Source organism: Leucopleurus acutus (genome assembly GCF_964270905.1).
Source record: "Leucopleurus acutus genome assembly, chromosome: 15".
NCBI lineage: Eukaryota > Metazoa > Chordata > Mammalia > Artiodactyla > Delphinidae > Leucopleurus > Leucopleurus acutus.
Window position 1 is genome coordinate 36,647,604 of NC_139157.1, and position 279,762 is coordinate 36,927,365.

At 37.6% G+C, this 279,762-nt stretch overlaps 1 protein-coding gene and 1 pseudogene across 2 annotated transcripts; both read right to left on the reverse strand.

Annotated features, from left to right (window-relative positions):
• Positions 1–24,781: 24,781 nt before the first annotated feature.
• RNF217 (ring finger protein 217) lies at positions 24,782–156,554 on the reverse strand. The gene is made up of 6 exons (XM_082856108.1): positions 155,568–156,554; positions 73,573–73,806; positions 61,612–61,776; positions 35,683–35,884; positions 30,958–31,029; positions 24,782–29,556 (listed from the first exon to the last, which is right to left on the reverse strand). The coding sequence occupies exons 1-6, from the start codon at positions 156,441–156,443 to the stop codon at positions 29,483–29,485; spliced, it is 1,623 nt and encodes a 540-aa protein (XP_082712234.1). The 5' UTR covers positions 156,444–156,554; the 3' UTR covers positions 24,782–29,482.
• An 85,194-nt stretch (positions 156,555–241,748) lies between these two features.
• On the reverse strand, positions 241,749–243,743 carry LOC309972063 (inositol-3-phosphate synthase 1-like; annotated as a pseudogene). The gene has a single exon. The product of its transcript is annotated as an inositol-3-phosphate synthase 1-like (transcript).
• Positions 243,744–279,762: the final 36,019 nt, after the last annotated feature.

Sequence of the window (279,762 nt, forward strand, 5' to 3'; positions counted from 1 at the left end):
TGTAGATACTCCACATGGAAAACAATGGGAGGGTGTTTGGTTAAGTCAATGAAAACCTGGTTCGCTCCTCCAGAATTGATCTTTCTACAGAGGTGGGGATGCAGTGGAAATCTTAAGTGTCCAAAGGGAAGGTGTACTCAGCAGTCTTGCCTAAACGAGTCCTGGTTACTTATAACCAAGATTTAAAAAAAAAAAAGTAGTAATTTTCTAAGGTCTTAGTACAGAGTTTCTTAACCTCAGCACTGTTACTATTTTTCACTTGCTAATGTTTTCTTGTGCTATAGGATGGATAGGAGCATCCCTGGCCTTTGTTCACTACATGCCAGTAGCAACTCCTCAGTTGTGACATCAAAAATGTCTCCAGACGTTGCCAAATGTCCCCTGGAGGGCCAAGTTGCCCCCTGGTGAGAACCATGACTTTAACTCTTTCCTGAAGGTCATTATGAATAGAGTCATATGAATAGAAATGCTTACCGTGTGTAATATAGGGAGGCCCTCAGTATACAGAGCCCTCTGCACCTAGCCAGGGAGGGATCCTTACCCAACATTTCTGCACACAGCTGCTCTGGAACTTTCCTGTTGTCTTCTTCCCTTATCATCATCACTCCTCATCTGCAGACGCCTTATCCGAAAAAGGACTAAGAGGGGCTTTACCTCGTTCCTAAAGAGAGAGGGGAAGAGAAGGCAGAATGATCCCTGTGGTTTTTCTCTGTAACTCTGTATGAGGAAAGTGCTAGAAGTTCGTTCTCTTTTTTTTTTTTGCAGTATGCGGGCCTCTTACTGTTGTGGCCTCTCCCATTGCGGAGCACAGGCTCCGGACGCGCAGGCTCAGCGGCCACGGCTCACGGGCCCAGCCACTCCGCGGCATGTGGGATCTTCCCAGACCGGGGCACGAACCCGTGTCCCCTGCATCGGCAGGTGGACTCTCAACCACTGCGCCACCAGGGAAGCCCTCGTTCTTTTCTTTGAGGTTGAACATGTTCATATAAGTTCTGCCCAACTACACACTTGACCTTACAGTGACAGTGTTCTTAGCCCAATCTCTTTTCCTGGGAGACGGGTAACAAGGAGGATGGGGAAGACATTACTTATATGGGCCCTCAGGTTGGTTCAAAGGTGCAATTTCTTTACAAAAGGCTCCAAGATGGCTTGTTGCTGATTAGATAGCTCTTGTGGTTAGTGGCTGTGTTTCCAGTGGCCGCCTTAGCCAGGGTTTGACCTCTAGATAAATGGATATGACCACACCATTCTCGTAAAGCAAAAGTGGAAAAGCAAGTATCGGCCCTGCTTTTTCAAACACAATGTACACTTCTGGCTTTGTTGTTTACAAGTGACATTGAAAAATTAGAGAAAGGTTAAGTAGAACGTCACAGAGATTATTGATAAGGTCTTACAGGAGCCAGGAGGCTCGTTCATTTTGTTAACAGAAATCTGGGTGATATCTTAACGACAGCCCACATCTCTCATCCACGGCCACAGGATAGACCGCAGACAATGCCGCAAACGGCAAAGGATGGTTTAGTGACCACAATAGCTATTTTCTAAAACTTCAAAGTGACTTTGACACTAATCTAAACTGGGTCTTAAACATATGTGATAGACGATACAAACTGATCATTAAAATTGCAATAGGTCAATAAGAACATGTCAACGTAAACTGTGTTACATCAGCTTATGTCAAATTCAAGGACCTGGGCTGGTAGGTAGGCTTGTCTCAGTTTAAGACTCAATCAGAAAATCAGCTCTGCTAGGGTTGTGAATGAGTGAATAGTATTAACTTTTCATTTTGCAAACTATAACATGGAATAAAGCCATTTAAATTTGATTTGAAATGCTGTATATTGCCCAGTGTATATATAATATACACTGTATAGTGCCAAGAAGAAAAAATAAACCCCAAATTAGTAATTATTAAAAAGAATCATTTTGGAGTTGAAAAATTCTTAAAGCACTATAAACTTCAATTGATCAACTATTCTAATGATAATATTTAAACTTTTGAATAAAAATGAGCATATATGAATTTTTCAGAGGAAAACATTTTCATGAGCTCTCTCTCAGAAGTTTTCGTTTTTTGGTAGTAAGACTTCCTCATGAGTGAGGAGAAATCTGCTTCTCCAGGGAACTTTCCTATAATAAGCTGATGAAGCAAATTGTACAGGAAAAATTAACAAGTCAAATATATCTCATATAGTATTAACTTATAATTAACTTTGGAATTAACTGCATTTTACATTCACTAATTTCAATCAAACACATAGTTTATGTAAAAAAAATCTGTAAATTTTCTTTTTTTGTTCATATATACAGAGTTGTTCTCAGTTAATTTCAAAACTTAAAAAAAAATCTATTATGAAAATCTGTGAAATGGTTTTACCAAGACTAAACAAAACATTTTTTGAAGTTTACTTTTAAAATGGAAAAAAATCCAAGAGTTTTTAGTAGTTCTTTTAAGGTTCTGATTAGGAAGTCTGACAATTTTCAATTTATATATCACCTTATACAGGTGTATAAGGTGTATGATTTTCACCTTATACATCAAAAGTAATTCCACAGAAATTAAAATATCAAATATTTCTAAGCCATAGAAAAGCTAAAAGAAAATATAACTGAGTATTTATTAGGTTTTGCAGTTTGAGAAGTACTTTCAAAGTTTAGATATGATAGAAAGGGAAAAACGAACATATTTGGCTTCAAAAAGTAAAACTCCTATCCATCAAAAATAATCAAAATTAGTAATATGGAAAATAACTTACAACACCAACAATAGGAAAAGGGATGAAATCTCTAGACTCTAAAAGACCTTGTACAGCTGTAACCTTGATACCCAACAAAGGCAGTCTTAGGAGAGAAAATTATGAAAAATTATTACTATCAATGCAAAATTTCTAAATAAAATGAAGGCAAATAAAATACAACAGTATATTAAATGTGTGTGTGTGTGTGTGTGCTTATCACTTTACCAATCAAGGTTAAACCGAGCAATCCAGGATGGTTTGACTTTAGAAAATACAGTAATGAAACCAGTGGAGTACTGTAGCTGGCTTGTACTGACTTGTGAGATTGTCGAATCTTCAGGAAATAGGAAAGGATGTTATTCAGGAAAAAAGAAAATGAATCTAGATGTAAGGTCAGAAATGCAGAATGGAATGGAAAACAAATGGTGACTATAAGGGGTAAAGCATAAATACAATTAAAAAAAATGCTCAAGTTTAGAATAATATGGAATTTAAAGATATTGCACAATTGTGTATATATGTGTGTTATATATATATACCTATATATATATATATATACACACAGAAAAAAATATTCACAAAAATGTATTTGTGGAAAATGATTATCATAAATTTGCAAAAACCCAAAAGATCTGAGTGAATTATTAAATAAGTTGATTTCTTTACTTAGAAAACATTAAACGTCCTTTAAAGTTATGATTCCAAAGAGTGGATGATAAAACAAAAAATATATGGTACTATGAAAAAGAATATGTTATAAGGTTCACTAAAAAAATCAAGGTATAAATTATATAGAAAAATACATTTCAACCATGTTTAAAGGAAATACGACATGTTAATAATAGTTGTTTGAGTTATGGGACTAAGAATGATTTGATTTCTGAGTTTTTCCAGTTGTGCTTTAATGAACACATATTACTTTTCCATTGAATAAAATAAACATTTAAATTTTAAAAATTATGTTAAGGAAAGGAACACATTTTTGTCGGACTAAATACATAATATAATTTATGTATCCATCTTCCCCTCAAATATTTTGAGTCGTTTCCTTTTTTTGCTATCATAAACCAGGGCTATTATGCACATTGTTGTGAATATATTCAGGTGTAATTGTGCAACATTTTTGTTAAAGTGTATATCTAGGAGTGGAATTGCTGGCTTGAATGGTATCAAATATTCAATTTTATGATATAATTATAAATTATTTTTAAAATTGTTTCTATTTTGTCTCATACTCTCTTAGTATATAAAAATTCTTCTTGCTCTGTACCCTTGCCAACATGTAAAAATCCTTTGTAAATTTTTAGGTTATACAATGAAATGGGCTAATGTGATCAATATTAATCTTTATAATTATCTGCACAAACTTCATCAATATATGTTTTTCTTTATGAACTTTTTACTTAAATAGAATGTTTCTTAAGTGTTGCCAATCTAGTGTGTGTAAAATTGTATTTCATTGCAGTCTTCATATGCATTTCCTAGAATGACAAGATTAAGTATATTTTCATATGATTATTTACTATTCTGTTTCCTCTTTTGTAATATACATGTTCTTTTCTTTTGCCCACTTCTCTATTGGGTTGTTTTGCATTATATGGTTAACATTTGGGAGCTCTATACACATTCTACATACTAGTCTTTTGTCAGTTACACATATTGCAAACATTTTCTCCCACTTTGTAGCTTCTCTTCTCACTTGTTTTCTATATTTTTTAATTGATTGGCATTCTAATTTTAATATGGTGAACTGTTCTATTTTCACTTACTTTTTGTGCTTTTCTGTTTAGTAAGAGAGAGCATTTATTGCTCTGGAATCATAAATATATTCTCCCTATATTTTCTTCTCAAGGTCTTAATATTTTGTCTTTCACATTTAAATAAAATATTCTTTCAATTTAAGTGAATTAAATTTTGCCTATAGTGTGAAGAAAGAATCCAAGTGCATTTTCCTCCATACCATTCCAGGTCAATTATTAGTACACCTTTTTTTTTTTTTTTCCAACAAATTTGCAATGCCAACTCTGTCATATATGACATTCCCATACATATGTGGTTTAATTTCTGGAATATCTATTCCATTCCACTGATCAATTTATCTATCCCTAGGCCGATATTACAGGACCTTAATTAATGATATTTGATACTAAATTGTAAATCTGCTCAGGAACATCTTCTAGCTTGTACTTCTTCAAATGTGTCTTGGCTACACATAGCTCTTTATTCTTTCACAGACATTTCAGAATTAGCAAGACAAACTCTACAAAAACTGCTACTAGAATTTTGATCAAAGTATCATAGAACCTATAGATAAATTTTTAAAAATTTGAATCTCCCATCCATGATCAGAGTAACTAATTCCATTCATTTATGTCTCCTTTAATATCGTTCAATTAAGTTTTATCGTATTCTTAATACGATAAACACCTTGAACTTCTTTTGTTACATTCATTCCTAGGTTCCTTGTATTTTTTGTTGAGTCTAAACTTTATGAAGACTATTCTTGCATTTGACTCTCCATTTTTTTGTAGTTACAAGACCTTTTTTCTTATTTCTTTCTGAATGGAAATAAGAATCTGCATATGCCTCCAAGGTATCTTACTTCCCCAGATATCTGCTCATAATTCACCCCTGTCCTCATATCTCCCTTACTATTTTTTAGCCTCTTCTCTTCATTTAAAAAGTATATTTAAAGTTTTCAATAATTTAAGAATATTTACGTTTTTATCTAGTGGGGTGGTATCAGGATCTCTGGTCTATCATATTATGAGAATTAGAGATTTGAGGTTTTCATTTGCCAAATGTAAATTTACTAATGCAAGGTTTTCTCATTCCTAGTTTTCCTTACTTTCTAATCTTCGAAGGAGCAATAGACTTCACACGTAAGTATTATCCTGTTGATCTATGATGATCTTATGTATGGGCAGAGTGGACAGCAACCACTTGGAGCTGTCAATACAGCCTTTTGCCAAAAATTACTCCTGACTCTTGATGATTGACATTCTCCCACTAGGCAGTTTTCTAGATAACTTGAAGGCAGTTGTTAAAAAGTAAACGTGTTCTGACAAATGGTTAATATACTAATTTATGATCATATATATGGATACCTTAAAAGAGAATTAGGGACCTGTGCTTGATAAGTGTTGACTGGGAAAAGTGAAGATAGAGTGCCACCTCTAGGTGACCATCCGGTTGGAATCTCTAGAAAATAGAAGTTAGGAAGGCTGGTCAGTAAAACCAGCCACACAGAAATGGTGGGTTAGTTCTGGGAATAAGTTGTAGATAAGGTTGGATAAATCAGTGGAACCCAAGGAGAATCTGAGATGCCAAATGGTTCATACTGTTAGAGGTCATGTTCTAATTTTCATTTTGAAAAATGAAACCCAAAGTAATAATATTGATTTAAGTTAATATTAACTATTTAATTTTAGACTGTGCCACAATGATAAAATAATCTCTTGCACACACGTAAAGTCTCTTTGAAGAGAGGTATTTTCATTCACCTTACAGACAAAAAAGCTGAGTCTTGGGTTGTTTAACTGGCTTAGATCAGACAGCTAACAACTGTGGAGCTGAACTATGAACCCAGATTAAATTCCTCAACCTGTGTTCTTAACACAGATGCCAGACTGCCTCCAGTTTCTAATTTTCTTTCCCTCCATTCCTGGGAACAGTTAAAAAAATTACAACCACAATTCATTCTGTAATAAGATTAGGGAATATTCAGTGAAAATATAAGTTTAAAAAAAATTTAATCGATTAAATTCTCCTGAAATAAATGTTGCATAATATCAATGGAAGAATTTGAAAAAAGAAAAAAATTATGTTGACTTTCTCTTAAAAACATTGACTTACCTCTATACCAGGATGCTTCACTTTCTGCATATGCAGCTATATCTGTTACCCAATCACCTGTCTTTTTCAGAAGAGGAAGAAAAGGGCTGCTCTATATATGAGCTGGGTCAACAGTTTAAAACATTCACTAGAAAAATGAAGAAAATTAACACAATCTGACAAGCTGAAGGAACTCTCAAGCAATGTGACATTTCAAACCAGTTCAGTAAGGAAAATGTGTAATTATTCCCCATAACTGTCAAATGAGTAGAGCAGCTGCTTTAAATGCTAGTTAATAAAATCAATTTGACAGCAAACAGGATCCATCAAACTGCTTGAATAATTCAATATCCTCTGGAAAAAAGATTTTCCTCCCTTTCTACTTCTCTTAAATATTCAAGAAGTTTTGTTTTCTACTTATGAGATTTAAAAAAAAATTCCACCTCTCTTTATCTCCAGCTCACTTTTGCCAGAGTACTACCCTGTACTAACATACATATGTTCACAGTCTGGTTTTGATAACTCATAATGATAAGAGTCACAATTGATTTCTATTTCATAAGCTAAAGTGTTCCACCTACATCTGTCATTTTCAATAAAAGCTGCAAGAAACTTTTGAAGTACGCAATATAATTATTCAAATAAAAAGGAAGTAATTTTTTCTATAATTTGTTACTGTTGAGCATTTATCATACCTTTTATTCTATCGTCACAATTATTTTCTGTTACTCAGGTTTGCCTGCCGTTGTACTAATTTCTTGGCATGGGATATTTCTCTATTTTTCTAAGAATTCTCTCCTGTCAGTTCTTTATGTCTCTTAGGTTTTGTCATTCCTTCCAATAAGCTCCATTACTTTATTTAATGTCTCTTTTTTTTAAGGCATAAATTGCTGCTTTCAAATTTGTACTGCCCTAAAATTATTTTTAGCTATTATAGTTTAAAATTCATGACATATGCAGTGATTATGTTACATTTTCTACATGTACTATGGGTGATTCAGCCATAATCTAACTCATTTGGCAGCCTCTAGTTTTTTTTTTCTTTCAAGTCCACCACCATACTGTTACTAATGATTCTTCTAATCATGTTATCACTGTCTTTATAAAAAAAAGAACTCTCCATAACCCGAGGACATTTCTTACTTGCGTTGTCTCACAAGTAAGACAACATTTAAAAAAATAAACTATTCCAAGATCAAACATGTTAGGAAATCTGCATATTATAATGTCCTCTTAGAGTTTTACAGTGCTGTGACAACCTCTGCAATAACAAAATACTGTGTAATTTGATTTAACTCAGCTTTTCGCAAACTCGACACCACATACACACACATAAACACTTTTGAGGGGTGGTGAGGAGAAGTATTTACTAAAATCTCATGGAACTCAATTCTTGGGAAAACGATGACTCTACAGGAAAGGAGTCCACCGTCTTCCCCACGACCCAGGAGGCCTTCCCTGATGTGCCCACGTCCACCTCTCTCCCTGTACCGGCCAATTACTCACTTGTACTCCGGGGTCCGGCTATTTGTAACCGCTTGCAGTTTCCACCATGAGGCAAGTGCTTCCACAGCCCTCTGCATTTACATGTACTTTAATCTCTGTTGGGAAAATCCTTTGTCCTCTCGTCCATCAAACTAATGTCTCATAATTCTTTGATTCAATTTTAAAAAATTGCTTCCTCTTTTGAAAACTCTCCTAACCCTTCATATAATGAAATCTATTGATATAAAATAATGTTTCTCAAGTGCTGTATGAGGTATAATTCTGGTTGGTACCCAAAGTACAGTTTTCTATATTAACAGTTATGTATCTAACAAATGTTAAAAACATACTGGTTTAACATTTATGATAATGATACAAAATTTATCATAATGATACAAAACTGGTTTTGGAAATATATTGATTTTCCCTTAAGAAATAAGTCAAGTTAAATAAAAATATTAAGTAAGTAACAGCTCTTTTGGATTGACAAAATAGTATGTAAATGATAGTTTGAGGAAATACTGATCTAAGTTAGCTTAACACTACTGATTCAAAATTGCAGTGCCCAATAGGACCACCAGAGGGCTCCAAATCATAAGCACTTTAAAACATAAGCATGTAAAAGACTTTATTTCAGTGGCAACAAATCCAATGATGATAATAGCTATCATTTCTGGATTATCTATTTTGTTTTAAGCATTTTGCTAGGCAATGTACATATATAAACTGATTTATTCCTCACGATATCCCTTTGAAATGAGCTAGTATTATCTCCGTTTTCTAGGTGAGGTTATTTCTGATAGTAACAATGTTTTGTTTCGATTTGATCTTTTGAATGTAACATTGTTCCATGCACTGTGCAGAGGTTTTGATATAGGTCATCTTAGTTATAATTTTCAAGAACCCTGTGAGTTAGATTATACTGCATTCCTTGTTTACAGATGAAGAAACTGAGGCTTAGAGTGATTAATTAATTTGCCCAAAATTACACGGTAAGGCAGTTTTTGGTGAGATACGTCGGTCTGAAACTAAAGCTTCTGATTTCATGAAGTCAAATAGCTTCTCAAGCATTTCACAGCACATCTTTCTCTTCATGTGCATTAAATATATAACGTTTAGCATATTCATTACATCATTCCTACAACAGTGTGGTATTAGGTTAAAGTGTTAAAAGCAATCATCACACAAGGTATAACAATGTTGTTACAAGTGTTGGATGTTTATTACAATATTCTTATGTATATTTATCAGCAAAAATAAAGAAGCAAGGGAACGAGCAACTTAAGTAAATTCACCATTGTATACTAAATGCATTTCATGATTTAATAAAGTGACACGTATCAAGGTAAGAATAAATCCTAACCTAAAGCCATTGTTGGCTACGTGACTCTGGGTCATTTTAGAAATGCAAGGGTTATACACCTTTGTACCAGTACCAAGAGAGTTATCTATTAAAAAGAGATAGAGACCCAAAGAGAGATTCCAGGGTAATCACTATAATGATAATCACATAATTGATTCTTGAAATCTGATGGAAGCCATGTTGAACCATGTCTTGGTTCAACAAATATTTATGCTGCTGACAGCATTTCACCAGCAGCTGAAATGCTGAACACTCACCAGAGTGTTCCCCACAAGAATCTTCTATTTTAAAGTTTATACTAAAGTGGAAGCATCACGAAAGAAATTTAAATTGTGAAATTTCAAATGCAATAGTAAGGACTTCCCTGGTTAAGAATCCACCTGCCAATGCAGGGGACACGGGTTCGAGCCCTGGTCCGTGAAGATCCCCCATGCCGCTGAGCAACTAAGCCCATGTGCCACGACTACTGAGCCTGCATTTTAGAGCCCACAAGCCACAACTACTGAGCCCGTGAGCCACAACTACTGAGCCCGTGTGCCACAACTATTGAAGCCCGTGTGCCCTAGAGCCCATGCTCTGCAACAAGAGAAGCCACCGCAATGAGAAGCCTGCGCACTGCAATGAAGGGTAACCTCCGCTCACTGCAACTAGAGAAAGCCCGTGCGCAGCAACGAAGACCCAATGCAGCCAAAAATACATAAATAAATAAATAAATTTATTTTTTTTAAAGTGCAGTAGTAGTCCTACATTAGAATATTTACTTTAGTAATAAATCACCTGGGATAAATGCAAATAGAATAGCCCTGGTTCCTGACAGCAAAGATAATCACAGAACTGAAGCATTGGCTTTTGCAGAAGTTTTCCCCTTTTGTATGTTCTGGCCCTCTGAACAAATACTTCTCTGTGACAAGCTTTGTTATCTTTGGTCACCAGATTGTCCTCTAAATTGGTTGAAGCTTGTGGATCCTAAGTTATAAGTAAGATCTTTCAAACCACAAGAAGTTATAAGCAATATGATGAGTTCAATAGTTTGAATTTAGGCCCCAAATGGCTGTGTTTGAATTTTAAAACACACTTGTTTTTTAAGGGACTTTGAAAGGATTGGAGGACTACTCGTGTTACGTGGCCCTGTTCTTGAATGTCTGATAAATTTCATGCATATGCTGGTCAGGTCATAACAGATTGTCATATGGCTACTATCTCAGCTAGAGGTCTTTTCTTTCTTCCGCATTTAATCTGTGGGTTGGTAGGTGGTGGCATTAACATTTTGCTCATGCTTTCAAGTTTAGTCCTTCACAGAAAGGCTCCTATGATAGTTGCTATTTTGTAATCAAGATAGTACTATTTTTAAATTTAATTGATTTTTATTATTTCACCAAAATACAATTTACAAATAAGTTAAACCTTTGTCATGTGTGTCTCTGTATAGGCACCCACACATATATATGGGTACATACACGTAGTAGTCATGTGCTGGCAAACCAGCTCTCTGCCCCACTCCCACCAAACAAACAAACAAAAATGCTCTGGTGTGTAGAGACTGCCAATTTCTGTAGTGTAAACACTCACATCTTTGCTGATTTGAAACTACTAACTTGCCGTTACTGAACATAGAGTCTGGAAGAGATGAACATAATTGATTCTTGAAATCTGATGGAAGCCAGTGTCAAGACATGCGTGCGTGCACACGTGTGTGTGTGTATCAGAGGCTAATGTGATTAGCCTAACAAACTGTCTTATTTCTCTTCTTTGTTGGTATATTTATCCCTACAACGCTGCATTGCTACCACTTATGCTCTCACGTCTCCTCAGCCCGGGCTTTTACTTTGGCAGCACAGAGGCAATCAGTTGCTGGCAAAGGTAACCTGGCAGCACCTTCCTCAGATTTCCATCCTGGGAGCTCTCTGCCTCTACTTCACTGGATGCCCTGTGCAGACTTCTGATCCCTTGAAATTCATGTACATGGAAGTATGAAGGAGTTATTGTTCCACGGAGCAACCCTCAACTAATGGGCATCAGAGCAGGTGGATAAACTTGTCCTCTTCTGTCTCTGGGGTGGGCAATTCTGAGAAACAGATTACATGGCTATTCTCAGGGACCTCGAGGATTGATTGAGGTACAGTTCCCACAGAGACAACTGTGCCTTGATAATGCATCCTTAGATAAGCCTACCGTCCTTTCCTGTTTCATTCTCCCAGCTGTTCACTTGGGTTCACTGTTTCTTGGGTTCACATCCCAAATTAAATGATTACCTTCACGCAAGATCTTGGGCTCTGCTTTTTTGGAAGGCACAGCCTGAGACTCTAGGCTTATTGCTAAGGCTATATGATGAGAGTGAACTGATGAAATGTAATCACCACCAGCAACACCGAATAGGTGTTTTTTTGTCTACAAAAATTTTTGTCTACAAAACACTTAATTTGCTTTCTCCTTAGTTTAACTTCAAATTAAGATCATTTGGCTTAGACTGTAACTTCTAATTTAAAAAAAGACAGTTATGTGATAAAACCCAAATGGCCTTATAAAAAGGAGAAAATACTTGCAATACAATGGTTTACAAAATTGCCTTGGGCTTCTTCTATTTAAGGTTTATATGTCAGCAAACTATCAAAGACAAAGAAATATACATTTACTCAGTAAACTATCTATTTCTCCTGCCCACATTCACAAAATATGAGTTCTTATAGTCATATACCAGAAGTAATATGTTTAAGAACGCACAAAATTCTTATGCAGGGTTTAAAATGGTTATGAAACATTGTCATAATATAATAGCAAAACATGGTGACTATGCTGATTTTCACATCAGTAAGTAAAAAAATTAATAATAGGGCTTCCCTGGTGGCGCAGTGGTTGGCAGTCCGCCTGCCGATGCAGGGGACACCGGTTCGTGCCCCGGTCCGGGAAGATCCCACATGGCGCGGAGCGGCTGGACCCGTGAGCCGTGGCCGCTGAGCCTGCACTCCGCGGCGGGAGGGGCCACGACAGTGAGAGGCCCGAGTACCGAAAAAAAAAAAAAAAAAAAAATTAATAATGAACTCAGAAGGTAATTTTAACCCCTACACATCCTGTGTTATAAATTGGGTTATACTATTTTTGGCTTAGGCTAAAACATTTAAGTATGGTAAGACAGCTATTTTTGATTTATACATTTCTGTGTTTTCCTTCTCTTTCAAATAACCACAAATCAAAACTTAATAGGAGGCATTCTCATTCAAATAAAATGAAAGAAGAAACACTCTAAACACACAACATATCCAAAAGATAAGACATATATAAAACTTAAATTTTCTTTAAATCTTTAATAGAAAGTACCCAAATACATAACCAGATGAGTAATACTATATTTTACCTAAGTTACTTATTTAGAAACAAATAATTTAAATTTTTCCCAATTTTAAAACATAGAACTTGCACACAAAAGAAAGACGTGTATATAATGAGAATTTAGAAAATACAAAAAAGACTATTAAAAGAAAACCAAAAATCTTATTTGAGTGTAAGAACATTTCATTTTCTTTTCTTCCTTTTTATTTTGGTGTGTGTATGTAATTAAAAATGTTAAAAACCATTTCATTGATGTACAATTGACATTAAACTTTTATATTTAAATTTAAAATGTACAATTGAATGAGTTCCCACATGTGTATAAATCATTACAACAATCAAGTTAATGAACATTTTCCAAAAAGTTTTCTTGTGTCCAATTGTAATCTATCCTCCAATCTCTTTCTTCTGTCTAGGAGTCCAAGTGCACATGCATGAGAACTTCTGATATTGTCCCACAGATTCTTAAGATTTTATTCATTTTTCTTCAAACTTTTCCTTTCTGTTCTGCAGATAGAATAATTTTTACTGATCTAGCTTCAAGTTTACTGACTCTTTACTCTGCTATCTCCATTATACTTTTGAACTCTTCCAGGGAATTTTTCCAGATATTGCATTTTTCAAGTTTAAAAAATTTCATTTGATTCTCTTTTTTTTTTTTTTTTTTTGCGGTACGCGGGCCTCTCACTGTTGTGGCCTCTCCCGCTGCGGAGCACAGGCTCCGGACGCGCAGGCTCAGCGGCCATGGCTCACGGGCCCAGCCGCTCCGCGGCATGTGGGATCTTCCCGGACCAGGGCACGAACCCGTGTCCCCTGCATCGGCAGGCGGACTCTCAACCACTGCGCCACCAGGGAATCCCTCATTTGATTCTTTTTAAAATAGTTTCTATTTCTCTGCTGAGCTTTCCTCTTTTCATTCATTTCTCCTTCTCCACTCTCTCCCCTCCACAACTCCCCTCCTGCCCTGTCTTCTTTCTGTGGTTCTGAAGGCGGGTAAAGGTAGCAGAGGGCTCTACTGGAACTTTAGCAGCTGTGTCCTCTACAATCATGCCTTTGGAGCAAAACATTAGAGGTAAACAACAGAGACCATCCCACCACGGGGGTTGCTTGTCCACGTTTGATTTTCGACCACAACCTGCCTGTTCTTGTTTATTTTAACCTTTTCTGGTACATGTTTTTTGTTTTTGTTGTACTCACAGGAAAGGGTCAGCTATAGGGGGTTTATACCACCATAGCAGAACAAATCCTCCCTAGAAACATTTATTTTTGTTTTATAAAACAAATTTTAGATGAAATAAAAGCAAAGAGCTAGACTTTTATAATAAAAAATGGCTACCTGTAGTTTTAAACACATTTGTTAAGCCCCAAAGACATTTGGGGGATAAAGATTTGGAGTCTTTCTTGGCTTATTTAATAGTAATAATACCAAGTTAACATAGTTGAAATAAGTTTCAGATGGTTATTGTGCTGTACTTGATACTTCCTGGTTCTGCTCCTGAACCCATGCCTAATGAATTAGATTATTGCAATTTTCCAGGCCTTTATTAATTCATTTGTAGAGAAAATATGCAACAAGAATAATGTTCTTAAGGGCTCTTAGCAAAGATGAGAGATGTTTGACGCTGTTTCCTAATGACCTGGTAACTGTTTAGCAATGATGTGTAAAGTGTTCCAATACAAACCTCTTACTCCCTCCAGGCTTTAAAAAATGATTCAGCTTTCTCTTCACAATTACTCTTAGTCTAATACTGAGCAAAGTTTGAATACAAAGTCATGGAAGATAAAAACTGTGGGATCATGCAATCCTGTTTTTTATGCTTTTCATTTAACAAAACACCATCAGCATTTAGTCATGTTGTAGATATTTGCTCGTCATTCTGAAGCAACTCCAAGAATAATGGAATGATTCTGAGTGCCTCTGGTGGTTACAGGAAATGTTGCAGTGATGTGTGTGGTGTTTAGCTCACAGATTTCCTCCTCAGAGGACCAAATGGTTCTAGCAATGAGCTAGCAACATGACTCCAAAAGTTCTTTGAGCAGCCTTTATTCATGCTGCTTGGGACTGGGCTTATGGCCTCCTGGAGTTAATTGCAGCTGCCAGTCTTTCCTGCAGGGCCAGCTGCTTTTTATGGTCAGAGGAGATAAACAGAGGCTCAATAAGAGATCTATTTCTGGATGTTGAAAGGGCCTCTGTGCTGCTGCTTGCAGGGGTGTGTGTGTGTGGGGAATCATCCAACCTCCCTCATGGAATGCCTGGATGATTTCTCGGGCTGTCCTCATGCAGGCACTTCCTGTACCCAATTTAAATAGTTAATCGGCTAAGAGAAACAAGTGTTAAAGCATCTTACAGTATGCAATGGTGTCTAACTTGGCAAGCCAATACGTTAATTCAAGGTTGAATTAATGACCAGGGTAAGAAGCTTACTAATTTGGGGTCACTATTACAACCCAGCAATTGTTAAGGACATTCTCTGGGTCAAGTGTGATTTGCTTGAGGGAAGGGAGAAGGGAGATTCCATTCATTGAACACTACTTTGAACCTCCTGCATGAACAGTATCCACAGTATGTTTATTCCCATTGTGCAGTTGTTAAAGCAAATTTAACTTTATACAATTGTGAAAGAGGTTTTTAACTGCCGTAGTTTAACTTTATTACATATTACTGTTCATATAATGTGTGTGTTAGCGATCTGGTCCCCCCACATTCAAGGAAGGGAACTTGGCTACAGAAAGATGGAACACCTCCTCCAAGGCCAGGCACCCATGAGCAGGCAGTAGAAACCAGGCCTTTGGACTCAAGTCATGCTCTTTTCATTACCCCAGAGCACCTTATTCATGTGATCTAAGTTTCTTGGTTAAGAATGCAAGTCAACTGGAAGTTTATACCTCTTTGCGAACTTCTAGTTGCAAAATAAATGAGTCACAGGTACGAAATGCACAGTGTGGCATATATAGTCAATAACTGTGGAATATCCTTGTTAACATATGGTAACTAGACTTACTATGGTGATCACTTTGAAATGTATAGAAGTATGGAATTACTATGTTGAGTAACAGGAACTAACATAGTGTTCTAGGCCAATTATCCTTCAAAAACAAACAAACAAACTCATAGAAAAAGAGATCAGATTTGTGGTCAACCAGAGGCCGGGAGTCGGGGGGGAGGGGGGATTGGATGAAGTCAGTCAAAAGGTACAGACTTCCAGTTATAAGATAAATAAGAACTAGGGATGTCATGTACAATATGATAAATATAATTAACACTGCTGCATGTTATATATGAAAGTTGTTAAAAACTAAATCTTAAAGTTCTCATCACAAAGAAAAATCGTTTTTTCTATTTTTAAAAATTTTGTATCTATATGAGATGATGGGTGTTCACTAAACTTATTGTGATAATCATTTCCTGATGTACTGATATGTAAAGCAAAACATTATGGGGGCTTCCCTGGTGGCGCAGTGGTTGAGAGTCCGCCTGCCGATGCAGGGGACACGGGTTCGTGCCCCGGTCCGGGAAGATCCCACGTGCCGCGGAGCGGCTGGGCCCGTGAGCCATGGCCGCTGAGCCTGCGCGTCCGGAGCCTGTGCTCCGCAGCGGGAGAGGCCACAACAGTGAGAGGCCCGCGTACCGCAAAAAAAAAAACCCAAAAAACAAACATTATGCTGTACACCTTGAACCTTTGCCTAGCACTGTCTCCACTAGACCAGTGTTGGGGCCTGGCCTTCTCCTAAATGCATATACGCTATATTTCTTATAACATAGGAGGAGCTCAATACACGTTTACCAAAAAACTAATTAACTGAATAAAAAATATCAAATAGATTTGCAACAAATGATTAAATCAAAGAGAAAATAATTGGCAATATTCTGTGTGCTCGCAGACATGCTGTCTCATTTGATGGGAGCCTCAACTCTCTATGCGTGATTATTCCCTATTTCCCAATGTTCCTTCGTAAAAAATTGCAGATGTTGAAAGACTGCTTGGGTAACTTGCCTCGGATTCCCTGGTTAATAAGAGGAGATGGAGAAGCAATCCACTGCTGTGGCTCAAATCTCAGCTCTGTCCCTGACAGGCTGTATGACGGGGCAAGTTATTTAGACTCAGTCAATGCTAACAAATAATGTAACAGTGGTAATTCTAATGTTTGGGGGGAACCAGGACACGCTAATGTAGAGGAAAGAAAATTGCCTTTGGGACTGAAATCAGATGGGGTTTGCAACTGTCTTGACTTCACTTCTCCGGCTCCTTTTCCCTATTCTAGCTTCTTAAATGTCCCTTTCTTTCCTCTTTCCTTTCCCTTCTCCCTTTCATCCCGTTCTCCTTCTGTTCCTTTTCTTTTGGGTAACGTTTTTAATGAGATGTAGAAACTTTATCAGCCAGGTTTATGAAAAGTGATCTGGCAAATGGAAGCTGCGATCAGAACACTGCAGGCAACTGTCTTCTAGCCTCCCCATAAAATTAGTTTAATTTAAAAATTCACCTCCTCAATTAAAAAACAAACAAAACAACTTTCTTCCTTTAAACATGCAGGCATGGGATGTGTTGCTGGCGCACAGACGTCGCAGCCTCGCTGTCCCTCCCCTTGTGCTCGCGGAGGGAGACTCGCTTCTCCCAGAACCCCTGTCCAGAGGAGCGGGCAACAGCTGAGGTTGGCGGCGGGAGGGAGGCGGCGAGCAGCGTCCGGGCCGCAAGCGCCCCACCCGTGTCCCCGCCAGACGCCCGGAGGCAAGGCGGTCACCGCCCGCAGCCAGTCCGACTGCCTCGCTCAGGGCAGCCGGCGGCCTTGTGCGGGGCTTGCTGGGGACCAAGATGCTCGTGGGCACTGGCTCCGCCTCCCCCTAAGGAAGGCTTTTGCAACCCCTGGATCCCAGGACTGTAGTGGTCCTTGGGGCGCCTCCCACTGGACCGGGTGTACCTGGTCCCGGCCTGCGCTGGGAGAGGATGCGCGGAGCGGGTCTCTGAGTGTAAGCTCCTGGCCGGAGACGCCCACTCTGCTTTGGACAAAGGCAACCCCAATTTGTTTTTGTTGCGGATTGGGGAGAAGGATGTTGAAACTGTGAAATGGTATTTCCCTCTCCCTTCCCTTCCCTTCCCCTTTCGTCCTTCCCTTCCTTCCTGCCCTCTCTTTTCTCTTCTCTTTCCGTCTCTTCTCTCTCCCTCCCTTCTTTCCTTTCTTCCTTTCCTTCTTTCTTCCCAAAAGATATCAGAATTTTCCCAGGGGAAGGAACTACCTACTTGCAGGCAACAGCCTGGAGTTTGAATGAAGGCGTTGCTGCATGACTTCAAACAGATCACTGAACTTTTGGTATTTTTAGTTTTGTTTCATTTGTAAAACTTATAAAATGGGGATAATATAACACCACAGGGTGGCTGTAAGGATTATATAAGAATACATGTGAACATACTGGATGAACAGAGATCCTGTATGAACACATAACAGGTTCATGTCAAGCATTATCCATTAAAATAATTTGCCTTTTGGCAAAACACGATGTCTAGGAATGATACCAAGCTAGCATATTCCAGTACTTGTGAGTGATATCAATGAATCATATTGTATGGGCCAATGTGTCCATAATGAAACGGTCACTAACAATAATAAGCGCTAACGTTTATTGAAAGCTTGTTAAGAGCAAGGCACTATTTTAAGTGCTTTACGTGTTTTTAAAACTCAGTTAACCCTCACAGCTCACTTGGAGGCATGTGCTGCCCTCCCCAGTACAGAAGAGAAAACTGAGCCACAGAGAGGTTAAGTGACTTGGCCAAGGTTACACACCCTGCAAGAGGCAGAGTTGGGGTTTGAATACAGCAGCCTAGCCACCCAGCTGTGGTCTTAACCTCTTTGCAAACCTACCTCAATTGCGATCTGAGGATTAAAACCTGGCCTATTGTAAGTTTCATTTCTAATAATCTAGTTATTTTATATTAAATTCCTAATAGTACCTTGTCTAACACCCATATGAAGTGATACAATATTTTTTTATCATCCCTTCCTAGTCAATAACCCGCACCCCTAAAGTAACTAGTGTTGTGGCTTCTGTCACCATCGATTAGTTTTATCATCATATAAATATATCCCCTTTTGGGTCTGGCTTCATTTGCTCAACAGGTCTGTGAGATTCAACCATATTTTTGTGCACTGCTCTGTAGATTTTTAAGAATTATTTTTTCATTGTTGTTGCTCTGTAGTTTTCCATGGTATAAATCTACCCCAGTATACTTATCCACTTTACTCTTGATGGGAATCCTTATACATGTCCTTTGGTCAACAAATGCCCTTGTTTCCCTGATTACAGATCTAGGGAAAGAATTGCTAGGTTAAAGAGAAGGCATATACATTTAGCTCTAATGGTTTACTGGTTTCTACTCTCCCCGCTCCAGTCCAGCCTCCTCTGTCTAAAGAGCAGTCACCACCCTAAGACAAATTCCTAATTTCACAGTATTTGCTTCTTTATCGCACCCCATGCGGAATGATCGTCACTGTTCTGTGCGCTTTCCTCAAAACATGCCACAGCAACACAACACAATCCACCTTCCAAAACACACACTCATGAATTTCTAGGCATTCCTGCTTCTCCGTTCTTAGAATCTAGCGCAGAAGTGACTTCGATAACTTTCCAAATTTACTTATGTACATGTAACTTTGGCACTGCCAAATTTTATCTTTTAATTTCTTTAAATTCCAAATCTATTGGAAAAAAACCCCAAGAGTCTTCTCTTTTAAAAACTTTTATTAGGCATTGCTAGATGACGCTGCACGATGTCTTGCACACATCATGCGAGTAAACAGCACTCCACAGGAATCCATACAACAGTTCATACAGTGACAATCAAAGTAGTTGATTCCCACCATAGTTTGCATCCAAGTAGAGTGAATGTCGTTACACCCCTCCATGAGATCAGATCTCACAATTAAGATTACCGTTCCATTCTAAAACAATCAACCAAAAACAAACAAACAAAAAAAATAGAAGCCCAACCACAACAAAAAGCCATAGGGATGTTACTGAAAGTCCAAAATTGGACTCCAAAATTTCACAAAGTATCAATCTTTTGAAAGACTAGCCCCTAAATTTTAGGGTAGCCCCTAAAATTTGTGTGATCTGACACTTGGGTTGCTTTTACCGCCAGCAGCAAGTGAGATTGTATTTACGAAGAAGGATCATTACACTGATATATATCCACTGAAAATTCTTGAGGTAATAGATTTTTAAATCTCATTGCTTAAAAAAAAAAAAAAATCTGTTAATTTCCATGTCCTGTCCAGCAGGACATATCTGTTGGCAGGAAGATTCTTTTCCTCTTTTTTTCTTTGTCAAATATTTACACATATTTGCATATACAACCTGTGTCTTTGTCTTTTCTAAGCACATGATTTATTTTAATTATTCACTATACATTCATCAGGAAACGTTGAATTGCATACTATAGTACATAAAGAAGACAACAAAACAAGCTTTTTGTATAACACGAAAGGCAAAGACCAAGAAGAGCAAGATATATACTGTACAAAATGTCTCGATGTCGATAAAGCCCACTGTGAGTTAATAACTCTATGTAAATAGCAAACACCGTCATTCTTCAGCATCTGTGTGGAAGTAGATTACAGACGAAATATTACCAAAGACAACTGGTAGTGAACTGGTCGAATTCCTGAAGTACCATATAATTTCTTTTATTTTTAATGCTTTTTGTAAAGTAATTTTGCCCTAATTGGAGCTATAGATAAAGACTGATAACCATTTCAACTCCTGTTTTAAACTTTAATCATCAGCATTCTTTTTGGTGGTTTAAAAATACATTTCAATTATAATGGCTTCAATTTATGGTGTTTAAGATCCTTTTTAAAATACTTTAGCTTAAAAATGAGCAATGAATTTAAGAAAAATATATTGGCTAACCTGTTGTTCTAGAGATAATACAGTGAATGAAAGTAGCAAATGCAGCCTATATATATATATTCCTAGAGATACACCGTCTCATCAGCACTTTAAATAGGACAAAAGAACACTCACAAAAAATATATGGCTCTTTAGATAAGAAATAAAGTCAAGTGAAAAAAATAAGGCACTAAGAACATATATAAATGTTTTATATTCTCATCACACAAAGCACCGTATGGAAGGTTAAAGGGACTATACATTAGTGCTATTGGAAAATGGTAATAAACCCAGTTTCCCTGACTTTTATTCACTAATTTCTTCTTTTCTTATAAGTGATTAATGTATAAACACTAAAATGGTGGCGGGAAATTATATATTCTGCTAAAAGCACAATTCATGGAACCAACAGCATGAAATAATCATTTGGAGATAAGAAGCAGATTGCTCTAAAAACGTAAGAAATTAAGGTCTTAAATACTCCTGATTTTTCAACATTTTCATCACAAAAGAATTTGTTTCCTTTCCAGTTTTCTTTTAGGAATTTCTACAAAAGAGTATTAATATTTTCTATTTTCTTATTTTATTTCTACATGCCTCTTTCTTAAAATATATTCATAATGGTTTCCTCCACATAGTTTTATGAATACCAAAGTTAACAGTATGACTAATGAAATGTAGACAAAGTTAAAAAGTAAAATTATATAAATACTTTCAATATCATTGAAAATGTAAAGAAAATCTCTTTTCAACCAGGCTCATATATAAATATGAAAAGTAGTATGACATTATTTGGAAAATGGCTACAAGTTTTACAGAAAATGAAAAACGTGTGATGTAACGAAACTATGGACAAGATCTAGTACAAACTACTAGTGAAAGTCATTCACCTTAAAATTAAGAAATTCTTCTCATTTGCCATTGTTTGTGAGGATGTAATTATTGATAAAATGGGATATATTCTGGTAATTCAAACAGGAGGTAACAATTATTCTTTAGAACTGCAATTTCTAAATATACAGTAATGACAGCGTAAACACCCAAATGTTTTTCTTTTTAGCATTTTACATTCTTTGAGTAAAAGGAGAATGTGAATACAGTAATTTAATAGGCCCACAATTTTGCAATATATATATACATATAAATAAATTTGTTTCATGAATATATCTTATAACCAATTTTGTTTACAATAGAAACAAAACAACTGTTGTGGCTTCTTAATAAATAATGTGTTGTTATGTTATGTTAAAATGTGTTAACATAACAACATTTTTATGCCACTGTTTTTGTGTCCTTCTACACAGAACTATTTCTGTTCTCTCGGAATTTACTACTTATTAAATTAATAATTTCTTTCATAAGCAACATATATATATCATATATATATACCAATTAGTGTTCTAGGTTTCATACAAAATATAAGGTTGGTTCACCTTTTTCAAGACCATCTACAGAATTTAAATTATGATGAAAATGATCAAATAACAAAATTAAGCTGTTGCCACGTGGAATTAAAAAAATCGGTCTTATGCAGACATAGAGAATGGACATGAGGACATGGGGAGGGGGAAGGGTAAGCTGGGACGAAGTGAGAAAGTGGCATGGCCATATATACATTACCACATGTAAAACAGATACCTAGTAGGAAGCAGGGGCATAGCACAGGGAGATCAGCTCGGTGCTTTGCGACCACCTAGAGGGGTGGGATAGGGAGGGTGGGAGGGAGACGCAAGAGGGAGGAGGTATGCTGATATATGTATATGTATAGCTGATTCACTTTGTTATAAAGCAGAAACTAACACACCATTGTAAAGCAATTATACTGCAATAAAGATGTTAAAAAAATAGGTCTTAGAGAAAGGGTTTGTAATCCGTTGATAAAGTCATACTTTATCTAGAATTTTCTTTATAAAGGAACATAAAGCATGCTAATTTTGTTTAAAGTGAAAAATATTCAGATATTTCTATCAAATATTTAGACAGTATTTACTCTAGGGAAACAATAAAGTTATATTTGGACATAGAGGAAGTAATATATTAATGAAAAAATATTATTTTTAAGAACTTGACTGGATTATTGACATGATTTCTCCAGCTGGGGCATGAAGTGAACACCTAACTTTACAGGGAACTGATGACCGATGTGGTCTGCCAGCTACAAGGAAAAATCTGAAGTAACATCATCTCAGCAATTTGAGGGGATTTTTAACACCCAAGTTTGACTATCCCTTGAATTTTTCCATATCATGTAATAAACCTATGCTAAATATATCTTGAGTGTGGCTTACATCTAAATCATATCAATGAAAAAGTTGAACATTGGCAAATGATGCATGGTTTCTCTAGAACAGGGCTGCTATTAGTTACATGTAATACCATCCACTTTAGATTATCAGGAAGTCTAATAACATTCCCAGAACTAAGAATCCACAGTCAAGTACAAATGCGACAATATATTATAAATCCAGCCCTAAGTCCAAGCTGTGCTACTTCTTGTTGAAACAAAGACCCCCAAACCACACATCTGGTCATTTTGGATGAATCAAGGATGATCTGGGGTCAGACTGGATCAATGTCCACACGTGCTTTCTGTCCAACTAATAGGCAAACACAGTATTGACCTTATAATACTCATGAAACAATTTCTGAAGCTTGGTTTCAGAGTATTTCTATGCTCTCTGATTCAAATAACGTCTCATTCATTTTACTTCTTGTCAGAGGGCTGGGCAGTGTTCTCCAACTCCTATCAGGAAGAGGGACGTGTTCCAAGTATTCCTGAGATGTTTTAACTTACAGATAAAAGAAGCCAAGGTATATTATGTTTACTACCAGGGCCAGATTCTGGAGTCCTTTCAGTTTGAATTTCATTTGAGTCAAAGAAGTTAATGGTGAGAGAATTTATCCCACACTTCGTCAAGACGGGAAGGGGACTGCAGAGGGAAAAAGCAAGATAACCAGGAAATCTAAAAAGAAAACAGAAACTTGATGTTGAAGTATGTGAGTATCACTTCACAAGCAGGGAAGAAAGTCATTTAATATGATGGAACAGAGTGACAAAAATGTGGGATAGATCTGAAAAACAAAAAAAATTTTTCTATGCTAATAAGTCTGTGTAATCTAAGTAATGCAGTAAGTAAATATACCTAATGAAATTTCTTTTATAAGCTAAAAGGAAGTGGCCAAAAAAAAAAAAGGCAGTAGTAATTTTTTATGTTTTCTTTTAAATTTATTGCCTTTTAAGTCCATATTGTTATTCTCAAAATAGTCACTTCTTTAGTCAAAAAAGAATATAGTTTATAATATGCATAATTACATGCTGCTAAAATTGGCACTATGTATGAGAAAATGTAAGGTATGTGATATATGAAGACTTCAGCTAATGCCCCAAATAGACAATTACAAGTCTCACACTTGTGTGACTCTCTGCTTCTTGGATTTCGATAAAATGACTACAGTCCAGCCTCAGAACAGTGAGGTACAATAAAAGCCCCACTCAACAGTTGGCTATGAAATGAGTATTAGTTCCATCCTCTAAACCAGAGTTACGAAGGAATGCCTTTCTCTTATAAAGGTTTGCATTGAAAAGGTAGCATTTCACAATCTTGAATACTCCCCAAATTTGGAACTCTGATTTTGTTCAGACCATAGTTTAATGCCTCTATAAAATTATTTCAGTTTTATTAAAGTAATAATTATAGATATTCATATTAAAATGGGACTTGCAACTTATTTTCCAGAGGAGGAAAATGTCATAATTAAAACACAATGATTTGAAAAACAAAATATGCTCAAACTGGCTGTTGATGGTAGTTTTGATTTACTATGTTACTAATCAGTGGAATTTCTTTTATAGATTTCATGAAAAATAAAAATGCTGCTAAAACTTTCAGTAGAAACTAACTTAATATTTTAAACAAACATTCCAACTAGGTTATTAGGTAACATGCATTAATTACTTGCTACGTTTGAGCTCCTAATACCAATTTCTAGGATTACTATAATTTCAGAAACTTGGCTACATCTTTTCCAGGTATGTTTTACTTGTTTTAAATTTTCAGCTTGATTCCACCCACCCCCTCCCTCCCCCACCCCCCGCCAAATTTAAAGAGGTGACGTATATTTGCTAATACTGTTATTCTACTGTCTCCATCAAAATACTGCAATTAGTTTCCTCAACTTTGTCAAATTGCTTAAATGGCACAAGTATTTTAAAGTGCATTATTGGATCTTAAGGCTATATTTATACTAAGCATTAACACAAAACAATAAAGTTGACCACAGGAAAGATTACTTTCAATAGTTGGGATAGATTTCAGCCACAAATATGAAAGGTTAAGCATATGATCCAATGGGAAGACTCACATTAAGGCATATATGCAGCCTGCATATAAAATTCACATATAAAATGGCATTTGCCATGAATTTTTATTTTGGTACTTAATGAAGTTACCAATGGATATTATTCAGGCCACTAACTTTTTATAATTATGAATTTAGCAGAGCTCATAAAAGTCTAGTGTTAAAAACAACTGCATTGTTTAACACGGGAGAAAGCAGACCCATCTGGTGGCACGTGTACTCAATCTGACAAAGGTCTGGAAGGAATGCTAGTGCTTTGCACGTGCCTGAGTGAGTTTTTAACCCACTCCTTTCTCTCCTCCTCTTTTCCAGTGTAGAGGAGCTGGTTAGAATCTCAAAGGAGTGTAGAAAAATGAGGTTGCATTGTTTGGGGACTGGAAGAGTATTTTGAAGGTCCTTTAGGGGATCCATGGGCCATGTATTTGGGTGATAGGATTGAAAGATAAAGACTACCTGTGGCCTTGGGACTCAAGAGATGGTGGGTGACACAAGACAGGGAATTTCCTGACAGGCACCACTGAACCCTGATATCACAGCAAGGAAAGTACAATTAAAGGTACCAGGTTGTAACCTGACCAGTGTTTAATTTATCTTTGATTGTTTTCCAGTCTGTTCTACCTTTAGGATACAATAGCACTTATCATAAAATCAAGGTTGGTGGCAACAGAATGTTGTTTTTGCCAAAAGGTTTGACCCCTCTTTTCTTAACTTCACATACAGAAGTTCTTAGGGAAATGCTGGGATTCATTGTAAAATAAAGGTTTCATGTTATTCCAAGTTTATGAGCAACCCAACAAACCACCAAACCTCACATACAGTCAAAATTATTTTTCTGTGGAGAATGTGGTCATTCATAATCACCAACATGTTGCTTCCTACTTTTCACAACGGCATAATTAAGTTCCTCTGTGGAGCAACATGCATGAACATGGAGAGTGTTTTAAAAAACGTGACAAACATGATCACTTTGGCTATTTCATGTAAATCCCTCAAGTTTTAAAACTAGGCAATCCAAATGTCAATGCATCTTTCTCACATTATCTTATAGACATCTCATTGCATTTTATTTTTATTGGAATAAGGTGAATTTTCTTTTGTTAAGTGTTGGCAAGATATTTATTTGGCTAATCAAGCATGGGGGGGGGAATTATCCTGCAAAAGATGCTTTTCTTTAAAAGTTATGCACTTTTACACAAGTCTTTCTCCAAGAAAAGGGCCTTAAGTATATTATCTCTATGATCTCATTCATTGAAAGTGCATTAAAATTTTATTACTAATATAAAAACCGAATTTAAAAACTTATGAAAATGTTCACACAGTGACAAAAATATATGTAAAGCATCTTCACTAATGCTTTGTAATAGAGAAGTGAAAACAAACTTGATGTTCATTCAATAGGAGACTGATTAAATAAAGTATAGCCCCACAATGGAATATGTAGTAATTGACAAAAGAATGAGGTACATCTATTTAAACTCTTATGGAAAGATGTCTACCAATTCATAGTAAAATGAAAAATAGTCACAGGACAGTAAGCATATTATTATTCTATTTATACAAAATGAATACACACACAGATACACACACACACACGCATACTTATTTGTATATTTATAGATAGTATCTGGAAAGACACATACCAAATTATTAACAGTGGTTACCCCTAGAAAATAAGGGGTGGGGAAAAGCAGAGGAAGTTGTATTTTATAATTCAATATAGTTTGATTTTTTTTAAAGGAGCATATATTAAATTTACAATGAAAACATATCAAAAAATGACAAGCCTTGGATAAAAAGATATTCATCTTACACGCATGCTGCTTTTGTTAAAGTCGTTTTTAGAATTTACCCCAAAAGGTGCGATTGTTTTACCTTCAAGTTAGCACTAACATATAAATGATCTTTTATTTTTCTTCTCCCTTTTTAAGATCTTAACGATACTTAGCAAAAAAATTCACAAATAACTATTTTAAGTCACTAGCAGGGAAAGGCCTGATATATACCAACTTTGGAAGCGAAAAATGCATATGTTAATTTTTTTAAATCTATGCAATAGAAAAATGAAAATCCTGTGCAGCACTATGCACACTATCGCGAGTGCTGATGAAAGAGCCTTCACTGATAACAAACGCCGCTCTGTAAGTGGAAAATTGGAACATTTCCAAATAATATAAAAATATCTCCAAAAGATAAATTATTCAAAGAAAGGAATAAAAATCCCTGAGTAGGCCAAAGACAACAGATACAATAACCTAAGAAAATAGATTATCCAGGACCAGAGAGTATATTATTTAGCTAGATGGTATATATGTATTCATATACAGCTATGTATATGTCTAAGTATATATACATACACATACATAAACACATCCACTAGATTTAGAATTAATCATATTCACACATTGTCAAACTAACACCCAAGTCTAGGAAAGGGCAATTTACATAAATTAAGCACTTTTATAACAGAATTACACGGATTTAGGGCTAGAAATTCCCATTCTCTCAGTTTTAATACTAGAGCAAGTAGAATAGGCACTCAATAAATATTTGTTGGATGGATAGATGGTTGGATGAATGGAAAGAGGAATTTGTGAAACTAGATTCTTCTTGTATCATGTTATGCTTTAGAAACATGCTATTCCAGGCCATAAATGGCACACCCTCCTCTAACTGGAAATAGACTAGTCCAAAGTATAGCTTTTCTGAGCGTTACTCAGAAAAGGATGGAAGTGCTGGCTTGTTATCCATGAAAGCAAACTTCACTATTACAGACTTTCCAGATCAAATAAGAATGATAGATGTTCTTATACTCTGGAGCCCAACAAGACAAACTATCCATGTTAATGCATGTTTTATCACATAATCTATTTCAATTCAGAAAAGGTTGTTGAAGAATAAATGCTACATCTACGCCAATAGCTAATGTTAAGGATCTGGAGACAAGTGGAAACTTTAAGCTTCTTAGAGGTCTTTAATTCCCTTCTGCTGATGAACATTCGTGATGAAAACAAAAAAAAAAAAACCACAGTTTAGTTACTTGTCCTTTCCTTATTTTTAAAGATTTCTCAGCTTGGTAAAACATCCTGAAAATATTTTTTTCATTTTTTTTTGTTTCCTTCTCCAAAAGCAGTTTATGTTTTAGATAAACCCAGGAACACAAAAAGTTTTGTTTTAAATCACCCCTCCATAAGAAGATACCAACACATTATTATGCATTTGAGCAATAAACATAAGAAAAATCCTTCAAAAACAGTATTTGTTTTTATGAAAAACTTGAGGAGTAAAAGAGAGAGAGAGAGGGAAAGGAGAGGTGAGAGGGTGGGGTTTTAAACAATATCATATGCTTAACCTAAAGCATAATTATTGTAATCACAAGTTGGTTAAAAAATTAGCAGAATAGGGATATGTTTAAAGGCCTCAGCAGTTCTCTCTACAGCACACTTATTTAAATTAATTATAGAGTGAAGCAAGTATGCCAATATATAAGAAATCTGAAAAAGAAGACAGAACGTTCAGGTCTTGAGAATTTCCTAGAAGCAGCCTATTAGTTTTATCAGTTTATAAAGTTTGATAATCCTTGAGGTGACACTGCACAAATTTCTGTGTGTGTGTGTGTGTGTGTGTGTGTGTGTGTGAGAGAGAGAGAGAGAGAGAGAGAGAGAGAGAGAAGGAGAAAGAGAAAGAAATAGAAATGGTCAACATCAAAATAGCCTGTTGTGTACGTTGACTTTAATTCAGTACATTACCAAATTATGCTCACAAAGGAACAATCATTTTTAAATATGTCTATGAAAATGTGGAAAAATAGTGTAGGCATGGAACTTGACAAGTACAAGGTATTGGACCTAGTTTTAATACAGATATGTATATACACACACATTCACACCCCTACACATATACACTTCAGTAACTATGATTCTTCTCATTCGTTTAGTTTCATTAGTTCCCTTTTGGGCATTGAGATTTTTAACAATTATAGCATCTGAAGGATGAAGGAATTATACTGCTTGGGTCACGGATGAAAACTGGTGCATATGGTGAGCCTTCATCTTCTGAAAAGTGGCCTTGCTTGTTGGTACAGGTGGGACCTTCAGTTATTCACACCAAGTCTCAGAAGAGGGCATGGAGGGAGATTCAGGTACAAAGACAGTCCGAGCAATGCTCAGGAGATGCATGCTCAGACAGTTCTGAGGATAACTGGTTCTAATTAAAATACTTTCTTCCAAGAACCATTAAGAAGATCAGAGTTATGATATAGATGTTTATAGTCTATGAAAGTGACCGTTTTGTAAAAGCAGCAATCTGTATAAGGAAAGGACAGGATACCATGTCGGGAATGCACCGGAGCTAGAGGCATTGTGGCCTGCACAGAACACAGGAGAAGAGATGGCAAAAGGGTCCTCTTGGCAGTTTTCAAGAAGTGACCCTCAGACAGGTGTATAATTCTGTGTAGCTCCTACCCGGACCAGCGTAGTCAGATGAAATCATCTGCATTTACCAGTGCATTCCTGTCCGTGATCGTTTTCTCTGTTTTTTACAAAGGCAATAGATAGGAAATACAAATAAACCTGGGGATTAAAAAAAAAAAAAAAAGATTAAAGCTAATTAAGAGGACAGGCTTCTAGTATTATAGATCTGAAAATTTTCTATTTTCAAATTTTTATTTTGCAAGCTATTTATAAATAATCATTATTTAGTAATACATGAAAATGAAAAGAGGGAAGATACCTATGCTATGAAATGTACTTAGTTCTTCAAGATTTCATTCTTTATTATTTTTCTTCAGCTCCTTCTCCCCCTTTTAATGAAGTCTGTGACACCAGTTTGGATATGAATGTTTTTCATCAAAGTATCAAAACTTAATTAAATCTTCTTTATTATCCCTAGTCATATCACTTGCACACTGATATTCATGCTTCGGTTTCAGGCCATATAGCATGTTACTTAAGAAAATGGGCAGTGGAGCAAATGTCAGCTTTGATTCCCAGTTCTACCACTTGTGAGGTCCTACCTAGTAAAGCCTTAATTTCCTCAACTGTAAAATGCAGATAATAATAGTATTTACTTCATAAAGCCTCATTCACCGTAAGAACTTAAATGTTAGTTACCTTATAATTCTATCTGTCCTGCACATGCAAATTACTTGCTAAACAGAACTTTACATATAAAAATCAATTTACTTAGGAAAAAAGAGAAATCCCATCTACTACGTGGAACAATCATCAAAGCAGCCTTTAGCTCTAGTGTTTAATTTTAAATCCTCTACAGCAATGGTTCTCAAAGTGGGATCCTTGGACTGTCTGCATCAGCATCACCTAACTTTTTAGAACTAGGCCCCTACACTGAATCAGAAACTGTGAGTAGGAACCAGGAACCTGTTTTTTAACCAACCCTCAAGGTTCTTATGAAGCACTCCAGAGTCTGAGAACCAGTGCTCGAAAATACATATTTTAATATACTTGTATGAATAAAACTATATTTATCACTGATACATTTTCTATTTGTTAGTGCTCAAGTATATGCTGGGTACGTGTTCCTATCCACATCAAAAGCATCTTTTTGACCCAGGGAACCCTTTTACTAGAACTAACCGAAGACCCAAAGGTGTAACAGAGCCTCTTTTCTTCAATGTTCCAACCTGAACTCAGAATTGGAAAATCTGGGTTCTCGTCTACTGGAATCTTTTGCTAAGATACTAGTTACATTAACTTTTGTATTAAAAGGGGACTAATAATGCTTTATAAGAAACATGAATCAAAGTGTTCATGGACTGAGAAAGTGTCACACAAATACACCCTGTACGAAACACGCTCCTCTGAATCTATAAATCATGTGCTGATTGCTTATTTCGAGCAAGCATGGAACAGGTACCATCTACACTTAACACTGACTCACTATTACATTTACACTCATATGCTCTCTGTGGCACTCACAGAATTCTCATCTCAGATACATTAAGTATTTCTTACCGATTACAACTGCTATGGCCCCTAGTGCTAATCCCAAGACCAGAATTAGAGGTGCAATGAATAATTTTCCAGCTGGAAAACAAAAGGCAAACCATTTAGAGAGTCTTAAACTAAAACTAAAAACAATTTCAGCAATGCTTTTTAATATCACAATGTATGTTATTTTTTAAGGATTCATTAAAATTAAGGCAATATTTCTCTAAGGAAATGTATCAGGTGTAGAACAAATACACATATGTAAGTTCAGTAACTTCACTCAAGTCCTGGGCACACGTGTCATACATCACATAAATCATCCTTTACAAGCAAGAAAATACCAAAACTACTGGTTCACTTTATTCCACCAGGACCATTCATCTTTGTGTTTTTCCTTTAGAGCTCTTCCATTTTAAATTTTTTAAATTCTGAAAGATTAAGAAAGGAGTGACATTCTGAGCTGGCAGGAGGAAATCTAATTAGCTCACAAAATGGAGAGCTAGTAGGTGCTACAGAGGGCTGTGCCCAAGTCCACATCTGAAAATGTGATTTATTTCTTTCCTGGGTCCAAAATAAACTAACTATATGAACACCTAATACACTGAATTACAAATGGGATGTTTGAATACCATTGTTAGAAAAAATTCCCAATAAACATACAATATATTGAAGGTTTTTCAAATGAATCATTTTAACAAACTTAGAAAGGAAGCACTTATAAGGATGCCAAATGGCATCAACCAGCACTTTTTTTTCTAAATGAATAACTGAGCAGTGATTACAATAAACTCTAGTTATAGCACAGAATTCACAACTGGAATCCTACTAGCGTTAAAAGGCACTAGCACAAAAATAGAGGCTAGTAGTTAATATCTTGTCATTACATAGTAATCTTGATCTTAAGACATGTGACAGCAATAGCTGTACAACCCAAACACAACAAGAGAAGAGGAAGGAATGGAGGGACTTTGCAGTAGACTCCCTTAGCTGTTGAAAATAAAGCAGCAACACCATTCTATAAATAAGGACAGTAATTTGGAATAACCAATGACATTAAAAAACAGAAACATAATGCAGCCATCTGTTGGAAATTTGTCAGAAAAATATTAACTTCTTTATTCTTAAGAAAGGGGCTTTGGAACCACAGAAAAAACATAGATTAAAAAATACAGTTTTTAACATCTAATTTTGAAAAAACTGCCATTCAATTGACACAATGTCTAACCATGGGGTTTACTTACATTTTTCACCAATGACAGAATCAATCAAGTAATACTAAATCGCATTGAACAATACATTTTGTACATTCTTAAAGCTACACTTGAGTTTATACTATATTGATTTGCATATTGTAAAAGAATCTGGTTTTTTCCTACACATGTAGCTCAGTGTGCTCATTCATGTTTCCTTTTAAAGTAATTATCAATATATTTTCATAATAGTGATGAAACATGACTGCAAAGTAACAGCACTATTTTTTTTTTTATTTTCAAATATCACAGAACTCAAATAACCAGATATGTGCTCTTTCTCTTTGGGAAGTAATAAACTTATTAAAATCATGCAATCAATGTTCAGTACATGTTAAGTCTACCTTTGAAACTGTCTTGAGGACATTTAAGCACCGATTCTCTAATTCCTAGATCAATAATAATTCTTTTAAAATACCATTCTCAATAGTTGAAATAGTATTCTATTATATCCATATATTCTAGCTTATTTAAATATTTTAGTATTTATTTTTTGTTCCCTTTTCTGCTATTTAAAATTATACTTGCAAATAAACCATTGTCAACCTAGATGTTTTATCATGTTTTAAAATATCCTTCACATTATTATCAAATTTCTTTGTAAAAGAATTGCACAAAATTTCCAGTTCGTTCAATAGAGTATGGATGTCCAGCATAGAGTATTAACTCGACAAAATATTTGCTAATCAATATCCAGAAAAAAATTTCATTTTTTTACATTTCTCTGACTACTAATAACACTGAATCTTTTAAAACATGTTTATTGGCTATCTGTATTTCTTCAATTCTGGTTCCAGACTTCTTTTCTTTTTGAAAATTGTGATATTTATTTTTGGAGGGGGGGCCTCCATTGCTTTTGTTCATATAAATTATTTGCCAACTAGAAATCAGTTAAGGACCTGTATGTTCTTTATTATTATATGTTTTAATGTAATATTTTCAATATTTGTATGGAATTATATGAGAACAAAGCATTCTTTCTGTCACTTTTATTCCCAACACCATTCACTGAATAACCTACCTACTCCCTACCAGGGAGATACGTGCATGTCAGAGGCTGCTAATTTACCCTCAAATCGCTGTTCTCCCTTATTCTCTAGAGGCAGAACCTCTGATCTGTGGCTGGGCAGATGGTCACATGACCATCCTTGTTTTCCAACCTCCAGCTGTGAGAGGAGGGCAGGCCCTTTCTCTGTCTGTCCAAGGACATCTGCAGGCTGTGGTCCCAAACTGAGGAGCAAACTGGGTTCCATCATGCAAGGATGGAGGGCAGGAGGGCTTTGCTGTCATCCATCTACTCTCTTCCATGGCAGGGAGAAGGTAACCTTGGGACTTACAGAGTAACACCTTTTCCTACCTTTTGTAGGGATGAGATGTTTGAAATTAAATTGCTCTTTTTATTTAAAAACATTGCTTATAAAATCATTCTGTCTGATTTTGTAAAATGTAATGGGTAACATGAATTATTGTATTTTTTCCTTGTTTGTCCATAGGAAAAAAGTCCACATTTCCCTGCTATACTTGGAGTGATGGTCCAACAGCAGTTCGAGGTGGCTGTGCTGGAGGTGCAAAAATATGTGTAGGAGGGAGAGCTTATCATAGGGCCAGCTGCTCCCTCCTTTGTCAGGTTCATCCTGACACACACGAGTACACACACATACACAGAAAAGAAAATGGGCCCAAAAGAAAACCATTTATAGAAAGCTGACCATAAAATTAAAAATAAAAACAGAGAAGACTGTACAAAGAAAATATTTCCCTGCTGACAATGTTTATGGGCTGTCCATTCTACAGGCTGTTAAATATCTTGACTCTATTTTATGACCTGGAAAGAGAATTCTAGTGGCATCTAGGCAAATGGTGAAAGGACTCAAAGAGAATGCACCCAAAATATTATTGAACAAATAGGGCAGGAAATGACTTTCCTTATTTAAGAATGACTAAACAGAAAAACGAAAAGGAAAAAAAAAAGCATGGTCAAATCAAAGATTATTTAAAACAAAAATGAAAGGAAACACTTTGCCACAAAATGGCATTGAAGTAGGAAAGGAAAGGACTAACAGTGCAGGAAATGTAAGGATTTTGGTTTTTAGGTTGCTTTCTGTACATACAGACTTACAAATAGGTTACAGCTCAAAACTTAATTTTGCAGTTAGTTTTCTCATGGTAATATTGTTATAAATAGTGGTTAGATTCCCTAGCTATCCCTCTAAAGTCTGTTTAACTAGTAAGTATATATTGGTTATATAAATGTAATATATACCGTTATAAGCAACTAAACAGAAAAGCACTGAAAATCATTAAAACCAATCTTGACTATATTGAATGCTGTTGGTTGTGGGAAATTATGTTTAATTAAAGCTCAGTAAGGGTGTTTTTATAGATATCATATAAGATTTTAGAAAATGATGGCACTGGTTTCCCCGTGATAAAATGAAATTTAAAATATATGTTCTATTGTTTACCTGACAGAAGGATATTATTACCATCAGCTTTGTTCTGATTAGCCTGACATGATTCTAGCGAGGACAGCGGTTTACAACAGTAATGAAGTGATGGAGGGCTAAAGAGTGATATAAAGATAGTCTCACAAAGTAACCAGGCACAAGTAAGTAGAAAGCAAGAAACGTAGACAATGTTAAAAAGCATTGTGTATACATGAGAAAGACTGCCAGAGAAAGAAATAATGGAGTTCTGCATGATGAAAAAGAAAGAAATCTCACAGTAGGTATATTCCAGAGGAGTAGGGAGCCATTGGAAGAACTATTAGGCCAGAAGAACACTGCATCACTCAGAGGTGGTGACACTAGGCCAGAGCAGGAATCCGTGTTTATCTTTGCATATTTGTATATGAGACTGTGTGTTGTTGAGGACGAAGAAAGGGGTAAAAAATTCAATCCATAAAAGCACTGCACTTGGATATTTAAACTTGGGTTTGTATGCATGAGGGCATTTGATGCTCATTTAATTAACTGTTAGCTATTAATATTAACTACTAATACAACAGAAAATACATACAAATACATACAATGGCTTATCAACTATATAGGTACAATGGAACTCCATTACAAGACTCTGAAACATAGGGATTTTTAAAATTGCACTGTTTGTCTTCCATGGATGAATAGAGGATATGCCTAAGACCCACTGCTAGGTACTGTCACTACAAAAGAAATGTGACATTGTCCCCTTTCATCAAGTGGCTTACAATAGGCTTTCAGAAGACTAATGACTTCATATTTCTGCAGTGTAATAAATTATTTGTTTTTTGAACAAAATCTGCTTGCTCATGTAAGCAGTGCCCTGCTAACAAACAAGTTTTTTATTTTAAACTCAAAGGGAGAGAAAACATTCTTCCTCCTATTTTGAGCTAAAGGCTCTACTAGAATACCTGGCAGGTGCTGAGATTTGTCATGGCTATTCTATTACATTCCTAAGTTCTATCATCATCACTGCTTCCCTCCTGGGGAAGATTGTATAAGTCACGTCAGACACTCACCACAGACTGACCCTCGCACTAGTCTCCTTAGATGAGGTCTCTCTGGGAGGTAGCGGTATTTGCATCCAAATATACTGAGGTTTGATGTGTGGTCTCCAAAGAAACGGAGCTGGCGGTATCTCTCCCCACATCGATAACAAAAATTAGTGTTACATTGTGAACAGGTCATATGGTCACACCCTTCCGTTCTCTGGATGTGGATCTGTACCAGCGAAAGAGCGAAAGAAAAAAAAGGTTACTAAATTTTTTATAAAGTAGAACCTGGCAAATGTATGGAATAACAGTTACTAGTTTCACCAAAATAAAAGCCTTACAAAGCATTCCTGAGGCTGTAAGTTTGCTTATTATCATGCTCTCCCAGGCCACCTTTGTATCAAACATTTTAAACATGTGTAAAGCTCAATAACATTTCAGGTGCTCAAGCTGTTGACTTATTTTGAATAATACAGATATAAACAAACACATCCCAAAGAAAACTCACTTATCTTTCCAGACATGTATCGAACTCAATGATTAGGAGGCAATTTAAAATGCTGTGAAGGTGAGAAATGCAAATCAAAACTACAAGGAGGTATCACCTCACACCAGTTAGAATGGGCATCATCAGAAAATCTACAAACAACAAATGCTGGAGAGGGTGTGGAGAAAAGGGAACCCTCCTGCACTGTTGGTGGGAATGTAAATTGATACAGCCACTATGGAGAACAGTATGGAGGTTCCTTAAAAAACTAAAAATAGAACTACCATACGACCCAGCAATCCCACTCCTGGGCATATACCCAGAAAAAACCATAATTCAAAAAGACACATGCACCCCAATCTTCATTGCAGCACTATTTACAACAGCCAGGTCATGGAAGCAACCTAAATGCCCATTGACAGACAAATGGACAAAGAACTTGTGGTACATATACAAAATGGAATATTACTCAGCCATAAAAAAGGAACAAAATTGGGTCATTTGTAGAGACATGGATGGACCTAGAGACTGTCATACAGAGTGAAGTAAGTCAGAAAGAGAAAAACAAATATCATATATTAATGCATATATGTGGAATCTATAAAAAATAGTACAGGTGAACCAGTTTGCAAGGCAGAAATAGAGACACAGATGTAGAGAACAAACGTATGGACACCAAGGGGGGAAAGCCGGGGGGGGTGGTTGGTGGTGGTGGTCGCATGAATTGGGAGATTGGGATGGACATATATACCCTAGTATGTATAAAATAGATAACTAATAAGAACCTGCTGTATAAAAAAATTAATAAAATTCAAATTAAAAAAATGCTGTGAAGGTATGTTTTGTTGATGCTATGATCAGCAAGAACGAGGTGGCTTGGGGAATAAGAAGAGATGAAGAGGATTCCTTAAAAGAAAGGATTATGTAAAATTTTTGTAAATAAATGTCAAGGAAAAGAAATCCTGTTGTGGAAGGAAATGATAGCAGGTGTAAGTGTATTTGCAGTACCATTTTAGTTTCCAGCTCTAATTTCATTTGCAAATGCTTGTACAGGACTGTGTATACAATGCTACCTGTGCAACTAAGCACCTCCCTCTGTTGTTGCTGTCAAGTTACAGGTAAGTACGGAGGTTACTTCTTATCTCCCAAGCTACAATTTAGATGATATTACTTACATGAGAATAAAAATGTGATAATATACATACAGTGACTAAAACATTTTGGGGGCACATATTGAGTCAGATCAGTATAATATTGGTTCCATCTATCCCTTCCCCTTCACCCACCTAAAAATGTGAGAAACTAAATACCAGGGCAATGCAACTGACACTCCCTGATTGCCAGGTGATCTCCTTTCTCACTTCTTCAATTGGGTGATTCTTAGGCTGATGCTAGACTAGAGTACCTTCCTGGGTAGGTGAGGGCTAGCTTGTGGTTAAGGGCATATAAGCATCTGTGGTCAAGGGTAACTACCAATCAATATTTGGTCAGTAGAAGCAAAATTTGTTTTTTCTGCTATTGGCCACCTCATCTTTTTCAATTACGTTGAATTCTTTTACCTGACAGTCCAGTGAGAGTCGACCCAGGTTTTGTTGGGCCTGAAGGTTATCTAATTGGGGGGGCCCTCTTAAAGGAGAAGCATGTAAATTACAAATGCAAATTAGATACAAGGCCTAAGGAGACCTGAGCAGGTGAAGGTCTCTGCAGTTTGAGTTCTTTAGCTTCCTGGTAATTTCTCCCTTAGTCTCCCCATTGCACCTGTTTCTATGAATGATTCTGAAGAAAAATTCCTATGACCACATCCATTTAGCACAGCAGATGGCATTAAGGAATGAGGTAGGCTAAGGCCCTACTGAAACTTTGAACTATTTCTCATCCTTTAAACTACCTGAGCACTAGGAGAAAACGTGTTCAGAGACAGCAGCTGAGCACCCAAAATAAAGGCTACTTAATCATATGCTCAACTTTTTGACTGTATACTGTAATTGCTCTTAATATGGAGGTAATTAAAGCTTAACAGATTTCCTGGCCACATAGCATAGTGTTGTATGTGACCTGTAAAGGGAAAAGGACTAATATTTGTTTAGAGCCTACTAAATGCCAAGCACTGTACCTAGCTTAGCGCCTTTAAGCCTCATGACCACACCATGAGACTGGCATGCTTATTCATAACCAGAGCTCAGAAAAGTAATCTGCTTGAATGAATGGAGAAAGTATTTTGATTCTTGTCTGTTTCTTTATTATGCTAAGCAGCCTCTTATTATAAACTTTAAGATAAAACCAGAGGGTCAATTGTATTCTTTGCTAACTGACAGAGTAGTCATGTCTGCCCTTCTGTACGAGTCATGTTCGAGTCTTTCTGCTTGTTTTAGCCGCTCTCTGGGCCAGTTCACATTCTTCCTTTAAAATAATGTCAAAAATTTTTCTGACAAGAAACTTGCTCTAATAAGTTAAACTTGTCACTGACAGTTCATTTGCCTCAAAATTTCACACATCATTTTTACTGTCATTTTATATCTGCTTGTAATATTGTTTCATTGTGTTCTAAAATCTTTACATGATACACTTATTGTTTCATTTAAATAGTGAAGACTGCAATTTTTAGCCTCTTTTAACAGTCTTTCCTCATTTCTAAAATAATATTTGAAACACAGCAGGCAACTAAAATACTGTTAGTCCAAAAATATTTCTGCACAAGAAGTGATAAATTCTAAGTTCTGACAATACTCTACAGGAACCTTGTATGTTGCAGGATTATATAGTTCTATAGATTAATTTGAATATTTTACTCACATAATGTCGATGATTTAATCATGAAAATGGTTTCATAATTTCCAACTATCAAGTACACAGTGCTTCCTTTAATACTATTGCAAATATATATTGATTATGTATGACTATTTTATAACTTCATGCTAAAAGAGAAATGAACTGACATAATGCAAGTTAACTTGTAACAGAAGACATTACTTTTCACATTTGCTAAGAAGCAAGTTGTAATTTTGAACTCCTAACACCCAGAGGCTAATAAATTTCATATGATAAACGACTTCCCTGAATATATCTTTAAAGGTCACACTTTGACAATGCCATTTTTGTTCTTAAAACATAGAGCCTTAAAAAGTAGGTTTAAATTACATTTATGTAAAGTCCATTTTATTTCTCAGTGAAGCTTTAAAAGTTTTAATTATAGCTTCAAAACATTCATCAGATTAGCTCTGCTAAAAAACATACCAATCACCCAAGTGGCTGTAATTCAGCATCAAAATTCTGTTCTGGGGCTTCCCTGGTGGTGCAGTGGTTAAGAGTCCGCCTGCCGATGCAGGGGACGTGGGTTCATGCCCCGGTCCGGGAAGATCCCACATGCCGCGGAGCGGCTGGGCCCGTGAGCCATGGCTGCTGAGCCTGCGCGTCCGGAGCCTGTGCTCCGCAACGGGAGAGGCCACAACAGTGAGAGGCCCGCGTGCCGCAACAACAACAACAAAATTCTTACTTAAGGGATGGAGACAGAGTAAGACAAATGAGATATCTCTAACCCATTAAACTGACTACCCATAAGCCACAAACATCATATGATTTGTTATCACTAACAGGGTTTCTTCTCTCCATCTATACCAAATAAGGATGGCTGATATGTAAGGAGTTGAATATTTAAGCACTAAATGTCGCTTACATAGCTCTACATTTACGAGCCATGAGATAAAATGTTCAGGATATGCTAGATATCTCTTTAATATGAGATTGATATTAACTCCACATAGTGGTAGACAGAAATGACAGCACGGATCGTTTTTGGGCCTATGACATTATTTATAGTACATATCAACACCTGTAATAAGAGAGTAATCAATATATGTATCTGCCCTCTTCAAGTTGTTTACATTTAGTTTAATAAAATGCCCACAAATTATCTTAAAAAGTAGAACTAGACCATTTAGGGGGAAGATGGCGGAAGAGTAAGACGCGAAGATCACCTTCCTCCCCACAGATACACCAGAAATACATCTACACGTGGAACAACTCCTACAGAACACCTACTGAACGCTGGCAGAAGACCTCAGACCTCCCAAAAGGCAAGAAACCCCCCACGTACCTGGGTAGGACAAAAGAAAAAAGAATAAACAGAGACAAAAGAATAGGGACGGGACCTGCACCAGTGGGAGGGAGCTGTGAAGCAGGAAATGTTTCCACGCACTAAGAAGCCCCTTCGCGGGCGGAGACTGCGGGTGGCAGACAGGGGAAGCTTCGGAACCGCGGAGGAGAGCACAGCAACAGGGGTGCGGAGGGCAAAGCAGGGAGATTCCCGCACAGAGGATCGGTGCCGACCAGCACTCACCAGCCCGAGAGGCTCGTCTGCTCACCCGCCGGGGCCGGCGGGGCTGGGAGCTGAGGCTCCGGCTTCGGTCGGAGCGCAGGGAGAGGACTGGGGTTGGCGGCATGAACACAGCCTACAGGGGGTTAGTGCACCATGGCTAGCCGGGAGGGAGTCCGGGGAAAAGTCTGGACCTGCCGAAGAGGCAAGAGACTTTTTCTTCCTTCTTTGTTTCCTGGTGCGTGAGGAGAGGGGATTAAGAGCGCTGCTTAAAGGAGCTCCAGAGACGGGCGCAAGCCGCGGCTAACAGCGCAGACCCCACAGACAGGCATGAGACACTAAGGCTGCTGCTGCCGCCACCAAGAAGCCTGTGTGCGCAGGTCACTATCCACACCCCCCTTCCGGGGAGCCTGTGCAGCTCGCCACTGCCAGGGTCCCGGGATCCAGGGACAACTTCCCTGGGAGAACACACAGCGCGCCTCAGGCTGGTGCAACGTCAGTTGGCCTCTGCCGCTGCAGGCTCGCCCCGCGCTCTGTGCCTCTCCCTCCCCCCAGCCTGAGTGAGCCAGAGCCCCTGAATCAGCGGCTCCTTTAACCCCGTCCTGTCTGAGCAAGAACAGACGCCCTCCGGCGACCTACACGCAGAGGCGGGGCCAAATCCAAAGCTGAGCCCCTGGGAGCTCTGAGAACAAAGAAGAGAAAGGGAAATCTCTCCCAGCAGCCTCAGAAGCAGCGGATTAAAGCTCCACAATCAACTTGATGTACCTGCATCTGTGGAATACATGAATAGACAACAATCATCCCAAATTAAGGAGGTGGACTTTGAGAGCAAGATTTATAATTTTTTCACCTTTTCCTCTTCTTGTGAGTGTGTATGTGTATGCTTCTGTGTGAGATTTTGTCTGTATAGCTTTGCTTCCACCATTTGTCCTAGGGTTCTATCTGTCCATTTTTTTTCTTTTTCTTCTTTTATTAAAAATTTTTTTCTTAATAATTATTTTTTATTTTAATAACTTTATTTTATTTTCTTACTTTATTTTATTTTATCTCCTTTCTTTCTTTCTTTCTTTCTTTCTTTCTTTCTTTCTTTCTTTCTTTCTTTCCTTCCTTCCCTCCTCCCTCCCTCCTTTCTTTCTTTCTCTCTCTCTTTCTTTCCTTCTTTCTTTCTTTCTACTTTTTCTCCCTTTTATTCTGAGCCATGTGGATGAAAGCCTCTTGGCGCTGCAGCCAGGAGTCAGTGCTGTGCCTCTGAGGTGGGAGAGCCAACTTCAGGACACTGGTCCACAAGAGACCTCCCAGCTCCACATAATATCAAACGGCGAAAATCTCCCAGAGATCTCCATCTCAACACCAGCACCCAGCTTCACTCAACGACCAGCAAGCTACAGTGCTGGACATCCTATGCCAAACAACTAGAAAGACAGGAACACAACCCCACCCATTAGCAGAGAGGCTGCCTAAAATCATAATAAGGCCACAGACACCCCAAAACACACCACCAGACGTGGACCTGCCCACCAGAAAGACAAGATCCAGCCTCATCCACCAGAACACAGGCACTAGTCCCCTCCACCAGGAAGCCTACACAGCCCACTGAACCAACTTTAGCCACTGGGGGCAGACACCAAAAACAGGAACTACGAACCTGTAGCCTACAAAAAGGAGACCCCAAACACAGTAAGGTAAGCAAAATGAGAAGAAAGAAAAACACACAGCAAATGAAGGAGCAAGATAAAAACCCATCAGACCTAACAAATGAAGAGGAAATAGGCAGTCTACCTGAAAAAGAATTCAGAATAATGATAGTAAAGATGATCCAAAATCTTGGAAATACAATAGACAAAATGCAAGAAACATTTAACAAGGACCTAGAAGAACTAAAGATGAAACAAGCAACGATGAACAACACAATAAATAAAATTAAAAACACACTAGATGGGATCAATAGCAGAATGACTGAGGCAGCAGAACGGATAAGTGACCTGGAAGATAAAATAACTACTGCAGAGCAGAATAAAGAAAAGAATGAAGAGAACTGAGGACAGTCTCAGAGACCTCTGGGAAAACATTAAACGCACCAACATTCAAATTATAGGGGTTCCAGAAGAAGAAGAGAAAAAGAAAGGGACTGAGAAAATATTTGAAGAGATTATAGTTGAAAACTTCCCCAATATGGGAAAGGAAATAGTTAATCAAGTCCAGGAAGCACAGAGAATCCCATACAGGATAAATCCAAGGAGAAATACGCCAAGACACATATTAATCAAACTGTCAAAAATTAAATACAAAGAAAGCATATTAAAAGCAGCAAGGGAAAAACAACAAATAACACACAAGGGAATCCCCATAAGGTTAACAGCTGATCTTTCAGCAGAAACTCTGCAAGCCAGAAGGGACTGGCAGGACATATTTAAAGTGATGAAGGAGAAAAACCTGCAACCAAGATTACTCTACCCAGCAAGGATCGCATTCAGATTTGATGGAGAAATTAAAACCTTTACAGACAAGCAAAAGCTGAGAGAGTTCAGCACCACCAAACCAGCTTTACAGCAACTGCTAAAGGAACTTCTCTAGGCAAGAAACACGAGAAGGAAAGACCTACAATAATGAACCCAAAACAATTAAGAAAATGGGAATAGGAACATACATATCAATAATTACCTTAAATGTAAATGGACTAAATGCTCCCACCAAAAGACACAGATTGGCTGAATGGATACAAAAACAAGACCCATATATGCTGTCTACAAGAGACCCACTTCAGACCTAGAGACACATACAGACTGAAAGTAAGGGGATGGAAAAAGATATTCCATGCAAATGGAAACCAAAAGAAAGCTGGAGTAGCAATTCTCATATCAGACAAAATAGATTTTAAAATAAAGGCTATTAGAAGGGACAAAGAAGGACACTACATAATGATCAAGGGACCAATCCAAGAAGAAGATATAACAATTGTAAATATTTATGCACCCAACATAGGAGCACCTCAGTACATAAGGCAAATACTAACAGCCATAAAAGGGGAAAACAACAGTAACACATTCATAGTAGGGGACTTTAACACCCCACTTTCACCAATGGACAGATCATCCAAAAGGAAAATAAATAAGGAAACACAAGCTTTAAATGATACATTAAACAAGATGGACTTAATTGATATGTATAAGACATTCCATCCAAAAACAACAGAATACACATTTTTCTCAAGTGCTCTTGGAACATTCTCCAGGATAGATCATATCTTGGGTCACAAATCAAGCCTTGGTAAATTTAAGAAAATCGAAATTGTATCAGGTATCTTTTCCGACCACAATGCTATGAAACTAGATATCAATTACAGGAAAAGATCTGTAAAAAATACAAACACATGGAGGCTAAACAATACACTACTTAATAACGAAGTGGTCACTGAAGAAATCAACAAGGAAATCAAAAAATACCTAGAGACAAATGACAATGGAGACACGACGACCCAAAACCTATGGGATGCGGCAAAAACAGTTCTAAGAAGGAAGTTTATAGCAATACAATCCTACCTTAAGAAACAGGAAACATCTTGACTAAACAACGTAACCTTGCACCTAAAGCAATTAGAGAAAGAAGAACAAAAAACCCCCAAAGTTAGCAGAAGGAAAGAAATCAGATCAGAAATAAATGAAAAAGAAATGAAGGAAACAATAGCAAAGATCAATAAAACTAAAAGCTGGTTCTTTGAGAAGATAAACAAAATTGATAAACCATTAGCCAGACTCATCAAGAAAAAAAGGGAGAAGACTCAAATCAATAAAATTAGAAATGAAAAAGGAGAAGTAACAACTGACACTGCAGAAATACAAAAGATCATGAGAGATTACTACAAGCCACTCTATGCCAATAATATGGACAACCTGGAAGAAACAAGACAAATTCTTAGAAACGCACAACCTGCCAAGACTGAACCAGGAAGAAATAGAAAATATGAACAGACCAATCACAAGCACTGAAATTAAAACTGTGATTAAAAATCTTCCAACAAACAAAAGCCCAGGACCAGATGGCTTCACAGGCGAATTCTATCAAACATTTAGAGAAGAGCTAACACCTATCCTTCTCAAACTCTTCCAAAATATAGCAGAGGGAGGAACACTCCCAACCTCATTCTACCAGGCCACCATCACCCTGATACCAAAACCAGACAAAGATGTCACAAAGAAAGAAAACTGCAGGCCAATATGATTGATGAACATAGATGCAAAAATCCTCAACAAAATACTAGCAAACAGAATCCAACAGCACATTAAAAGGATCATACACCATGATCAAGTGGGGATTATTCCAGGAATGCAAGGATTCTTCAATATACGCAAATCAATCAACGTGATACACCATATTAACAAATTGAAGGAGAAAAACCATATGATCATCTCAATAGATGCAGAGAAAGCTTTCGACAAAATTCAGCACCCATTTATGATAAAAACCCTGCAGAAAGTAGGCATCGAGGGAACCTTCCTCAACATAATAAAGGCCATATATGACAGCCTCAGCCAACATCGTCCTCAATGGTGAAAAACTGAAAGCATTTCCACTAAGATCAGGAACAAGACAAGGTTGCCCACTCTCACCACTCTTATTCAACATAGTTTTGGAAGTTTTAGCCACAGTAATCAGAGAAGAAAAGGAAATAAAAGGAATCCAAATCGGAAAAGAAGAAGTAAAGCTGTCACTGTTTGCAGATGACATGATACTATACATAGAGGATCCTAAAGATGCTACCAGAAAACTACTAGAGCTAATCAATGAATTTGGTAAAGTAGCAGGATACAAAATTAATGCACAGAAATCTCTGACATTCCTATACACTAATGATGAAAAATCTGAAAGTGAAATCAAGAAAACACTCCCATTTACCACTGCAACAAAAAGAATAAAATATCTAGGAATAAACCTACCTAAGGAGACGAAAGACCTGTATGCAGAAAATTATAAGACACTGATGAAAGAAATTAAAGATGATACAAATAGATGGAGAGTTATACCATGTTCTTGGATTGGAAGAATCAACATTGTGAAAATGACTCTACTACCCAAAGAAATCAACAGATTCAGTGCAATCCCTATCAAACTACCACTGGCATTTTTCACAGAACTAGAACAAAAAATTTCACAATTTGTATGGAAACACAAAAGACCCCAAATAGCCAAAGCAATCTTGAGAACGAAAAACGGAGCTGGAGGAATCAGGCTCCCTGACTTCAGACTATACTACAAAGCTACAGTAATCAAGACAGTACGGTACCGGCACAAAAACAGAAAGATAGATCAATGGAACAGGATAGAAAGCCCAGAGATAAACCCACGCACATATGGTCACCTTATCTTTGATAAAGGAGGGAGGAATGTACAGTGGAGAAAGGACAGCCTCTTCAATAAGTGGTGCTGGGAAAGCTGGACAGGTACCTGTTAAAGTATGAGATTAGATCACTCCGTAACACTATACACAAAAATAATCTCAAAATGGATTAAAGACCTAAATGTAAGGCCAGAAACTATCAACCTCTTAGAGGGAAACATAGGCAGAATACTCTATGACATATGTCACAGCAAGATCCTTTTTGACCCACCTCCTAGAGAAATGGAAATAAAAACAAAAATAAACAAATGGGACCTAATGAAACTTCAAAGCTTTTGCACAGCAGAGGAAACCATAAACAAGACCAAAAGCAACCCTCAGAATGGGAGAAAAATATTTGCAAATGAAGCAACTGACAAAGGATTAATCTCCAAAATTTATAAGTAGCTCATGCAGCTCAATAACAAAAAAACAAACAACCCAATCCAAAAATGGGCAGAAGACCTAAATAGACAGTTCTCCAAAAAAGATATACGGACTGCCAACAAACACATGAAAGAATGCTCAATATCATTAATCATTAGAGAAATGCAAATCAAAACTACAATGAGATATCATCTCACACCAATCAGAATTGCCATCATCAAAAAATCTAGAAACAATAAATGCTGGAGAGGGTGTGGAGAAAAGGGAACACTCCTGCACTGCTCGTGGGAATGTGAATTGGTTCAGCCACTATGGAGAACAGTATGGAGGTTCCTTAAAAAACTACAAATAGAACTACCATATGACCCAGCAATCCCACTACTGGGCATATACCCTGAGAAAAACATAATTTAAAAAGAGTCATGTACCAAAATGTTCACTGCAGCTCTATTTACAATAGCACGGAGATGGAAACAACCTAAGTGTCCATCATCAGATGAATGGATAAAGAAGATGTGGCACATATATACAATGGAATATTACTCAGCCATAAAAAGAAACGAAATTGAGCTATTTGTAATGAGGTAGATGGACCTAGAGTCTGTCATACAGAATGAAGTAAGTTAGAAAGTGAAAGAGAAATACCATATGCTAACACATATATATGGAATTTAAGAAAAAAAATGTCATGAAGAACCTAGGGGTAAGACAGGAATAAAGACACAGACCTACTAGAGAATGGACTTGAGGATATGGGGAGGGGGAAGGGTAAGCTGTGAGAAAGCGAGAGAGTGGCATAGACATATATACACTACCAAACGTAAAATAGATACTAGTGGGAAGCAGCTGCATAGCACAGGGAGATCAGCTCGGTGCTTTGTGACCACCTAGAGGTGTGGGATAGGGAGGGTGGGAGGAAGGGAGATGCAAGAGGGAAGAGATATGGGAACATATGTATATATGTAACTGATTCACTTCGTTATAAAGCAGAAACTAACACACCATTGTAAAGCAATTATACTCCAATAAAGATGTAAAAAACAAAATTAAAAAAAAATAAAACTAGAATTCAGCTTTCTATTTTCATACAGATTCTACTTAATTATAAGGTGGAAGAATAACAATAAATGAACTGCTACATATCCAACCTATTTTATAACTAAATTAGTACACATCTGCCCACAAGTATTTATCTCCACTTTCACCAAGAATTGAAGGCTTATTTTATTCTTTAAGCAGGAAATGATAAGTAAATTAACTGTTATGTATTATTGTTCCCAACAAATAATTTACTCTGTATAAAATTATTTTAATATATGTATTTGCCTCAATGGCTTTGATATGGGGGGAATTAGTTAGAAGCAATAATTATGAGGCAAGTTTTAAAAAATCCCATGAGTAACTCTCAGTTCCTTACTTATCTCACTATACCAATTTTCCATAACACAGGGATTTTTTTTAACATCTTTATTGCAGTATAATTGCTTTACAATGTATGTTAGTTTCTGCTGTATAACAAAGTGAATCATCTATACGTATACATATATCTCCATATCCCTCCCTCTTGCATCTCCCTCTCACCCTCGCTATCCCACCCCTCTAGGTGATCACAAAGCACTGAGCTGATCTCCTTGTGCTATGCGGCTGCTTCCCACTAGCTATCTATTTTACATTTGGTAGTGTATATATGTCCATGCCACTCTCTCACTTCGTCCCAGCTTACCCTTCCCCCTCCCCATGTCCTCAAGTCGGATTCTCTACGTCTTCATCTTTATTCCTGTCTTGCCCCTAGGCTCTTCAACACAGGGATTTTTAAAAAGCAAACATCTACACAAAGCCTTCAAAGACCTCATTAAAAATATGAACCTAGAATTGTTGTCCAATTACAAAATAATTAATATATGGGGGTAAAAATGAAAAATTCCAGAGATGCTAAGACTCCTCTGTTCCTTTTCTGGTGCCATGACTTAAGGAACCACTTCATTAAGTGAATGCGCAAGTCAAGAAAAGACAGTGTTACCACATACCAAAAAAGTTGTAAGAAATCTCAGCAAAAGAGCTGAAAAGCAATCAGTCCAATTTAGAACAGGAAGTCAGCTGGTTTCAAGAACATCTTCAAAAAAATAACAATGGAATATACACCAAGCAATAAAATTCCTGAGGAGCTAAATATTAAATAACATGAGAAATAAAGTGGTATTTCTATTCCCAATAAGGAAGAAAGAAAAACAGTAAGGACTTTCAGGAAAAACAAAACAAAATGAAAGGCATGTAAGTTCCAAATATGAGGCGTAACAAACTACAGCATGATTAAGTAATTGACAGTGAGCAAAGATGCAAAAGGCATTTTTCCTAGAAGTTGTGATCTCATGGAAAAGGAAATGTAATCTTTGCTCCATAATTATATGTTCTTGATTATGTAAATACCCAATTGGTTTTCCCATTTTAGAATTATCCTTTAGAAATAACAGAAGTATTAAATATTATATTAGAATAGAATGTGAATGTTATTAAATTTGACAATATAAAAACAAAGTTACAGCTTACAGAAAATGGGAAATAGAGAAGTGGAAAGAGTTGTAGGAGGGCTAGATCCTCATATATCACCTAAAATTGTTAGACTATTGAACCAAGATTAGAGTATATTATTTAAAGGTAAAAGATAATCAAAAGAAGAGCTAAAATAATAATTACCAAAAATTAGAAGGAGAAGAAAGGGAAGGGATAGATAAGCAGAATGAATCCTCATCTTCATGTCAAACATGGTGGCCTCTATTATGGTAAACTATATTGCAAAAAATATATAAGATGATTTCAAAATCATTTGGTGTCTCCTGCTATGTTAGCTTTTTAAAGCCAATACTCTAATTGTCCTCCAATGTCCTGGTTTTCTTAGTTATAGGAAATTTTGTACATATTTCAGTCTCATGATTGATTTATGATGACAAATTCTTTGAAGAAGTGTAGAATACTGTCAGATTCTCATTCCTCACGGTAGAGTGTACTACAAATTAGCCCCTAATTTTCTTCCTTCTTCTTTACCGTACTTCCCTTAGCCCCACACCCCATGTTCTCAGAAATCTCCAGGTGTCAGTTTTCCCCTCCTTCCCGTTCATCTTTCCCCTTTCCCCTCTGTGACTGCACGACTTAGCCAGCTAATAGCTCAGGTGTCTCCCCATCCTAATAAATCCTTCCTTTAATTCCACATGACCTTCTAGCCTATGATTACTCCCACCCTTCCATTTTAACCAAGCTTCTTAAAAGAATATTTTCACTGCTTTTCTTACTCACCTCTGAATTCTTCCTCAGTTGACAGCAACCCCATGTTACTGCAGTCAAATGTTCTACTGCTGAGCTATATACCGACAACCCCATGTTACTGAAACATCCAGATCAACTGTCTTTCTCCGGGAAACATTCATTCATTCACTCAATAAATATTTATTTGTCCATTGATAAAACCTGACATGGCTTCTGCCATTAAGGAGATTTTAGTCTAAGCTGTAGATAGACATAATCAATTCTGCAAATAAATAGACACTCATAAGCTATGAAGGAAAAGGATAAGGTATGAAGAGAATACTTAAGAAGCTTGATCTGGTCTAAGGGTCAGAAGAGGCTCCTCTAAGGAAGTGTCAGTTGATCTGAGAAATGAAGAATAAGTTAAGTTCACCCGTTAAGAAGACTTGGATGTAGGGAGACCATTCCCAGCACAGCATATTCAAGGCACTGTATCCATGAAATGAGAAGCAAGCTGTACTTGCTTGAGTATTTCTCACTCTCTATTTTCAAACTCTTTAATTATATGTCTCTGCTCAAACCCTCTCCCAGTTGATAAGATCTGAAAGGGCCCAGATCATGTACATCTTGTTTGTTATTTTATTAAAGGGAGGTGCACTGATCCTGTCACATAGCATGTTCTCAATAAATATTAAGAGAACAAATGAGTATTATCCATGACCCTCTAATTGCCAAATCCAATGAACGTGTTTTTAATTCTTATCTTATTGTATCTCTCAGTGTCATTTAATCAGTTGACCACTACTTCCTTCTGACCTTCGATATACTCTTGCTTCAGTGACACCTTTTTTCCAAGGGCTCCTCTTACCTCTCTTAGGTTCCTATTTCTTCATTTATCTTTTTTTTTAACATCTTTATTAGAGTATAATTGCTTTACAATGGTTAGTTTCTGCTTTATAACAAAGTGAATCAGTTATACATATACATATATTCCCATATCTCCTCCCTCTTGCATCTCCCTCCCACCCTCCCTATCCCACCCCTCTAGGTGGTCAGAAAGCACCGAGCTGATCTCCCTGTGCTATGCGGCTGCTTCCCACTAGCTACCTATTTTACATTTGGTAGTGTATATATGTCCACACCACTCTCTCACTTCATCCCACTTACCCTTCCCCCTCCCCGTGTCCTCAAGTCCATTCTCTACGTCTGCGTCCTTATTCTTGTCCTGCCCCTAGGTTCTTCAGAAGCATTTTTTTTTATTCCATATATATGTGTTAGCATACGGTATTTGTTTTTCTCTCTCTGACTTACTTTACTCTGTATGACAGACTCTAGGTCTGTCCACCTCACTACAAATAACTCAATTTCGTTTCTTCACTTACCTCTTAATCCCATCCATGAATCACCACTTTGCACATACTCTTTGGGTGATCTCTTCCATACTCAAATGGCTTCAACTTCCCTCCACTGGATCTCATTTCCTAATTTCCACTGCAGACCTGGCTCCTGAGCTGCAGAGTCATGTAGCAACTGATTGGGGGTCATATGCACCTGTATGCCTTTCAGCCATTTCAAAGTCAAATAAGCAAAACCAAACTCATAACCATTCCAAGGCTCCCTAGCCCAACAACAAGAAAACTCCATCTTCATGATTTTATCACAGTTTATGGTATCACCATCTATTTAGATACTCAAGCTAAATACCCTGTTGTTATCCTCTTCTCACTTCTCACCTCCAGCCACTGAACAAAATCAGACAGTTTTAGCCACAAGATACTTATCGAATACTTCTCTTCTCCAGCCTTTGACCATTACCTTAGCTCATACAATCACCATTTCCTTCTAGATGCCTACAACCACCTTCATATAATCAACAGCAACCAACCTAAAATATAAATTGGTTACCACCATTCCCTTGTTTATAACTTTTCAGTCTGGAGGATGAAATCCAAGTTTCTTAACATTGCATGCAAAGCCCAGGCTTCTGTTTGTTTCTACAGCCCCACCTCTCACCACTTCCTTCTGTGAACCCTACTCTAAGGGAACCACAAAGTACTTGTGGCTCTGGTACACAGCACTCATTTCCTGGCTCTGTGCCCTGTCTTTTAAGAGTAATACTCCCACTCCTGGATACCTTTCATCATGCCAAATCCACCCAACAATCCTCAACAACCTAGCTCTCCCTGCTTTCCCCGAGATGAACGGAGATGTCCCCTTTACCATGAACTCTCTTATAATACTCTACGCAAAGCCCTGCTGAAGTGCAACAGTGTTTTATCGTCTTCCGTGTAACCACTGCATCTCCCCTTCTGTGGGTTTCAAGAGAAAAAGGACCATGCTGTACAGAGCACACAATGGATTCTCACTACAAGTACATATAAGGAGGAAAGAAAAATGACATTCATTCATTCAACCATTTTCTGTTTAGTACTAAACAGTGCCCAGAACTGCTCTAAAGGCACAAGGTACCTCAAGGATCAAAACAGATTAATATCCCCGCTCTCATGATGCAAAATATATCCACTATTTTAAATAGTGATAAGCAATATGGAGCTATGGAAAAAAATAAAGCCTATAAGGAGCATACTACCTATTGAGGTAGGGGAAAGTGATTACTGAGAAGCTGAATTTTGCTCAAAGACATGAAGGGAGAGAGCTGGGTGTGTAGATATCTGGGGAAAGAATATTTCAAAGGGTAGAGCAGGCATGGACATCCTGAGAAGGAAACATGCCTCATGGTTTTTTTTTTTTTTTTTTGCGGTACGCGGGCCTCTCACTGTTGTGGCCTCTCCCGTTGCGGAGCACAGGCTCCAGACGCGCAGGCTCAGCAGCCATGGCTCACGGGCCCAGCCTCTCCGCGGCATGCAGGATCTTCCCGGACCGGGGCACGAACCCATGTCCCCTGCATCGGCAGGCGGACTCTCAACCACTGCGCCACCAGGGAAGCCCATGCTTCATGTTTTTAAAGCACAGCCAGGAGGGCAGTGTGGCTGGAGGAGGGTGAAGGAAGTAGGAGATGAGGTCGGAGGAATAATGGGTTGTGGGCGTGAGCAGAGTGTGATGGGGCACATGGTCACTGTAGGGACTAGCTTTTGCTTTGTGTGAGATGGGAGCCATGGAGGATTTTGAGCAGAGGGGTACGTAATCTGCCTTAGGTTTAGCAGTCTTGTTCTGGCTGCTGGGCTGCTGGGTTAGGAACATTGTGAAGAGTAAGAATCCAGTCAGGAGGCTATTGCAAAAATCTTAGAGGGAGAAAGATGATGATGTCCTGTACCAGATTAGTGACAGCAAGGGTGCTGAGATGTTGTCAAATTCCACATACATTTCGATGGTACAATCTACAAAAGTTAATGACTGACAGTATGTGTGGGTGTGAGAGAAAGAGGTCAAATTCTTGACTTGAGCAGCTAGAAGGTTGCAGTTGCCATTTACTGAGATGGAGAAACTATGAGAAAGCCCATCTTGGGGACAGGAGAGTGCACTGTGCTGGAGAAGCTCACTAAGGCAAATGAAGACATTGCTTAGGAATTTGGATATAGACCTTTTCTCATAGTTCTCCAAACTTTGTTGATCTGCCTACTGATTGCTGCTACCAGCAAAACTTGTATCCTGTTTGGAATTCTAAGTTGAGTTTGCTGCAGAAAGAAAAAGCAATTCTTAAAGCGTGAAATCAAATGAAAAGAAAAATAAATGAACCATCTTAGAAAGCTTTAGATCCTTTAGCAAAACTGGCCCCATCGGTATCCAAATGGAAAATGGGCAGATTTTTACTCAATTATTCCCTGTCTACACAGCTCATTGGCCTTCATTCCTCTCAGAAGCCCTCATCTCTAACAGGGGCTCTCCACAGGGTCTCTCAGGCCCCTGGAGATGCTTCAGAATTTCTTTGGTAGGGGAATGTTCAGTTGTCATAAAGGTGGCTGATACTGGCATTTCGGGCTGTTCTTCAATGTTTGGGACATCCCACACAGAAGAGATTTAGGTTCCACCCACACAATTTTCTGACACACTAGACATTCATATAGGTGAAAATCTGTTTATAAATATCTGAACATGTTACCTAGTTTCATTTTATATATAAACGCAAAATAATGTTTGTATGGTTTTACTAGATAATTTTTTAGTTACTGTATAACTACGGTGTAAACTGAGAAAGAGTGATTGTATTCAGAATCTAACTTCATTTGATATATAAGCCCCAAAGAGGTATGTATGATTTTTTTTTTAATTTTTTTTTTTTTTTTTTTGCGGTACGCGGGCCTCTCACTGTTGTGGCCTCTCCCGTTGCGGAGCACAGGCTTCGGACGCGCAGGCTCAGTGGCCATGGCTCACGGGCCCAGCCGCTCCACGGCATGTGGGATCTTCCCGGACCGGGGCACGAACCCGTGTCCCCTGCATCGGCAGGCGGACTCCCAACCACTGCGCCACCAGGGAAGCCCCTGTATGATTTTAATATATCTTGAATTTTCTAGCAATAAATTTGTATACATTCATATGTACATATGCATACATATATACACACATATATATATACATATACACTAATTTTGTCCTCATTTTAAAATGTCAGATAAAAACGATAGCTATTGATAATATTTAGGCTTCACTTCATGGTTTCTTAAATCCAAATTTATGCATTTTAAATGGGTTCAAAAATCTGCTACTTTTTGTCTTTTAATGTCATGGTACCTGAACATTTACATGTTGAAATACATATTATTTCGTTATATTTGCACTTATTTTTATTCTATATTACGAGGACAATATATTGATTTTTAATGAAATGTTATATGTACTCACATTATACATTTAATCTCAGACAGTAAACAAATATTGAAGTTATTAGTCATAAAAATGGGGCATTGGATGAAATACAGTTTATATCCTGTAAAACATTTGTCACCAAACAATCAGGCTCTTCTCACAACTAAGGTCTAGGTTTTGGCACTTCAAGAAAACAGTAGCAGTGATAACCGCTGCTTCAAATTTAGTGATTTCAAGCAATCTGGAGAGTTAAAGTGGGTAATTAGCGGTCAAGGAGAAGCTATTTTATTTTCTGCAACGGGCACTATTTAAAAGCAGTCACCAGCTGCTGAACATACTTTTGCAGCGATGTGTGAAGTGCTAGAGAATTGCAGGATTATCTATAAAATCCAACATTAATACCCTAAGTTCTTTCCTCAGTAACCATAGCCTCTATAGCTATAGCTCAGATATAAGAGCCCACAGACAGGGTTAGTGCTAATTTGATGTGAACAGGAGCAAATTAATCTTTTCTCTGAATCAATACATTTTTGCCAAAAGCATCCTATTACAGGATTTAAGAGAATAAAATATCTGAAAGGAAATATTTTGACAAGCAAATGCCTTTAATTCCAAATTCTCAATAAATTATGAATATAATGTACTTTCCCCTGCCTGCCTTTTGGTTCAGTTACTTAACCTCTCTGAAACTGTTTCTATATCTTTAAGTGGTGGTAATTACCCCTTTCTCACAACTTTCCTTTGAGATTTAAATGAGACAACAAATGTAACTCACATACTATTGAACCTATCATTTTATTATTACTGTGAAACACCTTAAAGTTTTATCAAAAGGCATTTAATAGTTAAGATTTGGAGGGCACACTGGAATTTAGCATCTTAGTATCACATCTGAGGATCTGATGAGATAATATGCGTGTAAAACTGCAATGGAGAGTAATATGTAGTAAATATCAGTACATGTAGATAGTATTGCCATTATTATTACTGTGCTAACACTACAAAGAAAGACAGAGCGTTGTACAAAGGCATTTTTATGAATAAAATAAAGCTGGCATATTAGAACTCAGCACTCCCTGCTCATATCTTGGCATTTCTTAAAAAAAAAAAAAAAAGTGACTGTCCTGCCTCCTAAAAATAGGATATATGTTGACCTTGGAATAAAATAAATGACTTAATTACCCTTAATTCATAAATCACATTACTTATATATTAGCCTATGAAAATGTATAACTTCCTAATTAATTATCCCTATTCAATGTTTTGTAAAATGTCCTAACTAGAGATATGTTATTACTTATATAAGAGAAAAATTAAAGTGGTCAGCTGCATGTCATCTAGTTGGCTATGACTATATTTGTACCACATTATATAAATGTTTACATAAGTATTTCTCTTATCTGACATTAAGGAAGAAGGTAGTTTGGGGTAGGGATGTTTGAGGAATTCCCCTTTAATTTTCCAAATTATGAAAAGCTAACCATTTTGAGAAATATTAACACCAACTTTGCTTTAGTAAGCCCAGTATTCTTAGAAACATTGAACTTTTACCTGAGGAAGGAAAAAGAAAATGTAATAGTCAAATCCTTAGAGATTGCAGAGGCAAACAGAGATGTGTAAGCAGCTCCAGAAAGCTGTGATGTTAGAGTCCTTCTGTTCTCTTGTTAGGTTTTACTTATTTTTACTCATGAAGTATTTCCAACATTTAAGATTTAAAGATGATAGTATAACAGACATGCATGGATTTACCACTGATATTTAATAATGTTAACATATTACAATATTTCTTTCAGAAATATTTTTGAAGAGATAAATTTTTCTTTATATACTGCCTTTTTTATAAAATTGTTTCTTAACTTTAACTTCCTGCTGGCTTTAAACTGGCTCGCCTCAAATTACTGGGTAAAAGGGCCTGAAGGTGTGTCCAGCTCTCTTTTGAAAGTACGTATGTTAAAAAAATATACTCAGAGGGCAGAAATCTGGCCTTTGTCGAGTTTTGAATGTTAAAACCCCATTTTAAAAAACATTTTAAATAGAAAAACATGATACAGCTAAAAGATAAAACCTGGTTAACTAACACTAATTGACTAGTATTAAACCTTTTGAGGAACAATCAGAAGATTGGATCATTAACCATTCTTACAGCATTCTCATTCACATTCCTGAAGGTTCATGATTGTTTTTATCTTTAATGATGCTTATTATAATATTAGACAATAATATTAGAGATTTCTAATTCTTCTAAAATCTAAAATTGTTCAGGCCTTTAGAATCATCCAGCTGGGGTTTATTTTGACCTAACACACATTTATTAATAAACTAAAATAAATAATAAAAAGACTTTCGGGGAGTTCCCTGGTGGCCTACTGGTTAGGATTACGGGCTTTCACTGCTGTGGCCAAGGTTCAATCCCTGATTGGGGAACTGAGATCCTGCAAGCCGCACAGTGCTGCCAAATAAAAAAAAATGACTTTTTATAAAGTATGTGTTGAACAATAAAATTATAGGTGGTCGCCATTTTCTGGAAAAAAGGAAATGATAAAATAATTTCTTTGTTTTTTACTTTTAATTTAGTTAGTGGGGTATTACTGTACCATTTAAAGAACTATCAATGTATACTTTGGAATAGTTTAAGTATTTCAGGCTTTCAAATGATAATATATATTAAAAAAAATTGCACTTAATATTGTTTCCAAAATTTTTTATGAACAATTTAAATCTAAAGTATACAAATGAAATTGCTTACAACTGCTTACTTATTTGTTTTGTATTGTATAATCTCATGTTTGTTAATTTTTAGGTGTGCATCTCACTTTTCACTTTCTTTGACAATTTTTTTTCTTATTAACTCAGAGTTTAGTATCTAATCTGTGCTATAAGACACAAGTCTCAAGTGAATTTTTGCATAAAACTGAACAAATATTCTAATACCTCCAACAAAATTTAAATCTATTTGCTTTAAATTTAATTTAAAATTATCATGAACTAGATTTAGTCTTGTGGTAACTATTTTCCAGAGAGACATTTTAAAATTAGCATATATTTCTGGTAGGTTAAGAATTTATACAAAATAGAAGACACATTTTTAAGATAAAAATTGGTGTCTCACAAGTGACTGAAGAATACTATGAATTAAGGAAGCAATGAGACTCAAAAAAAATGGCTAAGAAAAGTTGATCTTACTATGCTACTATTAATTTTTCATAAAAATGTCCTATAAATAAATGACTTCCATAAATGCTTGTATATTTTTACACTAGTATTAAAAAAACACACTTATGAATAAGTATCTTGATTGTATATGGGAGAAAAAATGTTTTAATACTCATTCTGATTATCTGCCAAAATTCAATTATAAATAATAATTTTGATTTCTCAGCATAAGTCAAATCTCTTCATAATATTATACCATCTATTAAACTGATCCTTCCACTTGAGATAAAGATAAAAACTCATTACAGGATAAATAATAATTATAAGCTAATGAAAGAAAAGTTGGTTTATTTGGAATACTCATTGAAATAATGAATTGATTATCAAACCTTGTATGGATGGGAAAATTTTACAAAAGCTTAATCATTTAACACTCACCAGTACACACACAGAAGTTTCTTAAAAAAATTAGCAGCTACAAGATTAGGGAGCTCAGAAAAGAGCTCTTATATATATTAATTTAACATATGTTTAGAGAAAAATTACAAATCAATGGGTAGGGGGACACATTTAGATTAGATGCTATTAATTTGGAAAAAATTAGTGTATGTATCCAATGCATAATAAACATCAAAATAAGTAATGGGTAGATCAAAGAGTTAAAATATTTAGAAATTAAAAACTAAAAAGAAAGAAAGAAAATAGACCATTTATCAAGCTTCTGGATGATAGATAACTTTTTAGGCTTAGTAGTAAAATATTTATAAAAGATATATAAATATAAATATATTCACATATCATATATATGTGTGTGTTTATGTGTTCTTTCTTTCCAAAAATAAAAAGAATGATATATTTGGTCAAACACAAATTTTTAAAAATTAAAAAAATGCACACACATAAACCAATTAAGTTTAAAAAAAATTATCACTGATATAAAAGAAAGTAATAAAAGATAGGAAAAAATATGTCAGGAAAGGAATTCATATTTTCAAATAGAAAAGAGAGAGCTCATATAGTTTGATAATAAAAAATATCCCCAACCTGACCTAAACAAGTGGGCAAAGGATATGAACAGATAATTCAAAAAGGGGCATTTCAAACTCAAGAATACATGAATTCGTACTCAATCTAAAAGCAAACAAGACAATTCAAAATAAAAGAACAAAATATTTTTAAAGTATTAAATATGCATTTAAAAATACTTGAACTGCTAATAAGAAATGGTCATACAGAAATAGGTTCTCAGATTTTTCTGCTGGAATTATAAATTGTTTCAGGCTTTTTAGAAAGCAAATTGGCACTATGTACCAAATACTGAAAACACTGATATCCTTTAACCTAGTAATTCTGTCTTCAGGAATATATGCTTTTAAGGGTCCAAAATATGGAAAAATACATATTCAAGATGATATCAATACACTATTTATAATATATAGATATTTTTTAAAAAACCCCGAACACCAACAAAGCCAGCTTTGGTAACTAATAGCAGAAGGACATTTAAGCAAATATTACTTAGTTAATAAATGTTACGAAAACTATTTAGTAACATAAGAAAGGTTTGACATGTTGAATGGAAAAACAAAGCATATCAAATTATCCCCATACTACGATTCTATTTTTTTTTAAAGCTACTTAAATAGGGGAGAGACCGAGGAGACACTAATATGTTAACAGTGAGTATATTGGAGTGGCAGGATTCTGGTGAATTCTTTCCCTCTCTTTTCCAAATTTCTATCATATGTTATATGACCTTTATGAACAAAACAAACATTTAAAAATCAAAATAGGGCTTCCCTGGTGGCGCAGTGGTTGAGGGTCCGCCTGCCGATGCAGGGGACACGGCTTCGTGCCCCGGTCCGGGAAGATCCCACATGGCGCGGAGCGGCTGGGCCCGTGAGCCATGGCCGCTAAGCCTGCACGTCTGGAGCCTGTGCTCCGCAACGGGAGAGGCCACAACAGTGAGAGGCCCGCGTACCACAAAAAAAAAAAAAAAAAAAAAAAAAATCAAAATAATTATTAAAATTATGAATCAATCTAAGCAAATATACCTGTGCAGGGTACATAAATATACTTTGGTCACAACAAAATTTTAAACATATTTGATCATTACTGAAAACATATTCATATGAAAATATATGATGAGAGGCTTCATGGACAAAAATATAATTTTATGGTCCAACAACAATGACAAAAAAATCACAATTAAGAAAGTGCAAAACTTTAAAGTCATATGCTTATAAAAGCCCTGAAACTATCTGTATTCAAAACGAGTCATAAAATACGACTTAAGCTGACATAAATTTTATGGAACCTGGATCTCACCAGCAAGTAGATTCTCCACTACAAGGTAGTCATGTAAACTCATTCCAGGGTTCTTTGGCTCCTTCCCCTTCAGCTATTTAAAAGGTAGTTCATTTTCAAACCCCAGCCTTTTAGCTATTATTTCAAAAGAGAACCAGCGTGTATGCATCCTCTTAGCTGTTTATCTATATTTGTAAAAACTGTGGGAGCTGTTAGTGCATTCAGTAAATTCCTTACAGCTGGGTGCTTTTTCTTTCAATACATCGAGTTCATTTAATGTTAGATTGAGGGATTACAGTAACAAACGTATGTTTTTATGTATTACCTCAACTCATTCAGAAAATCCCTAACATATAATGCTGCAGTAGTCCTCATTTAGCGCTCATTCTTAGAGCCAGGCCAACTGGTAATTGTTTCACAGCTTTCCAGAGGGACATAAAGTATACTTAAGAACAAAGTGTCAAGCAGAATGACTTAAACAGCGCTCCTGAATTCCTACTGGCCTTTATTTAGTTTGAAACTGAGCAGTACCTCTGAGTAAATTGGAAAGGCAACAGAAAGGGGGAAAGGCCTCATCTTCCCATTGTTCTTCAATGGGTAAAAAATAAAAATCTACGGAGCAATTGATGCAGTGATCTGAAGCAGCCTTACTAAAACACCACTGTAAAGCAATTACACTCCAAAAAGATGTTTAAAAAAAAAAATCAAAGGGATAATTGTAAATGAATTTGCCTTCTACATGGAAAACAATGAAAGCTTTAACTCAAACATCTGTAGATGTCACTTTTAAGAGAGCCAGGCCATCCAAACTATTTCAAAAATTTCTTCCAATTGCTAAGAACATAACATGTTCCAATTGCTAAGAACATACATGTTATTTCAGGCAATGCCTTACTTACTATACATATAAACTAGTATGTGAATTTGGTGTAGTGAATCTGTGCGTTATATTTATTCTCATTTATAGGCTTCAGAATATACTTCTACTACTTCAAGCTTCATTCACATGATTAATTTAAAAAATTTTCCTGATAATTCAAATTTCATTTATCTTGGTGCTAAGCATCCTGGAAGGAATTGCAAAATTATTCTTGAAAGAAAATTAGGCCCGGTTTAGACATGATTATCAAAAATAAATTTGGCACAAAATGGAAACCACACGTGGTGGAGTGTACATATGCATTTACATACATATAATTTTCTGAAGTGAGCTTTAAAAAAAAAAACAAACTTCAAACTTCAACAGACCCGTATCCTGTAAGAGTCATATCCGAAGTTTTCTGGCTGGATTTACATGCTGATTTGTCTATAGGAGATCGTTCCCTGGCTGTCTGCATGGTTGACTTTCAACATCTAGGTCTCCGCTCAAATGCCTGCTAACTCTCGATTACTTGCATGAAAGTAAAATGGGATTCATAAAGTCCTGATTTTAGCTCTTAGCTTCTACGTCACCAGATTTACAAAAAGGGAAATGACCAGTTTAATGTAATCCTAAAGTGATAAGCAATGACAGAGGGGAAAAATCCCAAAGGATTACAAGGATTCAGAGCCTACCTAATTGAGAAGTGATTATAGTGCATGTTGGCAAACTAGAAATAATACTTCATATCATTTTTATATGAGCTTTTTCCTGTACACACATCTCCATTTTTAAATGGAAAATTAGAATTTTGAAGTTTAAGATCCATATTTATACGTAGCCTCCTTAAATTCTGAAATGTAATGTAAGAATATACATTGTTTATATATAAAAATCTTCATTTTAGTTATGTAATGTAATTACTCTTCTAAAATGAAACAGCAAATATTCTTTTTCTCCACCTCTGCATTAAGAAAGTTATACAGAGACTTCACTTCAATATTGTAAATAGTATTGTTCAGTGATAGCCAGATGCACGTGTTTGTTTCCTTCCCTCCCGAAGTTTGTCTCACCTTGCACTTCGGACACTTCTGGGCGTTCCTCTGCCCATGCTCAATTTCGCTGGCCCAGTGACGCAATAATTTGTCTCCTTTTTTGTACTCCTTGCAGTTAACACCTTCATGCCAAGGAGAGTGGCACTTAAAACACCAGACGAATTGGCAAGTGGGGCACTGGATCTGCATAAGGAAAAGTAATATTAAGTACTAGTAGATATATTAAATTGTCTAAAAAGATAAGAATGGTGATGCTTAGGGAAATTAGCTAAAAGTCTATAATTGGTCCAAATTTAAAATACCTCCCCCTATACAAAACTGAAACTAGAATAAGATATGACTGTTCTGTTATTAAAGGAGGAAATAATTGCTTTGGCATGGGTGATCTGTCTGTAGACCACACTAGAATTAAACCCTTCGGATATTCTGGAAATCAATTTGGCCTTAAGAAAACCCCCTAGATTGAAGCACAGAGTAAAATCTGAAGGCTCACAAGGCCCCAAATCCACACTCAGGCTTCTGCCCTTGAACTCGCCTGTCCCTTGAACCAATTTTCCAGGCATTTCCATCGCTCTTCTTACCAATGGCTTCATTCACTTCTATAAAATCAAAGCTCCACAGATGCTTCATCAAATGAAAAATGCACTGGCAAATAAACTACTATACCAGCATTTGCTATGATAATAGATATCCATGGTTTGCTATTAATCTAAGGGAGGTTAATTATAAAAATAATATAAAGGATCTTATTAGAAATATATACGTATGGTGGTCCTGTGGCCTGTACCTAGGAAACCATCAGAAGATGTCTTCGTATGTTCACTATGCGGAGGTGTATGTGAAAATGCATGTGTATGTTTTGAAAATATCTGTCTTCCACTTGACATGAAAGACACTTTATCTGACTTCCTGTATTTTGAATAACAGTGCAGCATCCCATTCTCTCACCATATTTCTGGTCCTCACTCTCTACAAACATATGAGCATAACTTGACTTTCCTCGTTCTGTTTGATTAAAGTGAATTAATAAAATGTCTCACTATAAACAACTGACTATTCTCTGTGCTCCTGCAAATTACTTCACTGAGCATGACTGAATTTACTGACTACACTTTGAAGATTAGTTAGAATTTCTTTTGGTAAACTGTATACAATATCACTACTTTCTTTTCTGGAAAACCACTTTTTTGACAATGGTGGTTCCAATCTATAGATTAACCGAGTGGCAATTACAATCAGCTCTTATGTTTATACCTCAAAGCACGGCAGTATTCATCTATGTCAAGGATAGATAATGTTATTCCTATGCAAATATGAGTAACAAAAATACTTTCTCTTTTACTTTATATCAAAACAAAACAGTATTTTGTCATAAAATTCTAAAAATCTTCATGTTTATTTATTAAAATGCTGTTATATGGTAATGTTTATACTGCTGCATAACATGCATAATTTATCTTTATCAATGAAATAATGCTGTAAAGTCGATATGAACATCATAAGTTTACAGATGAGGAAACTAATGCTCACAGATATTAAATAACTTGCCCAAAGAAACATAGCAAGTAAAGTTCTCTGACTTCAAGGCCAGCATTGTTTTCATTGGCCAAAACAATTCCTCATACTAAACAGCATTCTTGCTTTGATGACTGAAAACCAAAGTGTAAAAGTCAAAGAAGGTCATGTGGTTAATCTATTCAGTAAATCAGAATTCTATACGACTATCAACATAAGGTGAATTTTGAAAATCCCTTTCAAGATTTTACTCCCATAAATTAGGAGACCCCTTGTTTTTTTTTTTAAAGGATGATACTATTTAGTCATTTAAAATAGCCATTTTTGCCTTTTCTGATCATTAAAGTTAAAATAAGTTATTTTTAAAGTAAGAAGAATGAGTCGAAGCGGGTAAACTCCAGATAATAAAACAATGTAAAAAGATCACTTAAAACAATGAAGAATACATGTGAATATTACATGGGGGCCTACGTGAATGTAATTTTTGAATGTAATGAATGAAACGGGGAAGTCGAAAAGACTCACTTTTCCTCCTGCTTCTGCCACTACGTCAGAAGGGCTGGAATATTTAATTCAGTTCTCTTCTATTAGACATTATACATAATTCTAAATTACTGAACTCTAGCACTGTTAAATTAAAAAAAAACCAAACCTCTGGTTTTTAGTCAGTCAGTCTTAGATTATACTTATGAAATGAATAGTAGAAGAATGACTGTAATGGGGGCTTCGAAACTGGGATTAACTCAAAGGATGTCAGACATTATAATGGTTCAAGGATCTCTGTGACCAAGTGCTGAACTATTGTATCTATGGATTTCTAATGAAGACAATTAGAAATGTAGGTTCTCCTAAGAATGATAAGGAATCTAATACTCGGTGTCCTTCCCAGGGACTCTGGCTCCCAACTTCACATAATAAACAACTAAGTTTCACTGCCGATCCTCACAGACAACACAGACTTGGTTGCAAACTATGAAAGGAGTTTTGCAGCAAGCTCTCAAGTGAAGATAAATAATTTAAATTCAGACTCGCCTGCTTACTGTCTCACTGAAAACATTAAAATAACTACTGCCTTGCTTTGGATTAAAATAAAAGGACTAATCACCAATCCCAACCACCTTGTTATTCAAAGACTGCACCTGAATTGTTTAAATACTGACTTTTTGGTTTGAAGATGCTTTATTCATTCCAACCGTAACCATATTCAAAATTGCAGACATGAACACTGCATCTTCCTCCACACGAAATGCCGTCTCACAGCCACAGCCCTCCCACACAGAGTGCCTGCCTCCTGAGTCATTATATTCACACAGCCGTCACCACACTCTATGCTGGCTACTCAAAGTGTAGTTGGGGAAGCGGCAGCATCGGCAACACCTGGGAGCTTGTTGGAGACAAAGAATTCATGTCACACCCCCGACCTACTGAACCAGAGCCTGCATTTTCGTCCCCATGTTAAAGTCTGAGAGCATTGCTCTGTATCATGTGACCCCACAGCACTGGCCACAACTGATTACACCAGGGATGAGTCCCCAGGCTAAAAGCAGGGATCTACTTGTGGGCAAGAAGCCTACGAGGTGGCTGGCAGGAGCTTTGGGCAGAGCATGTTCCTTGTTGAACAGAGATTAGCCAAGACAGATTTTCTCTCTTGAGGAATGAAAAAGGGATACACGTGCACTCTACCTTGGCTGCAGAGGCAAAGACAGAGAAAAGCTAAGTGAACACAGTGCAGATCACTGGAGAAGGGAAGAGCAGTCATTTTCACTTCTAGTAACACAACAGAGGGGCTCTCATGTCCTCAGAGCTAGTGTCTGGTTCTCCACGAGGCCCGCCTGGGTGGCAGCTGAGACTGCTTTCTTGCCCTTCCTACTACTTCCCGTGCAACCTTATAGTAAAACGCGTTAAGTGAGGGGGCTTGAAAGACAGCAAAGCTCTGCTTCTTGTAATTGGAGAAGGTCCAATGAACACAAGCTGTCTATTGAAATCTTAACCAGATGAAATGCTACTTGCTCCAAGATGTCTTCACTATTTCTCCCAACCAGATTCAGCATCTTGCAGAACTTACATTACAGCTACATTACACGTAGCTATCTAATCTCCCTAACAGCCTACAGGTTCACTGAGGGCAAAGGCTGCTTCTCATTCACTCTGTTTCCTGGGTTAAGTAACACAGAACTTGTGGCACATGGTAGGCACTCAGTAAGTTCTTTGTAAAATGAATTATTTTGCACAGAGCAAGTACTGCATATTGGCTAACATTACATAAATTCCAAGAAAACCCAACATGTCTAATTTATGACCAGTGGCTGAGATGGTATCATTGCTTCTTAGATTACCAAATGATGTTTACTAAATATTTTACCCACATAACATTTTACTGAACATCATGATTAATGTGCAAACTCTTCTACAAGAGGCAAGGCTACAAGTGTTTCAAAAATAAAGTTATCAGAGTTAGGAATCTTGACTAACTCGTTCTATAATCCATGAACAATAAAAGAAACTCGTATTACATTTTTTTTACTTTTGAATTCCCTTAGTTTTTCTAGAATTCTGGGCTACAGTGACACTCAGATGACAAATTAAACCAACCCACTTGCCCGAAGCAAATGGTATTTTCTCTTGACAGTTCATCATGCCAATAAAGAAATAACCCACATAACAAAAACAGAATTCAAAACCAAAGAGCACCCCAAATAAGTCTTTTCTTGCCTAAATACTATACACTCCTATATTCATAATTATTTTAAATAAATCACAAAATCATTACTTATCAAACTCAAAATATTAGACAACATACTCGACAAAATCGAGTATGAATTAACTCGATTTTCCAAGAAGAATCTGCTTTATTAGAAATTCAGATTAAGACAAATACTCAAGAATGAAACATTCATCAAATCATTTGACCATTCAACAGATACTTATTGAGCACCTTCAAGTAACAGATACTGAGTGTACTGATTTTAGGCACATCGAAAAGAATGAAAATACTGTCCTCAAAAAAATTACTGAAGGCAGACAGATATAATAAACCGCAAGAGCTATAAAACCATGTAACAACTGCTAGAGTAGACGCTTGGACAAGAGCGTGCCATGAGAAATGTGCCTCAGGGAAGGCTAAAGAGTAGAAGTCAGAGAGAATACGGCCTTGGAAGATAAGTGGGATGTCACTGGGACAAGTGACAGGATAACACTTCAGGCAGAGTCCAGCCTGAGCCACCATTGAGGCCTGAGAGCACACGGTGCATTGGGGAAATAGTAAGTGCTCCAGTGGGGCCCGAACAGAGGTGTCACCTCAGCTGGGTCAACCCTGAGCCTTGTAGACGTGCCCAAAAACAGGGTCCAATTAGTCTTACATTAAGGTTCCTATACTCCTGATGTGTCTTTCAAAACACACTGTGGTCCAGAAACTTCTTATACGAACCATATAGAACTTATGGCTGTCTGACTAGTATGTCCTAAAGAAACTGATCGATATACATGTAAATAATCACGACATCTTGTAGTTATAAAAAGTTTTGTAACAACTTAAGGAGGTTTTCTTGAAGAGAAGAATATTGTGAGGAAGTGCTGGGTGTTACAGACAGGAGAAAAGAAGTCTCTTATGCGTGACTTCAAATACTTTCAAGGAAGCACGATCTGCTCCCTTATAAGATCAAATGCTAGAGCAAGAGTGGCAGTGGCGGAAGGTTCCCCAAGTGGGAAAGATGACTTGACTTCTTGCCTTGATTTTATTCCCTAAGATTTTACCTCCTACTTGGGAACCTCTCCCTGAATGTAGTGCCAATAACACATGGGCTTCATGAGGCACTGCTCCCTAAACATAGTCCAAACGTGGTCAAGTGAGCCTTCCCTTAATTTCTCACAGCATAGCTTAAACTAAACTGGAAAATGAAAGGGAAACTTTCCTAAAGGTTGGGGACCAAATAAGGACAAGAATGCATAGTAACTCATGACAAGATAACCTAAATGGAGATAGAGCGTTTATTCATATAAATAACCTTACCGACATCCCTCTTATGGTTCCCAGGCTCCTTTTACATGTGCAACACACTATTTATTGCACAATACATTCACTTCAATACTAGCTTTTATTTTCAACGGAGAGGCATGCTTTCCTAGGGCAGTATATCGGAACTTGGGAATGGGGGTTTTGTTCTTTGAAAAGGGTCCTTCCTCTCTCCCTAATTTGAGAATCACTGTTCCATACTAACCCATCTTGCTTCTATTGCCAGGAATCATCTTTAAGCATTTATAGACTCTTCCTCTAAACCTAGAGAGCAAGGCCCAGAGGAATATCTGAGTCTATTTCTTCCACCTCTTCATAGATGAATATAAAGTGTACTGGAAGATTCTGCTCTGATTTGCATAACCCAAATTCACCAGCCAGAGCAGGATGGCATCATCCAGTTTTCAAAAGGACACGCTATTCTGAACACAACACAAAAGGCTAACATCTCACAGAGATACCCACGGAAAGAAGCAAGAGGGCTAAGTACAGAGTGTACATGAGAAAATGGGAGTATTCTCTGTAGCCAATAGATGAAGCAGAAGAAAGAGATCTCAGCCTGAAGGTAACAATGAATCTTTCAAAATGGAAGGGAATGATTCTATAAGTAGCAAGTTTCCTAACAATGGAAGTGTTCACTGTCTGAATGGTCACCTGGTAGGCATTTAGACTAATGCATGGGGTTCCCTTACAGTTCTGAGATGGCAAATATGGAAAAGTAGAAATACAGAGTAAAGTAGGTGAGAAATGCACAGTCCTAACATCTTCCAGATCATTTTATAATGGGCGCAAGGCTTGGCTTACTTTTACCCACTATTCAGCGGGTCGTCAAAGAGAAATGATTCTTCACTTGTCTCCTGTGCTGAAGATACAAGGGATGATGTGATGAAGTGAAAAAAACAGACAGTTCTCAATCCCATGGCTGGTCAATTTATGGTAGCCATGAGCCTCTATTATTACAATTATTGTAGTTTTTTCTTTTTTAAGGTCAGATGAAGGCTAAAATTTCAAATGAATTCCAATATTTGGCTTTTGTTGCTAGAAGTTCCAAGTACAAGTAAAGACTCTATAAAATATTATGGCTAACTTATGCATCAAGACAGGAAACAAAGAACAACTTTAGCAAAGCATCTCATTAGTAACTAGAGGGAGAAACGCATCCTAATAAAACTTAGTAGGCTTGCATCATAGCTGAGTGCTATACATTTGTTTAGTGGAAACATATATAACACACCCTTTGTTTAAGATGGCTTCTTTATTTTTTTAAATTTTTACTTTATATTGGAGTATAGTTGATTTACAATGTTGTGTTAGTTTCAGGTGTACAGCAAAGTGATTTAGTCATACATATGCATATATCCTTTTTCAGATTCTTTTCCCACTTAGGTTATTACAGAATATTGAGTAGAGCTCCCTGTGCTATACAGTAGGTCCTTGTTGATTATCTATTGTATATACAGTAGTGTGGATATGTTTATCCCAACCTCCTAATTTATCCCTCCCCCACAAGATGGCTTCTTTAAACTGGGCTAGAGGACTTTTATCTTTATCTCCCTCACAAATCTATGCCAGCAACAATCATTTAAGAAACTACACTTGTTTTCTATCGGCTCCTGACATCAATGATGCATTACTGCCAAGGGAATTCAGTGTGTGTCGTAAGCTAAACTGATCTTGCCAGGCTGATGCACAATCTGACTCCCAATTTGTAAACACTGTCAACCTAAAGTGATGGTGTCGAGGGAAAACAGAAGAGCAGAGCAGCATGCTAACTACACTTTCATGTGAAAGCTTTAAACATTTTTATAGATGGAAAAAATTCCTCAAATCATGTTTACGAGAAGGAAGCTTAAGCACATTTTATTCATTTATTTTTTATCTATTTCTATATAAATGAAAATTGCTCATTGGAAGTACAACTGAAGAGGTACAGCTGGGATTTGAATAAACAAAGGACAGGCAGGCCCCCAGAAGCAGAAATAGTGGGAAACCATTGCCATCCCTAGGGCCAAAGAGACAAGGGAAGAAAGAATTTTCTGGAGCCCAGTGAGAATTAGAAACATGGGGTGGGGGACTATCTAGGGGGAAGCCACAGTCATGGAGGGACATAGCTACTGCCAGAGCTTTGGCACTGAATTAGGAGGGGAGTAAGGAAGTAATGCATCAACTATTCTCCTTTCCATCCTCCCTGCCAATGCCAACCCTTGGTTGAACCCAAATAGAGACTGAGATGGTAAGGGAGTTGGGAGAAGCAGTCCAAAGAGGTATCTTTCTGGAGTTTAGGACAGGTCATCGAGGTTTGAATAATTGACAAAGGAAGAGGGTAAGCGGGGTATTACTAGAATTCCAGCCTTTCACTTAAGCATATTTTAAAGTACACCAATTAGGAACAACAAACCCACCGACTTGATTATACTCTTAAAGACCTTAGAAAAGTTCTTTTCTGCATGAGGAAATAATGTATTTGTGCAGTTTTATAATATAAACTGTGATTTCAACCCAGAAAATTTATGATTACAAGAGAGAAAAAGTAATGCATAATATACAAGGTAAGAACATAGAGGGAGTTTCCTCAGGACATTTTATTGGCTTTTTTCACCTTATGATGAGTCAAAGCACTGTTTTGTGAATTATCAAGGTTCTGCTTAATATTTGTGGAAGAAGAGTGGGGATTATTATTAGTTTTGCCTCAAGGAAACCATAAAGAGGATTATCTGCAACATGTTCCCTGTGTTGATTTATGCATGCCCTTCAACTTACTCCAAATCAATATGAAAAGCGGGATCGTTTCTTGGTCTACACTTGGAAATAAGAAGGAAACCCAGAACTGCCCCTACCTCAGTAAAACTCCTAGGAGTAAAATAAGTACATTTAAGTATCTGCAATCCCCTCCTCTCTCCCGTGAGAAACTGTAACTTTTCCCACCTCCCAAAACATATATTTCTAATTTCTGTGAATTCAGGGACCTCCTCCCCTCCTCAAATATTAATGCTTTCCATCAGATCACTCCTAGCGTTAGATCCATGCTTCTTGGATATCTCTTTGATGCCCCAAAGGGTCTTCAAAATTAACTTTATCCCACATTTCAAATGAATTAGTTTTCTACTCCCCAAACCTGCTCCTCTTTCTCAAGACAGTCTGTTTCACCCCCCTTTACTCTGACCATCCATCAGTCACCCCATCTTTTATTCCACCTCTATTCTTTTTGACTCCTCAGTCCCTTCCCTAATAACCCAGGGTTGTTCATTCTGCTGCCTTTGCCTGATAGTGATAATAAGCATAATAATTTCTAGCATGTGTTGAGCACTTAGGATATCAGACATGGTGCTAAGCACTTTATATGTGTGAACTTGTTTAATCCTTATTACACTCTTATGACAGGTATTATTACTACCACCAGTAAAAGATGCAGAAACTGTACTCAGAGTTACAGAGCTAGCATACGGCAGGCTGAGAATTTAAATTTGGTTTGAAGCCTGTGCTCTGACCCACCTTTTCTAGCATAGCAAATTCAACATTTCAAGGCTTAGTTTAATGTGTTTGCCCTTTACTGAAGCCTTCCCAATCTCTCCTGTCTTTTCTTCTCCTGTGCTCTCAGCATATTCCACCCACATTTATTAGGCACTGGCCCATTTATTCGTTCCCTCAAGACATATATTATGAGAGAATACTCTACCAAAGTGCTTGACACAGGTTATCAGCAGTAAGCAAGTCTGGACCTGGTCTCCTAGAGACCAGTGGGAGAGACTTTAAGCAAATAACCACACGAATACACCATAAAATCTTAGCTGATAATTGCCATGGAGAAAACCTTCAGGTGCTGGTGATGTGTCTGTCTCCAGGCATCACCTGAGAACCATTACAACCATAACTTCAACATTTTTGTTCTCTTGATGCTAACTTGTTCTCTGTATTAACATTCATTTTGAGCTGCATTAATAAATTATAGGAACTGTTTAGGTTAGAAATTAGATTTCTAAGTGGAAACTGAAGTTAATCGTGTAGAAATGGAATGGTAAAACTTTTTGGCTTCATGCGTTGCAGGGATGAGAAGGCAAATGTTATGAATGAAAAAGACTAGATTTGACCAAAGGCAAGGTTGTCTCAATGTAAATATCTCAATTCAGGAATATGCTTGTACTATTTCATATAGTAAGAGTTTTATTGCGTTCAGAACATAATGGAAAGCTCTATTTACTAAATTTTTGCCAGAAGATGTTGAGTGAGGGAGATCAGTTTATCCTAGAAGGTTAAACTGGCACCTAAAAGGTCCTGTTACTGCTTGTTGATATATTCTGTTTATCCCTTTTCCACCAGCAGTGTACAAAAAATTTACAGAAACCTATTCAAATGAAGTACCCAAACATGATATTTTATATCTCAAATTTCATATGTGATATACTCAAAGGTATTTCCTGCTATAAAATAGCTATAATATTTTCAAGCAATTCTAACCTTGTATGTTAAGTGCTTCTGAATTGACAGCAGAAACCATAATAAATGCTCAAAGAAGGACATCTTGGATCAGGACATTATAACTCGACTCACAAAGAATAATATTGAAATATACATTACAAGGGTTTTATTAATAGATACAAAACACAATTTAGGCTCTAAGCAATATTATGAAGAGAGTTTAAATTGCTCAGACATGTTAGACATTAGCAGTAAACTTTTTTTCTATTTCTGTTGCCTTATGACTCAATTTATTTTATTCAAGTACTTGAATTCACTGCTCTTAACGTTATGACAAACTATACCAATTTGGAAGTGGGTTCTGTTATTAGGAAAACTGAATTTTAAAAAATACAGCAAACCTAAAAAATATCCATTGCTTAGCCCCAAAGAATGATGATATTAGTCTCAGTTTAGGGTGCTATACTGTAATCATGAATATCACAGTGGCTTTGCTGGAGTATCCATGCCTGCGCTCCCTTTACTCATAATATCCAGACAGGTATGGGCATGTGAATCAGGTAGTTAATACTAATGTGAGAACTTGGAGTTTAATGATGAAAATGCTATATAAGCATTAAACTAAACAAATAAATGAAACAGTAGAAATCATTGCTTCAGGAATTGTGTAGAACTATGTAGAATATAGAACAGGGGGATGGATAATTTACCTCTTCTGTTATAGATCATCTTTTCTGTAAGAGTAAATAAGAGTAACAACAATAATCATCCCCAAATTCTGCAGTAGCTTTATTTTTCTTGAGAGCTGCTTAATAGTTTCACTTTAGGTTGAGATTTTTCATCCCTCACCTATTACCAACGATTTTAATTGCTTCATGACCAACAACATCTAGTTTGTATTGATTTCTGCTTCATTTACTGCAAAGGTTCCCAATTCTGCTACATATCAGAGTCACCTGGTGAGGTTCAAATATTTGCAAGACAGTTCTGGGGTGAGAGGGCTGTGGGCTGGAGACCAGGCACTGGTGTGTCTAAAAGCTCGCCAGGTGATTCTAATGTACAGTTAGGGCTGTGAATCAAGGATTTGCTCCCACAGTTGTTGCCATGGTTGCCATGCCTTCAGTCTTGCCCTCCTCTGACATCCTCTATATGCTGCCAGAATGATCTTCCTGCAATGCCCACAGAATTAAACTCAAGCCTGAGCACAGTGTAAAAGACTCAACATGATCTGCTCTTAAATACCTGACCAGCTGCCTCCCCGCTACTCTCTCTCCCTAGCTCTATCCAGCACTCATTTCCAACACGCCTGCCTCAGCCTCCAGGCCTGACGCTTACTCATCCCTTGCTCTGAAATGCTCTCCACTATTTATCTGCCTGGAGAACTGCATCTTCTCCATGAAGCCTTTCCTGACACGCTAGCCCCCCTCCTCGGTCAGTGTTCTCAAAGCACGAGTGTATTGGGTTTCACGTTTTTGTTTTTTGACTACTCATATTGAACTGTCATTTTAGAACATATGTCTCTCTCACCTTCATTAGACATTTTTATGAGCAAGGACTGTGTCACATTTGCCACTGTATCCCCAAAACTTAGCACACTGCCTAGCATATACTGGCATTTTGTATTTGCTGAATAAATGAATAAACAGCATATTATACTATTTTCACTTATTATAGACAGAACCGGAGGAGGACTCACATTGGGTTCACTGAAAAATTTAAGCTTGTACTAAATTTTTTTAAAAGACTTAGTATTTAATATTTAGTAATAGCAATGATAATTACTTTAAAGATTAGTCTTTCAGTTAGTGAATTTTACACAGGTTAAAGCCAAAGAAGTTTAATTAAATCCTCAATAGTGCTCTAACGATGATAATCATAGCATCCCCAAACCATACATTTTCAGAATCATCGCCATTGTATACTCACCTTGGACTCGATAAGGGAAGGAAGCCCACTTAATGCCTACCACAAGTTGGCCTAATTTGGCTGTTCCCACCATGTGCCATCTAACCCACAACTCTGGTGAACATGCTTACTTTGTATTTGCTTTCTGATCTGGAAGGGGTGGGAATATGTCCTTTTTTCTTGAAGGTTGTAAAGTGCTTGCACTGAGGACATGGCTTGGTGCTGGAATCAATACGGCCAAGTTCCAAGAAGTACTTGTATTTGATGGAGTCTTCATGCGTTAAGTTATAGATAACCGTTGTTTCTTCCAAGAATTCAAAACATTCTGTGATAGGGCATTTGATTTCCACTTGGCCAAGTTGTACCTGTGTGAAAGAGCAAATGGGAGAGAAAAAAGGTGCCAGTTATTAAGCTTCTCTTCTTTTTTCTTTTTCTGTTTTCATACCGTACTGCTTATTTCATGATTACTGTAAAGGATTATCTGTCATTTTTCATGATTCCTAACATAATAAATGATAATCACTTTGGTACCTATATCAGACAGTACCAAATAAATAATACTATGTAATGTTTCCAAAATGATTGATAGCGTGTTTAAGCATTCTCTCTCATTAAATATAATGATAATCAAATATGAGAACTTAAATGGGCCTAAGCCACAGGCTCACCTAGAAAGCAAATTCTCATTCCATCCTCTGGAAACTGCAGGATGAGATAGCATTCAGACAATGAGCCAACTAAAGGAACAGCTAGGATGAAAATGTGTTTCAGATTTTTCAACCTTACTACAAAGTTTCCTTACTACAACCTTACTCAGCAGTAAACCTAGGGCACATTTAACTACTTTAAAAAGACAAAAAAAGAGGATTTTGAAAGTACGTATATATACTACATCTAGTAGTTTAAAAATCATTGCTAGAGGACTTCCCTGGTGGCGCAGTGGTTGGGAGTCCGCCTGCCGATGCAGGGGACACGGGTTCGTGCCCTGGTCCGGGAAGATGCCACATGCCGCGGAGCGGCTGGGCCTGTGAGCCATGGCCGCTGGGCCTGCGCGTCCGGAGCCTGTGCTCCGCAACGGGAGAGGCCACAATGGTGAGAGGCCCGCGTATCGCAAAAAAAAAAAAAAAATTGCTAGAAAAACCCTCTATTTTCCCTGACTCTTCCAGGCAAAGAACATATAACTGTTCCCATGTCCTCAGAATCATAGGAACAAGTAAGAAAACTAAACCAATCCTAATGCTTTAAAAAAATCCCTATGAGATCTGGCTACTACTGAGGTAATTTATAAAATGAATTTCTTCAAAGAACTACAGAGTTAGATTAGGAGAGAGGAGAAGGAATAGACTGGAATGCTGCATTTACCATTTATTTGGTAGGGGATTCTACAAACGGTTAGCATTAAAAATTACAGTATAAGATTCAAGTACAAAGTGTGGCCACAATTAAATTTTAAAAGATGAAGAAAATAAGCTACTTTGAAAGAAGGAGGACATGGAATTGTTTTCCACAAGTAGTGAGCAAGAACTCTTTATATTCATAGCATCATAATCTCTTTTTGCTCATCTTAGGGTAGCAGAGGGAGGTAGTGAAAGCTCCAAAAGGCAAACAACACTAAACCATTTCTTTTTCACTTGGGTGAACCTGACGTTCTGAGAAGGCAAAACACATTGACCTTAATGAGAAAAGCGGGCTATGAAAATGGAGGGAGGAATGAGGAAAAGCCACGTGATCCAGGGAAAGAAAATCTCTGCAGTGAGCAATTACAGAATCCCTAAATTCATAGGAACTTTTCTTTTAACTTTGCTGTGTATCTGGCACAGACTTGAGGAAAGGTAGAGAAGAAGCTACAGGCTGAAGGATGCCTGGGAACAATATATTTAATACTAGTAAAAAACATGGACCAGAAGGATAATGAAATGAAAACATCTGGCTTTGGGTAAACCATTTCATTAGTACTGACCTGCTGAAATGTAAGTTGCTCTATCATCTTATGCTACAATTGTACAAAACATAGTCCAGAGAGGTCTTTCAAATATTAGCCCAAAGCAATTTTTTCTACTTTTTTTGATGAGTCTGCTTATAGTTACAATCAGATTTTATTTTTATACTTGTTACAGAGTTATTATAACCCAAATTATGTTTTGTAATAAATTATTTTCAGTTACAGCTGAAGGCAGAGGCTGTACAGATGAACTGGGCTCAGAGCAGGAGGGCAGAGCATGCAGCCATGTTAGGAGTCTGAAGTAGACACCTAAGAAAAGAGAAAACTTCCGTTTTCAGCATGTGAAAGACAATTTCTTTTCACTCCATATAGAAGGAGTCCACTTGGATCATCTCAAGGGACTCTCGCTTATTGAAGAGCTGCATACTTTGGGGAGTAAGAGCTGGAATGTTTTACTCCCAGGTCAATGTTTTAACCTGGCCTCCCTTGCCTCTAAGTTTATTTATTTTAAGTATATAAATAATAACAATGGAAGCAGTAATTTCACAACCACCCAGAGAGTCGGGTCGTATAGAAATGGACCGTGGTATAGGGACCAGAATCATCCAAGGCAGCTCAAGGGAGAGAGTAATCTGGTCACTCTTCCTGCAGTGGGTGTTCATTACCACACCACACTGGGACACCTACCATCTAACGTCCAACCAAGTGCCTTTTCTTCTTCAGTGTCTCTCAAATCTGCCTGTAAGTCTATTCTATTTCCACAGCACACACAATTTCCTTATGCTTCACACCCTCTGCATTTTGCGTATTCCATACCTTCTCTTCTCTCTGAAAGCTCCAAAATCCCTACCCCACTACACTGAGCCAAATGATCTCGTATTTTATTAAACAGACAGAAGCAATATGATCACATTCCTTTATCTTCCCACTACAAACTCTCCCAATCTATGTCTGTCTCCATCTTTTCTGTCTTCCCTCCTTTTTTTTGTATTCTTCCCTGTTAATTTTTTTTAAGGATCATGCAGCTTGATCTACTCTCTTCATCAGATTTTTTTACAGCTTTTTAAAAAAAATTTTTATTTATTTATTTGGCTGCTTCGGGTCTTGGTGGCAGTACTCGGGATCTTCGTTGTGGCCTGAGGGATCTTTAGTTGCAGCATGTGAACTCTTAGCTGCAGCATGTGGAATTTAGTTCCCTGACCAGGGATCAAACCCAGGCCCCCTGTATTAGGAGTGCGGAGTTTTAGCCACTGGACCACCAGAGAAGTCCCAAGTCTTCCCTTTTTTTTAGCTTTTATGTTTTTCTTTCTTTGTTTTTAATTTTTATTTTATATTGGAATATAGTTGATTTACAATATTTTGTTAGTTTTAGGTGTACAGCAAAGTGACTTAGTCATACAGATACATATATCTATTCTTTTTCAGATTCTTTTCCCATATAGGTTATTACAGAGTATTCAGTGGAGTTCCCTGTGCTATACAGTAGGTCCTTGCTGATTATTTTGCATATAGTAGTGTGTATATGTTAATCCCAACCTCCTAGTTTATTTCTGTCTTCCCTCCTTTTACAGCATAAGGCCTGAATCTACTTCCAGGACAACTGCATGAGTCTCTTGAAGTGTTTGTTGAGAATTCAAATTTCCTGGCCCACCTATGGCTTTTACAATTTGAATTATTGCTGGTAAGCTAATATTTGGCAGTTTGGAACAATTACTCATACAATCCTTTGAATTACTCATACTTCTTCATACTAACAATATCCCCATTTTCACAATAAAATGCTACTCATGACCTATGCAATCTCTTGGCCTCTACATGTCTATCTTCTCCGAATAATTTCCTCAATAGATCACTAAAAACCAATAATCATGATTAAGCAAAGTGCATTCATTTATTTATTCAACAAGGTACATATTTCATCAATTCATAAGTATTTCAGTATGGGTCTAAAGAAAATAAGAAATCTTTAAAAAATATAATCACGATACCAAATATTTTCTAAAATGAAAATAATTCTTTAATTTCAATTTAACAGTTTCAATAACATCATCTAACTTCTATTTATAGGATTTTATGTACTTAACATCCTTAAAACAAAGGTCTAAATTTCTGTTGTGGTCAATGCTAATACTACTATTTATATCACTGAAAAATATGCTCTCTAATTCTGAACAAAAACATGTCCATTCTTGTAAGACAAAATTACTTAATTCTAAAACAATCTCCAAGGGTGTTAGTAAGAGACACAATTATCCACTAGATAATTATCCACTACCTCAAGCTAGATGGCTAATTTGTCACTTGGGAGAACTCAAAAGTAATTTAATGCCACAGCCACAGGTGAGAGAAACCACTGGAAAAGTGACAGATTAATTAATTAACTCTTTCAAAAAACAAAAAAAGAGAGAAAATATAAACCTTGGATTCGAAGCTCAGTTTATCAAATGCATGGTTTATGAATTTGATCTTGGTTTTAAGTGTTGATCATGATAGTTTAACAGTGTGCCTTGGCCTTTTGTTCACTTAATACCAAGGGATTTCAGATTTCCTCTATCATTAAAAAGGAACATATTAATATGGCAGAGGAGAAGAGAATACCACAACAAAAGCAGTAACAATAGTCATGAAATGTATGCAGCACCTCCTCCATGCCAGGCACTGTTAGAAGCACTTTCTGTGCATTAATTACTTTGTGGCAGAGAGGCACAGTCATTTTTAGGTTCTACATTTCTCCATAGGGCTGCTTTACTGATAAATATGCTTCTTTGTTTACTCAGCAGGTATTACAGAGCATTGTGCTAGATGCCTTTGATTTTTTTAAAAAACTAATGAAAACCATCAAATCAAATATCCCAGAAGTTCTCTCAACCCCAAGCAAGAAAAATATAAAGAAAATCCACTTAGGCACATCAAGTAAAAGTGCCAAGTACCAAATACAAAGGAAGTATCTTAAAAGCAACAGAGGAAAAAGACATTCCCACATAGAACACTTCAGCCCCAGGTCCCTTGCTGGTAGATTCTACTGAGAATTTAAGGATGAAATTACACTGATATTACAAAACTACTCTTAGTGAATAGTGATAAAAAGGGGGGGAAAAAGGGGGAGATCACTATTCAGGTTGTTTTATGAGGCCAGCATAATCATGATACCAAAACCTGATAAGGACATTTCAAGAAAGGAAAACTACTGACTAATCTCTTCGTAAACACAAATGCAAAAATCCTAAACAAAACATTAGCAAACCAATCTAGACAATACATGAAAAAGATAATATATCATAATCAAAGTGGGCTTATTCCAAAAATGCAAGATTGGTTTAACATTCAAAAATCAATTGCTATAGGGGCTTCCCCGGTGGCGCAGTGGTTGAGAGTCCACCTGCCGATGCAGGGGACACGGGTTCGTGCCCCGGTCCGGGAGGATCCCACATGCCGCGAAGCGGCTGGGCCCGTGAGCCGTGGCCGCTGGGCCTGCGCGTCCGGAGCCTGTGCTCCGCAACGGGAGAGGCCACAGCATTGAGAGGCCCGCGTACCAACAACAACAACAAAAAAAATCAATTGCTATAACTCACACATTAATAAAATAAAGGAGAAACATCATATGATTATCTCAATAGAAAGAGGAAAGGTTATCTGATAAATTCAACATTCATGCATGTTAAAATCTTAGCAAACTAGGATGAAAATTCCTTAATCTAATAACGAGTATATATAAGAAAATCTACAGTAAACCTAACACTCAATGGTGAAATATTGAAAGCTTTTTTCTTAAGACTGGAAATTGGGTGAGTACGCACTGCCACCATTACTAAATATTGACTAGAGCTAGTCAAGGCAAGAAGAGAAAAAGAAAAATGAAAATAAAATAATTAGAAATGAAGATATAAAATCCCCCATTTTTTGCAGATTGCATGATTGTATATGCAGAAAATCCAACATAATCTACAGATAAACTATTAGGATAAATAAGTGAATTTAGAAAATTTGCTGAATAGGTCAATACACAAAAATCAAACTTACTTCCATACACTACTAACAAGCAATTTCAAAATAATATTTAAGAAATAGTATCACTTATAACATATTAAAAACATCAAATATGAATAAATGCAACAAACAATGTTCAATACCCCTGTATAGAAATATCTGAAATATTTTTGGGAAAATGGAAAGAAGCAAATTAATGGAGAAATATATCAAGTTCTTGAACTGGAAGATTCATTAAAGATGTAAATATGGTCCATATTGACCTACAGATTCCAGGCCATCTTAATAAGATTCCCAGCAATTTTCTCTCTCTCTTTCTCACTCTCCCTCCTGCTCTCTCTCTCTCTTTTTCGAGGGGAATCATCTTCTAATTCAAAATTAGAAGATGATTCTAAAACTATATTAATTACAATAGTGTGATGCTGGCACAAGGATAGATAAGGATAGATATCAGAAAAATAGAACAGAAAAAGAGTACAGAACAGAACCACTTACATACGAACACTCGATGTTTCGAAATTATAGAGCAGTGGGGACAATGTTATTCTTCAATAAAGTGTGCTGGGTCACTTAAATATCTATTAAAAAAATATGTTTGATTCCTACCCCAAACCAGGTAGACTGTAGCTATAATTATAAAAGGTGAAACAATAAAACTTCTAAAGATGGTCAAGAAGAATATCTTCATGTCCTTAGGGAAGGGAAAGATTGCTTACACGTGACACTAAAAAAACTCACCATTTAAAAAAAGTGATAAATTTGACTAAGTAAAATTTAAAACTTCTGTTCATCAATAGATACTGTTAAGAGAATGAAAATGCAAATGAGAATTGGAAAAGATACTTGCAATATGTAAAGAATAAGGTTTTGCTTATCCAGAATACATAAAGAGCCCTTCCAAATCAGTAAAAAAAAGGCAGACAACCAACCCAACAGATAAATGGTCAAGAGGATGTTCAAGTGACCAATAAACATATGAAAATACGTTTAACTTCATGAGTTGTCAGGGAAATGAACATTAAAACCAAAATGACATGGAATTTTGAAGGAATTAATTAATTGAGCTCTCATAACTCTCAAAGATTCAGCAAAATAATGTTTAAATAGTTAAAACAATAACTATACAATTAGTACAGTATTAATTTTCTATTCAATCATGCCAAATGTATTTTTCTATAGACAGTCCTCCTTTATGTTACTTAAACTTCTTTCTTCTTTCCTCACTACCCAAACTTTCATGCTCCCTTATCCACTTAAGTAAAATTTTATCCAATAGGTGAATTGCACATTCAGATTTGGGAACTCAAGCAGTAAAAACTGTTTCTTAATATGTGGAAAGAATTATAAACTTAATCCAATTTTTCTCCTTGAAAAGCACACTGAGATATATTATTAGGTTTAAGCAAACAGTTTTTTAGGATTCTATAGCTTATCTTGATTCTTTAAGAAGATAACACCCAAATTCTAATCCATCCTCAAAGAATATTAATAAGGAGGGCTTTTTCAATGCAAATCACTGAGTAAGTATTTAGACTGAGAGAGAAATGCATAATGTCTGCTCAGATAAACAGAATGCGTACATATTCATTTAACTATAATCAATTTTACCTTTTGAAAGGTAGAAATTTTAGAACAGGCTAGATATTTGGACACTAGAGAGGGAAATATTTCTAAAAGAAAAAAACTTGAGCTTACTTTGTTTAAATGTTGTCCACTCTTTTTCATCATTACACTCATTTAAATCAGATATTCCAATTTATTACAATAAGAAAATAAAGATACTACACAGGTAATTTATGAAAAGAACCCTGGAATGGAAATCAGATATAGGATTCTGGTGTTATTAGTATTTATGTGGCTGCATGTCCTTGAGTTCCAGGGACACACACAACCAAATCTCTTAGAGATGGATTGATTCACCTTTAGGATTCCCTACTGGCGCTAAAATTGTATAATTATAATATATGCTCTAACTTACAAAAAGTGTATGTAAGCTCTAAAGCTTTAGCTCTAGCTTAAAAAGCTGTAGAGGTTAATAGTTAAAAGAGTAGATTCCAGACTCAAATTGGCTCTGCTCCTTACTACTAGTTGCTAAATCTTTCTCTTGCCCAGCATCTGTATCTGTAAAAATCGGAATTTACCAATCGAATTTGGTTGTTTAGAGGATTGTATGAGTTGACTTACATAAAATACCTGGAACAGTACCTGATAGGGATACTCAATAAAAGTGTGCTAATATTTACCTTTGTTGATATTCAGAAAGCAGTATTTCACAAAATTAATTTCAGAAATTAAAAACTCTTTTATGCTTATTTCTTATACAAGGAGAACCTTTTAAATTCTGTAATCATCCGTAATTCATAATTCAGTACTCTCATTCATAATTCAGTGTTCTTCCTCCAAAAGCGTATACGTAAAGGAAGATAACTAAAAGTACAAATTACATGAATATACTGTAGAACTGAATGCTGAGATACAAAAGAAAAACAAATCATATACATTTACATCAAAGGTGTCCCCATTTTAAAAATAAATTTAACCAAGAATGGAAATACAGATGCATAATTATGGAAATGTACATATATAGTTCACATTAATAGACATAAAATAGCTTTGGAAATATTTTAGTCAATCCAGTACCACAGATTAATAATCAGTATTACTCTAGTGGGAGAGGGAAACCTTAAATTTTGTTACTCAGAGGTTTAATTTCAGTTAAAAGGGGCAAGTGAAAATTTCAGAGACTAGAAACAACTTTGGAAGCTTTAAAAAAATATATTACAAAGCTCACAAGAGACCTTTTATAACTTCTCTCTCCCCCCCTTCATTGGTGTCTTTCCCTTGGCTTTCAAACTATGCTTAAATATCCTAAAAATGCCAAAAGCAAACAAAAGCAAAAGCCATCGGTGGTTTAGTTATGGAAAAGTATTTTGCCCTTCCACAAATCATACTAAATTCGTTTAACAAGTCTGAAAAGTGACATAAGAAAGCAAAATTTTGCAGATACAGGTGATTTTGAGGATTTACGAGTATTAGTGCCCAGTTAGAGCCACTGACTCAAGTGTGGGTATATTTAAGGTACTGGATTCAAGGAAAATTATTGCAAAACAGACATGTCAGCCCAGACATGGGTAATGTAGTAGCTCCTCCAGTTTTTTCCCCTGTACACACCAAGGTAATTTTAAGTCTCTCTTGGGTCTTGTAGCATGTTTACCCACTGTTCTTGGTAAGGGATTGTTAAATGCTTGAAGATAGCTGTCATGTCCCTTCAGTCTTTTTTCTCAGGAAAACATCCCACTTCTTTAACTATTCCTCACCTATTGTTTGAAGATGTTCCTTCTTCCTACGTTGTTGGTTTGTAAAAGTGTGATACCCAGAAACCAAAGCCATCATGCAGGTGTGGTCTGGCTACTGGGGAAACAGGATTATCCTCAACCACAGTAAACTGAAAGAAAGGAAAAGGAAAAGAAAAAAGTCCTCAGGAATTATAAGTTACCAAAATGAACCCAAGAAGAAGTAGAAAATGTGAATGGGCCAAGTATAATAGAAGACATGAGGGTATGTCTTCTTCTAGGAAGGCCATCTATTTCCTAGATTTTCACCTTTGTTGCAATTGAATATTCTCTCACTGAGAATATTCTTGATGAAAAATAATATTCTCTTCCTCTCTGTGGTTTTTATTTCTTTCCTTATCTTGTCTCTTTCTCATTTTCATTACTTTTACTTTGGTCCCTAAATCAGGCTCCCCAAACAATTAATCTTTTGTTTCTTAATTAGCTTTGGGCTTGCTTACCCTTCATATTGCTTTTTTCTCTTTTAGTTTTCCTTTCTTTTGATTTTTACATTTAGTATTATGCTCTCCCTGCTTTTGTCTCATTTTGTTATTCTTTTTCTAGTTTCTTACGATCACTTTGTTTTCTGCTTTCTCTTTAGTAATGAATACAGTTTTTGCTACGTTCCAAAAATTTTGGTATGAAATGTTCTCTCTCCATTATTTTCTAGGCAGTTTATAGTCTGTTTTTGCTTCCTATTTAAGTGTTTCTTAATTTCTATGCAGTTAAAACTTTCTTTGGTAACTTTTTTTCTAAAATTTACTTGATTATGAGTAGAGTAGGTAGACTGTAAAAACTATTAATTTTGATGTATTAAGGTTCTTTTCTAGCCAATTACATAATCTTTTAAAAATGTTTTTTGGATATTAAAAATATTTAATCAAGAGAAGTAAGATTCTATATAGATTTCTATTAAATCACAGCTTTGATGATTTAAGTCAACTTCTCTATGGGCTCATTAATTTATCTACTCAATCTGATTCTGAAAGAGGAATATTGAAATTGCTTACTATAATTTTTTTCAAATTATCTTTGCACTTCTAGTTTTTATATTTTTGGTTTATATGTTCGACTGCAGTGTTTCTTGGTGCATACAGGCTTGTGACATATCTTCATAAATAGTCTTCTCTCTATCTGGTGTTTTTACATTTAAATTCTACCTCAACCTCATCAGAAATTAATACTACCACTTCCTCTTTTATTGTCACTTTCCTCCTATGGCTCTGCTCATTTCTTCTCACCTCAACTTCATTTTAAATCACTTTGCTGGAAATGATTATATGGATTAATTAAATACTCAAATATTTATTCAGTGTCTACCATAGACAAGACACTCTACTAGCTACTGGGGGGAATTTAAAAATGAATAAACTACCTTCAAGCAATTTTCAGTTTATTAGGGAAGAGAGACTTGGGCATAAATAACCACGGTTCAGGCGGAGAAGCACAAAGGAGAACTGGGTTTGACTGCTCATGGAGAAGAAGGTATTTTAGTTAAACTATGAAGAATGAAAAGGATCGCAATGAGTAGATTTGACTATGTCTTATTTCTTAAATAGAAAAAAATGAAAAATAATATGAAATACATATCTGATAATGTTAGGTCAGAAAACATAATAAACATTGCATTTGTATATTATAAATATGTAAAAGCATATATGAAAAAACATATAAACTGAGAGGGAAGAAGAAAGAATTACTAAAACGATTTTTCAGGTTGTGGAATTATTTTTTTCTTATTTAATGTTCTAGTATTGGTTTTTTAAAATAAATTTATTTATTTTTGGGGGGGCGTGTTGGGTCTTCGTTGCTGTGCGCGGGCTTTCTCTAGTTGCAGTGAGCGGGGGCTACTCTTTGTTGCGGTGCGCGGGCTTCTCATTGTCGTGGCTTCTTTTGTTGCGGAGCGTGGGCTCTAGGCGCGCAGTCTTCAGTAGTTGTGGCATGTGGGCTCAGTAGTTGTGGCTTGTGGGCTCTAGAGCACAGGCTCAGTAGTTGTGGCACACGGGCTTAGTTGCTCTGCGGCATGTGGGATCTTCTGGGGCCAGGGCTCAAACCTGTGTTCCTTGCATTGGCAGGCAGATTCTTAACCACTGCGCCACCAGGGAAGCCCAATGTTCTAGTGTTTTTGTTACAATTTTTATCATTCAGTAATTTTTTTTTGCATCAGTGTTTTCTGACTCTTAATAGGTGACAGATACAGAATGGATAGCAACACCAGTAAACCAAAACTTTGCATTGGTCTTGAAAACAAGAGAGAATACAGAGAATTACGGGTCCAGGATTTTACTTATCAAAACTAAATTACGAACATTATTTAAGTTTGTTTCTGAACACACTTGGTGGTCTAAGTTTATAGCCTCTACCATTGCACTGATGGATTCTGGGCTCTGTCCTAACCCTCTGCAGGGTGCAGTGGAGAAAGCAGACATTTCGTAAGTCAACTAAACCCTGTGGGAATCTCATTCCACACAGTCCTGCCATCATCACAGCTACTTCACAAAAAGCAACATTCCTTTCACGGAGCTCATGTCAAAATAGTTTGTTTTTTGCTTTTTTTTAAAAAAATAATATCCAGAAACCTTTCTTCTTGAAACTTGTTTAACAAATAGAACAACAAAATCACTCCTTACGATACTACTTGTAAACCTGGAGGTAGTCCAAGTTTGACAAACTTTAAAAATACATGTTCTGTATTTTTATTCACAGCCATTTCAATATTTGGTGGGTTTTTTTTTCCCCTACAGGTTTTGGTCTTTCAATACTGGCAAGCATCAGTGCTTTCCTAGACTTTAACCCAAGTTAACATCATTTTTTAACTTAAAAAGAGCAATTTCAACAGAGCCTTTTCATGCCAAAAACAAAGTATCTTTGTGCACCATGCACCCAATTCTAGGAATAGTCTGTTCATTACCTGGAGTTTTTAGATTCGAGAAAGAAAAATATAATTCCATTCTTGGCTTCTATTCATTATTTCCAGATACAAAACACTGTTTAGTGTAGAGTGACCAAATTTTCCTTTCTGCCTCCCAGGAATAAAGTTAAAATGTATATGAATATGAAAAGAGAAAAAATGTGTTTTTTTAAATAAAAAGTGTCTTCTCTTTTGATGTTCGAATTTTAATACCTCCAAAGTAGGGAGAAATCTTTGCCTAGGAGTATAGAAATCTCTTTTAAAAATATGATTGAGCTAGAGAGGTATCCAAAAAGGCTAGCCTGGTGAATGAAAAGTTTTGTGGTTAGAGTGAAAAAGGGTTGGAATACCTGGTATACCCACAGTGTTAAATGTCTTGATTTACTGCACATACACTTGAGAAAACCCCATCCTGCTTCAACTGAGCTTCTTTTCTTTAGGAGACTACAGTACAATGATGAAAACCTCTTGACTTTGCTGCTGGCCAACGAGGTAAATACTGCTCTTGCATTAGAACGGACACTGCTCAAATGAGATTGTTTTCATTGAAATAACAAATCACTTAAGAAAATTAGCTAAGATAAAGTATAGAGGAAGATGGTAAAACAGAGACCACAACAGAAGACTGTGAGCTATATGGAAAGAGTAGAACACATCACCATATTCTAACAGAGAAAATAATCATAAGTAAAAATGAAATTCAAGTTGTTTTTAAAAACCCTTATACTTGGGCTTCCCTGGTGGCGCAGTGGTTGAGAGTCCGCCTGCCGATACAGGGGACGCGGGTTCATGCCCCGCGGAGTGGCTGGGCCTGTGAGCCATGGCCGCTGAGCCTGCGCGTCCGGAGCCAGTGCTCCACAACGGGAGAGGCCACAACAGTGAGAGGCCCACATACCGCAAAAAAAAAAAAAAAAAGGAAAAATTGTAAAGGCAGAATAATCATTTAGAAGTTTTTTATAAAGCACTTATGAATACTATATAAAAATACTTTATATATATACTAATACTGTTTTGTATTAGTACTATTTCCAGTTTTATTATATGTTCTTACCTCATTTTTATATTGAATTACAATAAATTTTGCCATTATATTCCAGAAGTTAAATCCTCTTAGAACTACTCAGAGTGTATATATATATATATGTATATCAGGGGATCCTAACCTGGGATCCTGAAATTATCTTTTACTATTACTATTACTTTACTGTTACTCTTTGCATGTGAAAAAAATGTTACTGTACTATGAGTACATTGTGGTTCTTTTGTATTTGTTTTAATTTTTTTCATCCAGTAAGGGAGACAGATTTGGGCAGTTAAATCATTTACATACCCACCTGTTCTTCCATGAAATCAAGGGTCATCCAGGAAAGCAATGCGATTCTTAGAGAGTTTAGGGATTGCATACGGAAACCTGCCTACTAAAAAGACTCAACTGATAAACATCTAACTTTGATTCTTTTTTTTTGTGAGAAAGGTTTTTAATATTTGTTTTAGTTTTGTCCTCTCAAAACAGGAATGCCCAGTGCCTTTTGTCATTCTTTCTACCACAGAAAAGTGGAGCTCTGATGACATGTTCGTGCTCTATAGTAAAGGCTTAAATTGTAAACCTTCCTGAAACTTCTGGTATTGTCACAGTGAACTGAATGATGGTGATGATGACAGCAGCAGCTAATACTTATTGAAGCTTTAATCCAAACCCAGTCACTGCCAGAGCCTGGACACATTGTCACTAAGCAAGCCCCTGCAGATGCCTCCCCAGACTTGGCAAAATTAGTCACCTGGAATAATAATGCCATGTCACTAGAGGCCACCCAGAACTCTTAAATGCCTAATGAAAAGCAGTACATGCCTTTCGAAACATGATACTTGGATGAGCATAAGCAGTCTGTAGACAAGCAGATGGTCCCAAGCGCATCTGGGCTGTCATCATTGAGCAGCAGCCTTTCTCTGGGTCCCTCTAGGTCACTCCTTCTCTACCTATGAAACAGTTCCAATTTCCACCTCCTCCTCAAGTCCTCACCCCAACCTTTCCTTTCAGGTGACTGATACACACGCAATCAACAACCTCACTCCCACTTGACACGGTAAAATATAATGTGTTCAGCTGAGAACCCCTTCAACTTTCTGTTCCCCATACATTCTCTTCCACCCTTCCTTCCTCTTTGGTAGAAAGCAAGGCCTTCCAAGCTTCCCAAGATGAATATTTCTACCTGCCTTGTCAGGAATCTCAACTCTCTCTGGTAACTTCAGACAATCAAGCATACGACGTGCTCAAGTTTCTCCCATCAAAAAAGCAAAGTGAAATAAAAACTCATTAGGACCCCTATACGCCTTAGTCTCTACATTTTAGTTTCCCTCCATTTTTCAGCCAAGCTAACTGAAAGATTATTTAATGTTCTTGTCTCTGTGTCCACATTTAAAAACCCACTACAATCTGTCTCACCCCTCCACTTTAAGTCACTCTCTACAAAATTACCAATGACCTTCTTCTTCCTAACTGCCCTCATGAATCCTTATCTTACTTACCTCCTCTGCAGCACTGACCCTGCTGACCTCTGCTCCTTTCTTGACCCCTAGGACATCACATTCTCCTGGTTCTCAGTACTTCCTTCTGTCCCTTTTGTGAATTCTTCCTATGTCTATCTCTTAAAACTTCCGGGGTTTCCAAGGCTCTGTTTATTACAGATTGTTCTCTGAGAGTTATTCCTTCACCCCTATGGTTTCAAGTCCACACATATGCAGAAGGCTTCCCCACATAAACCTCCAGCCCAAATCTCTCTACTGAGCTTCTGATATCTACATGCAATTACTTACTTGATGTCTTCAGTCACCTACCTCAAACTCAGCCTAAAACCAAACTCATCACCTCCCCGTCTCTCCCTGACAGCCCACTGTCCTTCATGTTCCTTATTCCTGTGAGTGGCACAGAAACCAGAAAACAAGGTATTCTCTCTCCTGACTTTTCTTTGCCTGTCTCTCCCTCAACCAATCAATCAACAAAATTCCATTTTATTCATACTTCAAAGAACCATTTATATCTTTTGATCTCCACTGCCATGAAGTTAGCCCAGGCTCTGGAGTACTCTTTCTAAAACACAAATCTGGTCATGATACTCCACTAATTAAAATTTCAATGATGATAACTTTGTGCTTCAGGATTAAGTGAAAACCCCTTTGTATAGGAAATAAAGATCCAATTAATGATTTGATGGCTTTTCTGGATTCCCTATTGCCATTGCCCCATCTCAAGCTATGCCCCAGTCATACACTAGTTTGCCTCTAGAACCTGCTGTTCCTTCTACCTGGGACATGATTCATGCACATGCGTCTTGCCTAAATTCTGCAGGTCTTAGCTTAGACGTCAAATCTGTAGCAGCCTGTGCTCATTCCTGTCATTTTATTTATCCCATTACAGACTGATTGCTTGTATTTTCCATTATCCTATAAATTTTTTTGAGGGCAGAAACTCTGCCTTGTTTATTCTTGCATTTCATATACCTGACTCACTACCTGGCACAGGGTAGGTGCTTAATGAATATTTGCTGAAATTCCAAAAGAGGTTAATATAACTAGTGTTGGTTTTCCAGGTAGTTTTCAGGTAATGGATCTCTAGCCACAGAAGGCTAAGGGTCAAGCAGGGAGCACAGATAGAGATGATAAAGGGGAGCACGGGGCCAGTAGCCCGGGGGAAGCACTAATTATACGGGAGGAAATGTGATTTTATTTGTTTTGTCTAGTGTATAATGTAGGCTTGTAGGAAGAATAATTAATGTGCTGTTCTGGATCATTCTAAGGGGTTCTGGGAGGGAGGGGGGTGACAGTCAAATTAGCCTTGATCAATAGCTCTAAGAAGATAAAAAGATCAGTTATAACTACCAGGGCAGAGAACTCACATGGGCTGGAAGCCCAGCCTTCCTTAAGGGGAAGAGACACATCCTTGACTGGACACAGGCTCAACTACTGTACCCGACATGTTAATGGAAAGAAAAAAGGCTGGGATGTAGGAAAGGAAACACTTCTGGGCCTCTCTAATGGTCAGCCCATCCTTCCTAGTCCAACTCCTCTAAAGTGTCCCTAGGCTGCTCCGATTAAGGGGCACTGATTTTTTTTTTTTTTTTTTTTGCTTTTGTTTGAATGCACTAGCTGCCAGCAGTGTTACTGGCTGACCAAAATTTCACTAGATCCTTACTATATATAATGGAACCATGTAAGTTTTGTTAACTGTTGAATAATACCATCATTTTGAGGAAGAACAGAAACATATTTTTTCTCCCTAAACGAAATAGGTCTGATAGACCTATTTCTCACTTGCTAGAACTAACTGGAAATCAGATATCAATCATACTGGGGCCCTGGAGTGTAGGGAAGTGTTTGATAATAGTCTTGGGGTCTCTTGTGTTTGTGCATAAATGATTTTATAAAGGAAATGTGGAAAACAGAAAAAGGGGAAAAATTAGTTTTTGTCTTATCATCCAAATGGGAACAATATTAACACCTTCATATATATCCTTCTAGAATATACTGTATTTATTCTACACGCACACTAAATTCAATTTGGCATCCTGCCTTTCCATATAACACAACATGAGCATTTTCCATGTTATTACCACTTATAATCATCATTTCAGAATGTTGTATAATATTTCAGAAAGTAGAGGACCCACAGTTAACCTGTGGAGACTCCTTCCAATTTTATGCTATTATAAATAATGTGGTGATGAATAACTTCATGCATGAAGCTTCTTCTGTATTTCAGATTATTTCCTTAGGATAGATTCCCAGAATTGGAATTATTGGGTCAAAGAACATGAGTATTATTAAGACTCCTGACACATACTGCCAAACTGCTCTCCAAAAGCCGTATTTATTTACAGTCCATGATAGTAACCATTTCACCACAACTTGCTCCGATTAGTACCATCATTAAAAAAACAAGCATGCAAAGTAAAACAACAAAAGAAAACCTCTGATACTTTTGCCTTTAATGTGATAAGCAAAAACGGCAATATTTTTCTTTTTATATGTGTGGTTTAAACATTTTTTTTTTTACTAATTGTAAGCTTTCGTATATACGTCAGTATATTTATTTGTTGTTTTCTCCTTTCCTGTGAATCTTCTAGCTATGTGCTGACTTGAAAGAGTTTGATGACCTATACATACTATTCAGTATTCATGAAGATTATATAATACTCCATGTGAAGAAAGAGTAGTTTCCAGCAAGATGAGCCAAAGCAACAAGCCTGCATCCAGAATCCAACCCTGAACAGATGTTTGCTTGGCAGCCTAGCTGCAATAATTAACATCAGAAAGCAGGGCAATTAAAAAAAAATACAACCAGATCTCACATCTATGAATCATGGTTCTGTAAATGTCCCAAACCATCTGGATGACTGGGCTCCAATGCTCCATTTTGAGAAAGACCTGAACGATAGTACTAAAGACAAGGGACCTCTGAATACCAAATGCTCATAGGATATTGTTCGTTGCCTCTTAAATCACTTCTCATCCCCTACCTTTTAATAACGGATATTGATGTAACTGTCTCAAGCCCTCTTTCCCTGGATTATATACTTCTCTTAGGCACATACCACATGTGATTTATCTTTATATCCTAGGGAGCACCAGGACCCTGCCCTGCATACAGTAAGCACTTTGTATTTGTTTGTTGAAGTAAATTGAAATAGAATAATCAAAGCCTTGGCAGCTGTCTGACCCCAAGCCAGAGGGTGTCTCTTAATTGCACTGGTAGTTGTTTACCATTACGATAAACAGCTCTGTCTAAAGCCCCGCTGATGGTGGGAAGTCGGCACAGGAAAGCACAGCAGTGCTGCGGTGAAAAGCAATGTAAAGACAGAACAGCCCTTGGCTTCTGAGGCAGGTGGAGCGCCTTCACAGCACGTATGGTGCTTGCCCAGGTTTGCTGTGTGGTTCTTCACAAAGCTGACTGAGCTAGGTGGCAAACAGTGACTTCAATTTCATGTGCAAAATGGAAATATACTATTATTTTAATATACATTATTTTAGCTAAGGATTATTCATTTTCCCAATAAACAGATGGTGACAGGCAATTCTCAAAGGGAAAGAGAGGATTGCCCACCTGAATTACCAACTTAGAGAGATTTTCATTTAAATTTCTCAGTATTATTTGATCGAATATTTTCAAAACATTTAACTAACATCTCTCCCGCATTTTAGGAAACATGCTAATTGCCTCCAATCCACATCATTTCTTTTGCAATATTAAAATCTTCCCTAAATCTGTTCTGGCAAAGAATTTACTAAAGCACTTTTTAAAAAAAGAATGCATGGCATAATCTGTTCCTCAAATTATTTCCTTCCAGATTTCAATTAATGAAACATTTCAAGTCTCTGCCTCTCTCTCTCTCTCTCTCTCTCTCTCTCACACACACACACACACACACACACACGCCTCTTACTTTTTTCTTCTTTTTTGCTTAACCACTTAAGAGAATAGGGGCATTATTTTACTTAATCATGACATAATCATCTCATCAGGAAACAGCATAGGTAAAATATTCCTACCCAATACACATTCTATATTCATATTTCCCTAATTGTCCCCAAAATGTTCTTCATAGCTGATTTTTAAAAATCACTCAGGATCCAGTCAAGGATCATATAGTACATTTTGTTGTCATTTCTCTTTCATCTGTTTTAATCTTTTAGTTTTTTAAATAAAATAATTTGTTACTAACATTTTAAGAATTCAGGCGAGTTGTTTTGTAGAATGTCTCACAATCTGGAATTGTTTGCTATTTCCCCATAAACAAATCTGACTTAAACATTTTGGGTGGTGTGTGCTTCCCATGGTGTCAGATCAAGAAGCTTGTACTTTCAGTTTTCTCCATTGTTGGCGGTGACAGTTTTGATCACTTGGTTATGGTGATGCCTGTGCCAGCTCTCTCTATTTTAAAAGTACTTTTCCCTCGTAATTAATCAATAATCTGATTGATACTTGACTATGGGACTATATTTTATTCCCCCAAAACACTTTACTCAGTAGTTTTACCACTGAGTATCAAAAACCACTGAGCATCATTGTCTCTAGGCCCTTTCAGTCATCAGACTTATTAAATATATATATAATTTTATACATGTATATATTATAAATTTAATGTATTTTAAATACATATATTATTAATTTTTTTCCTTTATTTTAAATCAGCATTTCATACTGATGCTTCCACTTATAACCCAATGCTACAAGGGTTCTTTCTCACTTTCCCTCATTCCGTACTTATAACTCTCTTCTGCCATGGTTAGAAAACTGATATCAACATATTTATTTATTTGCTTTATCTTCCAGTACATAAATAAGAATTTCCTAATTACCGTATCAACAAATTAACAATAAACCACTACAGAAAGATAAAGATTTGTCTGAAATTCTCTTTCTGCTCATAATATATCCTACTAAGCATACGCTCAGAGTACTGTGTTTAAAGTTGCCTGAACTCATTCTTCTGTGTCTATGCAATTTGATAAATAGTTATACCCTTTGCTTCTGTTCATACTCTATCTTCAGGCTTACTTCTTAAAAAAATTTTTTTTAAAGTTCTTTTTGATTGAATTTTATTTTTGATAAGTAGAACATTAACATGGTTCAAAAGTCAAAACTACATTGAAAGGCATACTCAGAGTATTTTTACTCCTACTCTAGCTTCCACCCCATTCCCACCCACCTCTATAGGTAACCATTTCACTGTCTTGTGTATCCCTCCTATGCTTCTTTTTGCAAAAATAGGCAGATATATTCATATATTCACATTTTTTTTTGTATTTTGCCCTAAAGTGTTTTCAGTCTAGTTGAAGAGATACAGCATTCCCAAGCAAAAGGTTAACTAAAGAATACAAGGCAGAATATTAGTGACAAAATAGTCCAGAAAATACATGCACTAGTACCAAATGCATTGGAGGTTTTCTTCAGCACATCTTCAGAGACAGGTTTTAATAACCTGTTTATTCATGCACAGGATTTAAAAAGCTATAAACATCCAGAGCTTTGCATTGCCAAAGATATAATACAGTAAGAATAACATTTTCAAAATTAGCTAAAGCAAGCTGTAGTCATTATTTGCACTCATTCTTCACCATCAAATGAGCATTCACAATCTGTCACGTACATGACAAGAAGGAATAGTTATCATTATACAAGAGACAGCGGAAATCATGAAAGTCCACCTTAGAATTTTTAAACATTTAGCAATAGAAGTCGATATACGCTAAAAGCTTTTTATTTTTTCTATTTTAAAATAGAATACACAAGCTAATTCTTCACTTTAAAACAGCAAACTTAAAGAGTTCTCATAAATAACTCTAACTGGCCTTAGAAGTAAAAACTTTATTAGTGATAGGACCTTTGGCTAGAAATTGATTAAATATCCAGACATGATCATTTCTGGTTTTAAAGGTTAATTAAGTAACTATTCAGTTAAGTGCTATTCAGATGTAATCTGCTTTCCCATAGCTTATCAAAAACTTAATGGATTAGAGAGGCAAATACATCTGTATTAAAGTAGTATTAATAATACCCAACATGGACAATACGTACCAAGCACTATACCAAATGCTTTGTATGCGTCATTCTGTTCTCTCTTTATAACATTCATATGAGGTTATTTTTATTGTTATAATCATCGTCATCATCTCCATTTTGCAAATGAGGAAACTAAGGCTTCTCAAAAGTTAAGTAGCTTTCCCAGGGTCATAGAGCGATACAATACTGTCTATGCAACTGAAAAATTAGAGTTAGGTAAGTCACCTATATGTGATTGTTCACTCTATTTTTATCAATATCATACTTGCCTGTTATTTTAAAAAGTCAAATGATTCTTACAAGGTAGGTAATAACAACAGAAACCCAACTCTAACCCCTATTCTGAGAGGGAAACAGTTTTTAACATAACTTTCTTCTGTTACCTTTTTGTTTCTAGAGAATATGCTTATGATCCTAATATTCGAAGATTAGAATTTAGAACTCTCCTACTTTTCTCATCATTTTACTTATTTCCATCCTCTCTGTAGTTGTAACACACGTTTTTGTTCATTAAAAACTCATTTTAAAATATTGTGACTACGTAAGTGATATTTACTATTTACTAGTGAGCCTAATATTATATTCAATGTCATTTCATTTCTCACATAACTCTTTTTTTTTTTTGTAGTACGCGGGCCTCTCACTGTTGTGGTCTCTCCCGTTGCGGAGCACAGGCTCCGGACGCGCAGGCTCAGCAGCCATGGCTCACGGGCCCAGCCGCTCCGCGGCATGTGGGATCTTCCCGGACCAGGGCACGAACCCGTGTCCCCTGCATCGGCAGGCGGACTCTCAACCACTGCGCCACCAGGGAAGCCCTCTCACATAACTCTTAACATTCCTAGGGCTTATAATTTTTATTTTTATTTTTTAGCTTTTTATATCCCTATTACTAATACTTCTTAAAACTCTGCAACTGAATTACAAACTTCTCTTGAAGATTATTTTGCACATAATCAGATGAACTAGTTTATCAAATTCCATTTCTTCTTTCTCAGAGCATACTTTCTGGAGCCCTCTGTCCCGCTCCAGTATGGACTGTTGCTAAGCCTAATACTTTTGCCTTCTGTTGGAGCCCATAGCTTCCTGGAGTTCATGTTAACCACTATCTTGCTTCATTTCTCCTGCTTTGCTGAAGAACATCTCCATGGAGGAGTCATGCAATCCACACTTCAGAGTGAGAGAGCAAGAAGCTGATGGGAACATCTGTGAGCCAGCCTCACGGGCTGACTGCACTGCTACAATCAGGTGGCAAGCTGGCCTTTTTGCTGGGAAATCACCAAGTACCAGTAAGCTTAGGTATTTTCCCTGGAGCTATACACATTCTCCAGGGAAGAGTCCTCTGGCTTTATGCCTGGAAGCGTATGTCCAACAGCCAGTGCCAGAGCACGTGGCCAAACCGGGTGTGGGGGATTTGTTGCCTTTTGTGTGGACTTGCCCAGATCCCTACTGTCAGTGCAGAGCCTCTATCTCATCACACTGGGCCTGCAGCATCCCTGCTAGAAATCTTATTACTCTGGAGGAGGGGCAATCACCTTGCTGTGTAAAGTTCAGAAAGGTGAGGGGGGTGGAGTTCCTACTCTTCATTCAGATTTTCAACTAATCCTGCTACCTTCAGCCCCACAATACACCACCATCTTAAAAATATTCTGAGGCTTCCCGTTCCAAAGACTTTCTGAGATTCACTGGTGCAGACTAACCTCTTTCCTTTTTTTAGTCATCCAAGTTTCAACTAGCTCTAAGTCAGTTATCCCTCCATCCATTTTGTCCTTCTGAAAATGGGTCTGCATTTCTGGTCCACTGTTGTCTTCTCCCTAGTTCTCATTGTCTTTCTGAGTTGAAATCCAAGTTTTGTGAATGCTAATGTGTTTGGAAAGCCTTCAACTAAAACAAACAAGATGTTATGTTTTCAATGAAAATTCTTCTACTCAAGGAGATCTGTCCTTGAAATAATACAATGAGCTCATTCTGTTGTATCAAAATGAGGTATAAATTAGACCAAGTTTTGGAAAAAAAAGGGTAAATAATTCTAATTTTTAACACAATACCAGTGACCCCTGCATTTCCAGCAAGTCACTTGATCTTATGAAAATAAAGATAATTGTAACTTTCCTCAAGTGTAAAATGGAAGGCTTGAGTAAGAAATTATTAAAAACGCTGTACAAAATACAGATATAATGCAGTAGCATTTTTCGGTTCTGTTCTTCATTAACTGATGCTAATGCCAAAGAAAGGAGCCAATTTACCATGCTTCTATAAAGAATATAAAGCTTTTCTTTAATACTTACAAGTTACTCTATCATAAACTCTTGAATAGCCAGCATTAGAAATGACTAGTGGTTACACTTATAAAAACTCTAATTCTACTGTGTACTATTAGAAGATTGCGTGTAAACATATGTTTAAATGCATCAGAAAATCTGATTAAAAGAAATAAGTGGTAACCTCTTTTGTAAAGTGAATAAATGCTTCTCTGTGTCACTGGCTTTGTAATTCTACATGTTTTATCTTAACCTTTTACCACTGAATGTGTTAATCTATTTATAATGCTTTGCTTGTGCCAAAATAACCACTGAATACAATTTGAATAGAAAGATTAATGTGACTGATGCCCACACTGTAAAAATATACACTCAGTTAAAATTTAATAATAACTTCCCAAAAAGTCAATGACATTCATATATACATAACTAAGGAAAGAATTTAATCCCTATTTCAATCACAGGATTATATACACTTGAGCTTAAAGGTCTACAAAACACATGATCGTAGTATCAAGTAGAGGGAAATGTGTACACTCCCTAAAGCAACATTACTTACCCAGAAATCTTTTTACTCCATGTAGGTTATTTTTATCCTTTTATGCCTCCATGTACATGTTTTCTATACCTAACTTATAGCTTATGGTAAGACATACAAATAAAATAAAGCTGCAAAATAAAGGCAAAAGAACCTCTGTCTATGGGCTTCCCCGGTGGCGCAGTGATTGAGAGTCCGCCTGCCGATGCAGGGACACAGGTTCGTGCCCGGTCTGGGAAGATCCCACACGCCGCGGAGCGGCTGGGCCCGTGAGCCATGGCCGCTGAGCCTGCGCGTCCGGAGCCTGTGCTCCGCAACGGGAGAGGCCACAGCAGTGAGAGGCCCGCGTAACGCAAAAAAAAAAAAAAAAAAAAGAAGAACCCCTGTCTAATCTTGCTCAGGACAAGTCCAATTAATCCCAAAATTTAACTCCGTGTTTCCCAGTGCAAAGACAAATGTGAAAAGCAGTGGGGTGAACGTCTGTTAGTGTTCGGTAAAGAAAAGCATACCAACTCACTGAGAGAAACATTTTTTTCTACATGAAGTTCTAAGAAAACCTGTATGGCTCTTCGTATAAAACACTGAATACCATGAAAGGCAGAATCACCAAAGATATTTTTTGAAAGATGTTTTCACATGGCCATGTCTTTTTTTCTCTTTAGTTGTATTCACAGCTAAGACTTATTTCAGTAAAAGGGAAAATAAACAAAGGGAAAAGGCACATGGAGTGAAGTCCAGAGGAAAACAGGTGCAAGTTTCCAAAAGTGCTCTCGCAGTGGAGTCACACAGAGGGCAAGTAATTCTGCCAGCAACAGACAATGCATGTGAAGCCTCACAGTCCATTAGCGATTCAGGGCCCGAGGTTTTACTGGGGACTGCTCATGTTAGCTGCCTCTGCCTAGCACAAACCCAAATTCCAGACTCCCAGAAGACAGGCAGGTTTTCAGGATAAATTGTACTCTGTGCACAAACAGTTTAGGGACAGTGACCCAACCTTACCATTTGGGCAAGGTTTTACTTCAGTGTAGGAAAATGTTTCCCACTCAAGTTCCCATATGTCAGCCAAGGGTCCAACTTGCAAGTCGGACTTTCTAAGGATGGTGGGCTCAAGCCTGCTATGTTAACTCCTTTCTGCACAGATTCCATTAAAATGAGGCACTAATGACCCACTAAACTGACCTGCAACCTATTAATGAGTCATGCCAGTTTGAAAACGCAGTTTTAATATTTCCCATCTTAAACAAAGAAACAAACAAAAAATCCCTTTCTTGACACCCCATTCCCCGAAACCTTACAATTTTTTCTTTGCTTTCCTTCACTGTAAAATTTTTAAAATCTAGAAAAGTAAAATAATGAATGAAACATATTCCTGTTGTCTAGTAATAATAATTATTAAGATGTTGTATTTGCTTAGACTTTCATTTATGTGTGTATATGATTTATTTAGTTAGCTATTTATTTATTTAAAGAAAAAAAGTAGTACAAATACTGAAGTCGCCTTTAACTAGCCCCATTTTCTTATTTCTTCTCCCAGTAGCATCAACAGTCATTAGATTGGCAGGCCTCCTTCTAGTCCTGTTTACACTATTAGGTAAAAGTGTTTTATTTGCCTATATAGTCAACATGTATTGTTCTATATTGTGCCTTTTTCCACTCAGCATTTTTTGAGACCTACTTATGTTGGTAGATAAAGATTTAATTTTTTGGCTGAAATGCTATATATAATGTTTTATCATACGATATGTCATATTTTATTAATCCAATATGTTTTTAGCGGACTCAAGGTTGTTTCCAAAGTTAGTTCTTAGAAATAGTATAGCAGTGAAAATGCCTGTACATGTTAATATATCTGTGAATGAGTATCTTCAGAATTAAAATTCTTGGGTCTTGGAGGAACTATGTCTCTTTTTACATTACTATTTTTTTTTAAGATAATGTGAAAATACGGAAAATACAAAAAAATGATATATAGTGGTATCTATAATTTTATAGTATTCATATTTATAACTCTATATGATTATATGCATATATATTTTAAATAAAATACAGATCATACTATATACACTATTATGACTTGCTTTTATACTTATGATATCATATTTCCTAAAATATTTTAAAGTGTCTGCATATATGGGTGTCCCATTATTTAACCAACATCTACGATTCACCATTTAGAGTCTTCCATGCTTTCTATATTATATAATACAGTGATGAATATCCTAGTGATAAGTATTGGTGTGTGTGTGCATTTCTGACTGTTTTCTTACAAAAAATCATAAAATTCCTGACTTTAAAAGTATGAATTTTGAGGTTCTGGAACCAAGATGGCGGAGTAGAAGGACGTACTCTCATTCCCTCTTGCGAGAACACCAGAATCACAACTGGCTGCTGGACAATCATTGACAGGAAGACCTGGAACTCACCAAAAAAGACACCTCACATCCAAAGACAAAGAGGAAGCCACAATGAGATGGTACGAGGGGCGCAATCACAGCAAAATCAAATCCCATAACTGCTGGGTGGGTGACTCACAGACTGGAGAACACTTATACCACAGAAGTCCACCCACTGGAGTGATGGTTCTGAGCCCCACGTCAGCCTTCCCAAGCTGGGGGTCCAGCAACTGCAGGAGGAATTCCTAGAGAATCAGACTTTGAAGGCTAGTGGGATTTGATTTCAGGACTTCGACAGAGCTGGGGAAAACAGAGACTCCACTCTTGGAGGGCACACACAAAGTAGTGTGCCCATCAGGACCCAGGGGAAGGAGCAGTGACACCAGGGGAGACTGAACCAGACCGACCTGCTAGTGTTGGAGGGTCCCCTGCAGAGGTGGGCGGTGGCTGTGGCTCACCATAGGGATGAGGACACTGGCAGCAGAAGTTCTGGGAAGTTCTCCTTGGCGTGAGCCCTCCCAGAGTCCGCCATTAGCCCCACCAAAGAGCCCAGGTAGGCTCCAGTATTGGGTTGCCAAAGGCCAAACAACCAACAGGGAGGGAACCCAGCCCCACCCATCAGCAGTCAAGGGGATTATAGTTTTACTCAGCTCTGCCCACCAAAGCAACAGTCAGCTCTACCCACCACCAGTCCCTCTCATCAGGAAACATGCACAAGCCTCTTAGACAGCCTCATCCACCAGAAGGCAGACAGGAGAACCAAGAAGAACTACAATCCTGCAGCCTGTGGAACAAAAACCACATTCACAGAAAGAGAGACAAGATGAAAAGGCAGAGGACTATGTACCAGATGAAGGAACAAGATAAAACCCAGGAAAAACAACTAAATGAAGTGGACATAGGCAACCTTCCAGAAAAAGAATTCAGAATAATGATAGTGAAGATGATCCAGGACCTCGGAAAAAGAATGGAGGCAAAGATCGAGAAAAATGCAAGAAATGTTTAACAAAGACATAGAAGAATTAAAAAACACAGATGAACAATACAATAACTGAAATGAAAGCTACACTAGAAGGAATCAATAGGAAAATAACGGAGGCAGAAGAACGGATAAGTGACCTGGAAGACAGAATGGTGGACTTCACTGCTGAGGAACAGAATAAAGAAAAAAGAATGAAAAGAAATGAAGACAGCCTAAGAGACCTCTGGGACAACATTAAACACAACAACATTCATACTATAGGGGTCCCAGAAGAAGAAGAGAGAGAGAAAGGACCTGGGAAAATATTTGAAGAAATTATAGTCGAAAACTTCCCTAACATGGGAAAGGAAATAGCCACCCAAGTCCAGAAAGCGCAGAGAGTTCCATACACGATAACCCAAGAAGAAACACGCCAAGACACATAGTAATCAAACTGGCAATAATTAAAGACAAAGAAAAATTATTAAAGCAGCAAGGGAAAAATGACAAATAACATACAAGGGAACTCCCATAAAGTTAACAGCTGATTTCTCAGCAGAAACTCTCCAAGCCAGAAGGGAGTGGCATGATATACTTAAACTGATGAAAGGGAAGAACCTACAGCCAAGATTACTCTACCCAGCAAGGATCTCATTCAGATTCGATGGAGAAATCAAAAGCTTTACAGACAAGCAAAAGCTAAGAGAATTCAGCACCACCAAACCAGCTCTACAACAAATGCTAAAGGAAATTCTCTAAGTGGAAACACAAGAGAAGAAAAGGACCTACAAAAACAAACCCAAAACAATTAAGAAAATGGTCATAGGAACATACATATCGATAATCACCTTAAAGGTGAATGGATTAAATGCTCCAACCAAAAGATACAGGCTTGCTGAATGGATACAAAAACAAGACCCATATATATGCTGTCTACAAGAGATCCACTTCAGACTTAGGGACACATATAGACTGAAAGTGAGGGGATGGAAAAGATATTCCATGCAAATGGAAGTCAAAAGAGAGCTGGAGTAGCAATACTCATATCAGATAAAATAGATTTTAAAATAATGTTACAAGAGACAAGAAAGTACACTACATAATGATCAAGGGGTCAATCCAAGAAGACGATATAACAATTATAAATATATATGCACCCAACATAGGAGCACCTCAATACATAAGGCAACTGCTAACAGCTATAAAAGAGGAAATTGACAGTAACACAATAGTGGAGGACTTTAACATCTCACTTATACCAATTGACAGATCATCCAAAATGAAAATAAATGAGGAAACAGAAGCTTTAAATGACAAAATAGACCAGATAGATTTAATTGATATTTATAGGACATTCCATCCAAAAACAGCAGATTACACTTTCTTCACAAGTGCGCATGGAACATTCTCCAGGATAGATCACACCTTGGGTCACAAATCAAGCCACAGTAAATATAAGAAAATTGAAGTCACATCAAGCATCTTTTCTGACCACAACGCTATGACATTAGAAATCAATTACAGGGAAAAATACGTAAAAAACACAAACACACGGAGGCTAAACAATACATTACTAAATAACCAAGAGATCACTGAAGAAATCATAGAGGAAATCAAAAATTACCTCGAGACAAATGACAATGAAAACATGACAATCCAAAACCCATGGGATGCAGCAAAGGCAGTTCTAAGAGGGAAGTTTATAGCTATACAAGCCTACCTCAAAAAACAAAAAAAATCTCAAATAAATAATCTAACCTTACACCAAAAGGAACTAGAGAAAGAAGAATAAACAAAACCCAAAGTTAGCAGAAGGAAAGAAATCATAAAGATCAGAGCAGAAATAAATGAAATAGAAACAAAGTAAACAATAGCAAAGATCAATAAAACTAAAAGCTGGTTCTTTGAGAAGATAAACAAAATTGATAAACCATTAGCCAGATTCATCAAGAAAAAGAGGGAGAGGACTCAAATCAATAAAATTAGAAATGAAAAAGGAGAAGTTACAACAGACACCACAGAAATACAAAGCATCCTAAGAGACTACTACAAGTAACTCTATGCTAATAAAATGGACAACCTGGAAGAAATGGTCAAATTCTTAGAAAGGTATAACCTTCCAAGACTGAACCAGGAAGAAATAGAAAATATGAACAGACCAATCACAAGTAATGAAATTGAAACTGTGATTAAAAATCTTCCGACAAAAGTCCAGGACCACATGGCTTCAAAGGTGAATTCTATCAAACATTTACAGAACAGCTAACACCCATCCTTTCAAACTCTTCCAAAAAATTTCAGAGAAAGGAACACTCCCAAACTCATTCTATGAGGCCACCAACACACTGATACCAAAACTAGACAAAGATACTATGAAAAAAGAAAATTACAGACCAATATCACTGACGAATATAGATGCAAAAATCCTCAACAAAATACTAGCAAACAGAATCCAACAACACATTAAAAGGATCATACACCATGATAAAGTGGGATTTATCCCAGGGATGCAAAGGTTCTTCAGTATATGTAAATCAATCAATGTGATAAACCATATTAACAAATTGAAGAATAAAAACCATATGATCATCTCAATAGATGCAGAAAAACCTTTTGACAAAATTCAACACCGATTTATGATAAAAACTCTCCAGAAAGTGGGCATAGAGGGAACCTACCTCAACATAATAAAGGCCATATACGACCAACCCACAGCAAACATCATTCTCAATGGTGAAAAACTGAAAGCATTTCCTCTAAGATCAGGAACAAGACAAGGATGTCCACTCTCACCACTATTATTCAACATAGTTTTGGAAGTCCTAGCCATGGCAATCAGAGAAGAAAAAGAAATAAAAGGAATACAAATTGGAAAAGAAGAAGTAAAACTGTTACTGTTTGCAGATGACATGATACTATACATAAAGAATCCTAAAGATGCCACCAGAAAACTACTAGAGCTAATCAATGAATTTGGTAAAGTTGCAGGATACAAAATTAATGCACAGAAATCTCTTGCATTCCTATACACTAATGATGAAAAATCTGAAAGAGAAATTAAGGGAACACTCCCAGTTACCACTGCAAGAAGAAGAATAAAATAGCTAGGAATAAACCTACCGAGGGAGACAAAAGACCTGTGTGCAGACAACTATAAGCACTGATGAAAGAAATTAAAGATGATACAAACAGATGGAGAGATACCATGTTCTTGGATTGGAAGAATCAATATTGTGAAAATGACTATACTACCCAAAGCAATCTACAGATTCAATGCAATCCCTATCAAATTACCAATGGCATTTTTTACAGAATTAGAACAAAAAATCTTAAAATCTGTATGGAGACACAAAAGACCCCGAAGAGCGAAAGCAGTCTTGCGGGAAAAAAAAGGAGCTGGAGGAATCAGGCTCCCTGACTTCAGACTATACTACAAAGCTACACTAATCAAGACAATATGGTACTGGCACAAAAACAGAAACATAGATCAACGGAATAAGATAGAAAGCCCAGAGATAAACCCACACACCTATGGTCAACTAATCTATGACAAAGGAGGCAAGGATATACAATGGAGAAAAGACAGTCTCTTCAATAAGTGGTGCTGGGAAAACTGGGCAGCTACATGTAAAAGAATGAAATTAGAACACTCCCTAACACCATACACAAAAATAAACTCAAAATGGATTCGAGATCTAAATGTAAGACCGGACACCATAAACCTCTTAGGGGAAAACACAGGAAGAACACTCTTTGACATAAATCACAGCAAGACCTTTTTTGATCTACCTCCTAGGGTAATGGAAATAAAAACCAAAATAAACAAATGGGACCTAATGAAACTTCAAAGCTTTTGCACAGCAAAGGAAACCACAAACAAGACGAAAAGGCAACCCTCAGAATGGGAGAACATACTTGCAAATGAATCAATGGACAAAGGATAAATCTCCAAAATATATAAACAGCTTATGCAGCTCAATAACAAAAAAACAAACAACCCAGTCCAAAAATGGGCAGAAGACCTAAATAGACATTTCTCCCAAGAAGACATACAGATAGCCAAGAAGCACATGAAAAGCTGCTCAACGTCAAGAGAAATGCAAATGAAAACTACAATGAGGTATCACGTCACACCAGTTAGAATGGGCATGATCAGAAAATCTACAAACAACAAATGCTGGAGAGGGTGTGGAGAAAAGGGAACCCTCTTGCACTGTTGGTGGGAATGTAAATTGATACAGCCACTATGGAGAACAGTATGGAGGTTCCTTAAAAAACTAAAAATAGAATTACCATATGATCCAGCAATCCCACTACTGGGCATATACCCAGAGAAAACTATAATTCAAAAAGACACATGCACCCCAATGTTCAATGCAGCACTATTTACAATAGCCAGGTCATGGAAGCAACCTAGATGCCCATTGACAGACGAATGGATAAAGAAGATGTGGTACATGTATACAATGGAATATTTCTCAGGCATAAAAAGGAACAAAATTAGGTCATTTGTAGAGATGTGGATGGATCTAGAGACTGTCGGAGTGAAGTAAGTCAGAAAGAGAAAAACAAATATCGTATATTAACACATATATGTGGAACCTAGAAAAATGGTACAGATCAACAGGTTTGCAGGGCAGAAATTGAGACACAGATGTAGAGAACAAATGCATGGACACCAAGGGGGGAAAGCAGCCAGGGGTGGGGATGGTAGTGTGATGAATTGAGAGATTGGGATTGAGATGTATACACTGATATGTATAAAATTGATGACTGATAAGGACCTGCTGTATAAAAAAATAAATAAAAATTTAAAAATAAGTATGAATTTTGTAAAACATCTCATACATCTAGTATATGGCTATTTTAAAAATCAACACTAATTGTATGAAGAGATTTTTTACAAGGACATAAAGTAATGCAGTCCAGGTTTGTATCTTTCTGAAGATGTGACTTCAGACAGGACACTTAATGTGTCCCTTTGTTTCCTTTTCTGGAATATCAACATATTTTGCTGACCTTCTAATAACTAGCTAGCATACACACTGATATCAAGAAAACTGCTATGTGGCCGCTAAGTGTTAGGTGAAAGTCTGTAAATTTGGACACTAGGATTTAAACGGTAATTTTGGTGGCTTTCTGTGAGAATAAAAACACACTACTAATAAACATATATAGTTGCAGGGCCAGTCCATCTCAGGACACAGGTGGCCTAAACAATATCATGAGCAGGGTCATGATTATATGATTCATCAGGAAGCAGCTCTGGATTTGCTCAAAATTTCAATCAAGCAAATGACTAAGTTCCCATCAATACTATACTATAACATACGTCAACAGATGACCTTAATCTGAAATAGTATTAGTTTTTAATTAAAAAGTAATTTCCCTTCATTACAAAAATGGATTCTTCAGAAAATTGTACCCTAGGTAAATGAAAGATTCATTGGAGGAATGAAGTCTTTGTTACTGTCCATCAGAAGGCCAAGCATCTAGCCAACATGAAAAGCTTAGTTTTGGTGTGTTTGATTTTTGAACTGTTTCTGACAATAATTGACTGAAAGATTGAGTTATCTTTCAAGACTAATTATTCTACCTATAGTTGGATGATGGAATCTGTGTAGAGAAGAATTCATATCCTGTTTCCATCATCAGAAAGGATACTGTTCAATTAATAGCTATATCAAATAATTTAATCCTAACATTAACTAGTGAAAAGTAGAGCCTTATAGCAATTATAATTTTATTTTTCTATCTGTTCCTTAGTTTCATCATCTGTACATACCTCACAGAGTTTTTCCAAGGATTTTGTGAGCTAATCCATGCAAGGCATTTCGAGTAGAGCCTGGAATGCAGTATGAACTCAACTAAGTGTTAGTGATTATCATCATTATTCAAAATCTTTTCCTATCTACTCTACAGCGGTATTTTGTTAAAAGCACAGAAGAGATTCCAATCTATTCTGGGATCACCTAGTTTAGTCAGGGCAATCCATTTTGCCCAAAGCCAGGGAATATGTTATAAATGTACTACCTGGGGCTGCCTACCTAAACAGCACTCTCTGGAGTTGTGTAACACATTAGCCTTGAATTTGGTCCAGAGACAGTTCCTATTTAGAAAATAACAAGATGATGAGTAAAAACGGTTGGCTGACTTAGTATAACTTGCATATGTAGCTTGGAGGGCATTATATTTCTAGGATTTATCCTAACATTTCACAAATGAATTTTCTATCTTACAGCAACAAATAATAACTGCTTTTACTTCTTGGTGCTGTTTTGTGTCATTTATCTTATAAACATTATCCAGTAGGTAAATAACAGCCAAGTAGTGATTTGAACCTTGACCTGCTAGGTGAAAAATACTGTGCTCTCTTCCAGTTGCCACTCAGTGAGATGACACACGGAATTATTAAAATACAGTGAGTATACATGGAGTATTCTTGTTATGTCCTTTCTTTCAGAATCCATATACTTTTCTTTTACTATATTATTTAATATGGATTAGATATGGTAGATGAATAAGAACTGTGCAATGAATAAATTGGCATTAAACATAGCCAAAGCTTTTAGACTTTTTCTTTTTTTTTAGCACAAATATACTCTGGCCTCAGCACTTTTGTGCCTGCTCACCCTTCTCCCTGGGGAAGAGTGAGGTCTCCTCCTCTGGGTGTTCACATGCCTCATTCCCCTGCTTCACTCAGGGCTCTTCTGAACCATCCCATCACGCACAAAGCCTTCCAAAAACAGCACATGAGCTCACACGTGCGCGCGCGCGCGCACACACACACACACACACACATATTACCTACATCTACCTATCTACCTTTCCTCTTACCTTGGTTCCGTTCTTCTGGCAATAACCATTATCACCACTGTCCTGCTACGTATATTTATTTATTATCTGTTGCTTCCTATGAGAATGTAAGATCCAAAAACTGCTATATCCCTAGAACCATGACCAGTCTATGCTATATATAGTAGGTGCTCAGTAATATAATAATGCTGAATCAGTGAAAACATCAAAATTAAATATCAATTATTTCAAATATTTTTCTTTTTTTCCCCAATTGGCTTTTAAGAATAATTTTTAAGAAATGGTAACTTTCAGGAAACAAACATCTAATATTCTATATCTGAAAAACCACCATGACAAATGAATGTGTTGCTCAAAGATATTTTACTCAAAGCTCTGAAAAGATACTTTCAACTTGAGGTATGAAATAGGCATTTAAAAAGGACATGGAATACAGTCATCAAAATATAATGAACACTGAATGAGAAATTCAATGATCAGAGATTAGTCAATAAAGCCAAAAATCAAATTAAACTAAATCATTATTTCTAATTTATTCAAATATTAATGACACAAGCACATTACAAAAGTCAAATATAACTTGAAATCCCACAGGCTGTCTGCTACCATAGTTTTGCTAAGGAGAACCAAAGGAAAACATGGGACAAATTCTTGGAAAATTTCAAATAGAAAAAATTTCTGTAAAACACAAAACTAATGCTTTCTAAGAATAAAAAATACTTGAGTTACAAATCTACCTTTATCAATAAAGCTCATGTTAAATCACAGTAATTATCAAAATATATTTTAAATGGAAGCCCAAAAGCAGTGTATACAATTGTGAACCACTAGGCAAAATGGATATATGCAGTGTTAATACAATAAATATATGAAAACACACTGCAGAGATGATGGAGTACATTTAAAATGTTATATTCATTATAGATACCTTATATTTATCAGTGAATGTTAAGTTACAAAAATTTCCCAAATTCTGTCAGGTGAGCTATTCAAACTTAAAAGTCCTCAATCTGTTCTGTTTACCAGGATAGGTCTTTATAATGCTTTCTGTTTTAGTATTATATATATTTAAATATATTTTAAATATTTAGAAACATCTAGAATGCCTAATTCCTTTCTATTCTTTGGAAATTTCTTATTGCTTCTTTTTAAGGATGCTTTAAAGAACTAGATGCCAAACTACCTTTGATTATCTCTTTTGTTTAATCAAGGCCTTTAATCAAATTCAATATCTATTTGTTCAATAAGTGTCCTTTTAAAAGGAGAAAGTGGTTTGATTTAAAATTGACCTCTGGCCAGCACCTCCTGATGTGACCCTTTCAGCTCCCACTAAAATGTATATGAAGAAGACAAAGGAAAAAGACAAGAACTCAGTAGCAAAAGCTAGGGCTGGCAGTTAACACCCTACCAGGAAGAATTTCTTTAAACACCAGGGTTGAGGAAGGAGATACAGAGGAGGAGGAGTAAAGAAAAAACAAAACGCAAGGACAAATAGAGAACTAAGTGGAAAATACCATGAAAGAAATAATATTCGTTCCGATTAAACACTCATTTTTAAATTAAAAGTGACTTTTTCATAACCTAACATTTCCTTGTTCTCTCATGTAAAACTTTTGGATCTAATTCAATGGAAGACGCATCCACACTAATGAATGTTGGCAGATGCTTTAAGACATTACCTAACCAAGTGATTTTTGAGTAATTACATGAAGAAAATTGTTAACAAGGCTAAGATAATCAGATCAAGAAACTGAAAATCATAGACAATGGCATCTGACAGACACAGTAGATACTCAATAAACAGTGGCTATTATTATTACCTGTATCATTGAAGGTGACAGCCCATTTAACACTCAGGATTTGCTTTTAGTCTTTAGCAGTAGTCTACTGTCCCTGAAGATTAAAGTTTTTGTGGAGCAAAACCTAGGCAAACTTTAAAAGAAGAAAAGTTTGTCTTATGTGTTCTGCCTCCTTCCCTTTTAGCTTCCCCTTGTCATTTCTTGAATTCTTGGTTCCCTTTTATCACCACCATAAGTATACCTTCAAAGTTATTGCTTTCCAGAGTGATTTAAGTCTAAAGAGCCTGTGCTAATGTGTCTGAGATGCCAGTAGCTTAGTGTGTTAACCTTGCCAGGTTTTTACTGAATTTCACCCCCTGTCTTTTTGGAGACACATCTTAATTGAAATCATGAATCTAACAGCAAAACTTTAGGTTCCATGGCAGACCAGGGAGGGGCAGACGTGGGAGCTGGCAGATCTTACATCATTTCTCAGATCTCTTTTCTGCTGCACCCAAACATAGCAGGCTAGGGAGACTACTAAAGGCACTTGGACCCCAGAGTCTCTGGCTTAACTGGGATGTCATGGGGTGGCCAGGAGCAAAGAAGCAAAATGCACTCTTTCTGTAAATTTTGCCTAAGATATTGAATAGTTGGGGTAAAGAGCCAGTATATATTTAAACAAAAGCAGTTGCTGTTTTCCTTAAATTCTAAAAGGTACACTATTTTTTACACAGCAAACTTTTTATTGAGTTAAAAAAAAAAACCTCAATTGAAGCATTTTTGAACATTTCCTAGAGATTCAATGTGAAATGGTTTGTGCCAGAAGAATAGAAATTGGTACAGGCATTCAAGGTACAGGCATTCAAACCTGCAAAATGCGATTCTCCCTTGAGCTACTTTGTGAACTGCTTATTTAGAGGGCAGTTATAGTCATGTAGACATTTAATTAAATATTAAATATCAAATCGGTTCATACATTAGACTTCATTAGCACACTCCAACAAGGAAGCTCAACTGAAACTAAAGTTAAACATATACGATTACTAATAAACCAAGAATAATATAAACAAAAACTTGGTAAATCATTATGTTCTGGCAGTTCCTATCTTAAGAGAAAATAATTTCTCGTCATACTAGTAGCTTTGTGCCTGCTACTTAAACACCATCCTCATTCATTTAGAGCAAACACTCAAGAATAATAATTTAAGAAAATGCTTTTCATTTCAATTATGTGAAATGTATGAGATGCAAAGAAGACAGTACACCCGGAGGGCAACTGCTTTCCTTTCTTCTTTTCTCTGTGAAAGCCACACCTATCAGTCTGAAAACCTGTCTGACCCTTAGATTGCGTAAAAAAAAAAAAAATTGCTAAGCTGTTTTTGCATTAGCAAACAGAGGTGGAGGAAGACAAGCATGAACCAAAAAAGCTATTTACTGAAACTAGTCTAAAATAACTGGAGCAATAGAGAAATCTGACCATTTTTAAAGATTCTATAACAAGGGTAAGATCAACTGGAAATAAAATTGCAAGGATATAAACAGTTTTTTCAGAAATTTCTCCCAATGAATATGCATGGAGAGACTGCAGCTTGTAGCAGTTTATGTCTACTAGTTAGGAAGACAAAGGCTTTTATATTTGTCTATATCTTTCAGGGGAATAACACAATAGAAATGATAGAAAAAAAGGGAAGGAGGGAAGGAGGGAGGAAGGGAGGGATGGAAGAAAGGAAGGAAGGAGGAAGAGAGAGAGAGGAGAAATAAAAGAGAGAGTAAGAAAAGAGAAAGACAGTCAATATCAAATTATTATGCCAGGAGAATAGTCAGCTGCCATGAACCGAAGTCCTGTGGCATCATGATGCATTATTACATGGGTATAGCTCTCCATGGCATATATTCATATTCATTCTCTCTCTCTCTCTCTCTCTCTCTCTCTCTCTCTTTCTCTACCTCCCTCTCTCTCTGTCTCTTGCCTCCTTATTCTTTCTAGAAAGACATGGCATCATTTGAAAGACAATCACCTCTGCTTCTAAGAAAGTGAAAAAAATTTACTGTCCAGGTGCCATGTCTGTGAGAGGGCTTGAGAGGAGATGTTTTGAAGAAATCACAAGGGCTCCTGCAGCACAATTAAATGTGCCCTTTGTCTACATAACCTACCTTTATCCCTTTCTTGGACTGGCTTGTGAAGGTGGATGAGAAGAGAAAAAAAACTAGTTATGCAAGAGCCTTGATTTTCATCCTATGCCTTTACCCAAGTTCTGGCAACAGACCAATGAATACAAATAGAGAAAAAAAATGGTTCAAGGTCAAAGAACATATACTCTTATATGTACATTTTGGACACCTCTGCTCAGGGAAGCCCACTCTACCTACTTTTTTATTCTCTGTGAACTAATTATATAAAATTACATGCAATGTGGTATAAAAGTACATATAATAAGGTATCATTTTCAACCATTAAATCAAGTAAAAACATTTTAATTGATAACAGTGAATGTTAATATCAGTATGAAGAAACTAATAGTCTCATGTATTGCTAACGGCATAGTAAATTATAAACTATTTTTGCAAATAATTTAGTGACTTCCGTTCAATATGATGAACTCAGTTGATATGAAAAATTTATCATACACAAACACATAAAAAATACTGAATGAAATGAAATATTTTTGCTATCTAATTAAGCTTGAAACCAAGAGAGGGAAGTCACCAGGATCCAGAGAAAGAGGGGTCTCCAAGGAAGGGGCCAGATACAGGCTATAGCTGAGGGCAATCGAGGGAGGGGAAAGGATCCAATCACAAGGAGATCTTGATCTGAGCTAAATGCACAAGGCCACAGAGGGCTGCTCCATTTGCAGGACTAAACAATACCCCACCAAAGGTAAGAGGGGAAGCCATCAGCCTTGATGGATGGTAGAAAGAGAATCATTCCAAAAAGTTGGAAACCAAGGCTTAAACTGTGCTCAGGACGGGGATGTCCAGACTCATAGCACTCTGTGATTCGTGGACCCCGAGCAAAAACTGGATATGATGACTGGTCTGGGATTAGGTAATGCTTAGCTTCTTTGTAAGTATGGTTCTCTAACCTGGAGCACAAGGGATGTTTGTGGAACACAATCCCAGTAAGGATGCATGTAACCATAAGAAAGTGCAAGGTTAAGAACAAGGAAACATACATGCATGAAACAACAGTCACCACAAATGAGATTTCTGCAGCCCAAGCAATGGACACAGCTGAATACATGAAAAAAGACTTTAAGGTAAGTAGGTTTAAAACCTTCAAATTGAGTAAGGGAAGAGTAGAAACTATTAGGCAAGGATAAGGTTGCTGCAGGAAAAAAAAAAGTAAAAGAGGTCAAAATGAAGTAGATAGAAATTCTAGATGAAAAGCACAATCACTGAAATAACTCAACCAACAAGTTGATTTCTAGGCTCAGCAGAGTTGAAGACAAAATTAAAGAATTAGATGATAGATCTCAGAAAACTATCTAGAATTTAATTTTATATATATGTTGAATATACATATATTAAATATATGTATATATTCAATAACTGTATTTATCAAACAAAATAATTGTAACATACACTGATAAGACTACGAAGTTGTTATAAATCCATTTAGTGGAATAGCATGCTTTCTTTAAAATTAATTACAAAGTCTGTGGAGCAAATTGGTAAATCCATAAAAAAGAAATCTAAGTGAAAGAAAGGATAGTAATTTCTATGCAATAATTATGAGTATATAACATATATAGAAATATATATAGCAATACAACATCGTACTAGTGACTGTGCTAGGGAAGTGAGGTTATATACTTTAATCTCTTCTATAGCCCTGTAGTTAGGAGTTGAGTATTACTAATCACCTGTATTAGATAAGTCCTCTAAAATTTCTCAACTCCCAACATCACAGTTATAATGTAAATTTTGGAATCTAGAGAAAAAAGTTCAGGCCTCTTTTCTCTTCATTAAATACGACTTAACATCTCCAACAAAAGGGGTACTCTACTTCTATGCCCCATTCTCCATTCACACTTTAAATGACACTGTTATGGGAAAATGGCCTCTATAAAGAAGCAGGAGCTCTCTGGGAAGTGTGCTCAGACCTCTGGTCCTTTGCAGGAACTGCCAGAGATGATGCAGACTTTGACAGCTCTTTCCTGGACCTGGCCGAGTGCCTCAAAAAATATCTGTTGAATCAATAGACCATTATTGAGTCCTTAGAAATGGACACATTTTCTTACTGATTTTTCAAGGCTGTAGGACAGAGTATAAATCTTCTTTACCTGCAGTTTAAATATTACTCCTAGAAAGTGTGATATAAATCAAGCCTGAATTTGCTACATAAATAACAATTTCCCATAATTCCTAATTATGCTCCAATGCCTTATGCTCTAGAGAAAACAGTATTTAATTAATTAGCAATCTATACTTGAAAGCTTTCTACTGCATACAGTTCAAGGAGAATAGCATAAATTCGTATTTTTAGAATATAACATGATACATGAATTTCTAGCATTACATCCTAAAAATTCTTAAAGATTAAATGTCTCTTCAAGATTGCAAAGATTTGGATTTAAGAAAAAAATTCTTTCAAAAGATTTTCAAAGGAAGCTTTGAAGATCTGTTATTGGAAGCTTAGGCAATGACCGCTTGATGACTGAAAATCCTATCCAGATATCTGCTTTTATCAAGAAAGATTTTCCTGCAAAGATCAAGTTTCTCATTCTGTTGCCTGCAAAACAGAAAGTCTTTCTGCTTTCTCATCATCTTTAAGAAGTTTCACCTTATACCCTTATGTTATGCAAGATCTATCTGTCTTTAAATTGCAGAGTCAACATTCTTGCATGGAATTTTTTATCCTTTGATGTCTCAATATGCTGATATTTCAATGTCAAAAAGCTTCAGATACTTCCCTGAATGACCTGAGGCACCAGGTTTGAGGCTGAGTTTACAAAATCAATCCTTTCCTTTGTGGCTATAAATCCTACATACAAGCCCTTAGAAAATACCTTTTATTTTTCTTCCTTTTGTCAACTACTGAAAAAAACCTGAATATTCATGTGACTATAGAGTAGTGAGATCACTGTAGTATATACAGAAGTCGAAATATAATACTGTACACATAATCATAACAAAATTTTATTTAAAAAAACAAACAGGGAAAGTCTGAAAAACTGTCACAGCCAAGAGGAGCCGAGACATGATGACTAAATGTAAGGTGGTAACCTGGATGGGATCCTGGAAGAGAAAAAGGACATTAGGGAAAAACTGAGGAAATCTGAATAAGGTATGTACTTTGGTAAATAACAATGTATCGATATCGGTTCATGTGACAAATGCACCATACTAATGTAAGATGTTAATAATAGGGGGTACTGGGTATGGGTTATACAGAAACCGTACTATCTTTGAAATAATTCTGTAAATCTACAACTGCCCTAAAATAAAAGCTTATTTTAAAAAATAAAAAAGAGACTAACTTTCACAGGAACAAGTCAGAATTAACATTTCAAAATGAGTATGGCTCTTGTCCTTTGTGTATATAGTTTGCATTTATAATTTTACCTTTCCCTTTACACAAAAGGCTTGTAATCAACACAACAGAGGATCATAAAAAAGATTCAGAACCTCACTAAGAGCTTTATTCTTCTTCTACCGATGCTATCATGGCTCAGAACACTTCTGTACCTGCCTTTGGGGACAATTTCCTAGCCAGGCAAGAAAATCATTCTCATTATCTTGAATCTGCCAGGCATTTATTCTCCCCAGGGCTAGGGCCTTGACTGCACTGCTTATCTCCCCTCAACTTCCACCCCCATACCTCTTGCCTGTGATTCACCAGCCACAGGAAAACTATCCTATCTGGATGCTGGTGGGTGTGGTTTGAGGGTGAAGGCAGAGGAAAAGGCTAGGACGCAGGCTAGAATTGCAGTGTGATGACAGCCATTCCTACACCAGCAGGCTCCCACTCTTAGGCACACAACTGGACGTTAGTAACAGGGTTAAGATAGAATGTAGACCGTAAGTCAAAAGAGAAATACTATCACTGGTATATCTTGTTTCTTTTAATAATTGGTTTTAGATCTTATTTATACATTTCTCTAAAACTTTCCTACTGGATTTTTTCTAAAACTACCTCTGAGAAAGGTAACCTTATTTGATTGCTGAATTCTAAAGAAAAAAATTTTAACTCACCATTAAAGAAGAAAGATCAGAAGCAATTTTAAAACATGCATTTCACGCGCAGAGTTTTGCAGAGCTTGATGTCATCTGGCTGCTGGACAATGAAACTAAACATAGATGTTGGGATCAGTTAGTTCTAAGTTCCCATCACAGGCCTTCCCTAACTTCTCTGACTGAACCTCAATTTCTTCCTCCCAAACCATTTACCTCACAAGGAGATTTCAGGACTAAAAAGGACAGCATAAGTGAAGGGGCACAGTGTGAGATCTGACAACAGCTACTCACAAACACTCAACAAACATTTAGCTTTTCCTTTACTACAATTACCTTTCATAACGATGATGATGACGTTGCTGTCTACCAATCCTCGAGTGTTCATTACGTACTAGCTACTGTATCTCCATTATAACATGAGGACCAGGAGACTTGGGGAAGGTAAATACCTTTTCCAAGGTCACAAGTCCACAAACAGCAGCGCTGGGAGTTTACCCCATATCTGCCTTAATCCGGAGCCAGTCCTGTTCGCCACTACGATGCTTACTCCCTCTTCTTAACAGTTGCTGTAGAAACACGTAGGCTCTCCATTCTGCTTCTTACTGACCCCGCCTTGAATAAACCTATCATATGTAACGATGTATTTTAGTTTGATTTTAAAAGAATAAATCCTGGATTGCCGATCACAGCTATGTATGCCACATTTTGGTAACAAATACAGAAAAATACTAAAATAAGAGGAAATGATGAAAAATGAGAAATCTGTTTCATTCCACTCAATTCATTCTAGACTAAACACCAATGCTAATTGCTAAATCATATGATCTCAACACTGCAAGTCAAGACTTTAAACATCACCTCCTATACCCACATATCTGATTCTTAGCCACCTTTACCTGTCTAACCACATGTGCATATGTGTGTGTGTGTATAAAATGATAGGAAGCTCACTAGTAAGGCAGGCCACTCAGTCTTTGGCCACCGCTGTTACTAAATCAATCTTTCCAATATACGACCAATTTTTTTCACTTTCTCCTTATCCTACAGTAAGGTTCCCAGACTCCATGGCATGCTGGTTGCTCTTATTCATCTGACATATCTGCCTTATACCATGACTCCAGAACTATAACAATATAACAAGTAGCCTCTTCTGACCGACAGAGTCCTCAAAACTCCTCTACATATAATAGAACAAAATAGATTCTACAATATACATCAAAGTACTTAGTTACAAAATAACATAATAGGGAAGATTCTACTATAATGAGGGATATGAAGCCTCATAAGCCAACACAAAAGTCACATGGACACTGGCAGAAAGTAGAGAAGAGGAGGGAGACTGCCAACAGGAAAGCGTAGGGCCAGGGTTAAAATGTCAACAGAAAGCAACAAAGGAAAATAGGCGGCAGCAGTAGGTAGGAGTCAATAACAGGGTCAAAAGAAATAATAACTTTCGGGATGAAAGTCAGGGAAGGGATCCAGATTGGAAGTAAATGAGGAAATGCAACCAAAACAAAGCACAGAGAAGCAAGCAATTCTTCTAAGTCCCATAGGGAGGTGAGGAGTGGCCAGGAGAGCATTTAAATATTGAGATGGAGGCAAAAGTAGGACGGTAATTCAAAGCGACCTGGGCCAGTTAGAAACCTCATCACCTCCAGTGAAGAGGAGGATTAGAAGACTTAAGGTCATCGATTACTTAATCCACAAATGAGCACATTGTTGCAGTGCCTGGAAAGTGGCAGCTAAATTCCTCAGCAGCCAAGCAAGCTTCCTCACACTCAATAGTGACAGACCAGACAGAAGGACACTTCATTTAGAAGCTAACAACTAGACAAAGACGTTCCAATTGGGATAATCAAAGTAGGCCACTGTAAGGATTGTTATTCTTTTCAGTATTTTACTCTCTGACAATACCAAAATAATTCAACCCTTAGAAGTTTGGGGTTTATAAAAACTTGTCATTAAAGATCCTATTTCATATTTAGAAACCCTTAGAAGTCTGGAGTTTATAAAAACTTGTCTTAGAAGTTTGGAGTTTATAAAAACTTGTCATTAAAGATCCTATTTCATATTTAGAATACAAAAGCACTTAAAATATACCTGCACAAATCATTTTAGTATGCCCTGCCTAGCTGGAAACACGGGAATTCTAGAGGTCGGCTTCAGAATACTCCCTCATCTGTCAGAGATAATTGATGGCAGTAACATTTGTTCTTCAGCTGCTGTGCATTTTTTCACTTATCGTTGCTTTGAATCACACCACTGAGGATTAAAAGATAATCACTTCGTTTCCCTCTCTCAGCACAAATAATAAGGAATCCATGCAGTGATGCATGGAGGATTCCGTTACAATGTATTCCTATCACACAAGGAAGAAATCCTATGCTTCATTCAAAACTGTAAAATTAAAGGAGAAAACCAAGACAAGTGTGTGAATTCTGGACTAGTAAGTAAATAATCCCTAAATTTAATGACTGTGATTCAATTTTTAACTGCACATTTTAACACTAAAAAAGTGTATTTATAATTAGGAAGAAACTAACTTATTTCAATTTATTTTTATTGTCATATTTAATTACTAGTTGAAAATGTATTAGTACATCTTTATCATAAGATACTAACAGGTGGTAACATTAATATGGGATTCTGTGTACCTCAGCTGTCACTAGATCCTTCATTCTATAGTTCTTAAATTAAGTCCAACAAGCTTAAAAGCACAGTTCTATTTATTGCTGACCTCAAAGGCATAGCCTCTAAAAATAAATGGTAGCAAGAATGGAGTATAGTAGAAGAATAAACACACAGGAAGACCAATAACAAGAAAAAAACAGTGAGAATACTAGAAAATTTATTTAAAATTTCACATCAATACTAGACTCAGCATTCCCTAACAGAACTCTAATCTTCAGAATACTTTTGCCTTCTTTTATTTTCCTCATGAGAAAAATCTCATAAATAAGCAGTAGGTGCATATTAATAAATAAGGAAATCAAAGGACAATTTAAAAATTAACATTCTGCAAAATGCCAAATCAATAAGTAAAAGGTAATCTCTGAGTTGATGATTGAAAATTTGAGACTCTATATTCCAAGGTCTTTTTGGAATTTTTAAATTATGTGTAACTGAAGTATAGTTCTCATACATCATATTTTTATACATATGAAACGCCTTATAACATTAAAAGTAAAAGGAAGAACAAAAAATGCTTAGCAAAAGCATGTTACCGTTTAAGTTTACCCTATTTTTAGAAAATCTTTTTACATAGTAATCTGTTCAGGACTCTCTCTTCCCATTAGTGGAGCATGTTGCTGGACTACAAAGCCTGATTCAAACTAGAAAATGAAAAACTTCCTCAAAATGTATTGGGTCACAAAATTATTTCCATTCCCTTTAAAACATGCAGATATTCCCATACTTCAGTCAATATATTTAGATAAAATATATTCTAGAGTGTCTATTTCTCTAATGAATACAAATCTGAAATGCACCAGGTTTTCCTAGAATATTTGATTAACATGAGGACCAAAATTTTCTTAGGAAATCAAGACAGAATAATATTTAAGGGTAAAAGAATCAATAGTTGTGTTTTTCAAAAAATAAGAAAACGTTTTCTTTACAGCATTTACATTCATATAAAATGACAGCGAACAAATTGTAACTGTTGTCTGATACCTCTAATACCCACCCCTTGCATTTATACATTATGTGTTATATATAACACCTCATATATTATAACATTATGTGTTAGTGTTTCTGAAACTGGAATCCAGTACACAGTGATCATCACTATACTCAGGGAGTTTTTTTAAAACCCGGTTTTAAAGACAAAATTCCTTTTTGAGTGATTATCCATGTCTTACACCATTTAATAGAATATGTCTAGCTTCTAGATTCTTAAATAAATTAAAACACTGCTTTAAGATCAAGATAATGGTACAACATGGCAAGGTTTTGTACTACCAATTGCCAAGGGCTAAAGGGAAAGGAACAGAGATGTTAATGTAGAAAGTAAATATTAAATGATGAAACCCCATTATATAACCAGGGTTTCTCAGTAATCTGAATGGAGAAAGGCTTGAGAGAATTGAGTCATCACATGACCAATGGCAGACTAACAAGGATAACATTCATCTACACTGATTTAGTTTCAGGAAAAAAAAATATTCATTGCATTAAACTGATTTTGTAAATTTGTAGTTAAGTTACTGGTTGTGTAACTGTGTTGGGACCTATGTTAAAATTTGTTTCTGTTTTATAGCTGTAGAACTGCATGAGGGGAATACGTATAAAGCATGTGGAAAGTATAACTGCGTGTTTATGTATATTATAACGTTAAGTCAACAGCAGGGAGTCCATGACAATTTTCTCCTTTAAAGGTGGTCTGAGTAGTTCTCAATTTTAAGAAATACTGCTGCATACTTTCCGAAGCAGTCTTTATCATTTCATCTGATCCTCAGAGCAGCCCTGCAGGGCTTATCTCAACATTTTCAAGATTAGGCAAATGCGGCACAGTTGGCTTACCTGTCCTGCCTGCAGTTATACTTTCAGCTTTGGCTAAGTACAGTGCTTTTTCCATAATACCACAAACATATCAGTGAGTGTGAACTACAATTTTAAACCTTGGGAGGAAAAAAAAAAAGTTTGTATTTGCTATTTTTCTAAGAGAAGTGGGAGAGATGAAAGAAGAGATACACTTATAGGTATTCACAAGGCAGAAAGCATCCAGTGAAACCGAAGAAGAGCTCTGCTGGGCCTGTCAGCTGAGGAAGCAATGAATCCCTGCCAGCTCCAAGCACCAACTTCCCTGTGCACCTGCGGTTAGCCACTGATATCACGAGCAGGCTAAAAATGGAATGGCGTTTCTACAAGAGGAAATTTAAAATAAAATATCCCAAGACCAACCACTCTCAGGACTCGACTAGGAGACTCAGAACCAGAGCTAATAGGAGCCAGCAGGCCCTGCTTGCCCTCATCGTCCTATGCGCTGTGTTTTTCCTTGTTCATTCATCAGAGGATCCAAGTCACCCTGAAACAGGAAGGTGTGTTTGATGTCAAATTCTGCTATACACCAACTGCAGGTTCTAGACCATAGGTAAAGGTGTAAGAAGACGTGTTTACACTTGAAAACAAAAAGTGGCAGCAAAAAGCACTTTAGAAGGACTCAATTCAACATCTACTTATTTAGTGCCTACTATATGCAAGGCATTGTTCTTCACCAAAATGAGAATATAGATTCCTTGTCAACTACAAGTTTATAATCTCATAGGCGCTTATAATCTCATGTTGACAAATAATTACTACAAATTTGATAACGGCTATGACCAATATAAACATAATATGTATGGAAAATGGTATTTAGAGAATTTAGAATTTTGAGATGTTGGGCAAACTGAAGATTTAGGTAAGCTTATGGCTTTACATGAGCATTTAGGAAACCTCCAGTCAAATCAGTCTTCACTCCCCCTTGTCTATACCCCATGGCAGTTCTTTTCCTCAGCTCCTTTCCCCTGTTTCAGACTGAGGAAGAAAAGGCAGATGTAAGTGACACATAAGGTGTCATCCACAGAGTGGGATAACAAAGGTGCAAAGGGGAAAGTGACGTGCGAAAAACTGAGGTAATAGTCAGAGATGACCAAGATTTGAGGCTCAGCAACTAGAAGGATAGAGATGACAGTAACTGAGAAAGGAACATAGGAAGATGAAGTGGTGAATGTTCTGGAGAAAACATAAAAACTTTCTTTTTGGACATATTTAATTTGAGGTATGTCAGAAGCGATGTCTCTTAGGAGATGCCCCCAGCTCACAATCAGAAAAGGGACTCTGGAGCCTGCAGGAGAGATCAGGGTTAAACACAGAAATTCTGGAGTCACTCCTGCATAAGGGCAGCTGAAGGGATGGGAACAATGAGGTCAAAGGAGTACGTACAGGGTGGAAAAGTGTGAAGGCAGATCATGGAGAAATACACTAACTGAGAAGACAGGGTCCAGAGACGCCATCAAGGGCGAGACAGCAATAAAGCTAAAGGTGGAGAGAATGGAAAGACAGCAGGGACAGCAGTGTTCAGGGCTGTAGAGGGTGAACAGATAGAAGGCAGAACATTACCTTGAAAACAATGTCAGGGTTTCTCATGTGCACTGGCTCCCTTCAAGGTCCTAGGAATGTACTCAAAGGGTCACGTTTTTGCAGAAATAAGATATTTCAACTGCAACTGGTTAACACCACTTTCTCCTTCCACTCTGACCTCTCCCCATCACTGGGTCAGCTATTGTTATTGCAGCTATGAGTGAACATTTTTCAGATCTGAGAATTTGAGCTGGTGATATAAGAAGTGAGAGTTTGGGGGGATATGTCGATGAGATTTACCGTCACTTTTGAGTATAGTTAACTAATTGGTAGGGCCCCAGGGTAGGAACAACTTCCAGGAATGTCTTACTTCCTCCTGAAATGACTCACCTGGATCATGACATAAGGTACAAGGATTGTATCACACAGCGTCATGTCCTACAGAGCTCAGGGTGGGAAATATGCATGCCATGCAAGAGAAAACAGGTTTGAAATGTAGGGAGGCAGACATTTATCTGTAGAAAACTCCTTCTCATCATCAAACACAAAGCATTTAAACAGGGATTTTATTCGCTATGCTTAGGTCAAAATGGAAGTTCTCTTCAATCAGTTTAACAATTAAAGACACATCATACTTTTTTTTTTATAGAAATATGACATAGAATTTATCAGCATGCCTTTGTCTATAGGACACAAATTTGTAGGAGTGCTACAGGCAAGTTTGTATGAGAGACATGTTTCACGCATCCCAACTATCAATACTAAAAACATACTACAGATGTATGAAGCAGTTAATACCATATTATATTTTAAAATTGTGTGACTTTGTAGTGTTTTTCAGCTTTCTAAATATGTAATTTGTTTTGATTTTTCTAACCATTTTCTTTTGCACCTAATTTTATATCCACAATTTATGGTTCTTTGTCTTAAAGACTACACCCACATGGCATAAGCTTCAGAGTCCAAAAACCTAGGTCTACCCCTGATTACAGATCTTACTTTCAAGACAGCTGTATCAGTAGAATGGTGGGGGCAGAACTCAGATTGCAATGGATTAAAGAGATTTAAAACTCTTCATAAAAAGAACATCATAAAAATAACAAAAGGAAAACCATGAACTGGGGAAAGATATTGGCAACACTCATAACTAACAAAGGATTAGTACTGTGAGTATAAAACTACAACTCCCATGAATCAATAAGGAAGAGACAAGTAACCCAAGAGACAAAGAGAAAAAATGTGCTAGACCTGAAAAGGCACTTCAAAGAAAACATGAATGAACCATAATGTAAAAAAAAAAAAAATGTTCAACCTCATGCACACATTAAATTACGAGATTTTTTTTCATACCCACCAGATTGGTCAAACACTTAAAGTACTACAAAGTGCTCTTGAGGTTATGGAGCAACAAGGACTTCCATCAGTTGTGAGAGCAAGTATAAACTGGCACAATGACTTTGGAAAACAATTTGGCAATACCAAGCCAAGCTAAAGATGCACATTCTTATGGAGCATCATACCTTCCTGGATATAAACCCTGGAGAAATTCCAGTACCTGTGTGTTGTAATAGAAACAGTAAACAACAACATCAGAAACAATTCAAATGTTTATCAATAGTATAATGTCTGAGTAAATTGGGGTTTATTCATACAATGAACTACAAAACAGCAATGAGAATGAGCAAATTGCTGTCATGCACTTCAATATGGATGAATCTCAGGAATTTAACTTTGAATTTAAAAAGCATGGCATAAAAGAATATACAACAGGGGCTTCCCTGGCAGCGCAGTGGTTGAGAGTCTGCCTGCCAATACAGGGGACACAGGTTCAAGCCCTGGTCTGGGAGGATCCCACATGCCGTGGAGCAACTGGGCCCATGAGCCACAACTACTGAGCCTGCGTGTCTGGAGCCTGTGCTCCGCAACAAGAGAGGCCGCGATAGTGAGAGGCCCGCGCACCGCGATGAAGAGTGGCCCCCGCTTGCCACAACTGGAGAAAGCCCTCACACAGAAACGAAGACCCAACACAGCCATAAATAAATAATAAAAAAATAAATTAATTAAAAATTGCAACCTCCCTTTAAAAAAAAAACAATATACAACATATGTTTTCATTTATATAAAGGTGAAATTAGGCAAAAATAATCAACACTGTTTAGGGATACATATATTTGTGGTGAAAATATATTAATAAATGATTCAATAAAATCTGAGATATTAATTATCTCTCAAGGAAAGAGCACAGGAATGTTTTGGATGGGTATCATGAGGCAATAAAACAATATTAACTTAAAAAATTGTGTCAAGAAGATAAAGGTATAAATAACAAGTCCCAAACATCTCCCTATTCAGGGTTCTAAATACCATCAAGAATTAGCAGTAATCTTGTTTCAATTCTTTCTTAATGGATATATAAGTTTTCCATAGGTAATATTTGAGTACCTAGCATCACGGTTTTGCATAATACTAGCAGCCGGGATTTACAAATGATATTTTATACACCTATACCATCAGAAATTCTTGTACTATATCCTTGACTATCTCAGTGCTCTCTCAGACAGTGAGCTCCAAATCCCTGAGGCTGTCAATAGTCAGCCACAGAGCTAGAAAATTCAGAGTCAAGTAGAAGATGTAAATTTTCAAGTATAATTCTTACTCCTAAGAAGATGAAAGCATACTTAGAAATATAATGCCACACAACTGCCTACTGTAGCACTGTGGGCACTGAAGGAAACACAGGGCAGCTCAGGATACATTAGTTTCAAAATACATTCAAAAGTTGGTTGTAGAAATTTTTGTTACCTACTTAAGGTCATGCTAGTAACTATCTTCTTTCTCCAAATTGGAAGCAGCAATTGCAACTGAGGGAGGTTTGGAGTCAGAAGTCTGGGTAATCTTGGTTATTTCACTTACAAGCTTGTGAACTACGGCACTTATGAGGCAATTGGAAATTTTAACACTGACTAGATATATGGTGATATTAAGAAATTATTGTTAATTGTGTAGGTACAATAATATATTCTGGTTATGTTTAAAAGAAAGTCTTTATAGAGATACATACTGAGGTATTTGAAGATGAAATTATGTCAGGAATTTGCTTCAAAATAATAAAGAGAAGGGGAATTAGTGAGAATAAAGATGGAACAAAATTGGTCACAGGTCACTGACTATTGGTAGTTCCGTGATGGGCATGAGGGGATTACACTACTCTGTCCATTATTTTATGTTTGAATTTTTCCATAATAAAAAGATGCATACACATATTTATAACACACACATATCCCTTACATACTTTTTTCTCTAGGCTAACACTTAAAAATTACCATTTCTTCTAGCCTCACTTTTTCCTCCTCCTCCCATGATGATCCCCTCCCCTTCTCCAACCTTTACACTCAAGGAGAGCAATTCATTTTCTAAAATGTAAAGCATTGTTGCTTCAATGACTCCTCACTGCCTGCAGGATAAAGGCCCAAATTCCCTGCCCTTGATTACAGATGCAGAGCTTTGTGACTGAGTCCTCTTCACGGATCAATTGTGTCTTCTGCTTCTACTAAAGTCACTTCGATTTAATGGAAGAGCTATGTTTTTGCAGTCGTGGTTCTCTCAGGCCTGGAAACTCTTCAGTAGCCCCTTCCACATCTGGCTAATTCCTTCTTACCCTCAGATCTCACCTGAAGCCTGACTGGGTTCTTAATAAAACCCTTCCTAACAAATAGCCTACCTATCCCTCCTGTGTGCTGTCCCAGCACCTGCACCCACCTCTAATGTAGCAACTACTACACTGCAAGACAAGGGCTTTTACTTATATGCCTATCTGTCTAGTCTGTAATTCCTTGACTTAAAAACATCGTATGTTTGCTTTGCGTCCCCAGGACCTGGAATAGTACGTGTAGTATCTAGAAAGCACTCAGTGAATATTTGTGCAATTAGGGAATAATCTTATTCTCTCATAGTTCCTTAGCCTTTTCATCAAAAAAAAAGGAGAGCTAAGCAAATAGTGGTCAAGATGGGCTAAGGATAATAGTTTTAATTATAACAATAGAAAGGTGGGAGAGAAGAAGAGCTAATATGTATTAGTGCTTACTACCTGCCAGTTATTGTTCTAAGCATTCTATTTATATTAATTCATTTAACCAGAAAACCCAAGCCTCTTGTTAAAAATTCAGATTCCTGGGACCATCCCAGAATTACTGAATCAGAATTCCTTAGGGGCTGGACTCAGGAATCTATTTTTAATAGGTGCCTCATACATTTCTGATGTTAAGTCAGCTTTAGGAATAACTAGCAGTACAGAGCCAAAGAAAGTTCATATGATAGCATGTACACTTTTCATTTTGAAGTTCACTGTTACATAATATTTATTATTCCATGATATTCTATAAATTTGTGAATAATCCCAGTGTAGGCAGAGTCAATGACATTGGTTTCTCAGCCTGTAAAATGGACAAATATTCTGTTAAATTGGAGAATTTAAGAGGCTTCACAGCAGTGTCTTTTTCTGATCTCTAATTATGACATCATCAAGGAAACAAATTGTTTTAGGTAAGTGATGGCTGGTCGTTTAGCAAGTAAGGATAAGATTAATAAACTTCCAATTGCTTTAAAGTTAGAATTTGACAACAAATTATATTATAACAAAGAATAATATCCTGCTGAATAATTTACAAAGACTTGGAATAGAAATCCCGTGTTTTATCCTTCAAAAGTTAATTTCCAACTTCCTAAAACCAAATACAAATTCTGAACAAAAACAAAAACCATGCCAATTTCAACGAGAAAATTCTTCTCTCCTCCTACTATTCTAAACTTTCATTATTTTGCTCTAGGAATCAGCAAACTGGCCATTACTTTACATCTACACACCATTAGAAATATAAAGCAGCACAAAGCATCCTATGGCAAGTGCATTCTTAAAATGAATATTCTACAGCTTCTCAGTTTCTTGCTTGTTCCTGCTTGACTATGTATTATTTATGAAGCTTTCATCTGAGAACAGGGAACACATTTTAATATATGTAGCTGTCTGTGAGACCAGTATTTAAGATACCAGCTCGTTTTATTTAGGAAACATCCTAATTACAAAAGTACACCTTTGTGATAATAATAAGTGTTCTACTAAAATAATATTAAAAGGAAGTATTTCTTCACATGTAGAGGGTAGTCTCTAGCCTTACCACTGAATATGTGATGTCCCACACCAGCAGCACTGGCGTTCCCTTGGAGTTTGGTAGAAATGCAGAACTTGAGCCCCATCCCAGACCTACTGAATCAGAATCTGCAATGTTAACAAGATGCCCTGGGCCTTGAAAGCGTTGTTTTATAGTTTTCATAAATCATTTGAGTCCCCTGAGTTCCATCTCAATTCTGGCAACCTGTGTGGCCTTGGAGGAACCCACCTGACTCTGAGCTGTGCTATCCAATAGAGCTTTCTGTGAACTTTCTGTGATGATGGAAATGTTCTATCCCTCGGCTGTCAAACACAGTAGCCACTGGTCACACGAGCACTTGAAATGTTGCTATTGAGACTGAGGAACTGAATCTTCAATTTTATTTAATTTTCAATTTATATTTAAATAGTGCTATGTAGCTATTAGTACAAATCTAGAAAGTACCGATAGTATAAAATCCCTTCCAGCTCTAACTTCTTACAAACTAGATCCAGAAAAATGATTTACAAAATCATATTCAGGACTGTATTTAAAATAAATATCTGTTGAGTTCCTACTATGTGTCAAGCACTCAGGCTTCATTAATGAACAAATGGAACAAAATCCTTGTCCTCATGGCTTACAACCTTGCAGGGAGAGAAAGACAATAAAATAAATACAATAAATAAAATGTAACATTATTAGAAGATAATAAGGCTATGGGAAATAGAGGAGAAAAGAAAGGATGAAGAATGGTGGTGCAGGGATGAGAGCTGGTAGCATTTCATGAGGTGCTTGCAGAGAGGAGGCCACCAGGAGAAGCTGACATTGGAGCACAGCCTGGAAGCAGACAGGAGTTAAACATGTAAATATCAGGAGGAAGAATGCACCCAGAGAGGGTAAGAAGCTACTGGGAAGGTCACAATGTGAGTAAGGGCCTGATGTGAATGAGAAACAGTAGAGAGTCTCCGGAAGCTGGATCTGAGTGAGCCATGACAGGAGTAATGGGAGATGGATCAGAGAGGAAACAGCAGGGAGGAGAGGGTCATGGGTCATGCAGGGGCTTCAGGCCACTATAAGTCTTTTAACTTTTATTCTGAGGAGCCACTATAAAAGAGTAATGTGTCAGATCACAGTTTTTAAAACGATCTCTCTGGCTTCATTCTTGAGATCATTCCACAAAGGCTCCAGGGCAGAAGCAGGAGGAATAGTTAGGCTTTTATTGCTGGATTCCTGGTCAGAAATGATAGTGGCTTGGTTCACAGCAGTAGCAGGAGAAATGGTGAGAAATGGCTGGATTCTGGATATATTTTAAAGGTAGAACTAACAATAGTGCATGAAAATTAAGAATGTAGTATGATAGAAAGAGAAGAGTCAAAGTTGTTTCCAAAGTTTTTGTCTAAACAACTGGAAGAATGGAATGGCCATCAACTGAGATGGGAAAAACTATGGGTGGAACACATTTAGAGGGAAATATAAAGAGTGGAGTATTTGACATGCCTATTACACATCCAAGTAGAGAAGTATTACGCAGAAGGATAAACCAGTCTGGATTTCAATGGAACAGCCAGAGCAGGTGATATAAATTAGAGAATCCATGGTATGTAGAGAATATTTGCTAGAAATTGAATAAGATGACAAGAGCAGTGAACATAAACAGAGAAGAGAAGAGGACCAAGGCCATTGAGAGTTAAAACAAAAGTTAAGAAGTAACTCAAACAAGGAGGAATTAAGAAAGAATCATACAAGAAATATCCAGAGTAGAAAGGAAAAAAATCAAGAGACCATGGTGTCCTTGAAGTAAAGTGAAGAAAGTGTTTCAAAAGGGAGTGATCGATTATGTCAAATATGTTAAGAAATTAAGTAATGTGAGAGTGAAAAAATTACCGTTAGATTAAGCAATATCAAGGCCAATGGTGACCTTTATAAGAGCAGTTATAATGAAGAGGTAGAGGGAAAGCTTGACTGAAGTGTGTTCAAGAGACAATGAAAAGAAAGGAAATAAGAAATGGGGAATATAGACAACTTTTGCAAAGAACTGGACTGTAAGGAGAGTGGAGGAAAGGAATGCTAACTACAATGGAAAATAGGGCCATATGAGGGTTTTTGTATTTATTTTGTTGTTGTTGTTGTTTTTAAAGAAAAGAGCAATAACAGAGAGTTTGTATGCTGATGAGAAAGATCCAGGAAAGGGAAAAATCAGTGATGTGGACCAAATCTGGGCCAAATCTGGCCCACTGACTATTTTTACAGCCCATGAGCTGAGTGATTTCTACATTTCTAAATGTTTGAAAAGAAAAGTCCAAAGAAGAATAATATTTCATGAAATAAGAAAATCACTTCAAATTCAAATTTCATTGTCTACAAATAAAGCTTTATTGGAACACAGCCATGCTCATCATTTACGCATTGTGTCTGACTGCTTTTGCTCATTATGGCTGAGTTGAGTTGTTGTGATAAGGGATTATATGTGACATTTTCATTGATTCCCACTGTTGCACAGAGCTCGATGAATCACAATGATAGTTACTGTTATAACTTAACAGTATTTCAAGTGTCATATATATCGCCATACCGTGCACTTTATTTTCTTATTACGAATGCATAAAGAGATAAAATGAACTTGGAATGTCATGCTTTGAAGGCACAGTGCAGTGTGGATTATTTTGCTATTGAATTAGATGGCAAAGCATTTTGTTATGTAGTAACATGATAGCTATGCTAAAAGAATACAGTATATGTCAACATTACCAGCCTATGCACTTATCACAATACTCCCAACTCATAGGAAAGCAATAGTCAGTCAAATTAGAAGATTTAAAACAGAATATCCCATTACAGCAGAATTTCTTCACAAACGTAAAAAGTAAAATGAGGCTGCAACAAAACTTAATTTTGCAAATGGCATATTTGTTAGACAAGCCAAGAAAGCTGTTTACCAATTGCATATTAATTAAATTATATTATACTGCAGTTGCCAAAGATATATTTCTAGAGAGAATAAGCTTATTTAAGACTAAGCCTTTTGGTAAGAACACTGCTCCAAAGAGTTGAAGAAATTGGAAGCAACATCAACAGTCAATTAATTTAAAAACAAGGCAAATGATTTCAAGTCATTTTCCTTAGCTCTTTACATTTCAATAGATGTACAGATACTAATTAATTGTTGTTATTTTTTTGAGGAGTCAATGCTATTTGAAGTGATAGGAAAATTAGCCTCGTATGAATAGTCTGCATGAAATAAACTACAGGCAAGAATATTTTCAAAGACGTTGAGAAAACATAAATTCAGTATAACCTGAAGTGGAATCTGTTAAGATATATTACAATGGGTTTGTGGTAAAAATATACGTAGAATAGAAGAAGGTTTAGTTTGTCAAATTAACAAAGCTAGTGAAAATTTAATGTGTTTAAAGGTTAGGATTACTCACTGTTTTATTCATTAACAGGTACTTTATGAAAAATATTCAAATCTATCATGTTGAACGAGTAGTGTTAACAGTGGAATTAATTTGCTTTCATGAAGTGAACTATGATTAGCTCTGTGCATTTTGTCAGGAATAGAAGTTGAATATACTGACTTACCTTACCACACAGTACACAGTAGTGTGATGGGCTATTAGTGGTAAAATTTAATTGCAATTTTTTTAGCTCAGATCAGTTTGAAATTTTTCTGAATGACAAGAACCACCTTTAACCACCTTTGGAAATTAGATTTTGCTGAAAACCTTATGTTTATTAATGAATTCAACCTAAAATCACAGACAAGACAGCACTTGTATTCAAGAGTTATACTATAGTAAAATCATTTTGACAACTACCATTTGAATCACAAGTAATGTCAAGCTGCTCTATAAATTTCTTGTACTGTTAAAAATTAAAACTAGAAGTAAAATATCCATTCCCACACAAATTTGAAGCTGATATTCTTTCTGAGCTCAAACTACAATTCAGTCAGCATTTTTTTTGGACCCTGATTGCAATGCAACAGAAATTTCATATTTCAAAATTCATTTCAGTCAGTCACAAAGGACCACATATTGTATGATTCTATTTACATGAAATATCCAGAATAAGCAAATCTATACAGGCAGAAAGTAGATTAATGGTTTCTTAGAACAGGGAGGGATGTCGAGGGGGCAGGGAGTGACTGCTAATAGGTGTGGGATTTCTTTAAGAGAGAACTAAAATGTTCTAAAATTAGATAGTAGTAATGGTTTTACAACCCTGTGAATATACTAAATAACATTTAATTATACACTTTAAATAGGTGAACTGTATGATATGTGAAGTACATTTCAATAAAAATGTTTTTAAAAATCCATTTAATTGTGCATCAAGGAGCTTCCACCCAACCTTTGATTGGAAGTAATCAATTTGCAACGTAATGACATTCCAAATGCAACTAAAGAGAAAAATCTACTAAATCCTATAAAGGACTTCCAAAGATAAATAAGAATATATATACAGGCCAGTAGCTTGATACCAGTGTTTGACAATGCCTATCTGTGTGAAAAGACATTTTAAAGATGAAATATGTAAAATCTCAAGACAGATCAACATTGACAGAAGACTTATTTGCAATTAATACTGATGATAGGGGACACTAACTTTGAACCCCAATTAAGCAAACTGTTATCCCAAAAGAAAAATTCTATTCTTTTTTTTTTTTTTTTTGCGGTACACAGGCCTCTCACCATTGTGGCCTCTCCCATTGCGGAGCACAGGCTCCGGACACGCAGGCTCAGCGGCCATGGCTCACGGGCCTAGCCGCTTCGCGACATGTGGGATCTTCCTGGACCGGGGCACGTGCATCGGCAAGCAGACTCTCAACCACTGCGCCACCAGGGAAGCCCCAAAAATTCTATTCTTATTAGTAGATCTGTATTACATATAAAAAATCCTCTATTATTTTTATTTTTAAGTTTGTCAATAAAAATGTGGAAATTTGTTTTATATTCTTGGAAGTTCTTACATAATATTCTTGAATTTGTCTCTTGGCCTGCAAAACCTAAAATATTTACTATGTAGCCCTTTACTGAAAATATTTGTCAACTAATGATATGGAAGAAAGAAGATACAGATGTTGGAAACTCGTTTTGAGAAAGCAAAAAAGGGGAGTTCTTATACCACTGGAGAGACTTAATTCAGCCTTTAAAAAAATCTATTAGAAATGATTAGGTACAATGACCTAGCATGAAGGTAGGACTTACAATAATCAAAACAGATTACAGCAAAGGTCAAAGACAACTGGGGGAAGAAATCAATGGTGGAAGCCATGCATACAGTATCTTTGTAAAATTCGAAGGATATGTGAGATCAGTAGTTGAAAATAATATCAAAGAAAGTTTGTGGTCTGATGGCTGTCCCCCTTTTCTGCTAACCACAAAACTGTATCTTTCTAAATGTGAAAAAAATATGCCAACATGGCAATACCCAGAAACAGGGTCAAAAAAGAAGGTAAGGCATTTATAGAAGTAGTGATCTTCAGCTTTATAAAAAGAGATAGTTTAAGATCAAGAATAATGTCAACTTGGCAGTGAAGACAGATGTGTACTTCCACTTAGACGAGAAATTGAGAATTATGCTCCTTTAATGGAGATGATTATTTCTACTTTTGTAACCTATCTAGAATTCATTTTAAAAAATGAAAGAACTGAAAGCAGAGAAGAGTGGAAGATACAGTTTTCATTAAAAACATGGTGAATAATTATGGACTCCCATCCATAACTTCTATCAGAGAGGTCTCCAGAGCTTTTGCAAATGCACAGTCGACAGTGGTAGGGCAAGAGACCCAAGAGGGTGAGTTTAAACCCAATTATCTCTATGATGATACCCTACACTGTATTTTGTAGATGTGTGCTATCTACTAAAAAAGTGCTAGTTTGGTCCCTGCAGTGAGCCACAGCCACCCACCACCTCTGCAGGATACCCTCCAATACTAGCAGCCGTGTGGCCGACAGGGTCTTGGTGCTCCAGCCTGGTGTCAGGCCTGAGCCTCTGAGGAGAGAGAGCTGAGTTCAGGACATTTGACTGCCAGAGACCTCCCGGCCTCACATAATATCAATCGGTGAGAGCGCTCCCAAGATTTCCATCTCAATGCTAACATGCTATGCATCAATGCTAGTAAATGGATTAAATGCTCCAGCCAAAAGACAGAGACGGGCTGAACGGCTATGAAAACAAGACCTGCATATATGCTGTCCACAAGAGACCCACTTCAGACCTAGGGACACATACAGACTGAAAGTGAGGGGATGGAAAAAGATATTCCATGCAAATGGATATCAAAAGAAAGCTGGAGTAGCAATTCTCATATCAGACAAAATAGACTTTAAAATAAAGTCTATTATAAGAGACAAAGAAGGACACTACATTATGATCTAGGGATCAATCCAAGAAGAAGATATAACAATTGTAAATATTTATGCACCCAATACAGGAGCACCTCAATACGTAAGGCAAATGCTAACAGCCATAAAAGGAGAAATCGACAGTAACACAATCATAGTAGGGGACATTAACACCCTACTTTTACGAATGGACAGATCATCCAAAATGAAAATAAAAAAGGAAGCACACTTTAAATGATATGTTAAACTAGATGGACTTAATTGATTTTTATAGGACATTCCATCCAAAAACAACAGAATATACTTTCTTCTCAAGTGCTCATGGAACATTCTCCAGAATAGATCATATCCTGGGTCACAAATTAAGCCTTGGTAAATTTAAAAAATTGAAATAGTATCAAGTATCTTTCTGACCACAACGCTATGAGAGTAGACATCAATTACAGGAAAAAAACTGTAAAAAATACAAACACATGGAGGCTAAACAATATGCTACTAAATAACCAAGAGATCACTGAAGAAATCAAAGAGGAAATCAAAAAACACCTAGAAACAAATGACAATGAAAACACGATGACCCAATACCTCTGGGATGCAGCAAAAGCAGTTCTAAGAGGGAAGTTTATAGCAATACAATCCTATCTCAAGGAACAAGGAAAATCTCAAATAAACAACCTAACCTTGCACTTAAAGCAATTAGAGAAAGAAAAACAATAAAAACCCGCAAGTTAGCAAAAGGAAAGAAATCATAAAGATCAGATCAGAAATAAGTGAAAAAGAAATGAAGGAAATGATAATAAAGATCAATAAAAATAAAAGCTGGTTCTTTGAGAAGATAAACAAAATTGATAAACCACTAGTCAGACATCAAGAAAAAAAGGGAGAAGACTCAAATCAACAGAATTAGAAATGAAAAAGCAGAAGTAACAACTGACCCTGCAGAAATACAAAGGATCAAGAGAGATTACTACAAGCAACGATATGCCAATAAAATGGACAACCTGGAAGAAATGGACAAATTCTTAGAAAAGCACAACCCTCTGAGACTGAACCAGGAAGAAATAGAAAATATAAACAAACCAACCACAAGCACTGAAATTGAAACTGTGATCAAAAATCTTCCAACAAACAAAAGCCCAGGACCGGATGGATTCACAGGTGAATTCTATCAAACATTTAGAGAAGAGCTAACACCTATCCTTCTCAGAATCTTCCAAAATATAGCAGAGGGAGGAACACTCCCAAACTCATTCTACAAGACCACCATAACCCTGATACCAAAACCAGACAAAGATGTCACAAAAAAAGGAAACTATAGGCCAATGTCACTGATGAATACAGATGCAAAAATCCTCAATAAAATACTAGCAAACAGAATCCCACAGCACATTAAAAGGATCATACATGATGATCAAGTGGGGTTTATCCCAGGAATGCAAGGATTCTTCAATATTTGCAAATCAATCAATGTGATATACCATATTAACAAACTGAAGGATAAAAACCATATGATCATCTCAGTAGATGCAGAAAAAGCTTTTGACAAAATTCAACACCCATTTATGATAAAAACTCTCCAGAAAATAGGCATAGAGGGAACTTACCTCAACATAATCAAGGCTGCGTATGACAAACCGACAGCGAACATCATTCTCAATAATGAAAAACTGAAGCCATTCCCTCTAAAATCAGGTACAAGACAAGGATGCCCACTCTCACCACTATTATTCAACATAGTTTTGGAAGTTTTAGCCACAGCCATCAGAGAAGAAAAAGAAATAACAGGAATCCAAATTGGAAAAGGAAAAGTAATGCTGTCACTGTTTGCAGATGACATGATACTACACATAGAGAATCCTAAAGATGCTATCAGAAACTACTAGAGCTAATCAATGAATCTGGCAAAGTTGCAGGATACAAAATTAATGCACAGAAATCTCTTGCATTCCTATACCCTAATGATGAAAAATCTGAAAGAGAAATTAAGGAAACACTCCCATTTACCATTGCAACAAACAGAATAAAATACCTAGGAATAAACCTACCTAAGGAGACAAAAGACCTGTACGCAGATAACTATAAGACACTGATGAAAGAAATTAAAGATAATACAAACAGATGGAGCAATATACCATGCTCTTCATTTGGAAGAATCAACATTGCAAAAATGACTATACTACCCAAAGCAAACTACAGCTTCAGTGCACTGCCTATCAAACTACCAATGGCATTTTTCACAGAACTAGAACAACAAATTTCACCATTTGTATGGAAACACAAAAGACCCCAAGTAGCCAAAGCAACCTTGAGAAAGAAAAATGGAGCTGGAGGAATCAGGCTCCCTGACTTCAGACTATACTACAAAGCTACAGTAATCAATATGGTACTGGCACAAAAACAGAAATATAGATCAATGGGACAGGACAGAAAGCCCAGAGATAAACCCACGCACATATGGTCACCTCATCTTTGATAAAGGAGGCAAGAATGTACAATGGAGAATAGACAGCCTGTTTAATAAGTGGTGCTGGGAAAACTGGACAGCTACATGTAAAAAAATGAAATTAGAACACTCCCTAACACCATACACAAAAATAAACTCAAAATGGATTAAAGACGTAAATTAAGTCCAGACACTATAAAACTCTTAAAAGAAAACATAGGAAGAACACTCTTTGACATAAATCACAGCAAGATCCTTTTTGACCCACCCCCTAGAGAAATGGAAATAAAAACAAAAATAAACAAATAGGACCTAATGAAACTTAAGAGCTTTTGCACAGCAAAGGAAACCATAAACAAGATGCAAAGACACCTCTCAGAATGGGAGAAGATATTTGCAAACGAAGCAACTGCCAAAGGATTAATCTCCAAAATATACAAGCAGCCCATGCAGCTCCATATCAAAAAAAAAAACAACCCAATCCAAAAATGGGCAGAAGACCTAAATAGACATTTCTCCAAAGAAGATATACAGATGGCCAACAAACACATGAAAGGATGCTCAACATCACTAATCATTAGAGAAATGCCAATTCAAACTACAATGAGGTATCACCTCACATCATCAGAATGGCCATCAACAAAAAATCTACAAACAATAAATGCTGGGGAGGGTGTGGAGAAAAGGGAAACCTCTTGCACTGTTGGTGGGAATGTAATTTGATACAGCCACTATGGAGAACATTATGGAGGTTCCTTAAAAAACTAAAAACAGAACTACCATATGACCCAGCAATCCCTGTACTGGGCATATACCCTGAGAAAACCATAATTCAAAAAGAGTCATGTACCACAATGTTCATTACAGCACTATTTACAATAGCCAGGACATGGAAGCAACCTCCATGTCCATCGACAGATGAATGGATAAAGAAGATGTGGCATATATATATACAATGGAATATTACTCAGCTATAAAGAGAAACAAAATTGAGTTATTTGTAGTGAGGTGGATGGACCTAGAGACTGTCATACAGAGTGAAGTAAGTCAGAAAGAGAAAAACAAATACCTTATGCTAACACACATATATGGACTATAAAGAAAAAAATGCTTCTGATGAACCTAGGGGCAGGACAGGAATAAAGATGCAGACGCAGAGAATGTACTTGAGGACATGGGGAGGGGGAAGGGTAAGTTGGGACGAAGTGAGAGAGTAGCACTGACATATATACACTACCAAATGTAAAATAGATAGCTAGTGGGAAGCAGCTTCATTGCACAGGGAGATCAGCAGGCTGCTTTGTGACCACCTAGAGGGGTGGGATAGGGAGGGTGAGAGGTAGATGCAAGAGGGAGGGGATATATGTATGTGTATAGTTGATTCACTTTGTTATACAGCAGTAACTAACACAACAATGTAAAGCAATTATACTCTAATAAAGATGTTAAAAAACAAATTATCACAATAAAAGAAAAGTGCTAGTTTACTTACAAAATAAACCTATACTACCTGTCACCAGGGATGCCATAAGAGGACAATGATTACAGAATACTAGAGCTAGAAGAAATCTTGGCAATTATAGTATTCATACTCCTGAGTGTTTAAAATGAACTTAAAAAATAAAAAATATCAACCAAATTTTAAAAAGTAGATTAATGTAACATACATGTTTTCACAACACCCATTATTAACAAATGCTAACATTTTATCATTCTGCTTCCTATTTTTTATACAAAAAGATAGAACATTACAGATAAAAAGTACTTACCATTCTTCTCTCCTGCTGCAGAATTATGCACCCTTATAAATCTGGCTTATGTTTATTTTTTAATACTACACTAAAAACATATCTTTGAACAACATATCATGATTTTATATGTTTTTTAAAATTTCATTGCATTGAAACTGCTTGAATTCTGAAATTTGGTTGGTTTTTACTTAATATTGCATTTTCAGTATCTATATTTATGTTAATACATATAGAGAGATTTAGTTGATCAAGTTTAAGTGCAGTTGAATAGTGTACTTATGAATATACTAGAATTCACTCATCCATTTCCTAATGATAGAAATTTGCTTCCAATTTTTCAACTATTATAAATAATGTTGCAATACATACCTTGTACATACCTCTCACATATGTGCAAGAGTTTTTTGGGGAACAAGCAGTGTCTAAACGTCCCTTTGCCCCATATCCTAACCAGCACTTGGTTTGCATCAGACTTTCTGATCTTGCCATTTTTAAGACCAAAATGTTATCTTGTTTTGTTGTTGCTAATTTGTGTTTTCCTCATTAGTATAAATTGTAATGCGTCTTAATAATGAGTATGAACTTTTTTGTATACATTTACTGGCCATTTATGTCATTAAACTTTGCATTTTCCAAGAGTAACTAGTCTTTTCCTTATTGATTTTTAAGAGTTCTTCTGTATAACGGATAATAATTCTTTATGACTTGTATATTTTATTTTATTTTATTTTATTTTATTTTATTTTTTTTTTTTTTTTTTGCGGTACGCGGGCCTCTCACTGTTGTGGCCTCTCCCGTTGCGGAGCACAGGCTCTGGACGCGCAGGCTCAGCGGCCATGCCTCACAGGCCTAGCCGCTTCATGGCATGTGGGATCTTCCCGGACCCAGGCACGAACCCGTGTCCCCTGCATCGGCAGGCAGACTCTCAACCACTGCGCCACCAGGGAAGCCCTATGACTTGTATATTTTAGAAAATGATATTTGCAGGATGTGAATTGACTTTAACCCTAATTTATAGTATCATTTTCCTCCCTCAGAGATTTTTCACTTAGATGGAAACTTCTTACTTTTAATTTTAATGAATGTATTTTCCTCACCTATTGAAATTATTGTATGGTTTCTCTCCTTCAATCTATTAATGTGATAAATAATATGAAATAGATCTCTCAATGTTAAATAAAGCATTCTGCATTCCTGAGATAATTGATCATGATGTAATTGTGGTTTTTAAAAATGCATTTGCTGGATTTTATTTGCTAGCATTTAGTTAGGATTTTAAAAATTAATGTAAATGATGTAAATGGGACTACAATCTCCTTTTTCTTACTCTTATATTTGTATTCTCCCAGTCTGCCTTTATTTATCAAGCTCATATGAGCTTCATAATATAAACATTTTACAATGTGTAAAGGTTTCACATACATCATCCCATTAATTGACTTTTCCAATAGTCATAGGCTTATAATATAGCAAAAATTGAAACTCAAATATTCTAACTCTAGACTTCCTTTGTACTGGTCCAGTAAGAAGCACTACATTTGAAATAGGTCCACAAAGCACTGCAGGAGATTAATTAATTAATTAATCGGTTTACTAGGGGTGAAAGGTCACTATTATGTTCACACACACACACACAGAAGTGAGGGTTAGTATTTTTTACTGGTTATCTCTGTTCACATAAGTGTATGACTGAAAAGAAGGTAGCTTTGATACATAGATATCTACCTCGAATTAGATGACCTCTAAGGTTCTTTCCAGTAGTGAGAGGTTAGGACATAAATCCATTAAACCACCAGTCAGGCTCTAAATTTACACTTGTCCTGCTCATATTCCATCCACTACCTCAATCTTCTACTTATTGTGCCTTCCTCTGTACACTAAATAGACTGAATATTCCACATATTCATATCTAGCCCATATCTTGGTTATCATAAATACGAACACCAGAATTTGTCTTTAGCTCCCAAGACGTGAAAATCTTTCAAAGTTAGTAGCTCTAAAACCTTATTTGGGTAATGGTCTAAAAACCAGTAAATGTTATTAACCTAATCACAAGAGAAAATGGATTTTGCATAGGATCTCAGGGCATTTATAACCCTTCTGAAGACAATCCATGAACTATTATGACTACCAAGTTAAGAACCCCTATTTGGAAAAAGGGATGCTGAAGTGATGTTGAACAGAAAATACATAGAAAGCTTTTCTTTTCCTTTAAAACAAAGTACTCTCTAAAGTGGCCCTTCCACTCTGACAGTTATATCTGTTTCTTCCCTTTTCTCACCAGACAACAAACCTGCAAGCCAAGGAAGGATGAATGACTTCCCTTTACAGTTCTTCAATCTTATTCAAAGAAAACATTTGAGTAATACAAACCCATTTTCATTCTTCTCACCAGAAACTGAGTAAATAACTTTCACATACTATAAAGTCATCAACTTTTGACACTTTCTCTTTACAAATTTATCAATGGTATACCCAAGGTGACCTGGTTAAACAAGTGTTTGCATACCATATAGAAATTTTTAAAGTATTGAGAGAGTAGGTATGTAGGTAAAACAATTTTTTGTTTTCAGGTAGAATCTACCATAGCATCATATATAAATAGATTATTAATGATAAATAGTCTACAAGATGGCAATGGTTATAAATTATTATGTAAAATGTGTTATTTATACAAAACGCAATGCAGGAATATATATATATATTTTGGTGGTTGGGGATAGGGTTTTGACTATGGAATTTTTGAAATACCAACCACATTTTTTGCTATAGAAAATATCAAAGTATCTATAAAGTGAGATAAACATTGAAAAAATATCTTATATCACCTCATGAACTAGTTTTTATTTTTTAATAAAATCGATACTTCTGGGACCTCCCTGGTGGTGCAGTGGTTAAGAACCCACCTGCCAATGCAGGGGACACAGGTTCGATCTCTGGCCTGTGAAGATCCCACATGCCGCAGAGCAACTAAGCTCGTGCGCCACAACTACTCAAGCCCGCACGCCTAGAGCCTGTGCTCCACAACAAGAGAAGCCACTGCAGTGAGAAACCCGCTCACCGCAACAAAGAGTAGGCCCCATTCTTCACAACTAGAGAAAGGCTGCCGCAGCAACGAAGACCCAATGCAGCCAAAAATAAATAAATAAAAATTTTAAAAACATAAATTAATTGTTTAAAAAAATAAATAAAATAAAATAGGTACTTCCAAGAAAATATGTTAAAGTGTTGGGATACAAAATTAAATCCCGTTCACATTTATAGAGGAAAAATAATGAACTGACTTTGAAATGAGTTGTTCTTGACAAGAAGATTAATACAGAGGGAAAAAAAAGAGCTAAATTCTTTGCAAACAATTTAAATGAAGTATTACAAATGTAATGGATGTTCTAAACATAAACTATAAAGTCCAACTTTTCTAGCTACTTAAATTTTTCTCAAATTGTTTTATAAACAAAGTACTCCTAGATGCTACCCAGTATCTGTGATTGCTCACACTACATAATTTGAAAATATTTTAAATTTAGTAAACACTACTGGTCTTTAAATCACTTTTATCCAGCGGTGTTACATGGCAAGACAACTGAAAAACCTGTCATGATACAAATGCATAAGGTTTATATTCTTCTAAAATTTACACAACCCACACATGGAACAAATCTATTTTGAAGATAAATACTTGAGGTTTTCTCATAAATACTTAAAAAAAATCGATATTTTATTACCTCCAACTGAAATATTACTGGTTCTATGATGAATAATAGAATGTAATTAGAGGAAACACTTCAGGACTCTGAAATAAACAAATGACGGCTCATATAGGAGAGAGGGGGAACTCAGTTACTCAACATAAAATCAACAAAGCAAATCTTTGTTTAAGTAATTACTTTATCAGTGTACCCTTACTAAAAACAAAGAAAAGAACAACCACAGTCAAAATAAAACAGCCACTGTACAGTTAAGCCATGACCCCAGGGCCTTTCCCATTAAAGGTAGAGGAAGTGGAACTGACACCCAAAGAGAATACTGTTACAAAAACAAGAATTAGGAGTAAGAGAGTGTAATAAAATAAGAATTAATTGAGGAAGCAAAGGACAATCATTCAAAACAATGCAAAACCATAAGGACAAGAAATGAATAGAGTTATGAAATAATCCTAACTTCCTCTCAGAACTTACTGGTGGACCAGTGAGACCTTCGCCATCTGTGAGAAGGGGAGGGTGGGAGTTCCTATTTGTTTTAAGTAATGACATAAGCAAACTGTTGAGCATAAAATGAGGAAAGACTAAGAACGGCAAATTGCAAAAAAGTAGGGAGCAGAAAATTGCTCAACTTCTTTGATAAATTGATTCTGACAATCAGTAAAATAACAACTATGGACACTTATTCAAAAGATGTTTTCATATTTTTCGGTCAGTGATTTTCTACATGGTGTCTCTGGAACCAAACAATTAAAACCAAACAAACAAACCCACTGCAGACAGACAAAATGCAAGAGGGAATCAAGCTGAACAGAGGCTGATCATACACTGCTTGAAAGATAAAGACGGCAGCTGGTCCAGAGTTATACAACGTGGACCTCTGAACATTAAAGGCTGCAAGGACTGGCAGGACATTCTGCTAGACCAAAGGCAAAGCACTCCCTGCACCTTTTAAAACCAAAAGCCCAATAAGTGATAGGACAGGAGATAGAACCATTTCCACACTAGCGCAGACCACTGTCATCTCTGCCCTGGACTGCTGCAGACGCCTCCTAACCCTTTTCCCTGCTTCTCTTCCTGCCACCTCACCCCTCAAACACAGTTTATTCTCCACACTGAAGCCAGGCTCTTTTCGGAGCATTAATTATCATTTGACAGCTCTACTAAATTTTCCAATGGCTATTACAGTTGGAATAAAGTACCAATTCCACAGAGGGGCATCACAGCTGTACGTGATCTGACCCACATCTCCCTCGATAAGCCATCTCCGACCAGGCTCCCTCCGTTCCCTGTTCTTGAGACACAGCACACCCATGGGTCTAGCTTTGCAGAGTGATGCTCTGTCCAGCTGCCTGTGGTGCTCTGCTCTGTACTGAGGCCTCTGTTCCACAGACTCCTGCTCACCATTCAGCTCTCACCTCTTTACCTGTATTTGCATACTATCCTTCCCAGCCCTTCTCTCTAGCCATGGTGACTTGCACGCCCTCCCTCTCTATTTCCACAAATGTAATTTTTTTTTTTCTTTTTGCGGTACGCGGGCCTCTCACCGTTGTGGCCTCTCCCGTTGCGGCCTCTCCCGTTGCGGAGCACAGGCTCCAGACGTGCAGGCTCAGTGGCCATGGCTCACGGGCTTAGCCGCTCCGCGGCATGTGGGATCTTCCCGGACCAGGGCACGAACCCGTGTCCCCTGCATCGGCAGACGGACTCTCAACCACTGCGCCACCAGGGAAGCCCCACAAATATAATTTTGAGTGTGTATGTGTGCTTCTCACCCCACCTCACTTGGAGACACGCCCCACCCCTAACTCCCTTCTCCTACTCCCCCTGTACATCAACAACCACTTTTTAGATACTAGCCAAGTTCCAGCTTTTTCTACTCCGATAAACACAGCTTTCTCTTCCCAGAGCCACTTAAGTCAACAATCAGCACCACACAATGTAATTATAAACTTTCCCTAATATTTGCTGGACAGCTTACTTTTCACCTATTGAATTTCTAAACTCGCTGAGGATGGATCATAGACTACACTGTCTCTTATCATAGTGATCAGCATAGCTCTAAACAAATATTTTGTGCTCTGTAAATGTTTTTAAGAGAATAAGAATGCTCTAGTTCCCCCTCCCCTTTGATTCCCTTAAACCTACTGAGTACTAGAGAACAGATCTTCTACAGTGTGACTACAGTGAAAGAAAGGGAAGTCTTGTCCACTTGAAAAGATTTCTCTACATAAAGGTCTCTGCAACTCACTAATTATCTAGTAGAACTTTTTTGGTCGTGTGTTTTTCCAGAAGTGGTGATGAGATGATTAATAGTAATCCTTCCATCTTGTCTCAGCTACAGTCTTATGAGCAGAAGCATACACTTTATATGTGACTGTGCAGGGTTAAGGGTAGGGTTATGGTCCCAGATCAGCGTCCTTAACCAGCCTGTGATGAGACCTCCTGCTTTACCTTGACCCCATTAGCACCCTGAGCAAACCAACAAGGTTTTGTCCAATCCATCTAGACTATAACAAGCCAAAAGAATCCAAAAGTTGCAGTGATTTTTTTACCATCTGAATCTTATTGTATTAATGATACAAAACATCTTATCATCACTAATAGAATGAATAATAATTGTGAAAACAATGTGTTAGAACCAGCTTTCTTATTTTTAAAAATCTTTGTTCAGCATTTAGTGACACTGGGTCTCTAAGGTCTATGTTCAATTTATTTTGATATATTGCTTGAAAAAGCACCACACATAGACACAGAGAGGCAAAAAAAAAAAAAACCAAAACAAAACAAAAAAACCCTGTTGCCTGGGCTTACTAAATCATTATACTTATTTTTACATCTCATCTACAAAGTATTCAAAGATTGTTGATGAAATTCAGCTAGTAGATGTACCTCTTCCCTAATGTCAATCAACTATTCTTGCAGCTGATCGTAAAGTGCTATTTTTTAAACAAGTGGGTCAAAACTCTCTGAAGCAATTCATTTGCGTAATTTTCAAGCAAGATTGAAAATACTATTTCCAAATTTTGTAAGTTTGTAGTGATTTTTAAAGAGAAAAGTATATCTGGACAAACAGTATTTTTCAGAAATCCTAAAACCTAAAAAAAAAAAAAAAAAAAGGAAGCAAACTCTTGGGAAAAGAATTACTATTGTTTCAAATATTTTCTTTTCAAGCATTCCTCTAAACTCTCCCTTTATCCTAAGGGTGAAGCCCTCAGTGACTCACAAAGTGACATATTAAAAACTAACAACAGAAAAAAGGTAAGCTCAAGGGACATCTATTTTAGGTTGATTCAAACTAAACCTGAAATACATGAATTTACCTGAATGACTATACTTAGATTTTTACAAATCAAGATCAGCAAATAATCTTCTTGTAACACACAAATAAACTTGAGACGTTCACTCACACATACACACACACACACACACAGAGTTTTAACATAAAGCACCAGCACACTGAACACACAGAGTATTTCTTTTATTTTTAGGAGCCTATTATTTTCAAAATGTTTCTTTCACAAACAAACAAACTTGAGGAGGAAAAATGGTAATATAAGAAAAAAAACACTGAAGTTAATAGTAAGACTAGTTAAAAGCAGGATTAAATTAGAACTCTTGGGATTGCACCTATCATTTCCCACCAAGGGCATCTCTAGCAGAAGAATAAAACCCCCCCTACTCTCTATGGAACTAATGAAAGAAACTCACTTTCCCTACCGAGGTCATATGCTCATACAAACATGGTACACTAAGATCTAGCCATATCCAAGTCATTTCTGATTTGACCCAACAGCTCTACTTAGACTTAACTAATAATAAACTAAACTGTAAACATGAGGAAAAATGGCATTATCAAAGGAAACAAAACACTAGTGAAACACTATGATCAATTGTTTTATTTTACCTGCTGTTTTAAATTGTTAAGCAACCAGAGGAAAAAGCTGCGGTGATCTAACTTGCCTCTTACATCTTGGAGATTCAGGAACACTGAATATGTCCAATAATCAAGTGAGGAAATAAGGCAAGAATCAACACCACAAGAAGGGAAGTAATTTGCTAGGTAGCCTATAATTAGCCTCTGAATCTTACAGTAGAGAATATCATTGAGGAAAACAGCTTAGACAGATTTAAAACGGGATCAGTCATTCACATGAATGCATAAGCACAGAATTTAGTTACCTCAGCTGGGGGAAAAGAAAAAGGCCCATCATAAAAGCAATACACTTCCTTTGTTTCAGGGTGCACATATCCTCAACAAGGAAGAGATTTCTGAGCACAACACGTTTGGTTCTGGAAACGCAAGGCTTGCCTATTTGAGAGGACGCTAATCAAATGATAAAATCAGCCAAATTGGAATATCATAAACAATAAAAAACCAACAGTGGGTCAATTTAACAAAGGTTAACTAGGGTGGTTAATTCTTAGGTATCATTAAATATAATACAATTTCTGTACAGAATATCCCTGGACTACAAAAACTATCTGTTACATCAACTCTCTTTATTCAGCAAGGTATTCAATCTTTTCAAATAATATTTTAACCTCTAATGAAGCTAAAGTTTTGATATAATGGAAATTACATTATGTAGAATAATTTTAAGTGGTGTTAATAATTAGAAGCTGACCCTGATCTCAAGATATTTCAGTTACAATGGAATTATCTAAAATATTTAATTTTAAAAGGGAACAACTTTTATGTAAGCTTTACTTAAAACTAAATGAAGCTTTATTGTTAAATTATTCAAGGATAAAGCATAAAAAAACCCCACAACACCAAAGTAGAAAATCAATATAGTGATATGAATAGGAAATATATAATTAAATGATTGAAAAGACATGAAATTTTTAAAAAAAAACAAATTAAAATTCAGGCTCAAAACCTTTACTACCTAAATTCACAACATTCCTGATTTTTGTCTGAAGTAGTGTGGTGGATTAAAAATATGGCCCCAAATTCTTTTACATGTTCACAAAAAAAGTTGAGGTCTAAGTCTCTTCCCCTTGAATCTAGGCAGCCTATGACTGCTTTGCCCAGGTGATGCTGAGTGACTTCCAAAGTTAAGACAGAAAAGATCACGCAGCTTCCACTTGGCTTACTTGAGACTCTTGCCCCAGAGGAAGCCAGCCTCCATGTAAGAAGCCCGCTTCCCTGAGACTATCTTGCTGTCAAGGCCACATGTAGGCACTTCTGTACACAGCTGCAGCTGAGTATCCTGACAAAGGCCAGCCAGCATCAGCTGACAGCCAAGTGAGCAAGCTGACATCTGACTACAACTGCATGAGAAGCCCCAAGTGTGAACTGACCAGCTGAGCCCTTCCCAAATTCCTGACCCACACGCCATGATCAAAAAAAAAAAAAATGGTTGTCTTAAGTTCCCAGTTTCCAGAGGAATTTGTTAAGCAGAAGACATAGTAACCAGAATAGGTTTTATAATTAAAGAAGCATTTCAGTGATAGGTGGGATGCCAGGATAAAGACTCAGGCCATAGCATTCTGTTGCATTAAAAATTTAAATCTACTGTGAAATAAAATATCAAAAATTCAGGTTCAAAATCCTACCTTATTTTTCCTACCAACCTAAACTTACTATAATTTACTGTCAATCATTCACTCAGTCTTTTAACAAATACTTATTGAGCACCTATTCCATTCTGGGCTTCATGCTAAATGCTAGTTATAAAAGCAGCTCAAATAATAGTGGGGAAGGGGAGATAATTAATCAAACATCAAATAATCACACAAACATATAATTACAAAAGGGGATAAAGATACAATGGCTGCAGAGTAAAAAGGACTCTAAAAGCATAAACGGCAGGAATGATTCAGTCTGGAGACTCAAGGATGGCTGACATCTGAAAGAAGAGGAAAATTAACAGAGAGAAGGCTACACGCCTGATACACGTCTGATATAGAGCTGGAGGGACAAAGAGACTGAAGAGAGCAGAGGCCAAACCTCATCATCAGTGTTATGAACTGGAATCTTTTTGTACAGCAATGGGAAGGTCTTGTAGGTGTTTAAGCAAGATAATGAAATGTTGAGATTTTCATTTTAAATACCACCTTGGCTATCTATTCTCATACTCTGTATATTGACAACTAGCATCTGATTTATTATTTATAGACTACGTAAGTCCACTACACAAATACTCATTTCATGTGTACAATATGCCAAGAGCTAAGAAATCAATCAAAAAAAATGAATAAGGTTTCTGCATGCATCAAGCTTTACAGTCTAATGGGAGCATAGAGCAGGAAACAGGTGATTTAAATATACTGAAATGAGAAGAATCTTATAGTGAGTCAAAGCGTTGTCACAGAATATAGAAAGGATGCTTAATCCAGATATAGGGGGTCAAGAAGAATTCTCAAAGGAAGAAATGTCTAAGCTAAGACTAGAAGAATGAATCAGTGTGAAAGAGGCAAACAGAGTTGGGGGAGTGTGGGAAAAAAAGTAGACCCCCCCCCAAGACAGAACCTAATGTCACTAAAGGATCATAATTAAGAGAGTCATAGAGTGCTCAAGGAACAAAAAGAAGTTTAATATGGCTAAAGGCTTAGGGGGGCACTTGATGAGAAACAAAGTTAAGAGTGGTAAACAGGAGTTAGATCACTCAGGCACATGTAAATCATGTTTAGATTCTATTCTACAAGCAACAGCAGACTGAAAGGCAAAGAAGGGGAACGCTAAGACCAGTCGTGCATTTTATAAGACAATGCTGACTGTAGTGTGAAGGACAGACTGGAAATGGTCAAGATTGGAGCACTAGGACCAAGCAGGAAGCTGTGGCTGGAATCCAGGAGAGAAATGGTGGAGGCCTCAGCAAATGCCAGTAGAAATGAAGAAAAGTAGAGTTGAGAAAATATAAAAATAATTTCAGGAGGTAGAACTGAAAGAACTAGGTGATTAGTTAGATCTGGGGGGTGAGGGAGAGGAAGAATTCAGGGACGATGCCCAAGTTTCTGGCCTGGGTATAACTGATGGAAACACGGAAGCCCAAAGGAAGGGCAAAGCTTTAGGGGTGTGGGAAGGAAGAGGAGGAAAAGGAGATTTCATCCCGAGAGGTTTAAGGTGGCTGTGGGTAGTACATGCAGGTGGCAATGTCGAGGAGACAAACAGCTACCTGGTACTGCAGGTGAAAAGAGTCATCCAGGCTAGAGACAAAGATTTGGAAGTCAAGAGCATATAGGTGTTACCTAAAACCATGGGAGTGGACGACATGACCCCACTACTAGTACACAGTGTGAGGAGAGGAGAGAGAGGGTTTAATATAGGACCATGTAGACACCAACATTAAGAGATGGTAACATAAGAAAAAGCTCAAACGGAAACAAAAGGAATGGCCAAGAGAATCAGGAAGAAAACGTCCCGTTTTCTGCCATTAAAACTTAATAGTAAGTCAAATCATAGCTCCTCTACACTCCTCTTGATTTTCGTACACGACGATGAGGCTGACTTTGGTAGAAATCTTCCTCTGGATCTAAATTTGGGCAAGAGACTTCCACTTCCTCAAAACATGTAATTAAGTTTCTTCTTGGACTGGAAGACTTGTGATTCTGTACAATATGGATATAAACTTAAAAGAAAAATGAAATAAATATATATTTAACCTATAAATAAGATAATAAATGCAAAGACTGTAAAAAGATCTTGGGTTTTAGAGCCAAATGGACCTGAATTGAAATCCCACCTTTGTCATTTCCTAGCTGTGTGATTTAGGGCGAGTTATTTAATCTCTTTAACCTTGAATTTCCTCACATAACATTCTGCTACCTACAGTACAGAAATTAATTGAGCTGTTCCTGTTTTCTTGAACCCATTCTAATCAGAAAGCCAACCCCACCAGTGCCAATGAAAACAGCACTGTTCACACTTACAAATAATCTCCTTGTTGGGAAATCCAGTGGTCAATTTTAATCTTTATCCTGCTGAAACTATCGGAAGCATTAGACAAAAATGATTATTCTTTCCTTTTTAAAACATCACCTTTGTTTGGCCTTTGGGTAACTACTCTGCCTTGGTTTTCTTCTTGCCTATCTGGCCCTCTCCCTTTCAGACTTTTTGCTGGTTCTTTCATACATCCCAGACTTTATATATCAGCAAACACTGGTAGGCCCAGACTCAGTCCTCAATCCTTCCCTATCAACTATCATGCCCCAGGTGACCTCATCTGGTCTCATGGCTTTAAATATCACCTATATGTCAAAAATATTCAAATTTACATCTTCTGTTAAAATCGCTCTGCTGAATGCCACACACCAACTGCCTATTCAACATCCTTTTATGAATGTCTAAATACCTTTTCAAACTTAGCATGAACTCCTGATTCTCCTTAAAACTAGTCCTCCTACAGTATTAGTATTCCTCACCTTATTAAATGACAAACCCATTCTTCTAATTGCTTGGGCTCAAAACCTGAGTTATCCTGGACTCTTTTTTCTCTCATCCCACACCCAATCATCAGCACATTCTGTCAGCTCTATTGTCACAATATATTCAAAATTCCACCAGTGCAAACCATATTCACCTCTATCACCCTAGTCTGAACTGTCACACCTCCCCTCTGGCTTACTGCCATCGTCTTCTAACTGGTCTTTTTACTTCCATTCTTGACTCCCATAGTATATCGTCCACAGAGAGCCAGAGTACTTTCTCATAAAGGTAAAGTCATATCTGATTAGCTTAAAATCATCTTACAGCTTCCGATCTCATTCAGAGGAAACGCAAATTCTCTATGGCCTTAAAGCCCTTTCCGATCAGCTTTTCCCACTCTTCCTGCTGGTTTCTTCTTATCGCTCACCACCTCATTCCCTATGCTTCAGCCGCATGGATCTTTTTGCCATTCCTGGAACCCCCCCAAGTATGCTCCTGTCTCTGGAACTTTATACTTGCTGTTCCCTTAGATATCCTCATGGTTTGCTCTCTCACGGCCGTCAGAAAGATCTCTGCTCAAAAGTCACCTTGTAAAATAAACCCTCCCTGACAACTCCTAAAAACACTATAAATATATAAAGAAAAACCTCCTCCCCAATATTTCTTATCACCCGTCCCTTGTTTTTCTTTCTCTATAGCCCTTATTATCTCCTAATATACTAAATAATTTACTTATTTTATTATCAACCTCTCCCCAGCCTAGTATATAAACTCCATGAAGTAAGGGGCTTTATCTGTTACTGTTCTCTGTATTCCCAACACCTCCAACAGCGTTTCATATGTAATAAGTATTTAATATGTAAGGGAATTAAAATTAAATAATGAAACGTGTAAAAATGCTTGGAATATAGATGTTCAATTAATGGTTGTTATTATTTGTGGAAACTCAAGTGTAATTACCCAAAATTGATAGGGCAAATAGTACTGATAACGTTGAAAGAGAATATTATTCTAGGAATTTATTGTCCTGCAGACACTGAATTTTTGTTTTAAGACAGAACTTGATTTGGGAAGGTTCATTTCGTTTATCACATAAAACCCTTCTGACACTGAATTTAAACAAAAAAAACCAATTCTTTGAAAGTATCATAACTTTCAAGATTTGCCACATTGTCATGAATGATCCAAAACAAACAGCAAAATTATGTTTTCTTTTAAGCAAAGGTAATAAATATTTTGAAAGAAGCAAAGTATTAACTAATATTCTATTTATCACAATTACAAAGAACTCTGGGAAATGTGTTTATTAAGAAAAAAGTAATGAGTGGATTTATTACTTTGAAATAAACATAATAGGAGGAATAGTAATATGCTTACTAAAAGGTTAACTGGTATTCCAGAATCGGCTTAAGAAAATCCTCCCAGAAAGGAAGCAGAAGAGGAGAGACCCACAGCTATCTGAGAACTTAAAGGAAAGCTTATTTATGCTTGGAAGACAAAGCTTGGAAGAAACACTGCCAACTAGTCTCTAAGATGGCTCCTTGGGGGCATTTAATACATGTATAGATTATCTCATGGTCCTTGCCACACAGGTACTCAATAAATGTTTGTTAAATGCATAAATGGTACATTAACAAATGAAAAAGTTAATTATAGGAAATTATGACTCAAGTATCTGTCTACAACCCCATCCCAAACTCTTAATGAAAAGCTGGGAGCTGAAGTCCTAACGTTCTCCTTTTACGGTCTCTCATATGAGGAGTAAGGAAGAGCCTTCAAGTGTAAATGCTGAGCTCTATCTACTCTAGGAGAAAAAAGAAAAAATCACCACTGTAAAGGTTTCAGTTGACGCATGAGGTAAGTAGTACTAGTCATGTTATTTGAGATCTTGTAGGCAATGGAGCACAATGCAGGGTTTCTCCACGTGGCGTCGTCATCTCCAGATGCTGGAAGCGATGGGAAGGAAGACACCCAGGCAGTGCCTGGACCAGGTCCTGCTGGCCCAGAGATGAGCCCTTGATAGGGGATTGATTCCTCTGCAGAAATCAAGTGCTACTTAAAATCAAATTTTGAAAAGTAAGAGAAAAAAGAAATTATTAAAGAGAAATGAAGAAATTATTAAAAGAGATATCATTAAAGAGTCAGAAGAGGAAAATAAGTAAGTGCATGAGTCAGGAAGGTATAAAAGCAAATGTTACCACAGCCCCCCAATACACACACACACACACACACACTCATTCTGTACACACAAAAAAAAGCTTACATATGCCTGAATTCTCACTTTTCAAATTCTCAGAGTGATTTAACAGAGTTCAGTCTCTTTTATTCTTCACATTTTTAAGACTACCAAAATCACACCTGGCATGATAGGATCTGTAAATCACCTGTGTGAAGACGGCTGCAGGCAAACTCCATACTGAACAGGACAGATTCTAAAACTACCCAGGTTGTTTTAAGATTTAAAGGGAAAAAGTAGGTTACACTCTTACCCATAAAAGTCTGGATGACTCAGAGTTTAATAATAGGATACAGAAGCTTTCATCCCTAGGTCACTGATTCGAGGGTGACTATGGTAGACAGTCACTCTAGGACATTACCATCTAGCAGCTGTTTTGTTCACAAACTGCAGAAGAAATGTGTTGCTTGTCTCTATTAATACTCATTTGACAGGTGTATACATTCCAAGTCATGCATCTGCCAATCGCGAGCACTTTGAAGCAGAGTGATGAAAGCTGCAACAGCCCTTACCTTTAGAAAGCCCTTAGGATGCCCAATTCTCTTCTTTCTTTACGTAAAGGACTAAATATTAATATTTCACATCATAACAGATTTTACTGTCTCAAAGCAAAATCATAAAAGAAAGATACCTGTGGAGGATTTTTTGAAATGAGCACAATATCATTCTATGAAACAAGGAAAGCAACAATCTTTCCTCCTAGAAAACGTGGTAAAGGCCAAACCAGCTGAGGTCAGTACTCAGAATGGCCCTGCGACCTGCAGGAGACTGCAGACATCCCTGGGACTGTGCGCTCTAAGCCATGGTCATACGTGCACACACAGCTTACTAGGAAACGTACTTCTAAAATTTATGTACCAAAGATTTATGTACCCAGGCAACACAAACCAGTTAAACTCCCACAATCTCCGTCATGGTACTCTACAGCCTTTAAGTAACTCCCCTATGTAAGTGCCAAAGATTATAATGTATCAGTTCAGTCCTTCACCATGGCAACTGGAAACTGGATGGTACCTATCGGCCAGTAAAGTCATTCCACTAAGAAGGATTCTCCAACAGCCCCAGTCACAGTGATAACTGAAGAAGAATTATGTTTTGAAAAACTAAAACTATTATTTTTAAAACACAGTATGGAGGTATTTAAGTCACCACCCTGCTATGTCTGCACTGAAATAATGAAGACACCTATATCTAACAGCTTTTGCCACATATTCAGTCCACGGCACTAATGGAAATAAGATTTATGATCTAAAAACCTGCATTCCTGTCTTCCAACTTTGTACCTTCTTTGAAAGAACTCAGCATCTCCTTTTAGAAGAATATTAATTTAACCAGGCAATATTCCAACTCACATTTAGTATGCATTTTTAATGTTTGCATAAAATGCTTAACAGGGACTCTGCTTTGTTTTCTTAAATGATGTTAAATAATACACTATTTAGCACAGATCCGAAAGATGATGAAAAAAGTCACTAATAACTTTTTATTTCAAATATATCATTTTACTTTAAAAGGTCTTAAGAGTCTTGCACGTTCAAGCTTGACAGATTTACTTCTGTCAAAACCAAAATGCCTTATAAAATGAAAGAGGGCACTCTCTATGCCCTTTGACCTGGTTCAGTAATGCAACAAAACAGTTGATTTGTTGTCAAACTAGGCCTGCAGTTTGATTTTGTTTTGCTTTAGAATTGGTGTGTCATTACAGATCATGGTCTGCAATTCCATTTCATTGATGAGGAAATTAAGACACAGAGAGGTTAAGTGATGTGGAAACACAGATTCTAAGTAGAAGGGACCTAATCATTAACACAGATCAGAATTATAACCACAGGCCTAGTTTTATCCAAGTGAAAGAAATGCCATTTTTGTATAAGCTGAAAGTTTGTTTAAAAACTCTTTAATTCTAAGTTTAATAACAAACTTAGCAAACCTATTATTTTTGTCTACTTTAAGTCTTTGTCTTTTGTCTTAAACATCGAGAATCTCAGAGTAGAATTCAGTGCTCAAGCAGATCACCTCCTTCTAGCCGTGGTTTCTGGGGGCAGTTTCATCCTCTCTTTGTCGCTCAGCTCTTCATAAACTCAATAACTCATTAGTTGAGCATCTGTATGTGTCAGACAACATTCTAGGTGCTAAAGCCACAGTAGGGAACAAATCATGTGAAAACTCCTGTCTTCATGGAAATCAACTGCATAAGTACAAGGCAGAGTATTTTTATCACTAGGGAGAAAATAAATAGCTGGAAAGGAGATCTAGAGTGGGGGGTGAGGCTCAACTTTGGGTGACCACCAAACAGGTGGTCAGTGAAGGTCACACAGGTGACATCTACATACAGACCTGAGAGGGAGAAGGGGAAGGAGTAAGCAAGGGAATGGGGGTGGGGGGGACTCCAGGGGGATAGTCCAGGCTCAAGGAACAACACGCACAAAGCCCTGAAGTGGAAGCATGCCTGGCCTGCATGATTCATCTTTTTGTTGTTGTTTATTATTTCAAATAAAGTGTATTTTTTCTTTATTGAAATTCTGCCAAATACTTCAGAAGAAGGTCAGGAACATACATACAATCCTAAATACTGCCGACAACATTCAGACACCACGTTACTTCAGAGGAGCTTTTCCCAGTTGTGCATGGCAATGATTCTTCACTCACCTTGCCACCCTCCACTCCCCACCCCCATTCCTTCTCTTTCTCCACTGGAGATCAAAACACTGACTTCCTAAAACTAACTTATGGTGGCAAAAAAAATTTTGCTTTGGGGAAAGGGCCCACCTTAAAGGAATCAAACTGCAGAGTACCCCAACCTATAATGACCACCTCCCTTGAACTTCTAAACCCACTGCATCTGTATCCAGCCCTTAAGAGGAAGTGCTACATGATATTGTTACTCCGCTTACATCTTATTATATGCTACCTTGTATTGTTCTTGTGTACACATCTTGTATACACACAAGGGGACTTCCTTGGAGCAGGGCCCATACCTTGGGAATGTCTGAATCCCACCACAGGGCTTTGCACATGGATGGCACCGGTATCTGTTGGGCTGTTTGACAGTGCTGTCATAGAAACTGACACGATGGGCAGCAGGCTTTCCTCCTTTTTCAAGCATCTGTCTGCCGATAACGCATGAAAGAGACATCATAGTCTCTCACAGGCGTTTGGATAATCTCAGCCATCTTGGCCAAGTCACTGTTTGTGTAACATTCCATTCTGTCTAAATTCCCCTTTGCGTTTGCCGTTGGGCACGTTACACGCTTTCAGTCTAGACACAAGCATGGATTAGCCACAATACACAGAGCAACTGCACCATGTGAAATCCTCTTCAGTTCGCTTCAGCCAATGTTATTCAACACTATTATGGGAAAGGATACCAACATGAAACTACCAGACACAGGGGCTATAAAACCCTGTCCATACAGTCTAGCCGGACAAACAGACACATATGGAACAACCTCAGTGCATGCAAGACATGCAGAAGTATTTTGAAAGTATACAAGCAGTGGCCTGGAGGGTGAGGTAAGGCTTCACGGAAAAGTTGGCACCTGAACAGCCAGAGTTTTGAAAGATGAATAGGCGTCGGACAATCAGACATGGGATCAAAGGGCATTCCGGATTGTGCAAAACACTGGCAGAAACATAGCAGACTGAAAACTGCGGGACGGACGCATTCACCACCAGGGAAGGAAAGCCGGTCTACTGCACTCTTAAACTTTCCAAGAAAAAAAACAAGTTTTCAAATAAGGAGCTGAGGAGGAAAGTTTCACCAGCACTTGTTTTGTTAAGCCTCTTAGCCTTGCTTTGCTTTGTTTCGCTCTTTCTGTTTTGTTCCCTCTCAGAGAAATAAAGCACTCTGCTGGCATAAAACTTCAGTGAGAAAAAGTACTTCAACTTAACTGAGAAAAAGGAAACTGAAAAGCGGACCAGGGCCAAGGAATAAATAAATTAGTAACACGTTTTCTGGATTATCTAAATGGAGCAAAATTTCAAATTCGGTATCATTCATTGCAACTCTTCTCTCCACCAACTCAATACATATTTATTTTGTGCCCAGTATTTGTTAGTTTCTGGGATACCAGGCCTCTGAGGCACTCTCATTGCCCTCCTCTTTGAGCAAGCTCCTTGCCTGCAATCTAATAAAAGAAACAGCAGAAGGCAATTCACTTGTACCCTGTTCCTTCTACGGTTGCCAATCAAAGCTCGAAGCTCAAGCAGAGTTAAATTCCAGTCAAGTTAACCAGCGAAGACAAACACACGTAAACCAACAACCGAGATGTAAGAAACTGACAGAGGTCCTCCATAAGGGTGTTCATCACCTCTTCCTGTGAGCAGGGAGCTGGCGAGCGGGACTTCCTGGCCAGTGATTTGGAATGCTGAATGGGGGACAGGGGAGGGACAGAGGGGCTGAGGTTACCTGGGAGCTCAGGTAGACTTTGAGGCACTCCTCGCACACGGCCTTCTTGCAGCAGGGCAAGGGCTTGATGGGCTTGTCTTCCAGGCACACCCGGCACATCAGCACCATGAGGGGCGCATAGGGATCCCCGACCCCACCCAGGCCAGAGTAGGGTGGAGCTCCCAGCAGGCTGGGCACGGAGAACGGCTCGGGCGCCAGGTAGAACTCCAGCTCGATGCTGCCGCCGTCGGGGGACAGGGTGTCCGCTGGGAGCGACAGCCGGGGGCTGGGGAAGGAGGAGGGGGTGCTGGGAGGGTTGGTCACCGGCGGAGCCCGGGGTGGCGACGCGGGCAGCGAGAGCCGCTCCGCCGAGGGGACCTCGGGCAGGTCGTTCTCCACGCAGAACACGGAGCAGAAGACTTGTCTCTTGGCGGGGGGCGGGCGCCGCTGGCCCAGCACGTCCAGGACCAGTCCGTCTGGGGCCCCGACGCGGGTCCGGGGCTCCGGCTGCTCGCCGGGGGGCGCCTCCTGCTGTTCATCCCCTCTCTCGCTTCGGTCCCTCGCTTCCTCCTCCTCCTTTGCCAGCTGCTGTTGCAAAGCCTGGGGGTTGAGGGGCCCGGTGTAGGCCAGTCCTGCGGGCTGCGCCGGTGCCTGGTTCTTCTTCCAGCTCGGGGCCCCCCGGCTTCTCGCGGGCTCCGGGAGGCTCGTGTCCGCGCAGCCCGAGTCGCTTCCGCAGCTGTCGCCGCTCGGCTCGGCGGAGGAGGCGCGCGGCCCGGGCGCCCCGGTGCTGTCCCCCGGCGGCCTCGGGGGCTCGGGGTGGCCCGTGGCGCCGCCAGGGGGGGTCCGCGCCTCCAGGGGCCCGCCGCTGCCGCTCACCGTGCTCTGCTCCTCGCCCATAGCCGCCCGCGGCCGAAGCCGCCGCCGCCCATCCAGCCGCCGGGACCCCCACCCGGCGCCGGCGGGCAGCGGGGGCAGCGGCTCGGCTCGACTCGCGGCTCCGCTTCTGCTTCCGGGTCCCTCCTCCGGGGCTGGGACGCCCCGAGCTCCCTCAGGGGAGCCCGTGCTCCCGGGCGGCGGCGCGCGGGGGGCCCGGCCCGGCCCGCTGCTCCTCCTCCTCCTCGTCCTCCTGGTTCTCCCGCGCGGCCGGGCACCGCCTCGGGGGCGCCGAGGGCCGCTCGCTCTGGCCGCCGGCGCGCCCGCCCCACATGTAGGTCGGGGCGGCGCCGCGGCCCCCGGGAGCCCCTGGAGGGACAGAAGGGTCCGGAGGGAGGAGGCCGTCAGTCCCGCGCCATCGCCGGTCCCCGCTGGGGGCCGGGCGGCCGGAGGGCGGTGGTCAAAGGGTCGAGGGGCCTGTGGCGCCGCCGCGGCGCGCACCAGGAGGGGCAGCCGGATCGCTAGCCAGCCGCCGCGGCCCCTGGGGGAGAGGCCGGAGCGCGCGACCTCCCGCTCCCGCTCCTCGCGCTTCACCTAGCGCCCTCCTCACCGCCCCTCACCCCACCCCTTTGGCACACACCTCCCCACACGTACACACGCGCGCGGGCACCGCGCACTCACTCACGCACACCCCGAGTGGGTGTGATCTCAGACCAGGATGCGCTCTCGCCCCCAGGGTTCACGCTCGGCCTCCACTAAACCCTCCAGAGCCGGCAGGCTGCCCTTCGGGCTACGCTTTGAGCAGAACTTCCTACAAAACTCCTCTTTACTGAAAGCTAGAACTAGAAAACCCTGGCTAGTTAGGATTTTGGTTTCGCTTGTTTCTCTTGCGTTCGTCCAATTTTAAATCCTACAAAGAGGGAGTTCAGAGAATTAACGCTAGGAATTATTAGTTCAAAATGCTGTGTATACAACTCTCTGCTCTCTGCTTAATGAGGTAGGCAGGATGTTTGAAACCCACAAAAGTGCCAAAAAGCACGTTTAACCTATTCCTTTAACTAGAATCCTTATGAGAGCTGGTAAATAACGAATTTAAGATTTATCCCCCTTTTCTCCTTTTCGATGTCCTCTTAGGAACTTTTTTTTTTGTTTTAACCCTTTGAATATTCCAAAATGGGTAGCATTAAGGTAGTAAGATGGTCTGGCCTAATTAATAAACCGGATCATTGGAAATCATGAAAAGTTTCATTAGCACAACCATATTTATCCCCAAAACCGTTTCCAAGACAACAATTATAGTTGAGCCAGAGCTTAATTATGTGTTGATCTATCTTTATTTTCCAGGAAGTATTAGTCACCCAGACTGGTGCATGTTAGTTCCCTAAAGCCAATGAAAACATTTTTGGGAAGCCAACCTTTGTTTTTTTCATCGAGAGGGAATTCAATTTACACATTCATGTAATAGGAAGGAGCTGTGAAGTGTGTAGAAATTTTTATCTTGAAGTTGATATTGGGTTGTTCTAAAATATTTTCCAAATCAGATAACAAATGCTAGAAAGATGACTATGCAGTACGAAGAAAGGAGGGTAACACCAAAGAACATGTCCATCATGTATGTCTGATGTTCAGCGTTACCACAAATGGATGAATCTAATCAATCAGTCTAAATGCCCACCTCACTGATCAGTCTGACCCAAGAATGAAGAATTCTTACTTGGAAGATTAAATGCTATTTAGGGATTTTTTTTTTTTTCACCTTGGCTAATTGATTTCCTAGTAACTGTTATTTTTTTTCCAAATGATCCTAGTGTTTATTGTTTTAAAGGCAGGGACAAGAAGCCTACATGTTTGTGTCTTTTTTTTTTTTTGCTGTACGCGGGCCTCTCACCGTTGTGGCCTCTCCCGTTGCGGAGCACAGGCTCTGGACGCACAGGCTCAGCGGCCATGGCTCACGGGCCCAGCCGCTCCATGGCACGTGGGATCTTCCCAGACCGGGGCACGAACCCGTGTCCCCTGCATCGGCAGGTGGACTCTCAACCACTGCGCCACCAGGGAAGCCCTGTGTCTTTTTTTGTATGCCATCTGTTAACTACTTTTCTATTCTTTCTAAAGGGATATAAAAGTAATCCGTGTTTTCTGGGTGACAACAGTGAGAGTAAGACCAAAGTAACCATAATGGATACAAAAAAGTATATCTCCACAGTGTCTCTAGGAATCAAACCCCTCAATGTCTTCCCACAGTTTGGGGACTCCCTTCTCCACACATATTTGCCGTAGGTGTTCCAAGAACTTGTTCTTGCAGTGCCCACCATTTTGTTCCTTATCCCTCAGATTTGGTTCACTGAAAGTGGCTTTCCTCGACACTGAATCAAGTCACTGGTGGGATTTTTGAAGGCTGCCCTATAGCTCTGCAGCCCTTCTCCTTACCATGACTTCCTCCCCATGGGATTCATCTGGTGTTTGTGAAAATAGAACCATGGCATGCCATATCTCCAGCCTCCAGACAGACTCAGAGTTGCCTCAATCCTGGGCCCAGCACCCCTGGTGTTCAATCTGGGACCCATGGGACACCAGTAACATGGAATTAAAATGCAAAGTTAATATGGTGATCCTACTATCAATTTCCCCTAAAATGAAACACATGAAGCACCTACGATAGTTGTACTGATAGGATTCATTAAAAAAAATTCGTTGAAAATATAGTTACTGTAGCAAAAATTTCACTTATCTGACACAAGCTTAATATTCTCAAAACTCAGACCATCTGCTCCATGTCAGGCTGTATACAGTTGTTAGTACAGTATAAACGCTATCACCAATATTCTGTCACTACCAGTTTCAACTTTCAATGTTTTGTAATTTGCAATGGGCTGTGCACATTCCCTAAAACCAAGACTCAAATACTGAAGACAATGTCAAGTTTGAGAATTGACATAGTCAATTACTTTTGGTCATTACTGAACGTTATTTTTTCTATTACCAACTTTCCTATCCTGGCGTTTAAGCATGACTTGTTTTTGCTTCCCTGGAAAATTTTTATTCAGACTTTAATTCGATAATTAAAGAGCCTAGATTTATTAATTTATTTAAAAGTGTTATGAAAACTCAGAAAAGCTGTGAATAATTTTAATTTTACATACTAAAGGTAAAGCGGATTTCTTCATAACTGTTGTGGAGAAAAAATACATAATGTTTAAATACCATGAAATAATTATACAGCAAATACCTGACTTGTTTTCCTATCAGTCCTTCAACTATCAAATATATATGTGTGTGTATATATATATATATATATATATATATATATATATATTTTAAATTCATTTCCTGAAGAGGAATGAAAACAGTGGAATGAATTTCTAGGTCTGCTTCTGAAAGACACAGTGAAATGTTGGTCCTCACTCTCCTATTTTCTCTCCTCTTTACCCATGGAGGGAGAGAACCTGGAATCATTAAGGAAAAGGGGCATTAGTACAACACAATTGTTTCGCTTATTTTCCCACCCAAATTTCCTAAGGAAAATCCAAATGAGATAAGGTTAAAAATAAAATGAAACAGTATATTCCTTCAAATTATAAAATTAAAGCCCAAATGCTTTGAAAACAAAGGAAACCAAGAATAAAAAGGAAGATGAGGAAGGAAAATGAAGACAAATGGAAGGGAGGAAGGGGAAAAAAAAAAGGAAGGAGAGAAGGAGAGAGGGAAGGAGGGAAGGAAGAAAGGAAGGGAAGAACTTTATTATCCACTACCCAAAAAAACCACTTAAACTACTTTAACATATTGATAAACTTCATTCTACTGTTTACATCTGTGTGTATAAAAAAATATCAAATGATATATGCTCCTTTTCCTACATTTTTAAAATTAGTAATATATCCTGACCATTTTTCACACTATTAAGATATCTGTATATCATCATGATTTGTGACAATATAGAACTTTACTATATAGATGCATCACAATTTATTTAACTAATTCCATTTTATTTTAAAAAAGTAGATTATTTATGATTTTAAGAAAACATACATTTAATATATATGAATATGTATTATAACCTTTGTGTACATTCCTAATATACCATAGCATAAAGTCCTAAAAATTAAATAGCTGCTCAAAAGAGTAGATGTAATTTTGAGGTTTGGGCACACATATCAGAGAAACTTAGCACCAGTTTATAACCCCATTAACAGTGAGGGTATGAGAGAGTCTACATCCCTAATCCTTCTAAGGAGATTTTTAAAAATTAAAAATGCTGTAAATAACATGTTACTTTTAAATTAATGAGCACATTCTTTTAGATAAAAAGGGAAAAATCAAATATTAACTGTCAATTCCCTTTGGATATATATAATTTAGCATCGCATGTTATGGTTCTCTATTCCTGAGGTTATGGTTCTAACAGCTTTCCTTCCTCATCTTTTTAAAAAATTTCCTCATTACCTCTTCTAGTGACAGTAATGCTCTAAAAATACTCGAAGGTAACCTCAGTCATAGGTAATACTTCTAAGTCTATGATACCAATTCCTCATTTCCTAAATACAGGTGCACCTAAATACAGGTGCACTTATTTGAGTGCCCCAGACTCATTCCCAAATGAATACGGTGCCAAGGAAACCCCATCTTTCAGCCCTCACTGTGGAAGCTCTTTGAATTAAGACAAGAAGAGATCCATTAATAGTGCAAGATCGACTCTTCTCGACCTGAGAAAAGCCCGTTCCCTCCTCACAGAAAAAGTCACCTTGGAGTTTAAAGGCAACTCAGAGTTTCTACTATGGTGGCTTTGGTTTACCAGAAAGATGTCAACCCTGGCTCTGCATCTAGAAATCCCTGGTCTCCTCTTCCCAAGGTACAGAGTGACACAAAGAGAGAGATGCATTCTGTTCTCTCTGTTTCCCCGCTTCCCTTTCTGAAAGGGGTGTCAAGTCACAGCCTCCTCCTGACAGGCTTTGTTTATAGCAGGAGTCAGAAAAATTTACAGCCTGGCTCCTCCCTGGCCCTAAGACTGGAATGCCTCGTTGGTTCGGTAAGCAAGAGCAAGATAAATCTCTTCTTATACAACTCTCAGTACCCAGTACCTCCTTGCTGAGTAATTCACAGTAAAGGAAATCATTTTGTCCAAACTAAAGGGTAATCAAACATCAATGTAACAGAACTGAAGATGCACTTTTACAAAATGACACTTTAATTCTGAAAAGAGTAGAGATTTTCTTAGCAAAAGGAAAAGCAAATCTCTTCCAAATTAGGGAAGAAGTAAGAGGCAACTTAAAGAAAATTTATTTAGAACAATGGCAAAGTGCTTACAAAACTATGTTAAATGAAAAAAGACAAGAAAAATCTAATATATATGATTACAGCTGTGTTGGGATGTATATGATAAAATAAGGACAAAAATAATAGGAGTTATTGTATAAGGGTGATGTGGTTATGATTTTTTTTTTCATTTCCTAAAATTTCTGAAATATTATGTTGCTTTTATAATGGACAAAAGAGAAAAACAAGATTTTTTTTTTTAAAGAGTGAAACAGTTTCATCCTAATGAACAGGGAAATAGATTTGGTGTTAATAGATGTTATTTGCATGTACACTCGTGATAGTTAAGGTAAGCAATTCCTCCCATTTGTGTTACAATTCAGTCCAACAACCATTTCCTGAAAGTCTATTAGATCCTGTGTCAAACTTTGGAAAATTCAATTTACTAATTTGTTCCCCAAATTTTCCTTCATTTTTCACTTCATAACATCTATGAAACACTTTAAGCTGTCCAGAGCCAGAGCATATCTTAGCTATATGTGGAAGCCCAGTTCCTAGCATTCTACACATATTTAGTTCTCAACAAAACATTTTTAAAGGAAAGAAACCATGAAAAATTGATCTTCTGTAGTGACTTAATTGTTATATAGAACTATGGTTCTCAAATTGTGTGCCAAGGGGCCTTGAGGCACAGCAGTAAACTCCTAGTTTCTAATTTATTAAAACTCTTAGGATATTTAGAATTCTTCAGGGAATCATGGCATTACCTGTTGGACACCATGTAAACTACTGCTATTGAGTTGTCTGAACCTAATTACTATTAGGAATTTCTTTTTGCCTAAATTAAAGGGCACCATGAAAAATAACTGAGACACGAGGGTGCCACAATCTGAGAAAGTTTGGAACCTCAGGGTGGAAACCACAGGTATAGAGCAGAAACAACAGGATCAAGATGCTAACCTCTTAGAGATTTATATTTTAAATGTATGAGACACCTATGTCATAAAGGATTAACCTTGCCTAAGAAAAGTTTTGGTCTTTGCTGCCAGCTCCTGGAAGGTAAGTATAGGCCCTGACTACAGGAATGAGTCTCTCTGTTTATGTGAGGACCTTAGACCTCACATAAACCATGCCACAGAGTCTTTGCTAACAATGTCATGTATGGGGTGGCGGAGGGTGTCCTTGGGTCACGTGGTATCAGCTTGACCTCTGGAGGGGCTGGGAACTAAGCTGAGCCACTTGCGTGGTCTGCCATGTCTACATCACTGACTTCCCATAAAAAGCCTGGATAGCAAGGTTTGATGAGCTTCTGTAGTTGGCAAAATTCCATGCATGTTGTCACACATCATTGCTGGGAGAAATAAGCACTGTCCACACAACTCCACTGGAAGGAGACAACTGGTGGCCCCATGACCAGCCTCTCCTGGACCCTGCCCGTACCTTTGCCTGTTACTGATTTGAATCCGTGTCCTTTCATTGTAATAAACCATAGCTGTGAGTAGACATTTTTGCTGAGTTCTGAAAGTCCTTCTAGAGAATTATTCAATCTGAGGGTGGTCATGGGAACTTCCTGAAATACACCACTGCAAAAATGGAAATCGACTAACTTTTGTGAGTTTCCATTTCCCCAAGCAGAAAGATGTCATTGAGAAGGTACGGTATCCACTAAGGCAAGAATAAGACAAGTTTAATATAAAAACAGAATAAGAGAAAATTCATGACCTTGTTCTTGGCACACAAGAAAGTTGATTGTCTCAGAAAATATAGATAATTAAGTGACCCTTTTAATTTATGAGGTGCTTGAAATTCATTTTGACATTTCACTTGACAAAATCTAGGAAAATATTAAATGATTCTGAAATGTTCTAGGCTGACAGTTTAAGCCATTCAGTTACATTTATTTTTAAATTATGGCAAATAATTTTATCTATTTATCCCTTAACACACTTGCTACCAAGTTGGAATGGGAGAACCCAGCTGCCTTTGGAGGATGTTAAATACCACAAGCTGTTTCTCAAACACTGTGGAATCAATAAAGCACAAAATATTTTCTCAAATACTTTTAAAAAATTTCTCAGCATGTATCTTAAAAAGCTTTTTATTCACAAATTCCTAACTCATTTATATTTTATTTTTTCTTATATTTATAAGACTTTGGAGTTGTTATTATAAGTCTTATGAGAATAATGTTTTATTCCATAATTATATAATAGAAAAAGCACAAGACTGGGTAATTTAATATCTGTATCGTAGTCGTATTTTGCCAATGTCTATTTCCGGGCCTCAGTTTTTATTTCTGTAAAACGGGCAGATTGAACTGGATGACTCTAAGGTTCATTTCAATACTAAAATTATCATTTTCAATTTAACCAATAGACATTAATCCCTATTTTGTGTACACAGTTGTGAAATGTATAAGGTGTATAAATGGTGAATGTAACTCAATCCATGCCTGGATGGTATAGAACCGTAAATTCAGGATTATGGGAGTTGCAATGCAGGGGGGATTTCTGCCTTGGTGGATCATAGAAAGTTTTATGAAGAGCCTGGAAGATAAATTAGATTCTTACAGATGGAGAAGTTAGTGAGGATAGTAAACATTTCAGTAGGAGGACTAGATGAGCAAACATGACGGCAGATCACATATGGTGCCTTGGGTGGCAGCTTGTGGTCCTGGGTGTCTGATCATATGTGATGCATGGAGAAAGGACAGGAGGGGAGGCAAGAAAGATAAGCTGACACAAAATTATTTAGGGACTTTGTACTGGATAGTTCTATTTGTCCTCTTAGATCCACTCTCTGCCGTTGTCTACCCTCTCTGCCTCTGGAGGCTGAGGCATAGGGGCACACACCAATGTCCTCAACCACCCTCTGCCTTCCAAAGCTGCTCAGCCAGGGGAAGTCACTGGCAGGTGACCAGAGAGTTGGCGTGTTTATTTTTCTAGCTCTCGATCTGCCAGTTCCCTGCATGCTGCATGCTGTCTGTGCCCCTCTATCAAAGGCCATAGGTGCCATCATCTCTGGGTTCTGAGAATTTCTTCCTTCAGATCAAGAGGAGGTGTGTTAGTTTCCCAGGGCTGCTATAACAAAATACTGCAAACAGGAAGTCTTAAAATAACAATAATTTATTGTCTCATAGTTCTGGAGACTAGAAGTCTGAACTAAAGCTGTCAGCAGGGCCATGCTTCCTCTGAAATCTGTAAGGGAGAATCCTTCGCCTCTTCTAGCTCTTTGCGTTTGCTAGCAATCTTTGGCATTCCTTGGCTTGTAGAAGCATCGCTGAAATCTTTGCCTCTGTTATAAGAAGATGACATTCTGAATTCCAGGGGGTTAGTACTTCACATATCTGTCTGAGGGACACAATTCAACTTATAACAGGAGATAAGGCTCCCCGCAGCTGCTAATACCGAGGTACTGTGCTATCTCTTATGCAAGTCCTAAACCCTATCCACACCTTTGTAATTGGTCCCAGGACTAAGCTCTACTATGTTACCCAGTTGGTTTGTACAGTCTGTTTTCTTCAGGGATTCTGATTGTATAGATTCGAGTTCCCTGACAATGATTGGACCAAGAATTTTGTTTTGCTTTAGACAGTGGGATATATTTAATAGTTTAAGTTCTGGGTTTAAAAAAAGATAGATACTGTAGCAAAGTAAACATGCAATAGAGGAAGGAGAGCCAGGGGACAAGACATGACGTAGTAGCTTATTGGTATGTTGCCAAGTTGGGTCCCGATGGAGTCTGAAGTGGGAAGGGGCACCAAAGGCTTCCTGCATCCCAGAGTAAAATCCGAAGTCTTCCTTAAGGCCTTTCATATGGTTTCACCTCTTCCTACCCATGACCCTCATCTCCCCCTCATTCATCACACAGACTCTCACTGGCCCTTTGCTTTTCCTCAAACGTCCCAGTCATACTCTTAGCCCAGAGCCTTGATCCATATTCCCTCTGCCAGGAGTGCTTTTGCTCCCTGGCACAGGCATGACCCCCTCTCACTTCCTTCTGGTCTCTGCTCAAAATGTTCCTCTTCCAATAGAGACCTTCAATAACGGACTTTGGTAAAATACAGTCACCTTCATATACCTCAACCCCAGTCGTCTCCAACCCTTTATTTATTTTTCCTTACTGTCATCACCAAGTGAGGTAGTATTTATTTCTTTATTTGTTAATTATCTCTCCCTCCTTAGAATTTAAGCTCCGTGAGAAAAGGGATATTTTCCGTTTGTCTCCTATTCTGCCCCAGTGGATAGAACTGTACCTGGCACAACAACATTCATTAAATGGCAGTCACCATTAGAGGCAGAATCTGTGGGATATGGTATAGATGTAATGTGGTGAAAAGGATGACCAAAAGGAACTGAATATGGCTCCAAAGGGTGTTTTTTCCTCTTAGGTAGACCTGATTTCACACAAGTTAATTTTAATGCCTTTCAAAGACGGGAATGTGTGGTAACCCAGTTTAATTATTTTTTCATTTTACATTAAAAAAGAAGTTTCTTTTATTTTCAATGTCATTTTAAAAGTTCTAACGTTAGTCATTGAAATCAGTAATTCTTACGAGAAATGTGAGTAAGTTGTGACTCATAAATACATTTTTAAGATTGTGCTTCCGATTTGTATGCTGTTATTCTATTGTCAGATTCTATTGATACGATTCTGTCTGTGGGTTGTGGCGGAGAGTTCTAGTGCTTTTTTTCCCCTTTCCTTTAACTTCATGTAACAGTCTTACTATGCCTATGCCTCACCAGCTGACTCAATGCTCCCTTCTTTACATCAAATAGTCAAGTTAGAGAATTCGTCAATATGTTTAACATGATTATCCAGCTTGCTCTGTGATGCATGACATTTGTTACTTAATTACTTGCTTCCAGATTTAGGCATGACTAAGAGATATTGTGAAATTACAACTCAACAATGCTTTATGGGACAGGTGTTCCCACACCTAAGAGACTATCCAGCATTGAGCCAGCACCTCGCAAAATGGCGTCAAGCCAGCACTTCTCAAAATGGCGTCAGTGGATGAAATTCTGCAGGCAGATGGAGACGCGATCTGTTGACCTCTAATTGTCTCAGTGAGTCACGAATCTGCAAAACCTCTCAGACCCTGGGCTCTACAGACTATTTATGCTATTATTTTAAGAAGCCTTTTAAATTCATAGGGACTATGAAGTAATAAAATTAGGGTAATTTTAAATTTACTAGTGATAAATAACTGTCAATGAACTTGAATCAAACAAGACTTAAGGGCTTCCCTGGTGGCGCAGTGGTTGAGAGTCTGCTTACTAATGCAGGGGACACGGGTTTGAGCCATGGTCTGGGAAGATCCCACATGCTGCGGAGCAACTGGGCCCGTGAGCCACAACTACTGAGCCTGAGCATCTGGAGTCTGTGCTCCACAACAAGAGAGGCTGTGACAGTGAGAGGCCCGCGCACCACGATGACGAGTGGCCCCCGCTTGCCACAACTAGAGAAAGCCCTTGCACAGAAACGAAGACCCAACACAGCCAAAAATAAAAAATAAATTAATTAAAAGAAGGCTCAACATTAAAAAAAAAAAAACAAGACTTAAGTCAGGGAAAAGACCTTCTTTTTTTCCCACTAGAAAATATTATGATTAAAGTCTAGATATAATTCCTACTTTTTATGTTCACTAAAATGCAGCAGTGAAGACTCAGAGTATATAATCATTTACTTTTTAATGTATAATGTTCATTTGAAAGATAAATAAAAGTTAAAACTAGGAACTTGGAAATTCAAGTTTACTTCAATTGTTTACTGAACAGTTATGTTAAAATCAGATTATGAAGAAGTCAAAGTATATCACCATCCTGGCTAAGGAGGATTATGACTGTTGATTTTATGCCATTTTTCTCTAATTCCAAAGCAGCCAGATTATTCTTGCTAAGGTTAGATTTGGAAAAATATTGTGAAGTGAACAATGTGTGTGTTGGTGTACCTTGCCTTGCTCATGGTGTAAGTGGTAGGGTCTTATGCTGGTAGTACCTGGAAAATAATGTTGCCTGCCAAATTCATCTGGCAAGACTCAAAACATTCCTTTATCATTCCCTTCATCAAAACTTAACCTTACCTATGTCCAGTTCCCTCAGACCTTTGTGTTGCCCTCAAAATGACAAGGGGTAATTATTATCATTAATAATAATATCACTTATCTATAGTATGATTCACAACATATTTTCACATGCATTATCTCATCCGATTCTTCAACATTGTACAATAGGAATGTCTAATACACATAAACCAGCAAACTACCGTCCGCCACTTGTACAGCTTTCAAGCTAAGAATGGTTTTAATATTTTTAAGGAGCTATAGAAAAAAATAAAAGGGGCCATGAAGCAGAATGTTGCCACAAAGTCTACAATATTTACAGTCACTTTACAGGTAAAGTTTCCCTATCTCTGGATCAGCATTATAACATTCATTAAGAGATGACTAAACAGAGACAAAGCTGCATATAGGTTAAAAGCTAGAAGCCTTTGATTTTAAATCTATTTTTAACAATGCCAAGAAACTAGTGTGCTCTGTCTCTCCCTTGCTTTTTAAATTTTATTTATTTATTTATTTTTGGTTGAACACAGGCAAATTTATTTTGTTTTGATAGCTATCCCTTTTAATATGTATTAGAAAATGCATACTTAGCACATCAAACCCATGGTTTCACAGTGATCGCTACTCAGGATGAAATTGAAGTAGATAACTGTATCAGACCTAAGACAACCTCAAGAAAAATATTGAGTAAATAGTACAGGAAGGAAATTTGGAAGTATCTGTTAAAAACAAAAATATAAATAACCTACGATTCTGCAATTCAACTTGCAGGAATCAACCCTCAGTAAATTTTCACACACACACACACACACACACACACACACACACACACACACACACGACGCTCCTGCGAAGTATCCTATAACAAAAAAAACAGAAAAGTCTTCCTGTCTATCACATGAGAAATGGGTAAATAAAATGTGGCAGAGTCACATCATGGCAATCTACATAACAATTACAAAGGATGAACTGCATCTACACTTAGCAACATGCTAGATCTCAAAAACATTGCTAAGCAAAGAAAGAAAACTGCAGAATGATTCAATATACCATCTGCATTAAACACAGTATTTTCAATAAACTCCCTTTCTTTCTCTCTCTCTCTCTCAATTTATTTTGCTTAGAAAGGAGTGAGAACAAGTACTCCCTTCTCACTAACCACAGCCTGAGACCCTGCTGACCTCATCCTCCTTACTTATCTGTCTCTTTGAATCTGTAGTACGGTGAAGACAATGAAATAGTAGGGATAAACAAGACAAGGAGAGAAGAAAGGATGGGCATATGGGAGAGTTGCATTATTTTAGAACAGGAATAAAATAAAAATTCCAAAAAATAATAAGAGCGCTACTTTCCCTTGCTCTCCCTGAATTCAAATGTATCATGAGGGCATGGGCAATTAATAAGAAAGATGAGAAGTAGAAAGATGAAGAATGAGTACTTACTGACACTTATTTTGTACCAAGAACTTTAGGATGTGTTTTTCTTTTTTAAACATCATCTAACTTAATTCTTAATTTATCCACTATTATCCTATGTATAACAACTACTCAGGAATCCTCTCTGATTCTTAGCAGCTCAGGAAATAACACAGCCCTAAAGACATCCAACAGAGGGATAGAGTAGATAGAGTTAAGAATATGTAGTGACATACCACAGAAGTATAATCCCTAGGGTATGATACAAATAGCTCTTATTGGACATGCAACATCAGGAAACTTTGTCTAATGCCCATTTGTGTTAATGTTTAAATCACATAATCATTTGGTCTTCAATTTCTAATCTGCAAAATTAGAGGGTTTATCTGGATACTTGAATCTGTTCCATCTCTAAGGCCTGTAAGTCTGAAATGCCTCCACTGGCTAAACTGTAGAGAATTACATCCTTCCAAGTCCAAAATATACCATTAGTTAAAACAATAAAATGTTGCAAGGGAATTGTATCATTGTATCAATTGTATCTCAATTGTATATCAATTGTATCTCCTGAAGGCTCTGAAAATAAACTGAGATTGAGTTCAATAGGAAATAAAACTTTTTGAAATACCTACTTTCTTTGACATTTTAGACACTATTATTGGACTTTTTCTCCTAGAGACTTAATAGTTCTATATGATTTTAAAATTTCAAAAACTGACAATCAAGTTCTGCTTCTATAGTCATGTAAGTGCTTAGGGGACTGACTCTCCCTCATATAGCAGATATAAACTCTGAATCAAAACCAAAAATAAAACAAACAACAACACACAGACTAAAAAACAAAAACAATTACTGAAAGCTCTGGACAGTGAGCAAAAGCAGGCAGATTCTGGAGGAGAGTCAACCTTGAAAGAAGGAATTGGCTCAGGATGAGACTCCTGTTTCTATAGCTTTATCCATAGGACAGACCATGGTCTGTGCTGCACAGGGTGGCAGGAAACACGTTAGAAAACTCAGAAGTTTGAATGAAACTCAGAGGTTTGAATGACTGGAGGAGAGTTTGGACAACATCAGCTGCCAGAAAGTAAAGGGGGAATCTCATAAAGAGAGAGGCAGTAGGCTAAGCCACAGACTCTATGTATTAGTTCTGCCAAAATCTCTGGCTGACTCTGAAACACACATGAATGGGGCACAGTGTAAGCAGTCCAGCTAAGGATAAAATAGTTACAATGAGATGAAAGCTGCTACAAAGAGACAACATTTGTAGTTTAAATCCAGCCAAGTTAATTGTGTGTTCAAACAAAACGAATAAGCAGTTAATAAATAGCTAAATCCAAATATCATTAAATATCAACAATTTGGAGAAATATAGAGAACTGATAATCCTACAACACATCATTCCCAATGTCCAGCATACAATCCAAAATTATTTGACATGAACAACAAGGAAAATATGACCCATTTGCATAAGACAAAACATCAACAGAGAGCAAACACAAAATAACCCAGATGTTGGAATTAGCAGACAAGGACATTTAAAGCAGATATTATAATTATGCTCAATGAGGTAAAGGAAAATCTTCTCATAATGAATTTTAAACTCTCAGCAAATGTACAGAAACTACAAAATAGAACCAAATGGAGATTTGTTCAAGATGGCGGAGTAGAAGGAGTGCTCTCACTCCCTCTTGCAAGAACACCAGAATCACAACTAACTGCTGAACAATCATTGACAAGAAGACACTGGAAATCACCAAAAATGATATCCAACATCCAAAGACAAAGGAGAAGCCACAATGAGACGGTAGGAGGGGCGCAATCACAATTAAATCAAATTCCATAACTGCCAGTTGGGTGACTCACAAACTAGAGAACACTTATACCACAGAAGTCCAACCACAGGAGTGAAGGTTCTGAGCCCCACGTCAGGCTTCCCAATCTGGAGGTCCAGCAATGGGAGGAGAAATTCCTAGAGAATCAGACTTTAAAGCCTAGTGGGATTTGACTGAAGGACTTTGACAGGAATGGGGAAAACAGAGACTCCACTCTCGGAGGGAATGCACAAAGTGGTGTGCGCATCAGGACCCAGGGAACAGAGAAGTTACCCCATAGGAAACTGAACCAGACCTACTTGCTAGTGTTGGAGGGTCTCCTGCAGAGGCAGGGGGTGGCTGTGTCTCACTGTAAGGACACGGTCACTGGCAGCAGAAGTTCTGAGAAGTACTCCTCGGCATGAGCCCTCCCAGACTCTGACATAAGCCCCATCAAAGAGCCCAGTTAGGCTTCAGTGTTGGGTTGCCTCAGGCCAAACAACCAACAGGGAGGGAACCCAGTCCCACCCATCAGCAGACAAGTGGATTACAGGTTTACTGAGCTCTGCCCACCAAATCAACAGCCAACTCTACACAACACTAGTCCCTCCCATCAGGAAATTTGCACAAGCCTCTTAGACAGCCTCATCCACCAGAGGGCACACAGAGAACCAAGAAGAACTACAATCCTACAGCCTGTGGAACAAAAACCACATTCACAGAAAGATAGACAAGATGAAAAGGCAGAGGGCTATGTACCAGATGAAGGAAGAAGATAAAACCCCAGAGAAACAACTAAATGAAGTGGAGATAGGCAACCTTCCAGAAAAATAATTCAGAATAATTATAGTGAAGATGATTCAGGACCTCAGAAAAAGAATGGAGGCAAAGACCGAGAAGATGCAAGAAATGTTTAACAAAGATCTAGAAGAATTAAAGAACAAACAAACAGAGATGAACAATACAATAACTGAAGTGTAAACTACACTAGAAGGAATCAATAGCAGAATAACTGAGGCAGAAGAATGGATAACTGACTGGGGAGACAGAACGGTGGACTTCACTGCTGAGGAACAAAATAAAGAAAAAAGAATGAAAAGAAATAAAGACAGCCTAAGAGACCTCTGGGACAACATTAAACACAACAACATTTGCATTATAGGAGTCCCAGAAGGAGAAGAGAGAGAGAAAGGATCCAAGAAAATATTTGAAGAGATTATAGTCGAAAAGTTCCCTAACATGGGAAAGGAAATAGTAACCTAAGTCCAGGAAGTACAGAGAGTCCCATACAGGATAAACCCAAGGAGAAACACACCAAGACACATAGTAATCAAATTGGCAAAATTAAAGACAAAGAAAAATTATTGAAAGCAGCAAGGGAAAAATGACAAATAACAACAAGGGAACTCCCATAAGGTTAACAGCTGATTTTTCAGCAGAAACTCTACAAGCAAAAAGGGAGTGGCATGAAATACTTAAAGTGACGGAAGGGAAGAACCGACAACCAAGATTACTCTACCCGGCAAGGATCTCATTCAGATTCGATGGAGAAATCAAAAGCTTTACAGACAAGAAAAAGCTAAGAGAATGCAGCATCACCAAACCAGCTCTACAGCAAATGCTAAAGGAACTACTCTAAGTGGGAAACAGAAGGGAAGAAAAGGACCTACAAGAACAAACCCAAAGCAATTAAGAAAATGGTCATAGGAACATACATATCGATAATTAACCTAAACATGAATGGATTAAGTGCTCCAACCAAAAGACACAGGCTAGCTGAATGGATACAAAAACAAGAACCATATATATGCTGTCTACAAGAGACCCATTTCAGACTTAGGGACACATACAGATTGAAAGTGAGGGGAGGAAAAAAGATATTCCATGCAAACGGAAATCAAAAGAAATCTGGAGTAGCAATACTCATATCAGATAAAATAGACTTTAAAATAAATAATGTTACAAGAGAAAAGGAAGGACACTAAGTAATGATCAAGGGATCAATCCAAGAAGAAGATATAACAATTACAAATATATATGCACCCAACACAGGAGCACCTCAATACATAAGGCAACTGCTAACAGCTATAAAAGAGGAAATTGACAGCAACACAATAATACTGGGGGACTTTAACACCTCACTTACACCAATGGACAGATCACCCAAAATGAAAATAAATAAAGAAACGGAAGCTTTAAATGACACAATAGACCAGATAGGTTTAATTGATATTTATAGGACATTGCATCCAAAAACAGCAGATTACACTTTATTCTCAAGTGTGCATGGAACATTCTCCAGGATAGATCACATCTTGGGTCACAAATCAAGCCACAGTAAATTTAAGAAAATTGAAATCACATCAAGCATCTTTTTTGACCACAATGCTATGAGATTAGAAATGAATTACAGGGAGAAAAACGTAAAAAACACAAACACAGGAGGGTTAACAATACGTTAGTAAATGACCAAGAGATCACTGAAGAAACCAAAGAGGAAATCAAAGAATACCTAGAGACAAATGACAGTGAAAACACGATGATCCAGAACCTATGGAATGCAGCAAAGGCAGTTCTAAGAGGGAAGTTTATAGCTATAGAAGCCTACCTCAGGAAACAAGAGAAATCTCAAATAAATAATCTAACCTTACACCTAAAGGAACTAGAGAAAGAAGAACAAACAAGATGCAAAGTTAGCAGAAGGAAAGAAATCATAAAGATCAGAGCAGAAATAAATGAAATAGAAACAAAGAAAACAATAGCAAAGATCAATAAAACTAAAAGCTGGTTCTTTGAGAAGATAAACAAAATTGATAAACCATTAGCCAGATTCGTCAAGAAAAAGAGGGAGAGGACTCAAATCAATAAAATTAGAAATGAAAAAGGAGAAGTTACAACAGACACCACAGAAATACAAAGCATCCTAAGAGACTACTACAAGCAACTCTATGCCAATAAAATGGACAACCTGGAAGAAATGGACAAATTCTTAGAAAGGTATAACCTTCCAAGACTGAACCAGGAAGAAATAGAAAATATGAACAGATCAATCACAAGTAATGTAATTGAAACTGTGCTTAAAAATCTTCCAACAAAAGTCCAGGACCAGATGGCTTCACAGGTGAATTCTATCAAACATTTAGAGAAGAGCTAACACCTATCCTTCTCAAACTCTTCTAAAAAATTGCAGAGGAAGGAATACTCCCAAACTCATTCTATGAGGCCACCATCACCCTGATACCAAAACCAGACAAAGATACTACAAAAATAGAAAATTACAGACCAATATCACTGATAAATATAGATGCAAAAATCCTCAACAAAATACTAGCAAACAGAATCCAACAACACCTTAAAAGGATCATACACCATGATCAAGTGGGATTTATCCCAGGGATGCAAGGATTCTTCAGTATATGTAAATCAATCAATGTGATAAACCAGATTAACAACATTGAAGAATAAAAACCATATGATCATCTCAATAGATGCAGAGAAAGCTTTTGACAAAATTCAACACCCATTTATGTAAAAAACTCTTCAGAAATTGGGCATAGAGGGAACCTACCTCAACATAATAAAGGCTATATACGACAAACTCACAGCAGACATCATTCTCAATGGTGAAAAACTGAAAGCATTTCCTCTAAGATCAGGAACAAGACAAGGATGTCCACTCTCACCACTATTATTCAACATAGTTTTGGAAGTCCTAGCCACAGCAATCAGAGAAGGAAAAGAAGTAAAAGGAATACAAATTGGAAAAGAAGAAGTATAACTTTTACTGTTTGCAGGTAACATGATAGTATACATAGAGAATCCTAAAGATGCCACCAGAAAACTACTAGAGCTAATCAATGAATTTCATAAAGTTCCAGATACAAAATTAATGCACAGAAATCTCTTGTATTCCTACACACTAATGATGAAATATCTGAAAGTGAAATTAAGGAACCACTCCCATTTATCACTGCAAGAAAAAGAATAAAATAGCTAGGAATAAACCTACCTAGGGAGACAAAAGACCTGTGTGCAGAAAACTATAAGACACTGATGAAAGAAATTAAAGATGATACAAACAGATGGAGAGATATACCATGTTCCTGGAATGAAAGAATCAATATTGTGAAAATGATTATACTACCCAAAGCAATCTACAGATTCAATGTAATCCCTATCAAATTACCAATGGCATTTTTTACGGAACTAGAACAAAAAATCTTAAAATTTGTATGGAGACACAAAATACCCCGAATAGCCAAAGCAGTCTTGAGGGAAAAAAACGGAGCTGGAGGAATCAGACTCCCTGACTTCAGACTATACTACAAAGCTACAGTAATCAAAACAGTATGGTACTGGCACAAAACCAGAAACATAGATCAATGGAACAAGGTAGAAAGCCCAGAGACAAACCCACGCACCTATGGTCAACTAATCTAGGACAAAGGAGGCAAGGATAAACAATGTTGAAAAGACAGTCTCTTCAATAAGTGGTGCTGGGTAAACTGGACAGCTACATGTAAAAGAACGAAATTAGAACACTCCATAACACCATACACAAAAATAAACTCAAAATGGATTCGAGACCTAAATGTAAGAGCAGACACTATAAAACTTTTCGAGGAAAACATAGAAGAACACTCTGACATAAATCACAGCAAGATCTGTTTTGAACCACCTCCTAGAGTAATGGAAATAAAAACAAAAATAAACAAATGGGACTTAATGAAACTTTAAAGCTTTTGCAAAGCAAACTACAAACAAGACGACAGACTACCCTCAGAATGGGAGAAAATATTTGCAGATGAATCAATGGACAAAGAATTAATCTCCAAAATATATAAACAGCTCATGCAGCTCAATATTAAAAAAAAAATAACCCAATCCAAAAATGGGCAGAAGATCTAAATAGACATTTCTCCCAAGATGACCAAGAAGCACATGAAAAGCTGCTCAGCATCACTAATTATTAGAGAAATGCAAATCAAAACTACAGTGAGGTATCACCTCACACCAGTCAGCATGGCCATCAACAAAAAATCTACAAACAACAAATGCTGGAGAGGGTGTGGAGAAAATGGAACCCTCTTGTACTGTTGGTGGGAACATAAGTTGATACAGCCACTATGGAGAACAGTATGGAGGTTCCTTAAAACACTAAAAATAGAATTTCTATGTGACCCAGCAATCTCACTACTGGGCATATACATAGAGAAAACCATAATTCAAAAAGACACATGCACCCCAATGTTCCTTGCCGCTCTATTTACAATACAGGTCATGGAAGCAACCTAAATGTCCATCAACAGATGAATGGATAAAGAAGATGTGGTACATATATACAATGGAGTATTACTCAGCCATAAAAAGGAATGAAATTGGGTCACTTGTAGAGACGTGGATGGATCTAGAGACTGTCAGAGTGAAGTAAGTCAGAAAGAGAAAAACAAATATTGTATATTAATGCATATATGTGGAACCTAGAAAAATGGTAGAGATGAACCGGTCTGCAGGGCAGAAATTGAGACACAGATGTAGAGAACAAATGTATGGACACCAAGGGGGGAAAGCAGCAGGGGGTGGGGGTGGGGGTGGGATGAATTGGGAGAATTGAATTGACATGTATACATTAAGGTGTATAAAATGGGTGACTAATAAGAACGTGCTATTTAAAAAAATCAATAAAATAAAATTCAAAAAAAAAAGAACTTAATGAAAATTCTACCTGAAAAATACAATATCTGAAATTTAAAAATTCACTGTATTGGCAGAATAACAGAATGGAGATGATAGAGGAAACAGTCAGTAAAACTTGAAGATAGATAAAATTTTTTAATCTGAAAAAGAGGAAAAAAAGTTTTTAAATAGCAAGAGCATCAGGTACCTATGAGACAATACCAAAATACCTAATCTGCAAGTAACTTAAGTCTCAGAAGGAGAAGAGAGGTTTGGTGAAACCTCTCTCTTAAGAGAAAATTACTTAAGGAAATAGTATCCAAAAATTTCCCCAATTTAGTAATCAACTATTTCAGCAGTCCTCAAGCAGGGTGAATAAGAACCTTGGCTCATTATAGTCAAATTGCTGAAAGCCAAATATAAGAGAAAAAATTTCAAGCAACCAGAGAAAAATGACATGTTATATACAGAAAAACATGGCTTCAAATGATCACTGACTTATCTGAAACTAAGGAGGCCAAAAGGTACTGGAACAACAGTACCTTTAACCTTTGAAGTGTTAAAACAACAATAACAACAATAAAACAAAACTGTCAACCTAGGATTGTATAACCAGTGAAAAGATCCTTCAAGAATAAAGGTGAGGGCTTCCCTGGTGGCGCAGTGTTTGAGAGTCCGCCTGCCGATGCAGGGGACACAGGTTCGTGCCCCGGTCTGGGAAGATCCCACATGCCGCGGGGCGGCTGGGCCCGTGAGCCATGGCCGCTGAGCCTGCGCGTCCGGAGCCTGTGCTCCGCAACGGGAGAGGCCACAACAGTGAGAGGCCCGTGTACCGCAAAAAAAAAAAAAAAAAAAAAAAAAAAATGGTGAAATAAAGACATTTCAGAGAAAAGAAAAAAGAGAAATAGTTACTAGCAGATAGTTACTAGTTACTTCCTGTACTGTGAGTAGTGCTAAAGAAAGTTCCTCAGACTGAAAGTTCCTCAGGCTGAAGGGAAATGATACTAGAACAAAATCTCTATACTAGTGAAGAAATTAAGAGCAGCAAAAATGTGAAGTATTATGTAAATTAAGTACAAAATATTCTTTCTTTTTAACTTCGTTAAACTACATATGAATATTTAAAGTAAAAATATAACATTGCTTTCTGAGAAATATCTTTTGTTTTGAGCCCTTTTTCATTTTTGGTTTTAAAGTGTCCTATATTATAAGGTAAAAGTGTCCACCTTTACTATTTCTATTCATCATTAGATAGGAAATCCCAGTTAGTTCAATAAGAAAATGAGGGATATTAGGGGGAAAGAAAAAATTAGTTTGCCTTTATTCACAGATGACAAAATTTTTACAAAGAAAATTCTACGGAATCTAAAAAAAAGTTTTTAGAGGTAATGAGCATATGTAGCAATGTCGTAAGATACAAGGTTACTATATAAAATGTTGTTGTATTTTTATGTATTAGCAGCAAACAATTAGAAAATGAAATTAAAAATCATTTTAAATAGTGTTAACATAAAATACTTGGCAGTGAATTTAACAAAAAATGTCAAAGACCTCTACATTGAAAATTACAGAATATTACTGAGGGAAATTAAAGAAAAGCTGAATAAATGGAGAGATAAAACATGTTCATGAATTGGAAGACTCAGTATTATTAAGAAGTTAATTCTCCTCAATAGATCTATAGACAATACAATTCCAATCATAAACCCAAAGTCTTTGTTTTGACTAAAAATTAACAAATTGATTTAAAAATTTATATGTAAATGCAAAGGATATGAATATCTAAAGCAATCTTGGAAAAGAAAAACAAAATTGGAGGACACATATTGCCTGACTTCATGACTCACATAACTTCATGACACTTCATAAATCAAGATGGTATGGTATCGGCATAAGGATAAACCAACAGAGTAAATGAACAGAACGAACACCTCAGAAATGAGCCCATGATTTATACGGTCACTTGATTTTTTACAAAATCCCCAAAGCAATATACTGAAGAAAAGACGGTATTTTCAATAAATTGTGCTGAAATAACTAGATATACATTTGGAAAAAATGAAATTTGACCCCTAATCTCACGTCATACACGACAATTAATTGGAAATGGCTCTTAGACCTGAGTACAAAAGTCTTAATCATTGGGCTTTTAAGGAAATCATAGGAGAATATTTTTGTGACTTGAACATAGGCAAAGATTTCTTAGATTATGAAAAAACAATAACTATAAAAAATGAATTGCTAACTATCAATTTATCAAACTTAAGACTTCTCACTGAAAGACACACATGAGCCATCAAATTGAAGTCTGGGAGAAAATATTTTAAAAGCATGTATCTGATAATAATAGACTGGTATCCAAGTTGTAAAAATAACTCCTATGACTTGATAATAAGAAGGTCAAACAATCCAATAAAAAGTGGGCAAAGAATTTGAAGAGAAAATTTCACAAAAGAGATATACGAATGACCAATAAGCACAGGAAAAAGTGTGTGCATCATTGGTTGTCAGGGAAATACAGATTAAAACTTCACGGAGATACCTCTACATAACCATGAGAGTGGCTAGAATTATAAAGACTAATAATAGTAAATGTTGATGAGGAAGTTGCATGAGTGCAATTCTCATACATACTTGCTGGTAATGTACAAAGGTGTAACTACTTCATAAAAAGTTATGTCAATTTACTATAAAGATAAACATTTTCCTATTTTATGACCCAGTACTTCCAATCTTAGATATTTACCCAAGAGAAACAGAAACAAATGTCTAGATAAGGACTAGCACAAGAGTGATCATAAGAGCTCCATTCATAATAGTCAAAAACTTGAAATAAAAAGGATTGTAGGGCTTCCCTGGTGGCGCAGTGGTTGGGAGTCTGCCTGCGGATGCAGGGGACACGGGTTCGTGCCCCGGTCCGGGAGGGTCCCGCATGCTGCGGAGTGGCTGGGCCTGTGAGCCGTGGCCGCTGGGCCTGCGCGTCCGGAGCCTGTGCTCCGCAGCGGGAGAGGCCGCGGCAGTGAGAGGCCCGCGTACCACCAAAAAAAAAAAAAAAAAAAAAAGGATTGTATTTTAAAATCTATGGCATATTTATATAAATTAAAAAAACCATAAAGAATGAACTATTGATACACACATTAACATAATTTTTTTAATATGCTAAGTGAGAGACACTTTACACAAAAAAGTACCTACTGTATTATTTCATTAACATGAAGTTCTACAACAGGCAAATCTAATACATAGTAGAAAACAAATCTGAACACTAGTTGCCTTTTGGGATAGAGGAAGAGATTGCTTGGGAAGAAGCATGAGGAAATTTTCTAAGGGGGTGGTAATGTCTTGGTAAAGGGTTGGATTATACCAATATATACATTGGTCAAAGCTCAGAAATAAAAAAGTGACTGCAAATAAATTTTGAACTCTAAATATGCAAGCTTAAGTATTTGAGGGAAATGTATAAATGTCAGTAATTTACTTTGAATTGCATCAGCAACATAAGAGCAATTAACAAATGGACAGAAAGGTGGCTAGATAAACAGGGATGTGATAAAACAAGCATAATAAAACGTCAACGGTAGAATCTAGGTGGTGGGTACTGTTATATTCTTTCAAATTAGAAAAGTTTCATAATAAAATGTTAGAAAAAAAATCATAACCAGGAATTATATTGTGGGAATGACCAAGAGTTCATCTTATTTAAAATTCTTGAGTTTACTTAAAGGCACTTTGGAAAGTCTCTTTATATACCCGGCATCTACTTGAGAGAAACTTAAATTCCATATTAATCTACAGAATCTTAAAGTTAATTTAATGGTATTTTTCTAAAATTATTAACAAACTCCTCAGTAATTTACAGGTAAAAACAGAATGAATGTTTTATAAAAGGGAGAGGAAAGTACAAACAAGATGCTATAGACTGCATGTTTGTGTCTCTTCAAAATTCACATGCTGAAATCTATTCTCCCAGTGTGATAGTATTTGGAGGTGGGGCCTTTGGGAGCCCTCATGAATGGGATTATGAAAGAGACCCTAGAGAGCTGTCTCGCCCTTTCTACCACCTGAGGCTATAGTGAGAAGACAGCCATGTATAAACCAGGAAACAGGCTCTCACCAGACACAGAATCTGCAGGTGCCTTGATCTTGGACTTCTCAGTCTCTGGAAATGTGAGAAATAAATTCCCATTGTTTATAATCTATGATATTCTGTTATGGTAGCCTGAATGGACTAAGACACTAGGCCTAATTGCTTTGTATAGAAATTTAGACTTAATCCAGAAATTTAAGAAAACTTGAGAAGATGTGCTCTGGGAGAAGTGTGTCCAGACAGGCTCCCATAAGAAGAGAAAGCACAGAGCCCCTGATAGGCATTGTCCAGTAACAAATGTCTTCTTGCTGTATTTGGCTAGCTACAGGAATTTAGACATGAAAGATACTCTGTATTTTTTAAATATAAATGTTTTAATATTTGCATCTGTGCAGCTCCTTTGACCACTTTCCAGGAAAAAGGAATTTTCCAGCTATTACTAAACTATCTTACTATTAGCCTTGAATCAGAAGACAATGAATGATCTACTAAACAGATGGCATAGGCCCACAGCACATCTCCAATGCCTGAGCAGTCACAGGAGCATTTTCAGTGGAATCAAACCAACATTCACCATGGTGCTGCTACTGACTTTAGATACATTTTTTTCTCCAAATACATATTTCCTGGAAATTGTTTAACTGTATTACATTGCATTTTAGTATTTATCAATAGCATCCTATTGTTAGTTTTAAGGAAAGAAAAGTTTCATGAGTTGGAATAATTGTGTTTTTGGCTAAGCAAAGAGTCCCCTTATTTTTCCTGTCCTCTCTAGCTTGATTTGAAGTTATTCTTGGGTTGTATTAATATTCGCTTTCACAGCAAAAAGATTACAACTTGCTGAAGACTCAGATGATGGTTAGCATTTTTAGCAATAAAGTATTTTTTAAATTTAGGCACATACATTAATTTTTTTAGACATAAAGCCATTGCACACTCTAGACTACAGTATAGTGTAAACATAACTTTTATATGTACTAAGAAGCCAAAAAATTAGTAGATTCTCTTAATTGCTATATTTGCTTTATTGTGGTGGTCTGGAACTGAGTCGGCAATATCTCTGACATACGCCTGTATTGTCCTCTCAGTAGTGAATGTGTGTTGACTGCTTGATGGTGGTCCATGCCAGGGGAGATGCCCTCTAGACAGCTGGAAATATGGAGCTACTCTGCTCTGAGGAACAGGGCATTCAGATTGGGATGATCACATAGGGATGAAGCTATGGGGAAAAACTCTCATGGACAGTTGGGTGCGGAGAGAAAAGAGCAAAGAGGCCTAGTTAGAGGCCTAACTCTGTGGAGGTAAAGTAGGAGAGGTAAGAAGCAGAATAGGAGCAAACTCACTTGGTATAAGAGAGCTGTTGGGAAGGGGGAAGTAGCATATAAAGGAGGCTAGGATTTTACAGAGTAATTAATAGTGAATTGGCCAGAAGAAATAGTTTCACTAAAGCTGTGGGATCAAATCATGATTACAAAGAGTCTGGAACAGGGAGAGTGTTTAGCCATATTTTTGGCATTAAAAATTCCTTCTTTACTTCCTTAGCAAGCAAAATATTGAATAAATTATTGTGATGTAATGGACTAAGTTGTCTGACCTGGTTTTCCAGAAGGAACATCCACACAAATGTATTTCTATTTCCTTAGATTTATTGGTTCCAACTGTAATTGTATCTGGATGTTCTCCATTTATCTGTGCTTTATTCATTTCCTTTCTTGATAGCCTCATACTTTTTACTGCCTTTCCTTTTGCCTCTAGACCACTCCTGAAGTCATTTTAAAATGTCAAGTGAGGACAACCTACAGAATGGGAGAAAATATTTGCAAATGATGCAACAGACAAAGAATTAATCTCCAAAACATACAAACAGCTCATATAGCTCAATATTAAAAAAAAATAAACAAACCAATCAAAAATGGGCAGAAGATCTAAATAGACATTTCTCCAAAGAAGACATACAGATGGCCAATAGGCACATGAAAAGATGCTCAACATGACTAATTATTAGGGAAATGTGAATTATATTAGAGAAATGTGAATCAGAATGGCCATCATCAAAAAATCTGCAAATAAGAAATGCTGGAGAGAATATGGAGGAGAAGAAACCCTACTACACTGTTGGTGGGAATGTAAATTGGTGCAGCCACTATGGAGAACAGTATGGAGTTTCCTTAAAAAACTAAAAATAGAGCTACCATATGATCCTAGTAGATCTGTTATAAATACATAACCAACAAGGGCCTACTGTATAGCACAGGGAACTATACTCAGTATTTTTTAATAAGCTTTAAGGGAAAAGAATATGAAAAATAATATATATATATAAAATAACTTTGCTGTGCACCTGAAACTAACCTGAAATTAACACAACATTGTAAATCAAGTAGACTTCAATAAAAAAAAATAAAATGACAAGTGGGATTGATACTTAATGTAGATAGAAAAGGAGGTAAGATATAGTAGATAACATAGCTCCACCGTCACCTTAAGAAGGGGAGTGGGATGTGTCTACTGAAGAGCTACCCAACATATGTTGGGATGCCCTTGAGAAAGTGACTAGGAGGAGAGCAAAGCTTTCCGGGAATATTAGACCCTTGGAATGAGTGTGAAAAAACTTTGTACCTCTCTTTGAAGCAATTAATTTATCAGTCCAATCAAGTTGGGGTTCTAGTGCCAAGTCTGTCATGAACTGGTTAGATGAGTTAGACCAGTCATTAAGCTTTCACTTCTTCAGTTCTCAAGTTTGAGTGAAGAGGGGTTGGACAATGTGACCTCTAAGGTCTCACTGAGATCTAACATTTGATGATTCCTCGGGGAAGAAAGCTGGAATACGCCAAAATAAATAATAAAATAAGTAAGTGGAAAGATCAGCCTGCTAGCTTTCCTATGTAGATATAGAGCTCACTGAATAATCTTTCTTTTTTTGGTTTCCACATTTCTAGATCACTTAATAATTTCTTAATTACCCAATTATTTTCATTGAGAAATTTCATATTTCTTCTCTTTTCTCCCAGATAAATAAAACACATAGCACACTAAAAAGAATCCTCAAAAACAAAAGGATAAGATAAATGCCTAATAAAATTTCCCAAGTTTATTTGTAAGTTTATTTATTGTTTAAGACCAAAACTTCATAGTCAAAAGAAAAGGGAGAATTGAGACAAGAACTGATTTTGGTTCCTATAAGGATAAGAGGAAAAAAGATTCCACAACTGATGTGACATAGTATAGAGAGACACTTGTTTCTTCTGTCTAAGCCCACAAACTAACTGTGAGAGAAAGACCTGCCTCCCTTTTTAATTTACGAAACCCCTCCTCCCTTTCCTAAATAGCTTGTAATTCTTTGATTACTAGTAACATTGAAAGTCTTAGCATATCTTTATTCACTATCTGTAGTTCTCCTATCATAATCTTTGGTTATTTTTCTATTTATTGACATGTATTTTAAAGATATTAAACTGTTTTCTACTATAAATATACTAATTTGCATTGTAGATCAGCAATGTAATGATAGCTAATCACATTTTATTTTATTCAAAAATTATTTCTTATAGGCACCCATGATTTTATTGGTGCAACAAATCAGATATCAGCCTATAGGTCAGTATTCATAGGAAATATCTCTAAAGGTCTCATACACATTGTGTAGCAAGTTACAGTTTTCAAAGCCTTCAATTACTAACTTGACCCAGTAGGATTATAGCACAGTATTTTCACTGCAAATCCAGTTAAGCTGGCCTCTTCTGTCTCCATATACCTCATAGCATCTTCCCAAATAATCATGTTTAATGTGTTATACTTACTCTGTGAAAGCTTTCCAGCATGCAGAACTTTATTCTTCAAGAATTTAGAAATACTAAGAGTGCCAGAATTTCAACAGGAACCTGAGAAAAGTAAATGAAAGAGAGGAACCATCGCAGGCAATTAGGGCAAAGAAATGGAAGACATTTCTACAGATGCGTTGTCTTGACTTTCTGTCAACTCTAAAATAGTCCAATAAAATGAGAGCATAGTTTTAGAACTAGAATTGTAAAATCAGAATGAATAGACTTTGCTTAGTTTTATGTTCTTTGTAAAAGCTTTTGGAGAAATCTAAAATGATAATCTAATTTATTGAGAGTTGCAATCACATGAGAAGAGGAGGTATACTAAGAGGAATTTTTTGTTTCATAAACACTGGGCAATATATTTTTTATGCTATAATGAAATTAAGAAATATTTTCATAGTATTACATGACAAACAAGAGGCAGATGAAAACTATAACCAAGAAACAAATGAATTATAGCAGAAATCATTAAATTAACCAGCTGTTCATTCTAATATACCAGTGAATGTTGGAATAAATTAAGACTAAGTCACTGTATTACCCAATTAGATTATGTATAATTCTCAACAGAACATCTTATCATTTCCCTCTTTTCTTTTTTTCTTACTTGAAACCTTATTAAGCATTGAACATTGGTAAGAAAATAGAGTGGTGATATTACAAGGTCCATTAAGAATATGAGTTTCACAATATTAATAATTTTAAAATATTCTAGAAGATAATCAAATTAAGTAATTAAATATGATCAATCTATATGGATACATGAAATGGCTCAGATTTTCCATGTAATTGCATTTTTCTTTTCTTTCAGGCAAAAATTTGAGAATTAGATTTTTTTTTTTAAAGCCTTTAAGGCTTCCGGGAAGATGGCGGAAGAGTAAGACGCGGCGATCACTTTCCTCCGCACAGATACTCCAGAAATACATCTACACGTGGAACAACTCCTACAGAACACCTACTGAACGCTGGCAGAAGACCTCAGACCTCCCAAAAGGCAAGAAACCCCCCACGTACCTGGGTAGGACAAAAGAAAAAAGAATAAGCAGAGACAAAAGGATAGGGACGGGACCTGCCCCAGGGGGAGGGAGCTGTGAAGCAGGAAATGTTTCCACACACTAGGAAGCCCCTTCGCGGGCGGAGACTGCGGGTGGCGGAGGGGGGGAGCTTCAGGGCCACAGAGGAGAGCGCAGCAACAGGGGTGCGGAGGGCAAAGCGGAGAGATTCCCTCACAGAGGATAAGGGTCAACCGGCACTCACCAGCCTTGTGAGAGGCTTGTCTGCTCACCCGCCGGGGCGGGCGGGGCTGCGAGCTGAGGCTCGGGCTTCGGTCAGAGCGCCGGCAGAGGACTGGGGTTGGCGGCGTGAACACAGCCTGCAGGGGGTTAGTGCGCCACAGCTAGCCGGGAGGGAGTCTGGGGAAGAGTCTGGACCTGCCAAAGAGGCAAGAGACTTTTTCTTGCCTCTTTGTTTCCTGGTGCGCGAGGAGAGGCGATTAAGAGCGCTGCTTAAAGGAGCTCCAGAGACGGGCGTGAGCCGCAGCTAAAAGCGCGGACCCCAGAGACAGGCATGAGACACTAAGGCTGCTGCTGCCGCCACCAAGAAGCCTGTGTGTGAGCACAGGTCACTATCCACACCCCGCTTCCGGGGAGCCTGTGCAGCTCGCCACTGCCAGGGTCCCGGGATCCAGGGACAACTTCCCTGGGAGAACGCATGGCGCGCCTCAGGCTGGTGCAACGTCATGCCGGCCTGTGGCGCCGCAGGCCCGCCCCGCACTCCGTGTCCCTCCCTCCCCCCCCCCACCCCCCCCCCGGCCTGAGCGAGCCAGAGCCCCCGAATCAGCGGCTCCTTTAACCCCGTCCTGTCTGAGCGAAGAACAGACGCCCTCCGGCGACCTACACGCAGAGGCGGGGCCAAATCCAAAGCTGAGCCCCTGGGAGCTGTGAGAATAAAGAAGAGAAAGGGAAATCTCTCCCAGCAGCCTCAGAAGCCGCGATTAAAGCTCCACAATCAACTTGATGTGCGCTGCGTCTGTGGAATACATGAATAGACAACCAATCATCCCAAGCTGAGGAGGTGGACTTTGAGAGCAAGATTTATGATTTTTTCCCCTTTTCCTCTTTTTGTGAGTGTGTATGTGTGTGCTTCTGTGTGAGATTTTGTCTGTATAGCTTTGCTTCCACCACTTGTCCTAGGGTTCTATCCGTCCTTTTTTTTTCTGTTTTTAAAAAAATTTTTTTTCTTTTTTTCTCTTAATAATTATTATTTTTTAATAACTTTATTATATTTTATCTTACTTTATTTTATTTCACTTTATCGTCTTTCTTTCTTTATTTCCTTCCTTCCCTCCTTCCTTCCTTCCTCCCTCCCTCCCTCCCTCCTTTCTTCCTTTCTTTCTTTCTTTCTTTCTTTCTTTCTACTTCTACTAATTCTTTCTTTCTACATTTTCTCCCTTTTATTCTGAGCCGTGTGGACGAAAGGCTCTTGGTGCTGAAGCCAGGAGTCAGTGCTGTGCCTCTGAGGTGGGAGAGCCAACTTCAGGACACTGGTCCACAAGAGACCTCCCAGCTCCACATAATATAAAATGGCGAAAATCTCCCAGAGATCTCCATCTCAACACCAGCACCCAGCTTCACTCAACGACCAGCAAGCTACAGTGCTGGACACCCTATGCCAAACAACTAGCAAGACAGGAACACAACCCCACCCATTAGCAGAGAGGCTGCCTAAAATCATAATAAGTCCACAGACACCCCAAAACACACCACCAGATGTGGACCTGCCCACCAGAAAGACAAGATCCAGCCTCATCCACCAGAACACAGGCACTAGTCCCCTCCACCAGGAAGCCTACACAACCCACTGAACCAACCTTAGCCACTGGGGGCAGACACCAAAAACAATCGGAACTACAAACCTGCAGCCTGCGAAAAGGAGACCCCAAACACAGTAAGATAAGAAAAATGAGAAGACACAAAGACACACAGCAGATGAAGGAGCAAGATAAAAACCCACCAGACCTAACAAATGAAGAGGAAATAGGCAGTCTACCTGATAAAGAATTCAGAATAATGATAGTAAAGATGATCCAAAATCTTGTAAATAGAATAGACAAAATGCAAGCAACATTTAACAAGGACCTAGAAGAACTAAAGATGAAAAAAACAACAATGAACAACACAATAAATGAAATTAAAAATACTCTAGATGGGATCAATAGCAGAATAACTGAGGCAGAAGAATGGATAAGTGACCTGGAAGATAAAATAGTGGAAATAACTACTGCAGAGCAGAATAAAGAAAAAAGAATGAAAAGAACTGAGGACAGTCTCAGAGACCTCTGACACAACATTAAATGCACCAACATTCTAATTATAGGGGTTCTAGAAGAAGAAGAGAAAAAGAAAGGGACTGAGAAAATATTTGAAGAGATTATAGTTGAAAACTTCCCTAATATGGGAAATGAAATAGTTAATCAAGTCCAGGAAGCACAGAAAGTCCCATACAGGATAAATCCAGGGAGAAATACACCAAGACACATATTAATCAAATTGTCAAAAATTAAATACAAAGAAAACATACTAAAAGCAGCAAGGGAAAGACAACAATTAACACACAAGGGAATCCCCATAAGGTTAACAGCTGATCTCTCAGCAGAAACTCTGCAAGCCAGAAGGGACTGGCAGGACATATTTAAAGTGATGAAGGAGAAAAACCTGCAACCAAGATTACTCTACCCAGCAAGGATCTCATTCAGATTTGATGGAGAAATTAAAACCTTTACAGACAAGCAAAAGCTGAGAGAGTTCAGCACCACCAAATCAGCTTTACAGCAACTGCTAAAGGAACTTCTCTAGGCAAGAAACACAAGAGAAGGAAAAGACCTACAATAATGAACCCAAAACAATTAAGAAAATGGGAATAGGAACATACATATCGATAATTACCTTAGATGTAAATGGACTAAATGCTCCCACCAAAAGACACAGATTGGCTGAATGGATACAAAAAGAAGACCCGTATATTTGCTGTCTACAAGAGACCCACTTCAGACCTAGAGACACATACAGACTGAAAGTAAGGGGATGGAAAAAGATATTCCATGCAAATGGAAGCCAAAAGAAAGCTGGAGTAGCAATTCTCATATCAGACAAAAAAGACTTAAAAATAAAGACTATTAGAGGAGACAAAGAAGGACACTACATAATGATCAAGATATCGATCCAAGAAGAAGATATAACAATTGTAAATATTTATGCACCCAACATAGGAGCACCTCAATACATAAGGCAAATACTAACAGCCATAAAAGGGGAAATCGACAGTAACACATTCATAGTAGGGGACTTTAACACCCCACTTTCACCAATGGACAGAGCATCCAAACTGAAAATAAATAAGGAAACACAAGCTTTAAATGATACATTAAACAAGATGGACTTAATTGATATTTATAGGACATTCCATCCAAAAACAACAGAATACACATTTTTTTCAAGTGCTCATGGAACATTCTCCAGGATAGATCATATCTTGGGTCACAAATCAAGCCTTGGTAAATTTAAGAAAATTGAAATTGTATCAAGTATGTTTTCCAACCATAACACTGTGAGACTAGATATCAATTACAGGAAAAGACCTGTAAAATATACAAACACATGGAGGCTAAACAATACACTACTTAATAACGAAGTGATCACTGAAGAAATCAAAGAGGAAATTAAAAAATACGTAGAAACAAATGACAATGGAGACACGACGACCCAAAACCTATGGGATGCAGCAAAAGCAGTTCTAAGAGGGAAGTTTATAGCAATACAATCCTACCTTAAGAAAGAGGAAACATCTTGAATAAACAACCTAACCTTGCACCTAAAGCAATTAGAGAAAGAAGAACAAAAAACCCCCAAAGTTAGCAGAAGGAAAGAAATCATAAAAATCAGATCAGAAATAAATGAAACAGAAATGAAGGAAACAATAGCAAAGATCAATAAAACTAAAAGCTGGTTCTTTGAGAAGATAAACAAAATTGATAAACCGTTAGCCAGACTCATCAAGAAAAAAAGGGAGAAGACTCAAATCAATAGAATTAGAAATGAAAAAGAAGTAACAACTGACACTGCAGGAATACAAAAGATCATGAGAGATTACTACAAGCCACTCTATGCCAATAAAATGGACAACCTGGAAGAAATAGACAAATTCTTAGAAAAGCACAACCTGCCAAGACTGAATCAGGAAGAAATAGAAAATATGAACAGACCAATCACAAGCACTGAAATTGAAACTGTGATTAAATATCTTCCAACAAACAAAAGCCCAGGACCAGGTGGCTTCACAGGCAAATTCTATCAAACATTTAGAGAAGAGCTAACACCTATCCTTCTCAAACTCTTCCAAAATATAGCAGAGGGAGGAACACTCCCAAACTCATTCTACCAGGCCACCATCACCCTGATACCAAAACCAGACAAAGATGTCACAAAGAAAGAAAACTGCAGGCCAATATGATTGATGAACATAGATGCAAAAATCCTCAACAAAATACTAGCAAACAGAATCCCACAGCACATTAAAAGGATCATACACCATGATCAAGTGGGGATTATTCCAGGAATGCAAGGATTCTTCAATATACGCAAATCAATCAACGTGATACACCATATTAACAAATTGAAGGAGAAAAACCATATGATCATCTCAATAGATGCAGAGAAAGCTTTCGACAAAATTCAGCACCCATTTATGATAAAAACCCTGTAGAAAGTGGGCATCGAAGGAACTTCCCTCAACATAATAAAGGCCGTATATGACAAACCCACAGCCAATATAGCTTTTCACCATTATAAGACACTGATGAAAGAAAATAAATATGATACAAATAGATGGAGAGATATACCATGTTCTTGGATTGGAAGAATCAATATTGTGAAAATGACTCTACTACTACCCAAAGCAATCTATAGATTCAATGCAATCCCTATCAAACTACCACTGGCATTTTTCACAGAACTAGAACAAAAAATTTCGCAATTTGTATGGAAACACAAAAGACCCCAAATAGCCAAAGCAATCTTGAGAACGAAAAACAGAGCTTGAGGAATCAGGCTCCCTGACTTCAGACTATACTACAAAGGCTACTATAATCAAGACAGTATGGTACTGGCACAAAAACAGAAAGATCAATGGAACAGGATAGAAAGCCCAGAGATAAACCCACGCACATATGGTCACCTTATCTTTGATAAAGGAGGCAGGAATGTACAGTGGAGAAAGGACAGCCTCTTCAATAAGTGGTGCTGGGCAAACTGGACAGGTACATGTAAAAGTATGATATTAGATCACTCCCTAACACCATACACAAAAATAGGTCAAAATGGATTAAGGACCTAAATGTAAGGCCAGAAACTATCTAAGTCTTAGAGAAAAACATAGGCAGAACACTCTATGACATAAATCACAGCAAGATCCTTTTTGACCCACCTCCTAGAGAAATGGAAATAAAAACAAAAATAAACAAATGGGACCTAATGAAACTTCAAAGGTTTTGCACAGCAAAGGAAAGCATAAACAAGACGAAAAGACAACCCTCAGAATGGGAGAAAATATTTGCAAATGAAGCAACTGACAAAGGATTAATCTCCAAAATTTATAAGCAGCTCATGCAGCTCAATAACAAAAAAACAAACAACCCAATCCAAAAATGGGCAGAAGACCTAAATAGACATTTCTCTAAAGAAGATATACAGACTGCCAACAAACACATGAAAGAATGCTCAACATCATTAATCATCAGAGAAATGCAAATCAAAACTACAATGAGATATCATCTCACACCAGTCAGAATGGCCATCATCAAAAAATCTAGAAACAATAAATGCTGGAGAGGGTGTGGAGTAAAGGGAACCCTCTTGCACTGTTGGTGGGAATGTAAACTGATACAGCCATTGTGGAGAACAGTATGGAGGTTCCTTAAAAAACTACAAATAGAACTACGATATGACCCGGCAATCCCACTACTGGGCATATACCCTGGGAAAAACATAATTCAAAAAGAGTCATGTACCAGAATGTTCATTGCAGCTCTATTTACAATAGCCCGGAGATGGAAACAACCTAAGTGTCCATCATCGGATGAATGAATAAAGAAGATGTGGCACATATATACAATGGAATATTACTCAGCCATAAAAAGAAACGAAAGTAAGCTATTTGTAATGAGGTGGATAGACCTAGAGTCTTTCATACAGAGTGAAGTAAGTCAGAAAGAGAAAGACAAATACCATATGCTAACACATATATATGGAATTTAAGAAAAAAAAATGTCATGAAGAACCTAGGGGTAAGACAGGAATAAAGACACAGACCTACTAGAAAATGGACATGAGGATATGGGGAGGGGGAAGGGTAAGCTGTGACAAAGCGAGAGAGTGGCATGGGCATATATACAGTACCAAACGTAAGGTAGACAGCTAGTGGGAAGCAGCCGCATAGCACAGGGAGATGAGCTCGGTGCTTTGTGACCGTCTGGAGGGGTGGGATAGGGAGTGTGGGAGGGAGGGAGACGCAAGAGGGAAGAGATATGGGAACATATGTGTATGTATAACTGATTCACTTTGTTATAAAGCAGAAACTAACACACCATTGTAAAGCAATTATACTCCAATAAAGATGTTAAAAAAAACCCCACATTGTAAATCAACTGCACTTGAAATTATTTTTTAAGTGCAAAAATTTTTTTAATTAATTTTATTGTGTGTGTGTACCACAGTTTCAATATATAAATTATGTCAAATTGATTTCATTGTTTTTCAAAATAAAGAATTTTTGATATTTAGGAAAAAAAAAAGCCTTTATACTTACATGAGTAGATGAAATAAAATTTCCTTTGTTGCCTGACTTCATATAATCTATTTGTTTCCTAAAGAATTTCACTTTATTCTCCAAAGCTTTTCTGTTAATTATGGTACAAATCTTCAAATAAGGTAGTAGCTAAGGTTCAATAAATTTGAAATTAATTCCTCATGTAATACAAATCCAAAAATAAAATTATATTTGAATAATAAGGAAAAAAATTGTAATTTATGGACTCACTCCTATTTCTTATGAAGAGTTTAATCCTCAGGACATATTGTCAATGTATCTTTTATATTTCATTTAAAATAATCCAGTGATATCTTTAAAACTGGCCAGGTAATTACAGTTATATTAATCTCAATGTTAGAAATAATTTTTAGATAATATTTTCTCAAAAAAAATTTTTTTTTTCTCCAGCGCATGTAAACAATTCTGGGAGGGTCTTGGTGGTCAGTTCTGCTGGGGAATGTATCAGAAACAGGGCCTAGAGTGATGCTTATCTCCTTCACCTCAAATTAAAATAACTCTTCTTGGTCATTGCTTCAGAAACTTTTTTGTATTTGAGACACCCTTTTGAATACAAAATGTTCAAAATTTGGAACAATTAAAATTCTCGAAACAAATCTGCAAAATTTACAATAAAGCAAGCTGCATGTAACAAGATCCCACAGAGTTTAGAAAAGCATCTATAGAACTACATTATGTCTTTGAGAGCTTACTGAAATATGCCTTTGAGAAAAATTCTTTACTGCTCTAAGCTCTGTCATATACTCACAAAGCAAATTTCATGGATATCCTTGTAAATACATGATTTTTCCTTAAAACCAGTTGGATATTATAATATGCTTTCTTCCTTAGAGCCAGCTTTATATCATTTTGTCAAACTTACTCATCTAAATGTTCACACGGTACTATATGTAGTTTCATTTCTAACAGAAGTGATTTTCCACACTATAAAAAATTTCACAGCACTCTATAAAGCACTGTGAAGTTCCAGTAACTCCATGGAACACAGCGTGTATGGTTGAGAAATATGCTTCTAAAATCTTGTCTGCTATGAGTCCATTTCCTTTTCTTCTGATTTATGCTTTTATACGCCATCTAAATTTCCTATTGTTCTGCATCATTTAATATTTTCCAGGCATGTAGTGAACTTTGCTTCATTTCCTCTTTTTTGTTGCCGTTGAGCAGTAGCCTTTTTAATTCTTTTTTCTAAATCCACTACCAATGATTACTTTTCTTTGGACTAACTCCAACTCTTGTAGCTGGTTTATAATAGATGTAGAAGGGAAATCAAGAAATCCTTGAAATCTAGGCTCCTAGAATAGAGGCAGAGAAACATAGCAGTGTTTGGGCTAAGGTTTTCTCTCCCGTTCTTGACAGAGTCTAAAATCTAGACCATTCGAGTGGCTCTGGAGGGAGTACCATTTTGGGGCTGAGAGACTTGGCGGACATCCAAAACCACAGTGTTTAGGAGCATCCTGAGTCATGAGCATGACCCATCTTGACAATGAAACTGTTCCACTATACAAATACCAGCAGTGTCTGGGCTCTAATCCTTTCACTCAAGCAAGGGCCATAGTGTATCTTGCTTGCACTGACTGGAAAAAAAAAACCTGTGAACAGCTTGAGGTCTGGATGATAGTCAACCTACAACCTTTCTAAAACTGCCAAGGAGCTCACTGTTTTTGCAGAATTGTGTCTGTGGACCCACATTTCCATTAGACTGGAGGACCTCCAGGTGTTTGCTTAAGGAAGTCATTGAAATTCAATGCAAATTAAGGCCAGATTTCCAGAAGAAGAAATTCAGCAGTAAGAATTTTCCAAGCACAGGATTTCAAGACACTATTTAGGTGTTCAATATGTGCTTATAATATGAGGAGTTAAAATAAGTTTTAACTTTTAAAAATACAAGCTACTTTGCAGTTTGGTATAAGGAACATTAGGTTGGAATATACAGAAAATTTTAGGTTCAGGCGAAATTTGTTGATTTAATGGTAATAAGATACCATTACATCATTTCCCAGGAGCTTGTTCAAGATATAATTTTCCACTGAGAATTTAAAAGCAACATATTATCATATAGAAAAATCAAGAAATATTAATTTGTGTGGAATGTCATAAAGATCAATAAACAAATAATTTTAATTTTAAAAATTCATTTTCACTCTACATGGAGCTAGTCAGATGTTACCTAAGAAAGAAGCCCCTATATAAAAAGTTAAAAAACCCTTTAAGTTAAGGGATACATTGGAAAATCAGACTAAATGAGAAGATTAAATAATAAATGACATGCTGTATATGCTAAGTTGAATGTTTACAACTTGTCTAGATATAACATTCATAGAAAAAAACCTATCATCTTCTATCTAGCATCCTCATTTTGAAGATGAGAAAACCCAGGTAGTAAGTGGGTAAGAGATTCACTTGCTGTCACACAGCTCGTATGGTTGAATGGTTGAATTGATTTCTTGGTCCCTGATCTAATGCTAACTAGAGCAGATAATAAAACAGTATTGTAAGGTCGGATCTTAACAAACGGCACCGCAAAACACAGGAAAGTTTCAAGTGAGCTTTATTAGGGAGCGCTCCCGGGCGAGGTTCACTGGTCCGAGTGAAAGGGGCCAGAGAAGTCGCACCAGGGCGAGGGTTGGGTGTGGTGAATCTGGGAGGGCGCAGGGTATTCCTTATTTGGTGGTCTTTTCGGGTATCCTGGGGGACCGTTAGTCCCGCCCCTCGAAAGGTGGGAAGGCTGGGCTGGGTTCAAAGTCCCCAGGTCAGTTCCTGGAACTGGGTGGTCCGGAATGTCTCCAGGGCAGTTTCTGGAACTGGGTGGTCCGGAGAATTTTGGTCTGATGCAACCTGCGAATCTGATTGTGTTCCCCTGCCTCGGGCCAGTTGGCCTTACAAGTATATATTAAAAAACAAATTCTTTAACCAATAATGTTAAAAAACAGTTATAAGAGTTATAAATTTGCAGCATTTTGATTAGAGAACATGTTTTTTACATGTAGGATTATAGTAATTAGCTTCCAATAACATCCTAATTAATATATTCATATGAATATTTGAGCAAACTTGTAAATATTAGTAATAATGTGGAGAAAACACATAAAAAACTTTATTAGGATAACTAAAATGATCGGTTTCATTTAAAAATGTTAATGTAGCATATTCGATGGCAAAAAAATGCCACTTCTTCCCAAGACATACCAAAGCCAAGACTATTTCCCCATCTGAAATATGAGTTTATTTTCTCTTGAAGTTATTTTGAGATAGAAACAGGAGTCTTTTGAGAAAGAAAATAGGTGCTCAGGAAAAGGCTCATAAAGGCACAGGAAAGATCTAAAGAAAACAGAAAAACATTCAGTTATCCTTTGTAATTGACTAGTTTAAGGAAGCCACTAGAGTGATTTTAAAAAACAAATCAAATCAAGTCTTGCTTTTGCTCAAGAATGTTCGTTCATTGGCTTTTTGAAGCCAAATAAACAAAAAGTCCTCACCATGGCCAACGAGGTCAACCTGCCTCCTCTAAGATGACCTTTCTCTCCCCCTCCTCCACTGCGGACACCTTGTCTCTTTTTCCCAAAGTCATTTCCTCCTCGGGGCCTATTTTCTTTGCTTCCTGCTACCTTTCTTGCTGTGCCCCTAGATAACAGCATGGCTGACTCTTGCATGCCATTTAGATCTCTCGACAGATGTCACCCTTGCAGAGCAGACTTTCCTACTATCTAAAACATCCTCCCACACAACTTTGATATCTTTATCCTATTTTATTTTCTACCCAGCACTTATCACTACCTGGAATTAAGTTATCTATTGCCTGTCTCTCTCATGAGAATATAACCTTCATAAAGGCAGAAACGAACACTTATGAGAATATATATGTTTCCACTTACGAAAGAAGAGTAAGATTTCTTTTGCATTTACTGTAATCCCTGCATTATAAGTGCTTTACATTCATTTTCTCATTTTATCTTCAAAATAACCATACTAGAAAAATACTGTTATCATCATCATTTCCAGGTGGGGAAGTCAAAGCTTGTAGACATTAAATAATTTGCCTTAAGTCATGTAAGTATTAAATATTTGGTACGGGATTCAAACTTTGGTCTTTTTGGCCTTAGATCCTGAGCTGAAAAGAATATGAGAAATGGAGTTTCAAGGCAGATAAATGACATAATCATTCTTGTATATACAAAGTGATAGAATTAAAGCAGAATGTAGGTAGCGTGACTCTCAGGGAATAGAATCACAAAGAAATTTTGCACAGACCAGGGGAAAAAAAATATTACAAGGTCTATGATAAGCAAAGCTGAAAACATAGTAAGCTCTTAAAAATATTTGCTAACTTGATGCAAAAAATAGTTCCTGCTACTATCAAGTCAATTATACTACCATGTCTGAATATAGAATTATAGATTCTAAGAAGTGGACAATGTTTTAAGATCTCCTCATGCCCGGGGTTCCTGCCTCATTGAGGCTAGTATCTAAAATATGAGAAAGAGACTCTGTTCATATATTAAAGATTCCTGGAGTGGATTTTTCTTTTCTTTCTTTTTATCAAATAGATTCTTCCCTCTTTTTACCTGTACTTAATTTTTCTGAACAAAGTTTCTTTTTTTGGTGTTTTTGTGGAGTTGGGAGAACAATAGATCTGTGTTTCCTCATCATAACGCATCTTGGTTATAAATGTCCTTCTACCTACTAGAACTTCTATCCAGTTCTATTGACAGTAAAGAGACCCTTTGATTACTTAGTAACCAATTCCTCCCTTTACATGAACCATGAAGGCTTAAGAGCTGGCTGCAAAGTGTTAGAGAATTTCTCTTATCTCTGGAGCAGTTGGGAATTGCTAGCTGGTTTCTGGAGTGAGCACGTTTTCTCGATTATCCCTTTGGGATCCTCACGTATTCTGGGATACATCTTCAGAAGACTAAGTCCTGGCAACACAGGACTGCAGTATCAGCTACCAAAGTCACCAAATTATAAGACTAGGATGGAAGTTGAATCCATTTTGGTTGAATAAGTCTGATCAAAGCTAGTCCCTCCAAGTCAGCCTTCTGTGTAAATGCACAGATTATAAGCTAATTATTCTACATGAAACACAATTGGCTCACTTGCCTTTTGATGCTTAAATAGAAAATCAATAGTGTAGACTGGCTCAAATTAACTTCGGTGAACCGGGCTTCCTATGGAATTAATCAAACAACTGTATCTTGTTGTGGCCCAGACATGCTCTCAGGGATTTTTGGATAGATGATGTAGTGATTAAGAGTGGGAGTGATAGAGCTAAACCATGCAGGCACATCTATGCTAACCACAAATATTTCTTTTAGTAAGGCACAGAGTAATTTTTGTCTTTAAAATCTCTAATGAAATCCCTAAAAGCATGGCATATAATTAAATTCAGAGTTTTTCAGGTGATTGAGGGTGTCTGTGTGAATAAACATGCGGTTCAACTGGACCCGCTTAAAAATTCCTTGGTTGGCTTGTCTGTATTTGCTTTTACTGCTCGCAGTGCTTTAAAACGGTCCAGTTAAATCAGACTGTCAAAATGGCGAGGTTCCCTGTTCGACTTACCCATGCCACACAAACCCACGCAGACTGTTATGAATATGCCACATTTGAGAAAACCTCCCGTTTGTGAAAACATATTGGGTCACATTAAAAAGGAGTTAAATGAATCCCTTTTTCAAAAAGTTTTTGGTAGGTAGAAAGGAATGCTGAGGTGACGCCTGTGTAATGGCAGAACTGCAGATGTCTCTTTCTCGTGGAAATATGCTCTGTGGGCTAAATTTCATCATATTGGGGGAGGGGAGAGCTATAAGAAGCATGTTTCAAATTACCCTGAAATGGAAGGCTGGCAACTTAAATCCTGACCTTCTGCAGGATATTTAGAGTGCAGAGCAAGAAGCAGCCCACACATTTTCAAAAGGAACCCCGTTGTGAGCTTTGCTATACCTCAGCACTGCCAGGAATGCCCTCCTTCACTGCTCTACATTGTAGAATGCTGGCAGTCATGTGTGTGACCCATTTATTTTACTGCTACAGCATTTACTGCAGGCACACCTTGTTTAAAAGGTCTCAATTCTGTTGCTTTTTTTTACACCTTTATTGGAGTATAATTGCTTTACAATGGTGTGTTAGTTTCTGCTTTATAACAAAGTGAATCAGTTATACATACACATATGTTCCCATATCTCTTCCCTCTTACGTCTCCCTCCCTCCCACCCTCCCTATCCCACCTCTCCAGGCGGTCACAAAGTACCTAGCTGATCTCCCTGTGCTATGCGGCTGCTTCCCACCAGCTATCCACCTTACGTTTGGTAGTGTATATATGTCCCTGCCTCTCTCTCGCTTTGTCACAGCTCACCCTTCCCCCTCCCCATATCCTCAAGTCCATTCTCTAGTAGGTCTGTGTCTTTATTCCTGTCTTACCCCTAGGTTCTTCATGACATATTTTTTTTTCTTAAATTCCATATATATGTGTTAGCATACGGTATTTGTCTTTCTCTTTCTGACTTACTTCACTCTGTATGACAGACTCTAGGTCTATCCACCTCATTACAAATAGCTCAATTTCATTTCTTTTTATGGTTGAGTAATATTCCATTGTATATATGTGCCACATCTTCTTTATCCATTCATCCGAAGATGGGCACTTAGGTTGTTTCCATCTCCGGGCTATTGTTCTGTTGCTTTTAAATGGAATTATATAAGCCAGTGGATTTAAATGCATATGTAGGTGCATTATATAGATGTGTCCTAAATTAGATAAGATGGGGTTTTACAGAAGCTGGAGTGTCTTCCAGAGTGGAGTGTGCACCAATGTCCAGCAAGATGCATGTGAGAGGATAGGATGACTAATGACTCCTCCCGGGGGCCTTGATTCATGGGGAGCAATGAGGATGAGAAAAGGGATGGGTGACTAACCACACCCTTCAATTTAATGACCCTCCATGTAGGACTAGAGTCAGGCCCATAAGGAATGAATCTCAACACTACTAGCTCTGCTCTAAGTAAAATGATAATGATTGGAGAAATAGCTTCAGTTCTCTTGAAATAATTGCTTATAATCCTGAAACTGAAGGATTTTAGGTTGAAAGATAATTAACAGAAGGGTGAACAAAATTGCCATGTATTTTTGGTTATAATTTCGCTGCTTCTGGACAAACTTCACAAACAATGAAAAGGTTTAAAAGAATGCACCATTTACTAAGGTCATTCCTTTGCGTCCTTTAACATAATTTGCTTATCAGTTGAGTCCTATTGGAGTCATATCACAACTGCAGTTCCCAACCATCACCACAGTCACTGCATTGATGGAATTTAATGGGATAAGATGTCCACGTTGCTCTTTAGGAGCTCTGTTTGGTAACCCCTCACACTTAATTTGGCTTCTGCCCCTTTAATATTACAAATCAAGCTATTTTTCCATCTGGTCTAACATGTCATTTAAGGCTGATATCTTCTTATTGATTTTCTGTCTGGATGATCTATCCATTGACATGAGTCAGGTATTAAAGTCCCCTACTATTATTGTATGGCTGCCTATTTCTTCCTTTAAGTCTACTAATATTTGCTTTATAGGTGTTCCTATGTTGGGTGCGTAAATATTTACAAGTTATATCCTCTTGTTGGACTGACCCCTTTATCATTATGTAATGCCCTTATTTGTCTGTTATTACAGTCTTTGTTTTAAAGTCTATTCTGTCTGACATAAGTATAGCTACTCCAGCTTTCTTTGGGTTTTCATTTGCATGGAATATTTTTTTCCACCCCTTCACTTCCAGTCTGCCTGTGTCCTTACATCTAAAGTGAGTCTCTTGTAAGCAGCATATAGATAGGTCTTGCTTGTTTTTCTAATTCAGCCACTCTATGGATTTAGACTGGAGAATTTAGTCCATTTACATTTGAAGTAATTTACATTTAAAGAAATAGCAAGGTGTGTACACATTGCCATTTTGTTAATTGATTTCTGACTGTTCTGTAGTTTCTCTGTTCCTTTCTTCTTCTCTTGCTCTCTTCCTTTGTGGTTTGATGATTTTCTTTAGTGGTATGCTTAGATTTATTTTTCATTATCTTTTGTGTATCTAGGTTTTTGCTTTGTGGTTACTATGAGGGTTACATATAACAACTTATATTTGTAACAGTCTATTTTAAGTTGATAACAACTTAAGTTTGAACACATTCTAAAACTCTGCATTTTTACTCTCTCTACCATGCTTTCAAATGCTGTCCTATTTTACATCTTTTTATCTTGTGTATCTCTTAGCTAATTATTGTAGTTTCAGCTATTTTTACTACTTTTGTCTTTTAACCTTCACACTAGCTTTAAGTGATTAATCTACTAAATTTACTATATATTTACCTTTACCAGTGAGACTTAGACTTTCATATGCTTTCTTGTTACTAATTAACATCCTTTCTTTTCAGCTTAAAAAAAAATCCCTTTAACATTTCTTGCGAGGTTGGCTTAGTGGTGCTCAACTCCTTTAGCTTTCACTTGTCTGGAAAACTTTTAATCTCTCCTTCAGTTCTGAATGATACCTTTGCTTGGTAGAGTACAAGAGTCCTCCCTTATGCACAGGGGATACATTCTAAGACCCCCGGTGGATGCCTGGAACTGCAGAGAGTACTGAACCTTGTATATACTGTGTTTTTCCCTTAATACATCCCAATGATAAAGTTTAATTTATAAATTAGGCACGGTAAGAATTAATGATAATGAGCAAAAATAAAATAGAACAATTATAACAGTATATTGTAATAAAAGTTACGTGGATGTGGTTTTCTCTTTCTCTCTCTCAAAATATCTTATTGTACGTACTCACCTTTCTTCTTGTGATGATGTGAGATGATAAAACGCCTACATGATGAGATGAAGGGAGGTGAAAGAGAGATGCTAGTGCTCTGGATATGACAGAGGGAGAGTGTAAAGATAGTGCCCATCCTCCCAGGTCTCAGAGAAGGTTTACAGTCAGTCCTTAGATATGTGTTTAATTAGAATCCTGCCCCTCAGGCTGCAGTTATGATAATAAGCTAATAGGCTTCTTCCACAGAAAGACTGAGCTCCTGGATTGGTTGCCTCTAGTGCACTAGGGGAGGTAGCTGTTTAAGAACACTTTCTTCACTGGATACAGCCCTGTAGGACCCATGAGCATAAGCCCTGCTGGCCACCAGAGCCAGGCAATGTAGAGGTGGTCCCGGCAGCAGCTGCTTTGTTGTGATTTCCCTTTTGTTTGCCCAATGCGAAGGGGTCACTCTGCCAGTTTTAAGGTTTTTTTCTAGAGGAAATTGTTCCATAGATAGCTGTTGATTCAGGGTTTCTGTGGAAGGAGGCAAGTTCAGGTTCTTTCCAAATTGCCATCTTGAACCAGAATGATCAAGTTATTTTCAAACCCAAATACTTAGTGTTCAAAGCACTAGTTTCATAGAATAAAAAAGACCTAAGTGAAAAGAACAAGCTAACTTTGTTTATTGCTATTTTCCCTCTCAGACAGGAAGAGAATAGAAGACTGTACTTAAACTGGAAAGAAAACAGTTCTACCTGATCCATTTGTAAACTCCTTTACACTCAACTTGTTTTAGAGCCTAGGTGAGTTGAAAATCCAATATATATGAAGGCTATGTTTCATTTGTTGAGTCTCTGGGATTGTGTCTGCAGGTCCCTAAACATGTAAAAAAACATATGTGATTGAGAGTAAACATAGAACATTGGAAGGTGTGTCTGGAGGGTGGCCAAACATAGCAAAAACATGATTGGCCAGGGGCTGCTTTAACAGTGAGGGCTGCTAGCCAGGTAGATTCCCTTAATAGGGCCATGAACTTGGCCAACATGGGGACTGTCTGGAGCTCAGCATTGTATTTCTAAAGGCGATCAGGACCTTGTGATGACACTCCTTCCTACAGAATAGACTTTGGTTTCATTCCAATCAATATTGAGCCTTATCCAGGAGAGTACTACGTAGATTTATCAAAGAGATTAATTTGGTTTTTAAGTGATTTCTCCCAACAGGGAGACATGTTGCAAAGATTTAAAGATCAGCATAATTACAAGTCTACTATTTTGTTTTGTTATTTGGGAATGTATAGTTTAGCTCTATAACCAGCTCGCCATAATGAGACTATATTTTAAGTATTAATTTAACATCTTTGAAAAGTGGTGAAAGACTTTATACCAAGAGAAGATTTTGGTTAGTTCTTGGCATACGAGGGTACAGAAGATAATAATTTATCTTATTTTCAAGTTCCAAGATCATAACCATATTTTTTTCCCAAACAGATGGGGCCTAATACACGGTTCCTTAAAGGTTACATAACTTTAAAAACAGACAAACAGAATATCTTGGCAAAAGAACATATAACAGAGGCAGAACTTACTAAATTATACTTTCTCATGATAGCACAATGACTTAAACATACTGAAGAATATATTTAGTGAAACAAATTTTTAAGTTTACCGTATCAGTTATAAATAGCATTTGAAAAATAATAGGAGAAACGTTCAAAGCAATTTCTATTAATGTATGCTTCACTTAGAGTTTACAAGCATGAACTCAAAATTTTATTTAAGATATCAGGACTTAGAGACAACTTAGCAAAAAATCATCCATATGCACTCAATCTTTCATCTATACATAGAGGATTTGAAGATGTGCATAAATTAATTGTTTCAAAAGTGACAATGTTTAGACAAATGAACTTACAAGAGCTATTGTTCTGTGTGGTCTTTTTTTTTTTTTTTTTCAGTATGCGGGCCTCTCACTGTTGTGGCCTCTCCCACTGCCTGCGGAGAACAGGCTCCGGACGCGCAGGCTTAGCGGCCATGGCTCACGGGCCCAGCCGCTCCGCGGCATGTGGGATCCTCCCGGACCGGGGCACAAACCCACGTCCCCTGCATCGGCAGGCGGACTCTCAACCACTGCGCCACCAGGGAAGCCCCTGTGGTCATTTTTGTTTTTAAGCAAAGCTAATAAATACTCTTTGAATGCATGGGCAAAATTTGATAATACATGATAGGCAGATGGGCCAATTTTTTTTTTCTTTTTAAGGAACTAACAATTCTTAATAATATGGCACAATATGCTTTAGGAGTCAAAAAAGTGGAAGATGTGAGAGATGTTTCAGGGGTTCAGTAGGAGGAAGGGTCTAGTTTTAGAACAGTCAGGAAAAACTTCTGAAATGAATTAGGATTCCAGTTGGATCTTGAGACGATTGAGGGGCCTTCCTAGTGAAGGAATTTAAGTGAGATACGCGGACAAGAGAAGACTTTGCATAGGAGCTGCAAAAAAGAAACAGAAATAGAGAAGATGATTTCTGCCTTCCTAGAATTTACATATCAATGAAGGACTATCTACACAGGAAAAACAAAATCCCATGAAATATTTAAGAGTCGTATTTTATGGACAATTCAAATTAACATTATGGACTATATACAATGTTGAGGAAGCATTAGAATGGCAGTATTATTCTGGGCTAAATTAGGGGAGGATTGTGGGGAAAATGGGTTTAGAGTTACAGTATAAAGAGAGCCTTTGGCATGAATTACTTAGACTTAATTCAACATTCTCACTGAATATTTGATCATCCAGTAAATATATCTTGACTGCTCGTTCTGTTGCAGGTTTCTAAAGCCTAATAAACTGAATTTGAAAGGTTTTTTCCCCTTTATTGTTCCTTATAAATGTAACTTGTAATTGCTACAATGAACCATAATTACCTAAAGTCAGATTAGATGAAATCTAAGTGCCATTACTATCTCCCTTAATTAGGGAAGGCAAACTCAAGGGAAAAGGAAAATGGATCCGGTGATGCTGGCTTTTACTTAAGCGGAGCAAGGACACTCAAGGGAAGTTAGACTACACCATTCTAATTCTAAGCTTATTAATGCATTACCAAGTTTGCCATTTAAAAACTATTTTTGTTGCTATTTTAAAGTCATATCTTAATTTCCTGAAACCTCTAGTTTGACTTTTTCTGTTAAAAAGCCTTTCTTATGTATGTGCAATGAAAATAAATAGAAAGAGAATGACTTTATGGTTGGAACCAATGACAGGACTTCCCAAATTTAATATTTATGTAGTTATTGTTCTCTTTAATTATATGCCAATTGTTTAATATTTTCCAGTATTTTGTTTTATAAGGGAAGATAATCCTAACCCAGCTTAGATGGAGGAGGCTGCAGAAATAGCCTTCTGTTTTTGTGCAGAGAAAAATAATTCTGCAAATGTAAAGACTTGCCACATCTGTTTCCTTTTCTTCTAGGTCTCTTTTATTACTGAAATGGTGGTAAATAAATCTCAGAGAATTATATAGATAAACTGCTTCCACCTATCAAGAAAATAAATCCAAAAGCAAACAAACAACCAAAGAGATGCAGACCTTCTGCTTGTGTACTCTCAGAGCATAATTTCCCCACTGTGTCTTGTCACGAGGCAAGATCTTCCTATGCAACCCAGGGCTCCTGAGGGACTGCTAGCGCCAGTCTCAGAAAGCTCGGGACGAGCATTTGAGCGTGTTTTAATATCACTGGGCACTTTTACATTTCTTTCAGTGAACAGGATTTCATTATGGTCAAACAGGGGCTCAAGAACTTTTTCTGATGAATTACTTAAAGGGGTAGAGGGAGCAAAGACTTGTCATCTACATATTTTATACTGGGGCTGGGACACAAAGCAATATGATGCCTAAAGGTATAACATTTGCAGTAAGAGAACTCAGAGTTTGAATTATTCTTGCTGCGTGACCTTGGAGAATTTCTTGTTTTTTAAACAAAACATTTTTTTTTTTTTTTTTTTGCGGTACGTGGGCCTCTCACTGTTGTGGCCTCTCCCGTTGCGGAGCACAGGCTCCGGACGCGCAGGCTCAGCGGCCATGGCGCACGGGCCCAGCCGCTCCGCGGCATGTGGGATCCTCCCGGACCAGGGCATGAACCCATGTCCCCTTCATTGGCAGGCAGACTCTGAACCACTGCACCACCAGGGAAGCCCTAAGCAAAACATTTTTGATACAAAACAATGCATGGCAGTTGTAATAAAAATATTCAAACTATATCTAACAAATACAGGGTAAAAATGGATAATTTTTCTCTTTTACACTGACTGCCCAGAGGAAATCATATTTGCAGTATGTCCACAGGGACCTTTTCCTATACATTATACCGTTTTTCCATCGTGTGGATGCTATTTATTTTAAGCAACAACAAAAAGGGATTTAATTTATTAGACAGAAATACTTCTGCTGAAAATTATGTAATTAGATGGGTGGATTACTTAACCTTTTGCCTTAAGAGTCCTCCACTTTAAAATGAGGATGTTAATTCCTATTTCAAAGAAGTTTGATAAGGATTCAATGAGTTAACAGAAGCCAAATGACTGGGGGAGAGACTGAAATATGGAAAGGGCTCAGTAATGCTGAATGTTTTACACAGATGTGCTCACTTTCTCTTGTCTGGTTGTACTTCACTTCCAGGGTTCCACAGTGGCACAACCATGTTACTTATTTATACCTTTCCAAATCCTAGAACAGGTCATGGTTCACAGAATGTGCTTAATCCGTGATTACCGAGTGAATGAAAACACCACAAGTTTAACACATATTGAGATGCTTTGCAAAGATTGAGTACATCAAGTTCTTTTTATGCTGAAAGTTCCTCGAAGACACTGTTCTATCCGTTTTCTTCTCTTCAGCACATTAAGTGGGTCTTAACCGATACCTGGTTAGCATGCTCCTAATCTAGTCAAGCCCAGAGCTAACCTTTACTTAGTGGAAAGTAATCTGAAGGAGCAACTTCTTTAAAAAAATATTTTATTTAAATGTATTTATTTTATTTAAGTTTATTTTTAGAGGTTTATTGAAGAATTATTGGCATACGTTAAACCTCACATGCTTAAGTAGAACAATTTGATGACAACTGACATATGTATATATCATTGAAATCATCACTTAATCAGATTAGTGAGTATAACCATCATGCTCCACATCTCCTTTTTTGACCCTTTGTAATATTTCCCCTCCTCCACTGCTTGGCCCCTGAACTAGCAAATACTGAAGGCCCACTATGGGTAGAATGAGAAGCTCACAGCCTCATTTCTCTCAGGCAGGCCGTTATCATTTTAAAACACCAAAATAATCCTCTAGCTCCTTGTGAAATTGCAGATGTAGAATGTTTGTTCGAGGACTACTAAGGAAGGGGGAGCTGAAGCCCGGACCCATGACTCATCTTTGAGAGAAGCCTCAAGGGAGGGAGGACCCACTGACAGTTAAGAGAAAGCCTTTGGGGTCCTTTCTGGTTGGTCCTCAGGATTGAGTTCTCTCTTCTACTCCTCTGGATTCTTGGAGAAAAAAAATCTTAACTAAGCACAAATTTCTATATCTTTATTTTCATGTCAAAAATTGTTTCATCTATCTAGTCTGGGTATTTATCCGCTGGGATTTACCCTGAGGAATTAGATAATCATCTTCCCCTTTAATTGCTTTTAAACATATCATTTAAATTAAAATCTTCTAGTAAACTTACCAGAATTTCCTGGCAGCCTTTTTGTTTCTTTGAATGAAACAAAGAAACATCAGTTTACCTGCCCAGGAGCATAAAGTCAGTCATATAAGCAGCAGTTACCAAGTCTACTAAGTCCACTATCATATCTTTTATATTTCCCACAGGTCCTCAATTACATGCAATAATTTTTTATTCTGTACAACATGTGTAGAAAGTTTCCATTTAGCTAAATATTATTATATCGGAGACAATATCAGGACTTAAAAAACAATGCTAAATATACATAACATAAATTTTAGCATTTTAACCATTTTTAAGTGTATAATACAGTGGCATTAAGTGCACTCATAATGTCATATAACCATCATCACTATCTATTTCCAGAACTTTTTTGTCATCTTAAACAGAAACTTAAAGCAGGCTTTTATTTTTTTTAAAAAATAATAGACTTTATTTTGTAGGGTAGTTTTAGGTTCACAGCAAAATTGTGTAGAAAGTACAGAGATTTCCCATATACCTACATATATTCCCACATATGCATAGCCTCCCCCATTATTAACATTTCTCACCAGAGAGGTACATTTTTTACAACTGATGAACCTACATTGGTACATCATAATTACCCAAAGTCCGTAGTTTACATTAGGGTTCACCCTTGTTATTGTATATTGTATGGGTTTGGACAAAAGTATAATAACATGTATCCATCTTTATAATATCATGTAGAGTATTTTCACTCTACTGAAAATTCTCTGTGTTCTACCTTTTCATTCTTCCTTTCCCCCAGTCCCTAGCAACCACTGTTCTTTTCACTCCATAGGTTTGCCTCTTCCAGAGTGTCATATAGTGTCATATGACTCCAACTATGTAGGCTTTTCAGATTAGCTTCTTCAGATTTATTTCTTTTTAGGGCTGAATAATATCCCATTGTCTGGATATACCACAGTTTATCTATCCACTCACCTACCAAAAGACATCTTGATTGCTTCCAAGTTTTGGTAATTATGAATCCACTCATACTCATAGCAGTATTATTCACAATAGCCCAAAATTGGAAGCAACCCAAGTGTTCATCGATAAATGAATGGATAAAAAAAAATGTGGTATATACATACAGTAGAATATTATTCAGTCTTAAAATGGAAGGAGATTCTGACTCATCCTACAACATGGATGAACCTTGAAAATGTTATAAGTGATATAGTCAATAACTAAAAGACATAATGTATCATTTCACTCATATGAGCTTCCTAGAGTAGTCATTCATAGAAACAGAAAGAAGAATGATGGTTGCCAGGGGCTGGGGAAAAGAGGAATGATGAGTTAATGTTTAAAGAGCTTCAGCTGGGGAAGAAGATAGGTGGTGATTTTGATTGCACTACTGTGTGAATGTACTGAATGCCACAGACCTGTATACTTAAAAACGGTCAGAATTTAAATGTTATGTGTATTTTACCACAAAATTTAAATTTTTGCTGTTCAGCCTTATATTCTTTCTTTTTCTAGCTGTCTAAAAGTAGACAGTATTTTTAGATGATGAGAAATAAAGAGAAATTTTTTCTTATTTTTTTGTTTACTAGCATCTTTCTGGACCTTATTCTTGAACAAAAATGATCTAGTGAGATTTAATCAATTATACTCTGGAAACATCTGTGACGTCTATAATTTTTCCCAGAATGGAAAATCAACAACAGAACCCTTGAGCTCAAAAATAATCTAATCTAACTCCTGAGTTTTACAGACAAGGATGCTGACACCTGGGGGGATTTCGTGACTTGGGGAGATAACGTAGATGCTCTCTGACGCTATGGGTCCACTGGCATTACTGTTCTAACAGAAAACAGGTTTCCAGGCTGTGTACTTCTTGTGGTGCAAATCATATTAGCCAGGAAAACAAAGTACTGACAAATTCAGTAAACAAAACAGCCATTAGGAAAACAGGATTAGGGAAGGGCTCAAAGAAGCCTCTGGGCAGTACATTTTGCATGTTAGAGGCTGTTAAGGCCTTTGATCCCCTGTCACAATACTCAAGGGCACTCAACTAACTGCTCACTTCCCTCTGCTGCAAATTGAGCGTAATTGCATGGCATCCATCATAGAGCTCCTGTGAGATTAAATGAGATGGTGCGTTTAGATGATCTGGTACTTTCAGATGGCTCTGTGGAATGGTCTATTCTTGTTGTTTCTGATTCTTTTAGTCTAAAAATGAGCAACCCAGATTCATAGAATGGCTATGATATCACAAACCCCAAACTATAAAATTATTGTGCTATAACCTTGGGGGGTTTTCCCCTTATATATGAATTCTGTTCACCAATTTGCTGCCTTAAATGTCTGGGAAATTGTGCTAAGACATATTATTCTTAGATATTCATTACTTTATTTGAAAGACTTAAGAAGCATTAAACAGTAAACTTATTCAAAATGATTTATGCTTATTAGAAACTTATTAAATTTATTAGCTATGGTAACTTGAGGTTTGCAGGTACAACCAGGTAGTAGACTGTAAAGTCTTTAAGGGAAAAAACATTGTCCCATCTATGCTTCTCTTAACAAGTAGTTGTAGGCGTATGATAGATGGTTGTTGGATAAGTAATAGAATGAATAGAGAAATAATGAACTACCTGTTCATTGCTCATTAATATTGGTATAGCCTTGATTATGTTTTCTAGTGTGTATTTCCCATTCATCTTTTATGTACTATCATTTTAAGTTCTTCCATTAAAAAATTAGTTAAGGCAATAATGCCACAATGCTGGACAGTCTTTAACCGTGGGCTCAATATGTCTGTTCTACCAGAGTAGATTTATCCTGACCACAATCCTGTATCCTGTGTTCATTAAGAACATGGGTCATCCCAGGCACTGGAGTTGGGGATAAAAGCAGCTTAGGGACATCCCAGAGTGAGTTGAAACAATGAACTTGCAAAGTATGTAGGACTAGGTCTCAGGCTTAAGGTGACATCAGTGAGTATCAGACTCCTGTGTGGACTGATCTGAAAAAGCTGCCAACTGGTTTTCTTTCTATTGTGAACTTGCTTTCTTTTTATCTGTAGCCATCTTAATTAACACACTTTTTTACATTAATTTATATTTGTCGGAATATTGATTTTTTCCTTTTGCCCCTCACTTTCTGTTTTGGGTCTTTTCCTTTATCATAAATAAGATAAAAGTTTCTTCCAGCTTTGTTTTCTGTCCCTCAAAGCCTGTAAGAATATTCACAGAGTACACTTACTTTGTGAAAGAAATGTTGCAGAAATCGGATGTGGTTTACAATCATTTTGGAGCTGGAGTAGGACCAAGAGTTAGTCATGTATAGAAAAAAATTTTATTTGCTGCTATCTGGGAAATAGCTGCTAAGTCTACTGTTCTCTGTGACTTTTCCAAGAAAGGGATTACAATTACTACAGAAATGAAGTGTATGGTCATATATTACTTCTAGAAAAAATAATTACTACCTACATTTGACAGACAGCCCTGTGTATGTTCAGAAAACATAGAAGCATAATGAAATTAAAAATTTCTAAAAGCCTAGTTGGTCAAACAATTTAACATCTAAACTCTTACGTCATTTTAAAAATAAGAACTTTAAGAATTTGGTTGAGGTTAAGGAAACGGTGTAGAGTCAGCACCTCTGTGACCCTTGTCACATGTCTTGTCACTTCATTGATAAACTCATAGCTCTCTCTTAATTAAGACATGGATTAATTTACTGAAATTATTTCCTTAACATGTCTATTTATATTTCTGTTTTCTAACTTTCCTACTGTCTAGTTTAGAACTGGTCCATCTGAAGAATTTTGTTTTTTATTCCAGAAAATGTTACTTGGATTATTATTGAATTTCACATTACCTCAGTTAAGCTTCCCTTTGGTTTATGTTGACATCTGATTTATGGGCAATAGCCAGATGCAAGGGCTGCTGATTTCTCAACAGCTTTCTGCCAAGCTCTCATTAGCATTTAGTTAAGGTAATTCAGTGACATACATGTGCATTATCATTTACACAGCACTAAGAAGATGAGTGCAATTGGCAATGTAGGCAATTCAAGGGAATAGTGGAAGAACTCATCCAAAGATATGGAAAATGTAATGTAGGGAAGCAAGTGGCAAAAGGAGGGGGTGCTAATTGATTGTCTTTGATGCAAATGGAGAATTTATGTTGATGGAATCTAGGTCCTAGTGAGAGGCCGGCATGTTCTAAGAATAAGGAGGAGGCCAGGGTAGCTGGAGGGGAAAGAGCAAAGGGAGAGAATAATAGGAGTTGATGTTGGAGATGGGTAACAGGATCACTGTAACGTCTGTATGAAAAATAGACTATTGGCAACAAAGTTGAATCAAGATGAACAAGAGGTGGAACCTAGAAAAATGGTACAGATGAACCGGTTTGCAGGGCAGAAGTTGAGACACAGATGTAGAGAACAAATGTATGGACACCAAGGGGGGAAAACCGCGGTGGGGTGGGGATGGTGGTGTGCTGAATTGGGCGATTGGGATTGACATGTATACACTGATGTGTATAAAATTGATGACTAATAAGAACCTGCAGTATAAACAAACAAACAAAAGAAAACAACTAATACTAAACTTTCTTTGGGTTATTTGTATGGAAATATGTTAATATAAATGTTTCAGACATTACGTGAAATTTCTAAAAATCTTACATGTTCTAAGTCATAATTCTAGTTATTACTTTAAAATTTATATCTCAGGGCTTCCCTTGTGGCACAGTGATTGAGAGTCCGCCTGCCGATGCAGGGGACGCAGGATCGTGCCCCGGTCCGGGAAGATCCCACATGCCGCGGAGCGGCTGGACCCGTGAGCCATGGCCACTGAGCCTGTGCGTCCGGAGCCTGTGCTCCGCAACGGGAGAGGCCACAACAGTGAGAGGCCCGTGTACCGCATAAGAAAAAAAAAAAAAAAAAAAAGATAAAAAATGTATATCTCAGAAATAACTAAATTTCGTTGTCAATTGCATTATTATGAACTTTCATCAAATCTTTAACCGTGGTCATTTTTAAGTCTTTTGTCATTTACAGACAGTTCTGGGTGTACTCTGATGCTTTTGCAAAAATGTTCCTATAAAAGGATTTCATCTTCAAGGAATTCATGGAAAAGACTCTGACAAGTACGGGTTTCTGGTAACTGACTATACTGCTGAACTGAATGAATAAGCATTTTCAGAACTCTAATGGAAAACCTATGAATTCATAAAGTGCTAACAAAAGATCAAGATGAAAAAAAAATTAATTACATGGGACTGAGTGAACTGATGAGGATGATTATAATTTTTGTGACTTTCTGTTTGAATAAAAAAAAAAAATCCCACAAGGACTCAGAGGCAAAAAATATACAAATCAATTTTCACTGCAAAGTAAAGGAGCTGTTACAGTGGAGGATTACTGGACTGAATGTCAATATTATGACATAGTATGAGTGTGTTTCGTGTTTGGTAATTGCAATGATTGTTACTTTTGTTGTGGCCATCCATTTACAATGCTTGGTGTCAGTTTATTTATCTTTTGTAAAAATAAAATACAGTGTGTGTGTGTGTGTGAAAAAAAAAAGATGAACAGGAGGCCGTTACAATAATACAGGGTAGAAATGAGAGTGGCATGGATTTACTGGTAAGTGGTCAGATACTAGGTAGGGTTTCAAGGCAGAGCCAACAGGATTTGCTGATACATAAGATGTGGAAATTGAGAGAAAGAGAGGATCCCTTTTATATTTATTGAGTCAGTATATGTGTCAAACATTGTGCTAAGTATCTTGGCCTAGAAAGATAAAAAAGCACAGTCCCTGCTCTTAAGAAGCAGATAACCTAGTACATTTTTTCCCCGAAACATTTTGATAACAACAGTAAAAAAAATAAATTTTATCCTGTGACCCAGTATGCATGTACATATATCTGCATAACTGAAATGGAGGTTTCAAGAAACTATATTTATCCATGTGATGTAAAACTTTAATTTAAAATATAATTTTAGTAATATAAAAATATAGTGTTCTTTTATATTCTATTTCATTAAAAAAAATGCTGGTCACAATCCATTAAATCAGTGGTTCTCAAACATTTGGTCTCAGGAACATTTTACACTCTTAAACATTAACAAGACCCTAAAAAGCTTTCGTTTATATGGCTATATCTTTTGATTTGCCACATTGTAAATTAAAATAGATAACTAAAAAATATTTAATTGATGTAAAAATGACAATAATAAACCTATTATAGGTTAACATAACATTTTTAATGAAAAATATTCTTAAGGAAACACGCAAAAATTAGTGAAAAGACACATTGTGTTACATTTTTGAAAATCCCTTTAATGTATAAGACAGCTAGATTTTCATATCTGCTTCTGTGTTCAGCTGGTTGAGAGGTATTGTTTAAATCGAAGTACAGGTGACCCTCGAACAACGCTGAGGTTAATCTGAATTTAACTTACACTCCTTATGCGCAGTTCCTCTGCGTCCATAGATTCAACCATCCATGGACTGTGTAGTATTGTAGTCTTTATTATCGAAAAATATCTGTGTATAAGTGGATCCTCAAAGTTCAAACTTTTGTTGTTCAAGGTTGACTATATATGAAGAAAATCTGGCCTTATACAGACGCATAGAAGAGGGAAGAGCATTTCAATGGCCTTTTGAAGGTAATCATGGATATGCTTTGTTACACAAAATTCAACGAGTGGTAGTTTCTAAAACGTTATTTGCATCTTGAAATCTGAAACTGTGTCAATGAACTTTTAGTACATTTTCATTTAAATCCATTGGCTTGTCTTGTAATTTAAATAGATCTTTTACCAGTGCATGATTTTGGAATGTCATGCATTGGTCATTTGGAAAATATTGGTTCACCGAGTTACGAAGATTTTCCAGATGGTTTAGACATTTCATTATATAATATCAAAGAATTGCATTTGTTAATATCACCATCCATTTCATCAGTAAAGTAGTTTTGGCCTTGTGAATCCCTGAAAGTATCTTGGGACCTCTCTTCTGTCAGGGTTCCACAGATCACGCTTTGGGAACTGCAATGTTAAATTGGTTTGGCAACCCACTAACAGGTGGCAAACCACAGTTTGACACAGAGAACATTCTAAGCAGGAAAATTTAAAAAGAAAGAAATTTGAAGGAAATGAAAGAAGTATCATTGAACTAGATTTTAGTTTTATCCCCAACAACCAAGGTCATGGCTAATAATTGGATGAGAGGGAATTCAATTTAAGTTTATACAATTTCAAAACCGTATTTTTTCCAATATAAATGCCGTCCTTTTACAGGAAATTGTTGTGAAAAAAATTATTTACTTTTCAACAAATATTTATTTAGTATCTACTATAAGCCAGAAGCTATTTTATTATCGGGATTCCTATTATTCTAGGTATTATAACAGGCAAAATCTGCTGTTAGTCCCGTGGTAGCAATATTTTTTAAAGTATATTAAAAAAACAAATAAAATAATATTTCAGATAGTATTAAAGTCTATGATGGGAGTATGGAAAAGTAAGAGCAGTACTATCCAGGCCCCATGCTTTAAAGTTCTCCACTTGAAAATAAAGGCCCTTTCGCCATACCTCTGCCCACCAAACAAAGAATCCACGGGACCAAGGTTCATGGTCACCCTAAATCACAATCTCCAAATTCCTCATTCTCAGCGCCTCCTAATGGTGTTTGTATTCTAAGGGGAAGAATGAGCCACAGGTGTGGGCATTCCTAGGACAATTTCTGGAAACAAGGAGGCTGGACTGAGCTGTCCATAAGAGCATGAGGTCTTTCTTGGTGCAGGATGAAGTGGAATGGGGAGGAAGGTAGGCATGTGGCAAGAGAATCCATTTATGCTCTGCTTTGTCCTATAAATGTTGAGGATGGGCCTGGATAAAGGGGTAAAGAGACTGGGTGAATGGTTCGGAAACTACTTGTACTTAGGCAGGTCAGTAGGTTACTTTTCAACGTGGACTAGACACACTTGTAGAGGCCCTATCTCATATCATATCAAACATATTTTAAAAGTACATATTAAATATTAATTTTTGCTGTAAAAATTTTAGGTTTTTATAGTTTTGTTTTTCATAGAATTTGGCCATGAGAAACTCATTTAATTTGCAACTGGCTATGGTTTGATTTCTTGGTGATTATTATGTATACTTGGAATTCTTGTGAAGAGGAAAAAATAAACAAATTATTGTGGAAACACAATGCAATTTTCTTGAGTCCTTAAATGATTTTTTAAAACCGCCCCAATATGTTTTGCAATATTTAATATTTTTCAAAATTTATTAATTTTGAATTTGAGGTTTATTGTTCTTTTGTAATAATATTTTCAAGTCTCATGTATTTTCCGAGGTCCTTGAGGAAGCTTATTGTGTTTAATGGGTTGAACTCTCATAGTATCATTTGATAGCTGAGGGCCTAGAATTAGGCTGTGTTGTCCAGTAGAGTAGCCACTAGCCACACATGCTATTTAAATTAAAAACAAGTAAAATTTAAAATTCAGGTCCTCAGATGCACTAGCCATATTTCTGGTGTCCAGTAGTCTTACATGTGTTTAATGGCTACCATATTGAAGAATGCAGGTATAGAACATATCCATCATCATAGAAAGTTTTTTTGGACGATGCTGATCTGGGCTAATCGTAGCCCTGGAAGTGTGAACACTGATGCTATCTGCAGACTACAGATCAAGTGAGTTATGAAGTACTGAAAAGTCTTTCAACTGGGTTGTAAAGGAAAGGAGTGTGAAGAAGACAGATAACATTTGCAGAATGTTTTGGAGGAAGGTCTCCAAGTACAAATGAAATAGAACTGAGTACAGAATGAAAAGAAAGCCTGGAGGAAAATGTGAACAAATAAATGGGTGAAAAGGTGATACTAACTGATAATCAAAAACAATTCAAGACTTTGAAAATGAGAACTTGTGGCACGTAGGAAAATGAGAGCCAATGTAGTCAAGGACAAGAAAATCTGATTCAGGTATCTGCTGCATTTAGAGGAAGCAGCAGATTTCCAAGATAATACAGAGGAAATAACAGCAGAATCTGGCAACTGGTTAAGTGTGATAGGGGGGAAAAAAGCTTCTAGGAGACAGAAGAGAATGAAGAGATGATTCTACAGAGTTAGTGCAATTGAGAAGGGTCCTGTTTGTGAGACTGGATAAAACTTGGGAGGAAATGGAGACTTGAGTGTTTATTCTTTTCAATTGAGAGGGTAGGCAGAGGGTGTTACCATCAGAAAACAGGAAGAAATGTGGGACTTGATGGGGTCATGGGTCAGCGGGTAAATCATTCACACAAAAAAGCGATGGCTACAGACCTGAAACAGATGGGCTTTCTCAAGGAAGGAAGAAAATAACCAGCAGTCCTTGCTTGGAGGGCACTCAGCTCAGTGAAAGGAAGGAAAAGCTATGCCCAAAGGAATGCATAAGAAATAGTCAAAAAGGGTGAACAGTCCAGAAGAGGAACAGTTCTAAAAGCCAGTAGGAACATCTTAAGGTAAAGGAATAACAGAGAGAACTACAGGTAGAAAAAACTTTGAGATTAGAATAGAAAATGAATTGACTTACACCTATAACTACATCACTGAAAGCCTTTCTTATAGTGCTTGAATATGAGGGTAAGGAAATGCCTTGACCCTAGGGCATGAAGGGCCACATAGAAAATTCTGGAATCAGGACTTCTCATTGCAGAAAGGATGCGCACACTGTTTAATGGGTGACAGCAAAGGGGATATGATTCTGTAAGCCAGTGTTTAAAAGGCAGAGGCATATGTTTACAGTTAGTAAGAACAACTAAAATTTGTAGAACATGGTCTTGTTTCCAGAGCACACTTCTTGAGCACACTACCTCATTTAAGCTCTGATGTGTGTCATGTAAAGGTGACTCTGCTCTTACTTTCACTTCATGCATTGATAATGAAGTAACTGAGGTAAGAAGATGATTATTTGTCTGGGATTATCAGTTCCATCTACTGTGGCCCTACTACTAGTTCTTTCCACATTCCTAAGGCTGCATGCAAGGCTTTGCAACCTATTTCCCTTCCAATTATAACCAGGTTTCACCTGTCTGGTTTTCTTTTTCAACGCACATTCAACTTTTGCTGAATTGAATCTAATCGCCCTAGGACTATGTAATGCTTTAAAAGTTCACCCTTGGCCAGAAAAGAATAAAAGGAAAAGTTTTCAAAGGTGGTTTTCTGACTGTTCCCAAGTCAGAAAATTATATTCTGGGTCAAACCTTATGCCTTATTCCTAGTGTAGATTTTGTGTCTCTCTCATCTTAAAGAAGCTGTTTTGTCACAGAAGGAGAGGGAGAGTATGGACTCCTATTGATAGCAGCAGACTTTGGAGTAATAAGGGAAGCTTACATGTGGTTGAAGCTACACCTTACTAGTAGCTTCCACATAAAAACTGTTGAGAAAAGTATATTTCTTTTTTATTAAGGTATAGTCGATTTACAACATTATATTAATTTCAGGTATACAACATAGTGATTCAATATTTTTATGAATACACTCCATTTAAAGTTATTATAAAATATTGGTTGTATTCCCTATGTTGTACAATATATCCTTGTACCTTATTTATTTTCTACATTGTAGTTTGTGCCTCTTAATCTCCTGTGCTGATCTTACCCCTCCCTTCACTGCTCTCCCCACTGGTAACCACTAGTAACCACTAGTTTTCCCAAAGAGTGTTTCATTTAACAGTAGGACTCCCTAGATATATTGAGAGAGATGGAGAGAGAGAGAGAGAGAGAGAGAGAGAAGACATTTGCCTAACAAAGCAGTGAACAACTGAAAAATTGTAAGGAATTTTTGAGCGAGGGAAATACCAAGAACACCTCAAGTGGCAGAAATGGCTGAGATAGGCTACTGCTTAAAGGATTTGAATGGCGCTAACATGGAAGTATTAAATGTTGTAAGTTCAAGATAGAGAGAGAGAGAGAGAGAGAGAAGGAGAGAGAGAATCATCTAGATAAGAAGAAAAATGATCCATCTGGTTCCACGAGTTTATTTTTTTTTTCTGTTTTTGTGTGGAAAAACATTTTGGAATATTTTTCTGTCTTAAACTAAATGCCCACATCTGTGTCAGCTGAAGATTTCCTACATTCACAATGAACCAAACAAAAGGTGGGAATAAGAATGGAGAAAGAGAAAGTGTTTTTAACAATAAATCACCCTGGGCATGATATAAAGCCTAAACCTTTTAAGAAGTGAAATTTATTTTGAGCAATGCTTATAAGATGGAAATACCAGTGTATTATAATGTAAATAGTGTGTTTGACCAAAAGAACAATACAAAACAAAATGCAACAAAGCAAAAGCAACCAAGTTAAGAACAAATTATAGAATAATGCTTGTCTCTCTCAACAAATTTTCCTGATTCAATTTTGTATGATAATTTGTACCTTTCTATTTTTGGCTGTTTAGGGGGTCTGGTCTTTTTTCTTCCTTGAAGGAACCTGACAGGAAATGATTCTTACCACTAAGTCAAAGGAGGCATATTTACATAGTTCCTCGTAATGTGACCAGGAAATCCTGTTGTAGAAAAAACGTTGCAGAAAAAGGAGGAAAAAAAAAATGTAGTCTGCTCATGTTTTCTTAAACTTTGCCTGCTCCACCCCGGAGCCATTTAAAATACGGTCTCACTTTTTTTTTTTAACCATAGATGTCAGCACCAAAGTTCATATTTTTGGGTTTGCTTGCCTCTTGTTGAAAAACTAAGAAGGCGGAGGTTTCAGATACATTTTCCCATCATTTCTAGGTCTGCCCAGTCTCAACAGGGATGGTTGAATGTCCATGTGCAGGAGAAGGCATTCCAGCTTTGCAGGTTTCTAATCTCTTGCCTGACATGCCATCAGGTCTCCTGCTGACGTCTGTGAACTGTGCCTCAAAGGCAGAAAGGATCTAGGCTCTGTGATCTCTCTCCTGAATGACAGCAACACTGCCAGCCAGGAGGGGGCTGTCACTTCAGATTCCACAGCGACTTGAGCAGCTGCAGCTGCTGCCTGAGGGAAAACCAGATGCACCAAGATTTTGAATGTGCTGTCAGGTTTGCTAGGAATGTACAGACTTGTTGCAGTTGTTGTGCAGGATTCTGGTATTTGAAATCTGTCACAAAGCCAGTTCCAATTTGGGTAATAATATGGTAACTCTGAGCACTGGGCGCCATGCACTAAATTTCACTTGAGGGTTCACACATTCTTACTGGCAAGTTCTATGAACCCCATGTTATAAATAGGGAAACTCCCCAGCATGTCTAAGGACACATGGTGAGTCAGTTCTATAAATGGTACTCTGGCGGCACATCTATTCTCCAGTAACTTTCAACCATTTGTGTTCTACGTATAACATATTCTATCCTGGGAGGGATGGAGACCATTTGTTACCACCTGGGAATGAAGAATTAGCTAGGTAAATCAATTGCTCTAAGCACATTTTATTTGGAAGGAAACATTATTATTGTAATTCAGAGACAAAACCACACCTTTTGTATTATATGTATTTGTCTATGATCCTTATTGGGTATTCAAATGGCACTCATTCTCAAATTCCCTTTCTTTGTAAAGAAGGCAGACTTCTCACTCTCCTAATCAGATTTTCTCTTTCTATAGCTGTTTCCCCAAATTTGCTGTTTTTGTCACTTCAGAAAGTGTGAGCATGACAACTTAACATTATATCAGAGTTCACAGTTTTAAAAGCCACAGTTTTTAAAAAAAGTCCTTGCTCTATTGACTATCTTGATTCTCAACTTAAATGTTATTTGATCTTTTCGGAACTTAGTTGAATTCTTTGATCATTAAGGATTTTCATTAAGCAAAGGCACAAGTAGGAGAAATTAAAGTTCTAATGCGATTGTGATGAACTTCCACTACAGGAGGTTTTGCCTCTAAGGAAGAGGACATGGGCCTGTCGCATAAGCAAGGATGCTGTTTGCCTCATTTTCCCTGTGTCTCTGGCATATAGAACAGTGCCTGGCATGAAGTAGGGACTATATAATATTTATCAAAGGAAAGCATGAATGAATGAATAAATTGCAGACTTTCAAGAGGAGCTTTTGATGTTATTCTGGGAAGAAAAAAGAACACTGGGCAAACTCTTCCAGCGATTTCTTTTTTCCTCACCTTTATTAATGTCAATGTATATTGCATGTGCAGAGGGGTTAAGATAAGGCCTCTGCCCTCAAGCCACTTTCATAACAGCTACTGATTCTGGTAAAACAGCTAGCTTCAGGTCCTCAGTCCTTGTAATGTCAGAGATATACCATTATTCCCCAGAAAATATTCTTGTATGCTCATCCCAAGATTCAGAAAACAGGAACTTTGTGGTTTGCATCATAATTTTTATTTGGAGTTTCCTTCTGCTCTAATTCCTTATACCTACTTGGTGTTCTATTAGTATTACTGTTGAACTGAATTATTAAATTTCAAAAGCATATTGTAAAAGACAGTTTCAGTAATATTTCCAGATTATAAATAGATTTTTCATTACTTTTTGCTAAGTACGGGTGCTTAGAGAATTCCCAAAAGTTCCTTATCATTGAACTCTTTTGCATGGACATTAATAACTTTTTCCCCATCTGTATATTTATTTTGTCTCTCCAGCTTAATTGTTGTGTGTCTTTTTCTGACCCTCAGCTTTCTCATGTAGAAAATAGGGATAATATTTACCTTCTGAAGAGTTAGTAATATTCAAAAGAGCCCATATAAAAACCCTGAAAATTTCTTCACGTTGTAAGTACTCTGCTCAAAGTTGCCGATTATTAGTATTGTATGGGATTATGACAGAGACACTATAAAGGAATAATACATTGACTTTACTCTCAGGTAGCAACAGTCCCAGCACGTAAATAAACAGATCATAATGCAACTGGGTGATAACAATAAATGAATGAAGTGCTTAAGAACATGGTGATTAACTTCATCCAAGGATACTCCATGAAGACTTCCTAGAGAATGGAATTTTGATTTCAGACTTGAAGAATGGGTATAAATGTACCAGTCAAAGAAAATTAAGAGGGTCATTTTAGGCAGTGGTTATTCATGAAATAGAAGTTCAGAGTGACCAGAACCTTCAGTGACGGTTCAGCCAAAGTGGAGGTGGGAGAGAGGTGGATGAAGAAGCGGGTAAAGTTTGTTGAAGACAGATGTGAAGGAATTTGTATGGTAAGCCAAGGAATTAAATTTAATTTTCTGTAATTAGATCTATGTTTTGGAAAATTAACTCAAGAGGTAGTGTGTATGAGAGAATAGTGGTTAAAAGGATGGAGCCTAGAGCTAGCCCTATGACTTTAGGGCAAGTAATTCAACTCTGTGCCTCAGTTTTCCCAGCTGTAAAATGGGGATACTAAAAATACATACTTCACAAAGTTATTGTGAAGTTTAAGTGAGTTAACCTCTGATTAGAATAGTGCCTGGCACATAATAAGTGTTCTAAATAAGTGTTGGTTAAATAGCCATATAAAATAGAAAGTGGATAGCATGAAGGCAAAATCCAGATAGGAGGCAAGTGAGGATCAGGTCTCAGACTTAGACAATCATTTTAGTGGACTGCATAATGCAGAAAGAAATTTGTCTGGTTCAAAGCACAGAGAAATCTGAATAAAATGACAATATTTCTTGAAACATAGGTGAGCTTGAACTATCAGTGATTGGGGGCAAATGCACAAAAACACATAGTAGTATGTAAACCAGATCTAGTCCTATTGCTGGGGACTGGGACCAGCAAGAGGCGGAAAGGGCAAGTTTCTAGGCATAAGCACACAGAGAGCTGAAATTAAGCTATCTGTGTAAAGCTAGAAACATTGAAGAGCTGATCAAGCTATGAAAATGGGGCCAGAAAATCTATCTCTTGGCCTGGGAGATGTGAGAAGGACATTTTTATTCTACGTATTCAGTTCCATAGATGGAAAAAGTGTCATGTGCAAAACAAATAGGTATGCAAAGCAATGTGGGGTCCTAATGAATATTACCTACAGGTTATGGAGATTTTACACTGATGAAATGAACATAAAAAGTGTTCATGAACAACACAACTATGTGCTATATAGGAAACACACTTCAAATTCAACTCCACGGGTAGGCTGAAAATAAAAAGATAGAAAAAGATATACCATGCCAATATTCATTGTTTAAAAAAGAGTGGCTCTTTTCATATCTGATAAAGTAGACTTCAGAACAATAAAAATTGCTAGAGAAAAGGAGGGACATTACATAATGATAAAAGGACTAATTCACCAGGAAGACATAACAAACCTAACTGTATACATACCAAACAACATACATGAAGAAAAAGATCATGAAGCAAAAATAAATAGAGCTGAAAAGGAAAGTAGACGAATCCAAAATTATAGTTATCTAGGATATAGATGATCTGAACAATACAATCAACCAGAAGCTCTAAATGACATATATAGAGCATTTAACTCAACAACAGCAGAATATATATTTATTTATTATTTTTAAAATATTTATTTATTTATTTATTTTTGGCTGTGTTGGGCCTTTGTTGCTGTTCACGGGCTTTCTCTAGTTGTGGTGAGCAGGGGCTATTCTTTGTTGTGGTGTGCAGGCTTCTCATTGCAGTGGCTTCTCTTGTTGCGGAGCACAGGCTCTAGGTGCGTGGGCTTCAGTAGTTGTGGCATGTGGGCTCAGTAGTTGCGGCGCACGGGCTTAGTTGCTCTGCGGCATGTGGGATCTTCCCGGACCTGGGCTCAAACCCATGTCCCCTGCATTGGCAGGTGGATTCTTAACCACTGCCCCACCAGGGATGTTGCAGAATATTTAGATTTTGAAAGCTTCCATGGAAGAGTAGCCAAGATAGACCATATAAGACAACAAATTGAAATCATATAGAGTATATTTTCTGACCATAATAAAATCAAACTAGAGAACAACAATAGAAAGACAATAGGAATATCTTCAAACACATGAAAATTAAACAACACACTTCTAAAAATTCATGGGCCAAAGAGCAAGTTTAGACAGAAACAAAAACAAAAAAGAACAGAATGAAAATGAAAATGCAGCATATCAAAATGCTATATGAGATGTTGTTAAAGCCATTCTGAAAAGAAATTTATAGCATTAAATGCTTATGTGAGAAATGAAGAGAGTTTTAAAATTAGTAATTTAAGTTTCGACATCAAGAAACTAGAAAAAGAGCAAAATAAATCCAAAGCAGCGTAAGAAATAATACGGATCAGAAATCAATAAAATTGAAAACAGGAAAACAATAGAGAAAATTAATGAACCAAAAAGCTAGTTGTTAAAAAAAAAACAATAAAACTGATAAAACTCTAGTAAGACTGATAAAAATAGAAAGTGAAAAATAGTGATCAACAATATCAAGAATGAGATAGATGACATCACTCCTTATGCAGCAGCCCTTCAAAAGGATAATAAGAGAATATTACAGACAATATTATGCTCATAAATTTGACAGTTTGGAAGAAACTGACTCATTCTTTGAAAAACTCAAAGTAGTACAACTCAGCCATAAAGAGATAGTTAATCTGAACAGTCATATAACCAGTAAAGAAGTGAAATTCATAATTAAAAAGCTCTTTAAAAAAGATCTCTAGGCCCGGATGGTTTCACTGGTGAATTCTACCAAATGTCTAAAGAAGAATTAACGCCAATTTTACATAATCTTTCTCAGAAAGTAGAAGAGGGGAAAACTTTACAATTCATTTTATGAGGCTAATATTACTCTGATACCAAAACCAGTCAAATATAGTACAAAAAAAAAAGCGCTACAATTTCTCTTTTGAACCTAGATGCAAAAATCTTCAGTAAAATATTAGCAAATGAAATCTAACAATGTATAAAAAATAATAAACTGTGACCGAGTGGGATTTGTTCCAGGTGTGCAAGGCTAGTTTAACATTTGAAAATCAATCCATGTAACCTACCATATTAACATGTTAGAGAAGAAAACTCATATGATCACATCACTTGACACAGAAAAAGCATTTGACAAAGTCTAACACCCATTCATGATAAGTAAAAGCAAACAAACAAACAAACAAAAACTTAACTCATTAGGAATAGATGGAAATTACCTAACTTGTTAAAGAACAAATACAAAAACAATCCACACCTAATTTTATACGTGGTTTGAAAAACTGAGCAAGATAGGAAATAAGGCAGGGATGTCTGCTCTCACCACTCTGAATTCAAGGTAGTACTGAAAGTACAATATAGTACTGAGAGCAATAATGCAAGAAAAAGAAATAAAATACATACGGGTTAGAAATGAAGAAATAAAACTGTCCCTATTTGAAGATAAAATTATTGCCTATGTAGAAAGTGCCAAGGAAACCCCACACACCAAAACCCCTCCTGTAACTAATAAGCGAGTTCAGTAAGGTTGTACAATATAGGAATAACACAGAAAAATTAATGGTATTTCTATACCCTAACAATGAAGATGTAGAAGCATAAATTAAAGACGTAATAACATTTATAAACATTCAAAAGAAAATTAAATACTTAGGTATATACTTAAAACAGGTACAGTCTCTGTATGTTGAAAATCTTTAAATGCTGATGAAAGAAATCAAAGAAGACCTAAATAAGTGGACATATCTTAGTTGGATTGAAAAGTTCAACATGGTAAAGATATAAATTCTCCTCAGATTGATGTATTGATTCAATAGAATTTCAATCAAAATCCTAATAGTATTATTCATTAGACATAGACCAGTTTATGTTTAAAATTATGTGGGAAGATATAGGACTTAGAATAGCTAAAGCAATGATTACAAAGAAGAATGACATGAGAGGAATGACTCAACCTAATGATAAGGCTCACCGTAGTAATCAAGGCAGTATGGTTGGCAGAGGGACAGACACAGATCTATATGGCAAAATAGAGAAACCAGAAACGGACTCACTCAAATACGCTCAAATGATTTTGGACAAAGGTGAAAAACAATTCACGGGAGAAAGGATAGCCTTTTCAAAAAATGGTGCTGGAGCATTTGAACATCAATAAGCACAGAAATGAACCTCTACCTACACCTCAAACATATAAAATGTAACTCAAAAGCAATATAAATATAAATGATGAAACCATAAAACTAAGTACATATTTTATATATGCATGTATATGTAAATAATATACCAAACACATAGCTGAGTACAGCAACTAGGGGAAATCTCAATAAACTTGGTGAATTGTATCAATGTCAATATTTTGGTTGTGATACTCTATTATCATTCTGCAAGTTGCTACCTTTAAGAGAAACTGAGTAAACGGTGCATGAGATCTCTCAGTATTATTTCTTACAACTGCATGTGAATGTATATGTATAACGATCTCCAAAAACCAGTCCTGGAATGGTGAAGCCACAAGGGCCTTGGCAGAGAAAAGAGAGTTGTGATTCCATAGAAATGTTTCCACAAAGTAGGCCCGTTGAGACTCTTGGTTCATGAAAACAGCACTGTTGAAGAGGAGCTTACAGTCAGAAAATTCCAATCACATGAGAAAATGAACTACTATGAAAAGGTCAGCAGATGTAATAAATGTAAGATTCACATCTAACAATTTGAGACAGAACAACCTGGAAAAAAAAGTTTAAAATTAGCTTGTTCAAAATTTTCTAGGAAATCTTGGAAGGGAAGAAAAAACTATGAGTCAAGAACAGAATGATAGGGCTTCCCTGGTGGTGCAGTGGTTAAGAATCCGCCTGCCAATGCAGGGGACACGGGTTCGAGCCCTGGTCAGGGAAGATTCCGCATGCCACAGAGCAACTAAGCCCTTGTGCCACAACTACTAAGCCTGCACTCTAGGGCCTGTGAGCCACAACTACTGAGCCCGTGTGCTGCAACTACTGAAGCCCGTGCACCTAGAGCCCATGCTCTGCAACAAGAGAAGCCACTGCAATGAGAAGCCCATGCACCGCTACGAAGAGTAGCCCCTGCTCGCTGCAACTAGAGAAAAGCCGGTGTGCAGCAATGAAGACCCAAAGCACCAAAAATAAATAAACTAAATAAATAAATATATAAGAAAAAAAAAAAAGAACAGAATGACAAGGGCGCTTCCCTGGTGGTCCAGTGGTTAAGACTTCACCTTCCAATGTAGGGGGTGCAGGTTTGATCCCTGGTTGGGGAGTTAAGATCCCACACGCCTCGCGGCCAAAAAACCAAAACATAAAAAAACAGAAGCAATATTGTAACAAATTCAATAAAGACTTAAAAAGAAAACAGACAGAATGATATTCTGGAAAAAATTCAGGAGGATTGAAAAATAAAACCAAATGGCCAGTACAGACATAAAAGTATATTTAGTAAAATAACTCTGTGAATAAGCTAAATAGAAGGTTAGACATAACTGAAGAGGAATTTAATGAACCAGAAGAGAGATCTGAGGAAAATAGAAAAGAACAGTTCTGAGATGATGAAGGCTGAAATTAAGGAACATAAAGAAAGTAGGCTCAAAAAACAGACTCTGCAGGATTCGATTATAAAAGGTACGTGGGAAGTGAGAGAGGGGGTTAGTATTGAAGACGCGTCTGAGATCTCTATCTTGGAAGACAGTGGAAATTGGAACTACCTGCAGAATATGTAAGTTGGATGCCCAGCTTTCAGTTACGGGTAAGAGCCAGGGCCTCAGGAGCAAGCAAAATGCTGGAAGGACCTTGTTTTACAGAGGAGAACACTAAAGCCCATAAATGTGGTAGAAATTTTCCAAAAGTGGAAAAGCAGAAATTTTGATCTACATGTCAGAAGGATTGATTGCCAGCTAATTTGAGCTTAGTGTGGAATAGATGAAGACCAATATTAAGAATTCAAAGCATTTGTTTTTGCCCAAACTCCTACAGGACCATATGATAAGGTGTGGCATGATGGTTCGGTCACGTAAAAGCTCTTGATCACACTGCAACAAGTGAGTATTTTATCCTGACAAGTAGCTCATTAAAGAGAAATTATTTTTAGAGAATAAGTGAAATAAGTTAGTTGCTTTTGGGTAGCTACTAACTTATTCTTGATAGAGCAGAGCACATTACTAGAGTTAATAATGGTTGATGGCAGGGAAGCATTCGCTGCTCAACATATTTTACTTTTCAGTATTATTCAAACAAAATGGGCTATTTTTGCAAATAATTCTACTGAATTTTAACCAGTAATGAATGAAGGGGATGCCCTCACTTATTTATACATGAATATATTGTGTCAGTGTCAATACGTTTATGAATTTACTATTAGTTTACTTATTTACTAGATCTTCTATTTTCTAGGACAACATTGTAATGATAATATGGAAACCTCTGTCTGAAATAATAGGGTTGGAAATCGTGATGCTTAGCTTAGTGAAATTAACAGAGGTGGCATGTATATAAAATCAATTCGTTTACCAATTTGTTAAAATGTACTGAGAGCTGGAACTCTACTGCTAATAATGTTTAAGCAAACTTTCTGTTTCATAATATACTTGAGCAGTAAAGGGCAATGGCTAAAGAATTCCGGCTTTTGTGGTCAAACACATCTGCTCTGTTGATCACTAGTTGTGTGGTTTTGAGTCAATTAAAGTAGCCTTTTCATGCCTTCATGGGTGGCAGTAGGAGGACTTTATCTCAAAAAATTCTGCTGATTGAATTAACTCCAGCTTGAGATGCACAATTCCTGATAAACTGCTCAAAATAGTGTTAGGTTTTAATAGAATTTGTCATTGCCTCAGTGCTATCATGATATAGGCAACTATCAATTCTACTTATGAGACAGCTTTGATATGGAAATCTGATTAATAGAGTTTTCTGTATGTGGTTGTTACGAAAATGCAAACTTTAATGATGAGGTTCTTATAAAATTAGAAAATAAGAAAGCCATTTATATTGAGCTGCTGTGTTACAGGACTGTGTAAAGAAATTTCACGTATTTTATCTCATATATTATTTCATATTTCACATATATTATTTCAGTTTATGTGCACAAGAGTCCCATAGGACAGTAATATTCTTTCCATTTCAGAATTGAGATAAGAGAAATCCTGTTTCAAGAGCCACACAGATACTTAGTGGCAGAATCATATTCAAATCCCCTCAAGTCCCTATTTTTACTTTCTTGTAGAAAATATGATTAAGCTATAACATTGATTGAATGGAGATTAACTTTTCCTCATTTTGTTGCTTCCACTAAGTTAACTGCTTGAAGCCGGTCATGATGTAATCATTTATTCCTGCTGTTGTGTATGTAACTGTGCTGGAAATAAGTCATGAAACAATGATTGTTTTCGTAGTTTCTGGTTGATCTCTGATAAACTACCAATATATAGGTTATAAGGTCTGACTGATAAAATTATAGTTAGATGGATAGATAGATGGATAGATAGGTAGATGATAGATAGATAGATAGACAGATATAGCTACTAGGAAAAACAAGGGCCAGTCTGGCTTGACCACAAATGGGTAAAAGACTAATTCTGATGAGAATCTAGAAACTTGGGCATTTGTAAAGTCTTAGGAACGTGCCCTTAAACCTTAGCAGCCAGGAGAAGTTAAACTAGCAGGAGGATGTAACAGAGGGGAAAATGACTCCACCCTCCACAATTCTCAAACATAGTTAAACATCAAAAAATGACATATAATAATACATTGGTAAACCTTTTAAATACTTGTATATTCAAGTATATGAGTGGACATGCTGTTTTATAAACATGCATAGAAAGAAAGAATTTCATATTAATAAAATTAGAGTTTGCATTGCATTTGAAAGAAATAAATTATTCCATATTTAAATATTTGGATTGAGATACAGATTTTTTCTTAACTTTTTCTGGATTTATTATATAATTTAGGTATTTTGGGTTCAGCGTTTGCTTATTTTGAAAATTTGATAGTTTTAGCTTTGTGAAGGCCGGAGTTTATATTCCAATCTTAGTCCGCCCTCTCCTGGTTACTGATAAGTATAAAAGATTCTGAATTTTCTCAATGGATTCCAAGATTTGTGTCAACATTTCTATTTCTGTATTTTTATAATTAAATTTCTGAAACGTGACTGTAAATCACCACATTTGATAGTTGACGACTGACCAGTTTACCTGAAGTACAGTGTGTGATGATCAGGAACCCATCTGTATGCACCAGGAACCTCTAAGAAGCTTCCTTTTGGGAGTCAAGATGCTTTGAATCTCAAGGGTCAAATGGGAACACCATAAGGGAAGAAGAAAGAAGGAAGGAAATGGAGGTAATTCAGTAGTTGCTATATGTCAAATGAAGTACTAGGTATTTCCCAGCCATCATCTCAAAGAGATCAGTGGTTGCTGATTTGACAAAAAAGGAAATTGAGGTTCAAAGAGCTTAAGTGACTTTCTCAGTATCACATAACTGGTAGAGCCAGGCATATGATGCTTTGTTGACTCCAAATCCTGTCCTCTCTTCACATAATAAAAGGTAGAGAAGCAGAAAAAGAGTGACCTATGGCAGAGAAGAGTTAGTGATTTATTTATTCAATTACGCATTTAATGAGCACGATTCAATTTGTGGATTGTGGAGTATATATTGTTAAAATAATTTAAACATATTCTAATTTACAATATTTTAGTGGGCAGTTAGATTGAGCTATAAACAGTGTCAGATGTCAGATAATCTCTTCATTACATAGTAATAACACGAAGTAACAAGTAAGAGCAAGTAAGAACAAATTGCATTCTTCTAATTCTTCATTTTAACACACACACACAAATTGTGTTTTTCTTATCCCCCAGAGGAAGGGGAAGGAAAGAGACAGGATAGAAAGAGACTAATTTTTACCTAGTGCTGACTACCTGTAAGTGTTTTATGTATTTTGTTTTATTAATTGTCTCAACAACCCCGTGGTGTGAGGCATTGATTTTTAATTATCCTGATAAGATAACCACACATCCTGGCTTGCTGGATAGTCCTGGTTTACTCTTGTTGTCCTGAGATAACTATTACTAGCGCCTCCTTTCACTCTTAAAAATATCCCAATTTGGACAACGTACTATATGTCCTTCTAATTATCTCTGTTCTGTACTTGTAGAAACCAAGACCCAGAGAAGTTAAGCAACTTGGCCAAGGTGATCAGTTTGTAAGTTGCCACGTAAGGACTGGGAGAAAACTCTGCCTGACCCTAAAACCCATACTCTTCTTACTGTGCCAAGGTTGTGTCTGTCACAACATCTTCAGAATTTCTTCATAGCCTTTTTGACTCTCTCTTGCCTATTGAGGCATATGATTTACTGCTTATCTTGTAGGCTTTATAGGATAAGTCCTAACTGCCATTAAACTTTCCACATAAAATATAATTTCATTTTCAAAAGGTAAAACAGATCTTGCTGATAGGACCACTCATGAATGCTAACAGCCTTTTTAAACTGCTTCCTCCAGTTGCTTTGTAAAGCCATCCCCATACAGTGCTTAACTAGGTCATATCAGAAGCTTCTTGTGGTATTGAAAGACTGTATTATCTTTATTTAATATTCTGCCCTTTCTCTAGTGCTCTATCAGATCAAAGTGTTAACCTTGTTGAGTAATAATTTTGCTAATGAGTTCCTGGTAAAATTGTGTCATTATTAGAGAAGAGAGAATCATTTGAATTAAAACTATCAATGCTGGGGTCAAATGTCAAGTAAACCAGATCCTTGAAATTTATCCTCAGGAAAGCTGTCCACAGGTGAAGCATGCTGTATGAATATAGGGTGAGGGGTGGAGGGTAGGGAGTAAGTTGAAGCCAAAATGTGAAATGCACAGCAAGAATGCCCTTGGGGGAAAACCTACAAAAAGTCAGCTTCGGGGCTGTATCAGAGGTGTGTACCTAAAGGGAAGTGGTTTTACCCCCTTTTGCTTAAAGGTAGTTGAGGGTGGGGGAACTGAACAGCCAGATAGTAAAATATTATGCTTGATACAACTCATTAACTTTAATGTGACTTAACACATTTCTTCTCCCAGGAGTATTTTGTTTTCTTTTCTTTCTCCCAGATATTTAAAAAATGAGAATATAGACAGAAATTTCAACATAGGTTGACAGCCTAGACACCCTTCCATGAGGGGTCTGCCTGCAAAGTCTCAATGCAGACGTGAATGCTATTTTACCTGGCAGTTGGTGGGGTGTCTCTCAGGACTTAAAGAAATATTATGAATGACGATTTTAAAAAGCTGCTCCCTTTCTGGGCTCTGTTCTTGACATAAAATTCCCAATTACATACTATATTTTTCTCTCTCTCTCTCTCTGCTTAAAATAACATATACATAATACAAGTGTTATCATAAACATTCTCACATTTGTGTGAGAAACACTTTTGTGTTTTATGTGGGGAGAAAAGGAATTTTTGGTGCATAATGAGGGAGAAGGAGAGAGAAATATTTCAAAATCTACACTTTGTACCGAGAAAAACCATCCTGGATTTTGCAAAAGCACTTCTACAAAGTCAGCAAGCTGAGAAGCTCTCGAATTTTTGCAAAGTCCACCTGGAAGAATTATTTACCATTTTATCAGCATCTTCTTTCTCATCTTGGCTTACTAGGGATTGCCAAAATGTATTACAAAGTACGTTAAAAGAAGCCTCCCTTTCTTTTTCTACTCACATATCCTTGTGTCTAGCCTCTTAATAGCCCATAATCAGGTGAGTTGTTTATGCTTCTGTTAAGTGAAGATGGCCTTATACTGGAGGTACCCTGGTGTGTTGCCATGGAGACGCCATGAGCACTGATTGAGCATGAGGATTTTTGGCCACACTGTGGAAATAAGCATAGAGAGAAGACAAGTTGAGATTTTCTTTAAAAAGATCCAAAATAACATCAGTTATACTCATACCTTTCTTATGCAACAGATACTTCCTTTAAAGAGTTTATTTTTCATAAAAAAAAAAATCCTGTTATAGATACATTAAAGAAGCCTGATAGTTATTGTTGGCTAATCTGGAAACAAAGAAAATGAGGATTTTTGTTGTTGCAGTTGTTGTTAGTGATAACAATACCTACTCCCTGGTTATATTATTTTAGTATAATTAAATACTATAATATATGTCAAGCATTCAGCACGGCTTTTAACAAGCAGGCAGATTCCTAAAGCTGCCCCTTAAGACTCCCATTCCCTGGTTATTCAACCAAAGACTAATCTAGACATTGGTCTATAGAGCAATCTAGGAGAGACTCTACAAATGTAATTAAGGTTACTAATCAGCTGACCCTAAAATAGATTGTCTTGGGTTACCTGGATGGACCCTGAGAAGCAGAAGAGAAAGGTAGAAATATCAGTTACATCAGTTAGAGGGCTGTGACAGAAGAAGTCAGAGATACCTGAAATGTAAGAAAAATTCAGTCCAACATTTATGAGCCAAGGAATGTGGCAGCCTCCAGAAGCTGCCCCTGGACAACAGCTACCATGGAGACAGTTACTCCAGTCCTACAACTGTGTGGAGCTGAATTCCAATAACAGCCAAGTGAGCTTGGAAACAGACTTCTCTCCAGAGCTTCCAGAAAGGAATACAGCCCTGCTAATGCCTTGATTTCAGCACTGTGGGACCCAGAGAAGCTATCTGACTCCCAGAACTCTGAGATAATCAATCTGTGTTGTTTCAAGCAGCTAGATTTATGGTAATTTGTTATGGCATCAATAGAAAACTAATACAGGCACAAAGGAATGAGCAATGCATGTCTTTCCTTTTCTCCCTCTTTCCGCACTGCCCCCATCTTCCAATTAACATTGCTCTCTTCCTCCATTATTGGCAATTTGTTATTACATACTGTACTTGCAATCAGAAGGAGTAAGAGAAAAAGAATGCTGCTCTCTCTCTCCCCTTGTCTTGTTCATCCTCATCTCCTCTTCCCCCAGCAGGTTCAAAGTGATAGATATGCTGTAGTGGCCGGAAGTATGACCAAGATTATTTAGGGCATGGGGGAAGAAACATTTCACTGTTTCTTTACATAACCCTCCCAACCCCCATACCCTGTTCTTAGGTTAAAGCAAATTTCATGAATTAAAACAAAGAAAGAAAAAGGTGAAAGTGTCTTAGGAATAGGCTTATTTCTAATGTAGTACTTGTTTATTTTTGTAAAACATAGTGGAGGTGATTGAGAAAGTAGCAATCATGAGTTTGTAAGAAGGATAGAAATCTATGAACATCCTCATCAAGGTCAGAGTCATTAGTGCCCAATGTCTGTCTTACCATCAAGATTTCCTCCTCTTAATGGGTTGATATTCAGCATGTGAAGTGCCCAGCTCCACTATAGCATCATATAATAGATGACATCCTCCCAAGCCAAATGCATCCCTTAGATAAAAACAGCTGATGATGGAAGGTTGTGATGTGTTTAAGTGGGAAGTGAAATGGATCTGGAAAGTTAAACCACATCCTGTACGACCTTAGTGGAGGTCTCTATGTTAGGGCCTCCCTAGAAACCAGTCTGTCTTGGTTGGGTGCTCTCTTCAGCATATTCAGCATCTCAGGTTTAAATGAGCAGAGTTTTTTCCAGATGAACATCTTGGGAATAGAGGATATTTGCAAAATAGCAAGCATAATTTTGCACCATAAAGTCTAAGCTGGTCATAGAGGAAAGTACACTCCCAGGCTGAAAGTGATCACTTTGGGGTAATGAAAGTTTACACTTGACATATGGAAGGTGATCAGAAGATATCAATGTATAATGTGAGAATGTACAGCTTAGAATAAAGTCAAGAATTTCCTGGAGCTGAACTTTTTATCATCATCATCATCATTAATTATGATATTAAAAATACTTCGTGATTGTAGGGAGTTTTAGAATTTATTTTAAAAATTCTCTCTTACAAAACCTTCTCACAGGAGCACTGTGAGGTAGATATCATTATTATTTCCACGTTACATATTAAAAGAAGCAAAGTCTCAAATAGTTACAGCACTCCGAAGGTCATTTATTAAGAAGTGGTGAAGATGAGATTCACATTAATGCTTTCTAATCCCTACCTTCTCCACAAAGGTACTTGGAGAAGACTAGTATACAGTTCTTTTTCCTCCCCCATTTAAAAAAATTGTTGTAAAATATACATAACATAGGGCTTCCCTGGTGGCGCAGTGGTTGAGAGTCCGCCTGCCGATGCAGGGGACACAGGTTCGTGCCCCGGTTTGGGAAGAGCCCACGTGCCGCGGAGCGGCTGGGCCCGTGAGCCATGGCTGCTGAGCCTGCACGTCCGGAACCTGTGCTTCGCAATGGGAGAGGCCACAACAGTGAGAGGCACGCGTACCCCCCCCCCAAAAAAAAAATATATATATATACATAACATAAAATTTGCCTCTTAACCATTTTCAATTGTACAGTTCAGTGGTATTAAGTACACTGATATTCTTGTGCAACCATTATCATCATCCATCTCTAGAACCCTTTTCATCTTCCAAAACTGAAATGCTGTACCCATTAAATAGTAACTCCCCATTGTCCCCCTTCCCCCAGCTCCTGGCAACCACCATTCTACTTTTTGTCTCTAAGAATTTGAGGTACCACATATAAGTGGAATTATATGATGATTTATCTTTTTGTTACTGAACAGTCCTTTTTAATTCAAAATAAGAATTCTAGGACTCTTGCAGGTCAAGATAAGCTAAGAAATGTTTTTTGTTTTTTGTTTTTCAGGATTCTTGACTTGCCAAGTGATGTTCTCCCATCACTTCCAGTGAATCATTTGCAGACTTCATGTTTCTCATTCCTGTGGGCTCTGATAGGCTGGAGATCCTGGTTCCTGGGGGATGGAGTGTGAGGAGGGTTTCCTACAAAAGATACAGTAAGTGACCCATTGATCCTGAAACTATAAACTGCCGCCTGGTCACTTAAGGGTTCTCATGCTAAGGGACCAGGAGGCATAGAAAGGAGTACTACAATTGGCAGGGAAAATTGATCTGTCCTCTTTCAAGAGGCAATGGAATTGTTTTTACATATGGAAACAGGGAAAATTATGTCTAGAACTCGGGTTCACTGGAGTGTTTCTTGGTACTGCCAGGCATGGTAATAACTTGATGGACAATTGCAAAAACCAATGCCTGGCAAAGAACAAGGAACCAAGGGCATAGACTCCTCAGTGGTGAAGGTCTGGGTCATCCTACCAGATAAGCACCCTAGGCCAGCTGAAGATGAGGCAGAAGTGAGGGAAATCTAGAACAGACTAGAGAATAAGGAGATGATGAATACTAATTACAGCCTGATTACCAGTTAGTATTTCTCAGCTACCTCTCAAGAAATCTGTGACAGAGTGGGGCTCAGTGTGAGGTATGAGCAGATCTGAGGGGTGCAAGGAGTATTACAGCAGACACCTTTATTGGCCCCCGTCTTGTCTCCTTGGTCTACCTCCAATCTCAGCCATTGCCCAGGTGGGTAGTTTTGTATGAGCTCATGTTCAACTTGTGCTGGCAGCTGTTCCATCTTAAGAGTATACTGTATACGTTTGCACTTTCAGGGTCTTCTCTAATGCCATGGCATCCTACTTGGCCCTTGGGTAAGGGTAGCTCAGAAGTGCAGGGGGAGTTAGAGTGCCCCCAGGGACAGCTCTCATCCAAAAGGTGATGATGGGAACCAGTAGATGAATGCTCCAGATTCCAGTTCTCTGAGTAGTAATTCCAGGGAGGCATTTTCTACCCCTCTCAGAGTATCAGTGATAACAAAGTCTCTATTGCCATTTTTTTCTTTTCTTTTTTTTTTTTCCTACTTCCTTGGAACAACTCCCCAGTTAATGACCTACTTCCAAGTCCTTGAATTCTTCCAGAAAGCAAATGAGCAGGAAAGTGTTTGCAGAAATGACATTAACATTAGGATCCATCAGAAGATGAACTTGAAGGATAGCTCCCATTAGCATATTTAAGTTTAAGCATGTATCTTTCAAAATGTATGGCTAAATAATCTATTTTTTGGGGAAGATTTTTGCACAAAAACAATTTGACTTTCGTTGTCTTAATACTAATTATTATCATTTGTAGTTGCAGATGGTAAATCTGTACAATTCTTTTATAAATTTTTTGGTGACACAATGAAATTTAAAAGCATATCTGTATATGTGACTCAAGATAAGGTGTTACTTATCACTTGTTAAGCAACTACTTTTTACTGGGTATTTTTTCATAACTACCTTATGAACTGGGTGGACATTATTAACTTCCAGATTTATACCTTACGAAGATAATATGCCTTAGAAAAAGTAAGTTTCTTTCCCAAGATCACACAGATGTTGAATGGCTCAAACAGGATTTAAATCTAGGAATTTCTGTCTCCAAGGTCCATGTTCTTACTATCATATCTTAAAAGAGGTTATTAGGAAACGCTAAAATGAATTTTCATAATGCCTGGAACAGTTATAATCAGACCTTGTATTTTCTAACATAATCAGAGCAATTATAAAAACAAAATTTTGGATATGCATAAGAAATAAGAGATCATTAAACAGTTTAATCTTTATCAGGTAGTTGAAGGTATTAAAATATTAATAACCAGATATTAGCTAATAAAACTGTATACTAATATGTTTAGTAGCATTAAAATTTTACATAGAGTCACTCAGTGAGATAAAAGTATATTGCAAATATGATAACTAAGATAGAGAAATGGTAAATGTTTGGTAGACTTTTACCCAAAGAAAGTCATAGATCTTGGGCAATAGGTCACCTGGGATTGTCACTCACATTTAAATAATAAAAAAACTCAACATCTTGCTTTGTGATTATATTTGATTTAAGGAATCAAATCAAAAGATGGAAACTAGTGAGCAAAAGATAGACTCACCATACTTAAGAATCTAAAATAATCACAAAAATAAACATAAAATTTTCCTTTGAGAGAGAGGTATATAGAGTTCACAAGAAGGTTCTGCCCCAGCTAGAGGAGGCTTCCTTTGAGGTAGCTCGAAGGAACTTTGAGTGAGATCTCTTTCAGTTATCCACTGTTAGGTAAAAAATTGGCCCAATTTGGTGGCATGAAACAACCATTTATCTTGCTCATAAGTTCTGGGGGTGATGAATTTGGTCAGGACATAGCAGATATATTTTTTTGTTTCTGCTCCATGGTGTCTGGAAGCTTAAATGGAATATCCAAAGGCCCAGTGTGTGTGTTGGTGGGGGGGTCGGGGGTGGGGGAGGGTGGGAGGTGGATTCTAAGGCTGGGAATCAGAGCCTTCTAAGTGCTCAGTCACCCAGCTGGCTGTAGGTTGGGACTTCTTTTGGGACTTTTGACCAGAGCACCCACACGTGGTCTCTCCATAAAGCCTGGACTTCCCCACACATAATGGCTGGGTTCTAGTTCCAAGCTTGCTGAGAAAGAGAGAGCTAGACAGAAGCTATATGATGGCGTTGTTTCTACTACATTCTGTTCTCAAGGCAGCCACAAAAGCCAGCCCAGGTTCAAGGGAAGGGGAAATAGACTCTTCCTCTTTATGGAGAAAGGCAAGATTCTGGAAAAGCTCACAGGGGACAGGAAGTATTGTTAAGACCATTTTTGGTGAAGGCTAACGTATCACAGATCTGAAGAATGAGTAGAAATTAACTGAGCTAAGGAGTGGGTGTGAGATAGGACGAAGAGGAAGAGCGTTCTAACAGAAGGAAAGAGGACCACAGAGGACTTTCACACCTGGAGAGAGGAGTGGTACTATTTAATGAGACAGGAAACACCAGTTCTGATGGAAGATCAAGTGTAGAGTTTTGCTTTGAGATGATTTTAAACACTCAAATTCAAATGTCAGTTCACAGGGCTAGGAACTCAAAGTATTCATCAGACTATATCAAATAGATTTTCCCATGGTTCAGTCTCCACTTATAAGCTGAAAACTCCAACCTTCCTTAAATTACTCTGGCATATCAAAAGTTTCTCATTTAGTCCTTCCTTTAACCAATAAGTAAATATTGAGCACCATAAGTACCAATTACTGTTCGAAGTACAAGTGATACTGTTGGGAAGAAATCAGAGTTCCTGTCCACATGGAATTTATATTCCAGTGATATAAGTTCAACCCATAGGCGGTCAACTCACAGAGAGATAACTATAGTCATCGCTTGGTATCTGCAGGGGATTTGTTCCAGGACCCCCCTGAGATACTAATATCCTCAGGTACTCAAGTCCCTTACATAAGATGGTATAGTATTTGTATATAACTTATGCACATCCTTCCATATACTTTAAATCATCTCTAGATTATTTATAATACCCAATACAATGTAAATGCTATGTAAACAGTTGTCACCATGCTACAAATTCAAGTTTTGCTTTTTGGAATGTTCTATAATCTTTTCAGAATATTTTTTTTTTCTCCCGTTGCAGAGCACAGGCTCCGGACACACAGGCTCAGCGGCCATGGCTCACGGGCCCAGCCGCTCCGTGGCATGTGGGATCTTCCCAGACCGGGACACGAACCCATGTCCCCTGCATCGGCAGGCAGACTCTCAACGATTGCGCCTCCAGGGAAGCCCTTTTCGGAATATTTTTGATCCACATTGGTTGAATCCTTGGATGCAGAGCCTATAGATAAGGAAAGCTGGCTGTATAAATAACTGTAAGTGCTATGAGGAGAAAAGACAAGGCATATATGGTACTAGAGAGTGACAGGTGGCAGTCATTTTAGACTTTAAAGGGAAGATACCTTTAATAAAATGATCTTTAATAGCAGCCTGCTGGTGGGGATGGTGGGGGAAAGGCTATCTTTGACCAACTGAGCTGCTATATTGATCCACCTGAGCAGGATTCTGACTTGGAAGTGTTCAGTCATGACTCCATAGACAAGAGCTTCATCCTATTGGTTCCTCAGCCAAGCACATACTCCAAATGTCTGATGACTTGATTGAAATGGAGTGCCCGCATGCAAGTACCAGTGGGAAGAATGTTTGAAGCAAAGGGAGAGGCAGTTGTAAAAGCCCAAGTTAGGTGTGCTCCTGATATATCTGAGAAAGAACAAGGTAGCCAGTTTGACTGGCGAGAAAGTGGTAGATGAGGTTGCTGATGTATCCAGGGAGCAGCTCATGGAGGGCCACTTAGTCATGGTAAGGAAGGTTGACTTTATTTTAAATACAATAGGAAGCTATCAACAATTTCAGGTAGAAGAATGACATGATCCTAAATATATTTTAAATGGATCTGTCAGGCTGCTGTGTGAAAACAAGCAGGAGGGGTTAAGAGTGGGAGCAAGGAAGCTAGGAAGGAGGTTATTGCAGAGATCCAGAAAGAGAAAACAGTGCTTAGATCAGGCCGATGGAGGCAGAGATACTGAGAACAATCAGATTTGGGATAGAGATTGAAGGTGAAGCCTACAAGAAACCTCCTCTCTTCCAGGTCATCTTATAGCATTGAGGTTTCCATCCACCCTGCCACATTCACCACCTGGAATGAGCTGGTTTGATTCACTTCCCAGGCTACTGTGCTCCTATAGCTCACCTGGTCCATAAAATGCCCTCTCCTATCATATCATGTGTTGCCTCACCAAAGGGGAGAGAACATGCTTCCTGCCTCTCTGACGTGACTCACCGTGCTTGGTCCCAGCATGTGTGCCTTGTCTCTCTGTTTCTCGAGTGATTTTTTTTTCCCCCATGATGCTTCTTGATCTCTTAAGCAAAAGGATGCTGTTGACCCCATCCCTCTGCTATCCAGGCAGTACTGGATATGTTGTGTTGAGGCACTACCTAATGACAGCCCATTCCCCAAGAGTCCCTGAGGTAGTGTGGGCAACAGAACATTGAGAATCTGTGTGGTACGGTTATCTTTAAGCTCTGGTACATCAGTTAATGATTTTCACCATTGTAGGAATCTTAGAACTTTAAAAAGTGAAACCAGCTTATGGTGAATTGTACAATAAGATTCACTGTCTTATATCCGAAGGCATTTGTTCTTCCTTTTGTAATGACACTCATTTATTTAATACTTAAATATTTACTTGCCTTTGCCTTCCTTTGTGCTTTATCCTGAAAATTGTCTTTTAAATCTGTAAAATGCCTCAAGCTTTTTTGGAATCAAGAAAGGAGTCCAATATTAAATGAACAAATGAATGAATATTTAAGTAAATAAAATACTTTGTCTCAGCTTAAAATGAAGACCTAGAAAAAAGAAACAATTATTTACCTTACAGAGGAAAGCTTCATGAGGCATCTTAAAGCTTATTTTCATGTGTATGAAAGGGAATGATGAACAAATATTGAATTTCTTTAAATATAGGACCTCAGAAAATGATCTTGGGTATTTTTTTCAAACTGAAATATATTTGACATATAACACTGTGTAAATTTAAAGCGTACAACATGTTAATTTGACACATTTAAATATTATAATGTGATTGCCATAGTAGTGATAATTAGCACCTGTATGACCTTGAGTATATATCATATATATCCAAGAATAGAATATGTACTTATTAGGAAGAATTTCTGTACAAAGACAATTGTGAAATATTGGGAAGAATTAATGAAGGTAGTTATGGCTGGGACTTCTTAGATGATTCTTTAAAATAACTTGTTTTCTTCTGCGTGAGACTACTTGCAATTCTGCGTGGAAAAGAAGATAGAATAGATGAGTTAAATAAAAATAATTTTTACAAATAAAATATATACTTAATATGTGACTTTCCAATAAATTTATTTTTGGAAAAAAATTTTAAAAATAACATGTAGTTTTAAAATGTTTTAACGATAAAACTTTTGGTTATATAATGCATTGCATCTCATTTGAAGCAATTTTAAATGGGATATTTAAAGGAAAAAAATGATAAATTATGGGCAAAACACAACAGCAAGTCAAATTTATGATCTCTTTTTCTTGTTTTTGTCTCTACAGTCAGTTTGACGACTAGTGCTCTAATTGATTGTTAGACGTGCCAGACCAGATTCAACCATTCACTTAAACCAGAATACATATTAGGGTTAAGGATGAATAATTCAAGTAATATTTTGGTGGAGCTCTTTTCACATTGCAACTCTAATCAGCAGATGGAATTTAATAGCACCTGGATTAGGCAGAAACTAGTGAGGTAAAAATTTCCTCCTCTATACCTACAAAAAAATGTTCTCATTTGCACTAGGAATTTTTAAAGGGAGAAATCATTCAGATTATATCTTTTGAGTACACAGAAGGTATAGCAAGTTAGTTGAGAGCCTCCCACATGAGACAAAAGATATATGCTTTTGGATCAGAGATGAATTCACAGCAAAATGTACTCTATTGGGCTACTAGCCAAAGAGGCTTATCTGTGTTGCTTGTCACTTAATACACACAGATTCTCACATACACCCATATGCAACTACTGCTATTGCTGCTCTCCAAAATTCAATTTTAACCAAGGGAATTTCCAGCCAGGCACTACTCACTTGCCTTTCCCCTCCTGTTCTCTCTCCTCCCTTCTGATTGACTGGTCTTCAGTATGTCACACTGTTGATTGATGACTTCTTGAAATAACCTCTATTTCCATAACTTCCTGGGGGACCGTAAAGATTTAGTCCTATAATACCTGGTATAGTGCTTCCTGGCCTGTGCAGGCTTGTACTAGACTGTGCATTCTGGGGGTGGCTGCCTCTGCAGACACAGGCAAACCGAGACGTGGGTGACTCTGTGTCTGAGTCTCCTACGACTAAAGAGGAAGTATTCACTTCCGCTTAAAAGCACCAACTGCTGTCCAGTGAGAGTTGTCGCTGGGTGGCATTGCTGCCTCCTTACAAATGCCTTTATGAGCCTAAGGGAGTGCAGCTTGCTACTCTGAATTTTTTAAAAAATTAGCCTAGGGTAAAATTATGATGATATTTTCTGGATCTTGTGGCATTTGTAGTATGTATCACTTTTAATAATTTGTAACTTGTTTTGACTTTCTCAGTCTAATCCTTTGGTTCTAAGAGCAATATGAATTTAATAGCATGTAAATTCAGCTGTTTTAGATGGTCAGTGAATTAATAGTAAAAGAGGAGAAAGAACGAATCTGTTGCCTATCCCTTGTTTCTCATGGTGACCGCAAAATTTTGTTTTTTTTAGTTTTATGTTTCACACATAACAATAACATAGTTTAAATAAACTTCTGTTTTGTTAACCTAGTATTGTTTGTTATAGGATAAAAATAGTAAAACCAAGAAAGCTGTGTTGTTTTGATTAAAGAATTTAGTTTGGTTTTGGTGATGGTGATCGTAAATCTACTGATTTGCTGTATAAAACTTTTTTTTTTTTTTGATAGTGGCACTAGCTTTATTATCTTTGGGGGCCTGGAAGGGTTGGGTTCTGAGGAGCAATGGGGACAGGAGTTATGGCGGAGCTGTATGGCCATGGCCTTAGGTGGTGGGCATCTGGGGTGACTCGGCCTACAAATGCCCATTGGCGTCACCAGTATAGCCACTGGGGGCGGTGGGCACTGGTCCTTTCTTGCAAGGCACAGGTGGCAGCCACAAGCCCAACTCCCTTGAGACCAGGGCACTCCATCTTGCGCTCCAGAAGCTTGTGGTTCTGCGGCCAGAGTCCCACGCAGGCCGTGAGGATATTCTCCGTGAAGCTGCGGGGGCAGAAAGACACGTTGACCACCTGGCTGCCTGGCGGCGCAAGCGGCACCTGGAAGAGGATGCCAAGTTGAGCAGCGACAGCACGGGGTGGAAGCTCTGCGGCTGTGGGTCGACGTCGGTGCAGAAGCTCACACGCTGGCACAGTTCTGTCAGCAGCGCCAGGTCCAGCATGATGGGCCCGGCCAGGAGCGAGTCCTCGCACGTGTTGAGCAGCACCAGCGTGTTGGTACTGCCCAGCATCAGCTCTGATTGCTCATCCAGGGCACGCTTGCTGTCGCCCACGTATGGCACATACTTGATGATGACACAGTGACTGGGCTCCACAACCGGCTAGTAGAGCGCTGGGTTGCTGTGCACTGTGTCGTCCACCACGCTGCTCTTGGACACCTCCTTGGAGCAGAACTGTGGCGGCGTCGACAGGTTCTGCCGGTCATTGTTGCCCAAGTGGTTGTACCTCACGATGGACGTGGTCTCGTGGCCAGAGCAGATAAGCAAACCCACGAGCACGGACTTGATCTTGGTCCGGCCCGACCTTAAGTCGTCTCCACCCACAAAGAGGCTGCACTGCCACTTGAACTCGAGGGCACCAGGCACCAGCATGGTCAGTGGGGACCCACCGAGTAAGGAGCAGCCCTCCAAGATGCTGGCCACCACAAACAGCATGGAGGGCGACACTTCCAGGCCCAGCTGGATGGTGCTCAGCAGGTTTTCAGCGGTGTCATTGAGGCCCGGGATCACTTCGGAAAAGTGCTCCGTATTCGCTGTCTTCCGCACGATGACTTCAGCCAGCCCGGCGCCGGACTGGAAGCTGCAGAAATCGGTACAGATCAGCTCCAGCTGCTGGGCGCGCGTGCCCAGGATGACGTAGTCGGCCCGCGCGCTCTGGTTATTTAGCCGCGAGGAACTCTGGGAGGTAGACGGAGGGCCGGAGAAGCAGAGCCTCCAGGTGCGGCCACGGTTTTTCCTGTGGCATCGCTTCCGCCAGGTTCAGAGACGATTATGGCCCAGACGTCGAATGTGAGGTCGTCGGGCGCCACCATGGGCAGCAGCGAGCTGAAGGGCACGAATACCTCCTGGCTTTCTTTGACCAGGCCCAGGTTAACGGGGCCGCCTGCGTCAGCGAGACTCTGTAGTTGGCCTCCTTCTGGCAGGTGCGCGTGCGCCAGGACAGGCGCAGTCGGTGGGCCCGCACTGCACCAGTCTGGAGCCTTTGTTCGCGCCCCAGCCCACAAGCACGACCGCGAGCCCGGGCACCTGCCGGGCGGTCCGGAAGGTGAAGCCCGTGGACCTGGGGTGCATCTTGAGGATGGCGGCTTCGCAGCTGATGCACGTCATCCGGTACTTACTGCACCTCGCTGGCCTTGGACTGTAGACCATGTTGGACTCTGGACCACAAACTCGGTGGCGACCTCCATCGCGACGAGCGGCACGGAGTCAGCTGGGACAGCGGCGGACAGCTAAGTAAAACTTTAGAAAGCTTTTAATAGAGCTATAAAGTGAGTCATAAAATAAATTTTTATATAAAAAGATATCACATAACAGTTTAAATTCAGCTTGGTTTGAATCAAACATATCCTCATAGACCGAAGACTCTATGAAAATATTTATCTGATTGGGCATTTCAATGAGAACTAGTCCCTTTGTCTTATGGTAGCTGAGGTCCTGACTGACATCTCCTGTAAAATAGTGAAGGGATGACTTAATTCCTTTTATTTCATAATAATTTAATTTCTAGAAGCCCACATAACCTTACAATCAATTATTTTATTGTCAGTATTTAATGGAAAACCTTAGATGGTATGACTGGGATGTAGAATCAAAGAATATATGTTGAAAAAAATTTTAAAACTAAATTGTTTGCATATTTATTTACTCTATGAAGTCTTTTAAACACTAGATGGCGCTAAAAATATATCATGATAAATTTTGTTATTCATCAAGAGGTTATATTAATTTTATGACCTCGTTAGTTGGTGCATTCTTTGTTTATATTTTTTAAACATTTAAAACAACTTAAGTGCTGCTAGTGTAATTGATTATTGAAATAGGTAATAAAATCACCAAACTGTAGAAATACAGAATTTGTAATTAAAATTATTCAAAGTGTTATTTTGGTGGCTCACAGATATTGCCTTATGCAGGCTTTCTCATCATATAAGGTTCCTCTCCTCTAAATTCACTAAGAGGAAGAAATACTTTGCAAATGGACATAATGAATAGGTTCATGAACTGTTTGATAATCTGATTAATGATGAGGTGTGACGTATGAACACATTGATAAAAGATTTAAATTCTTGACCCGTGATACTTCCTCCAACAAAGATAACATAAAACTAATGATACGCCACTACATGAGGACATCAGTGATTCAGGATTGATTTGTCGTTATTTCAAGGAATATTTACAATTAGTGCACAGAATGCTTTGAAATCACCCGCAATGTCACACAATTTAAAGGGTTTCCTCAATTGACAGTAGTCCTAAAATTTTACCCATTATTAATAGATATTTTGTGAAGTTGAAAGAAACTTTTATATACTATTGCTAGTAAACACATTATGATCAGCTGTGCTAGAGGAAAGCCTGAGTTATCTTCCTTGTCCTAAGGAGACAGGATAGAAGAGTATAGCCAGTCCCTGGAGAGAGGTGTGTTAGATAGTAACATAATTCAAGTGTTCCATAGTGTCTGGATCTTGTGATATTTGTGGTATTTGCTGCTTTTAAAAGTTTCTCATTTGTTGTGACTCCTTTTCTCATTACAAATATATATTCATTTTTGTATGTAATTTTGTATTCTTTTTCTTAAATTGGGCTCAAAAAACTGTATAAGCTTCAAATTGCACAAATTATTCATTTTTATTCCATACAGTCTATGCTTTTTTTTTTCACTATTGGACTTTTGTTTATGTTGTTTTCTTTGTTTTTTTATGCCCTTTCTCTCAGTATTGCCTTTCTAATTTCTACCTGCCTAGGTCAACAAGACCTGGTACATATATCATATTTCCTTTATGAAAAGGGCTCTGATCTCTTTCCCAAAACTCTGCACATCAAGTCAGTCAAGAGTAATTTCTCCCTCATCTAGAAAAATGTATTTTTATTTCTTTTGTGACCCATTTCTTTGTATATCTTGTATTATATATATTTATGAATGTGTTATTTTCCCCTATTGGGGTCTTAACTTCCTGATGAAAGAGTCTCAATCTTACCCATATTTGCATCCCATGTAGTACCTAGCACAGTAATTTATATATTATAGGCAACCCACAAATATGTGTAAAATAAATTAATGAGGGCATGAAAATTGTTTGATCTGAGGGTCACAGCATATGTTCTTCTCTGCCTGTTTATTTGAACTCTGAATATTTTGGTCTTAGGTATATGCTTATATTTAAAATACAATATGCATCAACCAGACTCTTGGAGAAAATAAAGGAGTGTATTCTACATTTACAAGAAATCGTGGTCCTATCTCGATATAGGCAACATTACAATACCATAGATTCCTCTTCCAGCATATATTTAGTCTACATCAGAAGGCATCAAACTATAGCCATTGGCTAAATCCAGCCAGCTGCCTGTTTTTGTAAGTAAAGTTTTATTGAAACACAGCTTATTCATTTTTATCATGTCTGTGGTTGTTTTCAAGCCACAAAAGCAAAGTTGAGTAGTTTCGACAGAGACTGTTAAAGTGAGCAAAGCCTAAAATCTTTACCATCTGGTGCTTTATTTATTTTTTAACATCTTTATTGGAGTTATAGTTGCTTTACAATGGTATGTTAGTTTCTGCTGTATAACAAAGTGAATCAGCTATACATAAACATATATCCCCATATTTCCTCCCTCTTGCATCTCCCTCCCACCCTCCCTATCCCACTCTTCTAGGTGGACACAAAGCACCGAGCTGATCTCTCTGTGCTATGTGGCTGCTTCCCACTAGCTATCTGTTTTACATTTGGCAGTGTATATATGTCCATGCCACTCTATCACTTTGACCCAGCTTAGCCTTCCTCTTCCCCTTGTCCTCAGGTCCATTCTCTATGGCTACGTTTTTATTCTTGTCCTGCCCCTAGGTTCTTCAGAACCATTTTTCTTTTTTTTTTTTTTACATTCCATATATATATGTTAGCATATGGTATTTGTTTTCCTACTTCTGACTTACTTCACTCTGTATGAAGACTCTGAGTCCATCCACCTCACTACAAATAACTCAATTTTGTTTCTTTTTATGGCTGAGTAATATTCCTTTGTATAAATGTGCCACATCTTCTTTATCCATTCATCTGTTGATGGACACTTAGGTTGCTTCCATGTGCTGGCTATTGTAAATAGAACTGCAATGAACATTGTGGTACATGACTCTTTTTGAATTACGGTTTTCTCAGGGTATATGCCCAGTAGTGGGATTGCTGGGTTGTATGGTAGTTCTATTTTTTGTTTTTTAAGGAACCTTCATAATGTTCTCCGTAGTGGCTGTATCAATTTACATTCCCACCAACAGTGCAAGAGGGTTCCCTTTTCTCCACACCCTCTCCAGCATTTATTGTTTGTAGATTTTTTGATGATGGCCATTCTGACTGGTGTGAGGTGATACCTCATTGTAGTTTTGATTGGCATTTCTCTAATGATCAGTGATGTTGAGCATCCTTTCATGTGTTTGTTGGAAATCTGTATATCTTCATTGGAGAAATGTCTATTTAGGTCTTCTAAAGCCATTTTTGGATTGGGTTGTTTGTTTTTTTGATATTGAGCTGCATGAGCTGTTTATATATTTTGGAGATTAATCCTTTGTTGGTTGATTCGTTTGCAAATATTTTCCCCCATTCTGAGGGTTGTCTTTAGGTCTTGTTAATGGTTTCCTTTGCTGTGCAAAAGCTTTGAAGTTTCATTAGTTCCTATTTGTTTATTTTTGGTTTTATTTCCATTTCTCTAGGAGGTGGGTCAAAAAGGATCTTGCCATGATATATGTCATAGAGTGTTCTGCCTAAGTTTTCCTCTAAGAATTTTATAGTGCCTGGCCTTACATTTGGGTCTTTAATCCATTTTGAGTTCATTTTTGTGTATGGTGTTAGGGAGTGTTCTAATTTCATTCTTTCACATGTAGTTGTCCAGTTTTCTCAGCACCACTTCTTGAAGAGGCTGTCTTTTCTCCATTGTGTATTCTTGCCCCCCTTATCAAAGATAAGGTGACCATATGTGTGTGGGTTTATTTCTGGGCTTTCTATCCTGTTCCATTGATCTATATTTCTGTTTTTGTGCCAGTACCATACTGTCTTGATTACTGTAGCTTTGTAGCATAGTCCGAAGTCTGGGAGCCTGATTCCTCCAGCTCCGTTTTTCTTTCTCAAGATTGCTTTGGCTATTCAGGGTGTTTTGTGTTTCCATACAGATTGTGAAATTTTTTGTTCTAGTTCTATGAAAAGTGCCATTGGTAATTGGATAGGGATTGCATTGAATCTGTAGATTGCTTTAGGTACTATACTCATTTTCACAATGTTGATTCTTCCAATCCAAGAACATGGTATATCTCTCCATCTGTTTGTATCATCTTTAATTTCTTTCATCAGTGTCTTATAGTTTTCTGCACACAGGTCTTTTGTCTCCTTAGGTAGGTTTATTCCTAGATATTTTATTCTTTTTGTTGCAGTGGTAAATGGGAGTGTTTCCTTAATTTCTCTTTCAGATTTTTCATCATTAGTGTGTAGGACTGCAAGAGATTTCTGTGCATTAATTTTATATCCTGCTGCTTTAGCAAATTCATTGCTTAGCTCTAGTAGTTTTCTGGTAGCATCTTTGGGGTTCTCTATCATGTCATCTGCAAACAGTGACAGTTTTACTTCTTCTTTTCTGATTTGGATTCCTTTTATTTCTTTTTTTTCTCTGATGGCTGTGACTAAAACTTCCAAAACTATGTTGAATAATATGTGGTGAGTGTGGGCAACCTTGTCTTGTTCCTGATCTTAGTGGAAATGGTTTCAGTATTTCACCATTGAGAACAATGTTGGCTGTGGGTTTGTCATATATGGCCTTTATTATGTTGAGGTAAGTTCCCTCTATGCCTACTTTCTGGAGAGTTTTTATCAAAAATTGGTATTGAATTTTGTCAAAAGCTTTTTCTGCATCTACTGAGATGATCATATGGTTTTTATCCTTCAGTTTGTTAATATGGTTTATCACGTTGATTGATTTGCATATATTGAAGAATCCTTGAATTCCTGGGATAAACCCCACTTGATCATGGTATATGATCCTTTTAATGTGCTGTTGGATTCTGTTTGCTAGTCTTTAGTTGAGGATTTTTGCATCTATGTTCATCAGTGATATTGGCCTGTAGTTTTCTTTTTTGTGACATCTTTGTCTGATTTTGGTATCAGGGTTATGGTGGCCTTGTAGAATGAATTTGGGAGTGTTCCTCCCTCTGCTATATTTTGGAAGAGTTTGAGAAGTATAGGTGTTAGCTCTTCTCTAAATGTTTGATAGAATTCGTCTCTGAATCCATCTGGTCCTGGGATTTTGTTTGTTGGAAGATTTTTAATCACAGTTTCAATTTCAGTGCTAGTGATTTGTCTGTTTATATTTTCTGTTTCTTCCTGGTTCAGTTTCGGGAGGTTGTGCTTTTCTAAGAATTTGTCCATTTCTTCCAGGTTGTCCATTTTATTGGCATATAGTTGCTTGTAGTGATCTCTCATGATCCTTTGTATTTCTGCAGTCTCAGTTGTTACTTCTTTTTCATTTCTAATTCTATTGATTTGAGTCTTCTCCCTTTTTTTCTTGATGAGTCTGGCTACAGGTTTATCAATTTTCTTTATCTTCTCAAAGAACCAACTTTTAGTTTTATTCATCTTTGCAATTGTTTTCTTCATCTGTATTTCATTTATTTCTGATCTGATCTTTATGATTTCTTTCCTTCTGCTAACTTTGGGGGTTTTTTGTTTTTCTTTCTCTAACTGCTTTAGATGTAAAGTTAGGTTGTTTATTTTAGATGTTTCTTGTTTCTTGTGGTAGGATTGTATTGCTATAAACTTCCCTCTTAGAACTGCTTTTGCCGCATCCCATAGGTTTTAGATCATCGTGTTTTCATTGTCATTTGTTTCTAGGTATTTTTTGATTTCTTCTTTGATTTCTTCAGTGATCTTTTGGTTATTTAGTAGTGTATTGTTTAGCCTCCATATGTTTGTATTTTTCACAGATTTTTTTTTTCCTGTAATTGATATCTAGTCTTAGAGCGTTGTGGTCAGAAAAGATACTTGGTACGATTTCAATTTTCTTAAATTTACCAAGGCTTGATTTGTGACCCAAGATATGATCTATCTTGGAGAATGTTCCATGAGCACTTGAGAAGAAAGTGTATTCTGTTGTGTTTGGATGGAATGTCCTATAAATATCAACTAAGTCCATCTTGTTTAATGTATAATTTAAAGCTTGTGTTTCCTTATTCATTTATATTTTGGATGATCTGTCCATTGTTGAAAGTGGGGTGTTAAAGTCCCCTACTAAGATTGTGTTACTGTCGATTTCCCCTTTATGGCTGTTAGCATTTGCCTTATGTATTGAGGTGCTGCTGTGTTGGGTACATAAATATTGTTATATCTTGTTATATATTGTTATATCTTTTTCTTGGGTCGGTCCCTTGATCGTTATGTAGTGTCCTTCTTTGTCTCTTGTAATAGTCTTTATTTTAAAGTCTGTTTTGTGAGATATGAGACATGCTACTGCAGCTTTCTTTTGATTTCCATTTGCATGGAATATCTTTTTCCATCCCCTCACTTTCAGTCTGTATGTGTCCCTAGGTCTGAAGTAGGTCTCTTGTAGACAGTATATATATGGGTCTTTTTTTTGTATCCATTTAGCCAGTCTGTGTCTTTTAGTTGGAGCATTTAATCCATTTACATTTAAGGTAGTTATCGATATGTGTGTTCCTATTATCATTTTCTTAATTGTTTCAGGTTTGTTATTTCAGGTGTTTTCCTTCCCTTTGTTTCCTGCCTAGAGAAGTTCCTTTAGCATTTGTTGTAAAGCTGGTTTGGTGGTGCTGAATTCTCTTGGCTTTTGCTTGTCATTAAAGGTTTTAATTTCTCCGTCGAATCTGAATGAGATCCTTGCTGGGTAGAGTAATCTTCGTTGTAGGTTTTTCTCTTTCATCACTTTAAATATGTCCTGCCACTCCCTTCTGGTTTGCAGAGTTTCTGCTGATAGATCATCTGTTAATCTTATGGGGATTCCCTTGTATGTTATTTGTTGCTTTTCCCTTGCTGCTTTTAATATTTTTTCTTTATATTTAATTTTTGATCATTTGATTAATATGTGTCTTGACATGTTTCTCCTTGGATTTAACCTATATGGGACTCTCTGTGCTTCCTGAACTTGACTGACTATTTCCTTTCCCATGTTAGGAAGTTTTCAACTATAATCTCTTCAAATATTTTCTCAGTCCCTTTCATTTTTTCTTCTTCTTCTTCTATAATTTGAATGTTGATGCATTTAATGTTGTCCCAGAGGTTTCTGAGACTGTCCTCAATTCTTTTCATTCTTTTTTCTTTATTCTGCTCTGTGGTGGTTATTTCCACTATTTTATCTTCCAGGTCACTCATCCGTTTTTCTGCCTCAGGTTTTCTGCTATTGATTCCTTCTAGAGAATTTTAAATTTCATTTATTGTATTGTTCATCATTGTTTGTTTGGTCTTTAGTTCTTCTAGGTCCTTGTTAAATGTTTATTGTATTTTCTCCATTCTATTTCCAAGATTTTGGATCATCTTTACTATAATTACTCTGAATTCTTTTTCAGGTAGACTGCCTATTTCCTATTCATTTGCTTCTTCTGGTGGGTTTTTACCTTGCTTCCTTCATCTGTGTATTTCTCTGTCTCTCATTTTGCTTAACTTACTGTGTTGGGGTCTCCTTTTCGCAGGCTGCAGGTTCGTAGTTCCCTTTGTTTTTGGTGTCTGCCCCCAGTGGTTGGTTCAGTGGGTTGTGTAGGCTTTCTGGTGGAGGGGACTGGTGCCTGTGTTCTGGTGGATGAGGCTGGATGTTATGTTTCTGGTGGGCAGGGCCACGTCTGGTGGTGTGTTTTGGGGTGTCTGTAAACGCATTATTTTAGGCAGCCTCTCTGCTGATGGGTGGGGTTGTGTTCCTGTCTTGCTAGTTGTTTGGCATGGGGTGTCCAGCACTGGAGCTTGCTGTTCATTGAGTGGAGCTGGGTCTTTGCGTTGAGATGGAGATCTCTGAGAGAGCTTTTGATGTTTGATATTACATGGGGCTGGGAGGTCTCTGGTGGACCAATGTCCTGAACTCAGGTATCCCACCTCAGAGGCTCAGGCCTGACACCCAGCCAGAGCACCAAGACCCTGTCAGCCACACGGCTCAGAAGAAAAGGGAGAAAAAGAAAGAAGGAAAGAAAAATAAAATAAAACAAAACAAAATAAAATAAAAGTTATTAAAATAAAAAATATATTATTAAAAATAAAAAAATTAAAAAGTAATAAAAAAAAGAAAGAAAGAAGAGAAACCAAACCAGAAAACAAATCCACCAATGATAACAAGTGCTAAAAACTATAGTAAAAAAACCAAACAAACCGGACAGACAGAACCTAGGGCAAATGGTAAAAGGAAAGCTGTACAGACAAAATTACACAAAGAAGTATACATATACACACTCACAAAAAGAAAAGAATATATATATAAAAAAAAGGAAGAGAGCAAGCAAATCAATAAACAAATCTACCAATGATAATAAACTCTAAATACTAAACTAAGATAAAGATAAAACCAGAAGCAAATTAGATGCAGAAAGCAAACCCCAAGTCTACAGTTGCTCCCAAAGTCCACTGCCTCAATTTTGGGATGATTCGTGTCTCTTCAGGTATGCCACAGCTGCAGGGTACATCAATTTGATTGTAGAGATTTAATCTGCTGCTCCTGAGGCTGCTGGGAGAGATTTCCCTTTCTCTTCTTTGTTCTCACAGCTCCTGGGGTTCAGCTTTGGATTTGGACCCGCCTCTGCATGTAGGTCGCCTGAGGCCGTCTGATCTTCACTCAGACAGGATGGGGTTAAAGGAGCAGGTGATTCGGGGGCTCTGGCTCACTCAGGCCGGGGGGAGGGAGGGGTATGGATTCGGGGTGAGCCTGTGGCGGCAGAAGCCGGCGTGACGTTGCACCAGCCTGAGGCGCGCCATGCGTTCTCCCGGGGAAGTTGTCCCTGGATCACAGGACTCTGGCATTGGAGGGCTGCATGGGCTCCCGGGAGGGTGGATAGTGACCTGTGCTTGCACATAGGCTTCTTGGTGGCTGCAGTAGCAGCCTTAGCATTTCATGTCAGTCTCTGGTGTTGGTGCTGATAGCTGCAGCTCGTGCCTATCTCTGGAGCTCGTTTAGGCAGTGCTCCGAATCCCCTCTCCTCGTGCACCCTGAAACAATGGTCTCTTGCCTCTTAGGCAGGTCCAGACTTTCTCCTGGACTTTCTCCCGGCTAGGGGTGGTGCACTAGCCCCCTTCAGGCTGTGTTCACGCCGCCAACCCCAGTCCTCTCCCTGGGATCCGACCTCTGAAGCCTGAGCCTCAGCTCCCAGCCCCCACCCGCCCCGGCAGGTGAGCAGACAAGCCTCTCGGGCTGGTGAGTGCAGGTCGGCACCGATCCTCTATGCGGGAATCTCTCTGCTTTGCCCTCTGCACCCCTGTTGCTGTGCTCTCCTCTGTGGCCCCGAAGCTCCCCCCCTCTGCCACCCACAGTCTGCCCGTGAAGGTGCTTCCTAGTGTGTGAAAACCTTTCCTCCTTTACAGCTCCCTCCCAGAGGTGTAGGTACTGTCCCTATTCTTTTGTCTCTGTTTTTTCTTTTTTCTTTTGCCCTAGCCAGGTACGTGGGGAGTTTCTTGCCTTTTGGGAAGTCTGAGGTCTTCTGCCAGCATTCAGTAGGTGTTCTGTAGGAGTTGTTCCTCGTGTAGATGTATTTTTGATGTATTTGTGGGGAGGAAGGTGATCTCCACATCTTACTCCTCTGCCATCTTGAAGCTCAAAGTCCCCTGGTCCTTTAATAAGAAAGTTTTGCTGACCTCTGATATAAATCTTATTGGTAGTTAGGTAGCCAGATGACTGGATAGGAGAATGCAAATCTTTTCTTTTAAAAAATGACTTGGGAATAAGAGAACTACTAAAATTTGAGTTTTGGAGCTATCACTTTTTCAGAGTGTTTGAGAGGTTAGTGTTCTCTTGGAGCACGTACACCCCATTGGGTAGTAGGAGCTACTCCATAGAAGTTTGTAAACAAAATTCCCCAAAAGAACATGGAGAAAGACCAACACATTGTATTTCCACAGAGTAGGCCAATTAGCAGTCACCAAATCAGTAACTTGTAAAGTCCTACAAGGCCCAGACAAATACAGTAACTGGTGAGGGAGGGGTGCATTTGGGGGAGACAAGAATCCAGGATCAGACACACAGCACCCAGTGCTCTCCATTGCTTTCGCTGATCTCAACACAGTGAGGTACGTCTGTGGTGATCTTACAGCATGTAGAGGAAATCCCCTTTTCTCCTCGAGCTTCCACAACACTATTAATCACTGCTGCAACACGGCAGGACATGGGCTCCTTGCACCACGAAGAAGTCATTGCTGTGGTCTTTCTGGAAGCCAAGGAGGAAAAGCTCAGAATTTTTAAAGATTAAGGATTTTAGTCCTTGCTTCATGTATCCATTCCTGGGCAGCACAGGATGTATACAAAGGTATCGTTCTTAAAACCTGTCCTTCTCAGCTCACATTAAAACACACACACACACACACACACACACACACACACACACACACACACACACACACACACACACACACACACACACACTCCCTGTTGTGCATAGTAGGCCTGGCCCAATCCGGTGAAGGATGGATCTGGTATGCAGAGTGAGTGCCATGTCCAGAGATTAGAGCTCTGGAACGGGAAACCTTTATCACATAGGCAACCCACATCCATTCTTGGCTTTTGCTCGGTGCCTTTCACCTGGCCCACCTAACCTGGCTCAGCCTCTCCTAACCGCTCTGCCTCGCCTTTTCCTGTTCATACCAATTTCCAGTCTTCCAGGAGAAGGAGATCAAGTCATGGGGCAACCCAGTTAAAACGTAGTCTCCCATGAAACATTGAAGGTAGAGCGGTTGCCAGAGGATACTATAGCAGAAAAGCCAGCTCTAATTGGCAAAAATGAGGTAGTTCAATAGGTTGTGCACTCCAAATCGTCATTCTCCGTGGTGAGAGAACAAAAGGTGTCTCTGCTGTGCAGACCCTGAGACCACTGTGCAGGAATAAGGGCCTTAGATGAAAACACAAAACCAGAATATTTATATTAAGAAAAAAGTTAACTCAAGATATACCATTTGCACACAACTAGTTCAGTTGGCATCCTGAGACAGCGGGACCCAAGGTGCAGTTATTGAAGGGAGCAAATAAATATAAGCGTCTTGGCTTAGAATACCATATGGGAGGGAGTGGGCAGCTGAGCAGCAAGTCTGCAGCTGTCTCCCCAAGCACCCCTTTTGCCTGTCATCACAACCCATTTCTTGGGACAGTTCCTGGCACCCTATCTCAAGAGTGGGTTATGAGGAGACAAGATGTGGAAAAATCCAGCCTTACCCCTGAGAGATTCCCTCCTATGGAATATAGTGGCTTGTGGGTTGAACCCATCAAGATTAGGCACGAGGTGGTCTCATGCCTAATCTTTTCACTCTGGCATAGAAAATATTATTGTTACATACCCTTCTTTAAAAGGAAAACAACTTCTCTACTCAGGCCACTTTCAAAAGCTGGAGATTCGGGGGGTGGAGACTTGGATAAAGCATACAGGCTCTAGAGGGATTTCCTCCAAAGCCCTCCTGTGCATTTGAACAGAGTATGGTTGGAGTTCCTTTGTCTCACCACTACCCTGACCCAAGTGGGAAGAGGGGGCGCTGGTGTGGACCCAGTCAGAGATACATGGTAGTGCCAGCTGCCCCTACCCACCCTGTCCCCACTTTGCCACTCTGCAGATTGATGCCCACTCCTGGAAACTTCCTGATGGCAAAAGGATGGCCCCCACACTGAGGCTCAGTCCTTAGCCTCTAAAGCAGGGCAGGGCCCTGGATCTCCTCTTCCTCCCCAAAGTATGCTGGCCTTCCTTGTGAGCTGGGGACTTTCAGTGTACAGGAGGCTGCCACGTGGCAGATGTGGCATGTCTGGGCCTGGGGTGGCTCCTTGCATTCCTTGCCCTGATGGTCTAGACCTCCACAGTTGTCTCATCTGTCTCACTTTCATCTTCCTTCTGCATGTATTTCCCTTTTGGCCACCTCACACTCCCAATACCGAGCACCCACCAGGGCTGGTGACACAGAGATTCCAGTCCCTAAGAGGACTTCTCAGAGGTGAACTCCATTGCCTCACCATCCTTCAGGCTCCGGAAGCCCTCCGTGTGCAGTTTACTCTGGGGCACAAAGTGCAGCACGACCTTGGGGCTGGCAGTCACAAACGGCAAGCACGACCTGTGCTCCCGCTGGGACCCACTTACAGGTGCTGGCATGGTGCTGCAGCTGCGGCTCTGCCATCTGGGCCATGTCCTCTGACGCCACCTCTGGTGCCTTGGTGCTGCCACCTGCGAACTGCTGGCCTGACGTGGAGACCATGGTAGTCGGTTGAGCTCCTGATCAAGAGGTTGCTGCCCCCTGAGAAATCCAGAGGCAAAAGGTGGTGGGAGAAGAGGCTGCTGCAGCTTCTGTAGTACTCCAGGTGATGCTTATGACACGAGCATTTGAGAATCGTGATTTAGATAGAGCAAGAGAGTGAGTGAGGAGCAGGTTTAAATAGTGTATAAGCATGTAGGATAGGTTACTTACGATAGACCTGCGGCTTCCAAAGCTCACGCTGGGGAGGTTAGGAGAGTACGGGGGAATGGGATTTGAGATTGGGTAAATAAGCATCAGATAGTTAGCATCTGGACTCTGATGGCTCTGGGAGAGTGAACTTGAGCCTGAGGTACTTAGGAAGAATCTCAGTAACTGTCAGAGGTGATGTGTCTGAAATAATTGAACTGGGAATAAAATTGCACTTAACTGTGAAGAATGCACTTTATTCAAGATCCAGTCATAATTGTAAATCCAGTAGTTCTCACCCAGGTCTAATCACAGTAGCACCAAAATTGAAGTTACTGCTTTTTTTTGCGGTATGCGGGCCTCTCACTGTTGCGAGTGGACGCGCAGGCTTAGCAGCCATGGCTCACGGGCCCAGCCGCCCCGCGGCATGTGGGATCTTCCCGGACCGGGGCACGAACCCGTGTCCCCTAGCATTGGCAGGCGGACTCTCAACCACTGCAGCACCAGGGAAGCCCTGAAGTTACTGCTTTTATTACCTGAAGAAGAACACACAGTTTAGCTTCTCAGCGTCTCACCTTTCAAGTGCGTCTAACATGAAAATGAATGATTTTTCCTAATACTTGAAATAGAGAACATTTTACTTTTGAGCCCCCTTTGGTCTAAATCCTCTAGGACTAGTTAATACATGCTTGGGTCAAGCCCTCTGGCATGATCCAACTAACACCAGGATAGGGGTTTCTGATTCTTCAACTATTTTGAAAAGACAATACAATATGAAAAGATAGTCATTTGCATAATTAGCTGCAAGTTATTTTGGACTGTGCCCCCTTCCTTCCCCTTCCTCCCCCACCACACCCCCCCCCGTAGGCTTAGAGGAAAGATACAAGAGGGGATAGAAGAAAAAATGAGAGCAAAATGAATTTTACATTTTCTGCATTTGATAGCATTGTTCTTTCTATTGCTTAATGATACCAGATTATGAACAGTTTGTAAGTTTTTTCATAATATAAGTGCCTATCATCATCAGGGGTATTTTGTTTTTCCTCACTAAGACCATTCACTCTTATTTGCGTAGTGAAATCTCAGTAACATGCGAAAGACATAAACCACTGAAATTTAGACTAATTTTAGCCATAAATGGTTCTGATCAGCACGCATATCTGTAGCACTCGCTGCATATTTACCATGCATTATTAATTCTTTATGTTCACTAAGGCAGATATCTCAGTCTTAATATTCCTTTGTATCCCATTAGATTTATGGTACATAGTAAATCCTCAGTACATATGAGTTGATTTATATAGCTGTGAAAGAGGATAGGTTCAAATTCGTTGGTGATTCCAGTTGGGAAATTCGAGGTCTGTACAACTGCACACGGATGAACGTTGATAAGTGAAATGTCTGGTGGATACTATGAGAATATTCTAACAAAAATCATTTAGGAAAAGTGGGCAATTCTTTATGCAATGAGAAATTTACAAAAGAATGGTGATATATTTCAAAGCTTGTCTTTATAAGATTTGCACTTGTAAGCATTTTCCAAAGTTAGAGAAAAAGACACTCTAAATCCTTTTGGGAATCTTTATTGCCGTTTGCATACATAGATACTCTCAGGGGGCCCTCGGTTATAAATCCCTTCTTTGTGATGAAGACAGGGCAGCTTTTGCCTCTCTTGCTGACCACACCTTATACATATGCCACGTCTGTCAGGAACAGTCTTCGTCTTCTGTGTGCCCCATCCTGGAAAGTACCCACATACGATTTTCTTTGCTTCATTTCTGGGTACAAATGTTTCTCTTTCTGGTTTGTTATATCAAAGATTGGGGCTATTTTGAAATATTAAGAAGCAAATGAAAATCCATCTGGAAGAGATTTTTTAAAGACATTTATCACCATTTTGGGAGCAATAAGAAGCTATTCTGTCTTCATTAAGGACAAAGTAATTGTCAATATGCTTAAATTGCTGGAAAGTGCACTAAGAATAGACACAAGGAAGAGTTTCTCTGTAGCGAGTGTTGTTAGGCCCTTGAATGGGTGACATAGGAGGCAGGTCACTTCAGAATAGATTTTTATTAATAAATCTTGGATGTCTTAATAAGATCTGAATTATAGACAAATGTACATTTCTCATATTTTGGAAATAAACAAAACCAAAACTTCCCACCAAAATGTCCTTCTTTAAGGCATCAGTTCTTCCCAGAGCTAATAATAGTTGAAGGCATATGGAATAGATTTCACTGAAGACTATGAGTGCTGCTATGGAAAGACCTTCAAGGAACTTTGTAAGTGTGTAAAAGCAAGGTGCCCACACAGCATGTATAACTATGGCTGCCTTCAAAACGGCAGTATGACGTTAGAAATTGGGTGTGAGAGAGAGCTTTTTGATTTTGAATCTAGTGCATATATTGCCTATTCTGAAATAAATAAAAATAATAAAATTCTAAAAGCTCTTTGTTACTAAACAACAACAACGAAAAACACCCTGAATTCATCTAATGTTGACCAATAGGGAAGTGGTTAGATGGTACTCCATTTAATGGAATAAACTCTGCATCTGTTAAAAAGAATGAGGTAGATAGGCATAGAGAACGTAGTAAGTGAACAAAAGCAAAGTGCAGTATGTGCAAAGTTTCATTTCTGTACATTTTTAAAGGTCACTCAAAGAGCATTATATACATACACTATTCTATGTGCGGGTGTTCTTTTCTGGAAGGACACACATGGAATGATGAATAGAGATTAGCCATGGGGAGAGAATAGAGGGTGACTGTATGGGGAGGATGATTTTATTTGTCATAAATTTCCGAGTATTTTTAATATGTGTGTGTTATTTTTATTTAATGAACACCTAATAGTTAATTTTTGTTATGCCTCTGTGAAAAATTTTTAGTGTCATATTCCATATTTTCCTAAACTGATGTGAATCCAAGTGGATGAATTATATAATATAGAAAACTTCTGTAAAAATTTCACAAGGAGATAGATAGCAGCCAATCTATTCTAGACACTTTCTTTTTCTTTTCTCTTTTTAGTCACAGTCTTTAGGTGTGATTTATTAAAAATGATTGGATTAAAAAAATGATTGGATTTTCCAAATTATTAGCAACAGTATGATGCAGTGGAAATAGTAGCCTGAGAGTCTCACTGAGACTTCCACTTGGGCCCTTTCAGCCTAAGACACAGCAATCTTCTGTGTTCAGAGAAAGAGATGACTAGTTTAAGATTCTGTCCCCCTTAGAATTCCAGGATTCTAATTCTTATTGCTAGAAAGCAGAGGATTCAATGCTGATTGAAGTAATTCTGTGATTCAAAGATTTTTAATATCCTACGTGATATTATATTATCAGCAGTTAGGAATGCTGGCTTTTATACCAGTGTGTGTGGGGTAGTACCTAGGTAGACTTGGCGATTATGGTTGGTATAATAATGACCCTCCAAAGATGGCCATGCTTTAACCCCTGAAACCTATGTATGTGTTACCTTACATAACAAAGGGATTTTTGTAGTCCCTTTTGCAGATATGATTAAGGACTTTGAGATGGGAAAATTATTCTGGAATATCATAATCACAGGGATCTTTGTAAGAGGGAGGCAGGAGGGTCAGTGTCAGTGGGGAAGAGGTGAAGATGACATCAGAGGTCACAAAGTCAGAGAGATTTGAGGATGCTATACTTCTGACTTTGAAGACAGAAGAAAGGACCTATAACCAAGGAAAGCAGGAAGTCTCCAGAAGCTGGAAAAGGCAAAGAAACAGATTCTTCTCTTAGACCTCCAGAAGGAACAAAATCCTGCTGACACCTTGATTTGAGCCCAGTGAAACCCATTTTGGACTTCTGATCTCCAGAATCATATCTTTTTTTTTTTTTTTTTTTTTGCGGTACACGGGCCTCTCACTCCTGTGGCCTCTCCTGTTGCGGAGCACAGGCTCCGGATGCACAGGCTCAGCGGCCATGGCTCACGGGCCTAGCCCCTCCGCGGCATGTGGGATCTTCCTGGACCGGGGCACGAACCCGTGTCCCCTGCATCGGCAGGCGGACTCTCAACCACTGCGCCACCAGGGAAGCCCCAGAATCATATCTTAATAGCTTAATAAGTTTATGTTGTTTTAAATCACTAAGTTGTGGTAATTTGTTATAGCAGCAATAGGAAACTAATACAGTGATTTATATCTAGAATTAAAATTTGAGGGTCATATCAGTTGTTGTATGTGTTTCCATCTCCTTTAATACAAACAGAAATTGTCAACCAAAGCAAGACTGAAGAAAATTTGTGATCATTCACTAACAATCGATAATACACATAAAATGCTGTTGACTTTTATAAACAGAATATAAGAAAAGATAAATCAATAGGTAAGTTTTTTAAGGAACTTGCTTGGCTTTTAATTGTAAATGTACACTGTTTCAGAAGGATAAATTGCCAATAGCTATTTGATGAGAATAAGAATGAGGGAATACCATTATGCTTGGCATGGATGGTAGAAAACTGTAGGGAACTGTTTCAGTTTTTTCCTAGCCTTCCTATGTAAATAATCCTTTAGGAAGATGTGACCTTTTGTAGTTGTAGTAAATCCTGCCTGTAAGAATGATTAACACTGGCAACAAATACTTAACAAGTCCTGGTTCACTGTCCATCTACATCCCATTTTCTCTAGCTCAGCACTTCTCTGTTAGTTTCAATTTTAAATGTCAAGCACAACCCAAGTGGGACTTATGGAGAAGGGAATTTATAAACATAATATATTACAAGTGTCTTGTTTTCCTTCAGAATTGACCACATTTAGCAAGATTCACTGTGCTTTTTTTTTTCTCACTGTGCTTTGTTTTTCCTCCCTATACAGACAGTGAAAGAATGTTGATGAGAGAGGTCCTGTGGTCATGATAAGTCCACTTTTAAGCCATGGAGACCCTTAGGGAAGGCTAATTCCAGGGTTTTCTGCTGAAGTCCACCCTCTGCCTGATGGCCGTCATTATTAAGAAATCCCATTTTTTTTTTCTTGTCTCAGTGAAATGTGTCTGGGGAGGAGGGGTGGGTGGAAAGAAGTGAATTCCCTGAATAGGGTCAGAACTACAGATTCTGTGAGTGAATGAATAAGAATCAGCTATAATCAGAGAGACAGATCTTCTTTGATGTTACAGAAAAACATAGCAAGCTACTTACATCTGCTCTCTGGAGACTTTATTAGAAGTTAGAACTGTGGGCTCTGTGGACAGACTCTATGTTTGAAATTTGGATTTGTCACTTAGATGCTGTGGCAGTACAGAATATTGTGTGGCACTTATCATATCCTTAATATTATCTTACATTGCAGACTGTTTATAATAGAAAAAAGAGTAAGAGAGGTAACTTTGCTATTCTAATGCTTCGGATATATGCCCACATAGAGAAGAAACACATAGAAGGAAGAAAATATAATATCTCTCGATCAATTACATAAAATATATTATCTCAATTTACTTGTTTGACACTGTGTCTTGATTCATGATGCATTATAATTAGGAATATTTTCCATTTCTAAAATCATTTTAGCAAGAAATCCATCTTATTTTAAATTTATTGGATATTTGAAGAAAATATTTGAAGAGATAATATCTGAAGTCTTCCCTAACATGGGAAAGGAAACAGTCACCCAAGTCCAGGAAGCGCAGAGTCCCATACAGGATAAACCCAAGGAGGAACATGCTAGACACATATTAATCAAATTGACAAAAATTAAAGACAAAGAGAAAATATTAAAAGTGATAAGGGAAAAGCAACAAATAACATAGAAGGGAATCCCCATAAGCTTATCAGCTGATTTTTCAGCAGAGATTCTGCAGGCCAGAAGGGAGTGGCATGATATATTTAAAGTGATGAAAGGGAAAACCTACAACCAGGAATACTCTACCCAGCAAGACTCTCATTCAGATTTGATGGAAAAATCAAAAGCTTTACAGACAAGCAAAAGCTAAGAGAATTCAGCACACCAAATTCAGCATTTACAACAAATGCTAAAGAAACTCCTCTAGGTGAAAAAGAAAGGCCACAACTAGAAACAAGAAAATTATGAATGGGAAAGCTACATACAGTAAAGGCAGGAAATCATCCACAAACAAATATGATATCAAAATAAGCAATTATGAGACTAAGAGAGTACAAATGCAGGAGATTGGAAATGCTTTTGAAATTAAGAGACCAGAAACTTAAAACAATCTTGTGTATGTGTATATATATATATATATATATATATGTAGATTGCTATATAAAAACCTCATGGTAACTGCAAACTAAAAATCTACAGTAGATACACACACAAAAAAGAAAAAGGAATACAAACACAACACTAAAGATAGTTCTCAAATCACAAGAGAAGAGAGCAAAAGAAGAAGGGAAGGAAAAAGACCTACAAAAACAAATCCAAAACAGTTCACAAAATGGCAATAAGAACATACATATCTATAATTACCTTAAATGTAAACAGATTAAACGCTCCAACCAAAAGACACATACTGTCTGAATGGATACAAAAACAAGACCCATATATATTCTGTCTACAACAGACCCAGTTCAGATCTAGGGACACATACAGACTGAAAGTGAAAAAAGGTATTCCATGCAAATGAAATCAAAAGAAAGTTGGAGTAGCAATACTCATATCAGACAAAATGGACTTTAAAATAAAGACTCTTACAAGAGACAAAGACGGACACTACATAATGATCAAGCGATCAATCCAAGAAGAAGATATAACAATTGTAAATACATATGCACCCAACATAGGAGCACCTCAGTATATAAGGCAAATGCTAACAGCCATAAAAAGAGAAATCGACAGTAACCCAGTAACTTTAACACCCCACTTACATCAACGGACAGATCATCCAGAAAGAAAATCAATAAGGAAACACAGGCCTTAAATGACACATTAGATTGGATGAACTTAATTGGTATTTATAGAGTATTCCATCCAAAAGCAGCAGAATATACATTCTTTTCAAGTGCATGTGGAACATTCTCCAGGATAGATCACATGCTGGGCCACAAAGCAAGCCTTGGTAAATTTAAGAAAATTGAAATCATATCGATCATCTTTTCCAATAATAACATTATGAGATTAGAAATCAACTACAAGAAAAAAACTGTAAAAAACATAAGCACGTGGAGGCTAAACAATATGCTACTAAACAACCAATGGATCACTGAAGAAATCAAAGAGGAGATCAAAAAATACCTAGAGACAACTGAAAACGAAAACACTATATGATCCAAAACCCATGGGACGCAGCAAAAGCAGTTCTAAGAGGGAAGTTTATAGCAATACAATCTTACGTTAGGAAACATGAAAAATCTCAAATAAACAACTTAACCTTACACCTAAAGCAACTAGAGAAAGAAGAACGAACAAAACCCAAAGTTAGAAGGAAAGAAGTCATAAAGATCAGAGCAGAAATAAATGAAATAGAGATGAAGAAAACAATAGCAAAGATCAATTAAACTTAAAGCTGGTTCTTTGAAAAGATAAACAAAATTGATAAACCTGTAGCCAGACTCATCAAAGAAAAAAAGGGAGAGGGCTCAAATCAATAAAATTAGAAATGAAAAGGAGAGGTTACAACAGACATCACAGAAATACAAAGGATCATAAGAGACTACTACAAGCAACTGTGTGCCAATAAAATGGACAACCTGCAAGAAATGGACAAATTCTTAGAAAGGTACAATCTCCCAAGACTGGACCAGGAAGAAAGAGAAAATGTGAATAGACCAGTCACAAGTACTGAAATTGAAACTGTGATTTTAAAAAACCCCCCAACAACCAAAAGTCCAGGACCACATATGACTTCACAGGCAAATTCTATCCAACATTTAGAAAACTAACACCTATCCTTGTCAAACTCTTCCAAAATATAGCAGAGGGAGGAACACTCCCAAACTCATTCTATGAGGCCACCAACACCCTGATACCAAAACCAGACAAAGATATCACAATAAAAGAAAATTACAGGCCAGTATCACCAATGAACATAGACACAAAAATCTGCAACAAAATAATGGCAAGCCGAATCCAACTATACATTAAAAGGATCATGTACCATGATCAAGTGGGATATTTACAAGGGATGCAAGTTTTTCAGTATCCGCAAATCAATCAGTGTGATACACCACATTAACATATTGAAGAATAAAAACCATATGATCATCTCAATAGATGCAGAAAGAACTTTTGACAAAACTCAACTCCCATTTATGATAAAAACTCTCCAGAAAGTGGGCATAGAGGGAACATACCTCAACATAATAAAGGCCGTATATGACAAACCCACAGCCAACATTGTTCTCAATGGTGAAAAGCTGAAAGCCTTTAAGATCAGGAACAAGACAAGGATGTCCACTCTCACCACTTTTATTCAACATAGTTTTGGAAGTCCTAGCCACAGCAATCAGAAGAGAAAAAGAAAAGGAATCCAAATTGGAAAAGAAGTAAAACTGTTACTGTTTGCAGATGACATGATACTATACATAGAAAATTCTAATGATACTACCAGAAAACTACTAGAGTTCATCAATGAATTCGGTAAAGTTGCGGGATACACAGTTAATACACAGAAATCTGTTGCATTTCTCTACACTAACAACAAAAGATCAGAAAGAGAAATTAAGGAAACAATCCCATTTACCATCACATCAAAAAGAACAAACCTACCTAAGGAGGTAAAAGACCTGTACTCCGAAAACTGTAAGACACTGATGAAAGAAATCAAAGGTGACACAAACAAATGGAAAGATACACCATGTTCTTAGATTGAAAGAATCAATAATGTCAAAGTGTCTATAATACCCAAGGCATTCTTGGGATTCAGTGCAATCCCTATTGGATTACCAATGGCAATGTTTGCAGATCTAGAACAAAAAACCTTAAGTATGGAAACACAAAAGACCTTGAATAGCCAAAGCAATCTTGAGAAAGAAAAATGGAGCTGCAGGAATCAGGTTTCCTGACTTCAGACTATACTATAAAGCTACCGTAATCAAAACAGTATGATACTGGCACAAAAACAGAAATATAGATTAATGGAACAGGGTAGAAAGCCCAGAAATAAACCCATGCATCTATGGCCAATTAATCTACAACAAAGGAGGCAAGAATATACAATGGAGAAAAGACAGTCCCTTCAATAAGTGGTGTTGGGAAAACTGGACAGCTGTATATAAAAGGGTGAAATTAGAACATTCTCTAACACCATACACAAAAATAAGCTCAAAATGGATTAAAGACCTAAGTGCAAGACCAGATAGTATAAAAAACTCTTAGAGGAAAACATAGGAAGAACACTCTTTGACATAAATAGCAGCAATATCTTTTGTGACTTGTCTCCTAGAGTAATGAAAATAAAAACAAAAAGAAACAAATGGGACCTAATTAAACTTAAAAGCGTTTACATGGCAAAGGAAACCATAAACAAATCAAAAAGATAGCCCACAGGATGGGAGAAAATATTAGCAAATGATGCGACCGACAAGGGATTAATTTCCAAAATATACAAACAGCTCATGCAGCTCAATATCAAAAAACAACCCAATCAAAAAATGTTTGGAAGACCTAAGTAGACATTTCTTCAAAGAAGATATACAGATGGCCAAAAAGCATGTGAAAAGATGCTCAGCATCTCTAAGTATTAGAGAAATGCAAATCAAAACTACAATGAGGTCTCATCTCATACAGGTTAGAATGGCCATCACCAAAAATGTCTATTAACCATAGATGCTGGAGAGGGTGTAGATAAAAGGGAACCCTCCTATACTGTCAGTGGGAATAAATTGGTACAGCCACTATGGAAAACAGTATGGAGATTCCTTAAAAAACTAAAAATAGAGTTACCATATGATCCAGCATTTCCATTCCTAGGCATATATCCAGAGAAAACCATAATTTGAAAAGATACATGCACTCCAAGGTTCATCGCAACACTATTTACAATAGCCAAGATATGGAAGCAACCTAAATGTCCATCAACAGATGAGTGGATAAAGATGTGGTACATAAATACAATGGAATATTATTCAGCCATAAGAATGAATGAAATAATGTCATTTGCAGCAACATGGATGGACCTAGAGATTATCATACTAAGTGAAGTAAATCAAGGACAGACAAATATCATATGATATCACTTATATGTGGAATCTAAAAAAATGATACAAATGAACTTATTTACAAAACAGAAACAGACTCAGAAAACAAACTTGTGTTTGCCGAAGGGGAAAGTTGAGGGGGACGGATGAATTGAGAGTTTGGGATTAGCAATACGCACTACTATGTGTGGAGTGGATGGTTGGCAGGGACTTACTGTATAGCACAGGGAACTCTACTCAGTGTTCTTTGGTGACCTGTATGGAAGAAGAATCTGAAAAAGAATATATATATATATATATATATATATATGTGTCTGAATCACCTTGCTGTACACCTGAAACTGACACAACATTGTAAATCAACTATTTAAAAAAAAGAAAGGAAACACAGTTTGCTGCTATTACTGATTCACTAGGTCCGGGGTAGGGGCTGTGAATGTGCGCTCCTAATAAACTCCCAGGTTCAGCTGATTCTGCTGATCCAGGGTCTGCACACGTGTTGAAAACCACTCTTACAGTATGTACATACTTTAAGAATATAAGTCAGTTTGTTCCTCCAAACCATTTAGGGCTTTTCCGTACAGGAAAAGCCAAAGTCCTGACAAAGCTTTCAGGGGGCCAGGTGCCCTGGCAGTTACCTCCCTTGCCTCATTCCTGAATCCCTTCACCATTGTTGAGAAACTGCAAGTGAAATAGTTTCAATGTGCTTTGCTTTAACATCATAGCTGGCAATGAAACAAAAACCATTTAATTCATTGAACTCACTGGATTTCCCAGTCCTGAGGACAAATGAAATAAACCTACAACTATCAACACATTAATTAAAGTAAAACTATGCAAGTGAAATAGTTTCAAGGTGCTTTGCTTTAACATCAAAGCTGGCAATGAAACAAAAACCATTTAATTCATTGAACTCACTGGATTTCCCAGTCCCGAGGACAAATGAAATAAAGAAACCTACAACCATTGCATAGTTAAAATTCCAAATTCCTAACTCTAACCATTTAAACAACCCTGGCTGCAGGGTTGTTTCTGGAACAAACCAGGCACAGTCCAACCTGAGGGCCTTTGCACAAATAGATCTCCCAATTAAACGAGTCTCCCCTAAACAGGTACAGGACTCAGTCCTTTACCTCCTTCAGCCTTTGCTTAATTCTACCTTTTCACCTGATTTTAAATTGCACTCCCCCTCCCCCCTCCCACCAATCTACTTGGCATGTTGATTTCTGCAGCATTGTCTCCACCTGACAAGTAAGAACTACATCATTGCTTACTATCTACCTCCTCCCACTAAAACTCAAGTTCCACGAACACAGAGACCTGTGTTTATTGTATTTACCAGTGTTCACAATCGTGATATTTTTTCCCAGGACATAAGAGGTGCTCAACACATGCGTGGAATATGTGTTTACAGAACGGAGATACCCTAATCTGACCCTGTTTGTTCATGCTGTGGACACAGGCATTAAGTCACCCCAAGAACAGGGCATAAAGAAGCATTTGCAGAAAATGTCTCCTTTGCAAATGGGTAAAGCCAAGTCACCCAAGTGTGTGTGTATGGGGGGCGAAGAGTGGGTAGGACTTTAAAAATGCTATTGCCAAATGACTTAGTGCAATTTGACAATTCCACAGCTGTCAGCTATTTGTTGTTTTTGTGGTTGATAATCAGTCTATTGGGCAGCAGAGGCAGGTGGAAGGTGTATCCCCTCTCCACAACCCTATAACCAGAGTGTATCACAACCAAGATGAGGCTTAGAGCCCATTCTGATAAACATACAAACGTTCATTAGCAATCAAGCACCAAGCAGTCACATACTCTAAGTTCAGAGAGTTCCCTACACTTTGTCCCCAAGCATTCCTAAAATAGGGTGAAGATTTTCACTCTGGGGCAAATGCACTGATACCCACCAGACAGAACTGGTCAAACCTTTCATCTCTTCAGGTATTTGAGACATCTGTGAAGGCAGGGCGGCTGAGGAGGGAGAACCCAGCCCCACAAGTTGCTCACAGTATAGGGTACAGGGGAAGGCGCTGGGTTAATGGGCTGCTCGGTCCCTAGACCCTGTCCGCCCAAGGGTGGTGGCATCTGTGCAGTTTTCAAGGCAGCCACATGGCTTGGCCATTGCTCATTGTGCCAAAGAGAAATTATTTCTGATGTTCCTTAGAAGTAGAGGAAGGTATTTAAGGTGCTTGGTAGTCTTCTCTAGATATAGAATCTCATTTAAGTTACTTCAAAGTTAACTAAAGGCCCCTAGGATATAGACTAAAGGTATTCAAACACCTTACACTATTTATACTGAAATATTTTTATTTAAACTACAGACAATATAATAAATGTCTTTATATATACACATAAAGTTTAAAATGTGTTTGCTAAAATCATCAACACATTAATTAAAGTAAAACTACGCAAGTGAAATAGTTTCAAGGTGCTTTGCTTTAACATCAAAGCTGGCAATGAAACAAAAACCATTTAATTCATTGAACTCACTGGATTTCCCAGTCCCGAGGACAAATGAAATAAAGAAACCTACAACCATTGCATAGTTAAAATTCCAAATTCCTAACTCTAACCATTTACATTCTGTTTGTAGGATCTTCACCTTTGGAAACTCCTATCATCTTTCATGTAGACCGAACCCTAACACTAAACACCTGACACTTAATGCCTCAAATAGGAGATAATCAAACTTCTTTAAAAAATGTTCTGGACACAATTGGTGAGTTTGTTCACAACTAATACACAGAAATACACATTCAACAAATCTCACAAAACTACTAGCCTTTTCTACCAAACATTAAAACAGTTTGAATTGTAACAGGAAAGGCTTCCTGTCCTTAAACAGGCAGAGTTGAGAGATGTCTAAGGTAGTTTGTAAATCTAAGTGGTTTAGAACAACTCAAAAGCATTTAATTAAAGCAGAATGTTCCGTTACAGCTCCTAGTCCTGTAGGATATATATTCTTCATATTCTCTTCCATTATGGTTTATCACAGGATACTGAGTGCGGTTCCCTGTGCTATACAGTGGGACCTTGTTGTTTATTTTCTATTTAATAGTTTGCACCTGATGGTCCCAAACTCCCAAACCATCCCTTCCCCACCTCCCTTGGCATCCACAAGTCTGTTCTCTATTAGATCCCTTTAATAATTAGATCAGACTGAATATTCGTGGAACAAGAGAGCCGAGAAGTAGCAAGAGGTTATTATTGGCATAGCTGACAAGTAGAAGCCCCTTAGGACCATGTTTCCATAACTTACGAAGCACAGGACGTGCTGCCTCCTGTCATCGAAGTGCTATGTGGATACCAGGCCGTCAGCAAGTTATGAGCTGCAGAACTTGGGTTTTCGTGCAAGTTTAAATGTCACTCTTCTAAGACTCAGCATGTGGTGAAACAAACTTAATTGAACCCAGTCACCTTTTTCCTTAACCTGGCAGGGATTCAACACCCCTTATCAGTCGCAACAATTCTCTTGTCAGCATTCATGTCACCAAGAGGAAATGACCCTGATCCCAGTTCCAGTGTTGCATGGTGACATGCATCCATACTTGTCCTATTCTCTCCTACAGGACACATCATCCCCATCTTAGGAAATGTGTTGTCGGTTGGGTCTTTTTCAAAGCAACATAACTAGTAACTGGTGGAGAAAAGATGTAGACCCAGGTCCACCCAGTCAGCTGGCTTCTGTTCCTTGATGCTGGGAACCACGTGAACTCAGTTGTAGCCTTTCTCCTTCCTATTCTTGTAAACCTAGGCTTTCTTGTCTGCTTTGATGCCAGGAAAAAAAAAAAAAAGGATTGGATATATACTCTCACTAACCTCAATAATTCTTATTTTAGAATTTTAGTGGGAGGTATTGAGAAACAACCCTTGTTGTTATTCTTGAAATTTATTCTTAAAATTGTTACTAGATTGAATTACAGCCGTGAAATGTTAGTGCCCATGCACTGCAATAGATTTCAGTTATCCATACAAAATCTTTCTTTAATAAAAGTGTAATAAAAACCTGACTAATCGTACATATAACCAGTATTTGATCCAATTCATTGGAAGTTCTGAAAATACTCACCAGCCTTGGTAGCCAACGTATCCACTCTATTTTTTAAATTCTTTTTTGAAACATAATTATTTTTTACTCAAAAAATCCCAGGAATATTTTTAATAATAAATGAAATATATCCTAATTATGTCTATTCCAGTAACAAAATGGGGATAACTTTGAAGTGTGGGTAGAGGCAGAGGAATTTTTACTCTTGGCTTATCTAGCAAGCAGGGCTAGCTTTTTGGGCATGGGGTGTGTGTCACATATGATCCCCATGCTCAGATGAGTCTGATGCTTGGTTTAATGCTCTACTGTCCTCTTCAGGAAATTCTTAATACACTATTTTTGAGCATGTGGTGAGCAGAGGAGATACCCTGGGGGGACAGCCCTGCCAGTGTTTGTGATCTAGCAGCAGTGCCTGATGGCTCTGACTCAGTCCCCTGGGCACAGCATGCAGAGCAATTGTTCTGGCCAGCCCCAGGGCAATCCAAGGAGCCACTGGGCTGACTGGGTGACCGGGAAAGGACCTGGGACCAGATTGGCAGCGGTGACAGTGAGAGCAGCAGAGGAAGTGACTGCTGTACCCCTGGGGAAAGCAGAGGGCCCAGGCAGCCCTGGGAACTGTGGGAGGCCGGCTTGCCCGTTAATTCACGAAGAGAACCGGTCCCTGCAGCTCCTGCACAAATATTAACTATGATTTAGTGCTGGAACAGGAACTGCTAGTGCTCAGGCAGTAAACTTTGTCAATAAATTATTAGAAGATAAAAGCATACACATGGATATTGCAACAAAGCATATCAGAGTTGTTAGAATTATTCAAAGAGTTTAGAGTCTCTGGTTGTGAAAACTGCTGCAACATTGTAAACAAATATCCACTTACACATAGAAATTAGTCTGTAGCTAGCAGCAGACAGAAAAGAGCTCTTTTCCTGTGAACGTCAAATGAACAAATTACTAACTAGGAAGACAATTTTAAAATTATTTTTCTTGTTATTGAAGATAACAGCAGCATAACACATAAGTAGGTGTTTTCAGTGATGTAGAAATGAAGCCATTTTCAGCTTCTTAAACAACTTCAAGTTATAGGAAATATCAGAGGAAATACTAAAATGCCACTATAATTTTTAAAATTCAGATTACACGAAACTGATTTTTATGAAGAGCTAAATCTTTTTAGAAAAATTGTTCTGTGAACCATTAGTTCAAATGACTAAAATTTATATTTCAAAATAATTTATCAGGGCTTCCCTGGTGGCGCAGTGGTTGAGAGTCTGCCTGCCGATGCAGGGGACACGGGTTCGAGCCCCGGTCCGGAAAGATCCCACATGCCGCGGAGCGGCTGGTCCCGTGAGCTATGGCCGCTGAGCCTGCGCATCCGAAGCCTGTGCTCCGCAACGGGAGAGGCCACAACAGTGAGAGGCCCGCGTACCGCAAAAAAAAAAAAAAAAAAAATAATAATAATAATTTATCAGAAATACACCCAATATTGTCACTTTTTTATAAAATATTCTTCACAGCTCCAGTAATAGGTGTATCAGCAGAAAGATTCTTCTCAAAATTAAAAATTATAAAAAACCATTGATGCATTTGCCGAGATGATTGATGTCATATTTATATTGATTGCAAATGAATTGGCTAAAAGCATATTTTTTTTTTTTTTTTTTGCGGTACGCGGGCCTCTCACTGTTGTGGCCTCTCCCGTTGCGGAGCACAGGCTCCGGACGCGCAGGCTCAGCGGCCACGGCTCACGGGACCAGCCGCTCCGCGGCATGTGGGATCTTCCCCGACCGGGGCACGAACCCGCTTCCCCTGCATGGGCAGGCGGACTCTCAACCACTGCGCTATCAGGGAAGCCCCAAAGCATAGATTTTGATGACTTAATTGTAGAAAAGTGAGTCAAATCTTACGATCAATCAAAATATCCCACTTAATAGGCTACTGTATTTATAATTAGAACACCAAAATATTATGTTTTATAATTTATATTTTATATGGTTATTTATGTTACTATTACCCTGATTATGTTTTGTAAGTAATAAAATATTTTAAGGGAAAATCTTTTTTAGCAGCACTTTCTTCTTACTCCTTGAAAAAGGGGCCCAGCATTTTCATTTTGCTCTGGGCCCCACAAACTGTGTAGTCCACCCTGATAGCAAGATTTAGCACTGATGCTCCCCTCCAGACATCTTCTCCTTGAGTTCTTATTCTTTACAACTTGAACTGACAGATGCTTTTGCCCATTAGAAATAGCAATGTTTCATGTTTAAGAATATTTGCCTTTTAGCACTCAAAACAACACATTGACTGAATATGCTCTGTTTTTCCATGAATTATAAGCCTCGGCCTCAGCCTCTCAGCCCTTTGGTTTTTGCCTACCTACCTGCTTTTGGAGATGGGAAGGCTAGTTCCATGGTGCGTGGAGGACAGGGTTGTTATATCCTTACCGATGGAGGATTTTTCATAGTTTTCGCTCATTTTGATACTTCCCCATTGACTTACCAGTCATAACTCAGTGTCCATTTGTTTGACTTCATCCTAAGAGTCTTGGTCAGCCTGACATAACAGTGACAAGAAGTTCAGGTGTTCTGGTGGCTTCCACTGTGAGGCTGGAAAGATTTATGTCTAGACAGCTGTGTGCAAAAACCTCTCTGCACGTGGAGATCAACATATCCCCAAAGGATATAATGAGTAAAACTAGAAGAATAATGAAGAAAAATGACAGGCGCACGGAAGGGGAACAAACAGGGTATGCCTCTGGTAAATAACTCCCTGAAGGACTCTTAGAAAGGACTTACTGATTAATTGAATCAATCCATCATCCTTGGGATGACAGCATCAATTTGCAATCTTTTCTGGGAGTTGTTTTATTCCATTGCTGTTACCACTTAAATTCATATGAGGGTAGAATGAGAGGTTAAAAAATATACCTGTTTTATTATTAGGGTACCACAGTTCTGTGCTCTCATTATAGAAACAGCTTACATTGATTTTAATAATGGTTTAAAATGTCGGAACATCAACATGTGGCTTATACAAGGATTTTTCCTCTTTGAATTTATCTTACAGAAATCAGCTTTTAATACCCATCAAAATTTTAAGCTCATTTGCTTCTAAACTCTATAATGTTTAAGAATTTTTGAAAAATGATCTTCTTTATAATTCTGGGGAATAAAAAAATATCTACCATTATCCCTTTTAGGAGGAACTCACCTTCATTTTCTTTGTGGTCACTGGCAGCCATAGCTTGTGATACTTGTGCAGATTTCAGTGGTTAATGAGACCCTTGAGTGTATTCTCTAGTTCAAGCTTTTGTTGAGTTAAAAGGAATAGAGTATATACATGTCGTGGAGATTTTGCTCTCATACCTATTAAAAATGATTGTTTTAAGACACTAGCATGTTTTAAATTGGACATAATATATCAATCACAGATTTTGTTCTTTCCTTTCTTGGGAGTGGGTGGAAGGTAGATGTAATACAATGAAAAGAGGATTGAACATGGATCCTAAGCAAAGATTCACATGTGAGGAGAATAATTTGGGCTTGATTTTTTATAATGTAAGGATTTTGATATCAAAGCTTCCTGAGTATAAGCGTTGATTGCCATAATTTTACCTAAGACTGATAAAATCTCTGAAGGATGATTTTTCTTGAAAATCATAGGAAGTATTCAAGATGGAACAGCTTGAGTAATCTTAATCTCTCTAACATTAGCTATTCATAAATGTATTATGAAAGAAGTAGAAGGACTTCTAACCCTGAAGCTGAACATACTTGGTTGACTAATATATAAGAACATATCATATATACATGTTAACATATGGGTACATGTTATTGATATTTAAGAGAACTCTAACATGTGGGTGAAAAGTGTTGCCTGCCACTTCAGTAAACAAAGGATGTTGCAGCCATCAAGCCAGCAGGCACTGCAGCCGCCCCTGACTGTGCACACTGAGGGGATTCAGGATGGAGAGAAGCAGGACACTGGCCCCAGAGAGCTGAGGTGCACATCAAAGGAAGGATTTCAGAGAGCCCAGACTCTTGCATCTTCCCATACACAGAAAAGTGCTAAATTCATTAACTTGAGAGGTCTGGTTTTCTTTAATTAATAGTAATCTTTTGATGTTTTGTATATCCCAGCTCCTCCATTACCTCTTTGGAGCAGTCCCTCAGAGCTATCTGAGAGGCTGTCTTCCGGGCTCAAGTCCTCAGTTTTGTCTGCCAGATAAAACATAATTCTCAACTTTTAGGTTGTGCATTTTCCCCAGTAGACAAACATAAAAATGCATATTTAACATTGAAACTATACAGAACTTAATAAACTTAATACATAATAATTCAGAAGCATTTTCTGGTCTTACACTGTCTTAGAGTCTTCCTTAGAGTCTTCCTTATCAGCGTTCACTGTGATTTACACAGTCCAGAGCCACTTGACAAATCCCAGTTGTCTGGGGTGTAGTGTATTCTATTCTAACCAGAGTACACATAGTAGAATTTGTTGTAGAATGGTGAGGTATTTGCATTTTCAGGATAAATGGCAATCTTGTGTAATCTCTTAACCTCTGTTGGCCTTAGTTTACTGTTTCTATAATGAATGAGTTTATATCTCAAGTTTGTTCTACAATGTGATCTATTTAAAATGTTTATTTCTGAGTTCAAATTGTCCACTTGTTATATAGTACAGTGGAATGTTGGATATTTGCTTTACTGTTTCAGAGATTATGTTTTTTAGTAGCTACCAGATGAAGATCTTGGTACCACCTGTTATTTACCAAATGCACATCTTATTTAGTGGAGAACTCCAGGCTAAGGAATCTTTTCTTTAGATCACGTGTAAATATATGATCTTTTCTTAGGTTTGACCTATTAACTTTTGTCTCTTTTTATGCAACTGAGGTCTTGTGTGCACTTGCCCTCACAGTGGGAAGCAACATCCTGACAGTCATTCTTCGCTCTTTCAGTGAACCCGCATCAGCATACTTTTCACACAGGGAACATAAGTGAAAACAAGCTTGATCATTTACAAGGCTCTCACCATGTGGCCTAGAAGTGAAATACTACAAGTTGATATTCAGCGTCTTGTAATGCTTCCTCAAAGCCTCCCTTATTTTCAGTCAATTTTGGCATTTCGGCTTCTGGGGGCTGGTGTGCATCTGTGTGCTGTGAGAGGAAGGACATAACCCCAGCAGCCTGGAGCAGACCAAGCCCTCTATCCCTTGAGTACATATGGTAAACCTCAGCTGATATTGTGGCTATACTATCACAAGTGCTGGGGGTTAGTCTTTTCAACTTGCCTATCCTGTTTCAAAATGCTCACTATAATTGTCATCAAAAGTCTATGTTGGGCTTCTCTGGTGGTGCAGCGGTTGAGAGTCTGCCTACTGATGCAGGGGACACGGGTTCGTGCCCCAGTCCAGGAAGATCCCACATGCCGCGGAAGCGGCTGGGCCCGTGAGCCATGGCCGCTGAGCCTGTGCGTCCGGAGCCTGTGCTCCGCAACGGGAGAGGCCACAACAGTGAGAGGCCTGCGTACTGCAAAAAAAAAAAAGTCTATATCATCAAAGGGGCAATAAATGAGTATTTTAAATTATTTTATGTTAATTTGACATACAAAAAATGAAAAACCCTACTTATGTTAATCAAAGTTTTTAAATATAATGCCATATAATCCAGCTATTAGCCGGATGCTAACTCTAAATTCCAGATAGAGGAGGGAAAAAAGTTCTCCAAATGACAGCAGGTCTATTCCAGGCAGTCTTGTAAAAGAACCCTTAGAGATAATGAAAGTATGTGTTACCTATGACTGAGCTAAAATGGTGCCAAGGCCTGGCAATTCCTTTTTACTGCTGACACATCCCTGTATGGTATAGAATATCAGCATTGCCTCCACGTCAATGGAATAGGGTGTCCCTGTCAATGACGTAATTGAATACACTTTGAGAAGGAACAAGGGCTTTCAGGGATGGCTCAGAAACTTGATTGTTTTTCCATTTATTTTTAAAATGCAAATTACACTAGTAAGTCAAAAAAATCACTCTGTTAAAAATACATTCAGAATTAACAAATGCCAAAAAAAAAAAAAAGACACAGGATTGTAACTCTTGCCTTCTGAATATTAGGTTTATAACAAAAGCTCAGCCTAGAAAAATAGCATTCTTCACCGGATTTTGAGGAGGATACAGCTGTACAACTTAGATGTTTTTCCAGATAGAATCACACTACTGTGCTCCCTGTCCACTGATTCCTTTTTAGTAGTCAACAACTGTTTTTAAAAATTTTGGTGGTGATGATAGTAGTGATTAGATGGTAACTTGGCTGCAACTTAAAGCAGGAATATGAGGGTTTAGTCTCTGTGCATTTAAATTTCTATCCATATACATGTCTTATAAGGTGGAATCTCATCACAGCATGAATGTACAGTGAAACCTCATTTTTAATAGTCACATTAATACTCACATTAGAATAATTTCTGGCATGTATAGTATTTATATTTTAAGAATCAAAGGATGATACATTGGTAAGTGTTTTTCTCATACATTAAACATACTTGTCACTATAAAATCATCGTATGAGGTTTCACTGACATGTTTGTGATTGTATAATTTTATGCATGTATATATGGACAAACATATACAAACCACTGAGAAAATTCAAGCACAAGTGCTGGAACTTTTTTCTGTAGTTTATACTCTAATTGTAACCGTTGTTCCTTTGTTTTCAAATGCGTATATGTGTAGATCACAGACATCCATGCAGACACAGTAATGGGACTGGTTTATGTAGATTTGGATGGGCTAACGTTCAAAGTAGGTTAACCCAATAACTGAAACTTCTTAGAAACAAGGAGAAAAAGTTGCTCCATGCCAATTTATAATTTTTCAAGTCTGAATTTCACTGCATTTAAGGGTGGTGTATTAGTTCTAAAAAGAAAAAAATTGATTTTAGTGTCTCAGGTGGATCCAAAAAAAATGACTCATCTGAGTTCCTGACAAGCCTGAGCTAATTATGTTTTTCACTAATGAAAACCAAATAATGTTTGAATATATAGAACAAAATTTCCTAGGAATTCAGAATATTCCTTAAACACATTGACCTACTATTAAGTTTCCAAAGGCATCTTGTTGCCAACTACGTCAACAGCACAGTTTTTCTGCCACAATAATACAGGAGGATTAAAATACACCCTAACACATAACAGATCCCCCAAATACCACAAAGAGATCTCAAATATTTCACCAAGGTAACTATTGCTCCCCCCACCCACCCAAAAAATAATCTCGTACGCTGAAGTTAGGAAAAAAAGTTCACCTACGTAGGGGCTTCCATTTGAATTAGATATAAAAGAGTAAACATAGCTAATACATATTCAGTTGGCCTCTGTTGATAGAAATCCACAGCTGTTTCTGTGTTAGTAAAAGACATTGGTAGATACTTATAAAAGCACCTAGAGTGCAATAAATAAAATCAGTGAGTTAAGCCATTTCTGTTCTCTGCTTCCAGTAGATTAATGAGTTTAGTAGATTGATACGTTTCTCTTTGTCCCACCCAACCCCCTCAGAAGACCTTATTGAGGAATTATAAAGATGACGATTATTACTTTGTTATTATTACTTGTCTTTTTCTGGCCACCATGGAGGCTCAATGGTAAAAGCACTTTGCTGACAGCTGGCAGTTTTTGTACACAGACACACTGCAGTTGCTGAGCTATGCAGTCTTGTTTCTTGACATGACACACACAGACTTGAACTTATTCGGAATTAATAGCAGTGTGTTAGCCTAAAGGAAGTGACTTGGGGGTGTCTGCACTGAGATTCTCAGGCGCACAACTTAGGTGGGTTAAGGCAAGTATGTACGGTACAGCCTTTAGGGCAAACAACCTGCCATTTCAGACTTCAGTTACAGGGTCATCATGCCGTGTTTCGTTTGTTTGTTTTTTGCAATTACATTGCCTACATAGCTGTGGTGCTATCAAGACATACGGAGTGCAGAAGACAGGGCTCTCTAGCTAATGTGCCCTGGATGACTTCGCAGCTGGCAGAGGCTGACTGGCTGGGCTGCAGAGCAGTTAGTGACGGCCAGCAGAGGGCACCAGCACGTCTCCTTATGAACTTTCCAAAGGCCTGGGAGAAAGCAGCCTGCTTTCAGGAAATCCACGATGGGCGTATCCTGCATATCTGTCTGTTTCAGTTAGAAAGAGGAGGCCAAGTAGAATTGGTTGTGTGCCCATGTGTGCCCGTGTGTGTGTGTGTGTGGTCCCAGTGTGCACGGAGGCTTTATGTTTTGTTAGTATGTATATATATTTAAACTTAGTTGCTTCTTGCTCTTCAAAAAATGCAGGAGGCCACTGTGAAACAAGTTCTTCGAACGGTCCAGGAGCTGATATACTGAAGCCATTTGTATTATTTCGACCTGAGAGAGAGAGAAAAAAGATGTTTTTAATCAAGGGTGAGAGCCCAGCACCTTTTCTCACCTCTCCAAGCACAAGAGTAAACCAAAAAAAAAAAAAAAAAAAAGAGATCCAAAGCCCAAATTGTGCTTTAAATAGACAATTTTCCTCTCCTCAACTTTTTCCGCAGTGCAACCTTTTGGATAGAGAGGCCATTTATGGTAATTTAAAATCCATTTTCTGGGGGCAAATGAATATGTATTGCTGTACAATTAGGCCGCCAAAAAGAATGCAATGTTTTCAAATGTGGTCTGATATAGCATGGAGTATTTTCGCATTTATACTGCAGGGAGCCCAAACAGATCTCAACCTGCTTCGGCACTTAGGTCAGTGGTAGTCAAAGCAGTTACTTTGTTAGAAAATCAACCTGTGGGCGTGGGAATGTTTTTGCGCAGCAACTTCATAGCCATTATTTGTTTCAAAGAATTCTCCAAACTGTAAGAGAAAAATTACTGAAAACTTTTCCCTTTTAGATGGATTATAGATAATCTGAAGAATTACGGCCAAGAACATTCACCCAAGTTAACTTTAAAAAAAGAGGACTGTCTATTCATTGACTACAGGAACTGAAACAAACTGTGAATGGAGGTCAGTTAGGACAGTGTTTTCAAAGCCTTGTCCAGGCTCTGAGCCACAGAAGATTTGCTGGGTATAATGGAAACCCCACAGCTAAAACTGCGCATTGCTTTTAAGCATCTGTTTTCCTTCTAAGGAATGGCTTTTATTTCCAGTTGCTATATAATATCATTGGGGTGCTTGAACTGGCCCATGATGTTAAATTACTCTTATTTTATGAGACTTATTTATGGCAGGTTGACAGGAGAAGGTCTACCCCACAGGACAAAGATACAGGAGATGCTCAGGTCTCTGCCTCCCAGCAGGGGATGAAGTTTATGCTTGAATCATTTTTGGTTTTTCATGGGATTTTAATAGGCAGTGACTCTCCAGTGATTGTATTTGAGGGCTACACAGTTGAAAAAGTGCTTCATTCAACACCACATATAATGTGAAATCAA

What these genes read in the sequence shown, in the direction of transcription:
- RNF217 (XM_082856108.1), bottom strand. Translation starts at nt 156,443, where the DNA reads ATGGGCGAGGAGCAGAGCACGGTGAGCGGCAGCGGCGGGCCCCTGGAG. An exon ending in AGAAGTGTCCGAAGTGCAAG is followed by an intron (nt 35,885 to 61,611) that starts GTGAGACAAACT and finishes TCGCTGGTACAG; the next exon opens with ATCCACATCCAGAGAACGGA. An exon ending in GGCCATAGCAGTTGTAATCG is followed by an intron (nt 29,557 to 30,957) that starts GTAAGAAATACT and finishes TTTAATCCCCAG; the next exon opens with GTTTATTTGTATTTCCTATC.